Genomic DNA, 236129 nt, shown 5'->3' on the forward strand with positions numbered 1-236129 from the left:
TGATATGACTACAAGAGAAGATAGGACTTTGCCCAGGATCACACTCTTGATAACAACGACCAGTGACCTGCCAAAGATCACACAGCAGATGACCAAACGATTCCTTCTTTGTAGATTTGACAACTCTGGAAAGCACATCAGCTTTGACACTCGTACTCTCCCGGGGTACATTCTTAATCCCCAACAAAAAGTCCCAGGGAGCGAAACGACTTCGCTTTGGAGCCAAATGACGGGGGGGGGGGGCGAAAAAATTCAGGGAGCGAAAAAAACCGCAATTCCTTTCTGATGGGACTCACTTCTAGAAGGTAAACCTTGACAAATAACGAAACAAAACAACTCTTAAGTCATGTGAGATAAAAATTTTATTTACAAATCCAACAAAAAAGTGGAGTTATATAGTGAAAATAATAAAGGCAGAAATTTGGCCAACAGCCCACAATAAATACAACCTGGTTCCCATGAACTCTAACTGTAGCACTGATGCTTACATTGGCATTTGCATACAATCCTTGGGAACGAGGCTGTCCTCGATATTATAATACTAGTCAAAAGCTAACTTTTTAGAACATGCCCAAATGTTTATACAACTATTTATTATACCACCACCAGGGGGCACCAGGCACAAACTCAAGCAACAGAGGGCTAAGAATATGCTATTTTTGTAATGATAACTGTTGAAAAAGAGATGAGAAAATTTCAGTTATTTCAAAGTGGATGCAAGATGGCTACTGAAACTTCATCGGCTGATGCCACCATATTGCACAAGCATTCAAAATGCAACAATTCTGCATGACTTAGTTCTTTAAGTGTGTTAAAGTTTCCAGGTGCCTTTATCAGAAGGGCTCATACTCGGTCTAGATAGCCTGACATTCACTCAATGAGCACCACAGGTAGAGACTCTCATAGTGGATCAGGATAGTGCATCACGGCAGTATGTTTTAGTAGGCTGTATCCAGTTTTTAAAGGCTTATAGAACAGCTTGTATCCATGTTGCACAACTCCCTAAGTTTGGTTGATGCTTAAGAGCGCAAGGGCAGTGGGCCGCCCTCACTAAATCAATACTTTTACCACCAGTATTTGAAACTGGCCCGTACATATCGTATGTACTTTTATACAATATTTTACTTTCGTTTCTGAAATAATCAAACATGATTCACAAAACTCATTACCCTCAAAGTGATCATATTCAGTGAACTATCAGGCTGAACAATAGAACCTGATGCTTTTTAGGTCCAGGAACATACGCTGTTGCTTGAGACTGCAGTGCCCCCTGGTGGATTTGTCCAGAACAAGAGATATCAGAGCACAGGGGAATAAACTGATCCTAATCGGCATGCAGAGGGAGACAACCATTGATATTGAAATAGGTCGAACACTTGGATCTTAAACGGGTGCCACCATTTTTGGCTCAGAAATCTAATATAGCCTCACGGGATAGCGTTGTGCAAGTACAATACACAATAGTGCTACACAAAGGAGAGCATGTTTCACCGTTGCTAGGACCTGGACTACCGTACAGTATCTACACGCCTGGACACACTGGTCAACGGGCCTTGCGATAGCAACACACCCAACAACAAGCAAGAAAGACGTCCATTTCAGCAGAAATCGTCACGAAAACAAAACCAACCAAGCGGAAGTCGCTGGGCAACGTGGTTGCTCTAGCACGCAGAAGAGCAGCCTTAAGAGAGGTCACCAACCAACTGAAGAATGAACGGATAATCTAAATTCATGTCAGATTACAATTCAGGTCAATTCACTGGCACAACCACATTGACCTTCGTCTTTTTGTTCTAATATTCTTCAAATAGCTGGCAGCTACTGCCACACGATATGCCATTCTGGAATATTCACAAAGTTCAGAAGAACTTTCTTTCCAAAGGGATCAAGGGCCTTCAATCTGGCTGAGAAAACTATCTTATTGGTGACGCACCAGTTGGTCAGTGACTCAATTCATCCACGAACCTTCAATCTGACTGAAAAAGGTATCTTATTGGTGACGCACCAGTTGGTCAGTGACTCAATTCATCACTCAACCTTCAATATGACTGAGACAGTAACACCCCAAGTCAAGTTGGTCAGTGACTCAATTAGGAACCAAAAGTGGGTCAGGGGAGAGCCACACCAGAGGAAGGGGATTAGTTAGATTGATTGTCCAGTAGGGGGCACAACCATAACAGTATATTCACACTAAATGAGTTCGCCCGCTTGTGTGTTATGATAACAACCTTCCAATTTAACATTTTTAACCTATTTACTTTCAATGAAAAACAAATTCTATCATTTAATACAAAAGTCACAGTAATTAGCAACTTCGATTGACGCTGACATTGAAAATTATTGTTTTGAAATGTCAAAGAAATTCCGCTGTCTGAAGTATTTAACAGTTCTTCGTTTGGTTCATGAAGCCATTAGTAATTTTTTTATCCGGGCTTCTCCAAATTTATTATGAATGAGCTTCCAATGGAGCCACACGTTGTTCTGATAGAGATACCGCCCTGCATTGAAAATTAACAATCTCCCCGCACAACAGTTTATTAATCTATGACTTTATTCATTTATTGGGAAAGCTTTGGATGAGCTCTTTCTGACGTGTCATGAAACTTATAGTACACAGTCTACTCAAATCTGCCCCCCCCCCCCCTTAAAATGTCACTTTGAGATGAGCATATTTGACCAGAAAATGTGCGAGAAACCCACTGACACAACGATTCATTGGAAAGCTCTAGGTGAGCAATCTCTGATAGAATCATCGTTTTTTGTGTTTACTTGATATTTTTCTGAAACCTTCCAAAGATCCTGTATCATCACCTTCCAGTATTACTTAAGGTTCCGTATTAGACTAGCATATTTTGTATCACTTCCTACAGTGGATGAGGAACCACATCAAGTTCGACCTTGCACGGCCAAATCGCCATAACGTGCAAAAATAAATAAAACTTACATCAATATGAAGAAATATGACCAACTACTTAAGAGTAGAGTTGAACCTTGCTCTGCCAAAACCACGTGCATGTGCATTTACCTGTACAATATGTACACACGATTATTACAATCTTAATGCAATGGACTCCCAGGTCCGTTTTTCATACTTGATTGGACCTTCTAATAGGTGTATCAAAATGAATTTGACATTTTTCATTTCTAACAACTCCGAAGTTAACCAATATCCGATGTGCTCTTTATGAGCTAATTCATCGGCATCAACCATTGATACCACACAGGGCAAAAAACAACCACAAAAATATTTCAGAAATTCCAATATTTCTCCAAATTGATTTCTTTCACATGTCACCAAGTAGTTTCCTCGACATTTTTACAGCTCAATTAGCCTTTTTGTTTCCAAAAGTTTCAAACTCGATAGATTTCATAAGTTTGACACTTTACAAGTGCTAATAGTGTACTCTGCTCTATCACCTTCTATGGAGTTCTTGCCACTTTAACTTGGAGATATCAGATGTCAAAAGTGCAAAACACGTTTTGAAACACCCAGTATATGTCAACTCTATATCCTTTTTCTTTACACCCCTAATTGGACTTGAAGTGTCCATGCAGGTTTATGAGGGTGTAAAGCTAAAACACACACAGGATTTTGGCAGACTTTGGTGAACCACAAATATCACATCTGGTCAAAATATCTGTACATAGATCCATTGCATTTTAAAATTTGAAATTTACCATCAATAATTTAGAATGTTCATCATCAGACTACAGTGAAAACTCATAAGTGACTAGAAATAAACGCGACTGCCAGAATATAGACAAAATGCAACCTCGTCACAGGAGCCTATAGCCACTGGGGACAAGATTGTTACAAAAAACGGCATTTAGTGCAAGTTTAGTTTTAACATTATAACTACGTTGCTTTCATAAAAAAGTGACGCTATATGTACAAATGAGGGAAATGTATTAACGAACATTATTAATTAGATGCACAGAGAATGCAAAGCCGGCCTGCACACATGTATTTATACAAGAAATGCATTGGGCAATTTTGGTAATTAATTGCAACACCAAACAGATAACACCACATCACCCCTTTTATAAGAATGGATTCTTCTGTAGATATACATTGGTTTGTACATATTGAAACTGATTATACCAAAAGTGAAATGACAAAGGGGTGACAGGAGGATATAATAGAACACATGACCTGCCATCAATGAATCATGAATTTGAGAAAACGCTGAAAATTGTTGATGACAGAGCAACCTGGCTCCTAGGTAACATGAGCATGGGACTCCTAGGAACAAGATTTAGACAGTGACTAGAGAAATGCGATTTTTATTAAAAATGGTAAACCACCACATATGAATATCAGTATGATGAACTATATATTTCTTATATATATATCTTATTTATATAATATATTTATTATATTTATACCATTTAATGAACTGGGTAAAACAACGAAATTACCATGGAAATTTGTGTACTCAGTTTTCGTAAGAAAATAGTTGATTTTGTTTTTTTTTGAGAAATGACGAAGATCCCAGCAAGTTTCACCCTGATTGAACCTGAAATCTACACAGATCTTTACAGATACTGTACATAGTTCTGGCTTCAATCAACATGAAACACGCTTTTTAGGCACTCTATGAAAGCATAGCATATGAGTTCCACCAATAATGATCATTACGACCATCAATAACATCATTTATATAAGTTTTGTACTGAAAGGCTTTCATATACACATATACATGCACACTCAATTCATTTAAGACATAGTTAGGGCCTAAATGGCGCAAGATTTCAACATACTGCACCATCTAATGTCAACCGATTTTCAAACCCTGACGCACACAATGCATATCGTGACGTCATCACATCCATTTTTCCATCTGATCACAAGATCAGGAAGCGTGTTTCAAATTCAACACTGCGCCAAAAAAATCGAAGCAAGAAAAAAATTGCATTGTTTCATTGTAGTAAAGCATGAAAATTAGAGTTGAAAATCAAAGAAAAGCATAAAGCTCACATTCTTTTCATCATTTTGGTTGATTTGCCCTATCCAGTCTTCATTGAGATGATAACGTCAAAGTAAAGTCTATATTTTTCAAACCGTTTGGCGAGAAACAGGATAATCCCCTCAAGTGCCTTTGTGTATAAAGGGCCACCTTCCTAACCAAGTAACTTCCCATCAAGTCCAAGTAAGATTAAACGGACTGCTGATACTGTCAACTGAGTATTCCAGAAATTTCAATTTTCTAGTTTTTTAAATGATTAACTATTTTTTGGCCTAGACCCTAAAGGCCCACTTTACTCACATTCTGTCAGAACTATGCCGGACCCTATTGGCATCAACAGGTTTTATTTAGACACCAAGTGGAAGTCCATCATTTCCATGCATTTGCAAAGCTTGCCTGAATACAGTGGTACTTTAATGACCATGCCTACACCTGGTACACAATACCAACATGACCGAGGCCGAGGGGGTTTTGATTATCACCATGGAGAGTATATACAGTTGCCGTGGAAACAGTTGTCAAGGGTAACGAGGATAAACCAGGCTCTGTTACAAACATGAAAAATTCAGCAAGATCTACTGCTACCTGATAAAGGATTTGAGAACCAGGCTCTGATACGAGCACGAAAGATTCGATAAGAACTACTGTTATTTGATAAGGGTTTTACAACTTTTATAGCACAGGGGTTTGTTTCCAATTTGGAATAAGACAAATATTCGATATAATTTGCATGCAAACAAGGTTCTCTGAATCATGGGTAAAAACAACCCACCGAAATTTAGCATACGCCGCCGATTACAGCTATCAGTAGCACTTGAACACATTATGTATGGCGGACCACTCCGATATAAATATTCTAACCATGACCTTTGACCTTGACCAAAACACAGGTCTGTACGAAGTACACTGAAATTGCAACAACCAGAGTCTGTACAGAAAATTAACAAAATCATTTTTTGATATAGACAACCTTCAAGAGAGGTGAAGGTCAAATTCGAAATGACCTTGACATTCGAAGTGACCTTGACACTCAAGGTCACGGACACATGAGATTGCAACTCCTCGTGATGCAGTCGACTCCAAACTTTCGTATTGTTCTCAACTCATGGCAGTTACTCCAATCATAATAGATGGCGACACTCAACACTGAAAAATTAAATCGTGAAACGAAATGAAACCAAACCGAAAACTTCACCACAAGATTCTTGACTGAAGCTATTTGCATTTGTCCTTCGTAAACCTACGAGTCATTGCACATAGTGGCTATCTTTCCCTTTTTCTCCTTCATAAGCACAAACTGCAGGTTTCTTGCCCCATTTTCCCCTCATAAACCTCTTAAGTATTGCACATGGTGGCTATCTTTGTCAAGAATCTGTTCACTCCTGCTCTTCTTTAATCACCAATTACCAGGTAAGAAATTAGCATATTGCACTTTTAGTTAGTTGACAACTCGCAAGCAAGAAAGGTGGAGTTGCAGGCTTTGTTATAAATTTGCCACAGGTGAGCTGGGTGACTGGGAAAATACATTTTTCTTCGAAGAACCAAAAAAGAAGTTTCATAATCTGCCGGATAAGAATGGTGGACAATTTCATTTTTTTTTGAAATTTTAGCAAAATCGCAAAAATAAAGAGGAGTTAGAATTTGACGGTTCAGAGCATGCGTGCTGGAGGTCAAGCCAAGAAGGTAATGATACATAGGAGTAACACGGCCATTCAGTTAGAATTCAAACCTGGGGACTAGATACTCATAAAGACCTTTGTAATTTCTTCACAGACTGACTACTTGGCAAAATTCCCCATGGTAGGCCTCACTGTTAGTTTAGGTGTTTCTCAACATGAGTGTTAGCATGTGCATACAAAATTCCCCATGGTAGGCCTTACTGTTAGTTTAGGTGTTTCTCAACATGAGTGTTAGCATGTGCATACAACTGGAGACAAATGATTACAGAGGAACATCTCTTAGCAGGAAACCCTCTCTATCGAGGACACTGGTAGTGGTCTGGAAAGTGGCCTTTCTGCTGAAATCAACCTCTGTGATCAGGACATCTCTATTAAGGATGGCAGGCCTCCCTGTTTAAGCCCTCATCCCAAAATATCATGTAGGAGAGCTGTTTTTCACTTACTGGAACATTCTGCAGGTTTGTGCAGTACTTGGTAGTATGAAGAGAGTTTAAGTCCTCCAAATCAAACAAAATTTGTCAGTCTGAATGATTTTCTCAATAGCGAGGTGCTACCGTACTCTCACGACAGCCACTAACAAGGTCACTCCACAGGTAATCTTGTTTTCAGAGAACCAACTTGTGCTATAAAACTCTCATGTTGAGTGGCGCCCTCATGCTGTAACAAGCCATGCTAATAATATGAGAAATCAAATCTACCTGTCGTCAGAGTCCCCAAAGAACCGTAACACAATGCATAGCTTAAAACTCTTATCGACAATGAATCAACACTCCCAAGATAATATATGAAAATGGGTAAAAAAGGTTAAGTTGTGGTCGGCGGTGGCAGGGTTAAGGTGGATTCCGTACAGTCACGCCCTCTTTTCCTCCAATCAACGGCCATGCGTCTTATCCAAGAGGCCAATCACTTGCCATTTTGTGTGTCAAAATGAATTGACCAATCGGTGTCCTTCTAACAAATTGAGCAAATCATCACCGTGTCTTGAAACTGAATGTCTAGTGATGGGACAATTATTCGCACATTCACTTGCTTGCTTGCGTCGGCACCTCCCTACTCCAACTCCTAATGTCCAAAATGGCCTCCTAGCACATCAACTCGCGCCTCCTTCACAAGTTGAATATTGAGCCAACGAAATAGAACAAAACAGTGTATTCAAATTTTTAAAACCGGCCATATTCACGATTCGCTAAATGGCAATACTGCCCTGCCTAGGTGGGTAGCGCTGGCTTCTCGGAGAGCCGTATGACCTATCACCCCGGTCATAGTCTCGCTCACGACTGTCCATACGTTCTCGCTCAATGCGATCTCGGCGAGGATCTCGCCCTCGTGAGTTGAAATCATCGTAAGTAAAATCTTGTTCACGGTTATAGTCACGTGATCTCGGATCGTCATAATCACGGTAGTCTTTTTCTCGATCATAATCCCGAGTCCTAATATCTCTGTCATGATCGCGGTCATAATCCTGCGACCGAATATCACGTTCGCGATCATAGTCGCGAGCTCTAGTGTCTCGTGAGGCGCGATCGTGATAGCGCTCATCGCCGTACCCCTGATCCTGATACCGGTGACCACCGTCACGCCGATCGTAACGATCAGGAGATTCGTGTTCTCCTCGATGTCGCTCTGGGCGTTCCGAACTCATCGCACGTTGCGGGTGATGTTGTTGTGCAGGCGCAGTATTATGCCTCGAAAGTGGCGACTGAACTGTGGTGCTCCGCGGCGCCAGGGGCTCGAGCGGCTGGTGGCGTGGAGACTGAGCCGTCGGGGGGTGGGTCGCACGCCAGTAGGCCTCCAGGTACTCGGCGAGATGCTCACAAGCATCCTCCAGTTGATTCTCATCCAACATCACATCAAACAGTTCCTGGAAAAGACAATTATCAGCACATTGAAGTGAAATTTGGGCTACATTTTAAAGGCCTACGATGTTCCTTTAAAATTTGAATTTGAGGTTATTATCTAGAAACATACAGAATATACAAACATGAAGAAAACTTTTAACTGCAATACATTAACCTATAAATTTTGGCAGCAAACGTGATACCAATATTGAGGCTCTTGCCGGTTGAATTGAGCAAATTTGCCCTACTTAAAGCTTTGCAAGCATTTCATGGTTTACAGTGTATCTTTCAATCAGATATTTGATCAGCTGATCCATTTGAAAAATACCCAAACTTTGTCAACACGACAGCATGCGACATATTGTCATTTTGTCAGCAACACCCTAGGTATAACGACACATCACAGCACATGAGATGCTCAATGCATTAAGACACACATCACAGCACATGAGATACTTCACATGCTTGATGCATAATTAGAGTCACACATCACAGCACATGAGATAGCTCACATGCTTGATGCATTAAAGACACACATCACAGCACATGAGATACTTCACATGCTTGATGCATTAAAAACAAATCTGTCAGCGTAATGAACCAGATATGCCAGAACTATCTGCATGGATACGTACCGGATTACATTGCGAAAGCTTGTCTGCAGCCACTAACTGTACATTCATGTTCCTACTTTGGGACTTCCCCCTCGATTTTATCAGCCTTTGCAGAACCTGCTAACAAATAAAGTAGTTTAGGACAGAATTGCATTTGCTGATGGCACAAGTCATAAATACACAACACCAATGTTTGTTTGTGATTTCTGTATTTTAGAGTGGAGCGATTGGTAATTATCGGACCTGAAATTTGCATGTAAGTCATTCCACATGGATGTTGACATTTCAATTTGTGTTTTGCTTGTGAGATGGATTTGTTTTAACTTCATACGATAATTTCTCTGTCTTCCATAGCCATGGAACAGACCCCCCTGCCAGCTTTACAATTTGTTGATCTTTTACAGTGACATGTGACATACTCCAAAACAGGGAGATGAGATACACTATAGTTTTGCATAGGACATCTTGGCCAACTATACTGGATGCTAGCCAGCGTCACAGCATGAACTCTAGTAGTTCTTCAGCTTTGTGTAATCTGTAGTAGTTTTTAAACATAGTGTAAATTCTAGTAGCTGTTTATGATACTAAGTACTCCAGCAGTTGGTAGTATAATATCAAGAGATTGTACGGTTGAATTTGAGAAGTTGTTAGTGTTAGTGTCAACTCGAGAACTTGTTAGTGTAATTTCAAGAAGTTGATAATAGTTAATGCGAGGAGTGTCAACTCAAGAACTTGTTAGTGTAATTTCAAGAAGTTGATAAGAGTTAATGCGAGGAGTGTCAACTCAAGAACTTGTTAGTGTAAATTCAAGAAGTTGATAAGAGTTAATGCGAGGAGTGTCAACTCAAGAACTTGTTAGTGTCAATTCAAGAAGTTGCAGGCATAAACCAAAAAAGTTGCTAGTGTAAACTGGAGAGGTTATTGGCATAAACTGGAGAAGTTGTTAGTGTTAACTTGAGAAGTTGTTAGTGTGAACCAGACGAGAACTTTATAGTGTCCACTCAATAGTTTTAGGTGTTAGTGTAAACTCTAGTAGTTGTTAAGGTAAGCATGGAAACTGCGTCGATCTCTACAAACCTTTGCGGAAGAAATCTTGAGATAAACTACAATGGGTGCGAGTGACGTCTTGGCCAACTGTGAGGGATGATTAATGGTATCACAGTCCAGCACGACCAGCTGCAGGGTACGCGCCAATTCAAATATCCTCTCTATCTCTGCCTGCACTTCCGCTGTAAGGAGGAATGGCAATGGTTATAGTGAAATCCAAAAACAGCAAAAAAGCAAATCCTTTCATGGACATGTTAGATATGATCTCCCCATATCCCCTTTTGAGCAGAGAGAGCCACAATGGTATACAATGAAGCCCACACCTTACCAATGATAACATTATTTGTGTCTCAGATCCACGCTGGTAACATGATGGTGATGTTATTCGGCATCTTCAATACTGTTGTTGAGCACTGGTGAGGACACAAGAAGGCTTCTATTAAACAAACCTCAAAGGTTCGATCTTAAAAGTGTAAATATTGCCAAGGTCGATTTCAGAGCATTGTCCGACATCTCTATACTATGGCAATAATACACCAAGATTCCTGTTCTGACACAAGAATACTATTCGAATACGTACCTATACAACTGGACCTGCTATTGGACCTCTCCATAATCGCTCTTTTACTAGGATTATTCAGTAAAGACCGTTTTGCAAGAGAGATATCAGCTGTCACTCGGGTAATTGATATTCTGAAAGAGATTGACACATGTCAGTCAACACTGCCTTGACAACATTAGCAGTACTAAGAATAATCCGTCTAATAATCAGTCGGAACAAACTTTCCCCAACTTTGTATCCAGTTATGCATGACAAGTTGACAAGTGTAACCGAGTAGTAACCAAGTAGTAACCAGTAGCAACCAAGTAGTAACCAAGTAGCAACCAAGTAGCAACCAAGTAGCAACCAAGTAGTAACCAAGTAGTAATCAAGTAGTAACCAAGTAGCAACGAAGTAGTAACCAGTAGTAACCAAGTAGTAACCAAGTAGCAACCAAGTAGTAACCAAGTAGTAACCAGTAGCAACCAAGTAGTAACCAAGTAGCAACCAAGTAGTAACCAAGTAGCAACCAAGTAGTAACCAAGTAGTAACCAAGTAGTAACCAGTAGTAACCAAGTAGTAACCAAGTAGTAACCAAGTAGCTACCAAGGTACACTTTCTATTATGTGCATGCCTAACCAGACACAAAATCGAAAAAAAATTTGTTTGAACTTCTGCTGATTGCCGATTCAAAGTCCTCAAAGGAGTATATTCCAAGTATATTCAAAGGAGTATTTGCTGAATAAGCCATTAGTCCCTGGGGAATGCCCTTTGTGGTCAGAAAAGTCAATAGCAACATCAGGTGGGGCGAGAGGTTGAAATAGATATTCGACGTACCTTCCCTCAAACCGATGTTTGAGGTAATCAAAGAGGGCTTTCTGCATCATATCTGTTACTTCGTACCCTTTGAGGGAAGGCCCAATTAATACTACCGGTCTCATGGAAGGCACAACTTCGTATGGGGGAACATTCTCAGACTGAAAGCGGAGAGAAACAACGTTAAATACACGAATTGATTTTTAATCGGAGAAGACAAGAATGGAGAAGATGAGGAAAGGTTAAAATAAAAGGTTTAGAAAAATTATAACTTGTACGTCTTTTGTTAGTTTACAATAACATGTATACGAATGTATACACTAGATCTTGAAGCATAACTCAATAAATCCTTTGAACTTAGAAAATTTTCGTAGCCACTCTACTTTGGGGTTTCAAGAAATCTTAACGTTGGTGTAATTTTAATTTAGCATTTTGACAACCCAGTATCACTAGTTTTAAATCGATTTTCTTTTTTCATGGTTATATTATAAACAGGTATTTACAGGTACTGGAAAAGACGAGGAAAATGATTCTTATTCAAATAGAGAAAGATTTCAGTTGAACATTATTCGAAAGCTGCAAGGATAAAGTATCTTTTTCAAAACGTCACAAATCAAAAAATTCCAAAGCAGACCATGCCGAAATGAGTAATTTGTATTTTTTAATTTGAATAGAAGTAAAATAAAGTAAGCAGATAATTGATATTTTGGAGGAAAAAATTAATTAGTTCAAAGTATCAAGATGAAATCGAAAGATTTTAAATAAGTTTCGAAGAAAACAATTTCAAAACCACCATCACTCTCGAATAAAAAAAAAAAAATTAAAATAAAGAGTAAAGCACTCAATTAGAGCAAAAAAGTGATTGATTAATAAAGCTGTTCCATACTACTCCAACTTTGGTGTATCCAAATACCTCTGGGTTGTAGACTTCCCCTCACCCATTCCTCCCCGGTATATAAACACACAAGTATATTCATGGCTCACAAAGTTAAGCTAAATACCAGAATTAGGATCAGTCCAGTGAAAAAATTGTATGACTAAAGTGGAAATGAGTAACATGTCTGTGTCTGTTTTCAAATATCTAAAAAAGGCTGGCATACAATTGAAGGCAATGAAATAAAATATGGACTAAGTTAGTAAGGCCATGCGTCTTGGATTCCGCCCTCACAGTCGTCCATCCAAAAAAATAATGCATTCGAGATCTTTGTTCTGAGGTTGACACAATTAGTCTCAACAAATGCAGAACTAAGTCATTGCACATGTTCTACCTGTGCAGGTGAACTACTGTACCAAACCTGATAAAAATGTCACAGAATCAGTCAAACTGCCAAACTTGATAAGTTTGATCAACATCCCGTCCATCATACCCAAATCGTGAATCTAAATTCAGGTCAGTCTGCTACCTAGATCCGGACTACAATGTCATGATAGCGTACGTTTTCTTTGGTGAAGCCAGTTTTCTTTCAAATTAGTTTAGAACCATTATCAGCTCAAAATTAAACAATATCATCTTAAATGAATGAAAATGTTTTTCAGATTTTCCAAATTGAATGCATTATTTCAGTTGGCTAGATGGCGGTGAATACGGAACAAGTAATGCATGGCCCAATACACTACCCCTGGTTTGTCTGGGCTCTTAAACTGATCGTAACTGGAGGGTGCATTCTCAGGCTGGAAAGGCAAGCAGTTCATGCAGTTGTTTATTTAGGTGTGGACTTGTGCAGGCCAAATAGGGGTATGTCCGAGGGATCAGGAGTTGTGCAGGCAAGGCAGGGGTATGTCCAAACGGCCAGGAGTTGTTAGGTGTGGACTGGTGCAAGCCAGGCAGGGGTATGTCCGAGGGGCCAGGAGTGGTTAGGTAAGGACCGGTGCAGGTTGGGCAGGGGTATGTCCAAGGAGCCAGGACCAGGCAGGGGTATGTCCATGGGTCACGAATTGTTTGGTAAGGAATGGTGCAGGTTGGGCAGGGATATGTCCAAGGCAAGGAGTTGTAAGGTAAGGACTGGTGCAGGCCAGGCAATGGTATGTCCGAGGGGCCAGGAGTTGTTAGGTATGGACGAGTGCAGGTCAGGCAGGGGTAAGTCCAAGGGGCCAGGAGTTGTTAGGTAAGGACTGGTGCAGGCCAGGCAGGGGTATGTCCAAGGGTAAGGAGTTGTTGGATATAAACTTGTTCAAGCCGGGCATGGGTATTTCCGGAGGTCAGGAGTTGTTAAGTAAGGACCACTGCCTCGGACAGAACTGAGCCCACTAGTAGCTAGAACAAAGAGTGGACAACATGAAGGCACATCTATAACTACAAACAAAGACTTGTATCATTGAATGTTAGATGATGTGTGCAGGACCAGCTCAAATTCACAACATCCATCACCCCAACAGATTAGGTTGACAGTCCGATTCAAAAGAGCTCCTTCGTAGCTTCATTTGCCAAAACCACAAAATGTCTATCTGACTTGTTTGACTTTCTGCAGATAGCAGCACGGAAGACAAAATTGCACAATGAGTATCAATTTGATGCTGAATCGAACTGTCAGGTTTCTACATCTACAACAGAATTACCAAGGATCTATATTGAGAGAAACTTTCACCATTCTACTGTTAGTTTTTCTTTAAATCTATCCTAACATTTCATGGTTACACTACCATTAAACATTTACAAAGATCTGAGTTAGGATTTCAGCCACAGTGTATGTAATGAGTTCCAACAACAGCCATGCAAAGCCCACAAGGCCATGGGCCGAAGAGGTTTATAAGGGTACCAGGATAGCTAGATGGCACAACCAGAACAGCCAGTCCTCCATGCAGACAGAGATCCCTCCACTCTCACATGCAGTTAAGGTTGAACTTGACGATAACCACCCATAACATCCATTAACAATTATTTTTAAACGTGTCATTTGAAAACATTCCTGAACTCCATCTACTTATTACAGTGGAACCGCTATTAGCGGGCACCTCTAGAGGCAGGACACTCCCTCATACCTTTTTGAAGAACGGCTTCCTCTTCTCCTTGGCTGGTGGGGTAATACTAGTTTTACTTGTCTTATTTGTTCCTAAACTATCACTATCCTCGCCGACGTTGCTGTCCAACCCATTCTGGTCGACTTCTACACCTAGAACGATGGCAACATGTCAGAAACAGCAAAGTCATATGAAACATTACGACTAATTCCAAAATATGCGATTCATTTACCAACAAGTGATCATTTACCAAGAACTGAAGAGAATCAAAAATATTTCCTTGACAAAATATGTGGTAATAGACAACTGTGGGCAAATAGTACGCAGTGTACGGACCCGGTTAATACGGACCCGGTAAATACCGGACCCAGTAAATAACGGACCCGGTAAATACCGGGTACAGTAGGAAAAGAGTTAACAGAAAGACACTATACTGACCTGGTGTAGGAGGCGTTGAACCTCGTGAATTCGAAGACTTTGAGTTGGACAACAAGTTATCTATATTGGTGGAGGAGTTGGTTTTGCTGGAAAAGAGAAAACAGGGCTGATAAGAACAAATGGTCGAATCATGGACGTAGCAGAATAGATGAGGGAGAACAGGGTGACTTGTGGGTTTCAGTGAGAACACATCGTTTTGGTGTTCTAAAGCTGGCCTTACTAATCCAACCCGCCCGCGGAAGAGCTTGCATCGGTAGCCTACTCCTCAGCAGAATGGCAAACATCTTCAAGTGTTTTATGACTCAAAAGGGCCCATGTCCCAACTGTACCGGGTACACAATATTATTTTATGACCCAATTTCAATCCATGTTGATGCGCTTCACTTTCAATATCATTTTAATATGATACTGAATGCATTTCACTGGTTGGCACTTTGATACTGTTAAGTTTCAAGCACCCCGCAAAAAAGCAACTTTTCTTGTGACCTGCGACAAAAGTCACTGCAACATTCAACAAAAAGACCTCCTGTCTGCAGGAAAAACTATTGCAGGTTGCAGCTTCAAAAATCGCTTGTTTGCAGGGAGTTTAACAGAGACGAATCCTGCATTTTTAATAAAGCTCACTTGGCAAAGCAAACTCATTCGTAGGGAAAACCAATGTCACAAAAAAAGCGGCAGACAGACTTCACTTGACGACAATGAAGAATTTAAAACACAGTCCAAAATGGACATAAGCCAACTGCAATGGGAGCTGAAATTGTTAAGATTTGGTGCATCGATGTCTTTCAATATAGAAGATGAACAAAATATGGAAAACTTATTTGTCTCCATTGAGAAAAAAATGTCTGAAAAATTTAGAAAAAAGGTTAGATTTTCTGCAATTCTGAATGCAATATAAGTTTACTGAAAATGTCTCAAGATCTCCAAATGTTAGTACTATAAACATAGTAACAAATTTGATTCCAGGGGAATGTTTGTGACTTCCCAAAAGAAGAATGTCAGAAAAATGCTACTACTGATGTCACCTATATTACTATCATAAGTTCAGGCCTTGAAGAAATTGGAAGAAAATAATTCTAAATTTTTGTTTCAGGAAAAAATGAAAATCTTAATTTTGAGCTACGAAAAAGTGCATGTTTACTTTGAATAAATAACTTCTTGACAGAAACAAGAAGATGTTTGTCGAGTGTAAGATTACAATTAAAACGTGTTTGGGGACGAAGGAAGTGTATGTAATCAAAAAAATAAACGTAAAATCTGACAAAAAATTAGGTAGAGAGGAAGCTTAATTGATAGACGAGACCCAAGTTGGCAGTAAAATGTTGAAAACGCTCCCAGTTTTGAGTATTGAGATCTTGCTTCTGCAGTGTCCCAAGTTGTTTGCTGCACAGATTAGCTTTTTCATTTGACAGTGATTGAGGTGTGCGATGCATGCAACTACACTGTACTGTTGTAGATGTCTCTCCCCACACAATGACTAAAAGCATTATCTTCAATGCACAAAATCAGGAGAGTTTAGCCAACTTGGACTCGTCTATTGTAAAATATTGGATGAGAAGAAAATATAGTTCGTTCCGACCTGAAGAGTTCATCAAAATTGATTTGTGTCGAGGGTGAAGGAGGGCTGAAAAAATGTGTCATTCATTGTCAGCTTTTTCAGATACAAATCAAGAAAAGAAACAAGAGATCGACAGTATTATCTATGCATCTGTCGCTTGAATGAATTTTAGCATACGGTAAGTTTAATGACATTTCCTGATGATACCGACTCCTGGACCAGGGTCAACCACTTTCATTATCAAATCACCAATGAATCACTTTCTTCTACCAACAGTCATGTGAGAATTGAATGAGGATATCGGGTGTAGTTTCATGATCCTCTACCAGATGTCAGATCGTGTTGAGTCATTTAGAAAATTTTGAATATTCGAACATTTGATAGTGTCCATATTCATCGAGTCATGGTGCGGAACGTGGAAGATTTAAATCTATTTTTGCAGAACCCTAACTTACTACTTTTTAACTAAGAAGTAACGACAAACCTGCCCCAAAGCATTAACTGATAAAGACTGAGGGTGTCATCAAGCAGAAAGCAAAGAAACTCATGTTCGTCTCTAAAAATTACCACACTGAAGTTGGCAATGGTGTTTTCAAGTTAATTTTTGAGGTATTTTTTCAAAAATTGTATTCTTTTTGTGTAAAGCCCCTCAGTATTTACACTGTCCAAGCACATTTCATCTCTTCAAGAGGTCAAAGCTTTACAGAAACACGACCATGCATTCATGCCTTTACTACCACCTAAACATCTAGAGGCAAAACCACAAAGGATACTCAGTGTAAATTTACAGCATACATGTATAGCCCAATCACAGGTGACATGCTTGTGTCTGCGCCAACTACAGTTACTTTATGGACCTTGTTTTCAAGTAACAAAGCTACTTTCATGGACTATTTTAGGAATCCTTTGGCAGGCAGACTAATGCATGCATTACTATTCCTGACCACAGTTTGGTGAGGACAGGCAGCCCCATGTTGCAATCAGGCCAATAAAATCAAAACAAATTGGGCCACAAATTCATGACATATCATACGAAAGAAAGTGAACTACATCTATGAAACTACACGAATAGTTTCATCGACACGATTACTTTTACAGTGCAGGGTTTCAATTTGACAGTCAATGCACAACACAGAGGGGTTGACAGAGTGCATGCATTTCAAACAAAATCACACAAACATGATATTACTAAACAGTAAACTAAGATTTCTCGTTATCGGAACCCATTGCCAATACTGAAGTCACCAAACACCCATTACTAAGTAATTGGTTTTAGAAATCGGCCATGATAACAACAATTTACTGACAACAATATTGGACTTTTCAAACAGGGTCAAACATGCGGGCCACATCACCTACACAGGGTAAGAGCAACCACGCTACCTTAGCAATAGCATTCAGTCTCAAGTCATTCAACTGCACTTTAGCATGCTAATCTACTGCCGCAAGTCGCAGCTGTTACTTGGAACGATTTCTTAGGATGTTGGCACCATGCACCTCCCTTGTCTGCCTCAGAAGGGGACACGACTACAGAGTGAAAGGATGGCACCAATGGCATTCTACTTATAATCTATGACAAAAGTCACTGGAGGGGATGAATATCAAATCTGCATCATTTTATTGCAGATCCCTAAAACACACAGCAGATATGCTTGTCTTTAGTGTCCTCTAGGCAACTCGGTAGTTTTTTCTCTCAAATTGTTTGAATTGCGTCCTTCATCTGCTCATCCTTAAGTTGATCAAACCTAACCCTCGCCCTAATATAGCAGCTGAATGACTGAGACCACAACCTTCCTCCGAAACCATCGACGACTTACGTTGTGTAAAGTTTTCCTGATTTACCCGTAGCTGTTTGCTGGAGTTTGAGGTTCTCCAGCTTGGCTGGACTAGGGATGAAGCCCACATCACAGCCTTCTTTAACTAATCGACCTATCCACCAGTCATTATTAAATTTCTGAAACAGAAAAAATAAAGAGTGAGATATCCAAAGAATTAATAAAGAATATTAAATCTTGATAAACCCGAATGATAAGATGTAAGAACAAGAGGCCCAATGCCCTGGTGCTCAGCTGAGAATTTGTCCAATCTTGGTGTGGTAACACAAGCTACGAAATTACTACTGGATAAGTTCAAGTATATCAAAAGTAAACAGTTTTGAATTTATAATAAACGATAGTTTTTATATTGACAAAACTACTCCAGAGATGCAATTTTAAGCAGATTTGAGTTTATAGTCTTGATATCAGTTATGGTGCAGGGTAGCGTCAAACTTCACCTCAACCCGAGTCTATTCTGAGACCTTTCAGTAGACCACAGATGAGCTGCTCAATCAGTGCAACGGATGGGTAGGGTAGGGTAGGGCGTTGACGTCTGTGCCTTAACTTGACAGAATTTCAGACATGAATTTCAGACGGCTTTAGCTACCAAACATTTATCATATACATTTTATGGATTATAGTAATGTCATACCTCTTTTATATGTAGAAAATCCTTGACGGAGAATGAAACTGCATACCCATGGACCGGTGAATCGTCATCTAATGAACCATCGTAAGCTACATTTGTTCGTACGGCAAAAGCTACTGGTTTTGTCTGCAAAGAGAAAACGAAAATTCAGACTAAATAAAATAAATGAAAGGTTCAAAGTGAAATTTTTTCTGTGACATAGTCTGCAAAATACAGGAAAAATATCAAAATGTCCTGAAAATGTTTAAGAAATACCATTTTTGAATTTAGAAAGTTGTCGGTCCATTAAGGAGAAAAGCTCAGGACAAAATGCATAATTACAAGGTAAGAATTTGAACCATTTCTGCAGCGTATCTGGTACCCATCCACACCCCCTTCCTCCTAAATCCAATGACTTGGATTTATATCAATACCATCTCCTACATCAGATCGAATGATCCAATAAAAAATCAGTGATTTTTTCTCTCTTGATATAACTCTTAAAAGGCGCACCGAAATTAATCAGCAGTTATAAATAAGTTGAAGCTTTCTGTCACTGCCCCCTCAAGAGATTGCATAAACAAATAAACACTGACGTCGGAATATGAATAATTAATTTATCAAATCGCCACCAGGTGTCTGCACTGAACCATAGTTTCCAAATTGAGCGCAATAACAATGCAAGTCTCTTTATCAGTGTCTATTTTTGATGAAAAAACATTTCGTGGGCACTGTTAAGCGGATACATATGATCTATCGAATACAACCTAGATGTATTGATATTCAGTATCACACTGGATCAGATTTTTAAACACCAAATGCGAAATGTGAAATGATTGTTTCAAACATGTCTTCAAACCAAAATAACGTTGACACATGTAGGAAGGCAGGAGTGTAGTATTTGAACTATTAAAAACCACAACCTATGTAGGTCAACTTCAATAAATGAATATCTCAATAAATATGTAGCATTCACATATTGGCAAATTGTATTCTTGCTGTTTGTTAGGTTGAACATTCCCCCAAAACAGTGATTCTCAACAGAACACTTTGAGAGAAGAGCATGAAATCAAGGGTGACAGTCGAGTGACAGAAAATTTCACCCATTCGAAGAAAAGTTTTGATGAAAAAATTCAAGATGGAAATCCAATTGGATATTTTGGGTAAATTTATGAGTATTTGGTTGAAAAAGAAGTGTAAGTATGTCGAAACTAAGTAGAAATTTTTAACTGTAATATTAAGGAATAAAATGAAACAAATGTTAGTGTGGAATATTGAAAAGTGTTTGTAGAATTTGGAAAAAATAATGTTTCTGTCTTTATTTACATTGATTTTGAGCAGAACAGAACAACATATCCACAAGGTCCATAAACATGATAAACATGATCAAGCCAAGAACACTGCAGACCTCCACATTTTCATAACCATTTATAATCGTAGCTTCTGCAAATAACACCGACTTGCCAAACTACTCGTAAGCGCAAAAATATTTTTTGATTAGAAAAACTGAATAAAATTATTTTTCTAAAACTTTTCCCGAATTGCAAATACAAGAGGTATGAAAATTTGGTGATTCACAGTATATTGATACAGCAGTGATATACATGTACAGCAAGATGTTGGACACAAGTGTATGTTGGGAACAAAATACTCATGCAGTGCATTCTGCTGGATGTTCTTGTGACACCCTGTACCATAGAGTTACAGATGTCTAAATCCTGTCCCAGCCAACAGTTTAGACTGGTGACAGCTCTAACACTGCGGCCCGAATTTATGAAGAGTGTCCATCAAATGAACAATTCAGATCTGAAAGGGGTCGAGCATCCAAAAAAGGTTGTCACTGTGACATGAAACAAGGGGGAACAGCAACTCTAAATGAGAAATGTCCCAATGCTGATAATTTTGATGAGATTTCATTCAGCCTTTCATAAATTTGGGCCTTCGAATTCTACTCTACTATTAATCACATACAAGAATGTGTAATGATATTCTTCAAGTTACCAGTTTGAATCTGTATTAAAGATGTGGTACATCCATATGTGCACAATTTTTATATGTGTCCCTTTAGGAATTTGAAGTGGTACAGCAATGATACTGTGTGATGAAAATTAGTATGCAGACTCATCTTATACCCAAGTGAAGCCTTCAACTTGTCCTCAAGTGTTGGTGCACCATGTCGACTGGTACACCAACGAAGGCCACAGAGGAGATCATGGTGGATGGATGAGATTGAGAAGCCATGTTTTTGCTAACTTGAAGAATACTAAATCATCAAACAATTGAGAAAATGAAGACTCGTAGGAAAACAAGATGTACTGTAGACGCTGTGATGTTGGCAAACCATTTGTCTTCGTTAATTTCGACAATTGAAATCTTTCTTAAGGCAACTTTTCTCCCCGAAAAATCACTCAGTTGATAACCATGTTTGCCAACATAACAGCGTCTACTATAGACAGGTGCTTTGAAGCGCCACCTGTTAAAGATATCTTTTACCTTACAAACGGCTAAAATCCTACGATATTGCTTATTAAAACACAAGGAAACACCGGTCAGAGTTGTATCTCAAAGGGTGAAAAACCGGTGATACCAAGAGGGCAAATCTATGCTTTAGCTGTCACCAGTTTCATCCTGATAACCGACTTACATAAGCTTGCCTTGACAGTCAATGTGTCTTGGATGATAGGGGGAACAGCAGCACATAGTTCCCGCAGTCAATGTGTTTTGAAAGTGAAGTTCCACATCCCATGGGAATACCGTCAGAGCCATTACAGCATCCCATAACCATAACTTCACAATATGCACCATTGCAATGCGATCAATAAACCGTTTAGCAAGAACTATAGTGGGTGCATAGAACATGGCACGCTCTCTGCATGGTGGCATATAGTCTGTGTTGATGTTGAATGGGGTACTGGCGCTGCGTCAAACAGCTATGGTAGTCTGGTGGTAGCAACCAGCATAAACCGGTATTCAGTATGATAACAAACTTCAACTCAATCTCACAAAACACTATCAACAGCCTGCTGAGTTTGTATCTGGAGTCAAAATCCCCCCCACCGCTCACTCTAATATGTTTTCATGTTTCTAGAGTTCTTATGACTGAAAAAGTCCAAAACTGTCATGCACCCAGCAAAACGTCTCAAGACACAAACAAGTTTCTTATCTACATGTAGCTGTCTCATGCAGCACACAGAAAAACTCTTCTGGACTACAAGTACTCTTAAGAATAAAGGGTTTTGAACTTTCACAAAAATTTTAACATGCACCCCAACCAGCAACAGTTTTTGATGGAATGAAAAAATCTTTCAGGTTTTGCATACGCCCAAAACCCTTTGCGTTTTAAAAAAATTTGATTTGGGGAAGCTCATAACCCTTTAGTTTTTAAAGTGTGTATGACACATGCACAAACCTACCCTTTGAGGGACTATATTTCACACAGAAAATAGATCTACAGAAGGCACACACTAAAGTACAGGGTTGTTTTTTTGGCTCTAATGAAAGTTTCCCTTTCGAAAAGGTTGTCCGATCTCCAGGCCCACTCCTGACTTCCACTACAATAGCCTATCATACCTAACATAACCTCCTGGTTTGTTTTATGAAGCAAACTCTGTCTTGTTCTAACTATGGATTAAGAAGACATGATCAAAAATGTCACGGCACTCTGCAAAAATGTACCAAACTAAACTTGAACAACAATCACAAAGAATTTCTCTCTTGCATGGCGTACAAGACTTCCTCGGCAAAAAATCTGCAAGTTCTCACCAAAAGATAAAATATATCCTTTTCCGAAATCGATACACCTTGGATTTGAGCATTTTACTAGATACCGTGACAGTTTAGATCATATGGTCACTAAAATACCGGACCTTGCCGCCTCGTCATATTTTTTTGCTTCCTATCCCACTCAACTCAGTAGAGAATGGGTAAATTGTGAAATGATTAGTATGGGAATAGATATCAACATGGAACTGGATGATATAATACAAGGAAGTATATTGGGAGCCCTCTTGCCCGGGTCACCTATACTGGTCTGCTGGGGCCCTCCTTAGTCCAATTGAGCAAAGATCATTGTATATTTTTGAACTGACATTCTGTTGACCAAAAACGATAGCATTTTGAGCTTGAGCGCTTACACAACTGAGGGCCCGTTTTCCTTGTCAACTCCCAACATCCAATGATCTTTGAACAGCTGAAGCCAAAGAGGGCAAAACGGACAAAGGGATTCTAATAGAGCAAACAGCACGCTCAACTTACCAACCACGTTGCCTGAAATTTTAAAATCACATTCTGAAATAATGCCACACGTTCCTAACAACAGGCGAAAAAATTACCAGGTGAAAAGGTGAACATGTAATTCAAAGGCCTGGTGTATCACTTGGCTTTAACTTGGTGGGACTGAAAGAAGATCAGTGTAGGAATGCTCACCATATCATCCCCAGTTGAGACGCTTCACCCTGAAGCTAAGATCATTGCCACCTATTGTGGTTAGAACTGCTGTTTAACTTTGCTTCAGTTTCGTTTTTCAAGAAGCAACGACAGTGCAAGAATGTTCCCAACAGTGATACTCGCAAACCTAAGATAGCTGCTACCGTTCCCAACAGAGACGCTCATGAAACTAAGATCACTGCTACTGATTTCTTCAGAAGGGAAAGGAAAGTGAGGCCTATGCATGTCTTGTACCTGATCCGAAGAATGCATGACGAACAGCGGTATACAGAACATAGGAGCCAAGAGTTCCTCGGTGGGGGCTGACAAAGGATTGCAATTTCCTGACAAGAATGCTTTGAATCGTTTGTACTAGGGACTGATCAGCTGGAGATAACCAGGCAACAACTTGCAAATTCAGGGTCCACGACTGGCCGCAACCAATTTAGTTTACATGTTTACCCCGGACCGCATCCCACATAGCTTCAACTCCTCAGAAACTCTCAGATTGGACATCATCCCACTAACACCACACAGACAACTCTAGATCTAGAGAGAGCCACAAGATGCCTAATTTATTACTTAGTAACAAACCCAGAACCATCCCTGATGTTGCCCACAAAACTTGTGCGTCAAAATCTGACATTGGCTGATTTCCCCAAAGTATTTGTATGCAGCTCATAAGACATCTGAAGAAATTATTAAGCAGTTGAGCGGATAATGTGGAAATCTGGCTTTATCAGGGATAGGGCAGTATGATATGGAATGATGGTGTTGGTGGCAATCAATACCGCGACTTATTGTCGCATATTAATATTGCCAGCCTGAATGTCGGATACCATGGTCCAGATGATGACGTGGGAATCTGGCCTTATGAGGGATAGGGCAGTATAAGATGCAATGATGGCTTTGGGGGCAATCAATACCGCAACATCCTGTCGCATACTAGCCTGAATATGGGACAGTTACCATGATCGCTGAGCAAAAGTTGGAGAAACCTGGGGCGTTCCAGACAGAAATATGGCATTGGTGCCAATCAATACTGCTATATCTAGTTCCATGTTATGCCTGCCTGCAAGTTGGTTGTTTTGATGTTGTTCCTATCAAGCACACCCAAGGGACTAACAAATGTGGTCCTCAATTGAGGAGTGCCCAGATTACAGAGGTCAAATGTTTGTATTGCTATTTATAAGAAACCTACACCAGCCATGGACCTGCACAAAACTGTCCCACACCACACATCAAAATATGGACGCCACCAGACAGTTGCACAACTCCGAGAATACTTACTCTTGCTTTTTCTAACTGTCCTACTGCCTGGCGTTCCGTCTCGCGCCGTGTAGCCTCCCGTTCCTCGTCTAAAGAGAGGTCCGAAGAGGGCTGGCTATAATTTGAGTCGGCAGAACCCTGCAAAACAGAGAGAGGACAAAACATTAGTTCCGAGAGAAACTTGGCAAGATTTTGAGAGAAACTTGGCAAGATTTTGAGAGAAACTTGGCAAGATTTTGAAAGAAACATGACAACATTTTGTGAGAAACTTGGCAAGATTTGGAGAGAAACGTGGCAAGATTTTGAGAGAAACATGACAAGATTTTGTACAAGATCTTCAGAATCTAAGAGCCGTTTGGTTTACATAGTTGCTTTGGCTGTTTCAAGATTGCGTGTTAGAGCCAGTGCTGCAATGAAAAAAGGTGAAATAGGATTTAGTTTTTATCTGACAAGTGGTTTGGCTTTACATCGAGTTGGAAGAACCATTAATTTCAAAGGCATCCTTCCTGTAATTGGGGTCATTTTTCATTTAATACCAAATTACCTAAGGGTTAATACAATTCTTATGATTCTTGGTATCCCTACTTGAAATTCAAAAAGCTATTCACTGAATTGATGTTTGGGCTTGGCAATTCCGCCATAAACGCTCTTCTCCTTTAATCAATACTGCTTCCATATGCTCACTGTACATGCTACAATCAACCCACACACACACAAGTACACGCCTCTAAAACGGTACACAATTTTGCAATGAGGAGCTCGAGCGACAGAATGATTGCCTGACTTGAAATGAAATGCATGCTCAAGTTTCTCACTTGGTAGGGTCTTTAACCTGCCCTGTGGCATAGTTACCGGATACAAGGAACCTTTTAAGTCTCATTCGAAGGACTGTGAAGAGCCAGGAATGTTAGTTCCTTGAAAGCCATGCCGGTTCATCCAGAAATACAATCCTGGGTTCTCCCCGGGATCGAACCTGGGCCCTATTGTGTGGTAGCCAGCAGTGTTAGCCACTAGACTATGAGGCTCCTCTGATGGGGCTATTCCAAACACGGGCTTAACAAGGGTTTTCGTAACAGATGGACGTTAAAAAACTCTGCAATCACTAGCAACAGGTGGCATGATAGAATTAACCATAGAAATTGCCCACATTGAAACAAGGAGATCATTTTACCTGCTGCGGCACCTGTCGCTGTGTCGATTAGCAACACACTAGGTCACAACCAGAAGGCCACGATCAGACCACTTTCGCATTGGAAGGCCATATATGGCGAAAGTCATTCTGGACAAGTATGGTAGGGAGGTTTATAAAAGCACGTGCAAATCCAAGGCAGGGGCTGCACCAGACGCACGCCCCCCCCTGACTCCTGAAATATCTTTGAAATTGACAAAGAAATTTTGATAAACACCAGGAACTTTGATGATCAATGCAGTGCAAGCTCCCTCTTTTTCCGGCCCCTGGATGTGCCCCCGACAAGCATGAACCGACACCACCACTGGCCAAGGAAATGTCAACATACCCCATTCACAAGAAGCGTATTTTTGCCCTCGATATTAACGACTCTGCCAAACTTGAGATAATCCGGTTGACTTCGAGTGGCGACCGGCATTTTCAGAATTTATCACAATATTTTTATTCCAGGGAAAAGATCTCACAGAAGAATTGACATGTTATCCATCAGAGAGTCAAACACATTTCTAGTTGATGCCAAATTAGCGTTCCAGCACTCCGTCCCAGAAGGTACTCTAACGCACATGTTTGCTCTCGGAATCACATGACAATAATATTCGCCAATTATAATTGGTAAGACCAATACATTCTGCAGAGTCAATTGCTCATTACTGAATAAAGCCTACCGTATGTTTCATAGGCCTTTATTGAAGTCGGCTTCAAGTAGTTATGAAATCAATATCCAGTTTTCGACAGCTATCGTTCTGTAAGCATTTTATAGGCCAACTAGGTGTGTCGCATTCTGACTGTGCAAAATATTCAAAATTTTCCCCAAGGATGTACGCAATAAAAATATCAAGTGTTATTGATCCAACTCTGTTTGGGTGGGCCTGAAACTCCCTTCTCATAATCTAGGCCTACTTCAAAGCTTCATGTATTTTCTACATAGCCAATCACGTCCCATATACCCAAACTCTTTCGTTGACGTCAAACATCGATTCATACACCCTCTCCCATTGCTTCCATACAGAAAATTCGGAACGAGATACATACTTACTCGCTCAGAAACATGCGTAAGGAGGATCAGTCATGTTGTAGGCCCTGCTTGCAATAATGCTGGAACGAAATTTCCCCATTTGACAAATCCACCCACCCATGACCAATCAGCTGTCCCGTGGCAAAATTAACCACAACAATTCCAAGAACAGAAGCTTGTTTATACATGAAATGACGTCAGGTAACGTGAACCAGCTGAACTTGTATATAGGGCCTAGTGTGCGTTACCATCTGCATCAGGCCAAACACAATTAATCATGGGCATGGTCAACATGGTGGCAGGGTGAAGTGAAGGCCTTTTTATCACGTCATGCCAAGATGTCATTGAGGTTTTGCAAAAACCCGTCTCAAAATCAAAAGATTGCGGCAGAAAATCATACCGAACCCTAAGTTATTTGATGATCTTTCTGTTTCTTACCATTAAACCAATTTTAGACTCGGCAAAACACCTTAATTCGTTTGTTTCTGTGCATTGGTCAAGCGTGCCATTGGAAGATTTTTTTCTGGATCAAATGGTTGGATCACATGGGTGACCTGACCGCTGACCCGAATTAAGTTATCAATCTGCTCCACCCCTCCCAGTGTCTCCAGATTTGTGAGTCCTCATAAGCAGATGGACGAATAGTTAACTGAAGGTTTTCAGGTGAGAAATGTTAAAGTAATTTGCTGCGGCCTGCGTGGCAGGTGTCTCAGGTGACCTAATTTGATGAAGAACAAAATCTAAAATCATTACGGATATTGATATGTGCTTGTAACTTGTAAACCAACAGCAACATAACAAACAAACTGGGCTGAACTACTGTCAAAGGCAATTTTCATCGTGGTGGCCTGCGACAATCATTGTTGTGATTAGCAATTAAAACATTGCTTGTCTACAAGTAAAACGAGTCATCACTGGGCCTGACACTTATGGCAGGTTGCTGCGATTGCCGATTTTGGTTGTCGCAGGCGCCGTTTACGATCACTGCAAACAAAAGATTTTTGTTGTTGAACCAGTGATCGGTGAATTCAGGGCTAAGCAGAGATAAATACGCAACAGCAATAACTCCAATGGCACCTGACACCTCTAAATCATTAATACGCTCCCCTCGCTTGATCTATTTCTGACGGGATTCATCGCATACACAAAATCCAATGAAAGCACTATTTGCGTTGCTAGGGAGGATTGTCCTGGAAACATAGCTAGCATCAGATGTATGCAGAGGGGAAAGGCCACCACTGGTGGAACTCACGAGACTGGAAACAAATAAAATCATCGATTCTAGATCTGAAATCGTTACCTGTTACTCTAAACCCTGGCATTCACACAAACGACAAACTCGTTTTTATTTTTTTTCTTAAATTCTTGGGCGGGGTTCAAAAACCAGCTATCAAAGTGATCTTTTATGTCTTACCTGCTTGACAATCTTCATGGTGTCCAGTATAATCTCCTGTTTTCCTCTCCCTACTACTACTACTATAGGACATGCTCCCAACGGGATCCATCTATTGATCAACTACGTGAAAAAAGTTCAAAATCGAACGACTAGCTTTTAGCAGATCCCAGCATAGACGGAATCCGAGACTATCAATTTAAAGCTAGTGTACTCCTGTCAGGTTCAACACAGAGTCCTTTGATGGTTTTTTTGCGACGCACACGTAACGCCGAGGGTCCAACTTAGCTGTCTGAGTAGATGATATAATTCTGCTAAAACTGCAACCACTGTTAAGTTTTTTAACCGTACACGAAGTTCGAAAAGCCTCTTCGCTGAATATTGCAGCAAAGGGTCCAACGTTGCTGACAGTAGACAGTTCTAGACGGCTCTAACTGCAATCACTGTTCACTTTTTTTGGCTAATCCGAAGCAGCAAACAGTACACTGCACATATATCAACTTACACATCTGATGCCGAAGGTGCTATTCAATGTATGTTTATCTGTTCTTCACCTATCTATATACAGCTGCTACATAGGTAGGCCTAATATATATCCTCGAGAATTTATTGTATTAACACAGAATCACCTGTAGGCTGACCTAGAAATTCAACTCTACAAGTGCACGTGGACTGAAACCGTGTGAGTGACCTTGGTTTCTAGACGAGGTGAAGGTGACCTGGTGAGGTCAAGCTTATCCCAAGGTCAAATTGTGATCTGAAGTCAATGTTTCCAAAAAATGTCAAACGTGATAACGATTACGTTATCAGCACTAGTTGAATATCATGTCCTTCCAGGTAAAGGTCAGATTATTATTCAGATGGGTCAAGGTTAAATGCAGCACATAGTTGCCTAGGATTAGGTTTAACCTAGAATCTAGGCCAAATGTAGCACTTTTTAGGTTCAGAAAGTTATAAGAGCCTACACAGCAGGCAATTCATGCAGGCATCAAAATCAGGAAGATGAGTGAATACCTGGGTAGCATCCAGATGCACCCAGACGATGATATTCGTAATTACGAGATGAACAGCAGATGTAATAGCGGATAAAAGTCAGGTGGAATAACGGCGATTATTCTGCCCGGAGTTAGTTCACATCACAGATAGACACAGGTGGCCAGCGCCCTCAGTAGTAAGACCCGTAACTCTTCCTTGCATAGCAGAAGCTGAATCGAAATGAGAATGTATAAATCTAGGTGGGGTCCATCAAAAACCTGCCGATCAGAGAATTTCTCAGAGAACCCAAGCCCCAAATCACTCCTTGGCCATAAAAGTTCTCAAAACCTGAAAAGTATTTCGATTCAAAAAGTATGTTGAAATAAAACTACGTCATTAAAGATTTAGAATTCAACATTTTTCAAATTCCCCCCGAAGTTCAGCAAAACCTGAACATACTAGAAGTGCATTTTTGCAAAAACAAACCCACTTCATCCTTTCTCCACGGGAACTCAAGAAGGCAGCTGTTACAGCTGTTGTGACAAAAAAGCCACTCGGCAATCGATTCGAATGAAACACAATGAAGTTCAGGTTGCACTGGAACAGTGTGACAGACAAAAATCACGAGGAACAAGAGTACATGGTTTTTTTTAAAAAGCCGGCTGAACAGCTTCAGCATAGTACCTGTCCAGTTTCACCTCTAAAACCATGGGTTTGATTCCCAATCAGAATCCTTCCATTTCAGTATTGTGATATAGAGGTGGGGTCTCTTTGAAATATATTAGGAATTACTGCTGAGGCCCCGGTTTCCTCCTAAACTACATACCAACCTGCCCAGAGATATTTACCATGCACATAACTGAGGAGTGTCTCCAGAAAATACCTGGCCAACACTTGTAAAAACAGATGGAATACAGAAAGTGAAATTGAAGGGCACATCATTTCCATCTGTTTCTACAAAAGGACAGATTTCTCCAGAAAGACGCCAAGATACGGGTTTGTCAACTACATGTAGCAGTAGACTAGACTTATAGATTGACCTGTAACCATTTGACCACCCCGAGCCAAATCTGACCAAAAATGCCTGCCTAAAAACGAACCCTAACATCCATGGAATACCCCTTGCGCCAAAATCGAGAACAAACAGTGATAACAGATGCCAATCCTACAACACAAAATCACCCACCCAGAATACCAAACACCGAGTCGATAATTTGAATGAACGCACAAGCCATCAGACTACACGGCTAGAAATATTGGACTGCCTGCGACACACTGCATACTTTATCACAGAACTCTCCGATAGACGACGGCGGATATTTCCTGGAGGCCGCACAACGCCAAAACAATGATGATATTCCACAGCCAGAAAAAGAAGGAATATTCCTCGATTAGGAAGTCCAGTTTCTCCCGTTCGTCGTCAATGTTAAGAATCACCATTACGCCATCGAACGTCGCACAAATTGTCAAACGAGATTTTACGTATTGCAAGAGATGGCCGTACGCGGCTTGTAGACTAGCTAACTGAATACATTATAACATGAATAGCATGAATATGTTGATAATATATGATGCTCCGTTCAATGCTAGTGTCGCTATTGTACAGCGGAGGATATGAGGGCTATTGGTTTTATGGATGGAGCGGCTATCTTTGTAGCTTGGTAAGGCTATATGGGTTTAACCCTATGCAGAGGAAATCCTGGAGTGGACTTGGCTATTTTGTTCAAATTCGATAGAATGTTCGAATCGCAAAATGAATGGTACTATCCAATGATTCAGGGCTTTCCAATAAAAGTTTTGACACTGCTATTAACATGAATATGCTGATGAAAGTGGAACCTCCCCTCGTTGATACCTCACCAGCAGGACACTTTCTCTGTCGGAGACAGTGATATTTGTCCCATATAGGTTGTAATAACGTGATCTCTTTAATCAGGACACCTTTCCCCTAAGGGTAGCATTTGCCAGTCCCTAGGGTGTCCTTGATGGAGGGGTTGGGGTACCAGAAGTTGCTTCACTTTACTTGCCTTGATTTTAGGACAGAGACTGGCCATAGTACCCATTGGAGCTAACAGCTCGCTACTTTAAAACGTGTTAAAGGAAAGACTGTCCCAATAGTAGGCCAGGTTGGCACTTATATTTATTCAGATGTGGTGTAGAAGGTGCTACTGAGGACATATGTTGTAAAATGTGTAAAAGCAGTTTGTAAAGCGTGTCTATATTTTCCAATACTTGATTCATGATCTACACATGGGCTCTGATAACTTTACATGGTGGCCTGGCATCACCTGGAAACAATCCTCCTTTTCAATCTGCGAACAATTCAAGTACAACACTTGGAACAATGGTATGTCAAAACGAATTCTACATCACTAATATTATTCAGCAAGTCTGCATATTATAGTCGTTGGTGCTATAAAATGGCTACACCTCTATCGTAACCAATATGCCTGGATGCACCATACATAAAGGTCATGTTAACAGTGAGATCAGCGACTGATGGTAAATGCATAAATGCCACCAAGAAATTTATATGATCATTGACCTGTATATTATTTCTCTTTTTTCAATGTTTGTTATGCCATTTCAAAATTTGCCCATAAAACGCCATGATAATTTAATCATTTCATGAAGGCCGTTTGTGAATTTGCAGCTGTTCTGGTAAGGGCTTGCATGTGGATTTCTGGGTCCTGGACTTGGCGCCAGGTGTCAGCACTAGTCCTGAACCGAATATAAAGAGTTTGGAACCACAATGAGATAATTATACCTATTTTGAAAGTTTCTGAGTCCAGGCACTATGCTAAAGAACTACAGAAAACACAGAAATATTTTCAGATATTTATTTTTCCAAATTTTCTGTAAATGCTGAAATTATTATCTCCTTCAGTAAATTTCATTTACAATAGTAGGACTCGGTGCCAAAGTTACTGTAATCTCCGATTGAGCAAGCAGACCATAGAGAGCATCTGACACCATTTTTGAGGACACCATTTCTTTATAAACAGTGCAATCCTGCACCTAGGTTGCCAAAAGCAATTCCTGGTGAACTGCTTGGCTTTTCATCCCACAATGTCATCGCAAACTCTGTCCCACAACGCCTGAAATGCAATTTCTGTGGCATGGCTTATTGCTTAGAGACTCTTACTTGCATAGACAGTAAGCCTGGCAGTATTCCATCATTTCTAGGCCTCATTCCTCATTCCCAGGATGTCTGGGAAATGTGAAAGTCTGGATGACAACCACATGATCTTTTGTTTACATTTGAAAACATTGCTCTGTTATCTCTATTCAGCTGACAATGGCAAAATATGGAATCGATAACGAAATGCCATGCACACCTAGCGTTTTGACTACTGCCAATTTCTCTGATGTGACTCAGCGCCATATTTGAACAGGCGCCCACTAATTGTACTCAATATGCTGTTTCCAAGAACTCATCCATTATGAAACCTCCCCATGAGAGTCGAGTAAAATAAAATTGTTTGCAAAGATAGGGCGGTCTAAGCTGCTACTGATTGCATTATGGACGAATAGTGAAATCAAGTTGATTAATAAATACTGTGGTATATCTGCAGGGTAAGCTATTGGCACTATACGGCAGTAATAGCTGCTGCAGATTCCATTATGGACGATTGGTAAAATCAGTTTGTTAAATACGGTGATATATATGCAGGGTGAGGTATTGACACTCATCCGATGGCAATATCAATAGCTGGGTCTCAACTCGGATATTGTTAGACAAATAAGCAATACTGGGCAATTGATATGACAATGCAGCCTAATGCCAGCCAGACAAGTTCACATTTATCAAACCCAAGCCAGTGGTTAAAAGATGTGTCAAACGCACTTACACTCATACCAGCCAATTTACACCATTTGACCTCAGTCACCTTGAAAAGTAGGTCAAATCAAAAACCCTAAATATATGTGATGTATCCATGCTGAGTACCTACCATACAAATTTCATCAAAAATGAATCAGTCATAGGCAACATATCACATTTTTTAGTATTCACTTTTGGCCCCCTGGTGGCCAAATTAAGAATTGCACATGACTGAAATTCAGTTTCAGAGATCACCTGACCTAGAGGGGTCACATGTACCAAAATTCAATTTCATAGCTTTAGTATTTAAGGAACCGGTCATTGTCTTGTGAACTGTTCATGGACGACAGACACTGCGGTAAAGTCTCACAAATTTTAAAAGTCAATGTGTTGCTCCTGTTGGACCGCCAAGGTCTCGCCAGAAATGACCACCACATGGCAAACCATCAGCAGCCGGTTCTACTGGTAGATACTCAGCCAAAGCAACCAGGAGCTTTAATTTAGATGCGTAGCCATGGAAACCGTGTGTATTGCCACGAATGCTACATCGGCAACGGGCGGCCAGTTGTTGCCTATCACATGGTGTGTCACACTGGTATGTAAATACTTATTATATGTCATTTTGTTGGGTCTTACTCTCGGCTCTTTGTGAGGGTAAATGGCGGGCGGAAACACTGCGGTTCAGAGAGGTTCTGTTGCATTAGTTTCTGAAATTTTGGACAAGGTACAGAAGTTGTTGATGGGGTTGTGTGGTAAGACCTTCTTATTACATATCTGGTGGGTCACAGGTTCCAACCAAACATCTCAACTCACCCTACCATGGCATTAGGGGATTAAATATTTATGAGGAGCTCCTTGCGAGTCGCAGATATGTGACAATGCCTTTCGGATGGGTTTTAAACTCTTCACTGGGGTAACTGGTGGGTAGAAACAATACATATTTGTTTTAAGTCGAACAGTATGTAATACCCCTCGGCTTGGATTTACAGTTTGCAGGTCATCTGGTCTGGACTGGTCATCCTTAGGTCATGCTCAAGATGGTTCTTATCACAAATAGAAGACTTTCAATAAATTTTACCCCATGATTATTTCAATTTGTCAAAATTCAAACTTGTTTCTCTTTTTCAGCACTCAATTCAGCTCCGGGTGTGAAATCAAAATTGTTTACATGTTTGTATATCGCAAGCATGTGTCAACTGGGATTAGGAAATTACAATGATTTACGTCAGTGCAGCACGTAAACAAAACAATAATAAATACTTTTGCATATTTCATCAGAATGTACCCGGATAATGCTTCAGAAAACATGTTTTTTTGAATTGATAATTTGTTTGGAACCTTTCTTCATGACTATGACAAGGTATAAATAAGTGACTGAACCTTGAGTGTAATTTAGGAACGAAACAAGGGCTTGCTGTGAGAGGATGTACAGTCCAAGTCACAATTGACATCCTTCCTGCTTCGTGTTAGTTACGCGCAACATACGTGTGAGTTGCATGCCGAGTTGTGCGCCAACGACGCACCAGTGACGCGCCTATCTCTCCATGTTTGGCATGTATTACGCACGACCTACGCGTTGGGTGGCCAACGGCGTGAAATAAGGGATGTCAATTCTGATTCGGACTGTAAGGTTCTGTCAGTCCTGAAGGTGCCTTACTATAGAAGTTCCACTCAACTTGTATAATAATGAAGCAACAGTCCTTGTGGTAAACTAATTATACAATAGCAATTAAGATTTATGCAACGTGATATTAGAAATGCAACTAAGGTAAACAACAATAATTAGGAAGTACTTTTCACCAGCAAGGGCAGATACATGGTATTTAGTTTCGTTGGATACAACGACACTACTGAGAAATGAGATGACATTTGCAATCCAAAACAAATACACATAATTGCAACTGCTACTTCCTGAATACCTCCCTCTACGAGAGACATTGTCAATTTCACCTAAACTTCGTCATTTTAGATATACTGGAGATGTATATTGTATTGACAACCATACACCATAGTCAGCAGTCGAACTAATAAACATGAACTACGACTGCCATCTGTCTGCACTTGGCTGAACCAATATCCTTCGGGTGATAAAAGTCATGACATGATCTCTGCTGTCAGAACAGAATAAGTACAGACCCATTGCCAGCTTTTACGGCAGCGGGTGGGGGACAAAACCCCCTTTCTTCCTTGATATCTCCTCTAAAAGGCGTAAAATCTGCATGAAAACTAGTGAGAATTGGTGGGTAATGACCCCCTCCTGTCAACCAAAGTCCTATTGAACCTTTCTACTGGGAGAGTAGAGCGCTTTGAGATGGTAGATTGTACATTGAAAAGCTAAAAACTCACAATTATTTCCATGTTGTACGACTGGAGAGGAAAGATGGCCTGCCAAGTTTAAAATTATTACTTCTAAATATGCTCTTCATGATATTAAACAACCAAGCACCATTTATTATTACAGTTTACTTAACATAGTGACATTGGCTAGGCAAGCATGTCATCTGTGGTTACATTATATCATAAGGTCACTCATGGCAAAAGAGCAAACAAGTCAGGCCCCTATCATAATTAGCTTGAACATATAAACCATATGAAAAGTGTCAACATCTGTTGGTTTGTGTGTTGTATCTTGTACATTGATCAGTGTGTTATTCTACTGTTTTTGAAGGCGAATTGATCACAAGCACTATTTCACCTACATGTGCAATCTGCGACATTCATTGTCAAATCAGGCAGACACAATCGGATTTCTATATACTCCCCTTACTGCCAAATGAAACTACTTGCTTCTTTGTCTTCTAAGTAAAATGCGCTTTTGTGCTGACTTATGTTTATCTGAAGTAGCCTCTGGAATGCACCTTGGTATTCAAATCATGCAACTTTCCGCACAAAAAATCCTATTAATCGAAATAATTGCCACGATTGACTTATCCCAGATGGATTATCCCACAGTACTGGTAATCTGCGTCGCATTAATCACAATATGAGAACTCACATGACACCCATTAACCTGATGAATCAGACGTTTCCATGAAACCGGCCCTTACATCGCAATTCAGCTCTGGGATGTAGGAGTCATGCGCCTGTTGTCAATTTCATGCAATTTGTGAAATAAATAATGCATCAGGAGCACGCTGCATCCTTTAGTCACAACCAGGCAATAGTGTGGCGAGTCTGCGTCAGGCGCGAAACCAAGAGGGGCGCACCAGATGCACGCCTCCCTTCATGAAAATATTTTTATTTCACCATGAAACCTTGCAACACGTCAGAAATTTTAATGAGAAATGCAGTGCACACCCCTTTTTTCTGGCTCTTGGTTCCGCCCCTGTGCGTGGAGCCCCATCACATGCAACACCACGACAAAGGACTGGATGTAGCACAAACTCCAGTTTTTTGTTTCATGAGGGAGGCATGGTGCACAGCATCACTTTGATCTCTCGCCAAGGTACAGGAATGATTTTCAAAAACCACATCAGTTAATTTAAAGATTAACTTAACTATTATATCCCTCACTGTATGCACCAAGAAAGCAATCCATATACTGAGCAAAACACCTGGCCGGAGGATCAAAAAGCAAGACCAAATTTTGGGGGAGGAAGGCTGACCTCGACAACTAATTTGATTTGCAAGACCCTGAACTTAAGGACACTTGCAAGCTGTTAGTTTGTATGATACCAGCTGTATGACCTAACATTTCTTTACTCAATATTCCATGAAATTCCCTCCCACAACCAAACAGCTGGTGTGATGTCATAACTTTTATTATTCACTTACAAACAATCATTGAATAAGCCACAGTCGCCTTGGACGTCATTGAAAATATGGGGGACAATTTTCTTGCTATAGCAAAAGTCTTCTGTCGACCCACTTCATGGTATACTGAGACTAATGACCATGCATCCCAGTGAGAAACAACTCTATGACGCATTACTCATTCAGAATTACATGTACATTAGTTCATAAAATTTTGCCATCATTCACAACATTATGAAGTGCGCAATCAAATGTTGACGTAAGTATATTTCGGCAAACCAACACGTCGGAGGAGGCTGCAGTTTTCGAACAGAATGATGATGGTAGTAAAAGATAAATTGTGTCATTTCATTTGTAAAGTTTCAATCGTTTTCCAAGAACAACCATCACAGTATTCCCGCCTTGTTTCAAGTTATCCCTTCTTCTTAGTTTTTTGTACATGTCACAGGTTTCTACAGTTCATCAGAAGGGATTCAAACCCACTACATCCAAATAGTCGGGCACTCTTCCCATCCCTCAGGAAAATCAACCTTTCCCGGGATAATCTACCATTCCCAGGATGATCAACCATTCCCAAGCCGGACATACACAATCGCGGCCACCAACTATTAACTATGACTCTTGCCACAACCTGTAACACCGTGACTGTGACTTTATATCGATGTGTTGCGCATTGTGATGTGATATATTGGACCGCCGTCTACCCATAATGGCCGAGGATATACAACCATGGTGAATTCAAATCGCTGACGATGGTTATGATAAAGATGAGAAAAGGTGATCAAAGGGTGTATTGGCGACCGACAGATAAATTGACTCGTTTCTTTCTATTTCCCCATGTCAGAAAGTCACAGTCTCTCTTGTCTTCTATTGTTTGGAAACACTGAAATATTAGAAACAACCACAGATGTTATACCGGCACAGTTTGACAAGAGCTTGCGCCAGCAGCAAAAGTGTAACATTAACGTCCAGCTGAATAAGTGGAACCCATCTTAGTGGACACCTATTTTAGCAGAAAACCCTCTCTATATAAGGACAGTGGTTTTAATCCCACAGGTGTCGTTTCTATTCATTTCAGCTTCTGTAATCAGGACACCTGCCTATTAGGGACAGCATTGGTCAGTCCCAAGGGTTTCCATAATATAGGGGTTCTGCTCTATGATCAATTTCAGTGTGTATGAAGCGGTGTCGAGTTGAGCTGTTCAACTGCATAAAGCATGAACAGCCTAATTGATATACAGCTTCGCTATGTGATGTGATGATTTCTCAATGTGGGCACCACAGCATACATAACACAAATATTCACGAAAATTATGCAGGAATGGTTGATTTATAAGTGAGATCTCTTGCATTATGTATCAGATGGACAGCGTTCATCAGAAACCATCAACAACCAGCATCTGCGTCAACACATTGCGATTACATGTTGACTTTTTGGCAATGATTAGTCCCCGAGTTTAAGGTTGAATCGGCGCCACCATTTTGGCCAGGACTTGAAATACTATTAGCAATTGGAACTCTTTCAAAATGAAGTAAATGCCAATTGCAAGGGTGGGAGTCAGTTCTAGAGAAAATACACCCACCCTCGAAATACATGATGTGACAGCCATTCCACACTCACCAGGTAACTGCTGCTGACAGTAACAATATCCGTCCTTTCTGCACCCTTCCTTCCCATCATGTCCGCCTAAAAACTTTCCAAACAACTGACTAATCATTGCAAAACCTCCAGATTGAAATTCACATTTGTTACAAAGTGAATGACAGTCAGAAAGGTAAGTCCCAAAGCACTGACTCGTATGTCATCACAGCAATAAACGTAACAAGTAATGTTCATTCTTTAAAGGGTTAAGGGTCACAGGGTACAAGCAAGCAAAATTTATGTACATTTGAGATCGATAAATACCAGTCCATAACACAGAGATCAATGAATCCAAACAGTGTACAATCAATGTTGAGTTGGAGGTTCTAACCAGAGATTATATACTGTAAATTGTGATATTTCCACCAGTGCAGGAAAACTTTGCAATTGACTGTGAAAATTGCACAATTTACAGTACACATCTGCAGCTGGATATAGTCCAAAGATGATCAAAAGTTGGAGATTATTTGGGATGGTTAGTGTCAAAGAATTTAACCTATCGGGTCGATAACTTTGCTAATAGTAGGCTCATGGCCAGAGGTTTCAACTGTGATGCACTCTCCAATACACTTACACCCCATTGAGTCATACGATGTCTGTACCGTCTAGATCTTAAAGATCTTTCTTTCAGAGCTGAGAATTAGCACTGTGGTCATCAGAAACTGGAGCAGAATTTCCCAGAATTTGTATTTCGCTAAGCGCCGACAGTCTGCTACTTATGAGGGGCCTGCGAGAATACTTCAGACGAAGCAGGAGTTTGGAGAATGCGTAAACCGAGGCATGCAGTCTGCGTTAATCCACATTGTCAATGCAGCCATGCACAACGCTCCATTACGCTATCGTTGCCAAGGAGACCATATCTGATGGCCCAATATGTCTCACGGAGTAATCCGATCCGATCAGAGAAGTCACGGATCGTTACGCGGTCACATAAAGGGGGCAATACTGAACTGCTGACCATTAATTTTATCATGCTTGAACACTTCAATTACAACAATACAAAGTTTAACATTTCAGGAAAAAAACTTGACACTTTTTTCATCAATTCTACATGATATTCATCGATGCCGCAATCTGGTAAATCAGTGCCCGTTGGGGCTCCAGCTGGCTTCGAGTGGTAATCGTTCCAAGTGGCGTGCATGCAGTTCTTGCTTGAGGTCGCGTCACACTTGCTGTGTTTTTCAGCAGTGATTATTTTTTGTTGAAATGAGGTTTGAGTGCAGCGTTAATGTGCTGGCATGGGAGGGGTTGGGGTGCAGATGAACAAACACAGGAGAGCATGAGCTTCAATCACCCGGGACCCATTGCTATAAAAGTTGCTTCTGACAAGGTTTTGCTACAATATTCACTTAGACTCGAGCAAATTATGTTCTGTTATCAGATATCTGAAAACATAAGTTTCAAGAGATATAATGGGTAGAGGCCAAGGGGGGGGGAGGTATGATAGGTTACAGTCATTGGACTCCAGTGAAACTCTGGTTTACCATGGATTTGAAGACAGACCCTTTTAACCGAAGATGGGCCCATTTATAGAGCAGTAGACCATTGGCCCAACCCACTGTGCTAGGCAGTTTCCTACTGACTAGTCCTTTCACGCTATATTTTACATCAGAGCAACAACAAACGAACCTCTCAGTAGATTGTTAACCAAAGACTCGGAGCTACAAAAATGATCAGGACAAATACACATACAGTTACCATGGAAATGATAACTGTGTGAAGGTTATAGGTTATCTAGATGGGAGGGCCTCTCACATTTAATCTCCAATGGAAGCTTCTATACCAGCTTATTATTTTTTTCAGGGAGGAACAGCTAGTCTTACCAGATTCTGTTACTTTGAGAACCACTGCATGAAGAGTTAGTAAACTTATCTTCTTTAGAATAGCGCTTTTCAATGGACAGATCCTTACCCAAAGCATTTCATAATCCCAGAATCTTCTAAAGGAACAGCTAGTCTTATTAGATTCTGTTACTTTGAGAACCACTGCATGAAGAATAGTAAACTTATCTTCTTTATAATAGCGCTTTTCAATGGACAGGTCCTTACCCAAAGCATTTCATAATCCCAGAATCTTCTGAAGGATGTTTAGGAGCAGCATAGAAGAACTCACATAAACTTCAAATACTTACAGGAAAGAACTAAGTTTCTCAGAAGAGATTCCTGAACCCAGTGACAGATCATGTGACAGATCATGCTCCCCTCACTTAAGGAAAAATCCCCCTCACTTGGTGATTATTTTGGTTATGGTAGGGAGCAGTAAGCTATACATATCTGAAACATCCCAGTGAGACTCTGTGCCCGTTGTTAATGAAATAAAGCCCCCTCCCCTCCCCACATTCAGCCACAAGCAAAGATATCAATATACATACCACAGAACTGGAGCTATCTACGAGCCTTGCTAGTGAGTTGGTTTTATTCGTGACCATATTCATGGACACATCCCCACGCGTAACCTCATGCGTATCCAGAGCGGCCGTCCAATTCTTTTCGCCAACCGTGCATCTACATGAACTTTCAAATCGAGATATGATACCACCAAACGAGGAAGAAAAGAATCTTTTGCTGTCTGACTGAACCGGTACGTCACTGTGTTCAACACTGACTGTGAATGTCTATAGTATACTTAATCAGTAAAGATCTCAGCTCTGCGGCTTCAACCAATGTTGCACAGGGGACACCTCGATCGGACCTTATCTACTTATGGTATAACATATGCGGGTGCATGGTTGTTGTGATCGATACCAATAAATCGGTAGGTTGGGTTATGCCACTGATTGATATGAGGGGGAGAAGGAGCAGGAAAGGGCTGAAAAAATGCAAAGTTTTAGCTTTTATCGTCCTTTTATTTCTTCTCAATGTGTGCTCACTATCCCAGGTTCACATAGGAGTCACTTTGTCACTTGTCACTCTGTTCACGGGTCACTTGTCACGAGCATGTTTCCAACTGACATGACATGATACGACCTGAGGTTGAAAAGTGACATCGTGAATCGTATGTAGCTAAGAAAACCAACTTCGTGACCAGTCTGAGTCGCCGGATCAGCACGAGATGATTTTCTACGGCATGAAAGCTCGAGACGCTACACTGCTGCACCCTGAACACCCTAGCCCGGCACAGTTGACGTAGAAGGGTCAATGGGTTGGAGTGAGAACGAGTGAGAGCGAGTGAGAGACCCCCTAACACCATAAGAAGCCTGATGAGTCAGTCAAATGTAAAAATGATATAGTGTTTGGAAATGATGTCCTTTTCCTATGAACTGTGAAGAACATACATCGAAAACTGAAAGCTTCATTTCAAGAGAAAGTTGGAGAATCTCCGAGTTGGAATAACCAGGACAGACAGACTGACATACAGAGCCACCAAGTGGTGAGACAAGAAATCGACAAGTTAGATCAATAGAGGAGGAAGGATGCTGCCAGTACGCCGTGTTTCTAACGTTGCTTCAAAATTGGCTGGAAACTATAAATTTCACAATTTGCAAAACTCAAATTTATTCCCGTATAGAAGTTTTCCCCCCATCTCACATCTTTTGTGAGCAAAACTGATTTTTATGGATCAAGAAAGCTTGAGATTATTGGGCAGGGCTCAATCCAACAATTAACTACATGAAGATTTCAACTACAATAAATAAATTAGGGGGGGGGGGAAGGATACTTAACTGTGAAAGTTTAAAGCATGATATGCAACTATTGCAAACCACTGACCCGATAAACTCCACCTTCAACGCCAGAAAATGCAAAGAGCAAATTTGGGACAAAATAAGTTGAAGTACAATCCACACGGGCAACTAAAATGAAAGCAACTTTTTAAGTGAAAGAACCTGTTACAGACAGGGTTGGTCGGGAACCAGAAACAAGACATTCATTGCGTTAGGCTATATGCTAATAAGAGTAGAATGACTGCCAAACACTGAAGCAGAGTATATACCTGTGTGCATTGCATGAACTCTCAATAACATGCGTAGAGCATCCTTCTACCCTGATTATTTGGTGGACTCTCTCCAGCCGGCACAACAATCACCCATGTCACCCATTTTTGTAACAAGGATGCTCTACATAATATGTCATTGGGAGTGACCCCCCTCCCCCTGGGTGGCAATACAGGGTTTTGGAGCAAGAGGAAAAGTAATAAAAGCTCAAACATCCCTTAATACCAACTGAGGGGAAGGCATTCTTCAGAAAATAACTGTCCTTAAGTTTCGAACCTCGACACATACAACAATCAGCAACTCAACATCTCAGTTTTGTCTCACTGTTTTCGTGAAATCATGATTGCCCATGTGCCTTGGGCTTTGGTCAGATTTTTCATGTGAACTGAACATTTTTCAGGCCTCGTGAATAAGCAAGACAGATTCCAGGAAATTTCGAAGGACAAATATCTTCTGAACGGATTGAACTGTTGCAAATAGTTAGATTGGAACCCAACGGTCTCACCAGGGCATCAGATGGTCGGTAGTGATGTAAAATCATTGGATGGTGCTATCTTGACTAACTCACAGGGGCATGTGTGATTCTGATCCGGGCGGTTCCTCTCAACTGATCAACACGTGCCCTGCTTTAAGCGAAAAGCATGCTGCGAATGACCTCGTCCACCATCCCAAAGTCGTAACGCGTTACCAATCATCTAATCTCCTAGTGGGAGGTTAAGGAACCAATCCGTGCAAACCGAAGCTCTGAATGATTGGAATGGGTTCAGTAACGTGGTACTCCAAAATCGAGTACCGGTATTCCTACCTGGACGTGATTTTGCGATTTCTTATGATAGGGATCCGTTACCTAGAAAAATATTGCAAGTTTTAACAAAGACGAAACCTAAGGCTTATGCAGAGCAACACCGCTGAACACTATTTGATGGTGACAAGTCTCTTGTTGGCAATATGGCTGTTCCGGTCTTTGCTGCAACCAGTGATAAAGAAATATCAAACCCAGCTACATGTATGTCAAGATCATAACCTGAGGACAAGCAATATTTTTGTCGCTCATCACATTGATAACTATCACAGGTCCGAGCACTAAAAATCTCTCAATCATCTTATTTTCTTGTGGTTGTTTTTCATCCATAAAAATCACAAGCGAGGAAAAAACTTTCTCTCAAACATGGTCATATTATTTTTCTCTCCCGAGATGGTGGTCCCAAACCCTGTTCCCGCACAAACTCACTCTATGGACTATTATCCGCTTACATGTTTTCGTGTAAAGTAGATTATACACTGATGTCACATTGGTATGTCACTTGGAACCTGCCACATTTGGCAGTGGGAATGAGACGACGGGCACTGCGACGACTTCAAAACTTGTCACTATGAGATTCTTACGTCATCACTGATAGTGTTGATGCTGTTTTGAGTGATGTCGCTTGAGATTTTGGCGGCAAATATTGCGTTGAAGTGATGTTTTATTCAGAACCTCCATATCTAGACTAAGCCGACAACTTGTTTACCTTCAAGGTAAAAGAGCCCGACCCTACTCAACAACAAACAATAAAACCGCCATAACTTCCACAAGTGAGTTAACTGCCTTCTCCGGGGCTCAGCACACTAAAACCATGCCAGGCATCCCAAAGGAACGAACGGAAAGCGTCACTACAGCTATTTCGGTAAATGTTTACACCCTTAAGACGCATTGGCGCTATAATTAGAATGAGAAGATGCTATTTATAGCCCAGAGGATATAAAAGCGAGAACCACACAGAGTAAACGATAAATTTTCTGCGCCTGCTTCAGTCAGAGGATATTCTGTCGTCATGGGAACGAAATTGACAATTTTCGTTCTTCTCCTACTAAAGGTGTGCATTGTCTTCCAATTGAGGAGAAATGTCGCGCAGTATTGTTGCTGCCTGATACATATGTTTATTACAGCTGTGGAGACTGAAGGGTGGGTGGGTGGCAGGGGGGGGGGAGGGGGGACTTTGACCCTCAATATTTTGACATAGTTCAGCTTTCGGACAATGCACGTCAAGACCTTGACTTGACGAGAGCACAGCATGCCTTTATACACAAACTATTTCCACTACTAAAGGTGATCGGCTACTGTTCAACGGCACCGATAAAAATGATGAAGATACTGATGAAATAAAGCAAAATGCATCCACAACAGCCAACAAGTATCAAAGGGCAATGACAGACATTAGTCAGGCAGGCTTAATAAATTTCACAAATGAAAGTAGACGATAGTAGTTCTACTATCTCACAGCGCACCAGCACTATTTATGACAGTACAAGGAATATATCGTACAAAGTGAAACCAGAACCAGTTTCTTGAGAGCATAACAGTCACATGGAGACCACTAACCCAAGGCCCCTCAGCTCCAGCCTGAAGCCCCCTTTAAAATCCATCAAAGCTCCTCTGACTGACTTCATACAATAAGTGCCAGATCTTTAGTTCATATTTTGTACAAATGGTAGCAGCACCCGCGCCATTAACCGATGCCATCGTGTTTGTGTAGACGATGGCCGACATCAATGCGAGTTGATAAAAACATTCCCAAGGTACTACTGTGTTTGTAACCATGGTTTTGGATTCAATGCACATCAATGCTTCCACACTAAATGTCACCGAGATAGGAGTAGATTAGCTACAATATCGGACATGGTCTCATCAAACACAGTTTCATTTAACCCCATATGGACCAACGGACAAGGCTATTTTGAAAAAAATCGCACAAAATGTGTAATTCTACATCTATTATGAAATAAAAGGTACCATTTGAAAGTGCTCATCAAGTTCTATCCATGAATCATTGAATGGTCAGGTTGGAGGGTCTTGACCATCACAGACTCTGTCACAATTTTCCTGTGTCCTGTATGTACTGCTGATATATTCATTGTACATCGACACTCTCACTTGTCAGTCCCAAGGTTGTCATTAATAATGTGGTCCTATTGTATAAAACCCCTAACTCTGAACATTTTTGCGTCCCTGAAATTCACAATTGTATCCCCTCCTGAAAAAGTTGTGAAAGGGTAGGAGAGGCTCATCCAAGTTTTTTGGTTTTGAGGTTTACACTCAATGTAACGGCGAGATGAATCTGGATTAATAATAATTCGAAAGTGGTGCCGCTGTTTGCTTGGTATACCGCCTATGGAACCAAGTTTGACAGCCACAAAATATGCACCACAATATTTACAGAAAATGCATTATTATCAAGGTCAGTATCTATGTGATTACGAAAGAGACAACTTGCTGGAGCACGCACATAAATCTCCTCCAAGATTACGATGTCAATATTTTGCGCCGATTCACACTTTGAACTGTCAACTCTTGGCAGAGACCCGAGCCTCAATCGGATGAATATGTGCATATGATTCTGACAGCCCGGACATATCGTTGTGTGGGGCCTGGTGATGACGTATAGACCTTGCTCAGCGCGGAACCTCCCTTAGCGGACACCTCTCTATTAAGGACAACCTCTCTGTCAAGGACACTAGTTTTGATCCCAAATTGGTTGTTTTCATTAAATGTTACCTTTCTGAGCAGTAAACCTCTCTATTGAGCACATCGCTTGTCAGTCTTGAGGGTGTCTTCAATAGAGAGGTTCTACTGTACTTAACCCTTTTGCTGCCAAGTGATTTTGTTTTTTACTACCATCAACAGTTGCAGATGCACCCTATTTCTGAAGAGGCTCTTCAGATCTGATAGGCCTCCTCAGATCTAAGTATCACGGGGAATAACTGAAATCAGTGCCAATCACAGGAGTGTTTTGCCTGTTATTTCTGTTATCTGCTCATTTCCATGGGATTTTCATTCCATGACGAGCTATAAACCTACAGTGACAAGGAAAATTCTGATAATGCAAAAATTAGCAGCTCTTCACATGCCAAAAACGACTAATTTTGTTGTAGAGAAAACACTGTCATTAAGCATCAGACAGATCTGATGAAAACCACCAGACATTTCAGTTCCTTGCCTGACGGTCTAGGTGGCAGCACCAACATGAAGCTGACAGCAAGGCAGGATGGCTATAATGTCATGATGATGATAAGTTGCGTATTGTACTTGACGACGTGAAGGTCACGGTGAGAATATGGCCAGGCTCTAATTGAAACGAGAGGTTTCACCAGGACCTACCAAATAACACAATTAACTTGGGAGCACTCAAATGACTTCTTGACAAGGCCAAAGACCATTCAAAAGGTTTCAACCCGATAAATACTTTTCAGTATGCCAGTCCGAGGAAGCTGCAAATAAGTGGCGTCTACAGTGGTTAGTTGGGACTTTCATCAAGTTTAGCAACGTCCTTTTATGGTTAGGCTGAATAAGGCAACAGCTTCCCACCATGCACCACGGGAAGCCTGGCCGATTCTCAACGGGGGCAAAATTGTTACGTAAAGCCCCTATCACATAGTTAGTTTTAATTCAAAACTAATTACAACTTCATCCGTTTTAATAAATATTCATGAATAACACATAACACTATCAGTCTGACGTAATATTTTCATTGTTCCGTGCTCATGATGTTAAATCTATCCAACATCCATCTGAATTGAGAATTAGATATCAAACTTGCATTAAGGCTGGGTCATCCCAATAACTATGTCCCATTTTCAGGCAAAAACTTGAGGAAACGACTGGAACTAAACCCTGCTAGTCAAACACTCTGGAGCGGAAAGTTGGAGATTTCCACTTGTTATGTCGATGGTTTATTCTCTCGAGGCGAGGACAAGAGGAGAACTATATGAAATCAATGAAATTATGGCACAAGAAGCTAAAGACAGCTTTCTTAAAAACACTTGAGTTTGTACACGATATGCACATGCTAATGCTGGGAGGAAAACCGAAGTTGACTGACCAACTAATTTCTGTCGGAGTTTGGGCTGAGCTTGACAGAGCGAATTATTATTTTCATTGCTAGTTTCTAGGAATTCTCAAATAGAATGAAAATCAAGCACAAATAAGTGATTCTGTACTCACTTTCTCATTTGCAAAGCCTTGCCAAAAAACTTCCCTTTGGCAGATTCTAGCAATATATTTTGGAGTGATCTTTTCACACCATAAAATCGATATGTCACGAACAATAGGCCTACTGTATGGCCTGCAAAAATAAATGGAGCTACAGTATAGCCTTCACTCACTCCCAAGGTATTCAACACTGGCAGACAGTAGGCCTGAGTAGCCTATTATTCAAGTTGGCACAGGTAGGCCTAGACATCATACTCAGCCATAGCAATGCTAAGAGAGCCAGGCACATACATCTCTGCTACTCAGGTCATGTAAGAAGTTGGAGGAGGGGTGTTCTGTTACCAAGAGATGAAATCAGAAATAAGATTTTCCTCCCATTACAAGACATTTTCCTCTGATTACAAGACGATTACAACATGCGCAATAGACAAGGAGAGAAAGTGATCGTCTTGCCAGGAAACCTTTATGAAACCCGCAAGACAATGACTCTCTCTCTTTAGACTATAAAGGGTTAAAAGGACAAGTGAGATAATTTCGATAAATATTTTCCAGACAGGAAAACAGAATCAGATCTCAACCAAAGGTGCGGATATTTCAATGAAAATATTTTGATGGCTTAGTCAAGCTATAGCATCAATATGCGGTGATAGCATGCCGACTTGATGAATAATACAAATGCAGTATAGTACATGTAGACTGTTGTGCTGTGTACATGGGTGGGACGGGATTTAAAGTGTGTACAGTCATAACCATAAGTAAATTCCCAACTAAGTGGGATGCAGTACATGTACATGTAGACTATTGTTTTATGTGCATGTTGGGTAGAGGATACAAAGTGTGAACAGTCATACTTAAAAGTAAATTCCAACATAGTGGGTTAGAGTGGGTCTCAGGGAAAAGGCCCATCACACTCGTATCATATCAAAACCCAATGAAGAATCCGTCCAAAATCTGCATCTCTAAACACAAAAATCTGAGGAAGAACCACAGGATATCACATATAATTAGCTTTCTTCTGCACAATTTCTCTCCTAATCGACCTTTCGTTGCATCTAAGTTTAGTAACGTGCCATATCATTATCCAGTAATTAAACGTCTCATGGCATTCCATTTTCTTACTGTCACAATTCGTTAAGACTAATTAACCAATCAGCCGTGGCTTCTGATCATTCGTGAAGAAACCGCGGATTCCTGTTCCACGAGATCAGGGGATCAGTGACAAAGCAGTTAGAGCAGTGCGCGGGGCTGTAACTAGGAGGTTGTAGGTTCAACTCTCAGATGGTTCAGCATGGTTTTATCTTTATGTCCTTGAGAAAGACACTTTTGAATCCTACTGGTCTCTCTCTCGTCTATAAATAGGTATCATGTTGGCCAAGATGGCCGAGTTGAATGCTAGTCCTATGTGCTGTACATGCAGGTTGTGTGAAGGAAGAGCGATTTAATCTGAAATTCACAGGCCTATAGCAATACGGTCAGTACTGCCAGGGTAGAAATGGTATGACAAAGCAAAATTGATCACACACTTACTGTTAATTAGAATGTTTGCTCAGTGTTATCATCAACCCTTTCCCTGCGGATGTACGCCGATCGACCATCTAAATTTTCAGATTGACAGGGGCAAAAAGAGTTGTTTTGCCCCCCCCCCCGAGACCAAAAAGCTAGCTTTAGGCCTGCCCATGCAACCACATCGCATCCATGGTATGCCTATGAGGTAATAAAGAATAATTTATCAAACAGACTGAGTTATAAAAGCATTTTACACACCAGAGACATATCCTTTCAGCTGACTTCCCCAGACTCGATTCCACAGCTAGTACATTTGGACCGATTCACTCGCAAATGAACAGTCACATTTTACCTAAACAAGATCGCACATAATTCATAGAATAATTGCAAAATTACCGCACCAACCCATCCCATAGCATCGAATATAACTGGCAACTGTATAGTTATGCAACATGGCAATTGAATGATAATGTCCATCATGTATCGTATAACGCATTTTATATAGACGCGAATCATACACAGCTAAACAAATTACGTTACATTCAACGCTTTACCGACTACTCATATGGCTGTAGTGGCCGTGTCTGATCATTTGTAAGTTACAGCATTCAAGCCCATACATAGCTTACTTTTTTGGTAATGAGGGGCGTGGCAAACACAATCGCCTCTTGTCTTTCCTCTTTCAGTATGAACATCAGCTAAGATTTGCATAAAAATATGTTTTCTGGTGACCCGTTGGGGCGTATCTGCCTCGCCCCCTCCCCCCGAGAGCTATGGCCCTGACATTCAGGATGATAAAGAGATTCAAAGAAGGCAAACTGAAGGGGCAGCTGTCCCGATCCCCCCCCCCCCCCCCGTCATAGTTCCAGTCCCAATTCACCATAAGCATGACATGACTGATTTCGCTTTGTGGATGATTATTACACATTCTTCTCTCTTAGAGTAGCCACAAAGTGTTAAAGAGAATAGGGAACCCTATTCTACCAATGTGAAAAGCTGCTTACCTGTCTAAGCATCTTGAGACGGTTTGAATTCGACATTATGATGATATTGTCTATTCTAATGGAAACAGCTTAGCATCACGGAGATCAGAAAAATATGTGTTATTAGGTTTTTTTAAATCACAATAGCATCCGGAATATTGATGTTACTCCAGCACCCAAAACTGTGAGAACTAAGGTTCTTTTTACATCCAGTTAACCGTTAAGAGTATAAATAATACATGTACACATTGCCAGACAAAACTACTCCATTCTAGATATCGCTGTAAAGAAAAGCTCCCTAAGTTCCTTGAGCGTATTGAAACTGTATTTTTCTGATGAGACTCTAGCAATCCACCATGCTTAAAAAAACAGCACAACAATCCAGCTTCTAATCCAAATATATCGGCATGTACAGAAATACAGAAATAGTTCTAAACAAACTCAACAAAAGTGACTACAGCAAATTTTTATCGCGTTTACATCCTAAGCAAGCATTAGTTTCTCTGAGAGAGCTACAGGTGTGCACGGCACTCATAAGTTTTGCTCACAGATTTGCTGCACTACTTGAGGCAGTGCTTTCACTTCGCCTGCAATGTATGTACACACGGCCACACAGTAGAATTCTGCGTTCACCTTCTTGACATTAGGGTAGTTCTGGACCTAGTTTATCTTGTGAGAAAACCCAAGTTGGCTTTTCTTGCGCCCATCTGGGCCGCCACAAAATCTGCCTCGACATTGAGCATTGGTGTCATTGTTGTAGCTTGACGATGTGGCCTTACAAGGTGACATAAAAGCTTGACAACACGATGTGAATGACGTACGCTCTTCAAGTACAAAATAATTTGGACATCCACAATCGGGCAACTTGGGGTTTGTAGTGTCAGGACTTCACCCACTTTACTATTCAACACATCCGCACAAGAAACATAAAATTCACTCAGTAGGCCTACCTTAGATGGTGCAATGTAAGACCGAAGTGCTACCTGCCTCTCAGCATCTGCCACCTGGGCACAAGCAGGTAGTCTTTCCACCAGGCTATGGCGCTGCAGAGGTCTTGACTCTTTAGGCCCTGTTCGGCGATCTATCCCAAAGGGGATAGGCTTAGCCTTGCGCTTGCATGAACGGCCAAACCGGTAGAAGATTGTCCGATTGGCAGAATCACTGTAACTCACTGACCAAAAAGCAACAGAGGCAAGAGGACGAGTCCATCGCAAGTTCTCACTTCAGGTTCCTTTGCTTGCCCTGACAAACACAAGGAACCTCAGCTTAGCTTTACGTCTCATTCAAAGGACGAAGCCACAGAGGGTTAAGTGCCTTGCTCAAGAGCAAACAGACAAAACTGCAATGATATCTGAGAGTCGAACTCTACAACTCCTGATTATGAGTCCTGTGCTCTTACCACTTTACCACTGATCTCCCTCGAGAGACAATTGAGTTCAACCAGAGTCATCTTCCACATTACAATGGAAAAATTCTTTTCAATGGCTTGAATTGACTTCACAGTAGAGGTTCTTCACAACATTTTCATCATGCACCCCACCTCACCCTTTGAGTACACCTAACAATACTGAGTATGCCTACTTTACATACTTGTAACTCATCACACCTGTATTGTATTGGGCCCTTCAAAATGAAATGAAATTATGCATTGATTTCTGGGCCTGAATAAAGTTGCCTATCGAGCCGCTTGAGCATGTTCAAAAACATCGATTAATTCAGAATTTAGAAAAACAATACAATTTGTCCAACTGACGGAGAAATATAATACAACTAAATTTTCAACAGCTTGTAATTTAGTAACTAAACTAATAATTGGTGTTGTGACATCTGGCTGTCTGTTACAACAGGACGTCTTTTTCGACATGATCTCTGCCCTCCAGCTGTCCAAAAAGGAGTCAGAACAAAGTGCATTTGAACTTTAGCTGGGTACGAGGTGGATTTTAACCGGAAGCGATGGGGGGTGGGGGCATAAGGCATAACCAAAACGACCCAAACGAAAGGTCTTATGCCCCTCTTTCACGGACGCTTGGATCCCTGTCCCAGTGATCCCAAGTTTGGGAGGGTGCGTTACCAAAACTGGGGGGGGGGATGAGAAATGTGTGTCAGGGAGGGGGGTTTAGACATCATCATGGCCCAGACTTGGGTCTTTGCCGTGATTATTTATTACAGAAGTTGGTAATCATTCCGACAGACTCTGAACCTAGCATTGCGGTAGTGCGGCTATGGTTAGCGTGATATAGCTGTATCGTGAGGAGATGACCCCGTGGCAGCCTCCCTAATGCAGGTAAAGGATGGTTAGAGAATGCGAGGCTCCACATGAGCTTCAATAAACTACTTATCAGCTTACCTAGAGTTTTTATATTCTCCTTAGCTTAACACTTTCAGAATCAAGGGAGAAATGGTGGGACGTTTATGCAAGAGTTAAAAGAAAGGAAGGCAGAGTGAAGTATCGTATAGTTTATTTGATAAATATTCTGAAAAGAAATTGCAATAGCAACCCAGCTGGCATGGAAACAATCCCACCAGACACGATCTTTCTTTCATTGGCAGGCATGAAGATATTCTTCTGTCAAAAGATGAATGCAAGGAAAAGACAATTTGTAAAAAGAGAAGGATAACTTGACACAAGAATCAGTATGATGTTCAGCTTTAGGTGAAAGTCATCTCATTATTCTCAAGAATATCAATATAAATGCTGTGATCACCAAACCAACTGGTGAACGGAATAATACTATAAACTATTCTATACATACTCTATTTTGAATAAATTTTGGGTAATTATTTGGCTATAATGATTACAATAACTAATCAGGGAGACAAGCTGCTCACTAAAGCTTCTTGGTCCAACTTTCAAGATCTTCATATGTGACCCGCTCTACCAAAACTAGGCGCTTGTCGCATCTGAACTTGACAGGTTGATACGGACTTGTTGTTCATTTCCCTATTGTAGACCTTTTGTGAAATCGTCACATTTCACAAAAGGTCTACAATAGGGAAATGAACAACAAGTCCGTATCAACCTGTCAAGTTCAGATGCGACAAGCGCCTAGTTTTGGTAGAGCGGGTCACATATGGAAAGAGCTTGTCGTTCAATCTTCCATCTCGAAGTTCCCTTCGGCAAACACATTACTGTAGATCTACTAGTGGAACATTGTTTGAAATCTTTTAACCTGGACTAGCGAAGACCACCACTACAACTAAAGAAATCTGGCATTCAAATCTGGTATTACTATTAATGGACATGTAATGTACATGTACAATCATTTATGTTATAACTCATATGTTCCTGGAATGATTTAAGCATCCCTGCTTGTGGTCTTCACTAGTTTCGTCCATAATTTTGTTATATGGGCCCATGCAGTCTACCCTGGAGCTCATCAGCAGGTTGGCACACCACTAGAACTTGAGCCAACAAGAACAGAAGTTAATAAGAACAAAACTCATGAAACAAAAATGGTTAGTAGAAAAGTTAGACTTGAAACTGAATTGCCAAGGATAAGATCCTGATGTGAGATGATGAATTCCTCTTGTCAAATGTGATGGTTGTGACAAGGACTATCCGTGTGTTCTTAAGGGGGCAAAACGAGAAGGACACCATTGCACCTTGACGATGCAGTGATCCTGTTGGGAGACATTGTATTAGTTATGCATCCAAGACCATGATGAGAGATTGTGACTTGGTATCTTCAAATGTGGTGGTTGTGACATATTCTATTTCTCCCTGGAAGATAAATTGGACAAGAACAGCAAGTTAACTGCTGCGCCATAAGTATGCCAAACTTGCAATTTCACAAAACCACAAAAAAACAAGTCGGACTATCAAACTACAACAAAACAGTCTGGCTTCAGAAAGAGTTAAAACTGAGTTGATAACTCAATCACAGATACCGCATGAATTATTGAAATACTGTTGTAGAGGCAGTGGTTACCATGACATGCATTACATAACACTCAGTAGTATTCATACACATCGCCAAGCAGTGAAAACGGATAAATCCTTGAATACTAAACTGCACATGTGCATGGGTCTTCATGCAGCCACTGTCTTTCAAAAGATCATTCTCGTTACATGTAGGCGTCACAGCGCTTTCTGGGGAATCGCAGGCGAACGTTTTGAATGCCCAGCAGCTGTGTATAAGTGCGACAAGCATTCTTCTTTTCACTCATCCTGAGGAAGTCAGGGGGTGATGTTTGCTTTTCCGGCCCTACACACTAAAACTTACCCCCGAGCCATTTCCTCTATCTGGCTTTTGTACAAGGCGAAAAACAAAATGCACCAAAAAGAGCATCACAAGCATCCGATTCCAGGAATTTCATCAATGCTGTAGCAATGATATTTGGAATGGGTCAGCACTTTGGCAGCAACATGACTAACGACCACAAAAAAACTGCTACATTTCTAGCCCTGCACTCAAATTTGAACACCGAACTTACCTGACGAATGAAACTGTTCGAACTGTCACTAAAACTTCCATCAGAGCGCTTGAACTTGCCCTTGCGTTTGGCTCCTTTTCCAGAGTTCGCCTGAAAAGAAACCAAAGGTAAGAAAGGGTTAAAGGTTTTCGTAGTCCCATTTTGTCTAACAAGGACTTCAGCGTTGATTTCCAAACATCCCCTGATCTGTGATTTCCCGTCTCTCTCACAAACAGGGTTCGATTAGAAAGGTATTCGAAATGATTTTGAAAAGGTACATGACTCCTGGTGCCATGGATTTATCAAAAGTCGGTTATATTGGTATGATTTTTTCTAATTTTGAGAAGTCCCCATCAGTTTTTGAATGCGAAACTACTACCAATGCCGAGGAGAGTAGATTGCTCGGTTTTATAGCCAGCTTCTTGTTCATCTCAGTTACAAAGCCTGCACAATTCTTTATTCTTGAGAGATTTTTACGATGACCAAGCTGACCTGGAAATTAGAATAGGTGAAACTGTGACAGATCAGAGAGACAAAAACGAAACTGCACAAGGATGTGTAATGACTCTGGAAGCAAACGCATGACTAACAAATTATGACATAGGCCCTGCTCAAGCTAAATTAAATCACAGCACTGATATTAAAGGATCAGTCAGAGAGAAATTTTGTGTCTTGGCAACTAACTTTGTTACCTTGATATAATCTTGGCGCCCCTAGGTTTACCCAAGAAAACTAGACAGAGAAAATGAAATATATACAGGTTTTTCAATACGTAATACCACAATGCAAAGCATAGTTTGAACCCCTGACCTTTTCGATAGGTGGGAGGATGTGTATGTTCTATACAATTACACTGTAACAGCAATACAAAAGGGCAAAGTAGGCTGAATATCCCTGGGGCTACCATTGCAGTAGATATACCTACATTGTAGTACAAACTTCCCATGTAAACCCTTTGAGCTTCACAAGCATTATATAATAGACAAATATTGAGGCTCTGATAGAGATGAGTAGGCTACTTTTGCGAGATTCGCATACAAACATTATTGAAATATGAATACACTTATACTTATAGGCACAGGCTGAGTTTCACTCCCAGGGCGACCACAGCTACCTCTCTATCAAGAACACCCTCTGGCTGACAAATGCTGTTCTTAGAGAGGGAATGGCAACAACTAATATGTGACCAGAACTAGCGTCCTTGATAGAGAGGTTTTCCTTCTATAGAGAGGTGTCCGCTAAGGGAGGTTCCACTGCATATATACCTTCTATTCTGTAAATGCTCGAAGTTGGAATCAGTAATATCAACAAAAAAAACTTTAGATAGGGGCAGATTATTGTCCCTTTAATCGATACGCTCAAAAGGTACAAAGGTCAGCTTTCAGGCCTCTCATATCGGCCCTCACCATTTTTTACCTTTATATGCATTTATCATCAAAATTTTTGGTGTCTTCCAAAATTTCATGGTTAATTTCAAAGATTTTTTATGAATAAGGGAGGTGTGCGTCAGTGCAGCCCCCCCCCTTTGGGTCTGCATAAGTGCTTGTGTTTTTCTCGGTCCTAATTAAGCCAGTTTTCTCCGAAGGGGTCATTATCTTAGCGCCTGTGATACTGTATAATTATTCATCAGTGGAACATACTCGGACCACGATATTCAGGCAGTTGATGGGTAGTGCCTGTACAAAAGGCCTATCATAAGAGTTTTATAGGACTTAGTAAACCGAAGTGTCTAAATTGCGTCTACACTTTCACCCTCAACACAGCTTGTCTTGCAAACAACACTCCTCACGGCTAGCATCACATCATACGTGGCCAGCAGCTTTTAAATGATTATTCCATCAGAAATGGGTATTTATTAATACAATGTAATAGGTTCAGGAATATATAAGTCATAGCATACATACACACTGAGCAATTACACCATATACATTATACAGGTACAGCAGTGTATTTATACTAGATTACATACACTTCATGTACAACGCGTAATACAATGTATACCCTTATCACTAACTGGTCGTCTGGCTTCAGCATCAGCCTGAAGGGAAATCAATTTCCACCAGAAAGGATAGAAAAATGTGCAATAGTTTTGTATCGAATGGTATGATATGTTATCCGTTTAGATGAACGAGGAACGATTCCGTGAGAAAATCTTGCAAACATAATTTAGATGACGTTTTCTGATGCATTTTCGCCGCCATCATTCATCATGTTCATTGGAGGAGAACTGCCATTTTGAATCGTACGTTTCGGGGAGGAATCTTGGTTTTGGGCGGAGTGGGCGGGGTCCTTGGACAGCAAGGGACATGCCAGGAATTTGGGAGTTGTACAGACGCAGGAGGGCCAGTGGATCTTACCTGAGGCTGGCTAGGCATAGGGCCTATATCTGACTGTTCCAGATCTCGAAGTGAAGTAACGGGCCTAGCCATATCGCATGAAAAAGCCACATTCCCTAACTATTGAATGCTGAAACTGACACTCATCTGTCGCAAGTTGTCATTGCGATAGTTCAAAATGAATAAAATCCTTCCTTGCGTCCAAAAAGGGATTCAAAACGGCTGACAGAATGCACAAGTTGACCTCGAGTTCCAAGTACAGATGGCTGCTGCTGAAACTAAATACCCGGATGACAGCTTTTAATTTGCCACTCCGCCAGATGGAGCCTGTTGCCAAAGCAACCGATTGATAGTATATGGTGAAGTTCTAAACTTGGTTACTTGGTCATAAACCCAATCATTCGTGTTAGGGCGTTGGGTATTGGTTTCTTACATAATATCATAGGAAAAACTAAAAAAGCATGAGAGACATTGGCTAATATTTATAAAGACTAGTAAATGCTTTCACTACAGTTTTCTACAGAGATAGCTAGTGTTAATGTACATGAAGTTTGATACTTTTACTACAGTTTTTTCTACAGAGATGGCTAGTGTAAATGGTAATTCAGTGTAAATGTACGTGAAGTTTAATGCTTTTACTACAGTTTTTTCTACAGAGTTGGCTAGTGTAAATGGTAATTCAGTGTAAATGTACATGAAGTAAAAGCATTTACTAGTCTTTTATAAATATCAGTCATGGTTCCAGATTTCGACGAAAGTCACGATTATAATAAAGGCCTCCCCTGGCTTATATATATATGCGTATATACATACATATATAGGTGGATTACTGAAGGCATTGTTCACACCAGATCAAGACATAGGCACAACCATGGCAAACAAAAAAAAACAAAGACAAAAACGCTCATATTCTGCGGGCAATACTGAAAATGAAACTTTTATTTGCAAGCAAAAATCACAAAGTATTATTACAATCATATACGGTATATGATACAGGTCTTTCGAGGTGCTGACCGTAACAACATCAACCTGAGATACAGGTTTTTGATACTCGTACATCGCATACAAAATATCGAGAGGCGGAGTATATCCAAAACAACTGATTATGTCAGGATGTAGCAGCACCCGTGAGGGATCCGGAAGTCATCTTGACCAATAACCCAATAATTACTAGTTATTTTCCTCACTAAGAGGTCGCAGCATAGACGATTGTCATTAACAATTTTGCAATATCAGTTGGAATACAATGTAAACTGATATTGCAAAATTGTTAATGACACATCACAACTGATAAGCCAGCGAGATGTCACAACCGACACTCAGGAACTATCCCAACTGATACTGCAAAAGTCTCATCACAACTGGTGCCTTGGAGACATCACAACTGACATTAAGGAACTATCCCAACTGTTATTGCAAAATTTCTAATGACACATCACAACTGATAAGCCTGCGAGACGTCACAACCGACACTCAGGAACTATCCCAACTGATATTGCAAAATTGTTAACGCCAAATCACAACTGATAAGCCTCCAAGATGTCACAACTGACACTCGGGAACTGTCCCAACTGTCTCATCACAACTGGTGCCTTGGAGACATCACAACTGACATTTAGGAACTATCCCAACTCGTGATATTGCAAAATTGTTAATGACACATCACAACTGATAAGCCTGCGAGATGTCACAACCATGAACGTTTATCAGGTGCGGGTCAAAGGGAGTGCACCAGACCTACGCCCCCTAATTGATATAGAATCTTTGAAATTGACCATGACATTTTGACTTGAACTCGATTCCAAGAGAATCGACTCGAATCTCAATTCAAATCTGCCATTGCTGGACATCATTGCCGCCAAAAACTATTTCTTTTGATCCTGTTGACCTCGCTTCTAAAAAAAATTTAAGAAAGCCATTCAAACATTGAAATCAACTGCGAACATGTTCTATTAAATCACCGAGCTATATTAATACGATATATTGAGAAAAATCTGTAGAACTATTGCATTATACGATAACCTTGGAACTATTTGTCCCCAATTACTCTTCCGCCAGCGAGACCTAGTCACAATCATGGCGCGAAGCCTAAAAAACCTGTGAGGGCTCGTCTTCAGATTGCAGAAAATCTCCGGTCTGACAATAAATCCCTGGTGGCTCAGCGGTTAGAGCGTTGCGCTATAGCTTCGGTCGGTGGTCACGGGTTCGAACCCCGGCGAATCTATTTTTTCGCATTCTTAAGGAGTTTTCTTTCCATTTTTCATCCATGTGCGTTTATCAGGCGCGCAATCGAATTAGATTCGAACCCTGGCGAATCTATTTTTTCGTTTTTTGAAAAAGGTATCTTTCCATTTTCCATCCATGAATGTTTATCAGGTGCGGGTCAAAGGGAGTGCACCAGACCTACGCCCCCTAATTGATATAGAATCTTTGAAATTGATCATGACATTTTGGAACACTCCTGTCCAGGAATTTTGATGAGAAATGTATTGCACGCTCCCTCTTCCGCCAGTTCCTGTATCCGCCAGCCCTCTTGAACCAAGTGATGAGCATTTAGTTTGTTTCAACATGATGAGCAGGCGGATAAATTCAAATTACATATCATCTTCCTCCATGGTTACCTATATCCCACACCCAAATTGTCCCTTCAAATCACGTGCACTGAGCTTTCTTAACACGATTGCCCTGTGCATGCGCACCTTCGACTTGAACTCGATTCCAAGAGAATCGACTCGAATCTCAATTCAAATCTGCCATTGCTGGACATCATTGCCCCAAAAACTATTTCTTTTGACCCTGTTGACCTCACTTCTAAAAAAAATTTAAGAAAGCCATTCAAACATTGAAATCAACTGCGAACATGTTCTATTAAATCACCGAGCTATATAAATACGATATATTGAGAAAAATCTGTAGAACTATTGCATTATACGATAACCTTGGAACTATTTGTCCCCAATTACTCTTCCGCCAGCGAGACCTAGTCACAATCATGGCGCGAAGCCTAAAGGCCTGTGAGGGCTCGTCTTCACATTGCAGAAAATCTCTGGTCTAACAATAAATCCCTGGTGGCTCAGCGGTTAGAGCGTTGCGCTATAGCTTCGGTCGGTGGTTACGGGTTCGAACCCCGGCGAACTTTTTTTTTTCGTATTCTTAAAGAGTTTTCTTTCCATTTTTCATCCATGAGCGTTTATCAGGCGCGCAATCGAATTAGATTCGAACCCTGGATAATCTAATTTTTCGTTTTTTAAAAAAGGTATCTTTCCATTCATCCATGAACGTTTATCAGGTGCGGGTCAAAGGGAGTGCACCAGACCTACGCCCCCTAATTGATATAGAATCTTTGAAATTGATCATGTCATTTTGGAACACTCCTGTCCAGGAATTTTGATGAGAAATGCATTGCACGCTCCCTCTTCCGCCAGTTCCAGTATCCGCCAGCCCTCTTGAACCAAGTGATGAGCATTTAGTTTGTTTCAACATGATGAGCAGGCGGATAAATTCAAATTACATATCATCTTCCTCCATGGTTACCTATATCCCACACCCAAATTGTCCCTTCAAATCACGTGCACTGAGCTTTCTTAACACGATTGCCCTGTGCATGGGCACCTTCGACTTGAACTCGATTCCAAGAGAATCGACTCGAATCTCAATTCAAATCTGCCATTGCTGGACATCATTGCCCCAAAAACTATTTCTTTTGACCCTGTTGACCTCACTTCTAAAAAAAATTTAAGAAAGCCATTCAAACATTGAAATCAACTGCGAACATGTTCTATTAAATCACCGAGCTATATAAATACGATATATTGAGAAAAATCTGTAGAACTATTGCATTATACGATAACCTTGGAACTATTTGTCCCCAATTACTCTTCCGCCAGCGAGACCTAGTCACAATCATGGCGCAAACCCTAAAGGTCTGTGAGGGCTCGTCTTCAGATTGCAGACAATCTCCGGTCTAACAATAAATCCCTGGTGGCTCAGCGGTTAGAGCGTTGCGCTATAGCTTCGGTCGGTGGTCACGGGTTCGAACCCCGGCGAACTTTTTTTTTTCGTATTCTTAAAGAGTTTTCTTTCCATTTTTCATCCATGAGCGTTTATCAGGCGCGCAATCGAATTAGATTCGAACCCTGGATAATCTATTTTTTCGTTTTTTAAAAAAGGTATCTTTCCATTCATCCATGAACGTTTATCAGGTGCGGGTCAAAGGGAGTGCACCAGACCTACGCCCCCTAATTGATATAGAATCTTTGAAATTGATCATGTCATTTTGGAACACTCCTGTCCAGGAATTTTGATGAGAAATGCATTGCACGCTCCCTCTTCCGCCAGTTCCAGTATCCGCCAGCCCTCTTGAACCAAGTGATGAGCATTTAGTTTGTTTCAACATGATGAGCAGGCGGATAAATTCAAATTACATATCATCTTCCTCCATGGTCACCTATATCCCACACCCAAATTGTCCCTTCAAATCACGTGCACTGAGCTTTCTTAACACGATTGCCCTGTGCATGGGCACCTTCGACTTGAACTCGATTCCAAGAGAATCGACTCGAATCTCAATTCAAATCTGCAATTGCTGGACATCATTGCCGCCAAAAACTATTTCTTTTGATCCTGTTGACCTCGCTCCTAAAAAAATTTTAAGAAAGCCGTTCAAACATTGAAATCAACTGTGAACATGTTCTATTAAATCACCGAGCTATATAAATACGATATATTGAGAAAAATCTGTAGAACTATTGCATTATACGATAACCTTGGAACTATTTGTTCCCAATTGCTCTTCCGCCAGCGAGACCTAGTCACAATCATGGCGCGAAGCCTAAAAACTTGTGAGGGCTCGTCTTCAGATTGCAGAAAATCTCTGGTCTAACAATAAATCCCTGGTGGCTCAGCGGTTAGAGCGTTGCGCTATAACTTCGGCTCCTGTCCAGGAATTTTTAATGAGAAATGTATTGCACGCTCCCTCTTCCGCCAGTTCCTGTATCCGCCAGCCCTCTTGAACCAAGAGATGAGCATTTAGTTTGTTTCAACATGATGAGCAGGCGGATAAATTCAAATTACATATCATCTTCCTCCATGGTTACCTATATCCCACACCCAAATTGTCCCTTCAAATCACGTGCACTGAGCTTTCTTAACACGATTGCCCTGTGCATGCGCACCTTCGACTTGAACTCGATTCCAAGAGAATCGACTCGAATCTCAATTCAAATCTGCCATTGCTGGACATCATTGCCCCAAAAACTATTTCTTTTCACCCTGTTGACCTCGCTTCTAAAAAAAAATTAAGAAAGCCATTTAAACATTGAAATCAACTGCGAACATGTTCTATTAAATCACCGAGCTATATAAATACTATATATTGAGAAAAATCTGTAGAACTATTGCATTATACGATAACCTTGGAACTATTTGTCCCCAATTACTCTTCCGCCATCGAGACCTAGTCACAATCATGGCGCGAAGCCTAAAAACCTGTGAGGGCTCGTCTTGAGATTGCAAAAAAAATCTCCGGTCTGACAATAAATCCCTGGTGGCTCAGCGGTTAGAGCGGTGCGCTATAACTTCGGTCGGTGGTCACGGGTTCGAACCCCGACGAATCTGTTTTTTTCGTATTCTTAAAGAGTTTTCTTTCCATTTTTCATCCATGTGCGTTTATCAGGCGCGTAATCGAATTAGATTCGAACCCTGGCGAATCTATTTTTTCGTTTTTTAAAAAAAGGTATCTTTCCATTTTCCATCCATGAACGTTTATCAGGTGCGGGTCAAAGGGAGTGCACCAGACCTACGCCCCCTAATTGATATAGAATCTTTGAAATTGATCATGACATTTTGGAACACTCCTGTCCGGGAATTTTTAATGAGAAATGTATTGCACGCTCCCTCTCCCGCCAGTTCCTGTATCCGCCAGCCCTCTTGAACCAAGAGATGGGCATTTAGTTTGTTTCAACATGATGAGCAGGCGGATAAATTCAAATTACATATCATCTTCCTCCATGGTTACCTATATCCCACACCCAAATTGTGCCTTCAAATCACGTGCACTGAGCTTTCTTAACACGATTGCCCTGTGCATGCGCACCTTCGACTTGAACTCGATTCCAAGAGAATCGACTCGAATCTCAATTCAAATCTGCCATTGCTGGACATCATTGCCCCAAAAACTATTTCTTTTGACCCTGTTGACCTCGCTTCTAAAAAAAATTTAAGAAAGCCATTCAAACATTGAAATCAACTGCGAACATGTTCTATTAAATCACCGAGCTATATAAATACGATATATTGAGAAAAATCTGTAGAACTATTGCATTATACGATAACCTTGGAACTATTTGTCCCCAATTACTCTTCCGCCAGCGAGACCTAGTCACAATCATGGCGCGAAGCCTAAAGGCCTGTGAGGGCTCGTCTTCACATTGCAGAAAATCTCTGGTCTAACAATAAATCCCTGGTGGCTCAGCGGTTAGAGCGTTGCGCTATAGCTTCGGTCGGTGGTCACGGGTTCGAACCCCACGAATCTATTTTTTTCGCATTCTTAAGGAGTTTTCTTTCCATTTTTCATCCATGTGCGTTTATCAGGCGCGCAATCGAATTAGATTAGAACTCTGGCGAATCTATTTTTTCGTTTTTTTAAAAAGGTATCTTTCCATTTTCCATCCATGAATGTTTATCAGGTGCGGGTCAAAGGGAGTGCACCAGACCTACGCCCCCTAATTGATATAGAATCTTTGAAATTGATCATGTCATTTTGGAACACTCCTGTGCAGGAATTTTGATGAGAAATGCATTGCACGCTCCCTCTTCCGCCAGTTCCTGTATCCGCCAGCCCTCTTGAACCAAGAGATGAGCATTTAGTTTGTTTCAACATGATGAGCAGGCGGATAAATTCAAATTACATATCTTCCTCCATGGTTACCTATATCCCACACCCAAATTGTCCCTTCAAATCACGTGCACTGAGCTTTCTTAACACGATTGCCCTGTGCATGCGCACCTTCGACTTGAACTCGATTCCAAATAATCGACTCGAATCTCAATTCAAATCTGCCATTGCTGGACATCATTGCCCCAAAAACTATTTCTTTTGACCCTGTTGACCTCGCTTCTAAAAAAAAATTAAGAAAGCCATTTAAACATTGAAATCAACTGCGAACATGTTCTATTAAATCACCGAGCTATATAAATACGATATATTGAGAAAAATCTGTAGAACTATTGCATTATACGATAACCTTGGAACTATTTGTCCCCAATTACTCTTCCGCCAGCGAGACCTAGTCACAATCATGGCGTGAAGCCTAAAAACCTGTGAGGGCTCGTCTTCAGATTGCAGAAAATCTCCGGTCTAACAGTAATCCCTGGTGGCTCAGCGGTTAGAGCGTTGCGCTATAGCTTCGGTCGGTGGTCACGGGTTCGAACCCCGACGAATCTATTTTTTTCGCATTCTTAAGGAGTTTTCTTTCCATTTTTCATCCATGTGCGTTTATCAGGCGCGCAATCGAATTAGATTCGAACCCTGGCGAATCTATTTTTTCGTTTTTTAAAAAAGGTATCTTTCCATTTTCCATCCATGAACGTTTATCAGGTGCGGGTCAAAGGGAGTGCACCAGACCTACGCCCCCTAATTGATATAGAATCTTTGAAATTGATCATGACATTTTGGAACACTCCTGTCCGGGAATTTTGATGAGAAATGTATTGCACGCTCCCTCTTCCGCCAGTTCCTGTATCCGCCAGCCCTCTTGAACCAAGTGATGAGCATTTAGTTTGTTTCAACATGATGAGCAGGCGGATAAATTCAAATTACATATCATCTTCCTCCATGGTTACCTATATCCCACACCCAAATTGTGCCTTCAAATCACGTGCACTGAGCTTTCTTAACACGATTGCCCTGTGCATGCGCACCTTCGACTTGAACTCGATTCCAAGAGAATCGACTCGAATCTCAATTCAAATCTGCCATTGCTGGACATCATTGCCCCAAAAACTATTTCTTTTGACCCTGTTGACCTCGCTTCTAAAAAAAATTTAAGAAAGCCATTCAAACATTGAAATCAACTGCGAACATGTTCTATTAAATCACCGAGCTATATAAATACGATATATTGAGAAAAATCTGTGGAACCATTGCATTATACGATAACCTTGGAACTATTTGTCCCCAATTACTCTTCCGCCAGCGAGACCTAGTCACAATCATGGCGCGAAGCCTAAAAACCTGTGAGGGCTCGTCTTCAGATTGCAGAAAATCTCCGGTCTGACAATAAATCCCTGGTGGCTCAGCGGTTAGAGCGTTGCGCTATAGCTTCGGTCGGTGGTCACGGGTTCGAACCCCGACGAATTTATTTTTTTCGTATTCTTAAAGAGTTTTCTTTCCATTTTTCATCCATGTGCGTTTATCAGGCACGCAATCGAATTAGATTCGAACCCTGGCGAATCTATTTTTTCGTTTTTTAAAAAAGGTATCTTTCCATTTTCCATCCATGAATGTTTATCAGGTGCGGGTCAAAGGGATTGCACCAGACCTACGCCCCCTAATTGATATAGAATCTTTGAAATTGATCATGACATTTTGGAACACTCCTGTCCAGGAATTTTTAATGAGAAATGTGTTGCACGCTCCCTCTCCTGCCAGTTCCTGTATCCGCCAGCCCTCTTGAACCAAGTGATGAGCATTTAGTTTGTTTCAACATGATGAGCAGGCGGATAAATTCAAATTACATATCATCTTCCTCCATGGTTACCTATATCCCACACCCAAATTGTCCCTTCAAATCACGTGCACTGAGCTTTCTTAACACGATTGCCCTGTGCATGCGCACCTTCGACTTGAACTCGATTCCAAGAGAATCGACTCGAATCTCAATTCAAATCTGCCATTGCTGGACATCATTGCCCCAAAAACTATTTCTTTTGACCCTGTTGACCTCGCTTCTAAAAAAAATTTAAGAAAGCCATTCAAACATTGAAATCAACTGCGAACATGTTCTATTAAATCACCGAGCTATATAAATACGATATATTGAGAAAAATCTGTAGAACTATTGCATTATACGATAACCTTGGAACTATTTGTCCCCAATTACTCTTCCGCCAGCGAGACCTAGTCACAATCATGGCGCGAAGCCTAAAAACCTGTGAGGGCTCGTCTTGAGATTGCAGAAAATCTCCGGTCTGATAATAAATCCCTGGTGGCTCAGCGGTTAGAGCGTTGCGCTATAACTTCTGTTGGTGGTCACGGGTTCGAACCCCGACGAATCTATTTTTTTCGTATTCTTAAAGAGTTTTCTTTCCATTTTTCATCCATGTGCGTTTATCAGGCGCGCAATCGAATTAGATTCGAACCCTGGCGAATCTATTTTTTCGTTTTTTAAAAAAGGTATATTTCCATTTTCCATCCATGAACGTTTATCAGGTGCGGGTCAAAGGGAGTGCACCAGACCTACGCCCCCTAATTGATATAGAATCTTTGAAATTGATCATGACATTTTGGAACACTCCTGTCCGGGAATTTTGATGAGAAATGTATTGCACGCTCCCTCTTCCGCCAGTTCCTGTATCCGCCAGCCCTCTTGAACCAAGTGATGAGCATTTAGTTTGTTTCAACATGATGAGCAGGCGGATAAATTCAAATTACATATCATCTTCCTCCATGGTTACCTATATCCCACACCCAAATTGTGCCTTCAAATCACGTGCACTGAGCTTTCTTAACACGATTGCCCTGTGCATGCGCACCTTCGACTTGAACTCGATTCCAAGAGAATCGACTCGAATCTCAATTCAAATCTGCCATTGCTGGACATCACTGCCCCAAAAACTATTTCTTTTGACCCTGTTGACCTCGCTTCTAAAAAAATTTAAGAAAGCCATTCAAACATTGAAATCAACTGCGAACATGTTCTATTAAATCACCGAGCTATATAAATACGATATATTGAGAAAAATCTGTAGAACTATTGCATTGCACGATAACCTTGGAACTATTTGTCCCCAATTACTCTTCCGCCAGCGAGACCTAGTCACAATCATGGCGCGAAGCCTAAAGGCCTGTGAGGGCTCGTCTTCAGGTTGCAGAAAATCTCTGGTCTAACAATATCCTTGTGGCTCAGCGGTTAGAGCGTTGCGCTATAACTTCGGTCGGTGGTCACGGGTTCGAACCCCGGCGAATCTATTTTTTTCGCATTCTTAAGGAGTTTTCTTTCTATTTTTCATCCATGAGCGTTTATCAGGCGCGCAATCGAATTAGATTCGAACCCTGGCGAATCAATTTTTTCGTTTTTTAAAAAAGGTATCTTTCCATTTTCCATCCATGAATGTTTATCAGGTGCGGGTCAAAGGGAGTGCACCAGACCTACGCCCCCTAATTGATATAGAATCTTTGAAATTGATCATGTCATTTTGGAACACTCCTGTCCAGGAATTTTGATGAGAAATGCATTGCACGCTCCCTCTTCCGCCAGTTCCTGTATCCGCCAGCCCTCTTGAACCAAGAGATGAGCATTTAGTTTGTTTCAACATGATGAGCAGGCGGATAAATTCAAATTACATATCTTCCTCCATGGTTACCTATATCCCACACCCAAATTGTCCCTTCAAATCACGTGCACTGAGCTTTCTTAACACGATTGCCCTGTGCATGCGCACCTTCGACTTGAACTCGATTCCAAATAATCGACTCGAATCTCAATTCAAATCTGCCATTGCTGGACATCATTGCCCCAAAAACTATTTCTTTTGACCCTGTTGACCTCGCTTCTAAAAAAAAATTAAGAAAGCCATTTAAACATTGAAATCAACTGCGAACATGTTCTATTAAATCACCGAGCTATATAAATACGATATATTGAGAAAAATCTGTAGAACTATTGCATTATACGATAACCTTGGAACTATTTGTCCCCAATTACTCTTCCGCCAGCGAGACCTAGTCACAATCATGGCGTGAAGCCTAAAAACCTGTGAGGGCTCGTCTTCAGATTGCAGAAAATCTCCGGTCTAACAGTAATCCCTGGTGGCTCAGCGGTTAGAGCGTTGCGCTATAGCTTCGGTCGGTGGTCACGGGTTCGAACCCCGACGAATCTATTTTTTTCGCATTCTTAAGGAGTTTTCTTTCCATTTTTCATCCATGTGCGTTTATCAGGCGCGCAATCGAATTAGATTCGAACCCTGGCGAATCTATTTTTTCGTTTTTTAAAAAAGGTATCTTTCCATTTTCCATCCATGAACGTTTATCAGGTGCGGGTCAAAGGGAGTGCACCAGACCTACGCCCCCTAATTGATATAGAATCTTTGAAATTGATCATGACATTTTGGAACACTCCAGTCCGGGAATTTTGATGAGAAATGTATTGCACGCTCCCTCTTCCGCCAGTTCCTGTATCCGCCAGCCCTCTTGAACCAAGTGATGAGCATTTAGTTTGTTTCAACATGATGAGCAGGCGGATAAATTCAAATTACATATCATCTTCCTCCATGGTTACCTATATCCCACACCCAAATTGTGCCTTCAAATCACGTGCACTGAGCTTTCTTAACACGATTGCCCTGTGCATGCGCACCTTCGACTTGAACTCGATTCCAAGAGAATCGACTCGAATCTCAATTCAAATCTGCCATTGCTGGACATCATTGCCCCAAAAACTATTTCTTTTGACCCTGTTGACCTCGCTTCTAAAAAAAAATTAAGAAAGCCATTCAAACATTGAAATCAACTGCGAACATGTTCTATTAAATCACCGAGCTATATAAATACGATATATTGAGAAAAATCTGTGGAACCATTGCATTATACGATAACCTTGGAACTATTTGTCCCCAATTACTCTTCCGCCAGCGAGACCTAGTCACAATCATGGCGCGAAGCCTAAAAACCTGTGAGGGCTCGTCTTGAGATTGCAGAAAATCTCCGGTCTGACAATAAATCCCTGGTGGCTCAGCGGTTAGAGCGTTGCGCTATAACTTCTGTCGTTGGTCACGGGTTCGAACCCCGACGAATCTATTTTTTTCGTATTCTTAAAGAGTTTTCTTTCCATTTTTCATCCATGTGCGTTTATCAGGCGCGCAATCGAATTAGATTCGAACCCTGGCGAATCTATTTTTTCGTTTTTTAAAAAAGGTATCTTTCCATTTTCCATCCATGAACGTTTATCAGGTGCGGGTCAAAGGGAGTGCACCAGACCTACGCCCCCTAATTGATATAGAATCTTTGAAATTGATCATGACATTTTGGAACACTCCTGTCCGGGAATTTTGATGAGAAATGTATTGCACGCTCCCTCTTCCGCCAGTTCCTGTATCCGCCAGCCCTCTTGAACCAAGTGATGAGCATTTAGTTTGTTTCAACATGATGAGCAGGCGGATAAATTCAAATTACATATCATCTTCCTCCATGGTTACCTATATCCCACACCCAAATTGTGCCTTCAAATCACGTGCACTGAGCTTTCTTGACACGATTGCCCTGTGCATGCGCACCTACGACTTGAACTCGATTCCAAGAGAATCGACTCGAATCTCAATTCAAATCTGCCATTGCTGGACATCATTGCCCCAAAAACTATTTCTTTTGACCCTGTTGACCTCGCTTCTAAAAAAAATTTAAGAAAGCCATTCAAACATTGAAATCAACTGCGAACATGTTCTATTAAATCACCGAGCTATATAAATACGATATATTGAGAAAAATCTGTAGAACTATTGCATTATACGATAACCTTGGAACTATTTGTCCCCAATTACTCTTCCGCCAGCGAGACCTAGTCACAATCATGGCGCGAAGCCTAAAAACCTGTGAGGGCTCGTCTTCAGATTGCAGAAAATCTCCGTCTAACAATAAGCCCCTGGTGGCTCAGCGGTTAGAGCGTTGCGCTATAGCTTCGGTCGGTGGTCACGGGTTCGAACCCCGGCGAATCTATTTTTTTCGTATTCTTAAAGAGTTTTCTTTCCATTTTTCATCCATGAGCGTTTATCAGGCGCGCAATTGAATTAGATTCGAACCCTGGCGAATCTATTTTTTCGTTTTTAAAAAAAGGTATCTTTCCATTTTTCATCTATGAACGTTTATCAGGTGCGGGTCAAAGGGATTGCACCAGACCTACGTCCCCTAATTGATATAGAATCTTTGAAATTGATCATGACATTTTGGAACACTCCTGTGCAGGAATTTTGATGAGAAATGCATTGCACGCTCCCTCTTCCGCCAGTTCCTGTATCCGCCAGCCCTCTTGAACCAAGTGATGAGCATTTAGTTTGTTTCAACATGATGAGCAGGCGGATAAATTCAAATTACATATCATCTTCCTCCATGGTCACCTATATCCCACACCCAAATTGTCCCTTCAAATCACGTGCACTGAGCTTTCTTAACACGATTGCCCTGTGCATGCGCACCTTCGACTTGAACTCGATTCCAAGAGAATCGACTCGAATCTCAATTCAAATCTGCCATTGCCAGACATCATTGCTCCAAAAACTATTTCTTTTGACCCTGTTGACCTCGCTTCTAAAAAAAATTAAGAAAGCCATTCAAACATTGAAATCAACTGCGAGCATGTTCTATTAAATCACCGGGCTATATAAATACGATATATTGAGAAAAATCTGTAGAACTATTGCATTATACGATAACCTTGGAACTATTTGTACCCAATTACTCTTCCGCCAGCGAGACCTAGTCACAATCATGGCGCGAAGCCTAAAGGCCTGTGAGGGCTCGTCTTCAGATTGCAGAAAACCTCTAACAATAAATCCCTGGTGGCTCAGCGGTTAGAGCGTTGCGCTATAGCTTCGGTCTGTGGTCACGGGTTCGAACCCCGGCGAATCTATTTTTTTCGTATTCTTAAAGAGTTTTCTTTCTATTTTTCATCCATGAGCGTTTATCAGGCTCGCAATCGAATTAGATTCGAACCCTGGCGAATCTATTTTTTCGTTTTTTAAAACAGGTATCTTTCCATTTTTCATCTCGACTACTGACAACCGACACTCAGGAGCTATCCCAACTGATACTGCAAAAGTCTCATCACAACTGGTGCTTTGGAGACATCACAACTGACATTTAGGAACTATTCCAACTCGTGATATTGCAAAATTGTCAATAACGCATTCCAACTGATAGGCCTGCGAGATTTCACAACTGACACTCGGGAACTGTCCCAACTGATATTGCAAAATGTTTGATGACAGATCACAACTGATAAGCCTGCGAGACGTCACAACCGACACTCAGGAGCTGTCCCAACTGATACTGCAAAAGCCTCTTCACAACTGGTGCCTTGGAGACATCACAACGTACATTTAGGAACTATCCCAACTCGTGATATTGCAAAATTGTCAATAACGCATCACAACTGATAAGCCTGCGAGATGTTACAACCGACACTCAGGAACTATCCCAACTGATACTGCAAATGCCTCTTCACAACTGGTGCCTTGGAAACATCACAACGTACATTTAGGAACTATCCCAACTCGTGATATTGCAAAATTGTCAATAACGCATCACAAATGATAAGCCTGCGAGATGTCACAGCCGACACTCAGGAACTGTCCCAACTGTCTCATCACAACTGGTGCCTTGGTGACATCACAACTGAGTAAGGATAGTTCCTAAATGTCAGTTGTGATGTCTCCAAGGCACCAGTTGTGATGCCCAAGACTTTTGAAGTATCAGTTGGGTTAGTTCCCGAGTGTCGGTTGTGACATCTCGCAGGCTTATCAGTTGTGATGTGTCATTAAAATGTTTGCAATATCAGTTGGGATAGTTCCTAAATGTCAGTTGTGACATCTCGCAGGCTTATCAGTTGTGCTGTGTCATTAACAATTTTGCAATAACAGTTGGGACAGTTCCCGAGTGTTGGTTGTGACATCTCGCAGGCTTATCAGTTGTGATGTGTCATCGAAATGTTTGCAATATCAGTTGGGACAGTTCCCGAGTATTGGTTGTGACATCTCGCAGGCTTATCAGCTGTGATGCATTATTGACAATTTTGCAATATCACGAGATGGGATAGTTCCCAAATGTCTGTTGTGATGTCTGCAAGGCACCAGTTGTGATGAGAGTTTTGTAGTATCAGTTGGGATAGTTCCCGGGTGTCAGTTAGGAAGTCTCGCAGACTTATCAGTTGTGATCTGTCATTAAAAATTTTGCAATATCAGTTGGGATAGTTCCTGAATGTCACTGAGTTGTGACGCCTCGCAGGCTTATCAGTTGTGGTGTGTCATTAACAATTTTGTAGTATCAGTTGGGATAGTTCCTGAGTGTCAGTTAGGAAGTCTCGCAGACTTATCAGTTGTGATCTGTCATTAAAAATTTTGCAATATCAGTTGGGATAGTTCCTGAGTGTCACTGAGTTGTGACGCCTCGCAGGCTTATCAGTTGTGGTGTGTCATTAAAATGTTTGCAATATCAGTTGGGACAGTTCCCGAGTGTTGGTTGTGACATCTCGCAGGCTTATCAGTTGTGATGTGTCATTAACAATTTTGTAGTATCAGTTGGGATAGTTCCTGAGTGTCAGTTGTGACATCTCAGAGGCTTATCAGTTGTGATGTGTCATTAACAATTTTGCAATATCAGTTGGGATAGTTCCTGAGTGTCAGTTGGGATGTCGCCAAGGCACCAGTTGTGATGAGACAGTTGGGACAGTTCCTGAGTGTCGGTTGTGATGTCTAGCAGACTCATCAGTGGTGATGTTTCATGATGTCTCCAAGGCAGCAGTTGTGATGAGACGTTTGCAGTATCAGTTAGGACAGTTCCTGAGTGTCAGTTGTGACATCTCGCAGGCTTACAAGTTGTGATGTGTCATTAACAATTTTGCAATATCAGTTGGGATAGTTCCTGAGTGTCAGTTATGATGTCTCCAAGGCACCAGTAGTGATGAGACTTTTGCAGTATCAGTTGATCATTCTCCCTGTCTTCGGTCCTGCCTCTCAGACACTCCTTTTTAAATTCGCCTCGTTAGAAAAGCGAGTTAGACTCCCTTGTCAACGATGGTTACCAATGACGATGCTTGGAGAATTGGGATTGATAACCAACCAAGGATAACCAGGAATTCTCTCCATGTTCTCATTTACTTGTCCGGAAAAGAGGAAGACAACAGCAATCTTAAGCAGCACAATTACAGCACCATGTGTATTTCAATCTAGAGTGCATAAATCACAGTATCACAGATTATTGGACAAAGGTCACACTTAAGAAGCCAGGATTAACTCGAGGATTAAAACATTTCTTTGAAAAACATCAAAATCCACTCTTATCGGTCTAACCGATCACTTTCTAGGGCAAAGTCTCTTTCCCACATTTGCCTCAGACATGATTTATATTCCAATAGATTTTTGGTAAATGAAAAAAAAGACAATTTCTCTCTGGTTGGACTTGTATCAGACAATTCTCTGATAAATATTTCTTTCCTCCACACGCAGATTTCTCTCACACCATGTGGTCACAGGGGTGTGAAACACCAAATCAAAAAAATCCAAAGGCCACAAAAAATTACAACGCAATGAACTCAGATGGTGCAGGCCTCTAAAATCATGAAGAACAAAAAATCACACATTCTGTCAATAACCAACAAGGTACCCCTTAATAGCTCACTAAGTATAAACAGCTGCAGGAGAAGGTGTCTTATGGACTATGGTACAGTCTACAGAACAGAAAGAGCCAGTTTCTAAATGACAACCAGCATTACTACTAAAAGCCTAGAATACCCTGATTGTAAGACCTATCAAAACTATAAATAATATTGTGTATACGTTGGCACTATTTAGCCAGTTTTGGTGCATCGGTTTCACATAGGCCTACATCCTGGCACCACTTGTTTTCAATACACTCCGCCTCTTGATATTTCAAACGAGGTAGGAGTATCAAAAACCTGTATCTCAGGATGGTAGGCCTATTGTATGTTATTTTGGCCTTCAGCCCGATAGACAGCATCTACACAGTTTGTAAGACAAATACAAAAATATAGATATCTTTTGAAGCGAATACATACAACAGTTGTATAAAATAAAATCTAACAAAATATTCAACTATTAAAAGAATATAACAGATGCAGTAGCAGAACTGACCAACAGAATATCGGTGTCCTTATAGGCGGTGCTGATTTTCATTCGAGTATGCGCCGCATCACAACAGTGCCACGTCACGGCGGCCGGGTTGAAAATGAAATCACAGGCGCACAGCCTGTGAGTAAATCTTCATCGCATACAACTTCTCAGACACACTCTCGAACCCGACTATATGAGTGATTCTAATCAACTCATCAACAGTTGCGTCCTTGTCTCTGAATTCCCGCCAAAATAACATGGCATTGTAAATCCTGTCCTTCAGGCTTGAATTGCCGTGATATTTCGCTTCCAGTTCCTGCATATTGTCGTCGGGGAACTTGAACTTTTTCATGAGGTGGCGGAGTTCGTGCTTGTCCAACATGGTTGCCATAACATTGAACATCTTCTTCAAGAGGAGGTCTGAAAGTAATGAACAAGGGTTCAACAGTTTCTTCGATTAAAAGTTAGGAGGAATGTTTTATCAAATATTGTCCAAAACAAAATTATGTTTTCTGGCTGTTTTCAGCCATCAATGATATAATTCTATGTGCTTTTTTAAATTAAATTAAATTTAAAAATGTTTAGACTTAAATTTGTAAAATAATGTCATGATTTTTATTTTAATTAACACCCACCTTCATGCTCCAAAGCCTTCCGTATAAAGCATCCAATCGGCTGCAACACACCGCTGACACACACATCCATGGGAGGTGTCTTTAACGGGTTGCCCTGGAGACGAAGATCCTTCAAGTTCTTGAGATCCTCAAACCTGCGGGGCAAATCCTCCATGTTGTTTTCTTGTAGTTGCAGTGTCTCGAGCTGCACCATCGTGCAGATGGATTCCGGGAGTGCCTTGATTTGGTTGTGGTGGGCCGACAATGTCACTAGATTCTTGATATCGCAAAGTGTCACTGGAAACCCCCTTATCTCGTTATTTTCAATATAGAGGTGATGTAGTGGGGACAGTCCAATCTCCTCTGGTAGAAGTTTGACCTTGGCACCACTGGACTGGTCAAAGTAGAATGTGGTAAGGTTTGGGATGAAACAAACCTGGACTGGGAACTCTTGGAACTGGTTGTTGGACAGGTCTAATTCTGTAAGACCCGTCATACGATTTACCTCGTCTTGTACGTCCTCCAGGACATTTTCAGCCAAATCGAGGAATTGGAGATCTGTAAGTGAGCATAACTCAAATGGGAAATGTTCCAGGCGGTTTTTATTGAGATGCAGAACACGGAGGCTATCTAGTTGCGAGAATTCCTTAGGTAGAGTCGAGATTTGGTTCCCTTCGATATTCAGGACCTCCAAGCTGTGTAGGTTCGTAATGCTCTGTGGGAAATACTCGAAGCGGTTATTGCTGACGTTGAGTTCTCGGAGTTTCGGCAGGCTGCCGAGTTCGCCCGGGAGTTCGAAGAGATGGTTGTTCTTCAGCATGAGGATCTCAAGTTCGTTAAGGGAGCAGATTGCATTCGGCAAGGAGCTCAAAAAGTTGTCTTGGAGCATCAGTGTCGTAATCTTTCTGAGATTAACGACTTCGACAGGAAGTGATGTGAGCTTGTTCCGGCCGAGGTAAATCATATGTAGGTCGGAGCAGAAACAGAACTCCTCCGGTATCGTGCTGATATTGTTGTCACCCAAATACACCTCCTTCAGACTGAAGAACTCGGCAATGTGCGGTGGGATTTCTGACAATCTATTGCCCTCGAGCCCAAGAACCTGCAACTGTTTCAATTCACATATTTCATCCGGGAGATACTCAAGTTTGTTATTGTTAAAACCAAGAGTTTGTAGGTTCGTGAGTTTGGAAATTTCTTCGGGAATCGTACTAATGTTATTATCTGATAAACCCAAGTCCTCGAGATTCTCCAACCAGAAGAGTTGGATCGGGATGAATTCAAACTCATTGTCATCCAACTGGAGCTGGCGAAGTTCGAATAAGTTCTCTAATTCACGTGGCATATTGGTCATGTAGTTTCCCCTCAAGAACAAACGCGTTAAACCTTTGAGGTGACATACCTCGGGCGCGAGAAAAGAGAGCTTATTTTCGTCAAGCCCAAGAATCTGAAGACGTTTTAACCGGCATATCTCCTTTGGGATTTGTTCTACTTGATTATTATGCATGAGTAGAACCTCCAGTTCCTCCAATCGTAAGACCTCATCCTGAATCTCCGTGAAACGATTATTGCTAAGAAAAAGTCGCCGGAGTTCCTCAAGTTTGCGGAAATTTTCCGGCAGTTCTGAAATCTTGTTTCCCGAGAGGTCGAGTGCATGGAGCTGTTTTAGATCAAAGAGATGCTCGCTAACCTCTGTCAAGTCATTATTTGCTAAGTCCAGTACTTCCAGGTGTTCTAGGAGTCCTATATCCTCTGGAATACTTTTGAAGTTATTGCCTTTGAGGTTGAGAATGTGGACTTGCTCTAGTCGCAGCACCTCTGCAGGGATTTCACTCAGGTTGCACTCGCTGAGATTCAAGGCGTACTGCCCGGACGGAAGCTGATGCAGCCGCGTGAAGATGTCCAGTTGAGTCTCCACCATCTTGAAAGGCGCCTAAAAAGACAAGGAAAATAGAATAAAAACAAAAAAGAGACGAAGTGGGTAAAACTTAAGATGCAGTCGAAGTACCTGCAGGATATAGCACCTGGAAATTTTGATTAAGAGCTCTGCAATTGAAAGATTATGGATAAGATTGCAGAACAAATCTATGTAATCTATCCCAGTGGAATGTCTATCCTCTCCCGGTTGGATTCTATGCTTTCCAATATCTACATCAGCTGTTCTCTCCAAGGGTATCTAATATCTCAGCATATGTTAACCTTATCTTTATTCTCTACCAGTGTTACTTCCAAGCGGGATCCCTTCTCCCACGGGTTATCTATTCTTTCCCAATGGGATCACTATTCTCGACCAAGGGAATCACTCTGGCAGCTCTATCTCTCCAGGGATATCAGTAATCTCTGTGCGAGACTGATAATTCTTCAATTATTCTCCTCCCGTTTGATCAAAATCCTCTCCCTGATGAAATTTCATTCTTTCCCACTAGGATCTTCCCAGTGTGAGTTCTATTCTCTCCAAAGGGGATCCATTATAACTGTGCTGATGATATCTATTCTCTCCTCCATGTAGTCATAGTGAGATCTCTAATACTGCAACTGGGAGTGGGACTCCTGCACTGGGGGTGAATATATGGCCCCCAATGGGTCTGAACTGGGAATGAATACATCGCTCCCACTGGGAGTGAATACATGGCTCCCAATGAATCTCCACTGGGCGCGAACACATTGCTCCCACTGGGACTCCATTGGGAGAGCACATGATGCAATTAATGAAGTAATGTTGTTTATTAGTCTGTAGTGCATACTACATCACTCATATATGAAGTGATTGATATTGGTCGGACTTACTGCATGCATTGGATAGCTACAACACAGCTACATGCAAGTAGGCCCTACAATGAATGTATGTAACAGCTCGATAGAGCTAGCTTTCAATAGTCTACTTACTCTACTATATAGTCCACATCATGTATGCTAAACCCAAAAACTGAAAAAGTCGACTCGGGAAAGCTTACCGAAGACAGAGATTAATCAGTGCTTATGTGATCTTCACACATGTTTACAAAAACAAACAAAACAGTTAAAGGAACAATACCTGAATTAACCAGAATAAGAGGATTTAAAGGCCCCTAGTTACCAAGGGCACATGTTTTGGTTACTATGAATTTAAAGGGACACGGAAATAACCGAACTGACATTCCGGAATATCCCGAGAATGAAGTGGGAGGAAATCTCGCGCATGCTCCAGATCAAGCCAAGATGGCGACAGTCTTGTGGCACTCGGAAATTTCAACCGAGCCTCAGAAAAAAACGATTTTCTCATAAATCGTTGAAATTATAGCTGTGTCATTTGGACAAGAAAAAGACAAATACTAGGTGCGTCCAATGACACCAACCTTTTATCGCTGGTCCTTCGGACTCTCCTACAATCGCTCATTCTTTCTGAAAATTTTCGTCACTTTCCGATTCCTCGATTCTATCTTTGGTGTATTTCCTTGTTGGTAAATAAGCTTTTGTAATCTGTTGTTATCAGGTGATCGATTCTTTTTGTCCTAGGCTGATTGAACGTTAGTCATGTGAGTCTTGTGATTGACTCGAAGGAAACAACAGTCGCTCCACTGACTGCATTGACAGCAGTTTCAAATGACAAAGTGGGGCCTGACTTGTCAAACTAAACTTTCACTCCAACATATAACCGAACCTGAAAGGGAAGACTAAAAGCCTAAGGACGGAGTGGTTAGTTTTCATAACGACGACGTCACACATCATGGTTAAAGTTTACAATCCCATATCGCTTGTTTGCTTTCCCTTTTCAAGTTTTTGGCAAATATTGTAGACGAATCAATCCAGATCCATCATCAATCATTTGTCCATGATGATGATGATGACAGATCAGGTAGGCCTACCGCGCATATAGGCCTAGGCCTATAGGCTACCATAAATGAGAGGTAGGCCTATTGTTAAGACTGCAGCACCTGCATCATTGTGTTTATCTTGAGACAAAGTTAACTTGTTTTTACCCCCGACCTAACCATGTTTATGCTGACCCAACATATAACCAATATCATCGCTCTGTGTCTGATGCAATTTGAAGCAAAACACGAGTTAAATATTTCCCAGCTATATATCTTTGGAGAGGGTTCATACAGGTGCCGTCATATTGGCAGAATTTACTACTCCTCTTCATCGCCTGTTGAAAATCTCCCTAGACTGACACAAGGTAGCTCAGATTGTGCACATAAAAATTCTCTTGATCTTATTTCCGCATTGATAAATGACTCCAACTTCTCCAGTTCATGGTCACTAGCTAGCGTATCTAATTTGGTACCACTTCTCCAGTTCATATTATGTACTGGTACTTGATTCTTTGTTTCCTTCCAGACTAATCATGGCGAACACAAGCCCTCTCATGAAGGAAAATAAGGACTTGTCCTGTTACTTTGTCACCAAGCACTCGTGGCGTGGCAAGTAAGTGAAAAAACAGCATGACTGGAAGATCAATCAATCAATCAATCAATCAATCAATCAATCTTATCAATCAATCAATCTTATCAATCAATCAATCAAGATTTTTCATTTATTTCTTAAGACCAACGCAAAGGAATAAAGTCTACCTATGCCAAGAGAAACTGAAATCATGGCTAAAAATGAGAAATTTATTTCAAACAAAATGTTTAAATTTTTCCACATGCTTGTTCTTCAGGTATAAGAGGGTCTTCTCTGTCGGCACTCTTGGTATTACAACATACAATCCAAACTCATTAGAAGTCACCAATCAGGTGGGTACATATTCAGCTGCTAACAGGTTTACTGAAAGTTTTAAATGCGCTGCTAATATAGATAATTTTAGGAGTACAAATACTCATTTTGACAAACACTGATGGAGATCAAATACACCTTGACTGCTGGATTTTGTAATGGTAAATGACTTGGAAGTACTCATTAGATATTGGTAGAACTCCACCGAATACTGCAAATGAGACAGAATCTGTCAGTTTTTGAGGTGTCCTCGTGGATGTTGTACAGAAAGGTTGTACTTAAAACTCGCTGGGTTAACTTCTTGGCTGCTCTAGGTATTTCATGACTGCCTGTACTTTTCATAACCAGTCGCCTGTATTCTTCCAGTGGCCGTACAATGAGGTAATCAGTATTGTGCCGAGTGTTAAGTCGCCAACCAACAATGAGTTCCTCATCACCATGAAGCGTGGCAACAAGAAAGTGGACACCATGAAGTTTTCCACGGACCACAGAGCTGATGTGCTCACCGAGGCTCTGGTAAGTAGATAGCATTTTTATGACAGATGTAGATACTGGTACCATTTCTAAAAAAATAAAGAGGTAAATTGAAAAAAAATGCTTGGAATCGTGGTTGTAAGTAGTAGACTTATGAACAACCTAAATCAGTCAAAGTTTGTTTCAGCCACGAATTTAGGTTCCGGATTGCCCTCAGTCCTCATGTACATTCATGGCTGCTAGGTCATAGTACTTTGCTTTCAATACCATTACCTCTCAAACATAGCAGTTGCATATTTAAATAAAAACGCTTCAGTGAATTGTAATTTGATGTTTTCAGTTAGTTGACAGTTGTTTTAGATTTCTCTCCAATCTTTCCAGCGCTTTAGAAAATTGTTCACTGAGAAGAATGGGACAACCAAGCGGTTTAATGCTTACAAGTGTCATTGGTCAGAGACCCGTGTACCGGTCATCTTGGAGGTCAACCAGGGCTCACTGGACCAGCTTCATCCGGCCACAGGGTGCTGTCTCTGTTCGTACGATTACAAGGATATGGAAGGATTGACGCAGGTTTCGGATTATCCTGGGGGCGTAGCTGTGATACACGGTGGATTCAGTCGACTGGTGAGTATCTTGTCTACAGCACGGTTGGTTTGGATTTTGGTAATTCAAAGCTTGGCCTACTGGCAAATTAGTTCAAGTTCATATAGACACTTTTCCATGGACAAGGCCTTGCTCATAGCACTTCGACTAGGAGAGTCTTCCAGCTGATGTTATATGCCCAATAGACGACATTCAAAAAAGGAAATCTTTGTATACATCTTGACTGTGCTCATGCCATGCACCCACGTGTGATGCGCATCTGATATTACACGCTGATCGACTTCGAGTGCAGTCTTTACTTGATGAAATGTTACATGATGTGAATGTGATGTTAATCCAAGGAAGTTTTTAATAGAATTCTGCAAAAGTTATAATTTTCAGGCCTACGCGGTATCATTAGAGTTATTTTAGAAATTCCTTTTCTTTGTGAATTTTCTATTTATATTTTTGGTCAAAAAACGACACTTGATTATTGTATTCCAGCACTTGTTTGCCCTGGATCAGAGAGAGGAACTGATCAAGGCATTACAAGAAAGCGCTGGTGCTTACGTGGGTATCGCAATCAAACAGCGGAAGGAGCCAATTAAACATGACCAGTTTCTTGAACACAAGTTTGGAAAATACAGGTATGTTTATAAAAAGAACATGCATACAGCCTACCCTTCTTCAATCTTGTCTAATGGGGTTTTCGAAGGGCATTACAGTTACGCAATGCACTAGTAATTTAACTTCCTAAATGCCAAAAGGCCCTGAAGGCTAAAAAGATGTGAAATATCTGTGTTATTTTTGCAATTGTGTTGAAATTATCTGTGTTTTTTAGAAGAGCTGCTGCATTTAAAAGGTATCTTTCAGATAAGAAATGTGTCAGTCTTCGTAGGAATTCCTTCTTGCTATTCTCCCCCTAAAATTGCATTGTTTCTTACAGCACGGATGAAGCTCTCACTTCTTACGCAGAATTCATCGTTCAAAAAGTAGAGTCAAGAAATGTGGACCCGGTGCGCCGGACGCTATGTCTGACTGAGACATGTCTGGTTGAGAGAGACCCATCCACCTATAATGTGGTGACGTGTAAACCATTATGTGATGTGAGTATTCCTCAGGTGGTGTAGACTCAAGATCTGAGCTTAGCACTGGGAGGGATGGGGTTCAACTCCTTTTAGTCTGGCAGTTGTTTTTAACAGGGGTTAGTCTGTTTGTACCCACACCGAGTTGTAAAATTGATTACTTTTATTTCATATTTTCTAATCTCGTGTTTTTTTCACAGGTATTTGCTCTCGTGCGAGATCAAGAGAACCCTCAGAAGTTCAGCGTGGAGTATGTGAAAGGGGCGATACGCAGCTACACGTCGACAGACAGGTAAAACTTACCTTCTCTGCCCGGTTGTTTAAAAGCACGAAAGTCACGTTATCCTTAACGGTTATGTTAAGTATCCTCGAGGACGTTAACTCTTTCAGTTAAACCCATTAAAATGTTCACGTTAAGACTTAACGTCTCCAGTAACGCTAACATGGTTTTGAACTACTCAGCCCTGTTCTGTAATAATGTGCACTTTTCGAGTGAACAGGAGACATTTGGGCGCACTTTTGTTGATGGGTAGTATTTCACAATTACACTGCAGAGTGCCCTGTACTACCAGTGAATGCATAGTATTGAGTTTATGCGGTGGCGATATCTGCAGCGTGTTGTGAGAGGTCATGAGATGCTTTCTGATTATGCATTGTGCAGTTCATAGATTTTGCAAATAATTTCTCTTTTCCGAGAGGAAAATTTATGTACAGCTGTTTTTTACAGTAAGGGCACATTTTTTTATTTGTTGGAATGCGAATCCCCCTGGGATCATTTTCCGGAAAGTGGAAAAAAATAAAATTCCCGATTTTTCCGGTTTTTGACACACTTTTTCCTCCCCCGGCCATAAAATAGGGAGAAATGAAAAAACATTTTTCCGACGACCAATTTCAACCAATTTTTATTTTGTTGGGTCCCCTTGTATGATCTGAGACAAAAATTGAAAAATAGGCATGATTTTATTTTATTTCCTCCACCCACATAGATTTTGAGTCTGATGGAATTTTTTTAAATTCCTGCCCCACTTAGGTTTTGGATCTGAAGTTTCATAATCCAACTTATTAAAAACGTGTGGCCTAAATATAATTTCCGTGTCCTGGTTACCTAGTTGACAGTTCAAAGTCTATGTCCCTTTGTGTTTATGCTATGGAAGAAACATTGGCAAATGCCACCATCAAAAAGATAATTTCAGCCATGTGCGATTCTGCTAACCGTAGATTAAAAAATATATACGAGGTCTTTCTTTGGCAGGGATGCATTAATAGCGTCAGTATTAGACGGTGTGAGAGCGTCGGGGAATCGAGACGTCTGTGTCAAAATGAGGCTGACCAGGAGAGGCTGCCGACTAGGTGAGTCCAGAGCAATATGTTGTTGATCTTGACAATTTTTTTCATGTTAGGAAGTAGCAAAGATTGATATGATGAAGACTAGTGGTGTTCGGGTTAGGGTCTGAGGTGTTGGGTGTGAACCCCCTTTGAGTTTGAGTTCTGAATGAGGGACTCTGACGGATTTGTCGGGTTGTTTTAGGACCACTTTGGTTGGGCAGCGCCTTGATCAAGCTTTGGAAATGTGCTTTATAAAATGTTATGTATACATTAATGCCCTGGTGTTCCTACATAAAGATGTGGGGTCGTGACGGATGTTGTAAGGCTATTTGACATTTGGCCTCCACTGATGTTGACTCTGATATGACTGGAGGCTTTTGTTGGACCCAGAATTTCAGAGCACCAAATGTTTATATTGCTAAATGTTGGTGAGCTCATAGTTAGAAAGGGTTAACTCAATTTCTTTCCCTCTTTCAGGACCATTCACTGTGCCAGTGGATGAAGAGGTGGAGAGTCAACATATGAAATTCATTCAGGCTCCTACGGGTACGTCAATGTAGTTGATATACTTGATAGAGATTTCTACATACCTATGAATATTTGTGTTTAAGACATAGAATGAACCTAAACTTTCACTTAAAAATCTGTCTTAGAATTCTTCATGGTCAGTTACTTGTCAATTAAAGGGATTCCCCTCTTTTCAGTCGTTGGGCCTTTAGTCTCCTCTGCAGCCTTCTCACTCTTTCCTCACAGATATATCATTATACATTTTAGATGGTATGAATTTCGCTGGTGCAGTGGAACGATTCAATGCCAACATATCATACAGCGGGTTGCTACATGCTGTCACTCAGGATGTAAGTATTGTCTCTCAATATCATCAAGCAGTGTAAACAAGTTTATAACTTCGGCAGACTTCTCATTGAAAGAAAATCACATCTAATACTTCACTTTTTTCCAGGGGCTATTTGCCGAGAACAAAGAGAAGTTGATCAATGGGACGCTATCAGCATTGCTAGACCGCCAGGGTGACCAGAACACCATCTCTGCCGAAGACTTGGAGGCCCAATTCCATGCACTACGAAGACTGGTCGCATCAAAAGCGGGATTCCAGGCCTTTACGTCGATGCCTAAGTAAGTGTGGGGACATGATAGATTTTCTATCAGTGTTGCTTGACCAGAGCATCACCTCTACTGAAGACTTGGAAGGCACGGTTCTATGGCTCAATACTGGCCACAACAAAAGCAGGATTTAGGCTTTCATGTCAGTGCCGAAGTATTAGTTACCGGTATGTGCAGTGGATTTATCACTCTCAAAATTATAGCAATCGCTCTTCTTTTACGAGTTTTCTCATGTCTTCTGTGTTTGGTTTGTTCCAGAATGAGGGAGAGTGTAGGCCTGAAGGTGGTGAAGGCCTTGAAGAGGAATGATGATGGCGTGACTCATGCTGCAATTGACATGCTAAATGCCCTTATGCAGGTAGGTGTGTCGCTGCTGTTGACAGTGCAGTGCTGTTAGGTCTTGTGACTCCGATTTTAGCCAATTTAATTTTTTAAGATTCGAATGTGGTTGACAGTACAAATGAATTTGCCAGTTGGATTTGTAAATATCTTATCAACATCCCTTTTCAGCCAATGCACGATGATTATGATCTCCGTCGAGAGCAGATGAACAAGGCATCGTTGATGTCATCAAAGAAATTCTTAGAAAATCTTCTCGACATGTTTAAGAACCATGTGGTAAACGATTATGCCATTTCTGCATGTTTGTTAGTGTGTTTTTTTGCTAGGCAAAGATAGCTGAACATTTTAAGCAAATACACCGCAATTGTTAAAAAAGTGCGAAAAAGCATGGTGTTTTATCGAGCAGAGTCGCTGAAGACATTTTGGAATGTCCTGCTATGAAATGCTGTTGTGAATTTGTCAGCCTCAGAAATGTTGAGCTATCTTCTGGTGGTTTGGGTTGGCCAGATTTAGATTATGCTTGGAGCTTATGAGCCCTTCTTTTCTCAAATTTCTTCCATCTCTTTTCTGTGGTTGAAGTTGCATGCAAATATATAAAACACAACCAACTGGACCAATTTAGGACACTGAACCTTGTAGCCTTGGAGAGTTCAGAAAATAAACAGATGTTTTCAAAATTTCTTCTCCATCAAACGGGTTTCTTAAAAATCTAAATTTGGCCCCAAAAACCATTGAAAGCTGCAGGGAATGATCACCCTTCCCAGCAGGTTTTATGCCTAGTTCTATATTTAAAAGTTTGTCTCCGCACTCTTAGGGAGGTTGAAGCTTAAACCTAAAAAGACAAACAAATTTCATCCCCAGACGAATTTTTTTCGTGTTTTTAGGCTTCAGCCTTTTTTGAGATGCTCCCTTAGTCTATCTACTCACTTACTTAGTAGGTCTTCCTTCTTGTTCTTTCTCTCTGCACTGTAGCCGATGCATGATAACTTCGACCTCAGACAAGAGGTGGCCAACAAACGCCATATTCTTTCTGAGCAAGACTTGGTTAAAACCTTGTTGCAGTTGTTAAGCAACAATATGGTAAGCCTCCCCCCGAACCCTTGTTGCCCATCATAGCTTGCATGCACCAAACTCATCTTTGTCTGCCATATGAAAGTATGAATCAGTGGCAAGTTCAGGGTGCCCCTAACTGCCCTGAACTGTAGGTGTGTAAGTAGGGATCGAGGTAACCCCCAAAAGGTATCTATTGATTGGCATGAAACTTGGACCTGGAACTGTGCTTCCATTATCTGCTTCCTCTCCCTGTGCAGACCGACGACCTTAATTTTCACAATTAACCTCTTCGATACCAGCTTACTTCACCAATATCCATTCTTAAAAGTGACCATGTAGTTAGCCTGGTGGTGTAATGGTTAGGGTATCTGACTCTCAAACCAGGTGTAGTGGATTCCTCTTGTTGCAGCTTCATCCTCCCAGGTTGAGCTTAAATCATAACTGTCTATTAGATGCCCCCTGATACACTTCTTTGGTGAAGCTGTTGTTATGCAATCTGAAACTGAACTGTGTTAAAAGTTTAGAAGGTATCATAATTTGTCTCCTACATTGTAAGTATTGTTCGTGACGTTTAAATAATTGTGCCTGAATTTTGACATAATACTAGATTTCATAAAAAACTGTTTGTTGTCAAATAAATTTTCAAGATATGTTCTTTGACAAACATTTCATCAAGAATCAATGAAGAGTTTATCAATTAGTCTTTTAAATCAATTCATGATTTTATGAGTGTTATTTCATAATTTCAGGTACGAGGGACTGGTGCATTAGTCATCACTGCCATGTTGGATTTCCTCACATTTGCTTTGTGCGCCCCCTATAGTGAAACAACGGACGGAACTTACTTTGACAATCTATTAGAAATGGTCGCAGATGAAGGCAGGGTCGTCTTCAAGCTCTTTCAGGTAGGTCATGGTTAAAAATTAATGTCCACCTTTGTCTCAAAACGTATCACTCTGCTATTCTGTTGAAATCACATTATTTATTGTAAATGTTATTTCCAGCATCCATCCATGGCCATCGTGAAAGGAGCTGGCATGGTGATGAAAGCCATCATCGAAGAGGGCGATGCAGAGATTGCCGCTAAGATGCAGGACCTCGCACTAGCTGAAGGAGCGCTGCCGAAGCATCTACACACCGCCATGTTCACGCAGGGTAACGATAGTCGGATGTTGACGATACGACAGCTCAGTCGCCATCTGGTGGGACTGTGGGTCACTGGGCATCCGACGGCGATGGGGCTGCTTAGACGCATACTGGTGAGTCAGACATTTGATGAAATTAACCTGGGTTTCTTTTTTTCGTATTCTCGGGTGTCAGTTCGTATTGCTGCCTTTCCAGCCCCTGTTCCCCTTTTCTATGGGCTTCTAAGCATCGGGTGTCTGAAGAGAAATCTCAGCCTCCATGGGATATTGCTAAATAAACTCATGGTACTGTAAGTGTTAAATATCTTTACTTTTTTCTCCAGCCAAGTGGACTGATGGCTTATCTCGACTCGATGGACCCAGTCCCAGAGAACGAGGAAGATCGTCTTCACACGCGGGACAACCTCAAGATGGCTGTTGAGGACCACGCCAGGAAACAGCGACTGAACCCTCATCTACGCATGATTGAGAGGAAGGTGGAGCATATTCTGATGCATTGGAGGTCTAGGATAGGTCTCGAGTCACGCAAACAGGTCAGCACACGTTGAAACATGGGGGCGTGGTTGGCATGTATTACAATATCAATTTTAGCCACACCAGTCAGAAAGGGGGAGGATGTCAAGAGAGGGACTATGTAATTTTGTTTTTGCTTTGATGCTTTGAGATGATTCCTATCTATTGGTGACTGAAATGCTTGTTGTACATGTAAACCACAATACTTGTAGTGCCACTTGATATTTGAGATTCGTGTGAGATTCGCCATGGTCATTTTGGCAGATTACAAATTTGTTTTGGCTTTCCCGATATCAATGCATTTTCTCTTTTTCAAAATGTGCACTAATAAAACATACGGTATTTCATAAATACCTATCCGTTCCAGAATAAGGATGAGAAACCTATAGTACTTAGGAAGAGGCGTCAACGAATCAAAAGTGAGGCCAACTGGCCGCTGTTCTACTACTACTTCAACAAGGACCATGCCAAGTCCAATCTTATATGGAATTATAAGGTATTTTATGTGTGTTTAACCAACAAATAAGGCCATATTTTTTTTATTTGTTGGATTGTGAATCCCCCGGGATCATTTTCCGGAAAGTGGAAAAACCAAAAAATCCCGACGACTGTTTTTGACACACTTTTTTTCTCCCCCAACAATAAAATAGGGAGAAATGAAAGGATATTTTTCCCGATGACCAATTTCAACCAATTTTTTTTTTTTTGGTCCCCTTGTATGATCTGACACATAAGAAATAAGTATGTTTTTATTTTGTTTCCCCCGCCCCACATAGATTTTGAGTCTGATGGAATTTTGTTTCTATTACTGCCCTACGTAGTTTTTGAGATTGAAGAAAAATATTCTGAGTCGGGCCTTTGCTAGAAATGACTGCAGTATGCATTGCTACCAAAGAATATAGGTGGTAAAAGCAGAGCTTTTGGCTGTTTGTTTGGGTTCGATCATTAACTCCTCTGTCTCTCCAGACTCGAGAAGAATTACGCGAAGGGCTCGAGAATGAGATGCGAGCATTCAGCGTGGACAAGGACCTCAGCGCAAGCCATGTGATCTCATGGAACCATCAGGAGTTTGAGGTTCAGTATACGAGCCTCAACGAGGAGATTAAAATAGGTATGCAGAAAGGGAATCGAGTTTACTTTGGTTGTCCCTGAAACCCCCATTCTATTGGTGGAATTTCCCTTTCACTTGGCCTCAAAAGATGTTGGTTAAACCGCCCCTGTAATGTTGTATTTTGCTGATTCACCAAACCCTTTTCAAGTGACTTTCATTTGAGGTTAATGTTTGGGCTTTGCTGAAAATACCTTTAGCTTTTTACTGTGAGGTCTTTGCTCATTTGCCCCAACCTTATAAGGTGACCATCACTTGAGGTTACTGGTAGGTATTTGCTATTTGCCCCAACCTTATAAGGTGACTATCACTCGATGTTACTGGTAGGTCTTTGCTATTTGCCCCAACCTTATAAGGTGACTATCACTTGAGGTTACTGGTAGGTCTTTGCTCATTTGTCCCAACCTTATAAGGTGACTATCACTTGAGGTTACTGGTAGGTCTTTGCTATTTGCCCCAACCATATAAGGTGACTATCACTTGAGGTTACTGGTAGGTCTTTGCTGACTTGCCTGAACTGTTTCAGGTGACTATTACTTGAGGTTACTGTTAGAAGAAGATGATCAAGAAACTGAAGAAACCAGTGCTATCAAAAAGTCGTAAGTATGAATACTGATTAAACTGACTGGAGTTTCTTTTTAAAAAAGCACACAAAAACTCAGTTACATGCATATCCAAAATTGCCTTGTTTCAAACTGGTAGGTCTGTAACTCTGTTTGAATATCAGTTGGAAAATGTTTTAATTCACATTCATATTATTCTCCCTCAGAAACGAATTCTTCAATGATCTCTACCACCGGTTCCTACTCACCCCCAAGACTCACATGAAGTGCATGTGTCTGCAGGCGCTAGCGATCGTCTACGGCAGGTGCCATGAAGAAATAGGAGCATTCAATGACACGAAGTACATTGTTGGCATGTTGGAGCGGGTACGTTCGTGTTGGGTCCACTTGGCAGCAAATTTATTAAAGGGAATCAGGCAGAAGTCAAAGTTGTCGATTAAGTGAGACGATGTTATCAATATGGGTCTATGTAATCTGACAGTTCAATCACATCAGTGGAACTAATCATGCTTGTACGAGGAATACATTTTGTTCTGAATCAATCGCAACCCCGTCCCCTAACTGCACATATTTACCATCTGAAGATGACCAATTTGACCCTGAAGCTCCTGCTTATAGTCCCCATTCAAGAGGCTGGAGATGCTGCAATCGAGCTCTGAATCATTTTGAGTGCAATTGAGCGCCTTAAAATACAAGGCCTTGGTATCCTTAAAAAAGTACTGCATGCTGAATACTGAACTTTAGGCCACATTTTTTTTATTTTTTGGATTATGAATCCACGTGGGGTCATTTTCCGGAGAGTGGAAAAAAATAAAACTCCTGATTTTTCCGGTTTTTGACACACTTTTCTCCCCCGACCATTAAATAGGGAGAAATGAAAAAAATTTTTTCCAGGGAACCAATTTCTATTTTTTGGGGTCCCCTTGTATGATCCGAAACTAAAATTGATAAAAAATAAGCATGTTTTTATTTTATTTCCCCCACCCCGCATAGATTTGGAGTCTCATGGAATTTTTTGTTATTCCTTCTGTTTTTATTTGCAGTGTACAGACCGGATGGAGCGGGACCGGCTGCTGATATTCATCAACCGGCTGCTATCACACCGGAAAAACGTGAAAGAATTCCTCGATGCCCACGGTGTGAAGATCCTTGTCGACCTCTTGACCCTTGCTCATTTACATACCACTCGTGCTACAGTACCAATGCAGGTTGGTATCCATTCTGACATTAGAGGGTTTACTGGGGACAAGATTTGAGGACGGATATAGTCCCTTGATACCATTCGTTGTTGCCTCTCACTTGTCCTCACTGTGGAATCTGACACTTTAAGTTATGTACTTTTTCTGCTTCAGACCAATTTGTTGGAGGCGTCTCCTGACATGTACAGCCGGGACACAGAGAAGGAGTGGTACTTTGGAAACAAGGAGAAAGAACGGCTGGGCCCGTACAGTTATCAGGAGGTGAGGCCTTGGAGTAAAGAACCCTGCTATGGACTTTGACAGTTGATTTCAGGGCATGTTTCCCAGATTTGACCATGCATCCAATTTTCATTGGACCAGTGCTTATTCGTGCAGTGGTGTATTTTCACATCAATACCTAGTCTAGGAAGCTGCTTACCCATAGATCAACGAAATTGTAAACTCAGTATCAGAATAAAAAGACAAGGTTTTGTGCAAAGTATATTCAGACTGCAGTTGTGAAGCGGTTGGGCAGAACCCACTCTCCGACTTGTATACCTTTGATAGAATTTCTCAATTCTACCATCTCATTTCAGATGAAAGAACTCTGGGAAGTGGGGACGGTGAATGCTAAAACGCGGTGCTGGTCCCAGGGCATGGACGGGTGGCGACCCCTCCTGACGGTCCCACAACTCAAGTGGAGCCTCCTCGCCACTGGACAGGCTGTCAATAACGAAACAGACCTTGCCATTCTTGTCCTGAATATGTTGATCAAGATATGTGAATACTACCCGAGTAGGTGAGTGAAATCATCCAGTGACCTTGATTTTCCCCCCAAAATGTTAATGTGTGAGGATGTTTAGGACGTGGCCATTGAAATAAAGTGACTTGCGTAGGGAACAAATACCGCCCAGCTACAAGACCACACTGTTCTTGAAAGATGCTACCAAGAACTAGATACCCATAAAGATGTTTGCGCTGGTTATTTACGGATTTACATGTCCTTACAGGGATTCCGATGGTGCTATTATCCGACCGCTGCCTCGAGCAAAAGCATTGCTCTCCGAACCCGTGGCACTACCACACATTGTACAGGTAGGTAGTCAGGATTATCCCATTGAACTTTGTTAGATGTTTGTTGAAGCCGTAGGATGCGGCTCGACTAATTTCCTTGCGAAACTTGTCTTGTCCGACTGACAGGACAGCGTCACCTGCTTTCACGTTGGCTCAGTTCTTAACTGAATTCCTCTTCTTTTAATCGATAAATTACTGCATGTGTAAAGAAAGTTAGCAGAAAGAAAGACAGTGAATTGCTAAGTTGGGAAAATTCCATTGGACTCAAAATCTATGTGGGGTTGGGAAATAAAATAACAACATGCTTATTTTTTATCAATTTTAGCCTCGGATCATACAAGGGGACCAAAAAAAATAAAGATTGGTGGAAATTTGTTGTTGGGAAAAACATTTTTTCATTTCTCCCTATTTTATGGCCGGGGAGAAAAAATTGTGTCAAAAACGGTTGTCGGGATTTTTTTGGTTTTTCCACTTTCCGGAAAATGACCCCAAGGGGATGCGTCATCCCACAAATGAAAAAAATGTGGCCTTATCATACTTGCCCTCCTTTTATGGTGACTGGAGTCTTTAAAAGGTAACATTTGGTAAAGAGTATGTGCAAAGAAAAGTGGCCTGTATTTAATGTTTTCATTCTTCAGCTGCTGTTGACGTTCGACCCAATCCTTGTGGAGAAAGTGGCCACGTTACTCTACCACATCATGCAGGACAATCCAAGCCTCCCGCGCATCTATCTGACCGGTGTCTTCTTCTTCATCATGATGTACACTGGCGCTAACGTACTACCCATCGCCCGATTCCTCAAGTATGCTCACCTAAAACAGGCATTCAGATCGGACGAAGTAAGTCCCAATTAGTCATTTTTTTAGCTTTGAATGAAATGAAAAGTCTAATTTTTGTTATCCAAGTTTGGTAACTGGAAAGTAATTATGTGCTGTCATAAGTCTCACTTGGTCTTCATTACGAATTCTAGTACTGGTGACCCAGAAATGTTCATCACAATGCCAAAAGTTGCTGAATTTGCTTATTTTCAATCGACGGTAGACAAAATTCCACGTTTGCCACGTTTTCCAAAACTGAAACAGTCATGAACATAACTATTGTCGATATTATGCACTTTGGGTTGGGTGACATGCATCATTTTATCCTGGCCTTGCGCTTTATATTCCATCTCCCGCAGAACAAGAGCTCAGATGTGATATCGCGGAGCGTGCTGGGCCACATTATGCCCGAGGCTATGGTCTGGTACTTAGAGAACCACACAGCAGAGAAGTTTGCACAAATCTTCCTTGGAGAGTTTGATACGCCAGAGGCTATCTGGAGTAGCGAAATGAGGTGAGGTGGGATTTGCGACTCTGGTGATTACCTTGGAGTTTGATACTCCAAGCAGAGGCTATCGTAAAAAACATATGTCCTGGGGTTGAATTGTTATAGCAAGTTAGGCCACATTTTTTTTTTGTTGGATCACGAATCCCCCTTGGGTCATTTTCCGGAAAGTGGAAAAAAATAAAAATCCCGATAACCGATTTTGACACACTTTTTTTTCTCCCCAACCATAAACATAAAATAAAGAGAAATGAAATATTTTTCCGAACGACCAACTTCAACCAAATTTTTTTTTCTCTTGCAGACGTATGATGATTGAGAAGATAGCATCTCACCTGGCCGACTTCACGCCTCGCCTCCAAAGTAACACTCGCGCCCTGTATCAGTATTGCCCAATACCAGTCGTTAACTATCCTCAACTCGAGAGCGAACTCTTCTGTAATATCTACTACTTGCGCCACCTGTGTGATGTACATAAATTCCCTGAGTGGCCCATCAACGAACCAGTAAGTATTTTATTTCTAATCTGGGCCATGGTCCAGATTTTGATTCAAGCAACAGTTCTTCTTTGTCACTGAAGACATTTTAGGAGGTTTTGGTCTTAAAGCCTGAAAGTAGATAGTTTATTTCGCATTTCGTAGGGGTTCAATTTTTCTTCAGGACCTTTGGGAATTTAAATATAATCTAACAACTTTCCTTGCTAGGTGGCACTGCTGAAGGATATCTTGGAAGCCTGGAAGAAAGAAGTCGAAAAGAAACCTCCGTCCATGTCCATTGAAGATGCTTATGAGGTACTCCGTCTGCCCAAGGGAGAGGGAGGGTAAGTTCTTGTCTTAATGTTTCAGTGTCGAGATGTTGTGTACATTGACCCATGTATTTCAGCTGAGCGCCAGGCCCTTACACCTCTTGTAAGTTTTCTCACTCTGAGCATTTCAATTTCAGGCATTTGGAAGCCAAGATCCGAAAAGCCTACTTCAAATTGGCCCAGAAATACCATCCAGATAAAAATCCTGAAGGACGGGTAAGAAAATAGTTGAAATCTTCTGCCAGTATGAGGATATGTGTGGTCCAGTATTCAAAGGTGTCAGAGTTTAGAGGTTAGAAGAGAAAAGTCGACGTGCTTTACCTGCTGATGCGTTATATTCTTTGCTCAATCCCTGTATATATTCTGTGATTTCAGGATATGTTTGAGAAGGTGAACAAAGCTTATGAGTTTCTGTGCAGTAAAACCAAGGTCACAGATGGACCAGATCCCGCCAACATTGTACTCATTCTCCAGGCGCAGAGTATATTGTTTAGCAGATACAAAGACGGTAAGTTTTACCTCTGGATTCCGAAGTAATCTGAAATGATATTCAGAGTTTATGTCCCGAAGACCTTTTTTCTCCCCCGACCATATTAAAAAGAGAGAGAAATAATAATTGTTCCGACAACCAATTTCAAACCAATTTTTATTTTCTCGAGGCCCCCGTGTATGATCTGAAACTATAATTGATAAAAAATAAGTATGTTTTTATTTTATTGCCCCATCCCACATAGATTTGAGTCTGATGGAATTTGTTTTATTCCAACCTTACATAGGTTTTGAGATTGAAGAAAAATAGTTTATTTTTTATTCCTGCTCACCCACATAGGTTTTGGAGCTGAAGTTTCGTAATCCAACTTCTTGAAAAAGTGTGGCCTTAATATCATGCTGAACCAAATTTACGACAGTCTAGATTGGCATGTTGCATTTTCTTTAACTCTCCCAACGACTTTGAGGGCTCGGGAGAAAATATCCAAGAACTGTTATATGATTTCTCCTCCAGTGCTCGAGCCGTACAAATACGCCGGTTACCCGATGCTCATCAAGACCGTTAAGATGGAGACAAACGATGAACAGCTGTTCTCCAAGTCGGCGCCCATCTTGGCTGCGTCGAGTGAGCTCTGTTACCACACCGTCAACACGTCCGCTCTCAACGCAGAGGAGCTAAGGAGGGAAAACGGCATTGAGGTAAGATACTAGGATATGAGATCATTTCCTGTCATTTGTTTGTTGTGATATGTTAGTCATAGTTTAAAAACACTTCTTCGAGGATTTGAATTATGTCATTGCTGGCAAATATTTGAATGAAATAAAAATGCATAAATATGTATACCTTGGTGACTTATCAATAAACGGATACAAAATCTGGAAGTTTTGTTCTGACTTCGATTCTGGTGTTGATTCACGTCTGTTCTTGTTCACAGATCCTGCAAGATGCTTACACTCGTTGCGTGTCCACATTGAGTGCAATGACGAAACCTGAAGAGCTCGCTGTTCAAGTGTGCGCTCACATCACAAGGTGCTATTCTGTCGCGGCGGCATTTGAGGGCTCGAGAGAAAAGATCCAAGAACTACCCGAGATCATCAAGGATCTATCGAGGATTTTATATTACAAGGTAACCTTTTAAAAATAATGGCAGTATCATAAATAGCAGACTATGCATTTTACAACAGCTGCTGTAAGGTAGGAACTTCCGCAGTTTCATCACGTTATATCAGAAAAAATGATGCATCTTTTTTATTTTAGAGTGTCCCTCTCGTTTCAGCATTTAACCAAACTTTGTGCAGTCGTGACTGACTGCATCAGTGCCTTTAGCGTGGACTTCTGGCTTCAGACGAGCCTGTATCAGGCGGGGGCACTCTGGCATCTGCTGCACTACATGTTTAACTATGATTACACGTTGGAGGAAAGTGGGGTGGAAAGGAGTGACGAGTCAAATCAACAGGTAATGTAATGTTGTAGACATGTTTAGGCTACACTTTTTGGCTTACGAAATTTCTGATCCAAAAGGTACATGGGTGGGGAGGAATAAAAAATAAAATATTTTTCTGCAATCTCAAAACCTATGTGGGCGGGAAAAAAAATTATTTCCATCAGACTCAAAATCTATGTCGGCAGAGAAATGATTAAAAACATGCTTATTTTTTATATCTCAGATCATACAACGGAGCCCAAAAATTTAAAATTGGTTGAAATTGGTCGTTAGGAAAAATATTTTTTAATTTCTCCCTATTTTATGGTCGGGGGGAAAAAAAAGTGTGTCAAAAACGGTTGTCGGGATTTTTATTTTTTTCCACTTTCCGGAAAATGACCAATGGGGATTTTGGATAACAGAAACTTTTTTTAATGATAACAGGAAGTCGCCAACATGCTCGCCAAGCTGAGCATCCGGGCAAGTGCAAGTCTCAGCGGCTACCTCCAGGGAGACGATGCCACACCAGACAATCCTGCCGTGAAAAAGTCCTTGAGTGCCATGTTGACGCCGTACCTGGCGAGAAAGTTAGGGACAGATCCAGCAGAGGAGGTATGGCATCACTACTTTCAGTATTTAGTATGGGAAATTTCCCCGGAGATTCAATGCCGTTGTTCTTGATGCTGTGTCATGAGTAGCTCATAACAGCAATTTAAAACGACACCAAATGCTGAGCAAAAGCTGAAGAAGTATGCTGAAGAAGAAGGTCTGTTATGAAGCTGGCGTTAATAAAGAAACAAAGAAATATCATGCTACTTTGAAATTTATTTCCTATTACAGGTGCTGAAGATTTTAAACTCAAATACAGAGAACCCCTACTTGATCTGGGACAATGCCACGAGAGCAGAACTCTGTAAATTCCTTGAGGATCAACAATCGAACAAAAACCGAACGGTGAGTGATGTGAGAAATCCGGGAGGAGAAATGCAACAGAAATCGCTTATTGCAGTGCCCTTCAGCTGTGATTCCTTGTACGATAGTGTCTCTGCCATGGCACGAGAAAGATCCTAAAGGGAGAGGGAGGAGAGAAGCAACAAAGATTGCTCATTGCCAGGCGTGCTGGGCCTTTCACCATAGTGTCTGTGCATCATGCAGGAAAATATCCCATGCAGAGGTGAAAGTATAACTTGAAGTGAACTCAGAAAGCTCTGGTAAATCGAAACAGAGATGAGAGACCAAAATTATGGATTGATTAATTCTTTATTTGATTAATGGATTGATTGATCAATTGTATTATTTACATACTGTTTCAGGGTCAGTGTGATCCTGCCCTGGGCTCGGAGTTCGTCTTCTCTGTGCACGAGAAGGAGTTGATTATCGGAGAGATCTTCGTAAGGATCTACAACGACCAGCCAACATTCCCACTAGAGGTAAGTCCAAGAACTCCTTCTAGTCCTGCAATGAAAGGGTTGAAACTGCATATGCAAATGTACAATTTTTTTTTGCAATTCTATATCTGTGAGGTCGAAATAACTCAAATTATACCATACTGTGGTGATTTTCAGCTGTATAAATACTTTCTATTTTGCGACCTTTCAGAATCCCAAGGGTTTCACCATCGACCTGTTGGACTATCTGGGATCGCAAGCGCAATATTTACATTCCTTGATGGCACTGAGTGCGCAGGACTGCATCAACGCCACGCAGCAGCAGGAAGGACGGTTAATACATGTCGAGTTGGCCCTTGAGGCGCTCAGGAATGTCATAAAAAATAACCCAGGTAAGCATTGTTGCCATAAACTTTTTTATTCTACGATAAAAAAATGGATGAATTAAAAAAACGACCCAAATGAATTTTAGTTGAAAAATCATTCTTTGGCATCATGTGGTTTGTTTCTGGTCTTCCATGGCCAACAACTCCCCTCATGCACATCAAATTCCTGGTCAGAAATCATTCGCTTTGTAAATAATCATGATAATATCAAAATCATTTCCACTGCTTACTGTAATAACCATGTTCTTACTTATAACACACTTCCTCTGCAAAAGCTTTGACATTTATAGCACCCCACCCCAAAAACTCGTCAAGTTTTGTAGTATTTAGTTTTTTTACGAAAATATCAACATCATCTCATTAGCTTGCTTGCTGAAATCGCCATGTTCTGATTTAATCCGTGTAATAATTCCATTATCCCTGCAAATAGCTTTTAATATTTTGATTCCTGCAGGTCACGCCGCTGTTTCAAAGTCCAAGACGAATATGCGTCGTTCCCGAAGCTTTTACTGTACTTATTTTTCACATTTTATGAGAAATTTGATGTGTTGAATAATCTGCAGAAATCCTTTCTAATGTGACCTTGCTTGAATATCATATTCATATTCTGAGTCTTAGTTCTCCGGTCTGTGACATCCCTGTTCTGATCAATAATGAATTAACAAAGACTAAAAAAGGTGCTGATATTCAGGCTTGGTCAGTCCCTTAAAGGCCTACGCCGTTCGTTTAAAATTTTGTAATTTGTAATTGAATCAGAATATTTCCAATTGCGGAAATGCGTACTAGATAAAATTTCAACATTGCCGTTGTGTAGACTGGTGTACAAGTACCATGAATACCAAGCTTTAAAAAATTGTAACGTTGTGTAGGCTGATATGCAAATACTATGAATAACAAGTTTAAACAAATTTCAACATTGCTGTTGTGTAGGCTGATATACAAATACTATGAATACCAAGTTTAAACAAATTTCAACATTGCCGTTGTGTAGACTGATAGACAAATACTATGAATACCAAGTTTAAACAAATGTCAACATTGCCGTTGTGTAGGCTGATATACAAATACTATGAATACCAAGTTTAAAAAAATTTGTATTCACAATAACTGCACTACAGCATTGTGTATTAGTGGCTTTCTATTCAACTGGACCAAAAGTAATTACGAACGGTGTACCCCTTTAAACTTAATCAGAAGTAGGATTTGTTTTATTAAGTTCAAAGTTGGCTAATAAATAATTTGACTGTTCCAAGTGTGTTAGCAATGATGGAGAGGTTCAGATCTTGATCTGAGTAGGAGAATGAGGTAGCAATGGGATGCTGGATAATCTGTTGTCAGAAAAACAATGAAACAGTGTGCTTCTAATGTTGGGTATGCCTAGACACAATAGTACAAAGCAATCTACTTAACTTGTTAATGTCAACCAAAGAAAAAAATCACCTTGTTCTTGTTCGTGGATCGAAATATGAACCTTTCCAATACTTTCTAATTCCTTGTAACTCCTTGCTAGATATAACACATTCGGTACATGACATCAGACGAGTCCTCTGTATAAGATACCAGGAGAAGTGACTTCATTTTGGTATGGTGTTCTTTATGATTCTTATCCTGCAATGCATATATTCCACGAGGGTATATTTTGACAAGCTGTGAAAATGAACAGCAGGACCACTTTGAGTTGTCGAACAAAGTTGTGGTGAATTCGGAACGGGTCTGTTTCTGATACTTCAGTTGCCTCGGCACATCGTGTGGTATGTAAATTAATTAAACGTCATTGCAATTACCTCTTTATCTGACCGTCAGGTGGCACCACTAATCATAGTTTGGGTAAATATAATTTGTGTTGATTACTGCAGTTTCCACTAGAGGTCACCTTGCTGTGTTCATTTTCTTCATGTCCGCCTCTACACATGCACTCGTTTGGAAAGGTGGTTGGGATAATTATGGTCCGTGTTGCTGACTACACTGGTGAAGGATTGAGAACTGCTTTTTTTGGGCAAAGTCTGCCAACTTTTATGTGATAACTGTTTAAAAGTGACAGAATTGAGCTCATACTGCCTCCATGTTTACTAACAGTCCACAATTAATATTTAAATTTGTCTTGAAATAGAATCTGACTGATAATTGCCGATCAAATGTGTCCTTTCTATACCACTTATTTTGAGATGGTATCTTTAACGTGTGGTTCAAGTTAGAAATTTACTCAAATCTTTGTTTTAAATGATTAGAGTTTGAACTGCACTTCCCTTTCTAGGTCAATAGAATTGATTTGCATGCTTTTATGTGTCGTGGTCCTTTTCTTCTTTGCACTGATCACCGTTCTATGACCTTCACCCTTTATAGTGACCTTCACCCTTTATAGTGACCTGGTTTTGACACACAAGAGAATGGTTTCAAAGTTTGTTAGAAACCGAAATATTGTCACAGATGCCTGGCATTCAAAAATGCAATTCTGTTATGGCTTATGGATTCTGTTCACAGTGATTTCCGTCCTTGACCTGGTCACTCAATACCAGTGTAAGTGCTAGAAGTATGGCGTCTAACTCGGCTTCTGCACCATTGGAGGCAACTTGTCAGTACTATAAGGTTAAGTGTGTTTGCACATATAATGGTGCCCGTTTTGCTATCATTACTGTGTCGTTTCTTGCAGGTGTCGAGATCCAGTGTATCGGCCATTTCAAGCTGTTGTTTGCCTTGCTCAGGTTGACAGGCTGCAACAAGATACAGCAGTATGCTCTTGAGGTCAGTATCAAGCCATTTCAATGCCTTTTGATTATGCAACCCTTTCTGGCTAAGCTGTTCTCAGGGTCAGTGCGGTCGTGATAAGTAGGGCCAGAGCTTGATTCTGATGCAAGTTCGCTGCATCAAATCTGTCTAGGTTTCCCTCCACAGACACCGACACGTTTGTTCCTGACAAGATTCTGGAAAGGGTTGAGTATTTTTAAATGATTTTTGCAGGTGATTTCCAATGTGACAGGTAACCAAGAGTGTGTGAAAGATATAGCTGCTTCAGAGGTGCTCGCCTACTTGCTCATGATCATGGAGACCCTACAATCTAGTAAGTAAATCTCTAGAAAAACATTAGATGTATGCCTTCTCACTCCCATGGATCAGAAGTGGCAGCTGTAAATTCAGGAAAAGCGTCAGGGGCGTTCCTCTCGGCAGAACTATACCTTTTTGGGCCTTGGGAAGTCATTTTTTTGGAGTGCAAAAGAGTCAAAGTCTGTCTCCTCAATTTTCTCTGTAACCTAACCTATCCCTTGTCAGGTGAACAGACCCTCTCTCCCTCATGACCAGCACTGAGATCGTGAAAGAAATCACGGACAAGAGGCGCTGACATATCTCCACGATACGTTCTGTAAAGTAACCTTCCCCTTGCAGGTCGAGTCCTTATCATTCAGACCCTCTACCCCCTCATGTCCAGCACCAGGATCGTGAAAGAGGCCATGAACAAGGGGGCACTGATCTATCTCCTCGATATGTTCTGCAACGCCACCAACCCGGCCGTACGAGAACAAAGTGCCGATCTCTTCGCCAAAGTTCTGAGCGACAAACTCGTTGGCCCGAAACTCCGCTTGATCATGATGAAATTCCTGCCGCCGATATTCATGGATGCCATGAGAGACAATCCCGAGGCTAGTGTACATATGTTCGAAGGAAGCCACGAGAACCCAGAGCTGATCTGGAATGACGAGGCTCGGGAAAAGGTGTGCGATGTGGTCAGAAAGATGAAGGACAGGTTAGTGTTAGTCAAATCGTTTTTCTTCCTTGAGAGTCAAAACCATGTTTATACTTCTTTTTCTAGTGCCCTATCTATTACAGTTTGATGGTTTTTGAATGATCCATCCTGTTTGGAGAAGTCAGGGTCCTGCCAGAAGCAATTTTGTTTGAAAAACCAACATTTCGCATGGCCAAGTTGTCTCTTTGAGGGAAAGTTTTGACCAGGTGGTCTATTTTTTTTAGGCACTACATGAACCAGAAGGACAATCCGGACATCCGCTGGAACATCCCCGAAGATTTCAGCGTTGTTTATTCAAATGTGCAAGGAGAGATTGTGATAGGGGGAGTGTTCCTGCGTCTGTTTGTGGCAAACCCTGGCTGGGTTTTGCGCAAGCCAAAGGAATTCATCACAGAGTTGTTGGAGAAATGGGTGCAGCTTGTTAGTGTACAAAACCCACAGGTAAGAAGACGTTCATATCGTAAATACAATTTCTCGAATTTCCAGAACTCCTTCCCCTTGTACATTTGCCCCATATGTAAACTTTGGTTATTTATGGTTATGGTGATCAATTAAGGTTGAAGGTGCTGGCCTTTGAGTCATTCACCAAATACATTTTTTCAACAATAAGAATTTTTCTATTTCTAGGGTGAGGTTTTGGAGTTGGTCACCTCTGCTATAGTATTTTACTTCGCGGCGCAGCCAAGCATGTTGGATCAAATTCCCCAGTTGGGACACGTGCCAAAAATATTCAAATCCATGTCGTCAAGAAACGATGCCATTCCTAAATCTGCTGTGCAGATCATTAGGCAGCTGTCGGAGAACCAGGTAGGTCAAGGTCATATGTAAATCATCTCAAAGGTGTATCTAGGTCAAGGTCATTTGTATGGGTTGTAGTTTCCTGCAGAAGTCATGATGATATTGACTATAAAACTAAAACTGAAATGAACTCTATAAGTAAAGTACTGGTATTCAGGCTCCGAATTCAGAATGGTCGATCGGCTAAACAATTGAAATTATACACTATATTTTTATGTTGCAGACGTGTGTGCGATGCATGGCAAGTTGTACAGACTGTATTGCTTCCATGAAAGTGGCCATGAAGTTAAGGCGGGACATGATCGGTGTGGCATGCGAGGCGTTACACAACATGTTTGAATCGGGTGAGGACGAACTAGTATCACAGGTAATGACACAGAGAGACTTGTAGAAAATGAACAAGTAACTGACACGAATGGTACGAACACCCTGAGCTCTGATGTAGGATTTGCAATGAAAAACAGTTCAGAAGTGCTCAGAAGTCAGACATGCATTGCAGCCCTTTAAACATCTCTGGTTTTCTGATCGCTTCTGGCATTGTATATCATTATGATTCCTTTCTTAGTTGACCTGTTGGACAGAGGCCTAAAGATTCAGGACAACCTGAAAGCAGTCAAGGCATTGATCACCGAAACTCTGAAAGCCACACTCTTGAACAAGGCTCCATGATAATTCTGTAGCCAATGTTAGTTCAAAACATTCTCATTTGCAATTATAGGCATTGAAATCAGATATGATTCCCTACTTGGTCGGCCTCTTGGACCGAGGCCTGGAGATCCTGGACAATCCAGCAGCAACAAAGGCGCAGATCGTCAAAGCTCTAAAAGCCATGCTGAAGAGTTTAACATTTGGTGAAGAGGTGAATGGCATTTTGGAGAAGTCGACCGTCTGGAAAGATTACCGAGATCAGAAGCATGATCTATTTATATCGAACACGCCAGTCGCTGGATATCTTACAGGTATGTTGGTCATTATTATGTTATCATTTGCCGAGGTTTTCAGAGGTGCGTTCCTACTTGGCTAAAACATTTTCTACTTTGGCCACTTTTTTTTTATTTGTTGGATTACGAATCCCCTCGGGGTCATTTTCCAGAAAGTGGAGAAAAAAGTCCTGATGACCGTTTTTGACACACTTTTTTTTCTCCCCGACCATAAAATAGGGAGAAATGAAAAAATATTTTTCCAACGACCTGTTTCAACCAATTTAAGACTGAGTTGTACATACAGTCTGTTACATTCTGATCTTGTTCTCCAGGTCCTGGTGTAGCAGGATATCTAACCGCCGGGACAACGTCTGCCAATTCAATGCCAACAGCACCCCCTCCAGACGAACGCCATGACTTCCAGTAGAGATTACGATGTCCAATAGATTCATTATTGCTGCAGACACATTCGACTGCATGAACAATTTTGGTGCATAATCTTGTGACGAGGCAAAATGGTGCCCCGTGCCGAAGGGAGCTAGTCACATACCAATGATATCAAGATAGGAGAAGAGGACAACATCTTCTTTTCCTCCTCATAATGTTATTGTTGATTTGTAAAAGTTTTTTTGTTATTTTGTTATTGAACATTCGTGAATTAGGGCTGTTGGCCAAAACCAAATTGCAGTGTTTCGTGACAATATTTCGGGGCAGAGTGAAATTACTTTTATCATGATGTTAGGATATTTATTGTCAATTGTTTGGGATCTTTTCTCGAAATCCCCTGGATGTGAACTTGTCACGACCATCGTTAATAAATGGGCTATGATGCTTCTGTTGCACATCTATACACCTGCTCAAATCAATTTAGTATGAAATTGGCTGATTCATTATTTGGCTGTGATTGTCGAGATGGGGGTTAGACATTTTTTTATTTGGTTTTCTGTGGGTCACATGAAAGTTCATGTTGCCTGGTCCTCATTAGTAATCGTTACCTGGACCACATTTTTTTGGGATTGACAAGGCATGATGTGAACCTGTGCCCCTTGACACTTTAGGCTGTGTACCTGGGCCACATCGAATGGCGTGTCACAAGATCTTGTGTACCTGTTCACCCTTGACACTGCATTCTATGAACCTGGGCCCAATGTTATGCCATGTTTATACACAACACGTTGTGTACTTGGACCACATGTTATGCCCTCGAATCATGTTAGTTGAACCACATGTTAGATTATAACCTTCGTTTTTTGTACTTAGAGCTTTCTTTGCGTTTTTGAGTGACTTAACACAGGATAGTCTCTTTGTGCAGAAGATTATCAAAAGTGCTATACATTCCTCTTCTTTGCAACTTGGCATTGCAATGTGCTGATAAATGTCTTAATATGCTTATTGCTGTACGGTTGCTATTCGTCGTCAAAATTGGAAGAAAAAAGGGAATTTTGAAGTGTGCCAAACAGTTGCTCAGTTATCGTTAGAGAAAAACTACAGCATTAGCTGGACTAAGCGTAACCTCCTTCAGTAAATTTCATTTTCAATAGTACGGTATGGACTGCACACCAATGATTCCGCAATGCTGATTGACCAACCGGGCCTGGTATGTTTTTCTTGGTTGGTCGGTGTAAAGTCTAAGGTTATATATGATAGTTTTGCATGCAGTGACGAACAAAAGGACAATTTACTTATGTAGGAAAAGGTGTAGACTATGTATGGAGAAATCCACGGAGAAAATGAAAACTGTTGACCCCTTTTTTTTGTGGCCCAAAATGTTTGCGATAACGTCCTTTTCAGATTTTGCTTAAGTTATTGCCGCTATATATAGGGTTCATGTTCTAATGATAAAACCATTAAGTTAAAAATTGTCAAGTTTGTGATTGTACCCCCTCGCGCAAAAGGCTTGCAAAAATATGGAGGTTTACAGTGCTGCGTTAGTTGTGCGCCTTGCAAAAATTGGTATTTTCTTTTCGGGTATGTCTGAAAATAAAATTGTATTCCAGAATGTATTGTTGATTGACAAACAAACTGTTTGGTTTTGTGCGAGTTTTAATATCAGGTGTTAAAAACTCAACAAAAGGATAGATATCAGCGTGTATATATAGCTAAGAAGCTTTGTCAATTCTATGATACTTTCAACCGAATTGGCACCTTCAGGTTTGGATATGAAGGACATGATCGAATCATCATAAGATAGATCGTTTTGAGTGGGAAGCCCGAGTTACACGGTAGGATATCCGCTGACCGGAACAAATCTGCAAAAGATAGATCATTTTGAGTGGGAAGCCCGAGTTACAGGGTGGGATATCCTCTGACCGGAACAAGTCCCCAAAAGATAGATCATTTTGAGTGGGAAGCCCGAGTTACAGGGTGAAATATCTGCTGACTGGAACAAATCGGCGAAAGATAGATCATTTTGAGTGGGAAGCCCAATTTACAGGTTGGGATATCCTCTGACCGGAACAAGTCTGCAAAAGATAGATCATTTTGAGTGGGAAGCCTGAGTTACAGGGTTGGGTATCCGCTGACCGGAAATATGTGTGCTCTACTTTAGACGGTTTACCTCACATGTATTGTAAATAGAGAACTATAAATGTGTATTTTCAAAAGAATGTGCTAGTCGCCAAAATTGGAACATTTTTGTAGAAAATGTGCTTTGTATAATTCTGAGGTGCCTGTCTGAATGTGAATGATATCAAGTTGTATCATTTATGGAAGCTGTGTAGTATTACTTTGTTCATGTGCTGGATGTCTACAATGACTTTCAGTTGAAATAAGCTGCTTCTAGTTGAGATGCCTGTCTGAATGTGAATGATATCTTCAATAAGTTGTATCATCTATTGAAGCTGTCTATTGTTACTATTTCCATATTAGGGAGATGTCGACAGTGGCTTTCAGTTGAATGAAGCTGCCTCTGTCTTAGTTAAACATGTTGTTAATGATGTTAGTCTAAACATTCATAGTCACAAGGAAGAGAGTATATATTTTGCGTATTTCAGGATTTAATTTCTCGAATGGAGGCGAGCGATAAAAATGACATCACGTGTTGGTCTCTTCTTTTTGGCATCAACTAATAAAAATCTGACCCGAATATGTTAATGCCTGAAGACCCTCTTTTGAGAGAGGGGAGAGGTTCCAGAGAGAGACGAACAGTGTTAATTTTTTGGCCTCAAGACTATTTTGACATGCTCCCTAAATATTCGGTCGCAAATTAAGGGGGGAAATTTGTTTAAAATTTGTTGTCTTATTTTAATCAGACGACATTTGTTCAACTGTTGATTGTCCTTGTCTGCTGAGAAGATTGTGACCTTCAGCACTTAAGTGATGGTGACCTCGATCTTCAAGGTGACTGTAACCTTAAACCCGCAGTGACCTTGAATGGTGAGGTGATGTTGATCTTGAAAACCCTGAGGTGTTGGTGATCTTGAATTCGGAAGTGAAGACCTTGAACATGAAGGGGATTATGACCTTGAATTTAAAGTTAACAGTAACCTTGATCCATGAGGTGGTTGTTACCTTGAAATTGAAAGCAACATGAATCTTGGATGACCTTTAACTTCAAGGCGATGGTAATCTTGAATTCCAAGGTGATTGAAGGTTATGCTGACCTTGAACTGTGAGGGGTGACCTTGAAATCTGAGGGGTTACCTTGATTTCCAACGTGATTGTGACCTTAAACTTGAAAATGATGATGACCTTGGACCCCAAGATGAGTGTGACCTTTAACTCTATGGGGATTCTATGTTAGACTGCATCCTATCCAAGTATGTTCTGATATTGTAAGAAACTGTAGATTGTGTGTAAGATAGTAATTTTAAATGACAACAATCAAAAATATAAATTGAAAATAAATACGATATTTCATAAACTCCGATAATTATTTGTTATTTCTTTGTTGTATTTTACCGAAGTAGGAAAACAATTCTTTTGAAAGGGGACAATAGGCTAATATGTTTGGGTGGTCTTCTATTGGTATTGTTGTTTGGTTGCATTGCAGCGTGGTTGAGTGCCAGCAAAGTATATAAGCCAGTGCAGCTGCCTTCAGCATGCTATTTCAACTACAGCAGGGGATTGTATTGGTGAGTGCGAAGGTGTTTCCACATGCAGGAGAGTTCCAATCAACTTTGAGAGCCACCTTACTTGACATGGAGCTGCAAGGTATCCAGTTTCTGGGAGCCAGCACAAGAATAGATGATAAAGTCTTTATGAAGGAGTGGCTGTGTGCTGGTTGCCTTTCGCCAAAAGGGTAGCCAGCAGCAACAGCTGAAAGCGAGGAGAATCCTGAAGGTTGCACACAACACTCCGCTGAAGCACTAGACGCAACACTCAAGCCTGTGGCTCGGCCACGCAGCACCCAAAGGCTCTACACCATCATTACACCAAGGGCTATATCATCTACTTGTAGCAGACCCGAATGTCACCAGAGATAAATGACACAATCCCTGGTGTTCTCGGCAAACAACTCCAAGCTATGGAGGGAGGTACGGAGGGCCCTCCGAAGACGGAGCAGACGTGGACCCATATCTATACTGATGGTTCAGCAAAAGATGAAACCAGAGATGCAGGAGGTGGCATCCTTATCAATGTCATTCCCAGTATCAAAGCCAAAAACCGCTCATCCTGACTTGGATGAGGAATACTCCCAGGAGAATGACACGTGCAGAGTGAACGAAGGAAAAGAAGAATTTTGATATACATGTTATACTAATAATTTTATTGTCTCCCATGAGAAGATTTATTGTTATGTTGAAGTATTGTCACACAAGCACGCATATATATTACATGTAAATGAAATCCCAGCACTGAGTAAAACTCTCATATAATTTTAAAATTGGTGTAGCTGGATCCATTGATGGCCATTCTGACGGCAAAGAAACAATCACGTTTCTTGAACCTGTCCTTGGCAACGATAGCGGTAAGACTGGCGTTGACGGGCTTAGAAGAAGCAATTCAGACTGGTCCCAATCTGAACATGGCCAAGTGTCCACGATCATCTGCGTCAGTGAAGCCAATCAGCATAATGTTATCCTTTATATCAAAACATATACCACTCCTTCCAGCCAGCTCTACTCCGTTTCCGTTTTGGTCACACAAAGGGATCCTTTTCAGATCCCACCCTTCGCCGCCGTCAGAGGGCTCCAGTACCTCATAAACCCGGACCTCCTCCCACCACTCCCCTATCACGAACACCTCCCCGCAGGCCTTCACCCCGTGGATTGTGAAATCTTTGATATCGTGTTCCCCTGACCTCGTCTGGATGATCTCCCTGCCATTCACGGTGTAGCGGTGGATCTCGCTGTCAAAGGCGCAGTATATTTCCTTCTCACAACTGAGCCGTCCCGGACCGAGACAAAATCCCGCATCGGGGTTCATAACTGCGCCTGTTGGAACTGGGATCGAATTAGGGTGTTGTTCCACTACACGATCAACAGAACCATCCGAGGAACCCCCAGACAACGGCCTTTTCATTTCTGATCCTCGCGGGGCGTCTCGAGCAGGTGACGAGCGTGGCAGCCTCTTTTGATTTCCTTGGGACACAAGTGCTAACTTCTCACACACTGTTCCATGAGTTATAATAATCCGACCCACTATGTCAATACCAATGGACCAAGGATTGACTAAGTCGCCATCTATATCGTAGGACTTGCCGCAACCATCAGGCGTAACGATCTTAACGTACGGCTTTTCCTTCCGAAGGACTACCAGCTCTCCATTGCGAAATATCATATCCACGGCAAGTCCGACGCCTGCTTTGATAACGCGTTGACTGCACCCGTTCTTGCTGGAGTAAAAGAACAGTGCCCTCTTTGCAGTGGTGTCCGGCGTGCCGGTGCCAAGAGCCGCACAACTTCCTTCAGAAAGAATAACAACGCTGTAAAGAAAACAGGATGGCGAGATGGTGACGTTAAAATCCTCCGCCTTCACGGCCCTTGAGAAAGGCTTTAAGAAACCCAGGCCGATTTCTTTCATATGTTTTGCACAGTCAACAAACCTGGGGAATACCTCTTTGACTTTAATGCATCGTGCTTCGTCAGTGACATTACATGCCTTCTTCACCTGTTCGAGAGTGTTCTTCAGAACCTTTACCTTTTCCGGTGACGTGACGGAAGTTGACAGCAGCTGTCCGCAGAGCTGCATCGACGTCGCAAGCCGCCGTGTTGCCCCTTGATTTGCACAAACAACATCGGCCAACTCTTCGTTTCGTACATATGTCTTCACCTCTTGGAGCAACTGATTCCTCTTTTCTTTTATGTTTTGGAGAAGCATTGCTGCCGTCTGCTCAATTTCTTGCTTCAGTGCCTCCGCCTTCACGCGCCGAGTCTCCTGCATGGACTCGGCCTCCCGTTTCCTCGAACTCAACTTGGCTAAAACCTTGTCACCAGTTTTATGAGCTTCTAAGATTTCTTTGGAAATCGCAGCCACGGCGTCATGGAAGGTGCAACACCGGTGTCCATCATGAATCTTCAGGCAGCACTTCGTACAGAACAGGACTTCGCAATCTTGGCAAAATGAATCCAACCTCCCATGTTCCACTTCCTCCACACACAACAGTTCTTTAGCCTCTGGGTCTAAAGCGCTGGTGGCAATCAGCTGAAGGTTGTGTCGCTTGGCCCGGTGATGGTCCGCGCAAGCCCGGCAAAGGAAGTTGTCACAATCCTCGCAAGAACTCACAGCCCAGGAATATGTGCCGTCTGCTGCACAGTGCGAACACAAGTTACCTAATTTCGGTGGTTCTAATCTCAAGGCATGAAAATGTGCATCAAGTTCGTCGACTGATTTCGCGGCGCCAGTGTTCCGTGATGTTGCCGGGAAACTTGTCCAGTTGAAGCTTAACATATTTTTATTACTCAGATGGCCTCCCTGCTCGACTGACATGATGGATGCCTGAATCGGTTCATTCACCATCCATTCCTGTATCGTCTGCTCGACTTGTTCAATCATCTGCACCAGGGAATGCAGGTTCATCCCGGACAGGATTTCCTTAAGCGTGGTATACAACCCGATGGAAATAACGCCATTGCTGTAAAAGGAAGAATAGTGGTCTGTGTTGATTTTCAGCTCTGATCCAACGTTTTGTTGTCGCCGGAGAGATTTGACCTCACCCATGCACACTGACTGAAGGTTCGTGATGGGACAGACTGACTTAACCGGAGAATTTCATCTGCGTGACGGATCGACTGGGAATCATCTATTGGCCCATGGTTACTGGCTGGTGGAGAAAAGACACCTCAAGGTTTATTACATTCAGTTATATGTACAAATATACTTCCATAAATATTAACTTACATCAGGGGAGGGCGACTGCCCACTATTGTCAACGAGGGTTGATATTGCGGTGCAGAGCAGCATTAAAGCCATCTGGTTAGTTCATTAGCTTGATGAAATGACAAGATCTCTTGTCAAATGTTGTTACTTGGGGCAGGAACTGGACAGGCCCTGCCAGGAACAGGACATATCCTATGGACATGGCTCATACCTTGATAACGTGTTCCACAGAGCTGAGAAATCATCGCCCGCCTTCTCAGCCTGGACCTCGGTTAGTTTCTGGCTAGCCAACAAGGCGTGTTTGATCACGCGGTAATTGTGACTTCCGATCTCATTGCGTAGGCGCAGCATTAGGTCTCCGTGGTGGTCTGCTGGCGTTTTAACGCGCGTTCTGAAGTTGAAAATAATTAAAAGGCTTATACATGTGTGAAAGAATTAATTTAATCCTCCGTCGTGATCCGCCTCAGTACGTAACCCCAGGAAGAGCTAGAGCTACATTTGCAGTTAAAGCAGCCGGCAAATTTGCTGAGCGAGCGGTGGGGGAGGATACTGAACTTCAAGCGGTATTGCCTCCGTAGCCTCCGCCCTTGACGCTCCTTGTCTGAAACTGCTGAGCAATGTCAATACTCCATATGCTCTAGTTTCTCACTCCTAATATCCAGCAAGATATTTACATAGTACACATTTCTAGGCCCGTAATGGGGGAAATTGTAGGCCTTCTATTCAAGCCACTATTGCCATTGATGCTGCTGATCGTCAATCAATATAGAAACTTACTTCCGTCGTGGGCTGACCAAAATGAACACAGACACTGGCTTACTGCAGTGAACGTTAGGCGTGCGAAACCCGAGTAGTTTACAATGGAACAGGACGTTGTTCCAAACGCGGCGGCCTGGAACAAGATCGCTACAGTCGCCACGTCGTCGAACAAGATTAGTTAACTCAATACTTTGGGACGAGCGGGTACGACCAACTTTATCCTGCATTCGCCTACCTTTCGGGGAAGAGGGAGTGGTCTCGGTGACTGTCCATCTGTACTGTACTGCAGTGTCAGCGCCACGCCGTGATTTAGGACCCGGGCTTCAGGATTACTTGGTGGTAGCTGAGCTGAAATGGTAGTAAGAGATGGGATACGGTAAAAAAAGGTACAGGTAAAAAAGATACAGGTAAAAAGTGTCACAAAGTGACATAGGTTTGTATATGGATGTGTGTGTGTGCTTGGTTGTATGTTAGTTTGGTGTGGTTGTGATAGATGGAGGTGGAGTGCTGTGTGATGTGTGTTTGGTTTGTGTGATTGGTGTGTGTGGTGCTAGTGGGAGTATTTCCTGTTTTTGGAGGGAGAACTGTGAGAGAAGAGGAGTTTTAAATGTGCACTTGTGAATCATATTTCAAGTTAATAGAAGTGAATGTGGTTATACATGTATATGCTTTTAATATTTGACTGGTGGCTGGGTCCTCATCCTTGGCAAGACTTGCCCCAGTTGTCCGAAATAAAGAATTCATAGGGAGAGTCGATCTTGAATTGTGTACTCTGTTAGTCGAAGGCCATCGAGCTTGGTGACAAAAAGGTACTAGTAAAAAAGGTATCAGTAAAAAAGGTACAGGTAAAAAGGTACCAGTAAAAAAGTTAAACTTAACTGAAGGACCTGGTTTTTTTGTCCTAAAACGTATATTATTACTAGTACACACATGGATGTGATATGTATATACATTTGGCCAAAATGCTATAAAGGTGTGATATTACTAAGTGACGCAAGGCACTAAATAAGGTAGGGAAGACATTAAGTAAGATAGAGCCCCCTTTCCTACTTTTCAAACTTACCTTTCGTTAGGATCACCTCAATTTGAACCAGACCTGTGGGTGTCTGTCCAGCTAAACCGTTAAAACCAGGAAGCTTGATCTGTTGGAAATTCCGGGAAACCAGGGCATCTACGATATGCTTACTAACATATGAATACAATGAACTAGGTCATAAACCTACCAAGTCATAAAGTGGGCCATAAAATCACTGTCCGTATTATATGTGCGATACATGTCAGTGATTCATCTCATTGTTTGCATGCATGGGAACACTGAATGACAGAATTGACACGTGCCCCAACCCCCCCCCCCCCCCCACCACCCTATGGTTGGTATGTAATACATGATGTGATTACAATGAACACGGCCTATATCTTTTTTAAAACCTTGGTAACAATTCCCATTCGTCACAATCGGTCTTTTGAGGACAAAGTCACAACCAGAAGGCCGTGAACGTCGTTGCGACCAATTATGCCGGTGTAGCAGTCGAAAGTGTCCCCCTGGAATGAAGCGTCCGGCCCTTTTGTATTCTGATTATGCTATATGGTACATGGGTCTATCTCAGAGATTAGAAGCACATGATGGTATCCTACGTTCCCGGACATTCGCTCACAGGGCATCTCAAACGTTCACACCGGTCTATTATCCAGGCTACAGATGGTGACCGTATGTCATGTACCGTACCTCGGCTTTTTCCGTCCCCAGGTACGCTACTAGAGAGCTGCAGCGCTCGATTGTACGCATTTAGTATTACAAGACCACTCATTTATGAAGACATAAGTAATTTCCATCATTTATTCATCTTTGTGAAAAGTTCATGCCTATATGTAAACAAAAGAGAAGTTGAAATCAGCCATGAAAGAAATTCTGCATGTAAAAATTTACAGAGGAATTTTGGGTGTTACATAGTCTCAGACATTCGGATGGAAAGACAGATCCGTGAATCCATCTATGGTCCAGAATTGTAAGTTTCAGAGTCTATCTATCTTACGATAAACCTCTCCTTCCTAATTATCAGCGACTTGTTTGAACATGTATCAGTTAGTTTCCATCACGTAAGCCATTTCACTCCCAGACGTGAGCAAAGTTTCATTCTGGTAGATGCCCATGATGCACGACTCAGAGTTGAAGTTAACGGCCCGACAATGTCGGCGAAGAGCACATTGTGAGATGCATTCGATTACTTCGTACATGGTGGTGTTGGCCACGATGTCTTCGGGCGGTATCGGGGAGGCGTTCTCGTAAAGGGTAAAGGTGGCGTCACCATCTATGAAAGTAGGAAAAAGTGGTGGAAATCTAAATTGAATAACAATGGCAGCACATCTATAGGACTGTTAACAAGATTGCATCAAAACATTCTAAAGAAAAGATTACACTGACTAGGGCAGTTTCCTGCTGCGGTTGCCGCGGTGGTTGTCTCCAAGGCGGCTTGCAGTCTTTGTATTTGTGACGAACTCTATATTAATGCGTTCCACCCATCAGCCACTCTCTTCCAGCGTTTAATGTATGTCGGTAGCAATGCATGATTGTGCCGCCGAAAAATGTATAAACACGCCAATCAACAGTAAATTTTCGACACTTTGCGGCAGATCAATAAAGAAGCTCTTTAAAACCAGGAATTGTCTAGTTTTTATTTGATATGTAAAACGTTCACTAAGTCCTGAATACTTACCCAAACAGTGTGGTGAGTAATGCCTTTTCTTCACAATGTTAGTTTCTGTCATTGCAATGTCGTACAGACGTAGACAGGCAAGCCGCGTCCCGGCGTTTGTTGAGGTGCCGATCTTTACATCGGGGAAGGAGCGATGTTTTGTGCCTGTGGACGGGAAAACAAATTGAAAACTCACATAGTCCAGTTTTCACGCCGAATTGAAGATTTACAGTGCGCTTGTTAATGGTGGGATGCTAAGGTTCTTCGAAGCTTTTTTGGCTAATCCTGAACCTAATGTTCTTCCCCCTTTTAATGTAGCCGCGGTAAATCTTGACAAACCGTGGTGGTCAAGATGTTTTCGGCCTTGATCAGGCAGAAAAATTGACATTTGCTCCCTGACCGCACCCTTGTCCCTTCTGTAACCATTCTCACGTGTTCCCATTTCAGCCTCAGTTTTTGGAATGTGTTGATTTACCCTGTTGACACATCTCGTTCTATCAACTTCTACAAAACGTTAAAAATACTTCCACTCTTGAAACAATCACAAAACCCATGTACCGGATTCGGAACACAGGTATACCCGTTGTACGTTGGGCAGACACAGCAAGAGTTTTTGAGGTGTATACTTTGTGACGTTTTTGAATTCCTTACTTGAACTGACGGCGACTTGGTTCACAGCTTGGCATTGATCGTCTACGCAAGCTAGTGCGATCCCATTCAGGTGGTCATAGGACACGGCCAGAAAATACCACTTGCGCACGTGGAGCTTTAGGTCCCAAAAATCCTCTTGTACCAAGAACTGGCCGCTTTCTTTTTCGTAGAGAACCATACGGGGCTGAAAAAGATTACCAGGCTCATGTGAAAATTGTTTGACCCGAGGCTCAAAATGTGGACATTAACAAATTCGCTGATGCAGGCTATCCAAGAACACAACCCCTGGCCCAAGCAAAAAAAACATGAAGAGAGCAATAACAGCGATGGGTCGGAAAGCCACATGCTTGTTAGAAACTCTAACACCAAGATGAAACAAAAAGATTCTGGAGAAACTCAAAACAGAGCCAAACAGAGCAAAAGCCGCGTCACACACGTACCACCATTGACTTAATCACGAGGTGATCCTTGACATACGTAACACTCCGCCAGTCGAAAAAGTAGAAAATCCTAGTATTCTCCAGCCAGACATGCATCATGACAGTGAAGCTCCCGCTTACATCCACAGACTTGTTCCCTTCCCTCTGCTTGATGTAGTAGAATAGATCTTTCGAGAATTCCAAGGACGAGTTGGAATCGCCATCGGGCCCCTCGGCAAATGTCATGACGTCATCTGTCACGTGGTTTCCGCTGCCGGATATATCGCGACCCCTGGTGGCGGAGTTCAGAGGCCATACTCCGATAGGTTTAGCTTCATCTGAAAATAGAAGCAAGGGTAAGGGTGATACAGCATTCAATTTTAGAAGTTTAGACGTGCATGAATAGACACTCTTTCCTGCGTAGACATTCATAACTTCCACATCTGTGTAGCAGTTTTGCGTGACCCCGCCCCCCAAACACGTAAACATGTCCTGTTTAGTATGGTGATGAATTAAAGGAGTCGTTCTTTAGACACCGAACGCCGTCACTACATCAGCCAATAAGAACGCATGATTAGAATCATCCACATGTATTGTAGGACATATTTTTCTACCATCCCGCATTATCGCCTGCATATTTCTGTTACACCCTGTACAGTATGCAATCTGCAACAAAGCACCCGGGTTGCATTGTCAGAACCGAACATGCACTGAACATACTTAGAAATGACGTGGCTTCGGTGACTTGGGTCTTCTGTCCTGAGATAAACAAGATGACCATCCATATTTCGACAATAAACGGAATCATTTTTGGGTACTTTTCCTGTCAAGCAATGCAGATTTCCTCTGGGACGTTCCTGTTAATTCCTATATTACGCTGGAGTTTGTCATATATGGCAATGTAAGTGTCCTCTGGGGGCGCTCCAGTTTGGTCCCATTCCTATGATGGATAGTCGTGTGAGAGAACAGAATTTCTCCAGGGCGTTACGATTAAGTCCTATATTACACTTGATGAGGTCCTGTGTGGCAGTGCAGTTTTCTCTGAAGCGCTCCGCTTTATAGTCCTGCTTTATACTTAATGAAGATTTTCCTATGAAACTAGATATAGTACAGAGCCAAGGATGCCCAACGGATGATGGGCGAGTGACTCTAGTTTCGATGCTGAATGCCTGTTGTGTTCCGTGGGAGTCGTCATATCAATGCTACAACAAAGATCCTACAAAAGGACACTAATTGGTCCTTAAACATGTTATGTAGCCTTAAACAACCAAAAAGCTTTCCTATATTCAAATAGTAGCATAGACAAATGTACTTCTCGCCGACTCAGTGGGAACATCAAATAGAAAATTACAATGCATTGATTGATCGATCAGCAAAACCATATTCAAAGTGCTAAAAGGCAATTAGCTTGAGTTAGGACCGTGGAAAAAAATGTTCCTCGTTTACGAGGTCCAGCACAACATTGTCCCCCTAATGTTAATGTCGTGTTGGCATCCTTGCGGGACAGGGCTAACGTGAGAGGCACTTCCAACTGAGCACCAATAGGGATTTGGGGAGAGCCATCCTCTGATGGTCCCGAATAAGAGACAAAGTGGCGGGGCTAAGCTGTTGGCTCCCGAGTTTAAGATGGTGCAAAATCGACAGCACACAGAAGTTCGTATCACGAAAATGTATCTCCTCAATAAGGAATGTTAACATAGTTCTTTGTAAGATTGTTGATGACCGTCAATCGAACCAAATAGCTAAAACGACGCGCAAACAGGGAGAGGCATCAGAAGTTCTCCACCTTGCTTGTCCTCCATGTGGATCTATGGGGGTCCAAAATTGGGGTCCCTTTAGGTCACGTGATAATATCAATTAACGAGCATGTCGCATCATGCAGCTGGAAATCTCTATATTACATTACTGACATGTTCAGTACCTATCGCGATCCTGCACCACTTGGTAGATGCACATGTAGAACTAAGATTAAGCATATCCCTAACAACTCCACTGTGCCCAGCGTCATTAAAGACTGAGAAAATCCAGATCGATCAAGATCGGTTTGGTACCGTGTAAACGGCCCTATTATCAACCATTTTGCAAATTAATAAGTAATATGATAAAAAAGAGAGTGGAATTGACTTTTATTGCGTAAGCTTTATACATCTGGTGAATGTGAAAGAAATACCTAGTGCAGAAACGAGAACTACCCTCGCATGTGTTCGCATCGACCAGCACGCCTCATTCTTCATTAATACGTTGCTTGGATCGGTCGAGGCGCGTGTGACGCCGATAGAATACGATCTGACAGCAAACCGGACGAAGTCTAGCTGATACAGCGGCACGGAATACCGAGAATTGAAAACGGAGAACTCTTGGAACATTCACGAAGAGTTATACATCTGGTGAATGTGAAAGAAATACCTAGTGCAGAAACGAGAACTACCCTCGCATGTGTTCGCAACGACCAGCACGCCTCATTCTTCATTAATACGTTGCTTGGATCGGTCGAGGCGCGTGTGACGCCGATAGAATACGATCTGACAGCAAACCGGACGAAGTCTAGCTGATACAGCGGCACGGAATACCGAGAATTGAAAACGGAGAACTCTTGGAACATTCACGAAGAGAGGCTATCCTACACAATGAAGGTGGGTCATTGTTTATTTCATATTATTCTGCCGCGAAAAAGGCCCATCGACCATGAAGGTCCCGATGTCACTTGGTCTTTCGTTCATACTATTGTCCGGGCCTATCATTAGACTGTAACATATACGTTTGCCAGCCGCAATAATGCCTTATTTTGGCAAGTGGGGAGGGGGCCATTGCCGGAAAATGGCAATGCGGCTCTGAACGATAGGTCTTCAAGGTCGAAGACGCCATACTTAGCCGTAAAGTCGCCATACTTAACCATCTTTGCCGCTGGCGACCTGCTGTTCAGGGCGATAGTTGATAGACATGGCACATGTTGGAGGTTGGCGGTCTGAGCAAAAATAAACCAGGCTAAATAAAGCCGTTACGAACCAAAAGAACGTGGTATGCAACCACGCGGTCTTTCGTTTGTTACTGGTTTGGCGTGGCTCTAAAAGGCTTCCTCCTACTGTGTGATGGTACTCCTCGAGTTCCTCGAGTCGGGCCCTCAAGCCTTTTGATGGTTGAGCCCGAGACCCAAATAAGGTAAAAAATTACGTCACGAAAAAGGTGTACCGGATATACCAAAGCCCAGAAGACTATTCAAAATGTTAAATTTAAATTCAATACCTCTACTTCAATACTGAATTATTCCATACCAAAGCCTGTCTTATTCGAGTAATATTGAATGTTGAGATTATATGAGCCTTCTGGACTTTCGCACTTATCCTGTACCGATCCATGGGGTGGCGCTGGGGTCTCCAATCAGGGTGTTTCGAATCGGTGGCTACATTCGCACTGATCCGCTCGGGTCCAACTCCAGATCACATCCGAACGCGGCCTGGTTGTCCAAGTTTTATAGTCTTAACATGTCTCAATTACTGTGATATTTCTTGTGGGTGGAGAGTCAGCATCTATACGTAGATTGCGTTAATCCCTCGGGGGCATTTATTGCACACTGGAAACTAATTTCCCTTGGTATTGCGGGTGTCACTGGCATTTGTTTCACATCTGATGAGGCGTTGTACGAGATGCCCAGATATTAATACACGATAAATGCTTTGCGGACATGATCAGACTTTACTCAAAGGAAACTTGCCCTGTTGCATTTTGCCGGGACACTGCATGGCGGCGAGCAGTCAGAGGTCAGAAAAGGTACACGAACGTTGTACCAGCATTCAAATACTGCTAATGCAGGTATAGGCCAGATGAATACTGCTGCTTAAAGGTTGACGAAACTACATGTATGTATGTACTACACTGGTATAAAAGTTACTAAAGGCAACCAACGCTTGGTAACAATGCCGATATATGATAATAAGCCGAGTGCTCCTGTAAATAACGGCCTCGCTTCATGCAACTGAATTTATCGTTATTGTTGTTTAATTACTTTTTGGTTCGCCAGCAATTTAAATTTAAATTTAATTTTTACCTATATGAGTAAGCAGCAATAGGAGTTTTAACAATTCAAATCATATAATTGGAGTGATATTTTGGGAGGTATTCAAAAACGAAATGTATATAGGCCTACATATACTTATATAATATTTTTTGTGTCAACTAGCTAGCTTTTGAGGAATACACAATTCTAATCACGTAACGTTGCGCCATGTCGAGAGAAGATTGTGCGTTACATCGTCACTTTTTACTGGGAATTAACGTGATGACGTAAATGGCCATATAACGCAGAAGTGGCCATACTATACGCGAACGTTAGAGGAAAACGTGGGAATTTCAGACACCAGTGGGTGGGGAATAATGCGTCAGCCACAAACTAAGTTAACATTGCAACTGGGAATAAACTCGTCGGAGATAAACAAATACGAACGCATTTGGCATATTATAACGCACTTTAATCGGATAAATTTAGATTTTACAGATTACTTCACGCAAAGTTTCAATTTCTGAATTATTAATGGCGGTTGCAGAAGCCTGCTGATGTTTGGAGTTAATTTCTGCCCAGGGTTAGCAAATTACGGTGTGCACTGCTGGAAGGTATAAAAGTGAGATATTCAGTGTGCATGCGGTAATATTTGAGTGGAATACTTACTAGTTAAAGTGCCAATGCTTTCAGAAACGAAATTGCACTCCCCGATTTAGTATGAAAGGTTACTCTAAGTTATGCATATTTTAGAGAAAAGTGCACTTATTCGATTGGCTATGCCAAGGCCTTCGTGATAAAACGAACTAAATGTGTGTGAAGGATTGATTTCTTTGGACCTCAAAGAACATTTTAACCGAAATACTGTAGGCCTAACTCTTTAAGGCATGCATTTTGTGATAAAGTTAAGCAACAACCGGCCAAGACGTATAGCTTCTAATGCGAAAACCATAAGAGTCACAGCAGAAAAGAAGTTGCGTTTTCTCAAAAAGACCAGAGTCTTTCACATAAATTTATTTGAAAGATTCTGGTTCAGCTGATCGAAGAATTTGTTCAAGTTCCAGTTGCGCGTGACCCGAGAGAGCTCAGCCCCAATGCTAGTCTTTCGAAACGGGCAGTGGCTTTGGTGTGGGAACTATACGTTCCCTAGTTGCCTAACTCTTTATTTGAAAGACGCTGAAAAGACCAAGGGTGGAGAAGTGATTATGCATCTGAACTCTTCATAAGTACAAATGTACCTACACTGCGAACTGTGTCGGCGTCAAAAGCATTCGTTTCAACCAACATCATGACAGTCAGTTCATCCAGCTCCGGAATAAACAATTAGTTTGACATTGGGCGCGGGAAGTGTTGCGTAAACAATCACCAAGGAAAAACTGGAACGATGAATAATGATACTACCTTTAAAAAATGAGCGTTGCAATGTTATTTAATTTCCCAACAGATGCAATTGCATGAATTAAATATAGGGCTTTATATGAATCGTGACGCATGTGGTCATGGTGTTGGATATAGGGCCAGGGATAACACTAATCTGTTGGGAACAAAAGCTAATTTCATTATTACAGTAGCCTGGTAAAACCACGCGTCTCCCTGCGAGATCTTGTGATATTTGGGTAGTCGATCGCTCCGGTCAACGTAGCAACAATCCAACCTTGCGTCAGGCATTGGAGGAGGCGCGATGACTTGGGACGAGGCTGATAATTACAGGTTAAAAATTATCGTTTATTCGGAAATGGAATGCCACTTCAATCCACGCCAAAATTGCAAATCATAAATATTTAAACGTTACCCATTAAAAGTTGGAAAACGATATATTGTTTGTTGAGTTCTACCAATATAATATACGTCTCTTGGCGACCGCCAGATAAAAAAACCCATTCGTCTCTTCCCGCCTGCTCCGCTTTTGCCCATCGCCCGGAAATTTATAATTTTTTTAATTTCACATAATAACACCACAAGGATGCAGCTTTTCAAACATATTGTCGCAGCCTGTATCAGCTGCCAAGTTGTGACGTCACCGTGCATGATACACTGCGATTGCGTAGTGTAATCTGACTGAAAATGGCCCCAGCCACAAATTCATACTCACTTTGGTGATAAATTACCAAAGATTGACAAATCCGACAACGCAAAACGAAGAAGAACATGCCGCCCTGCGCACATTTGTCAAATACATGTTCATTTAGTTCCTTTTTTAACTGCTCTTACCCTAACGGGTAAAAAGATAAAATTGAAAACATCATGTATCGATGCTGTACATAAAATAAGAGTCGATTAATGTTTGAAAGTACATGTACATGTAATTGTGTACTTCACTGAGGGAAGTGTTGTTAGAAATACAGACACCACTGTTATATGTATAACAAAAGTAGTTTGTTTACAGAGCGCATCATCTATTATTCAGGGTTTATCCATCGCAAATGAGGTTAGAATTGAATTTTCTCTCTTAAGATAATGACAACTCTGTTGTAATTTAAATTCGAGTCGTTTGCATTCAATCCTCGTACTTTGCAAAGTGAATTCGAATACGCAGACGGTCCCAGCGGCGCTAATACTATCTAACAATACATGGAATAGCGAGTTATGTCTCCGCTCATATTTTCAGTTTCAAGTTCTGGTATTTTGTTAGAGGGTTTGCGAGGGGAGGAGGATACGACTGACTCTGGTTTTTCGAGGATGATACATGTGGTTCTCAAGCAGGAAAATGCATGGTGATTGGTTAATCTACACTATCTATTAGGGTGGAGGGTGGGCATTTAATCGACCCCGTGCACACCCGTGGCAAGATTTGCCATCAGTTTGACCATTGGGCTTCCCAGTAACCAGGTTAGAAACACATTGCATTGTCTTTTAAATCGTTTGTACAATGGCAATGATCCGCTATAAAGGCAACAGCTCCTCGTTTAAGTTTCGTATATTTTTCTTAACGAATGAGGTAATTTGCCCCTCGCACCATGCATACAACAAACATAAAATTCTGCTGTCCTGAGGGCGAGTAATCATCCAGCAAGTAAAAACAAAATGGCGTGTGTTTCGTCCGTCCGAATAGAAAAGTGACCCCCGATACGCCTAGTTTTATTTTTATAACAATGAGATCAGCCGGGAACCAACATACAATATTGCTATTAAAAACAATTTGTGGAGAGTCGAAGATACTTGGTTGGTCATAGGATGAGATTAGCAATCTGCTGGTTCCCTGAGCGGAATTCGTAATGGAGCCTAATCTTGTTACCCCGTTTGGGTCCGCGCTAATCGTCCTCTTGGCCTCCACTCTGACGTGAAAAAGTGTCTAACTGCGCCGTAAAGTATAGTCAATATTTCAGCGAGTGCGGAGTGGGCTGGCTGCGTGTGGGTTGTAATACAGAGACACAGGCACAATCATAATTTGTTTCCATTCAATATTCATTGACCACTCTCTCTGGCTATCCCGTAAAGTAGCATATTATTGTACCCAAGTACCGTGTTGCTCCTGTCGCATCAATAAACGATGAAACAGGGATGTTCGACCTTTTACTATACTGTAAACAACCAAATTTTTGCATGACGTTATTTGCCCCTTACCTCACAGTGAAGGAATTCAGGAATGGTGGACAACGTCTTCTCGGACTATTCAATCAAAAGCAATCTAAAGTTCAATTCGTTCTCGTTCTCATAAGCTTCCTTAACCTTCCCATTGATTGAAGTTTCTCAGACGAACTTAGTAATACAATGTACAAGTACATACATGCAATATTGATATACAACCTTAAAGGAGCTGCGGTCACTAAATCTCGTTAAGTTACCAACGGTGGGTTCCAATTCGCCAACATCATCAAGTTTCATCCGCTGACACCATTAACACGTAAAGATCTGATGGTGTTGAAAACGATGATGCCTCCAATGGCTGATTTTCGCCGTTGGGGACGAATTTGAAGTACTCTCTAAGCTTAAGGATTGTTACTGTTGTAATTCCATTTTGAAATAAGGCGAATCGGATAGGACACAGGGGAATGTACCAAGGAGCCACAAAATCTATCAGCAAAAACTCTTGGGATCATTCCCATTATAAAGCAATTGGAGCTTCATCCATTGCCTTCTATTATTCAGTAATCTATTATTCTCAAATAGAACAGCTTCATCAAATCGTGGCGGATGGCCAATGTTTATGTCGTTAAAGTCTAATCTTCTTAGGTAAAAACAGTCATAGTTTCTACCGATGTAAAATGTGTCTGTCTCCTGACGAAAATGTCCATGGAACAAATCATTATTGAGTGAAAATATAGAGCTACAATTGCATTGAATAATATTTCAATTTCCAAGATACTCGGAATGGCCAACAAACCAACACTCATATAATGTCATCTCAGTTGGTGACCGGCATTAACGCCTAATAAGTAACGTTCAGATTCTTCCTTAATGATTATCATATTGACCCTCTACTATTCTATGTCCTACCTTGTCTCATTACAGGCGGTGCACGTCACCTTCGCCTTGACTCTACTCGCCATGACCGTGGCGAGCGCCAAAGAGAGTAGCTTAGATCAGAAGACCACTGGCGTCAAGACACACTCTGTCGAGAGGAAATCCGGCCAAGCTGTTGAGCCGTTAGAAGAACAGGGCATATTCCTTGCCCGGCGGATACACCAGAAGAATGCTGAAGGTGCACTCAAGCGGTTGTCGGGAGAGAAGAGGCCAGGAGAGAATAAGAAACACGAAGGGAAAGACAAGGTGGACGACAAGAGACATGAAACCGACAAGAGACATAAGGTTGAGCAGAGTCATGGCGGTGAAACGCATGCTGGTGATGATAAACGTCTTAGGAATGATAAACGACATGGGGACGACAAGAGACACGGTGGTAAAGAACATGAGGAAGACAAAAGGCATGGGGAAAAAAAGAGACACGAGGATGAAAAGAAACATGAAGGCGATGAGAAACTTCTCTCGGGGCATGATGAAGATGACAAACGCATGTGGAACGATAAAAAACGCGGCAGCGAAAAGCATGAAGAAGACGCCAAACGCCTTTGGAACGATAAACGACATGGTGATGATAAACGAGATGGAAAGAAGGAACACGATGACGACAAAAGGCATGAGACTCAACATGGGAAGGACGATAAACGACAAGGAGATGAAGAAAGACATAGGGAGGATAAGAGGCATGGAGATGATGAAAAACGACTTTGGGATGATAAGAGACACGGAGAGGAAAAGAGGCATGGAGATGAAGAAAAACGTCTCTGGAACGATAAGAGGCACGGTGAGGAGAAGAGGCATGGAGATGATGAAAAACGACTTTGGGATGAAAAGAGACATGGAGAGGAGAAGAGGCATGGAGATGAAGAAAAACGACTTTGGGATGAAAAGAGACATGGAGAGGAGAAGAGGCATGGAGATGAAGAAAAACGTCTCTGGAACGATAAGAGGCACGGTGAGGAGAAGAGGCATGGAGATGATGAAAAACGACTTTGGGATGACAAGAGACATGGAGAGGAGAAGAGGCATGGAGATGATGAAAAACGACTTTGGGATGATAAGAGACACGGAGAGGAGAAGAGGCATGGAGATGAAGAAAAACGTCTCCGGAACGATAAGAGGCATGGAGAGGAGAAGAGGCATGGAGATGATGAAAAAAGGCTTTGGGATGACAAAAGACACGGAGAGGAAAAGAGGCATGGAGATGAAGAAAAACGTCTCTGGAACGATAAGAGGCACGGTGAGGAGAAGAGGCATGGAGATGATGAAAAAAGGCTTTGGGATGACAAAAGACACGGTGAGGAGAAGAGGCATGGAGATGAAGAAAAAAGGCTTTGGGATGATAAGAGGCACGGTGAGGAGAAGAGGCATGGAGATGATGAAAAAAGGCTTTGGGATGACAAAAGACACGGAGAAGAAAAGAGGCATGGAGATGAAGAAAAACGTCTCTGGAACGATAAGAGGCACGGTGAGGAGAAGAGGCATGGAGATGATGAAAAACGACTTTGGGATGACAAAAGACACGGTGAGGAGAAGAGGCATGGAGATGAAGAAAAACGTCTCTGGAACGATAAGAGGCACGGTGAGGAGAAGAGGCATGAAGATGAAGAAAAACGTCTCTGGAACGATAAGAGGCACGGTGAGGAGAAGAGGCATGGAGATGATGAAAAACGACTTTGGGATGACAAGAGGCACGTAGAGGAAAAGAGGCATGGAGATGAAGAAAAACGTCTCTGGAACGATAAGAGGCATGGAGAGGAGAAGAGGCATGGAGATGATGAAAAACGACTTTGGGATGACAAGAGACACGGTGAGGAGAAGAGGCATGGAGATGATGAAAAACGACTTTGGGATGACAAGAGGCACGTAGAGGAAAAGAGGCATGGAGATGAAGAAAAACGTCTCTGGAACGATAAGAGGCATGGAGAGGAGAAGAGGCATGGAGATGAAGAAAAAAGGCTTTGGGATGACAAGAGACATGGAGAGGAAAAGAGGCATGGAGATGAAGAAAAACGTCTCTGGAACGATAAGAGGCATGGAGAGGAGAAGAGGCATGGAGATGATGAAAAACGACTTTGGGATGACAAGAGACATGTAGAGGAGAAGAGACATGGAGATGAAAAAAAACGTCTCTGGAACGATAAGAGGCATGGAGAGGAGAAGAGGCATGGAGATGAAGAAAAAAGGCTTTGGGATGACAAGAGACATGGAGAGGAAAAGAGGCATGGAGATGAAGAAAAACGTCTCTGGAACGATAAGAGGCATGGAGAGGAGAAGAGGCATGGAGATGATGAAAAACGACTTTGGGATGACAAGAGACATGTAGAGGAGAAGAGACATGGAGATGAAAAAAAACGTCTCTGGAACGATAAGAGGCACGGTGAGGAGAAGAGGCATGGAGATGATGAAAAACGACTTTGGGATGACAAAAGACACGGAGAGGAAAAGAGGCATGGAGAAGATGAAAAACGACTTTGGGATGACAAGAGACATGGAGACAATGAAAAACATGGCGAAGAAAAACATACTAAAGACGATAAACGTCTTTGGAATGATAAACGACATGGGAACGACAAGCGACAAGGTGGTAAGGCAGGTGAAGACGATAAGGGACATGGAGATGTTAAAAAAGGTCTTTGGAATGACAAACGACAGGGCTTTGAAATCTACGCGAAGAAAAACAAGAATGCTGCAGAGGCTGTCGCGCAGCTCAAGGAACTTCAGAAGGGCATACATCGCGATGCAAGACGAGATAAAGAAATCCTGACATATTACAAAAGAGGTCAAGGCCATGGCGTTTAAGAGGTCAAGGCCATTGCGTTTAGAAGTTGAATACTGGTCGACTCATGACGTTAAAAGCAATGCGCGGCAATTAGAATCATGTACTCTAGTTTTAAGAAATAATATGCGAATTCACTTTTTATGCAACCTGGGTCATATCGGACGTTTGGATAGACTCTGTGATAGGCTGATTGCGCTGTACATATTTACAATTTTTAAACGATCTCATAATACATAACCACGTGCATGTCCTTGTAATCACTTTTCACACTCATCACGTTGTCTCGAAAGTTGCTTCTCCGTAAACAATTCAAGCGGAGAAAAGTAAATGTCCTACGTCTAATTTAGTCGGCACGCAGCATTCAAACTCAAACTCACAGACTTTATTGTGGAACACTCTTAGAAACAAAGTTTTTTTTATCTTTTGAAGGGGCACACCGTTCGTAAATACTGGTAGTCCAGGAAAGAAATGCATTTATACATAATGACGTACATGTAGAGCAGTTATTACGCTTACGAATTAGCTGAAACTTGGTATGGTATTTCTGTGTCTGTTTACACAGCGGCATTATTGAAATTCATCTTCACTACGTATTTACGCTATTTTAGAAATTTTTCAAATTCAATGACATATTTCAAACATTTAATGAACGGTCTTAAAGTGAAAGTGTGGTCATTAATTTTAACTATATAATGTATTTTTATTCTCTCTTGATGTATAAAATTGTTCACTTTTTAGCTTTTTTAGATCTTTCACTTGTTTCTTTTCTCACGATCTATAATGCAAATAAATGAACTGAAGCAAAGCTGATCTGATCGTTTTACTTGGGAGCAAGTCAAAATCCTTTCAAGGCTAAAAACGAATACTGTTCAGCTCTCCCTGGACCCTCGCTAGAAAGATTGATAAGTCTGTTATCTGGCATCGATCGTTCATCATGTTATAGAACACTAAAGTATAACACTCAAAATATGCTTTCAGAAGTTTAAAAGCAAAACGATTCAAACACATATTCGAAAGTTATCAATAACCGAAATCAGGCAAAACGAGGCTAACAAATAATCCATGATAAAAATGCAATATTGTAACCGATGTGTTTTTGAATTAATAATTTTCAGTGGTATAAACCGAGATACCAATATTGCCAGCCGGTGGGTCGTTTAGATTATGAATTTGGATCGAAGGGTATCTCAAATTATTTGAACTCTGATGTCTAACCCGATTACTTGTTGGCCTATACACGTAAATATGATCAATGAACAAACGGGTTGCATATCAAAGTCACCCTAAATCTAGTTTAACATAGATCGATATTATAAATCAAAACTGACGAAGTTAACCTGTCGAAGTGAGATAGTACACTCTGCATGCCTGTACTTCGTGATGCACTGGACAACTGCATAATATTCGTTTAGGACAGGTTGACGTGACTCATCTTGCTTAATACCTATGTTTTGGATTAAGGAGTTCTTCTTAAATGCAACATGTTTCTGTCGGTTTGACAAGTTAATGTTGTGAAAGGATGTGCCTGAAACCGGTAGCTGGATGTTATGTAGAAGCTGGCTCATAATATGACAACAGTGGGTCGTGCTATTAAGACTTGATGCTGTTTACGTATTTTGGATAAACCACTGCTCACGTCCAGGCGATTTTTTATCAGACGATCTAAAATGTCGGATACGAATCGTTCATCTTTCGTTGAACCTGATAGCCGACGAGGATCGCTTGCCTTCTTCCGGTTCTTGCTGACTTTCGAATATGTGTTTGAATCGACAGGCCACTACGGATGGTTTCAGTGTCTGGTTCTTGTATTGACCTCGATTATCGAATGTTCCATAGGACTAACCTTGTTCACTGTCCTCACGGAAGGCTTGACATTCGGCTGGACGTGGTCGTGTAACACACCTGTCGGTGGCATCTCGAACCTTAATCAGACAGGAGACCAGTGGGATAGACGCGACTGGTGTCCCATCCCTGGTGATGATTGTACAAACCTTACCTTTTTGGGCGAAACAACAACAGTAGCGACAGAAGTATGTTTTGAAAGGGAAGAGTCTATCATACAGGGTGACACAAAAATGCAACCGACAAAAGTGTCCATATAGATCAAAATCGATTGTGTATAGATTCCGAAATTCGTGTATTTCGACGCTATAGTGTGTACATACTTTGTATACTAAGTTATCATTCCCGGAGCTCAACTCGTCTTTGTGGTGTGCCCGTTCGAAAAAAAACCCACCAAAAATCAGGGTTTAGCATGCCTTCCTTGGTAGGCTGTGCCTGTTTATGGCTGAAGTTGTTTTTTCAGATATTTTGTTGATAGGGGTTGTTTGCAGCCATCACGCATTGGCAAACCCCAGATCACAAACCGTTTTATCGATATCTAAATGAATGTGAATCATATGGGCATTTTTATAGGTTCTTTTTTGGTCACGCTGTAAAACTGGAGTGCTCGGTCCAGATTTTACAATTGATTTAATGTTGGATATAAAATAACATGTTTAAACTGGTAGGAAAATTAAGAATTAACGTGTTATAGATAACTAAGGCGGTATACATGTATATGTACAATGTTCATGTAGTTTTGCCCTAACTGTATACACTGATCATGTTTTAACGTATACCTAAAAGGATTCCATCTCCACAAGGTAAATGCTAGTCAGTGTAATGTAGGCCATGTTCCCTTGGTATGACCCTGACACACCTGCTGAGAGGGTGCCAGTCTTGCTGTTACTGGTTCGCAAGCCTACAAACCCAGTCAAGGGGTTTGACCCTCAGATTTTGGATCATCTCCGTCGACCCGGACTTCGTTAGTGCATGGACGGAGTACCTCTGATGGTTCAGAAAGAGTCAAGGGCGGCACCGTGACCTGAAGAGGTTAGACTTGGTCCCCTCTAGGCTTCGTGGCATCACCATTGCCAGCGGCAACTTGTATATGACCGAGGACTAAGACGAATGTTGGTTTACTACGGACTGCATCTGCAGCATACAACTCATCATTATAATCATGCTTACGTGATTTCAGTGGCACCTTATCTGTGAAGACCAACACCTAGTCAGACTGACTACGGTCTTGTTTTTCGCCGGTTCGCTAGGGGGCTCTGTCATTAACGGACAACTCGCCGACGCGTTCGGCCGGCGAAAGATGACGCTGCTATTCTGGACGTTGATGATGATCCTACAGGCTCTCACTGGAGTGTCAACATCATGGATAATGTATCTTACAGTGAGAATCTGTGCCGGCATCTGTGTAGGTAAGTTTGCCGCAATTGGGTTCCTCTGGTGACGAGCACCCCCATGCATTTAATGTCGCCTGTCGAAAATCAAAACCCTTTGGGTAGGTGTTTAAGCAATATATATCAAACCGAATTTTTGTCATTATATCAGGGGCGTTGATAAGTTTTGGGTCAGGGGGGGGGGGGGGGGGCGGCAAATGACACTTTTTGAAAAATTGTAGGCCCCTGTGCCAAGTCTATGCCAATACATGAAAATGGCTCTTTGGCTCACTTGAACTATCTTATTGTTCTAGGGGCATGCACAGCCTCAAACAGTGTGATAGCAGCGGAGTACATGGGATCAAAGGGCCGAGTCTTGGCTGCCCAGAAGTTTGGCCGGTCACTCTCATTACTACTCATGTCGCTTTTCCTCTACTTCATCAAGAACTGGAGGCATCGGGCATTTGCTACCGGCTTGCTGTGGGCACCATCGGCGATAGCTCTCTTCATGTAAGTAGACAAGCGAAGTTAAGTAATATTTGGATACGTATTCATATGAGAGAACGAGTTGGCACAAAGTGTTGATTTCAGAATCATGGTAGGAAAATTGTCACAAGCTTAAATACTTTTTTCAGATACCCTGGAGATAGGCTCCACCTTTTATCAATTTTCCTTTTGTTTTCCACAGATTCCTACCAGAGAGTGCGCGATGGCTCCTGCAGAAAGATCGTACAGCGGAAGCCGAAGCTATCGTCAAGAAGATAGCGAAATACAACCGAAGGTCGCTGCCGAATCTAACTTTTCTTACCCGAATAGCGGAAACACACAAGGAGGAAAGAAAAGGTCATGACCTTTACACCTATTTTGACCTCTTCGCCTCCCGGAAATACGCCGTGAGAACACTGTCATTGCTATTCATCTGGTAAGTGTAACAGTTCATGGTGCGTTTATCTTAGGTCTACCACAGTCAAAAATCGGAGGCTTTACATGTACATCAATATTGGCTTTTATGAAAAATTCTAAATCATCTTGGTCACAATGTTATACTTTCAATAATGGCCTGATTATTTAGTAGCCTCGTTTTGGGTTTTGGTGAGACAGCTATTGTGTCACCTCGATGTAGGTTGGTAAAAATTGTGTTAAATTAAATTGAGCTTGGAGAATTTTGTTTGATATTTGGTTTGTTACGGTATTCGAAAATGTTTATGGGTCATTTGGTTATAATATTACATGTATATACATATATGTCTGTTTTCTCCAGGTTTGCTAAAATTGTCGTGATGACAGGCTTGGAGAACCGTATAACGGAACTCAATATAGCGCTCAAACTTACCGTACTGGGAGCCACCATGTTTATTGGAAAGGGCATCAGTCTTTATTTGGCAAACAGGTAAAAGATGACACTATATTATAGGAGATGACCACTATATTTATGTTTTGGGTGCGCAATCCTGGCTTGGACCCTGTTGTTCAAAGCTCCGCTCTCTGGTTTGGCGGCCGCTTGACCACCGTTATCTTAGCAGATCGCGCCAAGTTCGCTCTGTTAGGCTTAGCGGCCGCTATGCCACCGCTGAGTTAGCGATACCTCAAGGGTTTTGTCCTGGGGTGCTGTCAAGTTTTAGCGGAACCCCAAAGGTTCCGCTTAGTAAAGTAGCGGTCACTAAAGCTTGGCGGTTGCTAAACTAACCAGGCGTTGAACAACCGGGCCCAAGTGTTTCTTAAGTGGAATTGTCTGCTAAATCAAAAATATATGAGCATTCCCTTAGTGCAGAAAATGAAGCTTGCCTTCTTTCTTGCATTGTCTAACAGTGTTACGAAGTACTTGGTGTTATCAATATATTACTGTGTTGCCAACATTCATGACATTTTATCCTACGGTACCTTATTTGGTTTCTTTACAGATTTGGTCGAAAGAAGTCATTCATAGCCAACGTGCTAGTAGTGATGACTATCACATTGTGCATGCTTACTGTTGATGTGCTAGACCTCTACTTCGGCGTCGACTACAAGTTAATCATCCTAACTACTCTAGCTTTAGTGTCCTTGATAGCCATGACTGGGCTTAACATGTTGGCATTCTGTTTCGTTATGGAGACGTATCCAACTCTACTTCGGTAAGCACTCGCATTTATCGTGACGATAATCATTGCATACAGTGTACCGTCTTTGTGCAACATGTTTCGTTCATGATTTCTATACGTTATCATGAACCAAACACGAAACAAGAGGATGTTGTGTAGATAGTCATGAAAACGTCAATCTACATCAGAAGGAGCGTATTGGACCCCAACATAAACACAGGAAGCCGCCAGCTACCTACATGTAGGCTAAAGTTAATTTAAAAGTCAAGGTTTACCAAAGGCTGGAGAAGTTATCACCCAGTTTCTTTGCACTTTCTGTTCGGAAACCTTTCAGTAGACGCAGATGGGCTGCTCATCAGCAGCGCTACAACCTGGAAGCAAGCTCTCATATCAGACCCCGGGGTAAAAATGTTACTGTTAACGGAAGTGACCGTTGCATTTAATTTTTCCAGGTCAACGGCGAATGGGGTGGCAAACACATTCGGTGAAATTGGTGGCATCATTGCTTTCTATGTGCCTTTATTGGTGAGTCTGACAATGGCATTACTGGACATTTGGAAACTAGCGCGCAGGATAAGTTTTCACCTCGATTCGATATCCCTTTCAGCTTGATAATCGTAACAAAATCGTTGCACCTTTTGGCAGCAACGAATTCCGAAACGATTAGAAAGCGGCGAATGGTTGCTATTCGCTAAGCGAATTTATGCAAATAATTTGGGGATGAAAGCTGGGGACCCATACTCCTGGGTGGAGATAAGTAATTAGGGTTGTGGCTTTTTCAGCGACACTGACATTTAACGTTTGATTCATCAGTCTCTCCTTATTATTTGAATAAGCATTATACATACGGAGCTCTGAGAAAACGTTATTTATTACATTTTAGGATGTGTACCATATATCCATACCGTACGTAATAATTTTCATCCTTGCTGGAATATCCACCATATTGGTTCGCGTCGTCATGCCGGAAACCAGAGATCGAGACCTCCTGGAGGAGCTTCCGCAAGGAGAACAAGATGGCTGCTGCACTGGCCGATGTAACCGAAAGTGCTGGTGCTCTGCCGGCTCGTCCGACGGCATCACATATGAACCGGAGGGCGAACATAAGCGAGACTACAATAGGGACTATGTAGTGCTTGACTTCACCCAGAAACGAACATCAGAAACACCTTGCTGACTTATATCATAATATAATTTGATAATTTAACAAAATGATCATTAATATCTGATTCAATGCCATGTGACGTGCGTATATACACACGTGTTTGGTGAATGAGCAGTATGCATTGGGTGAGACCTATTTTGGCGGTACTGTACAGAATTGTAATGCGATATCATGGGTTAACACGGTTACTGCCCTTCCGGTGATTTTATGTCTCGCCTCGATTCGACTGCAATCTTCAGCGGATACATTTTAATACTCAAGGAGGTCATTAAACCCTGGCTTGTCTACATGGGCTTGTCACCCTTCTAATAATTTCTCGTCTATACTGTACATTTCTTCCTTGGACGTCATAACAGCATACAAGGCTGATAGTCAGCCATGATTTCCATCTTTCCATCGCACATCGGATTTGATTGGCATGGGCACACATGCAATGTACATGCACAGAATACAAATATTCACAGTGCACTTCACAGAGGCACTTTGCTATCTTGCGTCAACAACATGGAATCCAATTTTCTTCCTATTCAAAAAGAACCTATTTTCTGCCAGACACCCAACGATATAGTCAGTTTTACCGATGAAAAACCCACTCGTCAACGTCACTGATGACGTCACTAAATCGGTTGAGTTGTCAATTTGAGTTTGTATCACAGTGTCATTGATTGTTTGCAAATTAGTCCATGCTGGATCACCGATCAAAGGATCAAGCACGAAGACGGAGTCGGTTTGATTCGTTGTCATTGGGATGTGGAAGAAGCGAATCGTCGGTAGAGGGTGACCAATAGCTTTGCATGTCAGAGTGGCCTAAAAAGAAACATTGAAGATATACAAAATCAGTAAATAAATGATAAATGATTAGCATATACTCACAGAAATTATGGCACGTTTGCCGGCTGTACTTACTCTAATCATGAGAATATCCACTGTGAAGAGTGGTTGATGTAGTCATCATTTCACTCCCATGTGACCAAACCTGCTTGCAGAGGAGACAACTCACGGACTAAAATTATTCCTTCGGTCACGGTTTAGAGCAGTTTAACGATTTAGGAGCATATATTCTTGCGAGAATTTTTGTTTTATGTGAAGTGAGCACTTAACTTATCACGAAAGAGCTTTTAACTCTGCTCACAAAATATCACTAAGTAACAAAGAAAGCCCTTTTCTGGCCTATATATTTGCATTCTATGTACATGTACATGTACATGCACTATCAATGACCATCGAAATCTGGATTCAAAAGAAACATTACCGTTGTCTGTGGTGGTACATCATACCATAATACTGTCGTCTCCGCAATGTCGCTGTCGGGCCTGGGCACGCCCTTTATGTAGAACTCTAGCAACTTCACGGGCCTGTACAGCACTATTTTCAAGGTGAAGCTGGACTCCCCAAAGTCATTCTTAGCCCCTACTAAATAATACTCCGGTTTATCTAGTTGAGGATTCTTAATTTGGAAAGTTTTTACAATGTAACTTCCTGATAAGGGTCTCCCGGATTTTGCGGGTTTCATGACAACCGCTTTGTTGTATTCACGGCCTCGCAACGCATGCAGTGACACGTTTGGCCGCGGATTACCGCTTGTCATGACTCGGATACAGTTTGAAATGTTCTCGACTGCAGCCAATTCTTGAACGCCGTCGTTTTTGGTGCGTTCGATACGCGGTGACATCATATCACTACAGCTCTCCACTCTGATGGCGGGCGGTTGTTTTGAACAGGCTGCGGCCTGGATGTCCGTGTATACCTCGGTTTTGATCGCCGTAAACTGACTCGTATACAGAATGAAACCAACAGCGAATAAACCAGTGTTATTTTTGTTTACATTCTTAAATGCTATCTGGCTGCGAACAGTGACAAATCTTGCATTCTTATTTGTTGTGACGCCTGATGATGTTGACACATCGGCATGGTAATTGTCTTTAGCCTTAGAATGTACGCTCCGGATATGCTCTCCGTCGGCCCACGACACACGCACGAATGTCCCGCCGAAGATTTTTCGGAATGATTCGGTTTTCTTCGTATTGTTCCGTAACTTTGCAACGAATTTTAAAGAGAGTTTCCCACCCGCAGTAACGGCATACGTCGGTAGCGGGGCTTTTATGATTTTAGGTAAAGTTACAATCGTGCCTATAAGCTCCAGAGGGTCAAAGTTCATGATCACCGTGTTGCATGGTGTGCGCTGCATGAGGTGCAATGAAAAGTTGTCGGTGCCATTTCGTGCTGGTGTTCTACGCATGCGTAGGATCACTGTATATTTTCCATTATCTGCCAGGTTGAGTTTTGAGGTATAGCCTCGTTGCCCTGCAATGAAAATGCATAGATAGATGATTTGCTTTCTTCTCATCTAGAGATATCCGAACCTCACAATTAAAATTGGATCCTGATGTGAAAATAACAACTACATGTACGGTGATCTTGCAAGAAAAGAGCATGTCATCACATCGAACTCGCCACTCTAACACCATCTGCACCAAACGTTTGGAATTTTAGAGATCGACCATTGGCCCTGCAACACTGAGCCAATGTATGATCACCATACAAATGGGAGAGTTTCAATCCATACATTATTTTTGGCGTACACCGGATTGGTGTGGGACGGTCACCCGCAAGAACACACAGGCCGAAAATCAAGATTCAGAACTGGTTTAAGCTTTAACTAAAACTAGTTCTGACTGCTTAAATTCAGTTTCGTAAAAATGAACTACTGAATTCTTACATGAAAATTCTTGTTTAAGATCCTCACCCAGAATCGTACAAGAATCTTGTAAAAAAATTCTACAGGCGCATGTATAAAAGTCTTACAAGAATCTTGAAAAAATGTACCGGCACATATACAAGAAACTGAAAATTCTTAACTGAAAATCTTATCGGGAGGTTTCACTCAATAGTTATTGTTTCTTAGAGGACGATCGCACATTGTCATCAATTCAATTCAATTCAATTCAAAAATCCTCCCCTCATCACTTACTTGTTGCCGGAATGAGGTACGATACGCTCGACCTGCCCCCTATCGTGTAACCTTGCCTCTCCTCCCAGTAACCCCGAATGGGGTATTCTGAATTGACGAACACCTTGATGACGCCGGGTTTCCCTGTGACGAGGTTTGAGGTCGCGCCCAGGATAGTCGGGAGTTGTAGTGGGAAGACGCATGGTTTGGATTTTAACTCGGGGAGTGCCATCTTGGATTGCCATTTTTCGAATGATGAGGTTCCATACTGAAGTGATAAAAGAAATGCTGGTCATTAGTACTTGGTGATTGATTAACAATCTTAGTAATATTTCATAAAGAAGATTTGCCCTCCGACGGATAGGAAGGAAGGTAGCAAGAAACACCAAACCAAAAACAGAATCAAGAATACAACATGAAAACGTATACAGTTTCGTATACACTGTACATGTACATGCACATTGTATATGTACAAGATTCTTTCAAGGTTCTGGTTTGAGATGTTTGACAAGAATGTTCTACTCAATAGTGTCGGAAAACGATATTCAAATTTGATCTTATTTCTTAACGTACATCAACGATAGCAAACCGGTTAAATGCTCGTTAATGCGGTATTTTCACCTCCTTCTCAGCTTACACTTTACACAGCTTCATTCATACACCAGATGATCTATCAGGCTTTCTTTCCATCCTTTCAAATCCACTTGGAAATAATACCCTTGCTGGGCTGTCCAGGTGCTTCACTTTAAAAGTAGCATGTTTCCCGCGATTTCTCGCAGCTAACTCTACCGGCGGGTAGTTAAGCGCCGGTAAGATGTTTTCTACTCTCTGTTATCTGTGATTATTTTCTCTCGGTAACCTAAGAAGTTAATGCTGTTTTCTCGAACGATGTTAGAGATTCAACTGGTAGCAGCGTTGAGATATGTGTCAAACAGGTTGGAATTTTTGCCCGAAGGGTATAGGCCTTGGAATCATTCGTGGAATGCATCAGTATTCGTTTTTGGCTGTGTGTTGTACCAGATGATATCAAGTGGGATCTATAGGCATCTTATAGGAACAGTAACATCATTGATTTTATGCAGCAGTAGGCTAGTTACAGAGGCGCCTAACTGACACTTACAGTGACGTTATGAGGGTGACAGACTACTTCCATAAGACTATGGTACATGTATATGTATATCATAAGAATCATTTATGGAATGCATCAATATTCGTTCTTGGCTGCATGCTCTTTCGTCTAAACTGTATCAGATGATATATATCAAGCAAGATTTATAGGCATTTATCTCATATGACCAGTACAGAACAGTGATTTGATGCAGTGGTAAAGGCTAGTAACAGAGGCGCCTGACTGAATCTCATATAGTAGTTAGAGATGCTGTTATGAACAATATATAGGGTATATATATCTACGAAACTGAACCCCTTAGCTAAGAATGTTAACATAATGATGTCGGGTTTTCTAGTCCCAATCAAAGGCGTGGAAATGGAAGGATGTGATTTGCCCAAGATCACAAGCAGTTAGTCCGTCAGCTCATATCTCTATTGACATGTCAAATACGATGGGAGGGACAAATATGACACTAAGTCTGTGATGTCATACTATTTCAAATTACAAATGCTTTAATCAATTACGTATTGTACACTGCAATAGTTCACAATAATGTACATAGCCGTATGTACATGTATACTAGTAATTATTGCTGTTAGGAGTATGAAGTCGGGCGACACTTTCAAAGAAAAAAGTTGAACTTGTCTGGCACATTAATTGAAAGATTGATCAATTGCGCAGTGTATTTTCACCATTTATTGTAACAAAATAATAGAGCTTGATTACCAAGAATGTTCCTTGGGGTGGTATCAATTTTGTAGTATGTACATATTTCGTGTACATGTAGCTGCTAAGTAGTATATGATTTTCTAAAAAATATAACATTATTCGTGACTACAGGTCCTGCAGGATATCATCGTTTTTATCAACTCATAGTTTTGATTATGTTACCTAAATCTATCTGTGCATTGCTGGGAAAATGTATACCAGTGTAACGCTTTTGGTTGTCCCCCATATCCCAGTCAATATTCCATGCACTGCAAAAACAGCAAAAGAGACCGTGACTTTTTTGATAACGCACTGGCTATTCGAACCGCCACGGTGCATGGGGCCATTGTTTCCGGTCGTATTCGCACCGTCAGAAACAACCAATGAGAGCGCTTATTACAAATGACCCGGTTCCTTATAGCGTCCCCAAACCATAAATGGAAACACTCAGAAATGCAGGTAAACACTGAAAAACGTTTACACCTGGTTTTGATTTGATTGAAAAATGGAGGCAAAAAGCATCAATTTCAATTCACGTATGATATGATTCGGTCTCCTCCCAGCTCACCTCCATCCTGAGGAAATCAGGGGTTAATGTTCGCTTCTCCGGCCCTGCGCGAAGCGAACATCAACCACTGATTTCTTCAGGAATGCCTTCTCTCCTGTTCGTCACCCTGATCACGATGGCGGAGCGATGGCATAGGAGTTTGCATTTCCGTATCTTGAGTTGGCTTTTGGCTATGATTAACAGGTGAAAGAGATTTCCCCATTGAATTTTTCTGCGGTCTATTAAGATTCGTTTTCCGCCTCTGATGAAGCTGGAGATTAATTTCTTTGTGGTTTGATCTGCAGGTAGAAAATAATGAACTGCGTTTTCTGGTTAAATAAAACGATCAAAGATCGCGCATTTACTCTTACGAGGAGTGTTTTGATAGGTTAATCCTGTTTGACCTATGTTATCATATTCGGTTGCTCCCATCTGATTCACCTGACGAGTATTAATATATAGAGAATAGTCTTCAGTGCAGTGCCCGCCGGTCGTTATCTTATCGTGGTCCTTCACTGCTAGCTCTGCTAGATATAAAAAGTGGTGTCGACATGGGTGTATCGGGGAAGCAAACTCTGGCGTGGGGATATCCCCTCCGCAAAATACGGCCCTGGTCATGTGGCGTTGGACTTCGCTTTGATGGTAACACCAGTAAATTTCGACTTGAGAAGTTACAATGTAATGTATGGCTCCGTATGTCCATATACAGATAGCGAGCAGCCAAGCTTGGAAGTATCACGGAAGTGTGAGTGTACGAAAGTGCGCCGTGTTAGTTTGATCACGGTGGTCTTTGTACGAAGCTCTATCTGAAATCGCATCGTTTTCATGTTGGTGTACGAATGGTCATTCTTGCAAGTAAAATCACAGTGGCCGTGTTAGTGAACGAAAGCTTCATGCACGTCAGCATAAACGCTTCTCCTTGCAAGCGTCACACAGTGTAGGAAAGCCTCCCCTTGGAATATTCAACATCACCTCTGGATCCAAATATGTAACACCCCGACATTCCGTGAGAGTTCAGTGACTTTCAGCACCACGTATGGCGCATACGAGTAAGTGTTACGACGGAAGTCGGACATAAAAGGAGCTTCAGCATCGATAACCCATCCGTGTACAACTCTTGAACAGGTCACGAGACGGTGGCGATGAAAATGCCTCAACAACCCAACTTGACAAACGAAAGCATCTTAAACGTAATGCAAATGCAAGTAAACCTGTTCGATATCATGCGTACTGCCTCCCGCATGAAATACAGTTCTTGCGGTTTTCCCTATATTCATTGGTACAACGTGTCGCCCAAACTATACACGATGGTACGTTACAATAAGTCTCTATCCGCATGCTTAACTGACCCAAAAGTAAAGTTCCTACCTTTAGTGTCAGACACACCACTCCGATCCCGATCACTACGAGGGTAATCCCAAGTACAATGTACCGCGCTCGTCTCCCCATCACCATCCTTCATGACGCAATTAAGTTACCCTTCAAACTCTTTGACCAATCCACTTGCAACCACTTTCTCCATTAGCGCGCAAGGTAGCACTTCTTGATATCGCTGATTAACTGTAATGAATTTTCAAATCGCTCAATATCCATCCACGTCTACTGCAGAAGTAGTCCCAGAACATAATATGTTGGCACGTTAATAACTTACCAGCGAGTGAGATTGGCGTTTGATCAAAACCTTTCACAGGCATTAGACATCATTGCGTCGATTCATTATTCAGTATTAGTAGCTCTAGTTTTAAAGAATATCAATCAAGATACACTAATAAAGGTAATGAGTTATGAACAGCCCGCTCAAAATATTGAGGTGGGTAACCCGATGTGCTTCGTTTTACGCCAGTTGTGGGGATTTTGAATCTCTCAGTAATGTGAGCTCGCAATGAGAATTAGAATACGATCTTAAGTAAGAATCTTATAGGATTACATGAAATTTTTCATTGCATCAGTGAGTTGTGAATGAGGTTATCATCAAACCACAATCCCTCAGGATCTTTAACGAATTACGTTAACTACAACCAGGAGTCTCGATAATGAGTAAATATATCATGATTGGCTCCCCCGGGTTTGATCCTTTAACGCAATGTCCGCGGAAATTTACCGATAAGACGAACTCCCGCTCGCGGCCATACCACACCATCTTGACTCTCAATGGATTGACATTGCTCAGCGGCCAGACAACACGTATGACCGGAGCCTACGGAGGCAATACCGCTGGAAGTTCATTATGTACAGGACAGGACAGCCAGGTTTCGTACTAGTCTAGTGCCTTAATAGGTAACTCTCACAAGCTCTACGAACTGTGATGTCGTGTTATCAAATCCGAGATTACTGCTCGCCCTGCCTGCCCGAGTTGGGACTCGGAGCCTTCACTGTGTCAGCTTCCCGGTGACCAGAGGAGCACGTAAAATGGCCACAGTGATAAAGAAATGCCGTTACGCTCTGCGCCGTGAAATCAAGACATCCTTTTGGCTGTACCAACAACCTTCATCAATGATTAGCCCATAACATGCCACAACAAAAATTAGTTTTCTACCAAATTTCCAGTGGTGACGTTCTAAATGGCGATTTTAGTACAATTTCCGACGAAATAATATTCAAAATAGATCTCTGTCCCCAAATGTCTCCCTGCTCCCTACGGCCATCTTGCTCTACACTTCGTAATGGTGTAGTCATATACTCTCAGTTTATATTGATAATGAATGTTTCCATGTCGCATAAAGAGTCAGAAAATAATGTTGATATTCCTGATACGTCAAAATAACACGAATTAACCTCTTTATGAAAGGTCAATCACATTTACAAATACTGCTGAGAACTTTTTCTTTCTTATTGATTGCAATGAAAGGCACGGTGCACAATTGAATGTGTCATAGCAAAAAACGACCTATATCAATTATCTTTGCTTCGAGAAGGTGGTAATAATGTCTCGTAAATACATGGACGCGTAGGTTGTTTTTAGAATAACATATCTAACTCTATTTGACTCGGTAGAATGTTAGTAACTTGTATATTTCTCTGTAATAATAATAATAATAATAAATTGTTATTTGTAAAGCGCCTGTATCACTTGAAACAAATGTTCACCGGCGCTGGTGAGCTCTATTGAAAAGAAGGGTCTTGAGTTCTCTGCGGAAGGTTGAGACATCCGATGTAGCTCTCAGGGTGGTGGGGGGGGGGGGGGGGGAGAGTTCCACAGTTGAGGTGCTAAAGTGGCGAATGCTCGACCTCCAAATGTTTTCAGTCTATATTTCCTACAAGTGAGAAGGTCCTGAGATTCAGCGCGTAGGTAACGAGGTGGCACGTAATGTTGTGTAAGTCTGCATCTACAGGCTCTGTTGAAAACCAAGATGCCACCTGGTTTTTACTTCGACTATGTAGAAGTACTGACTAACAATAACGCTTAGTCGTGTCAGAGTCTTTTGAAAGACCCCGGTCGTGCATATGGTACAGGACATCCACATACAGGGCACCACGGTAAAGAGGGTCCTACAAGTCGTCTTGTCTTGGATGACGGGTATTTCCAGAGACATACCTTAGACGAGAAGCGGACGATAGAAAATGTTGCAATATGGTTAGAACTCCAGGCTAATTACTAATAAACTCCAGACAAAACATCCTAAATAAAAGAGACAGACAATGCGTTTGTTAGCGTCGCCTTCTAGTGACCGTTTTAATAACGAAATATGTACATTAAACTGAAAGCAAATACATACATATAAACATATTAACTTATTTAATTATTATTGCATAAAATCGTACTCTAATTTTTGTTTCTATATTCATTTTATTTTTGAATATTAAATAGCATGCATGAACAATCTAGTCGCATATCATAACAGCGACGTGGTCTCCCATGGGTCGGATGAAACCCTCAGGTGGCCCGATTATCAGCAGAAAAAGGATAAAGACCGGAACTGGGGGCAGTTACTCATTGAAGGTCAGTCGCCGATAGCTCCGAGCTGAGGACAGACATTTCGTCGGCTCAGGGTTAACTAGTTGTGTCCGCATTTTTGTCAAATTGATTTTATCATCTTTAATTAATGCACTTTCCATGACATTTAATTACAAGTTTAAATCGTACTTGTAGCTAAACCGGTTGATGTGTAATAAACAAAAACACTCCTCAAAACAACTGCATTTCCATTGGGGTTTTGAATTTTCAATTGTGTTTTTCTCGGATCAACCAAAATGTCAGATGCAGCTTGTTAACCCTGAGCTGACGATTTGTCAGCGCAGTCATTAACTATATATAAGCTAGTATTTCTATCTAACGGAAAACACTTTAGCTGGGAGCATACTATTGTAAGTGTATGAAAGATCATGTTTCAAAAAAGAAAACCAAAAGGTTTTATTTAGCACTTCATGGATTTAACATGAACCTACATTGAAATTTTCTTGTCCGAAAATGGGATGACCCAATCATGAGTATGTAGTTGACTACTAATTCAATACTAACATACATGTACCAAGATACATGCAAGGTCACAAACAATAGATGATCGCTTTTGCGCTGTGCAGGTGGCGTTTAAAGTTGAGGTTTATTGGATTCGTTGATAGATGTCAGGCTCATTATCATCATGACAAATCAAATGGTTGAAATAAAAATGACATTGAGATTCAACAGCAGTCCGTAGGATCGACCCATATATCGGACTATCGCGGGTCAAGCGTCATTTCACGTATTATATAACGTGCTACAGGCAGTGAGCGAAAGCATAATATTACATTAAGCTAAAAACGGGTCCCCTACGTCAGCAATAACAATACATGCAGTTAAAATAATAAGCAGTACACAAAAATATACATTTCTTTCACATAATGTTCTTCCACGACGTGGGATTTGCTGTGCATGGCTGTACAGCATTTTTGCCATAAACTGCACTTTATCAAGATGTTGTTGTTAAGTGAACACATTTCCCAAAATCCGATGTATCTAACATCAATTTGGATAGGCAGAGGAATCGTCTACGATGAATTAGCCCACGTCGAAAATCCCAATAACTTCGTATTCAAAGATTCTTCCCACGAATTATTTCTAACTGAAAAACTACAAAAATATTCCACCCTCTAGCCTATGCGAGGTTCAGAACCACATATAACATTACAAGTCAGAATTAGTTTCATATAGCTCATTATTACACGTCTTTAGCACCATACGGCTTCGTTGCCATACATACACTTTTTGCTTATTGAAAGATCACAAACGATTGATGGCAACGATTTCAATAATCAGTCCCACACACACCAGTAGTCGATTTCGATTTCGCTAGAAGGCAGCAGCTGTCTTGGGGGGAGAGTCGATCAGGAGAATTGTATCATAAGTCAAAAGATGTTGCCCGTGGTATCTTAGGTCGAAAATCCAGACATGATACATGTACTTATAAGATTCTTAGGTAAAATCTTATTGAGTTTCGTGTACATGTGCATGTACAATCTACGCACGATTCTTACTTACATAAGATTTTAACTAAGAATCTTGTCATGAATGTTTATTTCCATTTACACGAAACCTAATGAGATCTTAACTAAGATCTTACATGAATCTTATATGGAATTTCGACATGAGGTATCATTTTGAAAGTTTGTATGATATTCAAGATACAGGATATACAAGATCGCTTGCATTGTGAAATTCATCCAGAGATTACGTCATTTATTGGCGCGAAAATATTTTATGAAAGAAGGTTTATAATCTGCTCAAAAACTGAATCTTTCGCGAAAAAAGCCGTACAAATTTAGTGGTTAATGTATTTATCACGCTCATTTTAGTTTATCTTGAATATCAAGAGAAATTTTTACGTCATGACTACGAAAACTATGCTACAGTGTATGTGCATTAAAGTACATCAGATAATTAAGTCATACAAATTCAACTTTGTTCGTTCACAAGGCCTGTTTAGGTAACTTACGCATTGGCCAAGGTACTCCTTGAACTGAAGCAAGGACCAAATGTTATACCTTGGGCAAATTCACTGGTGTCTTATTGCAGGACAAGCGTCTTCAAGATTCATATCATGTACCTCCTATATAATATTACAGCACTCCCATCATATCCTAAGCACTGGGAAGACGTCATGTGAAGAGTCGAGGAGTTCAAAGATATCTTAAAAATATCTTTTCCTTATGTTTCACGTGATGGTGTCATGATAACCAGCCACAATCTCATTAGGCAATGTTTACATATAGGTCACACATGTCACTATAAAAACGAACACGTCACTTCCATAGAGTAGGATACATAGGATTCACGATGTCACTTTATATCCTTGTGTCATGTCTTCAATTCAAATTACATTAAAAAAACAAGCTCGTGAAAAGTGACAAGTGACTACCTGAATCATATGTAACCCCGGCCTTCAGTACCATACTTTCATAGCACCTTAGATTCGAAGTCTACTATCGTTTGATCCAAACCAACTAGAGTCCAAATGTTCTAGTAACGTTACACTACACTGTTCATACATGTTGTAGGCTCTAGTTCAGCTGAACTCACTCGTATTAAGTCTCGATGCATAGATGAAAATATATCGTATAAAATAGTATTTTTTTTCTATTAACTGGTTGCGAGCATTTCTACGTGATTGCGACATTACGCGAATACTGCGTCGCTTCCACTACTTCCGATTGTCGGACGAGTCCGTTTTGGCACTTTCGTGTGAACAATCTGAAAAATACGGGAGATGAAAAGCTATGGTCGTACAGCATGAATCAACGAAATTATACCACTAGCGTAAAAGCGCATTCTCAGGTCGGAAATCCAGATATGATATTTAGTTAAGATCATATACAGTTTAATATTCATGTACATGTTTAGTTAAGTTAAAGTCTTAAATTAAACTTGTATAAGAATCTTACGGATTTTCAACTTGGTTATCGTCTTAACAAGCGTGCGCATGTCTTTTAACCTACCCGGTATACATTTTTTCTTACCTGTAAAATAATCAGTTTCCTTGAGTGATATTTATCTCCTAATGCTACGATCGACGACTTGTCATCACTTATTTGGACCGAGAATATGTCCATTCCCGCGTGAAAGCCCGATATTTGGTTTCCTCCTTTGGCTCGCCAAAGACGGATGGTTCCATCACGTGACCCAGATACCACGAGACTGTGATCGTTAGATATTGCAGCACACCAGACCTGGAAAAGATAGCACGCAATGAAGTATGGTGAAATTGATAAAAACTTTCCCTTTTATCTTAACATCATATTGACAAAATTAACATTAATAGGTTTTACAAATGGGCTAGATGTAGGTGTAACTTTGTAAACTATTCATGCTTTGAGAATCCTTCAAGCGCTACGTAAGTACCAGCTGGTTTGGTGAGTAAATTGCTTTACGTATCATCTCGTGACGTTACCGGAGACGAATGACAACCGTATTGTTTAAAAAGGGAGTGTCGAGAGCTGACGATAAACGGAAATCACACATGATCTGTCCAAAACTTGTCCAATACTGTTAGGGCCAATTTGTCTACTAAAACTAACAAAGTCAGACACTCACATCATCGACATGACCACGTAAAGTGTGTAGATTCTTCTCCTTTTTCATGTCCCAGACCTTGAGCGTATGATCTGCAGACGCCGACACCATATATGAGCCGTCCTTCGACACAGCTACTGCCGTCACTGGGCCAATGTGTGGGATGGTTGAGGAGCCACCTAATCGAGTGGATGTGTGAGGGCTCGCCAAGGAGAAGAGGTGACGGAGTGCCTTGCCGGTCTTTAAGCTCCATATAGTCAGCTCCCCGTCTCGAGTGCCCGTGATCGCCTCGTGTCCATCAAGAATTTGCGTACATTCCGGCTCAGCGTTGATGCTGAAGATCATGGGATCGTGAGGGTGCGGATTCGGCTTGAGATCAAAGATCAGGAAATGTGCATTCCCGTCGTAGTTACTCGAGAATCCAGCGACCACAAATTTATCGTCTTTACTGGCCCCTAAGAAGGTCACAGTGTCACAGAACCCGTCGGGGCCTGTAAAGCTTAGTTCCTTGATCGGTTCGTTGCCCATCATGTCCCAGACCGTCAGCTGTGTAGTGTTACCAACCGTCCCGGCCAAGGCGACCCGTTCCCCATCCGACAACATGCAGCTTGCCGTGCAGATATCTTGGTAAGGCATCTCAAACGCCCGGCCAGAGACGAAGTCCCACATTTGTAGTTTCATATCCATTTTCTTCTTGTTTCTGAAGTCGGACGAGTCGATCATGGTGTCAGCTGTAACAAGGCCGGCGAGTAAGGACTCGTTAGCAGCCAGGTGGACGTCGGTTGAGCCATGGCCTGAACCTCCCATGGTACGGACAAGATCACCAGTCTGAAATCAACCGAAAATGTACATATCATATTGGCGGGTGGCGCTTATATTCAAGGAATCCCAAACGATGATTACTAATGTAATGAATGTATTATTATTAATGTATTATTTATAATGCCTACTTACCCTCATGTCCCACACCTGAGGAGCTGATGAACCGGACCCAGTAATAACAGATCTACCATCGGCTGTCAATGTAAAACTCTCTACTCGAATCTCAGGGGCAATGGTCGTCACGCCTGCAGCTGAACCTTCCGCGATGTTGATCAGGCCGCCGTGTCCCATCGTGCCACTGCCCAAGTAAGAGCTGGACGCGGACATCAAATTACTCCCACCGTAACCACCTGCTGCCAAGTTACTCTGGTCCATCTGGTATTGAGAACTCATGTAATTTGAGCCAGACATTCCGAGTCCATATGCATCGTTTCGGGAGAACGTGCCGGCTCCACCTCCACCGCCGCCTCCGACCATTGTGTTGGTGACTGTTGTCGACTCGTGGATGTTGGTTATGTTGGAGCTCCCGCCGTATCCAGCACCAGCTCCGTAGCCGCCGGCATACCCTCCACCACCGCCACCACCTCCGGCCATAGAATGATCGTAGCTTTCCGTCTGAAATCAGGTATAACTAGATGTACAAGGCATTTTACACTGGTTATAATCACCCTTTCTATAAAAAAATGAGTAAACCTGTATGTCCGGACAAAAACCCTCTCATAACTTCACGACAAGGCATAAAAAACAAAACGTGAACGTACATGTACACATGGTGTATACGACGTGAAAGTTGGAAAACGAAATTGTAGCTTTTATTTTGGCGGTACATATGGAAGGTTCGAAAATAAGAAGAGAACATAGGGTTGTCGGTTAACAGTGAACTAAGGCAGGTTGACAACTACAGCCATTATGACAAACAGTGCTTGAGCAAATGTAATGTACGTGTTACACTACATTTACAGAACAACACCGACAACAGAAAGCACAATAAGCTTGTTAGAAAGCACGTGTGGTTAAATAAAGCTCTGTTTATAGTTTAAGTATGACATAAGTTATTTCATCTTGTCGGCTCTTGAATATAGATGTGGATGTCCCCCATCATGCTCCTTACCATCATGGTGGAGCTTCCACCCGCGTAACCACCGCCGCCGGCATAAGAACTACCCCCACCAACAAAAGCACTACCGCCATCAACGTAGGCGGCACCGCCTCCGCCAGCACGGGCTGAGCCACCTCCGCCGGCAGCGTACGTTGTGGTCGTGGTATTCTCAACCACGGCGCTTCCTCCGCCAATGAATGTTGCGGCCCCAGCGCCCGCAGCGGCTCCTCCACCGCCGCCCGCTCCTCCAGCTACGACGGACTGTGAGAATGAGGTCTCCTAAAATAAGAAGCAAGCTATTGCTAAAGCCGGTGCATCGTTAGGTATTATGCGTTGTGAACCGTTTATTCATCTGTTTTTGGGATGAGTTACGCCTGAACAGAATACGCTATTTTTTACTAGGTGCGATTCACAGTTCTAGAGAAAGTTTGACTACAGTAAATGAAAGGTAAACAACTAAAAAAGAATGTGGTAACTGTTTAGTTTCAACGTGAACACCGAGTACATTAAAACATTTACGGTGCGAAATCAAGGTGGATCCTCAACACTAATTCATTTGAAGACATTCTGCTGAGTAATCCAAAGAAAATTGAAAATATCTTCACAGCACGTCATTATTTTGCTATTAATGCAATATCAACTACTTAAAGAAGCACTGTGAAGATATTTGCTTATTTCTTCAGAATACTCTGCAACATTGGTTTATGAAAATCAGGGAAGTTGAGATCAGTGACTTGTCACGGATCCTTAAGTGTATACGGATGGAAGTGTACAAACAATTTTTCCTCTTTCTGAGTTTTATCCGTATACGTATAATGGTCCGTGCTAGTCAGATTTTGTTTTTGTTTTTTGTTTTTTGTTTTGTTTTTTGTTTGTTTTTCTTTTTCTTTTTTTAAAATCCCACTTGCACGTTTTCTTTAGTAATGACTTTTATTCTATCATGGATTAATGTTTTATTGTTTTATTATAAATTGTAAAGCGCTTAGAAGCTTTAACGACGTTAAGCGCTATAAACATGTTTTTAATAATAATAATAATAGTTGCTGTTCTTATGTCGTCAAGAATCCCCTTAAAGTGTAAGAAGGGACAAGACCAGGGTTAAACACCGAAGGGGTAAGGTTGTGCATTGTCCGGCTAAACGGGTGAATGTTACGACACATGGATATTGTCCTGAAAGGGAAGAGTTTGACAGGCAGTTGCGTGAAATTGACAAAGACAGATATATTCAATTAGAATGTGCATGTGAGGTATTATTGATGATATCACACATAGAATGGTTTTTGAGACACTGAAGAACCGATCCCCACATCAACCGTAGAAGACAAAGTTTATGCTTAATTCATACAATCATTTGGGCTGTGATTTTTCGCTAAAGGGTTTGCAGTTTTATTTTGATAAGAAGTTGAATGCAATTTTTCGATTAAGGAACTGATACCGAAATAGTGGTATTGGTTACCTCTCAAAACACCGCACCCAGGTGTTTTAGAAACATTGTAACCCAGGTGTTTCAGAAACATTTGAACCAAGGTATTTCAGAAACACTGTAAATTGATGTATAGCATAAAACATGGTCTTCTATTCTGCCACCATATTGCCAATGACAAGAAAAGGCGTGTTGTTTCACCTCGTCAGTACCAGCGCCTAAAACCCAATACGAGTTTGGGTTATCATAAAGCTGAAATATTAAAAGAGCTGGCTGATTAGTGTTATCTAAAATCAGGGATTTATCAAGCTATTAAAACGTATGAATCTCTTGTAAAGATATTAGATTATACCCTACAAAATAAATGCGTGAGAAGCAATAGAAATTGAATTGTCGGTTATATAAGCAGATATACAATGTAAGAAACAACATTTTAAAAATTGAAAGCAAAATGTAGAATTGGCATTCGGTGAACTATCATGGAGACGAAACCATGGGTGGCCTAAATATTGTGTACTATCGTGTGTACGACGTGTAGGCCTTACCCCAAAGCCATGAAAGCTGACGGGCCTGCTGTGTACCGGGGTATCGGGTAATGATTCAGCGTCAGAGATAAGGGAAGCAAGCGCGTGGTCCTGGAGATGTGGATGGAAAGTCTTCATTTGAAAAACATGCATGTGGATGCTGACATATGGATAAACTAGAGGACCATGCAACTAGCGCTGGAAGGCAAGTTAAAATAAAAACGTGTTTCTTGTCTTCACCCGTCTCGATTTTGGCCACCACTTCCAAAAAGCTTTTGATTTTGTTTCACTTTTTGCCACAACTTCATGACATTTTACAGCAGATCACACATGAGAATGATTTCTTTTGCTGGGGGGGGGGGGGGGGGGGGGTTAATGTTCTTAGGTCGTGGTAATTCATAATTCCCCTTGAAATGTATCGACACTGATATCTGATATTAATAAAAAAATAACAAGTGCCCCGCCGCACCGATTTTATGAAAGGGTTCGGAGTAGAAACAAATTTTCAGCATCACTTGCCATAACCAAGGAGGATACTTTTGTAAACAGAACATGCTCGCTTACCGTCAGCATTGACTCTGATCATCCTCACAGGTTGGGTACATCTTTTTACAAAATCATTAAAACGGGTAGGGCAAATAATATTATTCATCTGTATTCACCTACACCTATATCAAAACTAGACAGACAAACTAAAATTGCTCATTTATTTAAAAAAAAATCATGTAATATTGTAAATTTAAACTACTTAAAGCAACATTTTTAATTTCACTTACAAGTTCTGGGTTTGTTAGGGCGCTTGAGACCGAGCCTTTCGGATGGTGGCTCGATACAACAACCCTTGGGAGCGTCGCCCATTGGGAAGGAGGTGCTGCCATCTGTCGGTGGGAGGAGGTCTTGAGGATACCCTAAGCGAACGAAACAGCCATAGCCATTAACATGCAGCAGGGAAGTATGCAAACACGGAAAGATATTTTGTTCTTCTTCCTGCCAAGATGCCACGCAGATTAAAATAAAATCTCTCAACAAGATGATGGATATGTATTTTTCAGTTTCTTGTAAGATAACCCAAAACATGCCAAAATATGACTTACAACGAAGATCATTCAATGCAGTCATATTGTAATGTATGCATACGGCATACTACAAGGTAACACACTAGTGTATACAAATGTATGCATACGGCATACTACATGGTAACACACTAGTGAATACAAATGTGTGCATTCTATCTAATTTTGTCTCTCATAAAGTTGTCACTAAATATCTTGTGAAACTATCTGATGTGAGACATCTTGGAAGAAAAGTATACAAACACGCATCGAGAAGAGACAGAAAACTCGGACTCCATCATCTTATTGGTTTGTTTTTAGGTTGTAGTTGACGGTCGAAAAGGATAGAGCGCTGAATTTCCTTCGGATGCCCACACCACAGGGTAGTTCAACAATGCACTTGGAAACACAAGTTGCAGGTTGTGTGCATGAAATGATAGCATACCTTTTGCAATGATTCACCATAAAGTCTACATGCCAAGAAGGACGACTCATTTGACGGTGCATGATATTGTAAGGAGAGCTTTTCTTTGAATGAAAAGATTGAGCGGCTTGGTTTCGATTTAAGTTGGTGAAAAGTAATTCTATCACAAGCAGTCTTCGCAAGGTATTACAAATATTTCGTTGATGATGACCTTTTCTTAAAGCCGAAATATGTGGACATCTCGAACAATGATTGTGATAAAATATCCACTGACAAACTTCAGCTCTTTCGGTTCATGCAAGGTGATAGCGTTCATGCCAATACCCAGAAACTATGAAGTCAATTGGGAGCAAATCGTTTTCCAGAACCACATTGATTCATCGCTGTTAAAAACGTTGACGATATGACGGTGTGGGTAATAATTCAAAAAGTAATGAATCGAAAAGCGCCAGATGTATTTTGAAACATGTAATACGATTTGATGACAAATCACGCAGTTTATCGCTGGCACGAGACTTACATTCAATTTTAGCGACCCAGTGCCATTGTTCCTCGGCGGCAGAGGTGGAGCAGATTCGGCGTCGTTGGATGTCCTACCTGGCCCGTCCTGTATCAGAGCATGTGGGTGAGGTGAGGTGGGAAGATGACATGCACAATCAGACAAAACATGCATGCTGTCACCGTAAGTTTGGGCTCGTTGCAGGGTTTGCTTTCAGAAAACACAGGGCATATGCACGCTAAGTATCTGCCCACTTCGGCCTATCGGGCCTAGTCAAACTGCAGTTATACGAATCACCACTAAAGGCGCCCCAACAGAAGAAAATTATTGTTCTCCACGGACTGACTGATTTTCACCGACAAATTTTTTTGGGCGTTTTATTTTTTCAAAATTTCCAGAAAAAGCTTTAAATAAAAATCGCCAAACGTTCAGAATTACTTTTTTTTGGTTAATAGCAAAAATAAATAGGCGTGAACAATTCAAGGCACAGTCGTTTGTCACAGCCATTAACGAGGAGAATGTGACTGTGCACTGTAAAAAAGATGAGACTGCTTGAATCAACATTCTGCTGCAAGAGTCGTCCACTTAAGGTGACAAGGTAAGGGGAGGAAAGGAATGTTAGGTTTAGCACTAATGTACGGCAATATTACGGTACTAAAGGGAGGAAGGGGGAGGGGACGCGCTTATGGTACGAAAAAAGAAAAAACTTCTGAGAAAACTAACACAAATACGCACCCCGTAGAGGTTTTTCTGTAAAATGAAAAATCCCTGACGGTTTTTGCGATTCTTAAAAACCTCTATGGGTATTTTACTTTGCTGAAAAACCTCACGGGTGCACAATTTGCCTTGGTAAGAAAACCATGGAAGGTTTTTCAAAGGCTTAAAAATATTTATTTCTAGTGTATTTCTAATAGTGTTAGACTAATTATTGGAAGCAAATCTTTCCTCCCCTTTTGTGACATGCAAACACAGAAAGACATATCTAAATGTAAACTAAACGTGCACGTGAGGTGAATGTACAATTATGTACATATCGATGTTCATATCATCAAGAATTAAAGAAGACTAGTCTTTGCTAATTCTTGATATCATATAGCGATAATTATTGATACACGTACTATATATGAATGATTATGTACATATCATCAAGAATTAATAAGTCTTTATCAATTCTTGATATCATACATGTACATAGCGGATAAACGCTGGAATGCTATGAATCATCCCTAATTCGATGATTTTTGGTCAAATTGAAATCAAGTCATTTTCGATGTTTTACATGTATTTCTATTTACTAGTGTTCGTGCCGTCACCAGTGCAAATACAACACAGGACTAATCCTCTACATCCAATATACACTACAGGTAATATAATAGAACCACCATGATTAGTAAACGGAAAAGGCTCAATTGTAGAATCCCTGACAAATTCCCCCCAAAAGGTCATCACTACCAAAATGTTCTATGGCCCTTACCAAAACCTCTCTAAGAAGCGTTTGTCAGAGATTTTGCAATCTAGCCCAGGAAAGGATGACTGGTTTGATAAACTTTTCTATGACGGACAGAACAGCGAGGTTAGATATCGGACTACACAAGATCGTACGCTTACGGCATTATCGGGAGTTGGGAGTCCTCCCCGACTTCGATCGTAATCATCCATAGTAAGTGGCATGAGTGGCCGTGACTCGTCATCCGACTGTGTTGCGGACATATAGGGTGCAGGGAGCATGGAGTAAAGGATAGAAACATACGCGTTTAACTAAAACGTTTAACTGAAAACTCTTAAGTGATGACGACATGCAAGAATAGTATTGAGGAGGACAGATCTCAAAGGAACATGGCTAGATGGTGTAGATGTAGTTGCTCCCTCAGATACTTCAGCGCTACCCTGTGATCTTGAGTAACGATGCCAACTAACCTTACAGTTCCCAACATGGCCAATGCCATGGGCGAACTTAACAACCATGTGTTGTACTTTTCATGATAATTCTACAGCCACGTAGATACTTTTGAGTGAATGTGTGGAGGTATTTTTCCATTGCTTCGCAAATTAAATACCGGTACGGTAAACCACTATCTTCGCGAATTTTGCAAATAACCTGGTTTGCGAAAATAAAAATCGCGAAACTATTTTTTTACATTTTAAAAAAAACCGAACGAAATTTCGTAATACGCCAAAATATAAACCGTCTATTTTAAAAATTGTTTCGAGAAATTTTCGCAAATCGTAAACATAAAGAGACACTAATATTTCGTGGTTTACACGACTTTCTACAGTACGCACATCATCAGGTGTAGGAAGTCGTCCTCGGCTGCAGTCCTCAGAAGGACCGAGTGCCCTCCTGCGATCATCGTCATTCTGAACACGTGCGGAGAAGGAAATAAGAAAAGGAGAGAAAAGAAAGATGTACAGGTGGAAATGAAAAGCCGTAAGTCGATCAGTGATCATCACAAGTACTATCATATGTCACATGCAGAAGATTTGAGGAAGAGATAGCGGAGTCGCAGTGAGAAAACAGCGCAGAAATAATCCGTCCTGCTGCCTCGGAAAAATGTGGGTAATTGCCACTACTAAAAAGACTGTTGAAATATTCCACTGCAGAGCCTACTGCCCCATGGACAAGACATGGACTTACCTCAGGATAGGGTGGGAGAGGTGGAGGAATGGGCGCAGCTGCGTCGTAGTCTGGTGTGGGAGGTGGTGCGGAAGCATGCTCGTCATCATGGACTGGGGGCAGTGCTGGAACCCTGTCTGGGTCCGCGTCATCGTCCTGGTAGGGAAGGGGTACATGCAGGTGACACAATCGACATATAGGTAGCAATACATATACACTCATAGAAACAAAATAACGGTACCATGCTTTAACATACAACATGCAACCTACTGTTGTGCGTCCTCCTGCTCATAACACGCAATGTATCTGCGATCACAATCCTGGCATCATGATGACGGCTTGGTGTGATAGATGTTGATTAGTAAATTACCCTTAATTGTCATGTAACAAAGACGACATAGTGAACAGTGCCAGATGGGTTTGAAAAGGAAGGGAATTGTGCATATGAAGTAATATGATGGCGTGTGGGAATGAATAATTCATCTGAGACAAAATGAAAAACAACATTGGCTGTAGGATGCAATAGGAATCAAATACATACCCAGTACCGTAATTCCGCCTAAAATATAAACTATCTGCAAAAGGATTAAATACATCCCTCTTTCATAAAGAAAATATAACAACTGACTTACGTGAAGTGCGGATCCACCTCCAGCAGAACCATTGGCGACGACAGCACCAGCTCCCGCGCCAGCACCAGCACCTGCACCAGCACCAGCACCAGCGGCTTCAGCCTTCTTGCCAAACAGTCCACCAGCTCCTCCCAAAAAGAGATAGTTACTTGTCGGTTTCGGTGCGGAAATGGTCATTCCACCTGCTCCTCCTCCAGCAGCCGCGGCGCCCTTTGCGCTTACACAGGCACACCAACCAGGTTTACACTTGTAGAACGCCCAGATGATCGATGTCAGGGCAAGTAGAAGAGCAAGTAAAACTCCAGCGATGATCCCCGCACTTGCGCCGGCGGCTGTGACTCCAGTTGCCGCGGCAGAGCCACCTGCAGGAGCAGCAGCCGCAAATACCAATCCTCCCGCTCCACCTTTGCCTACGACAACGCCGCCTCCTCCACTGGTTCCTCCTCCTGGCGGTATGTAGCCTCCGTGCCCAGGTTTTGGGAGGGTGAAGAGATGAGGTGCAACGAAAATATCGCCTTGGTGTCCCTGGTTTGGAATGGCCCAGTCGTAGAGACGAAGGCCGTTCCAGTAGGCACCTGGAAGAAAATAAATGAATCCTGCACTCGGAGACTTGCAGAATAACAGACTAATTTCGATGTATCGAAGGACAGATTATTGGCTCTAGCCCTAGAGTTATCAGAGGTACTATCATATCAAATCTTTTAAGACACCTTATTTTGTATTAACTACACTAATTCTCTCTTACAAGAGGAATACTGAATAAAAAATGACTTACCGGCTATGATACCATTGAAGCCATTGGATGTCCTTCCAGCTGCCCACCGACCGCCAGACGTAATGAGATGTTGGTTTGCAAATGTCGCTGCGCCACCACCTGAAAGAACAATAGCTGGTGTGAAAGGAAAATAATCAAAGTCGAATTTACCTTTTGAATCTCGAAGTCAAATTTAGGTACTCCAAGCACGCGCCAACTTGATTACTCACCTCCTCCTCCTCCGGCCGAGGCATCTACCACAAAACCGGCCTGGGCAGGCAGGGTATCCACGTACATCTTCGCCTCGTTTCCGTCTCGGTAGAAACGGACCACGTGATACCGGCCATCATGGAAAGTGCGAGACGTCTCGATTAGCTTTCCTTGCCCACCAGTGTAGCGATAGTCCAGCACAATGTGTCCATTTTCCTAAAAAGGAAAAAAGGGTTTTTTAGAACTGAATCAAAAATATGCTACCATGTTACCGTAGTAGTAGGCCTACAGTAAAGTGTTAATAAGGCACATGGGCCATCAATGCAAGACCGTGCTTTCGTTGGTGAACTTATTGGGATTGGTTTTCCAAATTGCAAACAACTTTAATCGATTTTGATATTATTTCTATGTATAAGGAATTATTATAACATCGTACCCTTACATTGTAAACCTACTAAAAACTGAAAGTAGCGAAAACCTACCAGGCGAACCTCGACGAAGTTGGGCGGTTTCTTCGGGTCTGTTTCCTTGCCTTCGACTCTGAAGATGACGCCATTCTGATACCAGGTCATGAACCCAAGGGCCAAGTAATCCTTATCCGTGGTCGGCATGTTGAATTTCGGGTAGGTATAAATAACAACACCATCTTTTCCACCATTAGCAAAGCGGAAGCCTTCCGCCTCTGAAAAGTTAAAGAGACAAATTCATGTTATATTGAGCTTCATTTTAGACCTAACATGATTTTTTGAAAAAGGGTCACGTCATCTTAAACAATAGGATGAAAAATATGCCCAAGGCAGAGATTAGTGACTGAAGGTTTTCGCACATTTCAAGATACAAGAAGATTACAGACACCAGAAGACTACATCATCGGTTGTTTGACACACATGTACCATGCTGTGTCGCAATTTGGTCATGAACCTTACTACTGGTATTGAAGAGACACGATGTTCGAAGCTGACCAAAGTGAATGAATTGTAGACGTACCTTCTGTACAGAATCTGCCAACATAAGACGTCATATTACAGTTACAGTAGAAACCGTTAGGAATGTTCACGCAGAGGGCACCGAGTTGTTTACATGGATTGGGTTGACAGAAATCTGACCGACCTGAAACAAATGCATTTGACTTGTAAAATATCCTTACTTTCGAATCGAAATCATGCTCCATGATATACCTACCAGCAGGTATAGATTGGAGAAGAACGTTAACTGACCGGAACATTCAATGACTGTCGTGCAAGGACTAACAACTGCAGTGATTCCTGGAGGGGTTTCTTACCTACGCAACCGTCTGTAACGTATCCACCAGATGTCAGCGACGTGTCGAGCAGATTCGGCACACGACCATTGATGTACCAAGAGGCGAAGCAGCCCTGAAAGCCATTTTTGGAGTTGACAAGCGCTGGCATCACTCCGTACATATTCTGTGGGACGCCTCCGATATAGAACTGCCCTGGCGGGACGAGGTTACCAGAGGCTCCGGTAGTTAGGTCCGGCTTGATAGTGACCACCGTCGTGTCAACAGTTACGATATGACGCTCCTGATCTGGTAGTTCCAAGCTGACTAAATGCCATTTGTTATCATTTAGAGGATTAGGCGTCGGGATGCTGCTGACTTTCGATTCGCCACCATTTTCAAAAATGTAATGCATGATCCCGTTGACTAACTCAAGGGCGATCAGTTGTTTGCCAGGCATACCGCTGAATGCTAAAAGCCCGTTGGGATCCTTCGTCTTGAATAGGAAGGATAAATGGAGCTTTTTCGACGGGTTCAGCTGCGGTAGTGCAATGTACGTGTCATCTCGAGTGAATGTCACTCCGTTGAAGACGATGGGCAGTGTCTCGTCCCCCTTGCGCGCCGTTCCCGTAACAGTCACTTTGGAGTCTGACGGTGTCGTTTGGTACAAATCGTCAAATATTTTAAACCCATCAAAAATGCCATTCTGCATCTGTCCGATGAAATTTCCCCATTTTCCTGGTGTTTCCATCTTTTCGTTACAAGAACCGAAGTAAATACTGTTGTAGTCGATAGAGAACCCATTGGCCGGGATAAAGCCTCTTAGAGGTGATTCACGGTCCACCCAGAACTCAACATAATCCGCCCGCCTACGGACGTTCAGAGTATGCCACTGGTTATCATTCAGAGCATCACCGAGGTAGAACTCTTTTTCCACTCCTCCGACTCGCGCAATGAACTTGGCTTTGCCCTGCTCAATAAGAACTCGCATGAAATCGTCGCCATTGGGAGATTCCGTGCAGAACACCACTGTGTCATCGAGAGGTGTTTTGAACCTAATTGAGATGTCATTCACGTGTGTCTGGTGTGGCGGCTTTCTCGCGTCGACCTTGACAAACATGTTCCCGTCGAAGCTTACAATCGGTGCAACTGCAAAGGCAAAGAGGAAAGAAGCGTTATATTAAGCATGGTTGAATTGGTTTATCCACACCAGTAATCGATACTCGTAGAAATATAGGTTTCTGAGCACTTGAAAAAACACAAATAAGCATCCCGTAGAGGTTTTTCCGGAAAATGGAAAACCATTAGAGGTTTTCATTTTACCGAAAACCTCTACGAGGTGCATTCTTGTGCTGGCGGAAAAACCTTTAAATGAATTTAATCTTTCTCTTGTATTATTAGAGATACGATGACAAAACGTGGTGGAATTACTTTTATGCACTATTTCATCTTCAGGCGGAGGAAATAGATGCATAGAGTTGAATTATCAAATTGATATAGAACGTCACAGCAAAACTTTATAGTTAGTCAAAACTTCTCTCTATGAATACATACACTTGTCACATTTCTGGTCAGTGTAGGGCAAGCCACTACAATCACAAGTATAGCTTCCCCACTTGTCTCTACAGATGCCATTGAAGCAAGGCTGAGACACGCATCCGAGTGCCGGGTGGTCACAGGTGGTCCCAATGGTGATGCCTGGATGGCTCTGGCCCCTGAGGTATTTAGCCACGTCGTGCTGGACGGTGTTGACAACAAGGTCCCTGATACAGCCGAGAAAGCCTGTGCGAGACCAGATTTGCCACGGCAGTCGGCTGTAGTCATTGGTCGTTCCTGAAAAGGAGGTTGAATTGGTAGCGTCAGAGATAATGTTGATTACATTTCAATTTGCTGTCTTTTTCAGCATATCAACGTGCAATAATGACTATAGAAGCAAGACTTACCCAAATAGAGATAAGTTTCTAGGTCCAAAGTTGAGTCCCGGCTGGGAACATCCAGCTCAGTAACGTAGTCATCGACCTGAGCCTTGAACCTGCGCCCATCTCTCTCCAGTCGTAGCTTATGAAACACACCATCATTCATGCGACGGTTACTAAGCAACTGCCTGACAACATCGGTGCCCAAACTTGTCACAAGCCACAGACTCCCATCATACAGTTCGACGGCAACAAAGTCACGTGATCCAAAACTTGCGCCATTGTAGAGCAGGACGCCATTCGGTTGAGAAGTCTTGAACTTCAACTCCAAATCTCCGGTTCTTCTTGCGTCCCACCTTGGCATGCTGATGTATGCGTCGGGGTCAGTGAACGTGATGATAGTGTTGATGGTCTTGCGGGGTGGCGTGGTGGCCGCTGGATCGACCGGACCAGTTGAGGAGGTCGGCCGCACGGCTATACCTGTGCCTATTTTGATCTGGAGGTCGCCACCGTGCGTGACGAATTCGGAATCAGGGTCAGAAGTGATGTGGTGAACGAAGTCGATGGGAGTTTGTCTGTTGCCGTAGATGGTAGCCTGAAATGACAGCAGGGATACTGCATAACATATCGAGACAGGAGAAATAAAAAGCTTCGTTTTCACAACTTGTGCCCATAAACTTGTAGAATACTATTTTGCGTGATGCAACACCAACCGACGATCTGTGTAAAAGCTAGTAGGAGTTACCTTAACATCAAGAGACTTAAATTCATTAAATCTTGATAAAAAAATGCAAACCTCTCTGATGTCTCCATAGAAATGTCTGTCCACTTCGTAGTTCGTGTCTTTGCTCGGGTTCTCGGTACCACAGAGGAAGGTCGTCCCTTCATTGATGATGTAGTAATCCGAGGTCAACCGCTGGTCGTAGCTGTACTTATCATCGACAATGGCTCGTAGCTGAATACAGAGAGACGGAGAAACTTCATTATCATAAGGCGTGTTACGACAAAAATATGACAATGTAAGTTCCTTGCCTTTATCTGTATTTATGTTTCTCAGTGCAGTGGTATTCCTGTCTGCGGCATCTCGTAGCTACTAATTTTCTATATGTGGAGTGCATTTGATAATGAAATTGCTATGCAGTAATACTAGCACAAGAATGTGGTTACTTTCCATATCTGACATCGACGTATAGACTTCTGCTCTTGTGGGAATTCAGTCTAGTTTTTACAAAGCCAAAAAGCTAAAGTGAAGCATTTATTTTGGCTGCTCTCATGCATTTTCCATTTGCCTCTCTATTGTGTTGTACAATTCTGTTGGAACGGCAAATATGTCACTTTGCCACCTCTTGCACTGGTAGGCTATCTTCGATCGAAAAGAAGTCAAAGAAATATACGGTTTAAAGTTCACGTTTACCATTATTGATACCTTCCTTGCTTCTTAAGAGACTCAAATGAATGATACTTACGTTACGCTGTTGCTTTGTCAGCTGAATCGAATGCCATTCGCCATCATCCATCCGGATCCCAGCAGGTTGGGCGCGGACCCTCTGCCTGTAATCGCCCGTCTTGATATCTAGATCCACCCAAAGATATCCTCCTCTCAAACTTATGTAGAGTTTCCCGTTGGGATTGTTCGTAAACCACAACAGGCCATCACGGCGCATAGACTTGAAAACAATCTTCAAATCTTCGAACGAATTCTGTTCTCGTGAAAAGTGAGAATCGTCGAACTTGACCCATGTTGAGCCTGGACAGAAGATGTATTTTTCCGGGTCACTGGGGCCTATATGAGTGGACGGCGTAGTCTTTGTAGAGCCGTCAGGGCCGGGTCCAGGACCAGGACCTGGTTTTTCAGTTGCACCAGGTACTGGAGTCGTAGGTTTAGGGATAGTTGCTCTGACCTCATCGCACACAGAGTTGTCGATGAGCCTATAAGCTTCAAGATAGTCCCGTCTGGCCTCCCAGAGCTGGACGCTGTCTATGACGGCGTTGGCGTAATTTTCACGTGCCATATCAGTGTTTGCCCGCCCGACGTAAAAGCGGGTGTACGGCCTGTCTTTATCTGTGCGAGCTACGGGCAAGGGTTGGTGGCCTCTTTTGACACAATTCACCCGCAGGTGCAATCCTTCTCCCCTGTACCAGGTCAAGTCAATCACGTGGTATTTGTTTGGCTCCAACCCGGGATAGCTCACCGACCACTGCTGATCAGAATTCTTCACAGTCCCCACCAGCTTGCCATCTTCGTAATAAAGTTCAACGTTTCTGCCAGACACGAAATAGGTTTTGTCCTTCAATTCGTTAGGTTTCACAACAACACGCATGGTTAAACCGTCTATACAGTTATGGAGGTTACCACGGCAAGTGACGTTCTCCCCAAAGTCGATATACTGGCTGAGACCATTTAGTACAATGGCAGTGTTCTCTCCGCCGAGTGAGGTAGTTTTCTGGAGGTAAAACAATGATTAAGCCTGGCTACATCACAGTGAGAAAGTTAAGATAGAGTTTAAAAGAAATATTTGAAACATCAGATAGTTTTCTGCGGTTTATTAGGACAGGACAGAAAAAGTGTCCCACTTGTCAATCCAACTACCCAACAATATTATATTGATGATTTCTCTTCAACGCGGGAATTTGGGACCTACCTGAGCATTGCCATTAATGACAATCTCCTTATTGTACGTGTTCACCAGTCGGCCATTGTAGATATTGCTGAAGTCATAATACTCGGTGGGAATCCTGTCTGAAATTCAAGCATATCGAATGAGTATGAACAACCGGATAGATATGAAGAACATACTCTGTTATCAGTGATGCTTCTGTAATGAGAATACACAGCTATCCTATATCAGATAAGTGTTACCTTCAATTAATGGGTCTGGTTGTACAATCTAGAATGCAACAAACAGGTTGAGAATATTTTCTCTTTTTTAGGTGATTTTTTTGCAGTTAAAACCCGCAGTGCCACGTGATTGGAACGACTTATTTCTTGGTTTCATTACACTGCCGCAAAGAACATACGTTAGGTAAAATATTGTTCGAAGTTCTTTTTGGGTCGAAAAACACGTCAAAGCACAGTAAAAACAGATAAAGTTGAAAATTAGATGCGAGAAAGAGCGATGAAGAGAATGATAGTACGAAGTCCAAAAGTCATTTCGAAATTCAGTCAAAATTTGCTTCGAAATTCGTAATTCAAATCTCTACTTTGAAATGCAAAAATCGACTTCGAATTTCAAAATTCGACTCCGGAAATTCATTCGACCACGTATGGCAGTTTTGAATGCAAAGCGCCTCATTAAAGAAGACTAACGGATATGTGTGACGTTTATAGCTAATCATGTCAAAAAACTCCGATGTTTTTTTTCGACAATATAATTATGTAGATTTTAATTGTTTTTCTAACATGCATTCTTACCAACTCATAAGAGGTAAAGTATCGTCGAGAAACGAGAGAGTGGATGCAACCAGAGACGATAGGGCAGTGTCTCGGTGCACCAGACATTTAGACAGCAGTGCAACAACTTCAGCAGTACGTGCTGGTACATGTACTAATTACACCTTGCACTTTTAGCGTTTTTTGGTAATTTCACTTTAGGCACTTATCAGGCCGAACACTTGCTAAATGCACACTATAGATGGACAACATTGCTTATGGCCAAAAGCAGGCTCGCAGTCATAGCAATCGTTGAACGCGCGATGGCGATATCTTAAGCTTAGCGTCGATGCGGTTGCATCAGAAAAGCGTCGCCGCTCCGACCACTTACCCAATGTAAAAACTGAAGGTAAACAGTGAAAAATGGATGAGAAAGTGAAGTAGAACTCAAGTGCTCGAGTGGACACATTTTCAGAACAATGGGTGATATGAATGGCGACCAGTAAAATTAATGCCTTTACTTCTATTTTGTACAGAAAGGCGAAGTGTAAATGTACATAGAATTTTATATAAAATCATTTGCTAGTCTTTTATTTATTCATATCACCAAACGTAAGCAAGTCTGAACAGGATAGAGAAGACTGATACAACGTAAGTATTGAATGTTGTGGAACATGGTATGATATGATGAGGATATTTGCACCGAGACGACCTACCGAACATACGCAAAGGGAGCAACTTAGATATTAGTACCGGATCGAGTTTAAAATGAGACTTTCACAGCCTGACTTACAAAGTTACATATAACATGCAGTAACATTCTCGATGAGAATTTCGATGACATATGTTAATCATGTGACATTATATGGGTGAAAACTAATGGAGGTTTAAACACTTAAGCTGGAATGAGCCTTGCAAAGCAGATTTCCTGGACGAAACGTAGGGTTAGGATGGATCCTAGGGTTCCTTTTCCTTCAATAAAACATGTAAGTAGTTTCGTTTTTTGTTTCTTGTTTGTACCTGATGGACCAAAACGAGGTCGAAATCATATCTATCAACTTAAGATTATGGTCGTGTTAACTGCCACATTTTTTCGGGCGATTAAGTTTAGCAGATTTCATGAATGACCTAGATTCGTGCAAAAACTGCAATAAATGATATTTTTTTATCAGAAAGTTAAAAGAAGTTTCGTTATCTGCAAAATTAAAAATCGAAAACATTTATTTCTTAATAGAAATACTCACGAATCACACGAAATATTCACGATTCAGAAAATAGATCGGGGCCAACTTGTGTTAGGCTTACAGTATCAAAGCAGTGATGGAAGCAATGACAGTTGCGTATGCTTGATGACTGATGCAAAAGTGATGGCGAAGGAGCCTGTTTTGTAATCACTCTCAAGTGATCAAAACGACTCGATTGATAATGAACATGACGACATTGTCCTTAAGAGGTCGAGCATAGGTACCAGCATTTTTGCTAGCACTTAAAATCTTAAAGCAATTAGAACTCGTTCGAAATGAGGTGAATGCCAATTTGAAGGGTGGGGGGTCAGTTCTTTGTTTTCCGGAGAAGAAATTCCCACCCTTGAAATTGGCTCTCACTTTATTTTTAAGTAGTTCTAATTGCTTTAGGATTTCAAGTTCCAGTAAAAATGGTGGTACCTACATGTATGGCCAACTCTTAACGTACAAGCTTTGGTCTAGCCAGGGTTTCGTGAAGCAAAATATGCGTGCTTAGCTGTCAGCGAACCTGGATAAAACAGCACTCAACGGGTTGGCCAGCGCAATATCAAAACATTGCCGAGCTGTGCATTATTTGAATTCGGCGGCGAAAGTCGAAAAGGGCATAGCAAACACAGATACTGGTATAGCAATTTCGGATTACAATTCAAAGCAAGAGGTGTATTTGAGCAAAGTCGACCAAGTTTTCACCAATCTTTGATAAAAGGTAAGGTGGTATGATTACAGCCTATACCCCCTACTGTGTAGAAAACAGTTGGCAGTACATATCAATGCACACACTGGATGAAGTTGAACTGGGACTATAATTGTGCTTCCATACCTTACCATACACAATAACGTCATCTCGTCAAAACTCTTGCCATGTTAACTGGTCATCAATGCACAAATATACCCCGAGTGGTCACATGTCTCACACCTCTGAACACGGGAATGCTACTATCAGAAATTAAAAGACGAGTACTACATTCAAATTGAAAAAAAAATCGAGGGAGGATGCTTGCTCGAAAATATTGTAGCGTAGTTTGTTCTTGCTTTTGGGGGCTTCGTTTTAATATACAATTTATACAACCTTTTGCAATAATACGCACAAGTTAACGCATAACATGAACCTTTCGCCTGGAACACTGGATGTATGTGGGGCGTACGAAACATGTGACCTTACATGCATTCTTATAAAGAACATATAGAGGTATAACTTTAAGAGTACCGTCATCACTCATATCATTTTGGTTTTCGTTTCCCAGTAGTATTTCGTTGCAGGGAAGAACATTCCGATTTGACTAATTCAGTGAGAGCAAAAGCTAGGTGGGTTGCACCGTAGCATACGGATTTGTCATATCGCAATACAGCCTTGGCCTATATCATCATAAAACCAAATGATCAACATATACTGGCCTAAGAACCTTAAAATGATTTTAGCAGTTCCTAATGATTCCCTTGTCAAGCCCTTTCTATACGACAATCGTTTTAGGATTGACAGTTGAACATATCAGAATATTCATCAAATAAACTGATAGATGACATCAATGATGTAATCTGTCTCTGATGACAATAGGCTTTGCTGAAATTGGTCAAATTCAAAGCAAAATTGGCGAAAAAATAAGAAAAACTGAGGCGCTTAACAATAAGCACAGTGTGTCGTCAACGCAACATGCATGCACCTAATTAAGTCTTACCTGGAGCGTAATCAACTAAAATGAAACAAATCCGCTAATTACACTAACATTTATCAACACTTTCAAACCCAAAAAAGAAGTTAGACTGTATGTATGCAAAACTCGGTAATATGCACCATCAGTCAGTGCTGAAAGTTCATTCTTCCAAAAAATCGATTGATATACCATAAATTGTTAGATCGTATTCTGACGCATTGGTTTCTCTAGCCATAAATCCTCGTACAATCTTCGAACAATTGGGACGGACCAATGCGCCAGTGGGAATAAATTTCTTTTTACACGGGGTTAACGTGCAATCTAGACCGATTTATGCTATTTTTCATTACTCAGATTATCGTGTTATGCCTTTTGCTATTTACTATTTAAAATAGTACATGTATTTAGGTGCATTTATATATGGATAAAAAGGAATTAATCAACCTGAGGATAGTGAGATTTTTATCACGTAAGGCTACGATTAGAGGCTTAAGTCATCAGAATTAGTGTAGGTTTTTTTTCAAAAGTTCGAAAAACCATTTATTTCTAATAGTGGACCCTGTGACTGGAGCTTTAATCGTAACCAAACGCGACTAAAACCGTATTTATGTGCACCCTTATGCTAACCAAAACGCTTTGCAAACCTTGAAATGACGCGTGCGATATGCCTACAAAAAATCCTACAAAAAACACATAACAACATTACGAACAAAATATTCACCAAATTCACCAGAATCAACACATCAATTTAGGAAATTATTTTGAACTCAGTGAACACACAGATAAATGAAATCAACTTGTTTTTATACTTTTGACTTAACACACAGAAATTGCAAAATTTTAAAAGCTAGCCTTAAAACATGAAAATCATTAACACAATTTACTAGTGGGAAACCAACACATTTGATAATCACTGTATTGTACTACATTGATATTGAAGCAAAGATTACGTTTGAGATCCCTTCGCCGAATAGTTTTAGTGGTTTGGGGAGATTGGAGAGCGAGAAACACTGAAAGGCAGAGAGAGTGAGAGACAGAGGGTCATACAGGTACATGTACATGAATTAGATCGTACTCTACAGAATCATTTGACGTCATCTTCGCCTGTACTCGGCGTCACTCGTGAAAGTACAGAAAGCCGACAATGCAAGTTAAAAACGTCATTCTAACGGTCCAAAAAGCAGTATCAAAGATAGGATTTTAAGGATGGCTAACCATTTATACAGAGGAGGGTAAAACTGTAAAAATCGAAACTTACAAAATGGTTATGAAGATTCTAACAGGAGGATTGGTAATGGGAGAGTAAGTTTGGAGCCTGCTACTAAATACAGCCCATTAACAATGTACATTGCATTGTAATATCATTAAGAATACCTGAAGGTTGAGCATTCGATCATGTTGTTGAGACTTTAATGATAGGAATGAATGGTCAGGTTTTAATTATAGAAGGGGTTGAATGGGAAAGTCTTAATCATGGAAGGGTTGACTGGGCACGTCTTTACTACTTTAGAGAAGGGAATGGTCCAGGGATAAAGCTGTAAGATGGTACATCTAACATGCAATAACACTGAAATCAGTATAGATTTACCAGTGGCATCCGAGCTATTCGCAAACACTATATTTAAGCACGATATGTGAATTAGAAGTGGTCAAAAGTCAACCTTAGCTTGCAGCAATCACTACCACAAGTTTATTAGGATATTTATTTTTGATAGCCATACAAACTGTCTAAATGGAAATGTGAAGTTACTGGTACGTTGACAACAATTTGTTATTCAATTGGGACATTGAATAAAGATGATGTCAAAGCTGGCGTCTTTTGAAGAAAAAAAGCAACTTCATCATCCATCGATTTTATAATTTGTTTTATTCGAGCATCATCCGCGTGGTCTGTTTCGAGCAAAATATATATTCTCTTTAATGGTTGATATGATAGGCCCACATTTCAGGAAGTGTGTTCGTAAAGTTGATATCAGTTGTTAGTAGTAAGGGGTGTCAATATATAAAGGCCTGACCTACGGATATGTACAATTGTGGGTGGTACCAAGCATTGATTAGTCTATGCTTAGATTAATCTATGCCTGTGGTAGCAATAGTCTAAATTTCATACATTAATGCAGCGATGAAACAAATTGATAGAATTTCTTACCTCCTTTGAAATAGTCGTGAGCCACAAGATGGGACCTCGGCGCGAACCAGTAACCCAACTCGTCCATGGCACCGTGGTAGAACTTCTTTCCCCTCATGTTGGTTGTGCGACCGAGATACAAGGTCTGAAATTTGAACCAGTAAAACAATTTACGGTAAACCGTGAACTTCTTTTGATTGGAAAAACCGAACAAAACTTCATAATCCACCAATGCGATTCGCAAAATCCCCCCCCCCATCAAATTTGTTTTTTTTCGATAAAAATACTTTTTATTTTTGTAAATAACGCTGACTCACGAAATCTGGAAAAACAAAATGCCCATGAAAATACCGCAATTTACAGTTACGGGCAAAGAAATGCCTTCAGTACATACCAGGAGGAGTTGTGTGGGCATAAATATCAAAGGCTTGAAGAAACCACAAATACTGAGAGGTGTACTCTTAATAAACTTACGTTGTCTTTTCTCTCCGTTTCCTTGATGAGTTCATAATTCATCACGGAGTCGACTTTCTTGTCATCGATGAACATCTGAACCCCACGATCGGGATGCCACGTGAAGTCTACTCTCTGCCACCTCCCGAGGACGACTTCGTTACTCGATACAGTCCAAACCTTATCACCAACCCTATGAAATTAAGGCAAAAAAATTGTTCTTGGAAGTTCCTAATTGTAGTTTTTTTAAGGGGTAATGGAACTGAAACTATTGCTAGCCCTGGTAGAAAGATTATTCTACGATTCATAAGGAAGTGATTAAGACCTTAACTAAACTTAAGAATCTTGCAATAATTATTTCGGGATTTTCGACAAAGCAAATGATATGACAAATGTTCCTATTTACTACAAGTAAATACAATTATTTTCTCAAATGTTAATGAAAAAATATGCAAATGTGCATACTGTACCCTAGAAAAACCAAATTCTTACTTAGCCCACTTTTTTTTTCAGCTCACAACTTGGTAAAAGGTGCTTTACTTACCTAAATACGCCGTATACGCGGCCATTCTTACTGTAAACGTCATAGGTATTTGAGCTCATGATGTAAGCATCGTCGAGGAGAGTGGTGGGCTTCAGCCACATGCTGATGGTGTTCCCGTGGGCGCACTTGCCAAGGTTACCAACACAACTGTCACTCTGGTCTCCGAGGACAACGTAGCTGGAGATACCATCGAAGTAGGTGGCGTTACCGATCTGAAAATGTGAAAATCTTAAGGGTTGACCACCACCATTTTGGTTAGAACTTGAAATCCTAAAGCAATTAGAACGCTTTTAAAACGAAGTAAATACCTAATTTCAAGGGCGGGAGTCAAATTAATCAATTAACTTGCAATTTGACCTTGAACTAATTGCACAAATTTTTTCCCCACTTGCATGGGATTCTGAATGATCACGCCAAGAACGTTCAAATTCAAAACCAAAGCGAAAGAAACTTTTTTGCAATAACAAGTTGTCACATGGTTTTCTGCAAGACTAACTGGGCTAACGCTTACCCGCCCTGGAATAAAGCCAACGCCGTCACGAAGCCTGATATCAAAGTCGGGGTGTTTCAAACGGTCACCGTCTCTCTCTTCGAAGGGAATCAGGCGGTAGTCGATGTCACCTGTAGGAAAAAAAGAGATGCTTGCTTAAAAGAAATACCAAGAATTATTTAAGAGACTAGTATTTATTGATTCTTGGACATACATCTACATGTATGTTTCTACACACATTTTATGTGTTTGTTGGTTTTAAGAACAAGAACTCCGGTTTCGGAATAATCTGGACCGTCTTCATACTTCAAAACTAAGGTGAGTTACGTAATCACGATAAAGAAGGGAAATTTAAGTCGGTATTGGCATTTCGTGCAGGGGTGCAGAGGGTAGGGGGTATCTGCAAGAATGAGAAATTCATGATTAGACCGCAAAGACATGCATCTGAATGTATACCTACTCTCTGCTGCGATAGATTAGACATGTATACAAGGTAAAAAGTGATTGAAAAAAGGAATATATAGTATCGTACAGGCTAATTATGATAATTTCCTTCACTATGTCGTGTGTGGATATCTTTTCCAAAAAGGGTTCTGACGGATGTCAGTGATAGTGACACCCTTGTAGATGTAGTAGGCAAAATGTAACTTGATTATGTTCATTTTTATGGATAATTTCCCTGGTTAGGTACTAGAGCTTCAATATTAATTTTGATTCAGTAGATATTTTATTGTTGTGATGATATCACTGAAATAATAACGACATCGTAGGGACGGTACCTGTGGCTTTAAAGAAAAACACCCACAATAGTATTAACCCGGAAGGTGATTGCTGGATAATCGTCAACAAAAGTCGAAATTGAAATATCTAAATGTTAAAATATTTGAAATAAGAATTGGAAGAGTAAAACTTCGATGAGGTCATAAAGGATACCTTTTGAAAAGATCGAACATCGCTTCCCAGCCCAATTAGCGCAGTTGTCTGAAATTCACGAGATATCGTCAATAGATATAAGGAGATATGACAAATACTTGTATATAAGGTGAGCGTTTTGGTTATAGAGAAACGAAAAAAGAAAGTCGTTGCTGCACAGTTTGAATACTTCAATTCCCTATTGCTGAACCATAGCTTAAATAGTACAAGGTTTGTTATATCCCATTTGTCATGGACTAGCAATGACAAAATGTCGTTAAGTCAACATGTAGGTAAAAATTAAAGTTTTGATGGATGATAATTTAGTTAAACACTTTCTCTTTCTTATGGACATCATCAATAGTTATCAAATGAAAGCAAAAAATATACGACTTTCATGTATGTTTTTAATGTGAGTGTCACTGCGTGATAAACAGGTGAATCTGAAAATAAATTGCATTGTCATTATTGGAAAAGCAAGCTTCTTGATATTTACAGGGTGTACGCGTTACATGAAGTGTCGGAAGCAGTCCTTCTCTGGAGAAAGACGAAAGAGTGCGTAAAGATGGATGTCGGGGATTGCGAGACTGATGCTAGCAAGCGATATCTTACCAACAGATGCTGAAAAAGATGGCAATATGGCGCTCCTATAGATAGTGATCCGCGAGGTGATTTAGAAGGTTTAGTCCAGTAGATATGAAACAAATGTAGACCTTACCTAAACTAATCTGACTTTGCTGACTAGAAATCTGCATCATGTTATTTAAAACAACACAAATAAACCTCTAAGTGCACCACTAGGTTATTAAAAAGCTGCAAGCATAGGCAAGACAGATGGAATTCACAAGCCCTTATATACAAGGCATCTTCCCAACACCACGCGACGATAGTTGCAATGCCTCAGTCGCAAGCGAATACGTTGCTATGCCTCTACGCAGGTTTTCGTACCTCGCAATATCCACCCGAACGCCACTAGCACTTCGCGTCGACCGTACCAAAACTCCGCCTCGTCTAATATGGCATTTGCATATCTGAACCTTCCATCGTAGGTGTCGCCTCTGTTGGCGCGTCCGAGGTACACATGCTCAGTAGCGTCGATTGGAACTTCGGACGCCGGGAGAGGGTTCCCTTGGTTGACGATTCTTCCATTCACATACATGGTCAAGCCGTGTTCAGGATGCCACGACAGCTCTACAAAGTACCACTTTTTGAGCTGGACCCCGCTGTAGGCCACACGCCATGCCTTCCCATTTGTATTAAACACTGCATTAAGGTAGCCATCCTTGAAATATAATCTGATCCCTCGACTGTGCCCGGTGCTCAGATAATAAGAATTGTCCATTGCCTCGTTGAACTGTATCCAAACAGCAGCAGTAAATCCGTGCTTGCAGAGTTCTAGATTCCCTAAACACTTGTCCTGGTGTTGGCCGGCATCGAGGTACTGGTCTCTCCCATTGAGGAGGACACCATAGTTCAATCTTCCGGGAACGAACTTTGGGTTCCCGTGAAGAGTAACGTGGAGTGTCGGGTGTTCGAGGCGCTGTCCGCCGCCCTTGCTACCGTCCATGTGAAGAATGTACTTCGTTGGTTCAGCTAAAGGGGAAAGAGGCAAAACGTGCAAATTAAAAAGGAAAATAGTAAAGAAACAAATAATAGAAGCAATATAAAAACACTCAAAATTGTGAAGAAAAGAATGGAGTAAAGAATATTTCATTAGCGTCACGATTTCAATTAGATTGCGATTTTCCCAAGGCGAATTTATAATATTGAATAGATGGGAACTAAAGGAGAATACTTTGGTAGCTAGGAAAAATAAAACACTCATGGATACATGAATTAAACTTAGACTTGGAAGTTTAGCATGTGTGATTCTTCCATATATGAATGACAATCATTCCTTCAATCTTAAAGCATAAGTAATCGGTAAGGAAGGACTCTCACCCCTCATAATGTAATCAAAGGCTAACAGGTATTCTCTTCTGGCGTAATAATAGTACACGTCATCCACTGTGGCGTCTGCATACAGCTTCCCATTCATGTCCACGTTTCCTCTGCCGATGTAGAACTGGTTCAAGTGAGGCGGAATCTTGAAATCAGTGGCGAGATTCTGGCTTTCGAAAGCAAAAGTGGAGTCTATCAGACGGAGGTTGAGATATAGCGCCAGGCCGAAAATTGGATGCCAGTTTACTTCGAGATAGTGCCACACCCCTGGCGTGAAGAGTGCCGTGCTGACTTCCCATCTACGAGTCGTGGTCATGGCGGTGCATATCAGAAGTCCAGCCTGGTAGCGGAGGGTTATGCCATTCAAGCCGTTCGACATCAGGTACATTCCGTTCCGTAAATTATGAGGCTTTATCCACATCGCGAGTAAAACACCGTTATGGCAGAAATCCAGGTTTCCCAAGCATTGTCCGCCCTGGTCCCCGACGTCTAAATATTGGCCATTTCCCCTCAGACGCACGGCGTCGAATATTTGTCCCTTCGTATTCCCAGGTGGAGGGTTTCCGCGAGCAGCGATAGCGATACTTGAATGCGGGACTCGTCCCCCTTCGACTTCGTCTAAGTCGAGAAAGAATTTCGTAGGTTCACCTGAATTCGAAAAAAATGTTGAAGAAACAAAGAAATGAAGAAAAACAAACCAAGAAGAAAATTGTCTGTCTGCAACCTGTGGTAAAGACATCAAGTGCAGAGGCGTAGGGATGCGTGAGATGATGAAGATATCTGACCAAACCACCAATGCCAGAAGCAATGGCCCGCACCAAAGAGATCATTCATGCGACGTAGGAAAAAGGTTGCTCAACATCTGCAATAGGCGACCGACCATAACAGATGCTCCACCTATTTTTATAGTTCGTGCAAACAAACCCCATTAATAGATCAAAGAACTTGCATGTGATCTGCAGTTCATCCTACGGTGATTACTTAAGGGATCTTCTTACAATAGACTAATATAAGGTTGACATTATCCTACATGTGCACCGTTTAAGCTGAACCGGGTATGACAGAGATGGTACTGAGAAAACAACCAGATGAGAGGGAAATAGAAAAGTTCCACATTCCGCAAAGACCACTGAAAAGACAAACCCCAACGAATAACGACCACCTTAGATAGGTATAAAACCAACAACCTGACCGATCGTCCTGCCTCACCTCTCTGAATGAATCCCAGCCGGATTAGGTCCTCTCGATATCCGTACCACATCTCAAACTCGTCTAAGATCACGTTGGCGTACCTATACGGCTTTGCCGGACTCCGACCTATCAGCGCATCCAGGCTCATCCCAGAGATACTGGCGCTGGGTGCGTAAGCGGGCTTCCGGGACACATCTTTCAGGTCCATATACATCGTAGCACCGTCTGTTGGTGACCATGTCAACTCCAAGAAGTACCACTTGCCCGTTTTGAGATTCGGAAAGCTAGTCACCCATTCCTTGTTGCCCTGTTTAAACTTTCCGAAGAGTTTGCCATTATTGTAGTACAAGCTAGCGCCATTTTGACCCGTGTACAGGATGTATTCACCATCGGTGAGACGGGTAAAGTAAACCCACATGCCTAAGGTAAACCCATAATAACACACGCTAAGATCGCCATAGCACGTGTTGTTCTTGAATCCAAGATTGACGAATTGTGATTGGCCATTCAATGCGAGGCTGGTTTCGATTTTTCCTTGGACCAGATTTGGGTTTCCGGAAGCCAGGTCTTTGATGTAACCGTATGATTCGAACTGCGCGTGCTGTTTTTCGTTCATCGTCAAAAGATAGCTATACATTGGACCTGCAACGGAACGTAGTGTATCTTCATACAATAGCTACATGTACATATCGGCATGCCAAGTGACATTCACTCTGATGTTAATATAGCTGAAATATATGTTTTTTAGTATTTAGTAATGGAGAATTTCCGCTATGCATTCAACGAAATGTAGTCGTCCTCGCGGATTAACATGCTATATTCAAAGAACATTGCGTGTAAATATACTGTGGACCAGGACGATGGTATGCAATACTGTTGTATCAAATCCCGTATAAAATAAGTTTGACGTCTATTGGTGCTGAAATACGAAGTGGCTCACGTTAGATTTACATAAATTGTCACTGACAACGAATGAATTGTAAGACGAATAAGGAATAGTTGACGGCAGTAACGGCGGGTACAATATAATGGTTCTTCCTAAAACAAAACGTAATGCATGAAGGGTGGTTGAACTGACGATGTTAGTATCACAATCCACCACTAGTATGTGGTAGAACCAGATCACGACTTACCGTTTTCTCTAATTTGGTCCTGTGTCTTCTCTCTCGACCAAAAGTGGAACTCGTCCATGTACATGAAGCCAGATTGTCGGGGTCTTTGACCATCATTCGGTCGCCCAATGTAGAACTCGTTGAAATACTCAGTCACCGCCTCTGGCGATCTAATCACAGGATTGGTATCAGAATCAACTAAGTCGCCATTGATATACAGCCGTAGTCCGTTTTCTTCTGACCACGTGGTGCCCACGTGATACCATTGGCTGGCCAGGACGTTGTTGCTATTGACGCGCCACTCTTTCCCGTCTTTCTTCCGGAATCGGAACTCCAAGTGGCCATTCCTGTACATCATCGCAACACCATACGATTCAACTGTGTGGCCACCATTGGTCATGTAAACAGCCTCATTGTAGCCCGGATTCTCAAAGTTTAGCCACATTCCAAGTGTATAGCCTAAAATTAAAGGGAGCTACTATTATTTGGTGTCTTGGAGAAGGAATGTAGCGGTCTGTGGAGAGATCGGTTTGTGTTGCCGAAAAGACAATAGAACAAGTTGAACAATTCATTTTGCCGATTGATACATCCGAACAATTTCGCAAAATTCGAGCGTAAAAATAGGTATAAACTCAAACGTACAGGACAAGACTACTAGTATCATGACACTACCCTGCTGGTCCTCCAGTTTATGCTGAACCTACATCCATGGCACAGTGGAAACTGGAACACTGAGGGGCGACTTTTCTGGGGCACGGTTTTGATACATCATCTCCTGAAGAAATGCATTTTGCACAAAGAGGTCGGTCGCGAGTACCGACTTAGTTTGATACGACGTTAAACACATTTTGTTCTCACCGTGGGGACATCTATCCAAATTTCCAAAGCATTCGTGTCTGTGTCCAGGGCCAACCAGTCGGACCCAATTGCTCTTGCCGTCCAGCTTAATGGCGTTGCCAGCAACTCCCCTGACCAATATGGGCGTCCCTCTAACCTTGGCGTCAAGGCCAGACGGGTTGACCAGGTTTGCCCCGAGGACAAGATCGAACGGAACATGGTAGTGAGTTGGAAGACCTGAAATGAAATGAAGAATTAGCAAATTTGAACATTACTCTCCCGGAGAAAAGTTAGCATGCACCTTGATTTTTTTATTTTCCTCGTTTTTTGCCTGCATGGATGCAAAGACATAATGCTAGAAAGCCAAGAAGATACCTCGAATGTTATACACGTACTTTTAGTATTATACTTGTATACCCTTTTATCAATGATACATCCCCTCGATACTTTGTACCACAAGTGGTTTTTTAATTATTCCATAGTTCTTAGTCCAGTCACCTCTTAAAAAGACAAATCGACTTTAATTTGGATGCTGGACCAAAGAAGCTGACTACTACTTTCCAAACTGTACACAATACGAAATGTACACCATACAATTTGCAGTTAGTCAACATGTTGAGTGGCTTTATGCCATGCCATCTACATGAAATGACACGTGCAGAAATTTAACTCTTACATGAAAGCTGGACAGGACAGGACACGCACCCCACTTGCACTTCGCTTCAACGGAAGTGGCAAAACTAAATGTGGAGTGCGCATGCGGTACAAGCGAAAAGCGAAGCAAAACGTGGTAGCATCGTTGATCCCAATACCTCTTTCATCTACGGTGGTTGGTGTTGCTTTTTAGAATGCGGAAATCTAGGCAAAGGCAGGGTGCACCCACTATTTGGTTATATATATATACCAAGTTATTGCCGAATGCGACTAATGTATATATATAGCTGAATAGATCCCAGCAGCCGTGTTGTTATGGCAAAAAGACCCTGCTGTATGTATTGACCACCACCCATCCAAACTTCGATGCCATTTCCACCACTCTATTAGTAGAAATCCCATCCAGAAAATAGGTGTTTTCCGAAAATACTTTTCGACCATTTTGTTGTGCTTTTTCACAGGCAACAAGGTCATTTTTTATATCGATCAATTATCGAAATCATTATAAAAAATATCATGAGCACTGGAAGACATGGTTAGCTTCAAGCACATTTCATGAATAACTTCGTCTATTGTTACTTTTGCATCATGGTAAATGTCTGTTGCCTGTCAAAAGGGCATAAGAAAATGGCCGAAAATTATTTTCGCAAACCATCTATCGCCAATGAGGTGAAAGTCGTTTTGCTTTTTATCGAATTTACTTCCCCTTCCACTTCAGCATCAGCACTCTTTTACGCAAGCAATCTGTTACAGGGACAGACGGAGACGATGTATGAACAAGAGGAAAGAACAAACAAACCGACAGCATCGATCAGTGTTCACACCGTGCAGGTGATAGATAACGCGAAAGGATGAACTGTTGTGGGAAAGTATGGTGTGAAGTCGAAATCAGAGACGGCGCCACAAATGATTTTGTCGAGATTGTTTCGAAAGCTTTATCCATTCTCCGAGCAGGTGTGTGAAGAGATACCAAAAATCAAATAATGCCATAACCTACAGAACACACACATAATTTTCTATAAAAAGTGGATATAAAAATGTTGAAATGTGTGTCGTTTTTAGGTTGTGTGTATCGTTTTTAGGTTGTGTGTATCAAGCATTTGAGGCCTGATCGACCGCCATGATTTTCGTATGATTTCTCCAAGAGTCTTGGCAGGGGACTTCGGAAATGGCGGCATGCGTTGGCAGGGAAGGGTCTCTAAGAAGAGCATTCGCTTTGTTTTCAAGGCAACAGCTTCATCTTTGTAACTGTTGGACATTTTGTCGATGGCGACGATTGTTTGGGGGTCGAATATTCGAAGAAGGTTTGGGCTCTTGTCGACCAGGAGTATAAAGTCACTTTCATTTGTCGGTAGAAGCAGAGAAAGTTACATGTACAAAGTCGTTGTGTATTGTGTACAGTACTGTGAACTACTCTACCTATCTGATGTTTTAGTAGAAATGTATGAAAAAAAGCCAGAAAAAGTCTATACACTACAGCATAGAACATGCTGTGTGGCCTAGCACCTGTTATCCAGCCGTCTATAGTTCCCATCACTAATAAATGTGACACACAAAGCTACGTATGGTAGGCTGGGTGTTGATGCTGGGCGTTGTTATGACAATTTTTTAATGGCGTCAACCGGGGACCAACGTTTCGCTAACAGGCATTCTTAAGCTCCACCACCGGGGTGGCCCGGCTGATAAATTAAAAGAAGTTTTTTTTCCGCATCCGGGTCGGCCGACGGAACATACATAGTAACAAATATGCCACATTTGAGAAGATCAACCAATTTTTAAGCCGCCGGTGCCCTCTATAAGCCAAAAATATCCAAAATCCCTTTCGCGGAGGAAACAACGTTCTGTATACGTATTCTTTTGTTTCTTTTTTGAAGTTGTGGAAGAGTAAGTGCCCAATTTTTGACAAGAGGCGGAAGATAAGAGTCCCTGTTTGACACCAAGATCGGAGGGTTCTTGCTTGACCTACAGTGTGCTGCGCACCGCGGAGAAATTCTCTGAACTCGGCGAAGATTTCTCCTCTAGCCGACTTGACAGGATGAAAGGGTAAACATAATATCGTAGCACCGACTCGAGATTGATAGCTGAATCAAATCTAGCAAGAGAGACAGTCTAGATGTGCTAGAGATAGTTGAAGTGTAGGTGATCTGCCAGTAAGGGGCCCATGTAAAGAAAGGACCGACAGGTAGTTCCGGTATCTCTCCATCAGACAGAAAGGTATGTCCGGGTATTGACAACCCATAATTCAAGGATCACGCCGAAAATAATATATGATAGGTATATACGATTGTAAGACTACCGGGAATTGGCGCTATAAACGACAAGACTGACAACTAGTACGTCGCAGGCTAGCGTCAGGGAAGGAATTGTAGGTTATAGCCCATTGCGACCATATCGTCAAAAAATGTGTTTAAATAAAGTGTATAGAGTAGGAAAGACAGTTTCGGGCAAATCATGTAATACGGAGGGTTTCGAATATTTCGAACCATGTCGCATACAACTGTGGGAAGTACCAGGTCTGGAGAACATGTGATGTTTTTATTACCATTTCGTGAGAGGTGATGGCAGGAGATTCTTTTATTGCACAGGAACGAAAACTGAGAAAGAGCGGCCGCGGCGACAGTTCATTTCATGGTTAGTTTGCCGCAATAGAACATTCTACCATGTACATTCTCTATGAGATACACTGTGTCAGTCCGGCAAACTGACGTGAAATGAAGTCTAGTGTTGACTGTGCGCAAGCTAGAACCCTGATGCGTGATTAAAACATGGTTTGGTCCAGTTTTCTTGAAATGGCGCGATATTTGGATCACAGATTGTAGCTCAATCTCAGCTTTAAAGCAGATAGGATTACACATCGGATTAAGCACTTGCTTTTGAGAAGAATGCACGACAAGGAACCAGCATGAACTGCCTTTGAATCAGTGAATTGTATGTTGTTGTATGTGAAAATCATCAGATCGAGTACTATTGTTTCCTCTCTTTGTGTTTCACCTCTTCCTTATCTCAGGCGTAATCAGAACTTTCAGAGGGGAGGTCGCTTTGCCCGAGACGTTTTTCCAAAAATCAGGGGATTCAGCAGTCCATTTCAAGATGTCCTTCAGCAGTGGAGATTTTCGCGGTCAGATTCTAAGGGTTTACTAAAAGTGGGGTCGTTCTCAACCTCAACCCATCCCACTCGCGCACGCCCAAGTAGGTGTTACTAAGTACATGTACAACTATTGCATTATCGAATTCCTTCAGTAAAACAAATATACGACAACACTGATAAAGCTAAATCGGTGATCCAATGACCGCGCCATTTGTAAAGAATTCTGGATAGCAGGCGGGCAGTTACAAGATTGTTGAACGGCATGGCTAAAAATAGGAAGATCTCTCACGAATGGTCACATAAACTGTTTCGACAGTCGGAGCAACCGTGCCAGTGGCTCTGGCTGACCTTGACCGAGAGCGGCGCAACCTTGACCTCCGGTATGACTTTTGTTCCCCGGGCAGGAACGTTAACGGTGTTTCATCGTAACCATCTAAAATTGAAACAGAATGGTTCAGGACACCACTATTCATGCAAAATTGAAGGTGTCGTCTTTGATCTGAAAATGATAATCTTCTTTCGAAATTGTTCATGCAATGATTATGTTAGTAATAAACAAGAAAAAGATATATATGTGCATTCTGATATTGACCAATGTATACTATTTGAACGCGGAGTGAGTTGAAATGCTTCAAATGGCGGGCGATGTCTCTATTTTTGCGGGGCAACGTGAGCAAAAAAGGAAAATGCGTTTCGTGATTTCAGGAAGGTATTGCTACGCAGATCATATGTTACATGTTCATGTAGAACTCTTGGGAAAACCAAATTCTGTCAACAAATCATCTCTAAAGTTTGAATCCAGACAAATAGTTGGACTATGAAGCCGGATCATTTGGACACTTGTCATACATTTTGTACAATACACTATGAAAATACAAGTATATAAATACACGGTAACTACATGTATATGCATGCAATTTCCTCTGTGTTCTGCACAATTGCGAAGGTTATGATTACGGTATAACTTCGACATAAAAATGATGTTTGAGATGATGATGATGATGGTTATTAGTGAAAGTGACCTAGTCGCATAACAAGACACAAAAAATGAATTACTGAAATGGAAATTAGCTTGCAATGTGATAATGACAATGAGATACAGCGAGCATTCCATGACGGTTGTTAGGATAGTACATGGCCTATCCAGAACGGGGTCATCCCTATGTTTCCAGGGTTTTATCTTCTCCGGGTGTTATGGTATTCACCGACACAGTGAAACAACAACATATTTTTTAAGGAGATGTCTCCTATTGAAATAGACAAGGATGGTGTCGGACCTTGGTTTTAGACAGTGAGAAGGTAACACATCTTATGATAAGGTTAAGATAAGGGTCAGGATTAGGAGTGGTGTAGCAATTCATCCCCCCCCGTAAAATGTCAGTTTTTATGTTGTATGGTGACAGAGTAAGGTATATAGTATATAGAGACCATGAACGTATACACATAAGATGTTTACAGTGCATAATTTAATCCTTTGTCACTCAGACACTTAATCCAAGGCATTTCAAACGTCTACACTGGGTCAAGTTCGTGTGGACCGAAACACACCGGGGAACATCGGACCCGGGGAATGAATGCGTATTTTTATTCACATACACTATATGGTCAATTCTAAATTGGATACTAAACTAATTAAGGGAGAGCTGAATGTGTCGTCTGCGAGATGGTCCAATGTGATGAATCAGTACCACAACTTTCACCGCTACATCGCTTCTGTAATTGAATGTAAACAAATTGGTGATCGCGGCTAGTTTGAAGGAAATCGGTGTGATTAACTGATGCATTGACCGGTCAACGTGCAGTATCAGCGACATCGTTGAACAACCCACCAACGGCGGATGAGTTGCCTAGCGTTCGTTATCCACTGCTGCATGTAGATACACATCGTACTGTCTGACAGAGAGGTACACGATTCTCTTATGCAAATAGGTGTTGGCCGGACCTATGACAGAAGTTTTCAGCCCTCTTCCATGTCTGATTTTATGATCCCATGTCATAATTTTGTCCCGAGTCAAGAGTCAGATTTCTCCACCATTAAGACGGCGGAAAAAAGCACCTGTACGAAAGTGGGTCGGTAGAGTCACCAAGTCTTACGCAACCTCATACGCGACACTTGTAAATTGGTTTTCATTATGGTGGAACTTAATTAATTTCCATGCGAAACACAGAAATAATATATAAATAATTCATTTATTTTTAGGTAATTGGGAGTGAGAAACAAGAAGAAACACATTGAATGGCTGTACCGCACATTTGCCAGTGTATAGAAAGACATAACATAACATTTATGGCTTTACAATTGCCCTGAACAGGTCATCGTGTGCCGGATTTAGATTAATAGTCAATTTAAACAATATGTGGTTTGACATCAAAGTTGTTAATTGCCCAACGGTTAAAATACCAGCATAGAAAATTGGATATCTCCATCGGGCCAAGTTGCTTGATAGCCTTCTACTTGGCCTTGGAAGGACAATATGTTATATTAATACGTCATCCTAATACTATCTGTTTTAAGGTAGTCCCCACATGTAGCGGGGAGTTACTTGATGATGGGAACCCCTTAGCCATCATTTCTTTTCAACTAGGGGGCCTCAAATGAAATCACATATATCTTTGTCGGCACAATGCGTTGGTTTGTAAGATGGTAGCTAATTAGGCTAATGGTCGTATTTACTTGGCGTGCATCGTAATCATGAAAAATGATTTGAAACAGCACAACAACGAGAGCATTATGTAAGGGAAAGATATGCGCAATGCGATGTGTATTTACAAAGCGAAATAAGACAAATAAAATCGGCAATTAAAATTTCTGTATAAAGCGCAGTTGAAGTGACCAAAGCGATAACAAGAGAAGGATATTATATAAGTTCAAAATATGAACAAATATTACCTAAACTCAGCCTCACGTACAGGCTGGGTGACAAGCGCTGACGAAACTACCAAACCCGAAACGTTTCTGTCTTTAACAATTGCGCATATTGCCCAAGAACTGCTCAGAATATCAAACAAAGAATACTGATAATTCGACTTGCGAGTTTTGTTATGCTAGTTGATGCTTGCCTACCTTACTCGATTTCTTCCAAACAACATTTCACTCACCTAGAGAAATAGAAAAAAATAGAAAAGATTTAGTGTATAGTTCAATGTGAAGATGAAGAACATTTAGATCTAGTATCTATCAAATTGTTATCTGTGCTCATGCTGTTCATCTATGCGTGTAGATTTACAAAACATATATAAAAACTTGTCAACTTTCGATAAGTCAATATTTGCCCGCCAACGCACAGCGCAAACAACACAAAGGAACTGACTACCACGAATAAGATAATAGGCCCATAATCTCCTACCGACAGATAGACATAAAGTAAGAATACGTGTCGTTCCCTTCCCCCGAAGTGAAGAGTAGGCTTTCACGAAAGCTGGCTTCAGGCCACATAATCGTTTGATCGTGTAAGATCTTAACAATGTTTTAATATCCTGATTTCAGGGATATTGCATTCATTCGCCCTCGTGAGGCGACGACAATTTCATTCGTGAACCCAATGACAAGGTTGTACTACTCTTCTATGATAATTTACATTGACTATCAATCACCTGTGCCAATTATTATGCCGTGACACACAAAAAAACCTATCCCAAACACGTAACACAGATAAACCCATCCCAAACAATAATTTGGCGATTCAATGTCAAATATATATAGTTCTTATTTTGATATTTGGCCAAGTGTCAGTCAACCGCTCCGTCGATTTTATTTTTGATCCAAGCAAGATTATAAAGAAATGCAATCGGGAGTGACCAAAAAGGCTCAAAGAGGAAACCCACGCAGTGAAAAAAGACGCCCACACTATCACTTGAAAACATGCTCTGGTGATCAGGAATCGAACACACGGCATCAGAGGTGACCGACGCTGAATCTCTGATTCACTATAATAATCTCTGAGGTACTGACATGGAACCATGTACTTTATTCGTCGCCATACAATAAGGACTGACACTTTTTACGGGGGGAGGGGCATTTGTAACTGCTGTACTAGTTTAAGGTGGCCTTCAATCAGAGGCTGGACTTTCTCGGAGGGTGGTTGGTCTTAACTCGGAGAGGTGGCAACCCTCGAAGTAGTTTCTCCTGATTTCACAAGTGTTTTTTTCATCAGTTCACTGACTGTGAGTCAGAGAGTACACCCACACATTCTATCAAAAATACCTATCAAGATATCCACACACCTGCGATATTGATACTATTCATGACTTATATCCTGTTCGAAATGACGTTCAATAGAAGGAGGTTTTTGAACTGAGATATTTATCCAAAGATCACTCAGCCTTTATAGAAAACCATTTAAAAGCCTTCATTGACAAGTGTCCAATGTGTATGTAGTCTAGATTTATGCACTAATCAAGTGGCCCATGCCCCTCATTTCCGATTTAAACATACCCGGATTCAGAGGGGAACGGAAGGGAAATACGCCCCACTCCCAATTTTGGCAGACCAACCATTTTCAAAAGTCACCAAGAAGCCAAGAACAACCATGAACAACAAGAACTCATCAACTGCCATAAAAAAACATCAATTAAATAAGATGCGAAAAGTGACTAAAACTTCGTGACGGAAAGGTATTTTACATATATGCAGTACATGGAATCGCCCCCTTATAATACTTCACCCACACATTTCCTTGCAATCTCCAAGTAACAGAGCATTTTTCACAGGTGACGGTACGCATGATGGCCAGTCAAACGCATAATTTAAGGCCAGTCAATGCCTGGAGTCTGTCGAACAAACAGGTAGGATGAGTAACTCACAACAGAAATAAACAACCGATGTTTTCATGGGGTGCATTCCTCATGCATGCTATCTCATATGCATGCATCGTCTGACTGCGTGGCGTGGCGTGGCTGGAGAACGTTACATTAAGGGTTTATACAGAGCAGATAAAGTGAAGAAAAAACGTGTTGTTTTTAGTGGGCAATTATTTGGTTAAGTCTGGTAACACTGAAAACTAGTCGATTCCACCATCTACCAAATATCCACTTTACATTAATGATGCCAAGAATCAAGTGAAATATTGGAAAAAAAACTTTAAAATAGTTTCTCTAGGTGAAATATATCAAAAAAGAAAGTGCATGACACTTTACATGTAAATGTACAAGAAGCTTCATTACCGGTACTTCATAATTGGCAAGCATAGCCTATCCCAGCTCACTCACTGGAACTCAGGTTTCAAACATACCACTTCAAAAGCTCTAATCGGCAAATTTTCGGATAACGTGTTCGGTGTCTGTATCTGCAATACCAGTTGAAATAAGCGTTTGCTTTATTCATAAGCTGAAGGTATCAATAGATAGAACCTTCAAATGTACTTCGGCAAGTACTAGTGCAATATATTTTAAGTGGAAATGTTTCGTACGTTGCTACATTTCGACAGCTGAGCAGGAATCAATCAAAATATATAAGTGGATAAACTAGTTTGACAACAAGAATGCCAAGAGTTTGGAACCTGAGCCCGGTTGTTCAAAACAAGATCTGTCACTATTAACTACGGCTTTAAGTTAACTTGGCGTTAAGTCTAAGGGCTTAACTGAAGGAGATAACGCTCTGTTAAGTTAACGCCAACGTTAGTGACAATTTTTTCTTTGAACAACCAGGCCCTGATGATGTTCATCAGTTACTTAAGAAATATATTTGAGGCCAAAAATTGCAAGATAATGTAAGAAATTAAATAAAAAATCGTTGAGAATTTGTGTGCGAGAGTTAAAGCTAGGGTTCGCTGTAGCAAAAATGTATTCCTTGTATTTCTGCAACGAGGTCTATTACTATTAATATTCATATAAACCTCCGTCGTAATAAATATACAACTAATCAAAGAAATGTATAATGATAGGTCATTGACTTCTTTTAGTTAAGATTATTTCACAAAAAAACCAAAATAAGATATAATAAAAATTACCACGAAAATCTATTACAATGCCAGAGTAATTCAGTCCAACCATGTAGGCTTCTAGTCCCGTATTCAGGAACATGCTGCCTAGGTATGCATGTACTCGTTTTACATGCGATCTCTTGATAAACACCGGAATAAAAATTCCGCGGTCTATCATTTCATTCTTTGCAGTTCGATGCTCGAGCCTGTCCTCACAATATTATTCGCGCGTCCCACTGACCTCATAAGGTTACGAATTAAAAAATGCAGGCCGAGACAGAGCTCGATAGGCTGTTTAAAAATCTTCCAATAACTGAATAAGTGGTCGAACAATTTATTCTGCGTGGGGATCAGGTAATGGAGAGGTTCAGATTTTGATTCGAGAACGAGGTGATTTCTTTCTCTGGTTGACGTCATTAAATCAGGTTTATTATATTGTCATTATTGCGCTTATTACCTAACATTAAAACCACACACTGGGTGATATGAATAAAGACTAGCAAATGCTTTTATCTAAAACTCCATGTACAATTACACTAGGCCTTTCTGTACAAAATTGAAGTAAAAGCATTTACCAGACTTTATTCATATCAGCCACTGTTTCATTGCAGTTCTGGCAACAGGCAACGCGATTTCCGAAGCAAAAATTCCGGCCTCGTTCTCGTTCTTTGATCAACATCTTAACCTCTCTATCCTTCTCGTGACAGCCGAAGATATATTTTTTGAAACAGTAACTATGATGTAAAAAGAGACACTGATCAATGATATCATTGTTGACATTTAGGCGGGCAGCACGCAGAGATAAATGACAAGAAGAAAGAACATGTCGCAGAGGTTTCGACCCCTACACCAACACAATCACCCAGCCGGTGCCGTTGTGACAGCGGATAAAGTCCCCCTGGAGTCATAGTCCGGTAGCATTGTATTTGACCAATTAAACAGCATGATCTATTGTACCGCTAACCCTAACCAAAACATTTAGCAATGCGGGCTATCGTTACACGGACTATCAGCCCTAGGACTACTATCCCCGTCACACCGTGTTCAGTCGGCGTTTTATAGCAGGCAACCCCCAGGAAGAAGGTGGTCCCTGTTGTATATGGTTCTTTGGAGACCACTTGAAAACCGTCAATACCTAAGAGAATAATATTGCATGACTGAATCATTTGTCTCTAGACTCTCTATCCTGGGACATTTAACACCTTTACACCGGTCATCTATGATTCAGACGCGCAGGTTATTGGCAGACATTTTGCTTCTAGAATTCTAAAGGTTTTTTTTTCGGAGAAAGCCTCTGCATATCTTCAACAGGTCAACACTCAAAATAGCCCAAATATGCAATCATTCAAGTGACAACCGCACACTGGGCAAACTCGATATTACTTTTTCAATGCTTCTTGACCAAACATAAGGGAAGTTTGATAAGATGCTATCAACCTTGTCAAGTAGTTGTCTATTGACCTGGAAACCAGGTCATCCCCTGAAGGGCTTTGTCAACAGAGACAGGTAGTTGACCAGAATACTCTTTTTTTCTCCTTGAGGCCGTTGGAATTTGCCCGTCTTTTTGTGATTTTGATGGTGGGGGTGACATCGTAAACTAGGAGCAGAGTCAGGTCAACAGCTCTCACCTAGGTCCGCTTTACAAACAATGGGCTCAATTGATCTATCGCAAAGGTCTTATCAGTAATCAAGTAGAGAAATTCGATATCTATAAATCAAAAGAAGTAGAAGCGATAGAAGGTTGACTATAGGTACAGTCATATTGGCTAGAAGTTGATATTCCAAAGCAATTAGAACTCCTTCAAAATAGAGAGATTGCCCAATTAAAACATAGGAGGCTGTTCTCTGGAAATCAGAGAACTGACTCCCACCCTTGAAATAGGCAATCGCTTCGTTTTGAGATAGTTCTAGTTGCTTCAATGATTTCAAGTTCTAGCCAAACTTTTTTTCTGAATGCATGGCTGCTTTATTAAAAAATTCTGACTGTCATCCCAAAACTGAAATGAGATTTGAGCAAATTGATGCGTTATCAAAACAAGTTTTAAGTGCTTGTCATTAGGATAATCACCGGTTGGCGGGCTCTTTAGCATATGACACTAATTTCTGACAAATCTCTGAAGTTCCTTCAAAGCAAATAGATAATGCCGCATTGAGGATAATTTGATGGGGAACGAGTGTTGACAGCAATACTTCTTCATGTTGCCTGGTACACCAAATGTATTCTTCCTATAATCACGACGAGTTTATTGATGCGGTTCGTTTGGTAACACGAATCGCACGCTAAAACGAATATGTTACATCGAATGTTGTCTTCAAATACCACACATCTCGAGGGTGGAGCTAATGTGTACGTCAAAACTGAAGCGCCTTGTCGAGTTTGTCTGCATTCGGCGAAATGGTAGCTCCACCCGAACTGTTAATGTAACAAATTGTCTTGGGGAGTTCGGCTCTAAACGAAGTATCATTTTGATGGTGTCTTTGTAGTGCATTCAAAAATAATGATCTGAGTTCAGGACCAAAACACAGTTTTCTTTGGCGTTTCTGAAGACGTTATGCATATTGATGGGTGCTGCTGAAGAACATTCAGCCAACGAATTCGTTTGCCGGGCGGCAGTAATGACTTCGAATGCAATCATGAGCCCAGCCTGTCAGCAATAAAGACATGAGCATCTTATATTCCAATAATTGCTACAGCCACTAAAAAACAAATTTAAAGTTTAAGTGCTCTGTGTATAATGAATGTTGCATTTCCGGGACGCGATGTTGACATATCTCAGATATTTCTTCGAAGTAAGGTTATTCAATATGGATGAGGATCAGTAGTGCATGGTTGTGTACTTGCAAGAACACATCCCCATCCTTCCATACATGATGTAAACTATCAAATCGGCCGCCTTCCATCTTGGATTCGATACCCGACACTATTAAACCTTGCTTGGGACAATGCGCAAGTCACTTCGCTACGCCCTTGAAATGGGAGGTAGCACCGAGATTGTCAGTAGGCTTATCTGCTACCTGCGCCAGGGCAAGGAATGACCACCAACGAAGAGGTTTACTCTTCTCGCAGGCTGAAAAAGGCCCCCAATCGGGGAGGCATGTAGCCAAAAAATACCAAAGTCGGAGTTTCATGGTCATATTTTCCCTGGGCATCAACCACATTGATAAGCATCACCCCCACACAGTGACTGAACGCCAGCGTAGAAGAAATATTGACCTAGAGGACCTGGCTAATGTCAAAATACAAATATTTCGTCCGATGTTCATCGGTACGAAACAAGAAGATTGTCTGACACTGCACATCTCCCACCCAGCACTTGACATTTGAATACCGAATACATCCAAGCTAAAACCAGCAGTCCGACTTTCCAATGCCACTTAAAATTATTCTGACAGTGTAATGCCGCATCCGTTGAAAAAGGACATCGTCAATAAGAGAATTACTGATCCCATATATCACCCCGCATATCGGACACCGCAACCGCCTTTCACAAAATTGCCGATTTTAATTTCTCTCTTCTTCACAAGATATCGGCTTTTGCTACTTCAATGTCTGTTAAGTGGTATTATGGAACCTTTTTCAAGCTCGGTATCTTGGCGAATGTGAAGCAGCACCAGAAGACGAAAGCAGGGCCCTGAATATTATTTTGAAAGGTTTTTGATGCTGCTGACAAGATTACTAAATTGTTAGAGAACAAGTCTATGAACGCAGTTCACGTACGTACCCAAGGATATATGGTCATTATCACTCAGTCAACAGAATAGGCTGTCTCATTAAAAAAAATCGTTGGGGCAATAAGTACCAACACAGCCTAGAAACCAAGGGTGCTGGGACATTCAATTTGTTATGAGATCTAATTGATTCATGCATCAAGCATATGCGTATTCATTCAAATATAATTTCCGATAATTTCTTTCTTTGATTGACCCCTCAACGGATACCAACAATCGATGATTAAAGTCCAGTGATACCACAACGACACCAGAAAAGAAGAGCAGCCCATTCAATCCCGTATCCGGTTAGTCTGGGATTTCGACTAATCTTACGTCAAACCACTTTCCAACGGACATGTTGGAGACTGTCAGCCTTGTAAGGTTCGATCGATCTTTTAAGTCGATTTCGTGCTTCATGAGGTTGCAACGAGGATTTCCATTCACATGCAGAGTGACTTCTAAACTTCAGACACCAGATCCTACTTCAAAGGATGTCATTTTGATTGGAGCAGGAGATTACTCAAAGGCGAAGTAGATTTTTGTTACGAAGATTCTTCAGAAGCTCATCATAAAGCTGATAGTGTAAGAGTCGATAGCAATTCCTCTCCTATGGGGTCATCCATATAATTATGAGTACGAGTACAAAATGCACTCTTTTTTGGCAGACTCCTTCTCCCCCTGAAAGCGTTCTTTTAAAAGTGTTGATTTTTGAAGATACGAATAAACTCAATAAAAAATTTCAGCGTACTCTTTTTTAAAATGTTGATTCTTTTGGACGACCTATTAGAGATAATGGGGACCAAATTTCGCACAATGTTGGTGAAAGAAACCATGATGATGTAACTATTACAGTGGTTTCAGTACAGACTATAAATCCGTGTACTACTGCATGCACAAGGCTCGCATACACCATGAAATGTGATAGACGTAGGCCCGCGTTATATGTACATGTACAAATATCAAGAATCAGTATTTACAATGACAACAGAAGTGGAAAAGAACTTTTAGTCAAGAGCTCCTTGAATACACCTGGTTCTAAACATAGATTCGTTGGCAGCTCCATACACAGTTAACATGCCTAGGCCTACATCCGCGCTTCACCTTGCTATTCACACAGGCGTGCACAGTCACGGGCGTGCACTAACACTCATGTTCCCCAGTTCCTTTGTTCCCCGGTTTTCTATGTTCATCGGTTTCTATGTTCATCGGTTTCTATGTTCATCTGGTTCTATGTTCCCCAGGTCCGATGTTTTCCAGGTCCGATGTTTTCCAGATCCGATGTTTTCCAGGTCCGATGTTTTCCAGATCCGATGTTTTCCAGGTCCGATGTTTTCCAGATCCGATGTTTTCCCTGGTGTGTTTCTGTCTGTACTGTCTTCTGTACTATGTTACACTTAAATGCGATATCGGATTTTTCTTTTGACTTGCACCGAATGCCTTCAACTGATCTGTACACATTATTATTATTTGCAAATTTCATTAACCTGCTTTTAAATGCTAGGCTCCGTGCCGGGCGGCTACCGGCATAGCAAAATCAAGTTTGTTATAGTCACACCTTATGAAAGGTTATGAAACTCTTTGCTTCCAAATTCATTTCTTTACTCTGTACCCAATGTTGTCTAGAGCGCACAATAGTCTAATTATGTGTACTGTTTTCATCTACAGGCAAATTTCCAGGGGCGTTTAACCTTAAAATATCGATTCGCGAAAAAAAATCGCGCATATTTTTTCATTGGAAAAGCTTGAAGAAGGTCGTCCGCCAAACTAAAAATCATGAAAATGTTATGTTTTAAAGAAATTCCAGCTAATCACAAAAAAATAATCGGCGCGGACATTTTCAGGTTAACGGTTTACAAAATGTGTATAAAACATTGACAATGATCCACCAATATTTTACTACGGCTGTGTGGTAGCCAGGCGGATGATCAGAGAGCCCTTGAGAGGTATTCGAATGTTCATAACTCGGGTGGTTCTCGAGTTCAGGAGAGTCCTCAAATGTCGAAATCAGATTGTGGCAACGGATGAATTTACTTCGACTCACGGTACTTGAAAATGAGAGCTGACGTTCAATACGATACTGATGTATATATTAGGCAGACTCAGTTGTATCAAACACCGGTTAAGAAATTTATTTGAGTGCGGGAATGTGAAAATTACATTATAGAGAGGTTACGCACCCTTCCAACTACCACATTTCCCCCTACAGCAACTAATTTTGCTGAGACAGTACGTTATCTATGTCTAAATGTGCAGTTGCACACAATTTGCACGCCACTCATTCATTTGTTAATTACTAAATGGGTAAGAACCCGAAATGGTAATAAACGAGGCGCTTTGGCAAATTAATTTCTGTGTGGACTAATCAAGTATTGCCATTAACATGATAAACAACAAAAGCAGTGATGAACTAGAGTAGTCACTGTTTCACTGGAGGATTCAGCGAAGCAAAAAGGATGATGATATGACCCAATTCCATGATCATAGCGAAATAGAGCGAAGCCAGTTGAACGATTTCAAGGTCGAGACATCTAATCTAACCCGATCGGGTGAACCACCAACAAGCTTTAAGTGAACACTGGCTGGCTAGCATTTCCAATTACTGGAACCCATCAATCCAAGTTGATTTGAACAGCTCGATTTTTTTAGTGTGTTGAGATTTACAGGTGCCGTATATAAACGAAGGAATCCACACATTGTGGTGGTTCGAATAGAACATGCTAAGGATTAGTTTACGTTTACTAACTGGTACTGTAGCTAAGATAAAGAAACGATGGTTATATTTCACCTCCCTGAGCCTCAAATGAGTAAAAAAAACGCAATTTTGAATACTTTTAAAAATCGCCCACTTCGCAGAGGGCATACGGCGGCCAAAGCTAGAGAATTATGGTCTTGAAATGTTTTTATCGGTCATACAGTCTGGATAGGCTTTTAAACGTGAAGGTGTTATGCTGATGACCGGTGATACATTATAGCTCATCAGATAATTTTAACAAGTTGATGTTAGGTCTCGTAATGAAATGGGATGTTTGGTTAAATTGAGGTGATGATAAGGTCAGTAATCACATGTACGCTTTACACAATGTTATATCGGCCACACATATACTTCAAGTCAATTTACGACGATGAAGCGAACTAATGCAGTGTCAGTTGAAGTCGTATGCGTATAGAAACGTATAGTGATTGTTCAAACTACATTGTACGACATGTTTATCAAAACATGTCGGACTTTTCATCTTTAGTAAACTCTCTGTCCAGTACCGAAAGCAAGTTTGTCAGATGTCTAAGACATTTTATCCTACCGCATCAATATAAATTTTCTTGAATGAATTTCGTTACTTGACGTATGATTTCCACTGAATTACAGGCTAAAATTGCCCAAAGACACCAGAGTTTGATCTCGATCTTTGTTTTCATCAACAACATTGTTGTCCTCAGCTACAGACTAATCATAGGAGTATCCTATATCACGTCGATCTATTTTAGATTCGAAAATGTTCCTTTTTTTATAGTAATTACATGTAAACCGAATCAAATTGAAGCTATATGAATATCTTTCACATGCTTTGACGAATCTTGTTAGTGTAATCTACAACGAAGTCGAAATGTCTGCAGAGAATAGCATCCACTGGGAATCTCCATACAGTCGTTTGGTTCACGTACCTTAAGCGTGTTAAATATTCACACAGACATCGGAAATCTGAACCAACTGTTTAATTAAACCTAAACGATGTACTGTACACAGTCGTGGAATGAGAAGAGTACACTGAAATATGAACAGCGCTCGTTCTCATCAGCCCACTTCTAGAACGAACTCTGCGAACAGGTAGGTAGTCAGAAACGTTTGGTCAACACTAACGGCATGCACGCAGGATGTAGAATGGATGTGTTATTTCCTCATGGGTATGCATCAGAGAGCATGGCTATATCATGAATATCTGAGTTGGTATGCGACTCGCTGATTTATTACTATTGCCTACGAAAATATTTCTTTTGACGAACTGTGGTCAATATAGTCTGTTTTCGACTTGAGTCTAGAGGTAGTTCCTTGCAAGAAGTTACTAGCAGTTTACGATGAAAGTTTCACTCCTTTGAAACGGTCAATATTTGAACAAGCACCTTGCAGGCAGAACACGAATCCTTACATGTATCAAGGATCGGGGCTGGGATTGTTTTAAATCTTGTTGGGCAAATGAATAACACTATTTCAACAAGCGTGTGTTATGGCCAAGGACATTTAAGGCGATTTCTGGCCAGAAGCACACCGGGCAAGTAATATATGCCTCGGCTTGTAAGGTCAATATGTTTACTTTCGGACCCCAAATAACACTATCATTTGCACTGCCACTACACTACATAAGAGCAGATTAGGTTGACCTCGACGCGGAGAGATGGGAAATACACCAAATGACTCCAAAACTAAAATGATTTGAATCCATGGCTGGCGCTAAACATGTTTACCATCGTACGAACACATACAAATCGACCCTATCCACGGCAAATACAAGTTGTGTCCTTAATTTAATATATATTGAGAGTTATCAAGAGGCAGACGAAAACCGAAGGAGGCTCTTAAGTCGACGAAATGGTTTTTGATAAAACAATTTCTATTCCTGACGTGACAACTACCCGAATACTGCTGCCTTTCTTCAACCGAAATCAACAATATTTCGACCAAAAACTGACACGCTGTACATAAGATGCTGCGGTTGCACGGTTGGTGTTGGGATTTCTAAAAGTAAATGAAATTTGTGATCTTCATATGGAAGCATTGACAAAATATTTAGTGGTATGCGGAATCGTGAATGAGGTACTTCTAAGCTCAAATTGAAGGAAATGGTTTTTTGAAAGGCGGATAGCTGTGCTACCGAGGAGCGTCATATTTGAGAACGGACATTCAGTTCGTCATCCATCCCCTCAGACCAAGCCTTTGTATCGTTCACAAATACACTCGTTAAGACTGTATTTAAGAAACGACCGAAGGCCTGCTATGGGAGGACGCTCTTCTTCTCTTAAGATTGAAGATAATGCTAAGAGTGGCATCTGTTCCAGCAGATGCGGTATAAGGAGACAACCAACAGCCGCAGTCAGTCCTTCACTGTCGTACTTGGCAATCCGCGTTGAGTGTGTCCGGATATCGAGTAACAAAAATCGTTCTTCTGCGGGGCGCTCGTGTTCCTCGTATCAGTGAGGTGAGATCAGTGATGTGATATCCATTGCCTTCTTTGAGTGATTAGATAGTGATTGGTTTACAATCAGTAGGATAGTATCCTGGGATGACCCACACTCGTCAGTGATGGCTACACTCTCTTTAGTTATGATTAGACTCAATTACTTATGGCTTTGTACACGATGGGAATATCAGCCAGGCGAGCCGTGGATTGAAGATATGGCATGATGTCACAGAGAGCTGGTCGGTTTTACATACTTTTGTTTAGCTGAAAGTCTGTAGGCGGTGACCCAGCATGATCTTGAACGTGGCTGGGTCCTCTACTGGTCATTTCGGGTGGTGACTCGTTTTCACGACCGAGGCTCCTCATCAATCACCATCTCCTCGTTTTTGCCGTCTTTCCAAAGAGTCTGTTCGATTTTTCAAAAAATTGTGAGCTTATGTCAAAGCCACGAGTCAAAGCTATTAACTTCGTTCCAGAATATGAATCAACATTTTAGCCTCTCCTCATATATCACGCGCGTCAAAAATAAAATCCAAAGAAATGAAGCGGCATTTCCATTTCATAATAGGATGCAGCTGTCCAAATAGAACATCATTGGATCAAATCGAATCTATATTGATTGATCTGGCGATTAGGATATGCTGGGGCTGCCGTCGCTGCCGTTATCAAACAGTCTTTAGAGATCAAGCATTAAAAGTTGAAGTCAATCAGACTGGAGAGGGCTTTTTTAGGCTGGTAACCTAATTTCATTGGCGAGATTTTTTATTGAGAATATGTCGAGGACGAGACATAAGTTCTTTCGATTTGAGAATATGTCGAGGACGAGACATAAGTTATTTCGATTAAATTAAACCCGCTGTACATGCATACAAGTACATTGTGTACTACAAGGTTTTTACCTCAAATTGAAATTCTAATATTATTGTGATTTTCAGTCAACTGGAAGTAAAAAAACGTTTTGATATATTCAATACAAAGAAATCTTCAAATAAAAATCATGCATGTCGTATCCCGAGGATATGTCATATGAGGATGCAAAGTAGCTTTGAGACTGTTGGAAACTGTTCAGGGTCATCCTGCTCCTAATCCAGACATCGTTATTGACTCCAATGAGACGACTGGTTCATTATAGTAAAAAATATTTGGTTAAGGTGAGCACTGATTAGGGTAAAGCCTTCATCAAATCAGAATGTGCATGCGTATAAACTAGTAAAACCTCACTTCCGATACACATAAATTAAAGGAAAGAATAACAGCTAAGATTATCTGAATGAATTTCGTAGTTTCCGATTGTTTGCTGAAGTATGACAATTCTGGCGCTAATTCTGTTCTCCATCAGATTTTCTTTAACACTAGTGGACAGCCTGTACATGTAACTACCAAAACCGATTGATGAAGTAATGGCTTTTTGATTATACACGTACGTATTACATGGTAGATATCACTAAAACACCATGTGACATAATAGATTGGAATGTCTATGAATTTTACACAGCATAATGTAAACTAATAGGTTTGTCACTAAATTTTTATCAATGGAGACAGAAGCTGCATTAGTTGACTTCTGCCGGGTAAAATCGAATCATCGAAGAAGTCATTTGTATGTGCGCGCTCCCTGCCTCATGCTAACAATAACACAGTCACGTGTGTACTAATCCGTAGAGCTTTCTGGAGAATGTCCTGGTTTTTACGTCAAAGACGATATGAAATGAACTCCTCAATAATAATTCAGAAGTAACTGCCTCGAACGACTTTCCCGATGATTAATATGCCTACCCTTTGGGAGCTCTGGTTGCAGACAGCAATTACAATGACAATCTTTCAGATAGCTCGAAAATATTGGTGATTTGCTCAGCCACCGTAAATAATCTTTGATTTTATTAGGCAATGTTGACGATTTTTGCTTACAGACAAAAGTCACTGGCCTGTGGATTACCCGCATTGCAAAAGCAATTCGGTTTCACATTCATTATTCAAAAGCCGCCGAAGAACAAGACAAGTTGAGTAAACGTCGCGACCAATATCGCGGCGAATTGGACCAATAACGAATCACTATCGATAAATCATTTATGAAAACTTGTGCATCAATAACTTTCTCGATGGTCTTGGGGCGACCCTATCAATGCAGATTGATGCGCGCGATGAGGCTGTTTGGGTTGCAGAGAGAAGTTTAGGTCAACAACGTTGCACCAGTTAGCTATCCATAACTTGACTGCGGGATAACCATCTCTATTGATGCCTCGCCAATATCTTTCGGCTGCAGACTGCAGTTACGCAAAAATACTTTCTCCCTCAATCTCAAAATCTTTGAAGAGGATGTAAGAATGTGACGCCATTATTTGTTCAGAATCACTTGAACATGTTGAATAATGCTGTTGTGAAGAACAATACTTGATGAAGTGAATATAGTTCTAAGCACCGAGAACTAATGTTGACTCAAGGAAAGAGTCCAAGATCGAATCCAAACATCTTGGAGTCATTACTATTATCACGCGTAATATGTCTTCTAGCACTCGGTCGAGTAGGGGAGAGTAGACGGAACCTCATCCACATTAATATCGAGTTACAGCGGTGTATGTACAGAGTTTGTCTTCACATTTGGAATAATATGTTCAAAATTGGCCCTGGAAACTGGAACAAACAAATACCAGTCGTATCATGTAATCATGTAATATCAAAAGCACAAAGCTTCCAGTCGATCGTTGGTCTGGATACTAGTGAATACATGTACTTATTAGTATGATTGTGGCTCATGACAAAAACTGCCATTGCCCGTGCTTTTTTCAGTATGTGGTGATATTGGAGTCGCACAATAGATTTGGAGTAAGTCTGCAACTTATCAGCTTTGTATACGTACAATAGTACATATCAATGTAAGTTCTGCATCGCCGCTACTGTTAACCTCTTAACATTCGCAGACATTTTATTTTCGCAAATAACCTCGATTTGCGAAAATATTATTTTGAAGGGGAACTGAATTTTTTCATGATACGCCAAATTACAAGCAAGATGTAAAAAATGTCGAATCGCAAAAGTAAAGAGTTCTGAAATTCAGTAAGTCAAAACAGTATAGCAAGACAGAAACCGCATAACGTCTCCACTTGAGAGATCTCGATTAGTGACGACCCATCAATCATGACAGAACAATTAGCCTCTCCTCATCAGATTGACACTAGATCACATTCACATTTATCACTGTCACGTGACAATAACGAGGCAGGACAGCCAATCAGAATGAGGCATTATGGTGAGGTCATCGGGTGCATCGTATGAATCGACACCGAGAGATTGGTAGCCGATGAACCGCAGATTGCGAAAGGATATTCTCATTCGTTTAGTAGTTATCTTGATTGAATGGGGGAAGGCGACAAGGCCAATGAATAAACTGGTGATGTACTATATTACATTCGAAAATCAGACTCGATTCCAAGAGAATCGACTCGAACTTTAGTACACAAATCCGCCGTTGATGCCGCCATTGACGCCAAAAACTAACTTCTTTTGAACTCGATTCTAAAAACTTCTTTCATTACTAATATAATACGGAAAATATTTACACTTCATCATAATACATATACCATATAGAAAAAAGACCGACCAAAAATTCATCTTTTTATTCGGTCCCAATCGCAATTTAAATAAAATCAGTTTATAGGAAAACTTCGCTGCTGCCGATTCTTATAGTATCTCTATCACTTCGGTGATTGCATGGCTTTGCAGTCGGTAAAATAACTCAGTCGACGGGTCAAAAGAGACTCTTCAAAATTTTACTGCGCCCGGCAACAGCAAGTACCGAACTGTTCACAAACTTTGGAGAACGTAATTTCATAACGTGATTCATTCGCAGATGCAAGTCATCGACCTCGCAAGAATCACTTGGGATGAGCGAGATGATTATACACCCGATTATTTCCGTTGTTAGAGTGGGTGATTTTTTCAACAAAAGTATAATATCATATCGTTAATGGTTTGTGCAGATAGCAATTCGATTTCCGCTGGTTTATTATCACAATGCGAATATTAACTCAAGAGGCAGAGCTTTGTGCATGTTATCACTATTCCCCCGAGTGATTTCCGAATTCATAACCGATATGTCCGAAATTCTTCGTAATGTTCCTGTTTAGTGTACAAAAATGTGGTTCATGCGTTTTGTGGTTAGAAAATTTACCACCAATTTAACTGCACAGTCAGAGTATAACCGTCATCTTCATTAATCGTTCGATGGTGACTACTGAATAGGCAATGTTGTCAACAATGCTCATCGTTATATAATGTCACAAAAGGCGTGGGTTTCATACCTATCACAATTTCAATTTCAGGTTTTGGTAGACTTGCCTCGTGCCCGGGGCCTCGTGACTCTCAACGCCGGACACCGGCAATTCCTCGGCACGAACATGTTGCATAGACAAAGGGAGAATCATTAAACAAACCGAGAACCCAAACCAACCTTTAAAACCAACCCAGAGCATAATGCGATTTTCATTCACCAATTAAAATACATTAATTTCAGGAACCTTCTAGTCACCCAATCAACTACTTATCGAGCAATTCTTAGCTATCAAATAGCTCTCCATATCCTCTATGATCACTAATTGAAAGCAGCGTTATCTAAATTGAAAGATTTAAATAACGCTCATTGGGTGCAGCGCCGATACGGAGAGGATATTCAGTTTCGATTTATCACAAATTTTCTGACAGTTACGACATTCTGGCGTAAAATGGGATGGTACTCAACAAAACATTTCTGGAGCGATGATCAAGTAACGGTTGCATTCCATTTAGAAAGTAACTTTAAAATCTCCTGGACCCATTTGAAGATTTTGAATAAGCGCGGCGAACCGATGAAGTTTTAACCAAATCTCCAAATTTTGTATCCGGTTACGCAGGCGCTCTCACGATCTTCAGGACAACCCCTTTTTAAAAATTCACCCCACCAGTCGAGACTTATATCGACCCCACAAGTATTAAGAAGGTTTTATACCAGATATTAACGTGTCATTCCCGGCGTCTGTAGAGTTCTTGTGGTCACTACATAAGATGGTGTCCCTTGAGAATCCAAAAATGGCAAAAACCTTCTAATCCTAGTTTGGAATGGCGATTAAATATATAAATTCGATTCACATTCAGAAGAGATAATCTGGAAAGACTTGGCAATGCTTAGAATTAGAAATTGAGCCCCAAGCAAGGTTAACTCATGAGGAAGGAAGTCTGAGAAACAGCAGTGAAAACTGTTTCCCGATGACTGCTAGCAAACCATCAGCAATACATCACCATTTCGACATCAATCGAGTACCATCCCCGCTATAATGGAGCAACTCTCAAGAGACCAAGTAGAAAAAGTGATGCTATTGATGTAAACATCTCCGCAGATAGTCAAACAGAAGCCGCATCAGAGCATTCTTACTCAGTGCCATGAGATCCACCGAGACCAACCGCGATCGAGGAGCAAGCAAATGTCACGAGCCATCGGGCTAAAAAGTGCATCTACTGAGGCAGCTTATAGAACTCCGGAAATTGAAACCCTCAATCACAGCTCATATCGATTAGAGATAAGTGAGTTCGGTGCTCACCGAAAATCGAACATTGTTGACTTGGCGCCAAGACAGCGCGCCATCAGAAGTGTGCAATCAACAACAACAAAAAAATACAAAAATACAGAGAACATGTAGTGAGGAAAGATGCTGTCTCGCTGCGTTTTCTATCATTGCATCGCTACTAAACTGCACCACAAAAGCTTTCATAAATGCCTGGCAATGACGGCAATTTCTTGATCAGTACGCTTGCTTATATCTCACACCGGCATGACAGGGGACCCGTTCATGATAAGCGTTCAATACTTCAAGCGAAGATGGTGGTTTCCGCGTGTGATAATTGGTGTGCATGGGCCTATTATTAACATTAGTGGCATGGGCTGCTGATATTAGGTGGTGGCCCAACTGCCCGAGATCAACGATATCACAACAATAGTAGTCGAACACCCACGAAACAAGCTTCCATCTTCAAAAAACCAAGGCAATGCAACACCAACTTTCTCGAAATAACTCCTCAGGCCTACATGTACCTGTGAATGCGCGCCTATACACTCGCAAATGCGTGATTTACATTCTTGGCAGCAAACACTGATGATACCATCGATCTGTATCAGAGAGCGGTGGCTATCCATCCATCCCATTACTTCGATCAGCAAATAACCATCAGTGTCTGAACGATTTACGTAAGTGTGTGCATTCCCAACCTGCATCCTATCATAGATCATACAGGTATCATTGGCTTGGCATCTTAGAGGGTGTAACATTGATATCATACCTGATCATGAGAAGATTATTTAATTCAGGCGTATTATGCGCATACTTGTAGGCCTACAGACTTATAACATATCTTGAGAAGCTGTGTAGCTACATGTAAGCGGTAAAGCCCTTAAACTAGCACCTAATAGGTCCAAGTGTTGTACAGAACTGCAATTCCCAACAGATTTAAGCACGGTGATGGCCTAAATTTTAGCTCCACTCTCGCGGTATGGTGAAAAACCGAAACCGACATTTCAGTATATATTCTGAAACACCTGAAGCTCCGAAAAGATCAGATCATGACTGCTTCCACATTGTACCAACCCAGAGCAATTCAATTACCTTGTACCAAACCGCTGCGGCCAAAGCGAGACCCAAGGTATTTTACAAATTCAGCAAGAAGAAGAATAGTAGTTTTGCCATTCTTATTTGCTTTGATGAGCGTGTTCCTTTCTGAGATTGGAGGCAGACCAGCACCTGACTCTGAATCAATGTTCTTATCATGGGTACCAGAATACATTCCTTACATCCAGGCCTAGAAAGCACCGTTGGCGCTTCAGCTTGCTGGCGATACTTCGCAAGGAAAACAAAGCAGAAGTGGATTAGGCGTTGAGAAAATAAGACAAGAATTGGCTGCTTTCATGGGAGGTAGTTATAGTTAATGAAAACACTAAGATTCGCTTATCCAACTTACTGTTGATGCCAGGCATCATACTTTATTGTTATATAGCTTATACATGTACATGAATATTCTCGATAGTTCAAGTGTGGCGAGAAACCGCATCGAATATCAGGACCCATCATCCCAAAGCAGGCCGGTATGTTTATTTGCCCTTGCCGGTCTAGGACTCTCAACCCGATGTAACTGTAAGCTGTTTCGTGGGGGTCGATGTCAATAAGATTTGATTTACATAGTGTCGTTCTTGAAATACACTCGACCTTTGGGTGAGCCTGGCCCAGTTCCATACTTCATACCAACCCGATTGATCATCAGGAATTACCAGAAAATATATGCTGCATGATTGCCTACCTCCAGCGTTATGGGAAACGAAATGACGTACTTATTTCCACTAATAAGCTTATTCATCACCTTTTTTATCCCAGATATATATACTTTAGTAGACATAATGCACAGTGTACCGGAAATGCATTGAAAAAAGTTTGGCAAGTGCATCACCTGTACTCGAGTCGGGTACATGTATCAGTGTGGGAGATTCACTTGGCAGTATTCGCATTGTATGAAAATATGGGAACAGGCGGCACTGTGTACAGTTCCTTTTAAATAGACCTCCATGGAGGTCTATTTAAAAGTATATATGGAGGTCTATTTAAAGTATCTCCATGGAGTTCCTTCATAGATACTTGTCTATTTAAAAGTATCTATGCTTTAAGGAACTGTACACAGTGCCGCCTGCTCCCATATTTTCATACACAGTATTCGCATTGTAACAATGTCTCTTTGGTTCTGCATGTAGCTTCTTACGATGCATATGCTGTCGCGTGAATCAACACACTGATGACGTTTTAGAGATCTTCGGAAAATGACTCAAACGTATGCCAAATGAATGTGACTGTACTGTGACTTGAAGTTTTGTTATCATCCAGCCTGAGCTTGGCTAGCCGATATCGCTGCTGAGTAAATGATGGAGGGGTGCAGTGAGACTGAGAGCGCATCATCAATAAAAGTGATCTGACTTCGCACTTGGGACCCATTTGAATTATTCAAACGTCATTTCGAGTTGAAATTTACGATAACAGATACATTTTGTCATAGGTTTATGAGTGGCCAAAGCCATTGATTATGTATTTGAAGTTGTTCTGCTCCTTCAGGAATGAAGTGTAGTGATTTGTAATCTCAGTAGGTTCATGTTGAAGACGTCTCAGAGGCTCAGCAAGACCTCTTGGTTGGCATAAGTAAAGTCTGGCGTATAGTCCGTCTTTCATCTATGAAAATATTGGTTCGTTCAGTTTGTTTGTCATGATATATTTCTCCACTATAACTAAGTTTTCAGATCGTCAACTCCAGTCCCTGTCAACCCACTTACTTGGCGACGGAATGAAAAATAGAGTAAGGTAAAGTGGTACAATAACTGTCAGCACACATTGATGCAAACAGAGGCTGTCATTGTACAGAGTTTATAATTGTACCACCATACCACGAAAAATGAAGTGCAGGATAAACCTTCTTTGTCAGTGTATATAGGCTAGCCTAAGATGAGCACTAAAAGCATCTGAGAAATATATTAGGCACAAACACTGCTGCTAGCTATACTGTACTAAAGCTGACGTGTATAAACTCCCCTTAGCTATATGAAAACTCTGGTATAAAAACGATGAAAGAGCGTAGGTAGACTGAGCATTCCTCAGACATGCAAAGGAAGGAAGCTATGCCTCTCTCTTACCCAAAGCAATTCAGGTGGCTGATACCTTTCAACTTAAACCGTCTTAACGCTATAGTACCCGATATACCGTTCTGTTCATGAGAAAAAAAGCGTTAACCCAGCAGTATGAGGGCACACGCGATGGGTCAAGCGCCGCACAAACAAGTGAATCTAATTACTTTTGTCTAATTTACCCGGATTCCTTTACACCACAGGTCAAATTGGGTAACATCCCAACGATTAATCATTTAGCCTATCATGTTTAGGTTCAATTTTATAGCAATTTTATAGCAATTTTGATTCCTTTTTAAATGCATGCCTAGTGTCATATTGGATGGCTTCGACTCTCATCAGTGTGTTCAGGTTATGCAACACCGCCGCAGTGTTGTCGGTCAACCATAGTGCCAAATCGCATAACATACGCAGGCTGTTTAAGCCCATGTTGCATACTTCGGATGATTAAATTTGTTCAGGTGTCAACAAGACACCAATTACATTATGATCATTATCTGTCTGGCGCTGTGGGTATAATGTCCCTTAAATAATGAGAAGTATGCCGATATATTGAAAATTGGATTATTATCCAGTGACCGTGTAATATTTTTTATATTGGTAAGCGTAATAATCATGGTACTAAAATTCCAACGAGCAAAGTAAGCTTTGATCAAAATATGACATACAAAGTGATAAGGGTACATCATTTCATGATCAATAGTATATATACACGAACAAGGAGTGGCCATTCCTTTCATTAAGTAATGAAAACCATTACACTAGTATTCATTTTAGTACATGTACATGACCTACATAAAGTAGCTTTGGATTATTTCATTCACAAAACTTGTTTATGAATGCTGCGTATTATTAGGTGACCCGCGTCGACCCCCACAAGGGAAATAGGCGTTCTCGTTAACAAAAGCTGGACTATTTTGTACGCCTACCTCGCGAAGACAGGATACAGCAGTACATTTTGGCATGGTTACACGAACCATTAATCCCAGCAACAAACTGTCCCAAACAATGTGACGATTCACGCCGTGCTCATCCTGACTATGCCTTAACCCAACACTTTCTTACTGGTTTTATAACAAAAGGAACAGCGTTATAAGACAAAGAGACAAAGGGTTAAGCTGCCCTTCCTACAAATTGCCAAAGCAAACCATTTGATTTACAAATGTGTGTATGTATATAAAATTATGCCTCTAGTTGTTTGTTTCTCTGTCCCAAACTAATAGACCATGACAAAGTGCCATGTTTATTTTTGAAGTTGATTGTGTCCTTGCGCAAAGCAGGTGGTCAGCAACAATACATTCAGCTGCCTTATTACCCTCATGGCGCTCTATGGGCGGTTAACGTCAACACCAAGTCTCCTTTCAAGAAGGAGGATGATACTGGCGCACAACCCCGGTAGATCGGATGATTATCCTGGAGTATGGTACGTTTATGATTGTCGTGTTAAAGTAAATTCTTGTTAATGCATTATTTCGAAGTCTGCCACACAACAAGTAAGGCTACACCTAAATCATCTTGTCAATATTTTCCAAGTCCACAAGCATGTTCATTAGTTGAACACCAGACAAAACAGGTAGGTGTTTGGACGTTTACGGGCTGATGCTCCAAGTATATATGACCCACGGGATAACAATATGTTAAGTCCGGGGTGTTTGAGTTTAAGGTGACTTGATCGTGGGTGAATAGGCTTGTTTATGAATATCCAGCATGGTGTTAGACACAATATAAGTCACAGACTTTTCATTTATGGGCCTACTGCATGTTGTACAAAATTAGCTCAAAGAGTCCAGTAATTGTCACAAGTCGCACTGGGGAGAAGTTAATGACCACTAATTGACTTATTATTGTACATACATTGTATATTAGTTACATGAAAATAACGTGAAAACATGCCGTTTGAAAAAAGTATTTCAATATTTATGAGACATATCCATTCTGTCGATCCCAAGCGTTGGCAAACACATATCGGCCGGTGTAGCAGTTTGAAATGTCTTAGGTCACAAAGTCCGGGGAACAAAGATTTCTATTATGGGCTATGATATTCATGCTATTGACGATCACGGCCTTAAAAGAAGCATAAACGATAATACTTCAGAAAGCATTAGGGCCAGACACATTTTCCAACGGGACATTTTCTACTTGCACACAAAGATATCCCCTCGCTTACCCATCCTCTTGTGACTAGAAAAATGTCTGATCACAGCGACTGGCCACTGCCTCTATCGATATTAAGTTTATTTGAATCGAAATATTTGGACTCGGAAATGTTGACAGTCATGCATATACATGTATACTTGTGATAAAAAACAACTCTTAAGATCGAATGTGGACAACTATTGCAAATCTTAAATGATTGTTCTGCAAGTAATACTGTACACTAATCATTCGTTGCTTTCATTTATCCGATTACATCCTAGTCATCACCCCCTCCAGGGAAAACATGATTGTTTCGTTGACACAGACGGAACACGCGACCACACCGAATCGGAAGATCTGATTGCTTCCCCGGCTCACCAGTGGTGGACTTCATCCCTCAAAAGAAACATGACCGTTTCATTAAAACAGGAGGAACAAAGCGATCAGAAATAGAAGAATCCCACTGCTGCCGCGGCCGCCTAGTGGTCATCACCCCCTCCAGGAAGACATGATCATATCATTAATACTAACGGAACAAGCGATCAAACTATATCGGAGTATGACAAGACATCACCCACTGATACGGATATCCAACTCAGCAGAGAGACAGATATCAAATATGATATGTAGATATTTCCTGTAAAAAAACGAGTTGGCAGGAAAACGAACTGACCGATTTGATAACACATTTGATATCTTTTCCATTAATAAAATTGGACTGATTCATGTTATACTCAGTTCATGGACATGTTTATGATGATTTTTAAAGACTGCTACCGTGCTGATGTTTGTCCTATTTATTCTCAATTAATGTTTTAAAAACTAGAGAGAATCACAAGGCATTGGCCTCTGCAGGCGTCGTTGTCGTCTTAAAATCGTCAAATATCGCCAAGGTATATCAGAAAGTTCAAAAGGGGTCCCAAAACAGTCTTTTATTAAGGGTTGTGACCAGCGTTATTTTCAAAATGATTAATAGCTACACGGCCTAGATTGCTTTCAATAAAAGTGTCATACATTTATTACAATCCAAATATGTATCAAACACTGCCTGTGTATCGGTTTGAATAATGATAATATCGACACAAAGTAATACATTGTAATGATGAACTGAATTATTCAAGGCTTCTCTTTCTTTCTTTGGTTTATTTTGACATTTCGTGCAGACACACGATCAATGGTCTGAAGAATGCGCTGTAAAGTCATAACATGACGATGTTGAACGAGGCCAACAACATTAAAAGATTTACAAACAGGCCCTTCGCTCAAATATTCACCGCACAGAACAAAATATATGCATGGTTTGACCGTTCCTTCTACTACCCTATTGTCAGATACGGCTTTGTGAATTAGTGACCAGTGCCGACATGATCATGCAGTAGATGCCATACTCGCCATAGGCTTTGAGCATGTATCTAACAACAGGTAGGCCATCTCAAATATATCAGTTGAAAGTCTTTGTAGGTGAGATCGATCATCAGAAGCGCCCGAGAAAGTAAACCCAACCAGGGCCCAACCAACAAGCATTCCCGAGTCCGAGCATAGCGGATGCCCCTATCGCAATCGGAGAACAAGCAGCAGCAGCGTAAGGAGTGCCTGGCCTGACACACCAAGCTGGTGTACGTATCTAGGTCTACCTATTGAGAATTCTTGCCAAGGTTAACTATTTAACTTATTTGTAAAACGATTGATTTTCAGCCACTCAACCGAGAAGGCCAAAGCTTTGCTTGCATGCCAGTCTAACATTCATCATCAACAAGAGATGGTGATCTGTTTGGTAACATTTCTCTGGGGACATATCCTTTGAAAATGAATGCTTAATAAACAAACTTAGATTGGAAATTTGACGTGAACAAGTTTCACGGTTCATGTCAGATGTCTTAAATATTATGAGAGTTGAACTATATGGCTCTACAGCTTGTAATTCAGATAATGCCAATTCTAAAGGGCCTCGCCAAGAGGCCAAACCTTTGATAATGCTAATGATACAAAATGAGAATTGGGGAGAATAGCATGCACGGGTCTTTATGTTGCTTAGAAAAAGATTTTGAATGCATCCAAATAAATCTGACCTGAATTTTGTGGCCAGTGACCTGCTCAGGGCAGGTCGTGAAAGCATTGCATTCAACGTGAAAATCAAAAGCTTTTGTTCTCTGATATTTTGCGAAAAAGATCTGTCTGCGATTGTCAGACAGTACACTTCACGGGCTATTGATGAATGAATAAATGGTCACAGTGCATGAAGCATTCCTTTGAACGCATTAGTCTGCTGTGTAGCATGTAGATGGGCGCTTCAAATTTAGTACCTACCCTTGACACAGAGCGCTTGGTTTGTTGTTCTGATATCGTTTGTATTGTACGATGGTTGACTGTACAAACATTCTGCCGTGCTTGTTATAGCTCGTCAAAGAATATCATGCAGGTTTCGCAAGCCTTATTAGAGAGGTTTCGCAACTTCTACGAAGAGCTACGATGAGCTACGAACGACGAAGTTCGAAGCCCATGTAAATACATTTATCGACGATTATTTTTGAAGATTTTCCCGATCGATTCCTCGTAGAACAGATGATAGAAAACGATTCACGAGTGTCTCGTAGATGAGTTGGTACAAGATTTGATGACACGACAAACCTTCGTACTTCGTCGTTCGTATGGATCGCGAAACCTGCCTATCAAGGGCTACGAACGAAGAACTACGAATTGTATCAAATTATTCTATCGATGATTTTAAATGCTGAATATATAATTTTGCAAGTTATGGAGATACGAGGATCCGTCTTTTTCTCGCTCGGTCGTACTTTGACTAGTTAGAGATGAGAGGACGGTGGTCACCTTTATAGTCTTGATCGATATGTGCTCGCGTTTTCGACGCCATATCATACTGCCATATGTGCGACGGTGATAGTTACGACAAAATGCAACAGTGACACGAACAGCTTAAACAAATATTTGATGCAAACTTATGTAATCAGTAATCAAGCAATGAGGACCAATATAACTCATATAACCACTGATACCTGAAAGGCTAACACCACTCGTTCAACATTTAAAGTTTGAAATTTACAATTGAAAATTTGCAATTTCATTAATACGCACTGAATATCATTTTCAAATTGCCGTTCTGTAGACCGATATACAAAAACTATATATAACAAGTTTCAGGAAAGTTGCATGCAAGATAGCCGCACTGCGGCATTGTGTATAACTGCATTTCTATTTCCCTGACCTACGGTTTAAGTACGACGAACGGAATACCCCTTAAACGTTTTAGTCTTGTCTTTACCATTTACCATATCCCAAGTACACACTCAGCTAATAAAGTTATCAGTGCCTAGCAGGATTAAAAGTGTTTTCACGGTTATTACCATTATTTCCGTTTGTTGATCCTCCAGAGATTCAGTTCATGCAAAAAAGACCATGCTCCGTTTTCCTCTTTGAGGGAACTCGATAGCCCGCAAGTATTATGCGACAGGGTTATCAAAAGTGTCGGAAAGCTGTCACATGTGAGGTTTTAACCTGTGCTAAAACCCTCAAGGCATTACTGAACTTATAGCAATACGCCAGTTTCGACCATACCATCGTTTACAAAGGTGTAATAACATGTAAATCGCGTGGCATGGTTAAGTTTCATTTTCTGCCTGGCCACAAGGCCTATTTGAAATGGGCCTAGCATTCTTGGCCACGTGATATCATATGATAAAGCAGTGTACATCAGATTGGATGTTCACCTGGATTTGGCTCTTACCTGTATGACAGTTGATGCGGGCGCAGTCACAGTCATTCCCAGAATCCTTGGAGATGCAAATACATCCTTTCCTGCAAGTGTTATCGCTGTCACAAGACTCCTGGGGTACGTCCGTTATCCCCTCACCCCCTTCTAGCTTGCCTGCCCTGATGGGTTCACACGAGCAGTTGGTCGCGATGATATTCCTCACGGCACCCTTGAACCTCTTCTCGAAGAAGACGGAGGGCAGAGCCAGAAGATGCAAGCCACCTCCGTTATACTTGGCGTAAGGTATTCCACCAAAGTATAAGGGGCTGTTCTTCTCTAGTATACCAAACTTAAAATCAGATCCGAAGGATGTTTTGCTGTCCGCATTGCCATCAATGACTAAAGTAGTCTCCATACGATTTCGCCGTATTTCTACCGTGTGCCACTGGTTGTCATTCAGACCTGTACCCATTTCGAGCTGGACGGACCCATCCCTGCCATCCACTATATTCAACCGTAAGATGACCCTTCCTTCCTTTATGCGCATTTCGAAGAAATCGTAACTGCCCCCATCGTCGGTGTACATCAGTAATCCATTGGGCTGGGTTGTTTTGAAATCGAATCGGAGTTGCGAATCTTTGCAGGCATGCCATTTTGGGAACTGGGCATAACTTGTCCCCGTTCCTTGGAAGGAGATAGCATCGGCGATAGAAAGGGTCGAGGCCAGGTACAACAAAGCCAGGAACACAGCAGGTAGGGACGTCAGCCCCAGGGACATACCCTTATCGGAGAGTGACCTCGGTGTCCTTGTAGAAAAACGTCGAGTCCGGTCACTATCCAGACTTCTGGATGGCTGTGACCTCAGGTAAGTTCTTTCCCACATGTCGAAGTTGAGGGAAATTGAAGGGAGGTCCCGTTTTGAGGAAAATAAAGCTAACCGTAAAATTTACAGCATGCTGCTCACACCCTATCCGCTCCCACCTGTGGGCTGTGCTTCGGTTGAAGTCTGTGTAGAGGTATTCCAATGAATGCACTCGTCCGAGAATAGAATTTGTAGGCCGACTGAATAAAAACTTTAACAATAGCGCAATACCAAGTATACAGCTATCCACTGATTTGATCTATTCCCCAATGGTATTCCATGAGGCCTAGAAGAGTAAAACCTCAGAAAACTGACAACAAACTTTAACCTCGTTTCAAAGCGGGTATCTCTCGCAGAGCGAGTAGTTCCGAAGTTCCAAAGAAGTTGGCAGTAAGTTCAGTCGCTCTGCGCGCAGATTCTGATCAGTCTCGGGCTCCAGCCGCATTCTCTGTTTATAAACTCGCTCCTACCGCCCCCGATTGCTGACGAGCAAGAGCCGGACCTAAGTATCCTAAAGAGCTGACGTTGGCTGACGAGTTCTAATGGCGAATGAGTGTGTTTTATGGTATAGGCTGTTCCAAATGGCTATTTCCTAACCATTGGTGTGTTGACACTTTAGATTCGAACATAATTCCTATACAGCTACGCGCTGAACCTGTTGGTGTTTGGGCTGGTCACTCTAATGTGTTAAACCACGTTGTGCGATCGAGTTGTCACGAATTGGTATTTGTCATCGTAGGTGCATTCAGCTGACAGTAACTAAAAATGTGTTATAAATATCTTGGTATATCACAAAACAAACTTGTTCATATCTAAACTGCTGAATTTACCAATTTACCTTTCCCGCTGCGTATCCACACAGTTCCCTTGCGCTGGTTAGCCCCTTGTTGCTTTAGGCTGCGTGGCCAACCGAATTATTCATACCATAAAACGTCGTCCTTTCCAAAATTGGCCGCTAGAACTAGCTGCGGTGACCCGAGCCCGGTTACACGCTGCATTAAAGTATCTGGTTGCGCATTTCAGGAAAGTGTTCATTTCCGCTTAACATTAATTAATATCTCCAATAGGAGTTGAAACTAATGATAAGTGGCATGACAGGTTTATGATACTGGGCCCATGACGACTTACGACAAACAGCAGCGGTTGTCACCAACACAGGGCTGTTCATATAATATTGAGAACTCCGAAGGAAAAAGAAAAAGAAGGAGACGGAGAAGATTGAAGAAGAAGATGAACAGCATGTCTGTCAAATAGTGACCAATGCAATATGTAAAAAGCTTTTAGCTCATTGACGCTCCGCTCTGCTCAAACCGTGCATTCACAACGCGAGCACACATTTGTGGACTATGTACATTGTAGTATGATGTTTTGCCGCAAATACTCTTGGCGATAACAAAGCAAAGTACTCGACCTTTATCAAATACTCGGCCAGCAGCCCTTTGAAAAGCCATACACACCAACTCTATACACATATCATGTATATGCTGGTATTGAACTTACGATAATACCTAACATAGAAAATGAGCTTATACTTTTTGTCTGGAAATCGCAGTCAAAACATTCGCGACGTTGTCCTCAAAAGACCTCGTTCGGGACAAATGAAAATAAAAAATAAACGCCGGACCCTCTCTGCGTACAACAATAGCGATGATTCGGATATTCGAATTTTGGGGTTGGGTTGCGGTGGTAAAAACCCTTTGAGTGCTCAAGGCAGTGTCTTTCTTTCATTCGCGCTGGTGTAGGTAGTATGTTAAATAAACCCTGTGGAAAACGTGTAATGTATGGTGACGGGTAAAGGTATGTTTCTACAGAGACCAAAAACCTTCAATACCTAGGAGATACAACGGTATAACACAATCCTTTCTCATCGCGGCAAAATTATAACCTTACGACACTTTCCTACATATTCCGATTGCGACCAGCTCAAATTGAGATTCCCGCATGTCACATAGTAAACTAGGAAATTATATAGTTTTCTATGCGAAAAAAACTCGCTCATAAATCGATCATTCATGAACCAGATTAGGTACTTTTTTTAAAGTAAATAATCGGTTTGATGACACGGAAAAAATATGGCGTAATTGCCTGCAATCGGTCGTAAGCTTAACCACTCATCAGAATGCAATTCACCTCACAAATTCCGAAGTGATATTTGGCCTGGTATGGGGGAGTGTTCCAGATCCATATTTGTAATACTGACGTACACCGACGTACCACACTTGTTTTGCAAACCTTACGAAGAGCTACATGTACGAACGACTAAGTACGTAAATAATTTAATTATCGACGAAATATTTTGAAAATTTCCCCAATTCCGAGTACAACTAATCATAAAAGACGATCTTCGAGTGTGGCGTATATGAATTCGTACAGGACGTGATGACACCACTGCCAGTGACACTGACCATTCAGATGGGCTTCAGGTAGTGGATAGCTCAGGACGGAATAAGTTAAGCCCTTTGAATCAATACCACAAATGGCATGTTTGTGAAGACAGCGACTTCTTATAGCATGAGATTTGAATGTCCTATCCCCGGGGTCAAATGGGCGCTCTACTCAAAAAAATTGCCGCTCAAGGGTCTTTCAATACTATAGTAGTGCGGAGCGTGTACTCCCACGAGTCTACTGAGGATGTCAGCAAAGCATTCAACTAAAGGATCGTGTAAAAATGCCGAAGAATTTCAGAAAAAAATCAGAAAATTATCTGACCTTCAGATTGTTGGATCAGATATTTCAAATCGGGCATCCAATTTGTTGTGTATGTGTCTCCCTCACACATGGATGCTCCAGATGATCGATTCTGATTGGCTCCAGCTTTTGTCGATAATATCGCCATCTTTAGGAATATTTTGACATTAAGATAAGACAGGACAAACCAGTGACACGTTTTTGATTGTTCCTCTTGAGGAACTGGTCTGTATTATTAATATTATTCTAGTGTATCCATATAATCGACAGCGAGAGAGACCATGACTTTTCAATAGGGAGAACAGAGAACGCGTCAATCTGTCTTTCAGCGTTCCCAAACAAAGTAAAGACTCAGAAACGGAAATTCTCCAATACGTCCTCCTCCAATCGCCGTCACAGAGGTCTTCCCTTCGCTAGTTGTTATTGGTGATGACCTCTGCCGGCAATCCTGCATGCGCAAAGCAGTAATGTGGCAGCCAATCGGCACTTATCTTCAGCACGGGCTGCTGCCCATGAAAAACTAAATGGCGACTCGGCCATGCAGTGATAGCGCCCCTTCGGCAGAGGTTTTTACTTATCTTCATGATGCTATTTCAGAAGTTCAACGTTAAGAACCCAAAGAGCGCTATAGTCCTAAGTATATTCAAGTTTTAACGCACCACACCCGTTTGGGATTACTAACGTTACTTTTCAACACTCCGTGGTTGCTGCGAAAAGTCCATTTGAAAATAGTCGCGTTTGTAGTCCCTGTTGGTCTCTTTCGCAATTTTAACCAAGGCTTTATCAGTTTTATGCAATTTTCCTGCACTAGTAAATTTATTATTGGTGTCCTTGAAGCTACACGCGCATGTGCAGCAATGGCGATTTCTCTTCGGCGGAAGTTCCTCAGAGAGGTCACGACCTCTCGTTTCTGGCAGTATGGCGGCAACCAATATAGCGGATAGCAGAGAGATCGATCCATAGACAACGAAAGGAAGAGACGTGTGGTAGACACTCTGCAAGATAAACCGGGGATATAAACACATTTCAACATTAAATCGCTTTTTTTCTGTTTTTTTCCCCCGAACTCCACATACCAGGTGAAGGGTTGAGAGCACACGGGATAGAAGTGCAATTTGAGAAAATGAGTTGTTGTTGACAAGAGCAGATTTTTTTTACTTGAGAACAACTTGTGTTCTAAGACATTTACTCTGTCTTCTTGAGGAAGAAGGAAAAAAACACTAAACAAGAGCAAATCAACCCCAAGAATAATACGTACATGCACACTCACAATTATGCGTATGTCTAAATGTATTGTACATTACAGGCCAGTCAATTGTATATACTTATTCTAGTCCTTAGTTCAATTTAGGTATACGTTTCGTTTATCATTATATCTATAGACATATTACTTTGATAGACTTTATTTACGGATATCCAAGTAAATACATTTTCGCCTCGGTTTTCTCTTCTCTTGCATGGTTTCGATAGAACCATATTCGAGCACTAACAACCATGAAAAGAGCAAAGACACTAAAACTGCGGATTCGGTAATATCATCCTTACCAACATCCCAATGAACGGTGAGAAGATACAGCCAGCTATCCCAGAGGCAACGGAAACACCATAGGCGGTCGACCTGAAACATACAAACGGAGGTATTGTTATGCACTGTTCACAGTAGTGTATCTTTTTAAAAACAACATCACATTTATTAGGTCATATCAAGCGATGGCGGCGTAAACTTTAAAAATGTTACACATGAAGTCTCATTCTGAACGAAATTTTCATAAAAATTGTAAAAATACAATTCACCCGCGTGGGGGCTCGAACCCCAGACCCTCAGGTTAAAAGCCTGATGCTCTACCGACTGAGCTACACGGGCTACATACCTGTATTGGTGTGATGTTTTATTTTTGATAAAAAGAAAAGCAATCGATACCAGCAACAGGTGTGAATAACAAAACAAATCAATTGACCATTGATAACGACTCTATTCATTCTATTGTGTATTATAAGGAAACTCTTAGCACGGGCCACGTGACTTAATTACCCAGAGTCGCCGACAGGAGTCTCTCCTGGTCAGAGTACGTCGAAACAGTTCATGCTTCTTTTTCCTTTTCCTCGTTGCTCTTCCTACTCATACCATCAATCATGTTCGTCAATAGAGGCAATGACCGTTAAAAGCTCAGAGAGTGCATAAAATTATATTTTGTTCTCCCGGACAATCTATCCAAGAATATATCAAACTTCTACACCGGCTTGCGGAAAATGATATACATGTATGCGTCATTTACCTTAGTAGCGTTGGGTAGATCTCTGCAGAAAAACAGATTTGAACCATATGACAACTGCATAGCGCTGTTAGGTCAGCCAGCGCCAAACCAGGACAAACCAGTGTCACGTTTTAGGTTGTTCCTCTTGAGGAACTGGTTTGTATTATTAACAAACTGGTCTGTATTATTAATATCATTCTAGTGTATCCATATAATCGACAGCGAGAGAGACCATGACTTTTCAATAGGGAGAACAGAGAACGTGCCAATCTGTCTTTCAGCGTTCCCAAACAAAGTGAAGACTCAGAAACGGAAACTCCCCACAACGTCCTCCTCCAATCGCCGTCACAGAGGTCTTCCCTTCGCTAGTTGTTATTGGTGATGACCTCTGCCGGCAATCCTGCTTGCGCAAAGCAGTAATGTGGCAGCCAATCGGCACTTATCTTCAGCACGGGTTGCTGCCCATGAAAAACTGGCGACTCGACTACAAACATCCCATTTGATAGGTGATATCAAGCGATGTGAGCAAATACACATAGATATAGCCTCTTTCAGTTCCAACTCGACCGAGATTTGACAGCCCGACGGCGTAAACTTTAAAAATGTTACACATGAATTCTCATTCTGAACGAAATTTTCATAAAAATTGTAAAAATACGAATCACCCGCGTGGGGGCTCGAACCCCAGACCCTCAGGTTAAAAGCCTGATGCTCTACCGACTGAGCTACACGGGCTACATACCTATATTGGTGTAATGTTTCAGTTTTGATAAAAAGAAAACCAATCGATACCAGCAACAGGTGTGAATAACAAAACAAATCAATTGACCATTGATAACGACTGTATTCATTCTATTGTGTATTATAAGGAAACTCTCAGCGAGCCAGGTGAGTGAGATTTAATTACCCAGAGTCGCCGACAGGAGTCTCTCCTGGTCAGAGTACATCGAAACAGTTTATGCTTCTTTTTCATTTTCCTCGTTGCTCTTCCTTCTCATACCATCAATCATGTTCGTCAATAGAGGCAATGACCGTTAAAAGCTCAGAGATTGAAGTGCATAAAATTATATTTTGTTCTCCCGGACAATCTATCCAAGAATATATCAAACTTCTACACCGGCTTGCGGAAACTGATATATGCGTCATTACCTTAGTAGCGTTGGGTAGATCTCTGCAGAAAAACAGATTTGCACCATATGACAACTGCATAGCGCTGTTAGGCCAGCCAGCGCCACTGCCGCCAGTATTGCGTCACCATTTGGACCTTCACCCACACCAACGATATTTAATGCAGTGATAGCTATGTTTGATAGCGTAGAGAGTGTCACATTTGCCAAGAACGACCTCTTTCGACCAAGTCTGAAAAACCAAAAAGCTATCGTATGAGTGTACATGTACCCGTACATGTTCATCAAATTGTAGGCCTTGTCTAATTCAAAAAGTGTCCTTATTATAGCGGACGTTCGTGACGCCAGTATTGCGTCACCATTTGGACCTTCACCCACACCAACGATATTTAATGCAGTGATAGCTATGTTTGATAGCGTAGAGAGTGTCACATTTGCCAAGAACGACCTCTTTCGACCAAGTCTGAAAAACCCGAAAAAGCTATCGTATGAGTGTACATGTACCCGTACATGTTCATCAAATTGTAGGCGCTGTCTAATTCAAAAAGTGTCCTTATTATATCGGACGTTCGTGATTTGCAAATAAGATTGAAGTAGTACATTGTTCTTATGATATGTTTATTATGTAAAATTTAATCATGTTAATATGGAAAATTGATTTATATGACCTCACCTGTTTACTAAATATATAGTTGTAGATTTTGCTATAAGTGATGCGGCACCGACGGCTATGATTTTCAAGGCAAGGGCGACGTTAAAGTCAATGATTACTTCAACCGTGCCGAATGTTGTTACATAAGAAGCAAACCTGGAATGAAAAACAAGAATGAAAGTAATAGAAATCATCGCATCATCGAATCCACCGGGACACATAACCTTATTGAAATAGCGACACATTTAACCCGGGATGCATAGAACCCTCTTTATTTTCCGCCACACAGAACTTGGGATCATCCAGAGACGGTGACTGATTATAGAACTTACCACGTGTAACAAATGACAAGTGTTCTCGAGCCAAATTCTCTAGTAGCGAATAGATCCAAGACTGTGTAGGCACCATGCTTTCTACGTTCCTTCATGTTTGATTCAGACAGATGTGTTAGTGTTGTCACGTTTGGACACGGCCTCCGGTTGAATTTCGCTATCTTCTTAACCACAATTTCTGCCTCGTCGATTCTGTTTTTCTGCAAGAGCCATCTTGGACTCTCCGGTAGAAATCTAAAAATATTAAAAGAACCCATGACACTTATCTACAAACTATTGCTCAGTGCACACGATACGATACTGCATCACTTAATGATAATCCGACATCGTTAAGTTTGGCTAAGTGTTTGCGCTTCTTTGTTTCCTCAAAAGAAATGTGTTGTCAGGATGTTGGCATATGTTCATGTACGTACAAAAATAGCAGAGGAACTGCAGGTACCAAGAGCAGTCCCGTGGCATACGCCCTATGTCTCCAGTCCTCAAGAAGAAACGACACCACGGCAGTCATGAAGAATGCCAACGAAAATCCAAGTCTATGAGTAATGACAACACGGCTTTTTGTCCCCATGTTTTCGATTGCGAGGACACCTGCGGGCACGAGGCAACAACCTGGAAACAAAAGTCGGTAGATATTAACAGCGAAGTCGACAGGCAGACACCGAAAATCGGGGAGATTTCAGACACTTGTTAACAAAGGTAACTGGCATAATGAGACTTGATACTTGGGGCAATGTTACAGCTTACCAGTCGCGAATCCCGTGGCGATTCTCAGCACCAGGTACATAAACCATGACACAGACACGCCAGTAAATGTCTGGAAGAGCATCATCAGGGGCCAACTAATGAGAGTCACCTTCCGCCTGCCTAAGAAGTCCGATGAACACCCTCCTGTTAATGCTCCAAGCAGTAGTCCAGCGAAATATAATGTGCTTATGTCCCGGGTGATGTGCTGCTTGTCGCAAATGAGATTCCACTGGAAGTTAAATTTGTGGAGATAGAATTGTTTTGGTCCGCCAGGGCACGACCGCCGTTTTGGCCTACTTTTTAGATTTTTTCATAAACCTGCATTTTTGGTCTTATCTTAAATCAAAGGTACAAATGTATATACTATTTTCAGTGTAATCAAGTTCCTAGTTTTGGCTCATATTAAAACTTACAAAATGCGAGTCATACTAGTTGTCAACATTTCAGGTTTGAAGCACGTACCTCGGTCACTATCGAAGAGAGACTGTTTTCAAATGTGATATTTTCGCAATGGATTCCTTCAGGAGGACACCAACTCGTATTGCCGTTCGCTGTAAAATTGTAGTTCGTTATATCATCGCCTTGGGCGCTGCACGACCATTTCCACCCAGGTACTTCCGTTGCCGTGATGGCTGCCAAAAATGTCAAGCCAATCGAACAATCGATGATTAAATAGATGAGATAAAGAAGCATTTGCCAAATTCCAAAATTTCCGGTTTTCTCCAGAATGTCTTCGAACGAGGGGACAAGTTTGAATCGCACGGCGGTTCGTACCTTGCCATCGAGCGACCCGAGAATATTCTGTTTTGGTACCGCCATTTTGGAAAATGCACCTCACGTCTGCCGAGATACAGTCATCAAATTTTAATCCATCAAATTGTCCGATATTTCAATGAATTAAGATCCAAGGCAATCCGCAGGTTTGAGAAGCTGACCAAACTAGGCCATTCCTGTCGTCTTCAACAATCCATGCCAATCCCCTACATGTCTAATTCCATCCACGAATACAACAACCAGCACTTCATACGTCTTTAATACTTCCAACTACATGTACCACATTTAACAAGACGAAATCTAATTGACTCAGTGTCCACAACTCCGGTAAAACCTACAACGTACACGCGTCCTTGTTAAGAATACCAATGCTTAGACCATGCGTCTTACTCTTAATGCCATTGCCCTTCACTTAGACATAAGCATATGAACTAATTTTGATATCATCGGGCTGTTCGATGACCTTGTACAACAGTGTCGCAACTGCCTTATCGTGATATCGCGTAATAGTTAACGCAATACCACAATATGTTAGACATTTATATATCACAGCAAGGCAAATATTACATGATACATTTTACCTTGTCAATCAAATACCAGACGCATTATTATCTGCCTGACGGGGCAGATGGAGCACGCATCGGATGGGCCAATAAAGACGACTGCACCACAGGAAATTATAGCAAATACATGTATGTTGTTTTCATGAATTAAGCCGGCTGAGAGTCAACCAATTTCCATCAATACGGCCATTTTATTATGCTCTTTGAACGGTCCATTTCATATATCGCTACGCCGTTGCGACCTGGTTCGACGATGTGCATGTCTACAGGAGTTGTTTGGGCATAATTTCCAGTCCCAGTCGCGTCGACTCACATTTTGGCCACCAAGGTTTATGCCTATCATCATTATATACCCCAGCTATATTTAAAGGGTCTATTAGACCATGAGGTTCAGGATGGTGGGCCAAGAAATGTCGCCTTTAATCCTCGTCTGCAGACTGCGACATTGCAATAACTTGACAGGCCAGCAAGCGCGGATCTGACCGACCAATGTCGTCATCATTTTTGGAATTTCTCGAAAGCGAATGATATTTATGAGTACTTTGTAATCATTTGTATCTGTCCTATTATCGTTGATCCTAAACGCCACCGGGGGAATATGTGGCCAGCGGGATATAAGACTGATGGCCTCAGGACTCACAAAGTGAGTCATAGTCGTCGGGGCATAAGATCAACTGGAGATTATTTCCCGGGAAAGGTGATTTCGAATACCGGTAGGCCACGCCGCGATTTTCGGGGGTACAGCCAATCAGCCAAAGATGAGATTTCTGTGTACAAAGGCTAGGAAAGAATGACACGTGACAAGCATTCATGATATTATTTTTTTCAGTCTGACTTGTGAAACGAGTGATAGCGATTCCAATCAAAAATAATTCTAATGTCCCATGGAGCAGTCACTGATAATTCTCTCTAAAATTTATATTCAATCTGCAGGAAATAAGTTTTTTTCTTAAAAGTTTCTCGGATCGCAAAAATAGTGAGTCGCGAATATTGGGCGGTTTATCGATTTCGTTTCATGGTGTAAACTTATGTCTTTGACGAACGGATGTAATATTAAGCGCCCTGTGTAATTTGTCTTTCGGACGAAGATCTAGGACTACCGCAGATATCTATCATAAAACGAAACCAGACCCACAGCGACTTAACAGCCAGGAAAAGCAGTTATAAAAACACAACGCAGTTTAGACGTTTTATTGCCTCTGTCATTGTACAGCGGCGTTTCTCACTCTGTTGGGAAATTCTTTATGTCGTACAACAAAGGCTAGCGGCCGACAGGGAATCTACCTTGTGCAATTCGGATGGACGCTAACCGGCGCTGAAAGTGAGAGATCTCAAGTTCTGGCAATCGAAAGATACATTAATTTTGACTCCGGATATAATTACCGGGGTCTGGGACTGATGAACGGGCTTATCGATGTGATACGGAGTTTCAATTTTAACGGCCGCTGTTCCGAACTAGACTGATAGAGGATGTCACATCAGAGGGATTTCTGAGAAATTTTCTGAGGACACTCGATTGATTTGAATCGCCGTAGAGGAGGATGTGACCAGTTTTTCATTTTAAGCATGCATCATCATGATTAGTTGAGGTGACTTAATCCGTGAGTTTTTCGTGCAAACCTTCTCATGCTATCGAAAAATGCACCAGACTATTGGACATGACAGCGCAAGGGATACTGGTCGGGCTTGTCTTCTACTTGATGTTCCCCGCGAATATCATAGGTTTGTGGTGGTGAGTGATTTTTAATATTACATGTACGACCGGAGTATTATGACCTGTACCCGATAGTTCAAAACAAGTACAGACATCAACTTGATGCTAACTTTAATTTGTCGTTATCTCCTTCAGCTAAATAACTTTAGTAGGCCTAAGTAAGTATGTGAAGGCAACTGGTTATTCAACATGATCAATTAATCACTACTCTGCGTCCATGGGGTACGTTTCCTCCGAATTTCCTGCGATAATATTCTGTCTTCAGTTTCACCACTGTTGACGGTGTCTTCCTCAGCACTAATAGTTCAACTCCAATCTCGTGAATACTTGTATAGCTAGTATAAACTGTGTTGACCGTGTGAGGCGGTTGAGAGACGCTGTGCGAAAGCCTTTTTGACCTGTCTACATCTAACAGACATGATATATGCGCCTCAAAAGGCTGAAACAGCAGGTGGACTTTGTTTTGAACGTTAAATGTTTCTAGGTTGATTCCACAATGAATATTTCAATTTTGTTTTAGAATACGTATATTACGTTGTGTGTATTTCTTGACGAATGTGGTTATCTCATTTACAAAAAGTATGTTCAGCAGTTCTAAATTTCCAATGAAATATCTTTTTCACGCCAAGTTATCGTCGTCTCAGTATCAAAACAACATGGACATCCAGATACTAAAGTATTTAGATAGACCTAAGTTTGGTATGACAAGACTGAATTCCTTGACTTAGCCCTCAGTCTGTGATACCGCGATGTTCTGTGATATGTTCAATGGGTTACGCCAAATATCCGTCGAGGAGAGAAAGGGTATTTTCATAGGAAAATATTTGGGACAGTTAGTCGGGGCCCGAAGCTATCAGTGTCGCGATATAGTTATAAGCATTTCTAGTCTAAACAATAAATGTATGAACGAATTGTCTTCAACAATGTGATGTCGAAAAGAAAAGGACAAGTACAACGGTTTGTTGGAGTTCATGTAGACGTCGGAGTGCTAACCATAGTGTACTAACTTGAGTACCGAGAAGATGTAAACGGCCGGGCCTCTTTTTGTTTGCGATTTGAGAAAACCTTTAGTACTAAAAGTTAAATGTTCGCGATTTTTTCATTTTGGCGCTTTACGAAACATTTGGCGAAGTTTTTGTTCAACTCAAAGTTAATCTACTCTCATTTTGATGATATCCATATTTTTGTCCCCATTTAACTTTTTGCACCTAAAGCATTTTTTCGATGGGGTGACGTGATACGATCTACATGCCAAGTTGAACAAAAAATAAACAATTTCACGAAGGCCGGGTTGGGTCTGAAGGCGGCTTTTAACCAAGCATAACTTAATCCCAAATGTTGTTACAGCTAAGACATTTTATCACACACGTTGAGTCTTCCAACTATATATTTGGCAAGACGAGAGGCATGGGAGGGAAAGTAGAAGATATTTAGGCGAAAGATTACACGAATGTAGGTAAAAAGCGTTTTATGGAACCAGTCCCTGAACTCGTAGAATGGCTTTGAGATTCTTAGTTTCAGTCTCCGCCAATAGTCCTTTAGCGCCTTTTACAATCCTCTTGATCAGCAGACCAATTATGAGATTTGATACATGGATTACTATCACAACTAAAAACAACAGCCTGGTGCCAATAGGCATACCTTTAACTTGAGAATTAGCGTTTCTCAGATCTATTCAACCCAATAAATGTCGTTATACAATAATTGACTCCAATTCTAACGGACAATATTGATTTTTAGTGTTTCTTTTAGTCGAGTTTTCCCGAATAGATCAAAAGGGCCGCAAACTGTCTTGTTTTAGCTAGGAATAGTCTTACTATTGCGCAATATACTATGTACATGAACAGCGATACGGAAACGTAATACGGGTGGGAATTCTGAGCTTGCCGAAAGTTGCTATTACGACCAAGCTCACGCGAACAACTTACGGTCAGACAATCTTGCAATCCCTGTACAAACGCTCACCTTCCCAAACGGTGCAGTAAGGGCGCAACTTCTAATCATGCAAAGGCCAACTGGTCAGATGAGTTGAATTGAATGAATTTTATGGCTGCAATAAAATTACCATTTGTAAGAACGTAAAGGGCGAGGGGTTGTGTTGCTGCAATTTGTTCAAGCCGGTTGACGATAATTGTTACCCATAACTGTCTCCGTTTCTATATTTACACAGACCTCTCATAAAAATGGCTTAGCAGATTGTCTGGTGTGCCGCTGTACGTCGAGGCTTGTTTTAGGCGTTATCATCGCGTACAGGGTGTCCCAAAACACTTTTCTTCTGAATAAGGATTTTGAGTTCAAATTGCTCATTATTAGGGAAGTTGTGATCAGTGACTTCTCACAGATCCTTAAGGGTAAATGGATGGACATGTACACAAAGTTTTATCCGTATGCGTAGAAGGATCCTTGATAAGTCGCTGTTCTCAACCTCCCTATCATGCCACAAGTGCATAACGGAACAGCTCCGTGGCCAATATAGGTGTTAAGAAAACTAGAAAGCAATAGGAACCCAAAGAAATTGACTCCAAATTGTGAGAAAATGACAACGTAATAAAATCCACACCGGTCCTACCTGTTCGCCCCCAAATTTTTCAATTTTGCGAAACGAAGTGGTAGACAAATATTATGTGGTACCCATTAAAGAAAGCTCGAACAAACGAAATACCCCCAACGGACTCCATCTCGTAAATAATAATAATAATACACTACAGGTAATCAAAAGGCAATATGATGCAATTTTTACCGGTTTGTTTACATCTTTAAACACTGCGAAAGACATATATAATCCAACAGGTAAACACTTTTTTAACCAAAGCTCTGACAATATGCCAAAATCCGCATCAAATTGATGCATCAGTCTGTGAGATGTCGTATAAAGTACGTGTTCATAATAATATTAGCTCGACTGTACATGCACATTGTACATTTATCATTATAACCTTGTATTTCGGACAGCGTTTATTACGAATTCTGGAATATTTCCTCCGATTAGGTGTTGTTGTTATGAGTAACATTGTTCATACCTATACTTTTTAGCATTTTCCTGATTTATTTATTGAGTTACCTTGTTACACTTGCGCTGCGTAGACCTGCCAGTAGGGCTAAAGTAATTCCATGCAGACTTGGAATGGGCAACAAAATGCTCAAAATAGAAAATGGTTATCACATGCAATTAAATTAAATATCATGTAAAAATATTGTAATAACCTCCTCATACTCTGCATATAGTCTTGGAAAATAAAGTTGAAATTGAAATTGAATTGAACCGGCAGCCGAATGGGACAATGGCCAAAAGGAGTGTAGTATGCCCCTGTCGTCGGCCACATTGACTTGACGGAACGGAATGAACGGAATATATGATGGATCATGATAAACCCATGCCTACTCGGAAAGTAAGAGCAAAGAGCAGAAAACACTTTCAGATGTCATCTGTTAAATCCCGCAGTAATGAAAAAAAAAAAATTATTTATCAATTTATGTTGTTTCATTGTAGGGCGGTTGGTAGTCCTCTACTGATGGATCATAACAGCATTTGTAGAAAGACGAGACGCCTTGCGGGAAAACAACGCGAGATATGTAAAAAGGAGCCAGAGATTGTGAAGGAGGTGGCGAAAGGGGCCGAGTTAGCTATTCTGGAGTGTCAGCATCAGTTTAAAGCCAGGAGGTGGAACTGCACGTCGCACAGGCGCTCCATAGGCAAGATCCTCAAGAGAGGTAAAGGTGAACAGCGCTTCCCATTTGCAGCTCGAATTGTCAAGGCGTCTCCTAACCTCATCCCCACTCCCTCCAAGCGGGAGGAAAACACATTCATTATTTCATAGTAATGAAGTACATGTGTTATGTGTTTTTGTCCCCTCTTATAGTGTTTTTCTTATCGTTCTGGCCAAAGGCACTTAGTTGAACCAGGGAATGTGACCAGATCACAGCGGTGTTGCACAACACTAGATTATCTTATTGGGCTAGGCTTAACCAGTGCTGAAGAAACAGAGTTCGCTCTTTCACTGTGCGAACTAAAGCCAGCTACCAGGGGCTGTGTACAATTACTATATGTGATCACACTATTACCGTTTAGTGACAAGAGATCAGGCAAGTACCGTTGACCAGATTTATCTGAAAACACTAACGTTGAACTTTACCGTAGAGGTATCTGCTCGCCAAGCCTTTTATTAGCTGCATCACTTTCGTCGCTCGGTCGGTCGATTTGGCCGATTGACTTCCCGCACTATATTGTGGTAAAAGTTCGCACAAAATATAATGAAATCATATTTAAAAAACTCTTTCTCTAATTTTAGGATTGATATGAAGTATCATTTAGATATCAACAATTTTGGTATTAGATATTCGGCACAAAACCTATTACACAAAATGTTATTTTAGTATCTGCCATGCTAGAAATCCTATTTCAGATACAAGGGAAGCAGCATTCGTGTACGCCATCACCGCAGCAGGGGTGCTTCACTCAGTCACCAATGCATGCACCCAAGGAAGCCTCATGCAGTGTTCGTGCATCAACGACTACAGGGACACCCCGCCTGGTGCTGACTTTGCCTGGGGAGGATGCAACGATAATGTCGGCTACGGCTACAACAAGTCTAAACAATTTATGGACGCGATGCCGAAAAAACGCCGTGGAGATATCAGAACGTTGATACAATTGCATAATAACGAGGCAGGGCGACTGGTAAGTAAACGTAAGTGACTTACTTACGAGATATTCAGGTCGTTTACACGGTGGAACTTTTTTTATTCCGTTTCAGAGTGTTTCCTCTCCAGGAAAAGGAAACAAACAACAAAAATGGCAGAATAGAATTAGAAGGGGCTTACGTCTCAAAGGTTTACCTTTAATCAGCCATCCGAAAAACCTCGTTTCTTATTCCGAGATGATGTCAGGAAGACCCATATCTAGCCCATACGTACCCTACCGCCCTCAAATGGGCACTATAAGCAGGAGCGGGGGGGGGGGGCGACTAATATGCAAAGTAGGGGTACTTGGTCATGTTTGAAGTAGCAATAAGTATGTTTATCGTACAAGTATGAATAGTTTGGGCGTACTGTGAGACGGGAAGGACCCCTAATGGCGACTCCATGTATCTTTATCTTGCCTACCAGTAGCTGACTATAGAGCCCCTTTGCGTACGAATGTCCTTGGCCTTTTCTCGTCGCCTTGTTTTGAGGAACACCCTGAACAAAGTAACATGTTTTGCATTGCTTCCTGGTATACACGGCTGTATCAGCGTTATTTCGAGGAGCTCAACACCGATCGTCTAGCTGACAAGCAGCTACCTCCAGAAAACAGTGACTTCCATTTCCTCAAAGTGATTAATGACCAAGATAAAGAAATCAAGTGATAAGACTGGTTATAATACACGTCTAGCCACTTGTTGCGCTTGTAATCATGACAGCGTTAACCGATCAACACGACCAGTAAGAGAGAGTTTAAGAGATACTGAGTAATGGCTAATGTGAAAGTACATTTTTATTTAGTGAATGGAAAACTGCTTTTTGGAAGATGCCGCGGCAATTGTTATAATTTTCTCTCAAATTGAAATAAAAGTGACCTGGATTCAAACTCGTATGTGTCTGCAGGTGCTGCGACTTATTAATCATCTGCTCATTTGCCCCAGCGGTTTAGTACCAGGTACATGCAGTTATTCAGCTGACCACAGAATATAAAGCATTGAATATGCACTACGTCATTATGCCCTTCTCCTCGCAGTCAGGCTAGCTTAATACACGGTCTATTGTCTTTTGATAAAGCCCGCTCGCACCTAAGACCAAATTCCCATTGTTCTGCTGTCTTCCCATAAGCTTATCAGGGCCAAAATGTTGATAATGTCGACCCCCACGAAAGTTCTTACAAGGGAAAAACATAATGAGTCGTTATATATTGTTGTGTTTATTTCAGGCCGTCCAAATGCATATGGTCAAGTGGTGTAAATGTCACGGACTATCAGGATCGTGCAGCTTGAAAACGTGTTGGAAAAAAATGCCGCAATTTGACACTGTAGGAAACCGCTTAAAGGGTGGATTTGACGGGGCTATAAAGGTAATAGGGTCAAATGATGGGGAGGAACTGCTTCCATTTGGGGACACAATCAAGCCACATATGTCCAAAGACCTCATATACGGCGAGGACTCGCCCAACTTCTGCCGTGCGTACCGCCGCGCGGGATCTTTGGGAACGAGTGGCAGGGACTGCGACCCGAACTCACTCGGGGTCGGTGGCTGTGATATTTTATGCTGTGGCAGGGGATATCGGAAATACCAGCAAACTCTGAATGAGAATTGTCACTGTGTATTCAAGTGGTGTTGTGAGGTAAAGTGTGATATATGCACTGTTACTAAGACGATTTATAAATGCGTATGACGGGATTACAAACTGTATTGCGCGTAGCACTAGTGGATGTTATTTGAGGCATTGATGGTTCAAGCTGTGAGAACAGCGACGATGATCGATGTTCGAAGTTAGTAGAGAGGTTCACAGTTTGATCTGAGAACGAGAGCGAAACCGAGCTGGTACGTTGACGACGGATATCGCGTTGCCTGTTGTAGATTCAGTGAAACTATAGGTGACATTAAAGTCTGGTATGCCTAGGAACAAGACTTCATACAGACTAGTCTTTATGAATGCTTGCTAGGAACAATAATACAGACCAATAAACTTGACTTGATGAACTCATCCAGATCAATACCTGAACCTCTCTTCTTGTCAACTCTGTGGCGGTGAAGAGGGTGATCTTCATGACACTTAGCGTTTCCTTCTAATGCCTGGCTTAATATTTCCAGATATTGTCTAAGATAGAGCTGGGCAATGTCCAGAATGATGGGTATTTGTATATCTCGTAAAGTAATATTTGAATTTTATACGTTTTGCACTACGTTGTGTCTTGAATATTTCAATCGGACTTTATCATGAACTTGAGCACGGTGGTGAAGGTATCGGTTTTTGCGTGTGAAAAATGCGTGCTTACCCGGAGAGAAAATTACGACATGAAAAAAACATACAGATGATTATTTCATTTTGAGGGGCGGGAAGGCCCGCATTTATCATTTTTACCCCTCCAGCACTGTAATGGGAGGCCTTGTTTCTATTGTGTTGCAAAGGTAAACAAATACCTTTACCCACCGTGTTGAGCGTGGCCAAAGGTACTAAGTGAGATTACAAACAGTGATGTTACACAGCTCTATAGGCAGCCGGTGTCAAAGTTGACCGGCTTTAGTTGACAGCATGAAAGACCTTTGGTTAATTCGAAGATAATCTAGTGTTGTTAAACACCACTATCTTTTGGTAAATGTGATCTGGCCGCATTCCTGGGTTCAACTAAGTATCTTTGGCCAGAACGATGTGAAAAACACTATACTATTCCATGAAATGTGTACAGGCTCCGCCAAATGTAGACTGGCGATGCATGGGTATTTCTTTCCTCACATAATGGTCGCCGCACACTTAGCGATTAATTGCAACTCGGCGGTCGATTGCAACAAGTGAACTTGCAATGAATCGCTCCCTGTGCGATCCCCAGTTGCAGTCAGCTGCAATGAATTGCGTAGTGTGGGATTACAAATGTAACCTTCTTAATTTAATCTCCGTGTTATCATGTAAATATTGGTCTAATAAATATTCAGTGGTACAAAGTTACGAGTGCCGCGTAAATGTATCAACACAAGGCTTGGTGGCACGACAGCCTTCCTTAGTTCGTAATTCATCGTTCTAAGAGATTGCGAAACCTGCTTAACTTCATCTGCACTTTTCTCCGTTTACTGTTATTTTACGGTTTATTTGGTGCATCGCCAAGAAACCATCACACATAGATCCATGTATAAGTTGACAACACTTTTCGTTCTTGAACAACTACCCAATGATAACTGATGGCGAGTTGAACTACAGGCTAGAGAGTGCCATTCTATCATTATCTGATCCATGACCGGTGATGAATAATGGCACCCGACCCACCATCGACTTGTGGTTGGATCTGATTGCGGAATCCGGGGCTTCGATATCCCAGAGGACGATACCCTCACAATATTAATAGGACATTTGGCTCTAGTTGCTTACATTGACTAATGATAGATTTCCTTTAATAGCCTTTGGGGACCACTAGTAATTTGTACCCGACTAGACAACCTATATATTAGTAGTTATATCGGGTGGCGTCAAAAAGTTGTTCAGTTTTATACTGCACCAGCAATGTACCCCGTCGGGTTTCCGAGTGTAACCCCCTCATTGTTTGCGAACGTTAAAACTCAGCGGAAATATAAGAAAACGTGTCGGTCTAACTAAAAGGTCATGGTCTCTGTCTGTCTATTGTAGGGAATCACTGAAATATGGGAACTAACAAGTGTTGCGCTGGAAGTCATGCGACATAGAGGCCAGCCTGAAATGTTGACGCTCAATCTTAATCAGGATGCCGATGGAATTGTCCTAGATCTAAACGTGTCAGATATCAGCGCAAAGGCAAGGATGAGTACACAGCAAAAAGACGACGAGCGATTTGATGAAAATCACGATCTTTTTTTATTTGGTCATTTTTGTCACTGTAAAAATATTTGTAAGCTTATGTTATGCGTTTCAAATATCTTTGTACAAGTACGTGTACATGTAAGTGTTGCACCCAAACATGACAAGGTGCAAATGTCCTCATTGTTGCTCACGTGATCATAGGTTCTACCTCGGTGAATAACGTCGATATTAATTAGTACAGTGTATTATGCGTCCCTGCGACAATGGAGGGGTTCAGAATTCGATAGAAGAACGGGAATGAGAGATTCTTTTGAAAGCATGTGGACTGTTTTTTTAAGCGCTTCTAGACATTAGAGATATTGGAGACAAAATGTTTCATTCCATTTCTGACAACAGGTAATGCTACATTCGCCATCAAAATGCCACATTGTGTTCGTTCGTAGATCAGAATCGGAACCTCTCTATTGCTGACGCAAGCACGTGATACCTTTATATGACGTCATAGATTGACTTTCTGTCATTTGTATGCCAATCAAGGCCTGGTGTTAATAGACCAAGATTGCGATTATGGCGTCATCTGGACGCAATGCATAGGAAAAACAAAGTATATGTCCTTGTCCGTGCTTGCTGTTATCGATGTATTTAAGTAAATCGGATTCCCGGAAGCCCAATTCCTCTGTTTCCGTCGACGTTTCGTTCTTGATTCGACGCGGGCAAAAATATGCCCGCTGCAGTGTAATAAGGCCGCATGACACAGTATCTTAGTTTAGGTGTAGATGTTAATGGCTCTATTACTGAATATGTTAACTTGTAGTACATAGTTGTATATAGGATGTAGCGCAGTCTTTTTCATCGATCCTGTTTACTTCTCCGCCAGGGCCTTGTTAAAGAGCTTCTCCATCAGATCTGAAAGTCAGCAGAAAGTATTAGAAATACGGTCGTTCACTGTGAGAGTTCTACTTCCATTGAACGAAACTGTTTCAGAAATGCAGCAGCCATCTACATGTTCGTGCATGACCCGTTGCGTGATCGTGAAGACTCTACCATACCGCCTCTGAGGAGTGCTGCCTGGCAAACACCTGATGCTACCTGGCGAACACCTGAAGCGCTGGGCAAACTCTGAAGAAGAAATAAAAAAAGGAAGAACAATTCAGAGGACCCCCAGGACACCTCTCTATTAACGACACAACTTTACTGTTTAATAGAGATGATCTACTGCACTTACCATCGACCTTGATACGATCCGCGGAAGGGTCTGTCAGGAATGTGCCGATGACGGCATCCGCGTACATCTCGTCAGTGAGTTGGCATTTCTCTCCGAGCCAGCTGATCAGCTCAGCCCTGCTCATCACACAATCACCGTCAGAGTTGTGGGCGTGAAGCGACAAGAAAAACTTTTCGAATATTTCACTCCTGAACCATTCGTCCGCGCTGACCTGACCGTCATTGTCTGCAGAGAGAAAAACGTAACTTTTTAAATTTGATGTGAGAGCATGCGTAACAGCTGTAAAAAGTTGGATCATTCGGTCATCCAAAAGGTATTAGGACAATGACCCCGTTATACGCACGGTGATTTGTCAAAAATGGCTACGAACTGGACACCTATATCGGACCTTATACGTACTGATAACGTTTACACACTACGGTCGTCCCCAGTTCTTTTAAAAAAAAAATTTTTTATTGAATTTAATCTGCTAGTGTCGTGTTGTTTATGAATGAAAAAGACAACACATATGAAAATTTAAGAGAGCAGTAATTTATCAAGTTCGCCGTAAACTTACTGACGTCCGCTTTATCTATTCCTTCCAACCTCTTTGGGAGTAGTACTTTGAACATGTCACAGCTGTAAAGGGAGTGGAGTTCATCCTCGGCCTGTTTCTTAGCGACTTCCTTTGTTATGGTCGTACTATTGCCGGCGAGCTTCTTGAACTCCTCTAGGAGAGCTGAAATCAAAATTATTTTAAAGGGGATATCCTATGAATTACCAGGTCATTCTCTCCGTAGCTTACTCAAAAAGTACTGTTAAAGAAAGTCACGCCCCCAACCAGTTAATTCCATGATCGCGCAAAGCAAAAACTAAGGCAAACATGCTCTGACTCTGGCTTAAATTTATACACTTGTTCATGTAATGTGACACTGATAATGATATCTCTATATTGATAGCACGTGTAAATGTCTTCTAAGTCGACATTTGAATGTATTACACGCAGGCAGTCACGTGACAACGAGACAGGTCATGTGACTAGTGGTCACGTGACAAAGAGGCACTGTATCTTAGCCCGGAGACTCGACACCAGCTTTCGTTTTTTTCTAATACGGGTAGATGGAAAACCGATCGTCACTTACCTTTTTCCTCTTTCTCAGACAGGGCGAAGTTGTCTTTGATTGCCTCGATCACTCTGCCGACGAGGACATCATCGGCTGGGAATGCTACCTCGCAGAGGCGTAGGGCGAAATCTGAAAACGGAAATAATTTTGTTGGAAATTAAGTAGATTGAATAAACAATACTAGCATATACCCGTGCTCTGCACGGAGTTGTTGGGAACTGTGAACGCAACGGCCAAGGAGGAAATATTGCGACGTCAACAACACGGACATGGTTTGGGTTGTTTTGTTAGCTGTTTAGTGGTTAAGTGTGCAATGGTTTGAAACAAAACATCATCCAAAATGCACTTTTTGATGCATTAAGGTAAGGAAATACGGTACTGTCCTGTTTGGGCAATATTGATGACTATGTCACAAAAAAAGCAAGGCCATTGAGCGCGTAATAAAGTCGAAGTTCGCGCGACAAAAATCTCCAACTGTGAAATAATATATAAGATGCTTTTCTCATGTCACAGTGAGTGTGGCTGTCACACCCCATGCAGTGAACCGGAGCAGTGTATAAAAGAACATAGAATCTTTTCCCCTGGACATTCTATCCTAGGACATTTCAAACTCGTATGTGGGGTGGTCAGTGACCAAACCAAATTGAGCGAAATAATTCGGAATAAGCCGGTTGGGGTTCATGGTGAAGAAGCTACTTACTCCATGTATCAAGTTCCACTCCAACGTCTTTTTCGTCTTTCATACCATTCATCACTGCGCTAGCGTACAGGTCCAAATCGCCCTCGAGTCCAAGGTCCTTCCTTATCCAGGCCACCAGCTCTTCCTTGCTAAGCTTGCCGTCGCCGCCATCCCACTGTTGCATCAAAGCGTTCATTATCTTGTCACTAATCTTATTGAATTCGAATTCAGTCAAAGTGATCTTGCCGTCCTTTGCTGAATAATGAAACATACCTCATCAAAAACATTGAAAGTCGAACTCACGATAAAAAACATGCCTTTACTGAAAAATGTCATGTACATTTCAGTACAAACCTGACGTAAAAGCATTTACTAATCTTTATTCATATCACCATAAAGGATCCTCTATGATATCACCCATTGCATTTGTCATGAAGCCGAGTTATAAGCGTAGTGCTGATGATCGCATTGCCATGAATGATCCATCTTGGGCAAAAAAAATTGTTTGGTGTAAGCCGGGCTTGCAAAATAGTCACTTCCAAAAGACTTACACTTTCACGTTGGTCATTTTAATGAATCACATAATCGACTTACATCTATCCTGGCTCTTCATCGCATCGACTTTTGCCATAACGGTTCCATCAACCGTGTTTTTCCAAAATTCTTTAGGCATTCCACTCGCTTCAAAATTTTCTACGACAACTTTCTTTGCTATATTCTGATATGCGTCCATATCGAGGAAGTCCTTATCACCACACAAGGCTTTAAATTCATCCGCGCATGCTAAAAAAGAAGGAAAATGTAATGATTGGGGCAAATATTTATGATAACAATAATAATATGTAGTTCCTAAAGGTTTTTTAATTTTTGAAAAACCTAAAATCTACGACAACTTTCATTGCTATATTCTTATATGCGTTCACACTGAGGAAGTCCTTATCACCACACAAGGCTTTAAATTCATCCGCGCATGCTAAAAAAGAAGGAAAATGTAATGATTGGGGCAAGTATTCATGATAACAATAATGATAGTTCCTAAAGGTTTTTTAATTTTTGAAAAACCTAAAATGGTTTTTCGACCTACACAAATATGCATAAGTAGCTTCTTCAGCGAAGTGAGACACCTGAGAGTGTTTTCACAATTTGAGGCTTCTCGGTTTACCAAAAAACCGTACGGGCAGCATACGTGTATTGTCGACTAAAAAATATTTGTTTATGAATGGATTTTCAGTCGTTCAAGGACCTTTAATTCTAAGAGCGTGTCACTGGATTCGGCCTTTTCCCTACTGGTTTATATGCCTTGGACCCCTTCAGCGTATGCTATTTTCACAATTAATGCTTTTAGACACCACCCAATGAAACAGCTATTGCCAATTCATGGCACCCAGTGATTCTCTTAGCGCCCCTTGGCGCTGAAGATCAGGAGCTGATCGCCGAACATTCGATTGGTCAAGCGTTGGGAGTGAATCCGCCGTGCGGTTTTGTAGCAAATACCTCATAAAATATATGTTTTGATGCTATGCGCTGTAATACTTAATCAAAGTCTGTCAATGAATTATTGAAATGAGACTCTGGTTTAATAAAAAATATGTTAAACTATTGTACCGTATTCATCAGGACTTTAAAATTCGACATTGTGTTGTCGTGTGAAATTGGGGTGTCGAGATCATCAGAAAAGGACTGTGATTTATTTCCGAGAGGGACTGTACGTACCTTTCTTGTCATCGCCAGATAAGTTATACCTCTTGTGTACTGCCTGGATTACCTCTTTTAGGCGCGACGCATCCGATGGAAATGCCCTGTTGAACAGCCCAGTCACCAAAGCTGAAACCAATTAAGTACACTTGAGTGCCATATTTTCGCGGATTTTGTTAATAACCTAAATTTGCGGAGACAAAAATTGCGAAAATTATTTTTTTATTCATAAATTTTCGCGAATCGCGGAAATTATTAATCAACAGAGTAATGAATACATTGCCCAATTCGTTAAAGCAACGACAATTGTCAGTTTTTGGTCAAAGGGAGAACATATGTACGCCATTGTTACATCCTGTATCCTTTGTTTGTCGTGCAATTCTGGTAACCACACCTACTATGTATAGGGATGACCCCATGCAATGGTACCATACTGAAGAGTTTCATATTCTGTTTTTGCTACATTGGGTGGTACGTTTTGGTGGCATTAACAACTCTAGTTTCACGCCAACAACAGTCAAACCCGTGCCCGTGCATTGGCTTCGTAAAATTTCTGATATTAAAATCTCATTGTCTTCCTTAAAGGTATACATTTGTATTGAGGGTACAAGAAGTTAACCCGTTGAAATGTTATCTTACCACGGCCACTCAATTCCTGTGCGCCCTCTTCCATGAATTCGTGGATGACTGCATCCACGTAATCTTCCGTGTCCTCGGTCAGTCTAAGTTTCTCGGCGACCCAAGGGATCAGCTCCGCACGGTCCGCAACATTGTCACCATCGGTGTTGTAATCCAACAAGGAGGCAAGCAGCCTACTGTAACTTGTAACCCCGAGGAATTCTCCCAGGGTAACTGTACCATCGGCATCTGTAAAATTTATAAAAATTGATTAGAGTCAACATTCTCAGCACCTTTCTTTCAGAACTTTGTACATTGGCCGCCAAAAAGACAGCAGAGCAAGGTAAATTTAGGCCTCGATCGGTGTGAGCGGGATTGGTTTGAAGACAACAGACTGTGTAGTATTTTGCAAGGTCTGGGTTCTTTGAACTACGATCTCGAGGAAAACGTAATGGCAACAAGACGTAATGTTGCTGTTTAGGTGACTGACAATGCTGCCAGACCTTGCGTATCACATTGGTCGACTTACTTCTGTCTATATCATGGAACCTGCTCATCCGGTTGTTGACCGCATGCCGAAGGTCACCACGGGTTTGCTTGCCGAAAGGTAGCCCCTTCAGGTAGCCCCGGACGTACTCCATATACTCCGCCCTTGTGACGGATTGGCGGCCGTTGGATGACTTCATGAATGCCTCGGTTTGAACTGAAACAGAATAGAAAAAATGTCATTGCATACTGCCATCCACACTTAAAAATATCATAACGGGGTAACTAACATTTGTTGAGGTGTTGTGCTGGTATTTCAGCTTCATATACTTACATTCCCGTTCCGCAGGGCTGATGGAGAAGATAGTCATAACTGCTTCAACCACTTTGGCGACACGTTCGTGGGCAGAGGGGCAGATAAGTGCGAAGAGACCATCGATCACATCTGAAATTATTAACAGGATGACGGAATTGTAAATTGTGACTGGTTAAAATTGTATAACGGATGCTTTAGATTTGATGAAAGAAAAGACCGAGCTGGCGGTCCTTCGTTGTCTCAATGAACAACCTGTTGTTGGACCAAAAATGCGTGCAAAAACCAGAGGCTCCAGCGGAGGCTTGTGGACGTAACTTACAGTCTATCCATTGGAGCGGTCCTGGTTTGAAAACCAAGGACCTACGACAGACAGCGAGTAGAGGTGCGACTATAAAGGTTTCAGAGTGAGCGTCTGCCATCAAATTAAAATCTGGCGGTCATTGGTTGCGATGACCACCGCAAACGTTTTTCGTCGCATGCAATCATAATTGTAGGTCGTTTAACAAATGTCGATCGTTTGCGGGCGGTTAAAAACTCATGGAATTTCTCTCTGAGAAGAAATCCAGGACAGAACATCTCATGTATAGAAGTCATTTCAATGAATTGCATATGATGGTAATGACAAAGTTCCGTTTTTAGCATTTAAACTTACCCTGTGTGATCAGATCTTTCTCTGCAGGCCTGGTTTCTGGCCGGAATTCCTTCGAGAAGGCCTCGTAGTCCTTCTCAAGGCTCATGTCACACCAATTTTCGATGAATTTCTTAACTTCTTCCTTGCTCATCTCCCCGTCATAGCCATCACCTTCGCCGCATAGGATGGAGTCCAATTTATTCAAAACTTCCGCGTTGAAGAATTCGGTTTTGGAAACTTTGCCATCGCCGTCTGAAATGAGAAATGTCATATGTAACCTATAGTATAACCCACAAGCTTTTATTTAGCGTATGTCTCGGTTGTTTGGTTGGTGGCTAATCTCACAAAAAAACCCGTTTCGGTGGAGAAGTGCCGAATAATGTAAATGGCTAAATTGCAACAAGAAATTCATGTAATGAGATCAAACAAACTGGAAACCAAAAACATTGATCTCAGCTTCATGCGGCAGAAATTTGGTATATCAAATAGGCCCCTACACATGTTTTTGGAGTTATTTTTAGATCTAACGAATGTAGGCCTACTGTAATAGTTTTGTGTCACCTTGTACGAGTTGGGTTTGTTCGGGTTTTTCGTATCGTTTTTCGATAGCTCTCAAACGCCACCTAGCTGCAAGTGAAGGAACTTTGCACTGTAGCAGTACCAAATAACCACAAACTAACAACAAACTCAATGAAGATACCTACTTGCGTCGCGTTTCTTGATGGCATTCACCTTATATTTCCCAATGGAGTCTCTTGCGGTTTGAGGTAACTGCTTATATCTCGGATTATCAGCGATCTCCTTCTTGATCTGGTCCGCCAACACATCCATCGTGATGAATTCCTTCCCATCTCGCAGTCGATCCCACTTCTCAAGCAATTCTAAAAGCACCAAAAAGCAATGCACCTTATTACCGATGCAGAAGGAGAAAACATCCGCCTTGGAAAAAGCTTTCGACCCAACTTGATTGTATTTTGAAGGGTTGTGGTAAGTATATGTTTCTAAAAAGGCCACGACTAGCTTTAGTGCCTGGGGGTAACGGCGTGCAAAAATAATGCAAGAGAGAGATTATTGGAATTATTCATCCAATGACCCTCCAAAATTTGAATCAAAATGGTAGCTGGTCACAAACACCAAAAGGAGGCTTTTTCCGACTTCTTTAATAACGGTTCACCAACTTTCTCCAGATTTATCCGACAAAAGTCCATCGTTGTCCGGGTTTTTCCTGAAAGGTCGGATTTCTAAAAGACATGTGAAAAAAGAACTTCCCAAAATAGGGCAATAAAGATCGAAGGCCTATGTTGAGTGGGGTTAATGAGGTGCGAACCAAACACTCAAGAGTGACCCTAATTGTGAATACTAATTAGCTCACTCAATTACATGTAGGTCACCTCATTAACCAAATTCAACACAGGTCTATGATCTTTAATCCCCAATTTTGGGAGGCCCTCGAATTTTTTCATAGGCTTTCCAGAATCCGACCTTTCAGGAAAAATGCTGACAATGTCGAACTTTGTCGGATAAATCATGTAAAAGTTGGAGAAACCATTAAGAAGTCGAAAAAAGCCTCCTAGTGAAAGCTCTTTAACTGTGGTATGGTAGCTAAAGCCCTGTTGTATTTTTCTTGAAGTGTTACTCACCCTTCGTCAATTCTTCATCAGGTAAAACACTTTTTTTCAGGCCAGGGAGGAGTCTCACAATTCGGTCCATTTTCTGAAAAAGTACCTATCTGGTTCATAGATCATCGAGTTATAAGCGATTTTTGCTACATAGAAAATTATATGATTGGCAGTTTACTATGAGAAAGGAATCTGAATTTAAAGGTTGTCCATAGGTACCACCTTTCAAAACCTGGGAGGCCGTTCTCTGGAAAACAGAGAACAGACCCCCTACCCTTGAAATTGTCATTAACTTCATTTTGAAGGAGTTCTAAATGGCTTGAGGATTTCAAGTTCTAGCCAAAATGGTGGTGCTCATTCATGGTCAACCCTTAACTCCCATTCTTTTGGCTGTAACTTTTACCTTAATTTAAGAAAAACCCTTTGCTTCAGCTAACGAGCACGACTTCAACACAAAATAAATGTCAGAATGATATGTTCCACGTAAAATGCTATTCCAATCTACTGGGACAGCAATGTTTTAAAATAGTCAGCCGTTTCCTCAAGATTGGTAGTTCTAGATTTCACATCGAACGTTGTAGCGATGACCGAATAAAATTGTCGCAGATACCACCCTTAATACCAATACATTAAGGTTGCAGGTTATGGCCGGCTGCGTGCAGTAGTGAAGCTCACGGGGAATATCACACGGAATGAACAGACATTTCAGACAGGACCTTACCTACCTTGCTTGGGTACGGAAATCGGGATGTATCAATGGTGTGCAGACGTGAAAATGACTGGGCTTTTATGGGCACGACTGTATATACTTGTCCGGGCGGGGTGGCACTGAACTGTAACGGCCTTTTCAAAGTGGGCGTGTTGGGTTATTCGGGACCAAAGCTCAGAATGTTGCAACGTAGGCCTATGGAGAGAACCTACTTTATATAAAGCCTGTTCAGCCTTAAAAACAAGTCATGCATTAAATAACTTAATAATATGTAAGAATATTTAAAGCCAAGTTTTTTAATAGTGTCAAAGGTTATATAATCTTATGGTTAGGGTGACGAGGGGGTTGTCTGTTAGAACAGGTGATGTTGATGATCACTCATTCTAATAGGTTCGGGTTATTATTATTCCTTCAATGCCTTGAAGGTCATTCTAAATGGATGGTCGGGTCGACTTGGGCCACACCATTGGACACACACAAAGGGCGAATGGCATTGATGTCTGTGTGAGCGAGGTGGCAACGACCTGGGCAACAGGTGGGTCAGACTGGTGTCGCCGTGTATTGTGGTTATGTATTGTATGACAAAGTCACTGTGCCAGTACACATAGAATACTTTGTCAATCATTTATTCCATGACCAATGCAGGTTTATGCACGGAGTTGTGTCAATGGGGAAAAAGAGGCATAAACCGGTGAAAAAGTTCGAAATGTCCAA

The 236129-nt window shown here is 41.4% G+C and overlaps 12 protein-coding genes, 1 long non-coding RNA gene and 2 other non-coding genes across 44 annotated transcripts; 4 read left to right on the forward strand and 11 right to left on the reverse strand.

The window, feature by feature from the left end:
• Positions 1 to 344: 344 nt before the first annotated feature.
• LOC135499913 (voltage-dependent L-type calcium channel subunit beta-1-like) lies at positions 345 to 56788 on the reverse strand. Of its 13 annotated transcripts, XM_064790950.1 has the most exons (14): positions 56545 to 56788; positions 54209 to 54298; positions 43122 to 43163; positions 24617 to 24733; positions 21395 to 21424; positions 18926 to 19048; positions 18274 to 18410; positions 14899 to 14984; positions 14482 to 14612; positions 11524 to 11663; positions 10726 to 10838; positions 10176 to 10327; positions 9120 to 9215; positions 345 to 8507 (listed from the first exon to the last, which is right to left on the reverse strand). In XM_064790950.1, the coding sequence occupies exons 1-14, from the start codon at positions 56614 to 56616 to the stop codon at positions 7833 to 7835; spliced, it is 2004 nt and encodes a 667-aa protein (XP_064647020.1). In that variant the 5' UTR covers positions 56617 to 56788; the 3' UTR covers positions 345 to 7832. The 13 variants fall into 13 exon arrangements, with proteins under 13 accessions (XP_064647020.1, XP_064647024.1, XP_064647023.1 ...); XM_064790954.1 differs by lacking the exon at positions 43122 to 43163 and having other exon boundaries at positions 9120 to 9218; XM_064790953.1 differs by lacking the exon at positions 21395 to 21424 and having other exon boundaries at positions 14482 to 14606.
• Positions 56789 to 72640: 15852 nt separating this feature from the next.
• Positions 72641 to 77317, reverse strand: LOC135499773 (leucine-rich repeat and death domain-containing protein 1-like). Of its 4 annotated transcripts, none has more exons than XM_064790724.1 (3): positions 77230 to 77317; positions 74217 to 76128; positions 72641 to 74001 (listed from the first exon to the last, which is right to left on the reverse strand). In XM_064790724.1, the coding sequence occupies exons 2-3, from the start codon at positions 76114 to 76116 to the stop codon at positions 73703 to 73705; spliced, it is 2199 nt and encodes a 732-aa protein (XP_064646794.1). In that variant the 5' UTR covers positions 76117 to 76128; positions 77230 to 77317; the 3' UTR covers positions 72641 to 73702. The 4 variants fall into 4 exon arrangements, with proteins under 4 accessions (XP_064646794.1, XP_064646795.1, XP_064646796.1 ...); XM_064790725.1 differs by having other exon boundaries at positions 77150 to 77254; XM_064790726.1 differs by lacking the exon at positions 77230 to 77317 and adding an exon at positions 77082 to 77199.
• Positions 77318 to 77395: 78 nt separating this feature from the next.
• On the forward strand, positions 77396 to 105593 carry LOC135500028 (dnaJ homolog subfamily C member 13-like). Of its 3 annotated transcripts, none has more exons than XM_064791179.1 (47): positions 77396 to 77510; positions 78516 to 78602; positions 78838 to 78913; positions 79260 to 79409; positions 79749 to 79991; positions 80454 to 80596; positions 80896 to 81055; positions 81235 to 81326; positions 82287 to 82384; positions 82838 to 82906; positions 83135 to 83217; positions 83322 to 83494; positions 83741 to 83840; positions 83993 to 84100; positions 85627 to 85782; positions 85882 to 86136; positions 86346 to 86555; positions 86903 to 87031; positions 87502 to 87646; positions 88170 to 88242; positions 88413 to 88572; positions 89250 to 89414; positions 89559 to 89666; positions 89981 to 90183; positions 90395 to 90479; positions 91097 to 91297; positions 91636 to 91790; positions 92086 to 92287; positions 92486 to 92601; positions 92724 to 92802; positions 92962 to 93094; positions 93590 to 93774; positions 94011 to 94202; positions 94353 to 94532; positions 94944 to 95111; positions 95340 to 95453; positions 95813 to 95929; positions 96099 to 96279; positions 98077 to 98100; positions 98924 to 99015; positions 99232 to 99331; positions 99655 to 100012; positions 100237 to 100453; positions 100640 to 100819; positions 101034 to 101177; positions 101529 to 101769; positions 102066 to 105593. In XM_064791179.1, exons 2-47 carry the CDS (start codon positions 78523 to 78525, stop codon positions 102158 to 102160), a joined length of 6738 nt encoding a protein of 2245 aa, XP_064647249.1. In that variant the 5' UTR covers positions 77396 to 77510; positions 78516 to 78522; the 3' UTR covers positions 102161 to 105593. The 3 variants fall into 3 exon arrangements, with proteins under 3 accessions (XP_064647249.1, XP_064647250.1, XP_064647251.1); XM_064791180.1 differs by lacking the exon at positions 83993 to 84100 and adding an exon at positions 84797 to 84904; XM_064791181.1 differs by lacking the exon at positions 98077 to 98100.
• An 845-nt stretch (positions 105594 to 106438) lies between these two features.
• Positions 106439 to 110924, reverse strand: LOC135499847 (uncharacterized). Of its 2 annotated transcripts, XM_064790821.1 has the most exons (4): positions 110816 to 110924; positions 109988 to 110100; positions 109205 to 109384; positions 106439 to 108748 (listed from the first exon to the last, which is right to left on the reverse strand). In XM_064790821.1, the coding sequence occupies exons 2-4, from the start codon at positions 110023 to 110025 to the stop codon at positions 106678 to 106680; spliced, it is 2289 nt and encodes a 762-aa protein (XP_064646891.1). In that variant the 5' UTR covers positions 110026 to 110100; positions 110816 to 110924; the 3' UTR covers positions 106439 to 106677. The 2 variants fall into 2 exon arrangements, with proteins under 2 accessions (XP_064646891.1, XP_064646892.1); XM_064790822.1 differs by lacking the exons at positions 109988 to 110100; positions 110816 to 110924 and having other exon boundaries at positions 106439 to 108937; positions 109205 to 109341.
• Positions 110925 to 111657: 733 nt separating this feature from the next.
• Positions 111658 to 126628, reverse strand: LOC135499492 (uncharacterized). Its single transcript, XM_064790263.1, has 5 exons — positions 126596 to 126628; positions 113537 to 113853; positions 113097 to 113280; positions 112467 to 112610; positions 111658 to 112061 (listed from the first exon to the last, which is right to left on the reverse strand). Exons 2-5 carry the CDS (start codon positions 113759 to 113761, stop codon positions 111832 to 111834), a joined length of 783 nt encoding a protein of 260 aa, XP_064646333.1. The 5' UTR covers positions 113762 to 113853; positions 126596 to 126628; the 3' UTR covers positions 111658 to 111831.
• On the forward strand, positions 115993 to 125536 carry LOC135499489 (golgin subfamily A member 6-like protein 25). Its single transcript, XM_064790259.1, has 2 exons — positions 115993 to 116148; positions 121962 to 125536. Exons 1-2 carry the CDS (start codon positions 116143 to 116145, stop codon positions 124770 to 124772), a joined length of 2817 nt encoding a protein of 938 aa, XP_064646329.1. The 5' UTR covers positions 115993 to 116142; the 3' UTR covers positions 124773 to 125536.
• Positions 126096 to 131978, forward strand: LOC135499490 (solute carrier family 22 member 15-like). The gene is made up of 8 exons (XM_064790261.1): positions 126096 to 126782; positions 127775 to 128003; positions 128279 to 128474; positions 128653 to 128886; positions 129226 to 129354; positions 129866 to 130078; positions 130498 to 130570; positions 130929 to 131978. The coding sequence occupies exons 1-8, from the start codon at positions 126420 to 126422 to the stop codon at positions 131220 to 131222; spliced, it is 1731 nt and encodes a 576-aa protein (XP_064646331.1). The 5' UTR covers positions 126096 to 126419; the 3' UTR covers positions 131223 to 131978.
• LOC135499491 (uncharacterized) lies at positions 131697 to 138075 on the reverse strand. Its single transcript, XM_064790262.1, has 4 exons — positions 137895 to 138075; positions 134182 to 134428; positions 132463 to 133514; positions 131697 to 132017 (listed from the first exon to the last, which is right to left on the reverse strand). The coding sequence occupies exons 1-4, from the start codon at positions 137979 to 137981 to the stop codon at positions 131697 to 131699; spliced, it is 1707 nt and encodes a 568-aa protein (XP_064646332.1). The 5' UTR covers positions 137982 to 138075.
• A 2095-nt stretch (positions 138076 to 140170) lies between these two features.
• LOC135499555 (uncharacterized) lies at positions 140171 to 207555 on the reverse strand. Of its 12 annotated transcripts, none has more exons than XM_064790393.1 (33): positions 206199 to 207555; positions 177127 to 177270; positions 173117 to 173332; positions 172280 to 172717; positions 171165 to 171788; positions 169956 to 170603; positions 168963 to 169607; positions 167124 to 167233; positions 166613 to 166824; positions 166090 to 166261; positions 165637 to 165760; positions 163512 to 163526; positions 159864 to 159961; positions 158688 to 159665; positions 158018 to 158176; positions 157249 to 157816; positions 156860 to 157138; positions 155348 to 156454; positions 155053 to 155175; positions 154548 to 154747; positions 154086 to 154281; positions 153877 to 153975; positions 153102 to 153676; positions 152491 to 152625; positions 152139 to 152213; positions 151464 to 151550; positions 149877 to 149963; positions 148657 to 148788; positions 145946 to 146212; positions 144967 to 145449; positions 144034 to 144840; positions 143460 to 143669; positions 140171 to 143193 (listed from the first exon to the last, which is right to left on the reverse strand). In XM_064790393.1, the coding sequence occupies exons 1-33, from the start codon at positions 207046 to 207048 to the stop codon at positions 143119 to 143121; spliced, it is 10938 nt and encodes a 3645-aa protein (XP_064646463.1). In that variant the 5' UTR covers positions 207049 to 207555; the 3' UTR covers positions 140171 to 143118. The 12 variants fall into 12 exon arrangements, with proteins under 12 accessions (XP_064646463.1, XP_064646462.1, XP_064646467.1 ...); XM_064790392.1 differs by lacking the exon at positions 163512 to 163526 and adding an exon at positions 164132 to 164167; XM_064790397.1 differs by lacking the exons at positions 145946 to 146212; positions 163512 to 163526 and adding exons at positions 147902 to 147991; positions 164132 to 164167.
• Positions 207556 to 209978: 2423 nt separating this feature from the next.
• On the reverse strand, positions 209979 to 212159 carry LOC135499981 (uncharacterized). The gene is made up of 3 exons (XR_010449374.1): positions 211992 to 212159; positions 211261 to 211333; positions 209979 to 210710 (listed from the first exon to the last, which is right to left on the reverse strand). It is a non-coding gene; the product is annotated as an uncharacterized LOC135499981 (long non-coding RNA).
• Positions 211507 to 211579, reverse strand: Trnak-uuu (transfer RNA lysine (anticodon UUU)). The gene has a single exon. It is a non-coding gene; the product is annotated as a tRNA-Lys (tRNA).
• Positions 212160 to 212632: 473 nt separating the features above from the next.
• On the reverse strand, positions 212633 to 212705 carry Trnak-uuu (transfer RNA lysine (anticodon UUU)). Its single transcript has one exon. It is a non-coding gene; the product is annotated as a tRNA-Lys (tRNA).
• Positions 212706 to 213115: 410 nt separating this feature from the next.
• Positions 213116 to 215975, reverse strand: LOC135499422 (organic cation transporter protein-like). Its single transcript, XM_064790166.1, has 6 exons — positions 215288 to 215975; positions 214826 to 215054; positions 214495 to 214690; positions 214082 to 214315; positions 213771 to 213905; positions 213116 to 213560 (listed from the first exon to the last, which is right to left on the reverse strand). Exons 1-6 carry the CDS (start codon positions 215642 to 215644, stop codon positions 213116 to 213118), a joined length of 1596 nt encoding a protein of 531 aa, XP_064646236.1. The 5' UTR covers positions 215645 to 215975.
• An 861-nt stretch (positions 215976 to 216836) lies between these two features.
• On the forward strand, positions 216837 to 225487 carry LOC135499927 (protein Wnt-6-like). Its single transcript, XM_064790990.1, has 5 exons — positions 216837 to 216859; positions 217096 to 217894; positions 221367 to 221587; positions 222280 to 222554; positions 223779 to 225487. Exons 2-5 carry the CDS (start codon positions 217821 to 217823, stop codon positions 224238 to 224240), a joined length of 1032 nt encoding a protein of 343 aa, XP_064647060.1. The 5' UTR covers positions 216837 to 216859; positions 217096 to 217820; the 3' UTR covers positions 224241 to 225487.
• An 877-nt stretch (positions 225488 to 226364) lies between these two features.
• LOC135499612 (uncharacterized) lies at positions 226365 to 235570 on the reverse strand. The gene is made up of 14 exons (XM_064790488.1): positions 235432 to 235570; positions 234728 to 234800; positions 233792 to 233968; positions 233109 to 233339; positions 232475 to 232585; positions 232184 to 232357; positions 231676 to 231903; positions 231055 to 231165; positions 229936 to 230124; positions 229363 to 229596; positions 228681 to 228791; positions 228116 to 228277; positions 227560 to 227784; positions 226365 to 227240 (listed from the first exon to the last, which is right to left on the reverse strand). Exons 2-14 carry the CDS (start codon positions 234795 to 234797, stop codon positions 227197 to 227199), a joined length of 2067 nt encoding a protein of 688 aa, XP_064646558.1. The 5' UTR covers positions 234798 to 234800; positions 235432 to 235570; the 3' UTR covers positions 226365 to 227196.
• Between the last annotated feature and the right edge of the window lie 559 nt (positions 235571 to 236129).

This window comes from Lineus longissimus, chromosome 15 (genome assembly GCF_910592395.1).
Source record: "Lineus longissimus chromosome 15, tnLinLong1.2, whole genome shotgun sequence".
NCBI lineage: Eukaryota > Metazoa > Nemertea > Pilidiophora > Heteronemertea > Lineidae > Lineus > Lineus longissimus.

What these genes read in the sequence shown, in the direction of transcription:
- LOC135499422 (XM_064790166.1), bottom strand. Translation starts at nt 215,644, where the DNA reads ATGGCGGTACCAAAACAGAATATTCTCGGGTCGCTCGATGGCAAGGTA. An exon ending in TCTCTTCGATAGTGACCGAG is followed by an intron (nt 215,055 to 215,287) that starts GTACGTGCTTCA and finishes TTTAACTTCCAG; the next exon opens with TGGAATCTCATTTGCGACAA. An exon ending in ACTATATATTTAGTAAACAG is followed by an intron (nt 213,561 to 213,770) that starts GTGAGGTCATAT and finishes CGGGTTTTTCAG; the next exon opens with ACTTGGTCGAAAGAGGTCGT.
- LOC135499492 (XM_064790263.1), bottom strand. Translation starts at nt 113,761, where the DNA reads ATGACATTTGCCGAGGGGCCCGATGGCGATTCCAACTCGTCCTTGGAA. An exon ending in TCGTGATTAAGTCAATGGTG is followed by an intron (nt 113,281 to 113,536) that starts GTACGTGTGTGA and finishes AATCTTTTTCAG; the next exon opens with CCCCGTATGGTTCTCTACGA. An exon ending in TTACTCACCACACTGTTTGG is followed by an intron (nt 112,062 to 112,466) that starts GTAAGTATTCAG and finishes CTACTTTCATAG; the next exon opens with ATGGTGACGCCACCTTTACC.
- LOC135499555 (XM_064790392.1), bottom strand. Translation starts at nt 207,048, where the DNA reads ATGTGGGAAAGAACTTACCTGAGGTCACAGCCATCCAGAAGTCTGGAT. An exon ending in AACAGTTTATGTGACCATTC is followed by an intron (nt 173,333 to 177,126) that starts GTGAGAGATCTT and finishes ATTTCATTTCAG; the next exon opens with GTCTTCCAACTCACTACCAT. An exon ending in ACTTCGTCGAGGTTCGCCTG is followed by an intron (nt 154,282 to 154,547) that starts GTAGGTTTTCGC and finishes TTTCCTTTTTAG; the next exon opens with GAAAATGGACACATTGTGCT.
- LOC135499773 (XM_064790723.1), bottom strand. An exon ending in GAAGGCTTTGGAGCATGAAG is followed by an intron (nt 74,002 to 74,216) that starts GTGGGTGTTAAT and finishes CATTACTTTCAG; the next exon opens with ACCTCCTCTTGAAGAAGATG.
- LOC135499927 (XM_064790990.1), top strand. Translation starts at nt 217,821, where the DNA reads ATGACAGCGCAAGGGATACTGGTCGGGCTTGTCTTCTACTTGATGTTC. An exon ending in AATATCATAGGTTTGTGGTG is followed by an intron (nt 217,895 to 221,366) that starts GTGAGTGATTTT and finishes GTTTCATTGTAG; the next exon opens with GGCGGTTGGTAGTCCTCTAC. An exon ending in ATAACGAGGCAGGGCGACTG is followed by an intron (nt 222,555 to 223,778) that starts GTAAGTAAACGT and finishes TGTTTATTTCAG; the next exon opens with GCCGTCCAAATGCATATGGT.
- LOC135499847 (XM_064790821.1), bottom strand. Translation starts at nt 110,025, where the DNA reads ATGGACAGTCACCGAGACCACTCCCTCTTCCCCGAAAG. An exon ending in CACTCCCTCTTCCCCGAAAG is followed by an intron (nt 109,385 to 109,987) that starts GTAGGCGAATGC and finishes TTTCAACTTCAG; the next exon opens with AACGCGCGTTAAAACGCCAG. An exon ending in CTGTGGAACACGTTATCAAG is followed by an intron (nt 108,749 to 109,204) that starts GTATGAGCCATG and finishes TTCCTTTTACAG; the next exon opens with CAATGGCGTTATTTCCATCG.
- LOC135500028 (XM_064791179.1), top strand. Translation starts at nt 78,523, where the DNA reads ATGGCGAACACAAGCCCTCTCATGAAGGAAAATAAGGACTTGTCCTGT. An exon ending in ATGTGCTCACCGAGGCTCTG is followed by an intron (nt 79,410 to 79,748) that starts GTAAGTAGATAG and finishes CAATCTTTCCAG; the next exon opens with CGCTTTAGAAAATTGTTCAC. An exon ending in CATGGAGACCCTACAATCTA is followed by an intron (nt 99,332 to 99,654) that starts GTAAGTAAATCT and finishes TTCCCCTTGCAG; the next exon opens with GTCGAGTCCTTATCATTCAG.
- LOC135499490 (XM_064790261.1), top strand. Translation starts at nt 126,420, where the DNA reads ATGTCGGATACGAATCGTTCATCTTTCGTTGAACCTGATAGCCGACGA. An exon ending in CTGTGCCGGCATCTGTGTAG is followed by an intron (nt 128,004 to 128,278) that starts GTAAGTTTGCCG and finishes TTATTGTTCTAG; the next exon opens with GGGCATGCACAGCCTCAAAC. An exon ending in AGTCTTTATTTGGCAAACAG is followed by an intron (nt 129,355 to 129,865) that starts GTAAAAGATGAC and finishes GTTTCTTTACAG; the next exon opens with ATTTGGTCGAAAGAAGTCAT.
- LOC135499612 (XM_064790488.1), bottom strand. Translation starts at nt 234,797, where the DNA reads ATGGACCGAATTGTGAGACTCCTCCCTGGCCTGAAAAAAAGTGTTTTA. An exon ending in GATGAAGAGCCAGGATAGAT is followed by an intron (nt 229,597 to 229,935) that starts GTAAGTCGATTA and finishes TTCATTATTCAG; the next exon opens with CAAAGGACGGCAAGATCACT. An exon ending in GGATCGTATCAAGGTCGATG is followed by an intron (nt 227,241 to 227,559) that starts GTAAGTGCAGTA and finishes GCTGACTTTCAG; the next exon opens with ATCTGATGGAGAAGCTCTTT.
- LOC135499913 (XM_064790950.1), bottom strand. Translation starts at nt 56,616, where the DNA reads ATGGCTAGGCCCGTTACTTCACTTCGAGATCTGGAACAGTCAGATATA. An exon ending in CTATGCCTAGCCAGCCTCAG is followed by an intron (nt 54,299 to 56,544) that starts GTAAGATCCACT and finishes GTTTCTTTTCAG; the next exon opens with GCGAACTCTGGAAAAGGAGC. An exon ending in TCAGGAAAACTTTACACAAC is followed by an intron (nt 14,985 to 18,273) that starts GTAAGTCGTCGA and finishes TCTCTTTTCCAG; the next exon opens with CAAAACCAACTCCTCCACCA.
- LOC135499491 (XM_064790262.1), bottom strand. Translation starts at nt 137,981, where the DNA reads ATGGTGATGGGGAGACGAGCGCGGTACATTGTACTTGGGATTACCCTC. An exon ending in TGGTGTGTCTGACACTAAAG is followed by an intron (nt 134,429 to 137,894) that starts GTAGGAACTTTA and finishes TTATCACTTCAG; the next exon opens with TATGGAACCTCATCATTCGA. An exon ending in GTACCTCATTCCGGCAACAA is followed by an intron (nt 133,515 to 134,181) that starts GTAAGTGATGAG and finishes TTTTCATTGCAG; the next exon opens with GGCAACGAGGCTATACCTCA.